The following is a 288,358-nucleotide window of genomic DNA, read 5'->3' on the forward strand; positions in this document are numbered from 1 at the left end:
TTTCTGGAAGCATCTTTTTCAGGGGTCATAGCATGGACCCCCTAAGCCCAATCTGCATTTAACTTGGAGGGTATTCAGAGGAGCATCACGGTAAGGTTTCCTGTAAGTCTGATGTCTCTAGTTTGTACAAGGTCCATTCTATACACATTTGAACCTTCTAAACCTGCACATGTCATTTCCCTAGAAAGCACTTTCCTGGGGCACCTTCTTTGGGGGGGCTGTATCTCAGACCCAATAAAGTCAATTTTCACCAGATTTTGAGGACAGGTAGAGGAAAAGCAGCCAGAGATCTGTGGCAAGTCTGGTGCCTCCAAACCTCCAGTGGGAGCTGTTCTACTGTACCATCAATCCCATGAACCAAAGCAGTTTGTTTGGTGCTAAATTTCATAATGGTTCATGTAAGCCAGGCACACCACAAACTGAACTGAACTGCATTTTCCCAGCTCATGCCCATCCCTAGTTGACTGACCACAGTGATATGACTGGGACACATTTAATGTTACTCCAGATGTCCAGAAGAACCTCCCCTTGGACTAAGTATTGTGGCATAAGTGATGAATATGTAATTAAGTACTATCATCTTACACAATGTATTGTATAGCTATTATGTACTTTGCTTCATTCATTCATTTCTTATATTTTTAGGCTGCCACTCTCCAGAGACTCCCACCCCCATCCCATAACATGCATGATGGCATGTTCCAGTGATGGCAGCTTTTATATGCAATTTCACCCATTTCTTCTCTGTTCTATAACCCCATCCTACATGGCTACTATTCATACAGATACCATGATAACCTTTTTGGGAGGGTCCAGGATGATGTCCTTTCTTTACTCATGGTAGAAAAATTTGATTGGATACAATTCAAGAGCACTGTCTCATCATGGGCTGGATCCAGTGGAAGAGTTCACAGAAGAAGTTGGTGGGTCGATCTTGTTTTCCGCACACCCCTTTTCCCAGACATCCTGTTTTTCTTAAAACTTTTATCTGAGGGTGGGAAGGCCTTGTAGAAAAATGTGCCACAGGATGGGACATGGCAGTGATAACAGGGAATCTGGTTAACTCACCTCCTTCTGAGTCTCTTTATGGTTTGCATCAACAGAGGGGAGAGAAGGAAACAATTTTATCCAGTTCCCCCAGTTACCACAGCCCCCCATCCTGTGGGCCAGCTTTTGCCATCCTCAGAAGTCTTGGGACAAATGAGTGCTTAGGGAAGGGGTATGTGAAGAAAGATCCACCCTGCCAACAACTCTTTCTATGAACTGTTCTCCTGGATCCACCCCCCCATGCTTGTGTGTATGTTTATATGGATGTGTGTAGCAGTGACAGAAATGAGTCACTATTGTACCATTTTGATTAGGGTTTCAAGTTCCCTAAGTCTTCCTTTCAAATTGCTTACAAAGAAATCTTCAGGAACCGGCATTAGATACTGCTAAATTCAAAGTTTGCTTTTTTACTTGGTGATCAATTCTATATTTTCTGCTGGTTGCTGACCATATTAATAAACTGTACTGTACTGTAATACTACTAAAGTATTACATGTGTAATACAACTGATTTGTCCAACATCCTCAGGGGTAGCAGTCCTGAATAATATTGGGACAATATCCAGATTATATTAATCTAAAGAAAGCCATCTGTGTTGAATTCTGTTGTTAGGGGCCACTGTTTATAGCATTCTGAACTGGTATTATGGAGAAAAGCTGTTTTACATATGTCACAGATGTGTGATAGTTATAAGTAGTTAACAGTCCCATGCTAAGGAGAGTCACACCATTCTTAGGCCATTTAAGTCAATGGGGTTAGAAGTGTATGAATGTTTAGGACCAGGTGTACAGCCTAGACTGAGGATTTTGCAATATGTTCCCTGCTCAAACAGAAGTTTTTCAGGCAACACATAGAATCAGTATGTGAAAGCTGCTTGTTGAGATAAGCTTTACATAATCTGTGTTTAAATTAGAAGACTATAATGCGCGCAGTCAAATTTCTACGAATGGCGAAGGAATGTACAGTCATGTATATGCAGAGGGAGTTATTATTAGAGTCCACGGAAGAAAACCCTCTTGGATTGGCTGATACCTTAATTTCAAAACACTAGTAGAGATTTCTTAGTTTCCTCTACAGGATTGCTTCATATGAATATGCTATATAATAATTCTGTTTCAGATTGCTGGGTCTTGGATACTCCATGCTTTCCTTCTGGTCCTGCAAGATGTTGTGGAAGATGAAAGGAATGGCTGAGTTTCAACCAAGCCCCAGGAAAAATGGAGAGGAGTATACCACAAACTAACTGTAGAACTGGAAAGGAAGGCTGTTAAAGTATTAAATAGGGTTAACCCTCCACCCCACACAGTTAGCAGCTAGTTTGACAATTTAGATCTACAAAGAATTTAGTAAATGTGCAAAACCCTTCCCTGTCTTTAGGCTCCACTGTTTTCTTTCATGGCTGTTGAGCACCAGTTTCTTTGTCTTGTTAAAGGAATATTTACATTGTAGTGTCTTTTAAATGGCAAGAACTATACATAGGAGGCCCAGCTCCCAATACAAGAGGAAAACTGTACGAATGAAATATGTACTAGAGTACACTTTGTTACCATACAAGGCCACTCTACATTCTTTTATTGTCTCCTCTAAGTTTTCCAAAGTCCTGCCAAACATCTTGAAATTCATGGAATGATTACAAAGCTTTATAAATATGTTTCAGATCTAATTTTGCTGTTCTGTACTAAAATTGCACAAAATATTTAAAGAGTCAGGAATTGTCTTTAATTTGGTGGTCAGAAATAGACTGTTATATGAGTATCATTTTGATATTTGTTAGAACCAACTAGTTTTATGCAAATTTTTAAAACACCATATCTTAACAAGATTCAAGGTATCCAGAAATACCATCTACTTACATTCTCTCAGAAAGGTTAACCTTCTCTGAGAGTTACAACTGATCTCCTGGCTACAGAGATATGTTCACCTGGAGAAAATAGCCGCTCCAGATTACTCTATGGTATTCTGTGCAAGCTCTGTCCCCTCCCCAAATCCTGCCCTCCATAGGCTCCACCCCAAATCTCCAGGGACTTCTCACTATAGAGTTAACAACTGTTTGTATTATATCTTCCTTGCTAGCATTTACATAGTGTCCATAAATGCATTTCTTTTTTTCAGGCCTTTGGCTTCTACTCAATGACTTTGTTCAGGGATCATCTAAACCTATAGTTTAATTGAAACTGGGTTTAATTGCATGCTAATTGTGGTACACAAGACCATTTTGCTTAATGCCCAAGGCTTGTTCTCCAGCCAAGCAACCATGGTAGTAACACTGGTGTCAGCAGTGCAGGAGATGGCAACAAGCATGGCTTATGACCTTATTATCTCCCGAAGCTGCACAGTCACCAGCTGAATCTGTGAGATGCTCCCAGTGCTATTGGGACTAGGCTTATATCAAGCTGTGTCTGGTCAAGTACACCCCCCTCAAGTTTGCTGACATACCCACATCTTCAAAGGTAGACATGGCATTGTCTGCTGTATTCAGAAAGGGATATAAGATGATTCTATTCTAAAGGGCATTTCATGAAGGTTGCCCTGTTCTGACAGATATGCCTGAGTTTCTGAGCTGTGCTTTTTAAACTTGTTCTTTTAAACTTGTTAATTGCCTATTTTGGGGTCTTGCAACTTTGCTTTGTTAGCTGCTGAGTCTAAAGTGATAAGTTGCTGGCTGTACCTTTTTGTGGTTGAAAAATAAATCACACCCATATCTGCTTGGAAAGTGAGATAAAATGTTGAGGGTGAAAAAAGCCCTGATAGTAATGCACTATAAAAGTGAAGGCAAACACCACTGCAGAAAAGGCCAATGACTCAGATCACTGACATGTGGCAAAGAGATAGCTTCAGAGGTCTTTCAAAAAATTAGCGGTATAAGAGAAACTGCTCCTATTCTTTAAAGAAAACTACATGTAAGTCACTGCACCCAGTCCCAAGATATATCTTCTTTATGAACTATTGTACACTCTATTTCAAATTTGGTATGGAGATCTCTTGAATGAAGGTACCATTTCTGAGTATGTCATTTCAATGGAGACAGAAATGTGTTTCCCATTTAAAAACCCAAATGTTTGAGGCCAATGTGATATAGTTATAGTTGTGAGACTAGGATTGGGAGACCCAGTTTTGAATCACTACTCTGCCATGGAAGTTTCTTGACCTTGGGCCAGTCACACATTCTCAGCCTATCCTACCTTATAGGGTTCTTGTGAGGATACAGTGAAGGGGGGATGTTGTAAATCACTTTGGGCCCCTATTGAGGAGAAAAGAGTGGCATGAATGAAGTAAATCAATAAACACATAGCATATTTATTTTATTTATTTATATTGTAATATTGTAATATTAGTCTCTAAAATTCTGGGCCAAAGCAGAAACATTAAATGTAGTTTAGCAGATGGCTTAAGCAATCAGCTGTGTGGGCAGGGTGGGGCAGGGAGTGGATGTTCTACTGGTGCTGAGTCGCATTCACTTAGATCCTAGCTACTGTACAGCTGGGGGGGAATTGGTGAGTTCACTACCTCTCACAATTCGATGCAGACAGAGCACTGCAAAATATGAAAGTGACCAAAAGCAAAGGTTATGTGCATCTCCCCACCATGTATTCCTTAACTGCTGTTGTTCTACCAATGGAAATATACCACAAAGAAGTGGGAAACACATATCTACTTCCTGTTCTCTCTTTAAAAAGTTAAACAAAAACTAAAGTAGATTTCACAGGGTTCCCATGGGAACTTTCTAGCTTGGAGCACAATACAAAACTTTCACATGTGCAGAAGACCACTCCTCCCTTAAGAAAAACTTGCTGCATGTTCACAGGGCTGCCCCAGTGGGCATGACCTATTCATAGAAGATCACACTATGTGTGTAGTAGAACTTCTGAAAGCCATTGTTTTGTGCTGTCAATATGATATAAACATTTAATCTTTAAATAAAAGCATGTCTTAGGAAGATTTCAAGAACAAATATGTAATTTGTATGTGTAGCTAAAAATTCAGCAGACTTTTACAGATTGGAGCCTGTTTGTACAAACTATCTAAACACTATGCAAGGGAAAGCCCCAGGTTTCTTGACCGTCCTCCTGCTGAAAAAATTCAACAATTATTCAGATTCCATTTGTCTTGGAAGCTACTGCCCCCTACTGGAATAACACAATCACTACAGTGATAAAAAGGCAATAACAATAATAAACATATGCCTTTGGAACATTTCTATAGTCTGGATAATGCTAAACAAAAAAGGAACAAAACCCAACCTTAACAGGTAGGAACTCAAAAGTTGAGCTGAACAATAAAGATACTGTAAAACTTATTAATTATTTATTATAGTGCACAGTTAAAAACAGAATAAAAACATCTTAAAAACTATACCGAACTAACAACACATAGGACCAAACGCGTTTCGACCCTTCCGGGTCTTCCTCAGTGGTCAAAAAAGCTAGCTTTTTCTGACGCACATGACACTGAGTACAGATCTTAATGATAGCGAAGTGACATAACATAGGAATTGGGCTCCAAAAAGGATATAATTTATACATATTGGTTGGAGCCATAAGTTACAGTCCGCACTCAACCATTCAGCTACACATTATAGAGAGTGCTATATAGTGTATTATAATTTTGACCACTGAGAAAGACCTGGAAGGGTCGAAACGCGTTTGGTCCTATGTGTTGTTAGTTTGGTATAGTTTTTAAGATGTTTTTATCCTATAGTCTGGATAAACCTTCACAGCCACTTAGCTACAAAAGCAGCTCAAAATAATTTTTAAAAATGCAGATTCTTTTGAGGAGATGCTTAGCTTAGCTGGGCCCCAGAAAAGGCTGCTTCCAGGTTTGCTTCTTTGGCCCTACTGCTGGAAACTAGCGAGACAGGCTGGCTACTCCCTGCTCTCCTTCTCTTGCAATCCCACAGATTGGCATATAGAACATTATGCTTCTATTTGACTTTGGTATTTTAACCTTTTTATATTGGGATGTTGCAATTTATTTGATAGTTTTTATTGTCTCTCAAAGTCACCTTAGACACTTTCTAAGTATACATTGTATATGAACATTTTTAATGAACAAAACCATGGAAATAACCCCCCCTCAAAGTTTTAATCGAGAGTAATAATAAAGGCATAATAGATCTGTGTAAGAAAAATCTGAACTGAGTTTGCATAGTTTATACAGCAAAAACTTGTTCATTCATTTTGTCATAGTCTACATGGCTGCTACAATTTGCTGTGTACCTTTTCATGTTCTTTAAGAAACAGAGGCATGTTACTATTATGCTTCCTCTCAGTACAATCCTTTCTAGGTCCATTGAAATCAATACTGTAGAGCTGTTCAGGACCAGAGAGGGTTGGATCCAGATTCCACTAGCTATTTTCACTGATTGCCTTCTTCCCATTGCACACCCCCTTCATGTTGTTCCTCAGAGTCCCCTATCCCTCAGGACCAGCATCTTTGGAATTCAGTGCACAACAAGGACAGGGGATGGAGGAAAATTTTATTCTGTACATAATTTTTCTCCTAATTTCTAGGCCTCCTATCTACATCAAGGGGGCATATTCTGAAAAACTAGAAATGTTCTCAAATTGGTGCAGCCTCCAAGATGTTAAAATAATTATAGAAGTTTTCATTTTTAAATAGTTTCACTCACCCAGCATTTTGAATGGTGACATGTGGGCTATCTGAAATACAGAGCAATTGCTGAAAGCCCTCCCTGAGCACTTACTTCCTTTCCCTGATTTCTGTAGTCACTAGGAGTCATTCTGCCCCATATTCTACCCCCAAGAAAATACTGTGCAACTGCCAGTGCAGTCCTAAACAAAATTATACCCTTCTAACCATTCTGTGAATTTTGAAGTGTAACATTGTTTAAGAAGAGAAGGGTTTTATATCCCACTTTTCATACCTGAAGGAATCTCACAGTGGCTTAAAATCACCTTCCCTTCCTTTCCCCACAACACACACCTGGTGAGATAGATGGGGCTCTTTAAGATGCAAGTCCTTTATTTCTTTTTTAATGTACTATGCCCAAGTTGTGTTGGAAGCAAGGTTACCATGCTAATAAAAACATCCTGGATATTGCTTCTCTGTATTAGCAAGTTCTTGTAGTGCACATTTTAAATGTTTCCTGTTACTGCATATAAGACAGTCAGAAAGAAAGACCAACTATCCCTATGAGATGTGACAAGGAAAACCCACATGTCAGACAAAACAGACCCATTTGCATCCTGACAAAACTTCAGTCTAGCAGGAAACAAGGACACATTCTAAGCACAGAATTTAAAATTTTATGCTGTTTTAAATTTAATGAATAATGGAAGCCATTTCATACAATAATCAAAGGCTGTGCCACAACACTTAAGACTTTATTTTAAAGATCCCAAGGAAAGTAGAAACCTGCTAAAATAATTCATCTTTATTATGTTAAAACTGCCAAACAGTGAGCAAGCCAATATGGTTTATTTCTGGATGGGCTGTACCACTCCATAATACATTTAGGTTTCAAAAGTCTGAATACTGTTCTCTACTTTAAAGACTTCCTGCAAATGTATTATTAGTCAGAGACAGATTAACATATTGTTTGTGCTAGTTGTGCATATGTTGGGAGAACTCGGTCACTTCACCACAGACTGAGGTGATACAGTCCAGGAGTGGACATGTGCTACTGTCTTGCTTTTTGTATAAGGCCTCGTAATAAAGTAAGCTGCACCACACCCAGATTTGGGTACTCGCTGAAATTCATAGAGAATATTAAGCCTCCTACATTTGCAACAAGAAATCAAAAGCATTAAGAATACAGATTTGCTTAAGTACTAATCAAAAGCTATCAGGTGAATTATGTAAAATCTTTGGCATTTGCCATGTTGGATTAATATACTGGGTTTTGTTAAAAATGTTCCAGAATATTATACTTGAACAGTAGAAATGCAGAGGACTTTAAAGTAAGGCAAAGCTTTTATTCCATCTGGATATTCTTCTGCTTAGGACATCATCTTCTTCTTACATTCTACCGAGCAAAAGACCATTCCTTCGACTGGCATAAACTTCTGGCCGATGAGACACTTGCTACAGCAAGAGCACAGGAAACACTCAGTGGTTGCATGCCAATTAAAGTTGTTGTAGCTCACACGTTGAACTTCTGGGTCAATTGCATTGTGGCAACCTTGGCAGACCTGGTGACCAGACAAAGGAGACAAATTAATTACTTCCCACATTTAAAGAACTTCAGAGGTGTCGTGCACAGTTAACAAAAGGCATTCTGGCTGCAGTCAGTATCACATTCCTCATGAATAGCTTTTAGGCTCAGGATACGGTATAACGTAAGATGAATTTTATTACCTACTAGTAATCAAGCCCGCTGTACCTAAAATACAGCGGGCGGTAGGCATGGGAGTCTCCCTTGGTCGGCGGCCTGACGCGGCGAGAAGCGCCTCTCACTGCATCAGGCCGTCGGGCAGGGAGCCCCCGGCAGCCGCGCTCCGCGCGACTGCCGGGGGCTCCCTTGGGCAGCAGCCTGACACGCTCCGGCGGGTCAGGCCGGCGGCAAAGGAGCAACTGCGAGCCGCGCAGAGCGTGGCTCGCAGTTGCTTTCTTGTGAAAACTTTCCTCTGGAAAGTGCAGGAAGATCGAAATAAAGAATATTTACAGACTGAAACTGTAAACAGTGAACAAGTATATGGCTGGGGAGACATGGGAATTGTAATTCAAGGTTTTGTAAGGTTCATGTAAGGTTCAAGGTTTTGGTTCTGACCTTCCATGGTTTAGGCCCAGCATATATGAGGGACTGCCTTTCGCCCTATATCCCCCCCCCCCCCCGCAGGGCTTTACGCTCTGCGTGGGCTAACCTATTGGTCGTTCCCGGCCTCGACCAGGGCCAGGGCCTTCTCGGTCCTGGCCCCAACCTGGTGGAATGAGCTCCCGGAAGAGCTGAGGGCCCTGCGGGAATTACCAGCATTCCGCAGGGCCTGTAAGACGGAGCTCTTCCACCAGGTTTATAGTTGAGGCTGGGCGGTAAGAAGATCAGCTCCCCCCTCACAAACTGGCGGTAAAGAGTGTCACCCCCCCCTCCCGTAGTTGAGGATGCAGAGACTAAATGAGTAAGATTAAGCCATCATTGTTGCCACTGTGACCAATTGGTTACCAACTATTGTAAATTTATTGGAACTTATTGTTATTTTATGGTTTTAGGGGATGGGGTTATGTAAGCCGCCTCAAGCCTTCGGGGGGAGGCGGGGTATAAATACCATAATAATAATAATAATAATAATAATAATAATAATAATAATAATAATAATAACTAATGAACTCGTAAACACAATGCCACTTAATTTCCCTGGATAGGTACTAGTGCTTCAGTATGATATACAAGGGGGTGGCTTCACGGACTTTCTCCAGCTCCTTCAAACTGTATTAGAAGAAGAAAGAAGAAGAAGAAGAATTGGTTCTTATATGCTGCTTTTCTCTACCCGATTAGAGGCTCAAAGGGGCTTACATTCACCTTCTCTTTCCTCTCCCCACAACTAACACCCTGTGAGCTGGGTGAGGCTGAGAGAGCCCTGATTTCACTGCTCAGTCAGAACAGTTTAATCAGCCCAAGGTCACCCAGCTGGCTGCATGTGGGGGAGTGCAGAATCGAACCCAGCATGCCATATTAGAAGTCCACACTCCTAACCACTATACCAAACTGACTCTGAGTCTTGCATTTCCTAAATTACCTTTGCAGTGCATGGGTCAGTGAGAATCACAATGTACAAAGGACATAGTTCAAAAATGCTTTTCCCACTAGTTCCAAGAGGGCTCTTGAACGGCACTCCTACAAGTCACCTAACAAATAATGACTGGGAACTCATATAAAAAGAAACTTTTCATAACCTTAAGCCTTAACATAAGCAGGTTGTGGGACATTGTGGGATTAAACAAAGTGAAGACGCATACAAGTTGATGTGCTGATTAAACCAGTCTTGATTATCACATTGAAATACAATGGAAATTGGCATAGAAGAAGAAAAAGGGTTGGTTTTTATAGTCTGCTCTTCACTACCCAAGAGTAGTGAGGTAGGTGGGGCAGAATGAGCTCTAACAAAGACTGGTCTGTGAGAACAGCTCTAACTGGACTGTGACTAGCTCAAGATCACCCAGCTGGCTGATGTGGAGGTGTAGGGAATCAAACTCAGCGCTCCAGATTAGAAGCTGCCACTCTTAATCACTACACCAAGGGTCAAGTATGATCCTTATTTTTTTAAAAAATCCTATCCCTAGTTCAATTTGGAGTCCTTCAACAGGCAGGCAACTGCTGGAGAACAGGATGTCTTATTACTTCCCTTCCTTATCAGTACAACCACTGTACTGTATGAAAGATGTTTTGATATACCCATGTGCCTATATCTAAGGGGAATGGCTAACCAGAGATACAACCATCCCAGAAATGGGCAGCACAATGCCTAGAATCAGTGGAAAACCAGTTTGAGATATGCTATGCCTACTTTAGTGCAAGGAGGTAATATCCTTTCCACCCCAACTGCTGCAAGAACCTTGGTGCATGTGGAAAACCCTCCAGTGCACCCAAGCCAATGAAAATATTTGAAAACACTACTAAGCATCCTAGCGGGGTTATGAACCCTGATACTCTTCCTTCTACGTATAGTTAGCATCTGACATTACTAACTCCACTACAAAACTGCACCTACTTAAAATTTTCACACACTATATTGGATTTATATCAAAGTTAAACTCCATTGGGGGAAATGGTCAAGGGATCAAATCAATGCATTTTATACTTTTATGAACTATTTCTGTTCTATAAAAGTAGGCTACAGAACCATCTCTCACATCACCCTCTAATCTTGGAAGGAAATATACAGCATTGTTTTGATACTCCCCTCTTACGTTCCCAGTCATTGCACAATGTCCAAAGGCTCATTTATAATTAACTTAACTTTTGCAAATACAGTTAGTTTATCAAAGTAATCCTAGAGCTTATACAATGCCATTAAACCAAGTGTCTGGTTCAAGACTGCAGTCCTGGCCGCATATTACTGTGAATACTCATACAATCTGCATGCACACCTTTTGAAAAGAGCTAACACATGTTCACTTTACAATTTAAACCTGGGGTTTAAAACACATGTTCAATTGTATATGTGTTTAATTGTTAAACATATATTTTTTAAAAAATCAGGTGTACACTGTACACAAATTGTACAGTGTCTCTACAGGGCCTTCACTGTAAATTGTGATCAGGGCTCCTTCCCAATTCCCTTCCATTTTGGCTGTGCTCCCCCAAGAAATTGTTACCCTAGGAAAGTATATTTGTACACGTTACTAGGATTTACATTAGAACTCTGAATACTGGGCAACCATGATTCTCTTACCACAGCATGGTTCTTGACGTAGCATGGTTTGCAGACAGGCTTTTCATTTACCATGACATAGATCTCTCCGGCCAAAACACAGTCACAGTCAAAGCAGCAGAAGTGTTTCAGATGCCAGCTTTGACCTTCTGCCTGGGTGTACTCGTTGCTGAATATTAGCTATGGGAGGAAGACAAGGTTATCAGACACTACCTGGCATAATTATTTTATTCTTCCTGCAGTTTTAAAAATGGGAAATATTCCTTCCGGCCAAGAGATGTTTATTGTGCTGTTCTAAGCACAGACACAAGCAGGTTTTGCCCATGCTCAGCCATTTTCTGCACAGGCTCTCAGTTTCTAGAATAGCTTTCCTAAGTCTGTTTGTTGAGAAGGCTTCTCATCGGTTAAATTTTAGAAAATTATCCTTGGTGGAATTGTTTAGAAGGGCTTTTAAACCAATGATTCTGTACTGACAGCCAAATCTGTACTAAAGAGGATGATAATTTATATTTTTAATGTTGTCTGTAGTCTAGGACTTTTCAATGCTTTTAAACTGTTGTAAGCCACCTTGTATTCATTTGTAAAGAAAAGCACAATACAAGTGCCCTGAGTAGAGATCTATACAAACTAATACATGGAAACGGAAGACGTCAAAGAAAAAACAACGCAGAAGTACCACTAGACCGATCTATTAGTGAGAGACCCCTCTGCGGAGGAAAATTACACACATACAGCTGATCTGTTGGGTTTCACAAATGGCAGAGGCAACATGAGTTTGCGGCACACTTGAACTAGCACAGGTGCCTCAACAGACAGCACTCGCATTGAACTCTTGTGTACTGCTACTACCTGTAGCAGGCCCTCACTTTGCAAGCCTTCCATGGAGCATTTACCATATACACTCATATATAAGCAGAGTTTTTCAGCCCTTTTTTTAAAGCTGAAAAAGTCTCCCTCGGCTTATATGCGGGTATTTAAAAAAATAGCTTCCAGACAAGACAAGAGGATGGGGGTAGGAGATGTATACTTGCTTGAAGAAGCAGAGGCAGGAACAACAGAGATGCAGCAAGCCTGGGAGGGAAAGAGCAGTCTCTGCCTCCCCCCCTCCCTGCCTTAACGAGGCTAGCAGAAGGCTAGCACGTGTTGCAGGAAGCTCTCCAGGAAGCTCTGAAGCCTCTGTCTCAGAGGGAGAGCAGAAGGAGGAAATGCCCCTTGAGCAAGGAATAAAGGCAAGAGGGGTCAGAGAGAAAGAGGAGGGTGGAAAGAAAAGAGAAAAAATCCTGTGCAAAACAGGGGGGAGGGGAGGAAAGTAGAAAAAGCCACTATCCAAACACCACCCTCGGCTTATATGTGAGTCAATAAGTTTTCCCAGCATTTTGTGGTGTAATTAAGTGACTTGGCTTATATGTGGGTCGGCTTATATGTGAGTATATACGGTAGTTGGACGCTGTTAGAGAACTGGACTAAATTGATCCCTGGACTAACAGCAAAGCATTTCTTATGGGTAAGGAGTTCATGCAATGAACTTAGGGGAAGATAAGCAAAAGGGGGATTCTGCTTACTTCATCGCATCCAGCACAGCGAGGTTTTTCACTGTCACAGTAGTGCCTGCCGCAGTACAGCTTGCCATTCTTCCAGAAGTAGATCATATCTACCAGGAGTTCACTACAGGTACAGCAGACAAAACAAGCAGGGTGCCAGAGCTTGTCATAACCAGCGCGCTCAGCGTAGACAGCTGGGTCTCCTTTCATATTCAGCTTGCACCTGAAACAGGACTGTAATGAAACCACAGTGTCATGCTGGGCTCTCTGGAAGAAACTGATGCATACATGGAATTAGTTTACTGAAATATACAACATACTGATTTTGGTACACTATCAATCTAAGCTATTCAACAGAGGACAACTGTTGTCGTAAACATGTTTTGTACTGAAATCAGTTTTGAGATCTCAGTGAAAGGCTAACCATGACAAAACATCTCACTTTACATCTACTCACAATATACACACTCTTTCTATACAGGGAACTTTAGTCCCTTGCAAGGATTCATCTGTGTTCACCTTGAGGAGGGAACAATCAGCAGCGAGCCAAAAATAAACCCACCGCACTCTTCCTCCTTGGAACTAATGGCTTTCATTTAAATACAGCATCTTCTCCAAGCATCTCGAAGAAGCAAAAATATTGATCTCACTGCAGCCGTCAAATGTGGCTTGATCTACTGAAGTCTGGCTAGCAGCCGCCTTATCGACAAATTAATTAAGTGGGGGAACATAACCCATTTCATGTGCCTTTCCCCCATAAGTAACAAAAATCAGAACAGTACATTTCCAAATATATATGTCAAAATATTGTTATTGGGGGAGACCTAGAAGAAATCACATTTGCCTTGTTAATTTTAGTTCTTAAAACCCCCTGCCCCTTTCAATAGTTAAAAAAGCTAATAATCAGGTGATACACCAAATATGGAAAGACTATTAGCACGACTTACAATATCACAAGTTTTTTTAAAAAACCAACCTGCTTGCACATCGGGTCTCTAGGCTTGCTCCTCTTTGCAGATTGTTGCACAGAATAGTCCCAGATACATACTTACATATTGTGATCCCTTCTGACCAGCCAGCTTGTCTTCCATGGCTCCTACTGTGGCTGAGGTGCCCCTCTCTCCATTGCTCGGAACATTCTTCTCGTTGCCTTTTGCTTCCACTTCACTCGGGAGCTTGACGTCTCCCACCCCAAGCGCCTCGTTCTTGTATTTCTTCACAAATTGCTCCATCTGCTTCACCTCATTAGGAGTCAGCTCGTGGCATTTGGAAGGATCCTGATCGTGAGCAGGCAGCTGCTTTGCCAACTGTTTCTTTCTGTACTGAGCGCCTTCCGAGCCAGCCACGGGCTGCTTCTCCTTCGGAAGCATCTGCATATAGTGCCTTGCCTAAAAAGCCAGGAATGATTGCCAGAATTAAGTTATCTGATGGCCCCGTGAATTCAGCTTTCCAAACAAAAGGCAGATCAGTAGCACTTAGGAAAACTTGTTCCTGGAACCAACGGCAAGATGTGGAGGGTGGAAAGGGATGAACAGGAGACCAGTTCATTGTGAGATCGTACTTAATTGCACACATAACTGAACGCAGAGATTTTACAATATGAAGGCATATGTTTACTCCTGTGGAATATACAGGCTCCAGTACTGTTTAGATAGCACTGAATATCTTTGGAAAGTTCTTGCACAGGAGTTTCAAATTTACTAATTGCAATCTTTACTTTTTTTATAGAGGAATAATGTTGAATGCAGATGTGTGTGTCTGTGCGTGTATAAGGCCATCTAGCCTGATCAAAAACTTAAAGGTGAAAGACGTTAAATAATTAAAACTGGAACAAAAATAAGTCTTAAAAAAATAAAGCCCCTGCAAACTTCTTGCAATGAGAGGTCCCACGCAGAGTGCCAGCCTCCTGCTTTAGGTCACACAGCACAGCAGCACATTAATGTGACTCAGGATTGAAGCAGGAAACAAGAGGAACAGGAAAATAAAAACCAAACCAAAACAACCCAACAAGGTTATCCAGCTATCATCTAAAAGAACAGTTAATAAAAAGGGAGCTTTTGATTTGGATGACAACATCAAATTCGTTCTGACCATATACAGTAACAGAAATGTGGTGGGCCTGAGTGTTTTTCTTAGCTTTTAAACAATGACATAAATTATGCACATTTTCCAACAGTATAACCCATTTCTGTAAGCCGTTTTTGAACAGCTCATCTGGGAATTCATAAATCATCCTAAGTGGCAGTGAACACTGCTAACACCGCTGTTTAATCCTAGCCATTAACACCACCGATCTCTCAGTGGCCCAGCTCTCTCACGTCTCCCAACTACTCCCTCCCACTCAGCACTTGACAGTTTCATAGTACTCAGAGGCTAGAGATTAGATGGTCAGACCCAGTTCCTCTGCAGTGACATTCACTGTGGAAATCATGGCTTATGACGACCAAGTGTCTGACTACATGTTAAAGTTGCTTTATATCAGTGAGACTCTGAAGGATCTTTAGACCCATCCCAACCCTTTGACGTATATGCTTTCCCATTTGCCCAAACCCCACCAACATAGATCTCTCACCAGGGTTTGATTTTGAACAGGAGGCGCCCATTCATACGTTACTGTATTGATGGACACATTCTTCTTGGCTGCCACTGGATTTGTCAGTATCATGACATTGCGCTTGTACACAGGGATGCCATCAGTCTTCAGCTTGGCAATCAAGGTTGTGTATTTTGTGTCTTCAAAGAGCTTCCCCACTTTACGATCATCTTCATTGCTGGTGGGAACATCATGCTCCTCTTGCCCACACTTGCAATTTCGACATATTTTTCTAGTGGTTCAAGAGAAAGCCACCCTTAAGATGGAATCACCAGGAATGCCAAGAGGTTAGAAGGAGCCTGGGGGAAGTGTGATATAGAGCAGGGGTAGTCAACCTGCGGTCCTACACACGTTCCTGGACTACAATTCCCATGAGCCACTGCCAGCATTCGCTAGCAGAGGCTCATGGGAATTGTAGTCCATGGGCATCTGGAGGACCACAGGTTGACTACCCCTGATATAGAGGGGTCCTGCCACACCCTCTACAAATGTAAAAAGCAATTAGTTCTTCTTGTTCCAGACTGTATACAGTTATTTAGTTAAAACATTAATTAGCCACTTAGATCTCATGACAGCTTACAAGATAAATAAAGCAACTATTTTTTTTAAAAGCACACACATAAAAGGCCATAACTTAAACTTTCAAATTAGGTCTGCCAATAAATAAATGCTAAATTAGTCAAATATAACCCTGAAAATTGAAAGTGAGGGGGGCGACCACACCTCCCGGTGGAGGGTGCTCTATAATTGTGAAGCTGCCACTGAAAAGGTCTGCTCTCACGTGACCACTAGATGTGGGGTTTTTTTTTATTGGTGGGACTGTCAAAGGGACTCTCCCTGTAAATCTTAAATCCCAGATAGAAATGTATGGGAGAATACAGTCCTTCAGACACCCCTACAATTTCTATAGTATCAGTGTGACATGTGGCAGCATTCTGCACTAGCTGCAGCTTCTGAACACTCCCAAGTGCAGCTCTTCCTCCTGATGGAAGGCCGCCCTGACTCTCCCCCAGAAACATTAGCCAGCTGCCTGGAAGCATGATGGCAGCACAGCTGGTATTCTATCATCTTTGCCAAGCCTAACTACTTGGCCCCAGAACACCTAGCCACAGTGATCCACACAACGGTCACCTCTAGACTGGACTTCTGCAACTAGCTCTATGCAGGCCTGCCCTTGATTTTGATCTGGAAACTGCAACTGGTCCAGAACGCAGCTGCCAGGGTCCTCACAGCAAAACCACAAAGTTCCAATATTCAGCCCATCCTCCAGCAGCTGCACTGGCTTCTGTTTGAATTCTGGATCAGTTCTGGTTATCACCTTTAAGGCCATATGCAGTCTGGGCCCAGTGTACCTGAGGGATCGCCTCTCTTACAACCCCCAAAGAGCATTACAGTCCTGCACTTCCAACTTTCTGGTGATCCCTGGCTCCAGGGAAGCTCACTTGATCTCAACCAGGGACAGAGCTCTCTCCATCCTGGCCCTCACCTGCTAGAATGAGCTCCCAGAAGAGATCAGGGGCCTGATGGAACTTGAATATTTCTGCAGGGCCTGCAAAAGGCAGCTCCCTTCACCAGGCATTTGGTTGAGGTCGATCTGAACCACCACTTCCCATGGGCCCTAATTCTCCCTCCTACAGCATCCACTGCCATTCCGCCCAACCCACTGGGCTATCAGTATGTGCTTTCCATATTTTTCTACTGTTCTATGTTGTCTGTTGTTATCACTTTATTACTGTTAAACTAAGTTACCTGTATCGTTTCTGCTTTATGTGAACTGCCCTGAGTCTTTGGGTAGGGTGGTATATAAATATAATCCTTAACATGCCCGCGGCGCCGCGGACTAAATAAAGCGCTAAGCGCTTTGTGGGAGGAGTTAGGGCGGGCTTAGTCCGTGATGAAGAAGGGGCCTGATTGGCCCCTTCCTCCAGACAGACCATCGGCCGGGCCAATCGGCAGGCGCAAAGCGCCTGCCGATTGGCCCGGCCGATTCCCGCCCTTCCGACAAGGAAGCAACTGCGAGCCGCGTGGAGCGCGGCTCGCAGTTGCTTCCTTACCGGCGGCCTGACGCGTCGGGAGGTGCGAAGCGCTAGGTTAGGGAGCCCCCGGCAGTCAGGCGGAGCGCAGCTGCCGGGGGCTCCCTTGGCCGTTGGCTTGATGCGGCGAGAGGCGTTTTGCGCCTCTCACCGCGTCAGGCCGCCAGGCAGGGAGCCCCCAGCAGCCGCGCTCCGCCCAACTGCCGGGGGCTTCCTAACCTAGCGCCTGCTGTATTAGTTGCAGCGGGCTTGATTACTAGTAAATAAATAAATAGTCCAGTCTACACACTACTAAAGTGTGTGGCAAGAACTGTCTGAGCCAAGAATGGACACAGTTGATGCACCAGCTAAAACCAGGAAGAGTACTCTGAACCACTGCAGGCACCTGATTTTCTAAGGTGATTGCTGTATCAAGCAGCATCCCCAAACTGGCTTTTATAGTAGAGTATAACACCATCTAATGCAGGAAAGATCTCAAGTGTCTGGCGCCTTCCTACTAACCCCAAGAACCTATGATTATGTTTCAGGTTGCTCACTCTCATCCAGCCCATTTCTGACTCCAAGTGTAGGTTCACATCAGTGCTCTAAGCCACACTGTTGAGAAACCTCTGAAATATCCTTCAGGCTTCAGGAACCCCCGCAACATTCTTCAGTTTATTACCACATATACCAAAGAATTTTATTACATGTAGATAAAATCTAATCACTAGTTTGATTTTCATGGAGGGAGGGTGGGGAGATGTCCTTTGAATTAGTTGAGTGGGAGGGAAAGCTTAAGATGGTGATTTTGGCAGTGGGCTCAAAGGGGAAGGCTAATAAGGCCAAGGAACATCAAGGAACACCCTTTAATTACAGGTTTAGGTCACCAGCTGTCTCTTCTGTTATGACCAGAATGTGGGTATTGTATTTAAAACGGATCAAAACAGCCATACAGATTACCTTACCTGATTGGAATAATCTTTCTGGCTACCATAGCCTAACTAGTTAGCCATGTTACCTCAGGATTATTTAGTTTATTATATAAGGTCACCTAGTCCAACCCCTGTACAATGCAGGATTTATTTATGAAAACTCACCCATGTCGATATGGCCCACTCACGCCTTTTTCTTAGTTTCCCCTACTGCTACCCCGCATCACAGGATGTCCAACTGAAGCTACTTTCTAGAAAAGGGCAAGCCAAACATTTCTAAGATGGCAGGACAAGTGGGCTCCTCCCAGAAGGGGCACGGGGGCCTCAAATAAAGTAACGGCAACACTAGTGCTGAACTCATTAGTTGTCCATAACAGGTTTCATTTATCGCCTGGCAGATTTTTTTTCCGTGGCAAGTTTTATTTTTAATAGCTTATAAAAACTTTAAAGCCACTATTTAATATACTGGAAAATATGAACGGATGAATTCCACCTCAAAACCAATAACTATTGCCCATCTCCTTTTTGCATGAATTCTTATATCCTAGTATTAGGATTTAGCCCTGAACTAGGTAACCCGGGCTAACCCAATCTCAACAGACTTTGGAAGCTAAACAGGATCAACCCTGGCTAGTATTTGGGTGGGAGAACTTCAAGGAAAACCAGGGTCCCTATGCAGAGGCAGGCAATGGCAAACCACCTCTGAACATCTCTTGCTTTGAAAACCCCATGGGGACACCATGAGTCAGCTACAACTTGACAACAAAAATTAAGAAGTACTAGGATTCAGGATCTTATGTTTTATTTTTTTTAATTTAACTCCTATTCTGCCCTATCTCAACAGACTCAAGGCAGATCACAGCATAATGAAGATCACATAACTATTCTGAAATAAAAAATAAACTCCAATTTGAATTTAAATTTTCAATAAATTGAACTCTAATATTGCCCATAAAATCCATTGTGGGATTGGGGGGTGGCATAGTATTGAACCTTCCTAAGGAATACAGTTTGGCAAGCCCTGTGGAACAGTCTGAGGTCCAATGTTCTACCAGTCCGGGACCAGTACCAACTAGGCTCTGACCAGTTTTATCTTGTTGGAGCCAAGGATCCTTAATAGATTTCTGCTGCTAGCCCTTAATGCCCTTTGAGGAGAGTAATGGGAGGAGCAGTCCCAAAGATAGTAGAGTCCCGTATAATTTAGGGCTTCAAAGCTAAGAACCAAAACCTTCCATCTGATTTGGTCCCCAATCTGGAGCCAATGCTCCAGGTGCAGTTTCTGGATCAGCTTTAAAGGTAGAGTGAGTTACACTAATGGCAACGCTATGTTAGTGAAATGCTCTAGCAGCCAGGAGCTTGGCCAGGGTCATCCTCATTAATAGGTTACAGCTGGAATACTAAGAACATTTTCCTGGGAGCAAGAAATACTGAATAAAGTAGTATTTACTTCTGAAAAGACTATTTCTGGGCTTGATATAGAATAGCTTTTTGTTCTGGGTTTTGAGGAGGCTTTTGCCATTTAGTCACAGCCATAGGATTTTCAAATCAAGAGACTAACAGAGGTGGATTTGCCATTGCCTACATCTGCATAGCAACCGTGTTCTACCTTAGTGGTCTCCCATCCAAGTACTAGCCTATGCTAAGATCTAATGCAAATGTGTTAGCCTGGCCCACCCAGGTCAGGGCTTGAATCTTGTTAACCATCTGGCTTCAACATCAAAAATGTCATATTATAAGCTGCTGGCAACACTGCTATTCATCAGAAGTCATCAGGCTACCAAGACAGGACCCCCAGGGCCTAGGTTGCTCTGGAGGGCCCCAGAACGCTATCTGCTCTAAGCAATATATTTTGGGGGTTACTGTTCCAGCAGCATCCAGGACTTTCCAAGAATCTAAGGTTCTTGACTTCTTTGCTTGACTTAAAGCGCAGCAAGTCCTCTCCTGGGAGAGCACTTGCTATGAGTTCAAGTCAAGGTACCAATAAGTTATCACATAGGTTCCAGAGAAAATGAGAAGGCACAGAACAGATCAGGCATATAATTCTTAATGTAGTTAAGGCAACTGAGACTTCGACTCCTGATATCATTAGCGTGGAGAATTTGAAACTATGCCACTTTTGCTCTGATGTAGGGAATTCATTACAATTTGATCTGGATTATTTAAAGTTGAATCAGATGTACCTTTTTTGGTGTCCATACTTGGGCCTCTTTTTTTTAAAAGTGATGAAAATATCTTTTGGAGTTAGAAGGTTAGGAATCTCCCTAGTTAGTAACAATAATCACAGCTTAAATAGTAGCATTATTTAAAATGAGATTTGTTATAGTGATCACTTATTTGAAGTAGTCACTCAGGAAATGTGTCCTCTTTTTTGTTTTTCAAAATATGGCAATTTTAGGATTATTCTATTGGCATTCCAAGGTCATGTGAAATAAGAGATTAACACTTTGCAACTTCACGCTACAGGAACATACAAACTCAGAGTGGTAAGCTTAGACTATAGCTTAGAGCAGGGGTAGTCAAACCGCGGCCCTCCAGATGTCCATGGACTACTGCCAGCAAATGCTGGCAGGGGCTCATGGCAATTGTAGTCCATGGACATCTGGAGGGCCGCGGTTTGACTACCCCTGGCTTAGAGCATAAAAGTTAGTTATAGCACGCTTCATATTACAACAAATGCTATACTCCCCTCTAGTGGAAAGGAATGTAATGGTATTGGAAGCTCTCATGCAAAACACAATTTATATACATTTATTGTGGTCAAGAGATGTGGAGTGGAAATTTTTCCATCCCAGAATTTCCAGTGCTTTACAAATGGAAAATTTTCCTCAGAAAAATAAAGATCCATAGTTTTATTAAATTAATAATGATGAATAAGCATCAAAGCCAATACAACATTAAGTAATTTTGGCTGTCCCAAAGGTGTAATTTATATTTTAGATAATTATTCCTGGAAATTGTGATAGCCAACAGAAAAAAGGGGGTAGCTACCCTAATACTTGGGCAGGACTGTCCAGGCTCCCCAAAGATGGTAGAAAGAAGACCTCTGTTTGAATCTGCCCTATCTACCTTCAGCTTGAACAGTTTGCCTCTGACAGCAGCAGGTGCTCCCTCCCACCTCATATGGGGCCAGGGCCATCCCCACCTTGGAGTATTCCCCAGGGCTCCAGAATCACTAAGATTACACCTACATCACAGTCCAATGTAGCTCTCTGTGAAACCACAATATACAAGAATGAGATGAAGTCATTAATGAGTTGCACAATCTCAATGTGCTGACTGAGGCATTGCCTGTTTGGTTACAAGCTACTCTGGTACTTGATTTATCAAATTTGATGGGAAAATATAAAGGATTTGGAATTAGCAATTTTGCAGGGACTGGGAAGAGATTATTTTTAAAAGCCTAGGAGCAAAAACAAATTCAAGCACCAACAATGCCCAATTGTAGTTTTCAGTTCTTCTGCCACAATGTCACAGTAATGGAGTGTCAAGGTAATCCACGCATAAGCAAATAGGACCATGAAACCTCTTGTTGCTAGGTTGGTTATAGAACAGCCACTGAAAAAAAATAGCTAGAAATGGACCAAGCAAAAGGTTGCGAGTCCCGCTATCATAGCAGACACTCAAAGACCTCCCTCTTGTCTTTGAATTGGTCACTTGGTACTTGGTTTATTCCTGGGATCTTCCACTAAGCCAGATCCCTACCATAAACTGTATAGATGTCTTTGATGCAAAACTGATTGATAAGGTCTGCACTGGGACTTCAACTACTTTGTGCTGCACTTACCTGGTGCCAACAAGGGCATCGTGCTGCATTCTACAGGTGTGGTTAACAAAACTAAAGCGATCACCAATGGCATCTACAAAGTACTACTTCTTACCTCCAGAAATGTAGCTCAAATCCTTCACATTTATCTTTACATTTCAAGCACGGGGCTCCGAATCCTTCTTCATGCCCTAAGCCCATCTGTAGAAGCACAAACAATCACACAAAAAATTTTAGTCCCATAACAGATCTCATCCTTCCTCTAAGTCACATGGCAATTCATCAGTGATGTCTTACAGCAGTCCTCACAAAAAAAAAAAAATTGAACTATAACACCTGATTTGGCAAGGCATTAATGTTGCTTGTTGCAGCCTTTGCCCTCTGTCCCTCAAGTCTGTATTGCATGAGCTTTAGTTATCCCTTTAAGATGTTTGGAATCAGCCTACTGCATTATTAATATTGAGATGAGATCAGTTGCTTAAGACTGTAGGATAAAGGAGCACATTAATAAAGGAAACTAAAAATATTGATACAAGAAGACAAAAAACACAGTGTTTTGTATTAGGCTGCAGGTAGGAAAATAAAATGTGACCCTTGTCAATTCCATTCAAGGCTATACACAGCAAAGGGAGAAGTCCCACAGAGGTGTGCAGCATTTCTGTCTAACAGCGGTACTCACGGCAGCAGAAAGAGGAGGAAAAAAGGAAAGAGCAACTTGCCAAAACTGTAGTTTACACTCAAGTCAGATCAGCACAAACACAGACAGATTTCTCTAACATTTTTGGCAGCAGCAGCAGCTCACATTCCCAATAGAACAAACTGCTACTAGACTGTTTTTTAAAATCCACTCGGCTCTTTAAAGTTAAATTACAATTAGAAGATTTAACCACCCAAATTTGTACAAGGACCTAGTTATTTAAAAAAACTGGCCCCTCATATTTGGCATGTGAGAGAAATCAGTCACCAGCACCCATAGACCCAGCCTACAGTTTATTCTCTCTTTTTTTTAATGACAATAGTGACAATACTCAGACCTCATGCACCAAGTTCAGGATATTTTTCCAGTTTCCATATGCATAAGATCAAGATATTTCCAGATGACTCAGAAATGCACAGTGAGCCATAGACAACTCATCTATGAAACATGCTGCATTCATTCTCGCTTTGTGGGTTGGATACAAGCAGCTGCCAGTGAAAATGTGAGGAGGGTCCCTTTATATTCCCCCCCCAAAAAAGGCTATGCTGGGAATCATGAATAAAAGCCATGTAGGGTGGGAAGTAGAGGAGAGAAAATTGTGTGAAAAAAATGGCTGGGTGCAAAATTATACATAGGGGTGCCAGCTTTCCTGCCTCCGACATCTGCAGCTGTTCAGAGTGGTAGCAGGAAAAAAATATTTATCAATCCTCTGCATTGGTTTACCATAGTCTCCAGGAGTTCCTATAGAACTACCCACTACTGGGCTGTATCTAGAAGTGATGTAAAGCTGTCAGTGATATGGTGCAGGGGGTTGGACTGGATGGCCCATGAGGTCCCTTCCAACTCTATTATTCTATGAGTATTAATAAAGCCCGCTGTATGACGAATACAGCGGGCGCTAGAAACTTACAGTCTTGCGTGTCCCCCGGGCGGTGGCGGTGGCGGTGGCTCTCTGAGGTGGCGGCCTGATGTCAGGCCGTGAGCAACTGCGAGCCACGCTGTGCGCGGCTCGCAGTTGCTGGGGCTGGGAATCAGAGGGACTCCAGCATCTGATCATGGCCTTGAACATCAATGACAAATAGGTGACCTGGTCAAAACTGGCTTGTCCTTTGGCAAGATGGAAATTAATAAAGTATTCTAATCATAATGGAAATTCCAGGTGTCCAACACCCCAGAGGCTCTAGGTGGCACCACTGAACCCAGCAAGGTTGTAGGTTTGGGTCACAGTAGTTGTATTTATTCATTCCAAACATTAGGTGGCTTACAATGGAAATAAAGCAACAATTATTATAAAAATACATAGAATACCACATTTTAAAATCTGTTGGAATTGCCAATAAATACCCCCCCCCCCAAAAAAAAGTGAGATCTAAATAAAATTGTCATTGGGGCTTATTTACAGAAGTGTGTTCTTAGGACTGCAGGCAAATGAAGTATTTTAGAATTTTATTTACACTTATTAACTTGCTGGTGCCTTGCTTAAGTTCTGATTTTGGTCCAGGGCCTTAGCAAGGGATTTATTCAGTAGAAAAGAGCTAGGCGGCTTTCCTGAGATGAGCGGAAATCTTGCAGTTTAAGAACAAGTCTCACTGAAGACAGTCAATGTATTCCTCACATGCATATTTTTTCTTTGGCTGCATTAAAATCCTCAAGATTAGTAGGCTTCCGTCAGCAGCATATTTTTTAATATTCCTAACAACTCTTTTCACCCTCCCAAAGCATGTATTGCAACTACAGAAATACTTCACAATGAACTTCTGTCAAACTCTGACTGAACGCCAAACAATATACTCAAAACTGTAGCACACTGGCTTGCGTTGAGTTTTTAAAAGAGGATGGAATCAATTTCTCCATAAATGGAACTCTGGAAGAAAGAAAGATTCAGAGGTCATTTGACATGTTGCCAAAAGAGGTTTCTGTATGTCAGCTGCTAAAACTTGGGGTTTTTTTTTCCCTTTAAAAGTCTGACATTTCAAACATGCCTAGCCTGATTTCAAGGCAGCCTGTGTACAGAGACACTACAAATATACTGATTGAAGGCATCTGTTTCGCAATGCGTTCATGACTAAAATATTACTTCAGAGCCAAGCATTACATGCTCGCCTAGCATTTGAAAAAGCTTTACTTTCTCAATTTGGAGTACTTCTGAGGAGTCAAAAGTTCTTTTAATATTAGAATTTGTAAAATTTTAATTTATTTCTATGATCACTCAAATGCATGTGTATGGGGGCACAGATACTAGATCCAACTAGACACAATATACAAGATTAGCCTTTCTCACCCCTGAAACATTCTCCAGGCTCCAAGAAACCCTGGAAGTGACGCCAGCAGGCCATACCTTCCTGCCACATCCCCAGAAGTCCATGTCACCAGAAATGACATTCAGACACTTCCACCAGATGTGACATCACCAGGCCACTCCCAGAGCACAGGAAGTGACAACAAATATTTTCAGATGATTTGTGAATAGAACCATACCTGCACTTTGGGTTGGCTACTAGTTGGTTCTTCTTCACTTAAGGGAACCTGCAGAAACAGGGCCAGAGTAGGCCAATGCTGCTTTACTGCCCCCTGAAGTTAAAATCACAGTACTTACCTCTGTAGACTCCAGTCACTACCACCTGTGCTGAACCTCAACCAGCAAAGATTTGTATGTCCATGATCCCTCCCCTTCCCACCCCCTCTAGCCCCATCAGTGGCCCTTTTGGGAGCAGGGAACAGGTTGACAGTACCATATATGGTCCTATCACCTGAAACATTTAATTAAAAAATGTGCTAAAAATTAACTTCCACCCCATCTGCAGAACACTTCCAGGGCTGGTTTAGAAAATGTGTACTAGAATAAGATCCCTAGCAAGTAAAATTGTGTGCTATTACTGGAGTTTTAAATAAATGACTAGACTTGTGAAAAATCCCAAAGTACTGCCACAGAATATCATCTCTGAATCACCATGGAGGACAGCACATTAAATACAGCCATGAAAACAACAGCAGCCATATATTTTACTGAGTATAAAAATGGCAGCTTTCCAGCAAGGTGAGCCCTCTGACGTACTGGCAGTATGCTGGGCTTCAATCCCCCTCTGGTGTATCTGACAACCCCTCCCCTTCTCCCTGTTTTGACTGCTGGCACAGAAACATCTTTTCAAGTATATACTGTAGGATAGGATTTTTCTTTTTATGGACCCAAGTCTCCCTACCCCTCCAAGTCAGATTTAAGTAGCCAAGATGGTGTCTCTCTCTAGTGCATTTTTATCTACCCAGAAAAAAGCTGAGATCTGTGTATATTCTCTGAACTTTAGTTGAACCCAACAACTCTGTGCAGTCGGTTAAGTTGAGAGAGAAGAAATGTCCCAAGGCCACCCACCAAACCTCATAGCATAGGTAGATTAGAAGCCTGGCATCCAAGATCTGAGACCTCAGCCATCAACACCACACTGACATTCTAGATCAGGGGTAGTCAAACTGGGGCCCTCCAGATGTCCATGGACTACAATTCCCATGAGCCCCTGCCAGTGTTCACTGGCAGGGGCTCATGGGGATTGTAGTCCATGGACATCTAGAGGGCCACAGTTTGACTATCCCTGTTCTAGATGGCTGTGTTTGCCCCCCCCCTTTGCCATAAAGTCACATAAGGTTTTCCCAAGACAACAGACCTTCAGAGGTGGTTTTGCCATTGCCTATCATTTTGTTACAACTTTGGGGGTCCCTCATCCAAACACTAGCCAGAACCAACCCTGCTCAGCTTCCAAGACCGGGCTAGCCTGGGTTATTCAGATCAGGACCTGAAGACCCTTTTAGGAAGACAAAAATACATGAAGGTAACATAATTCTGTTGAAGACCACTGGCAATATGAGTCACATGGACTCAGTGGTCCTGGGAAGTCATACTAATAGCTTACACTACAGGATAAGTGTATATATCTCTCAGAGATTTGTCAAGGTGTCCAAACTTTGAGAGATCACAGTATCCCAGATCAACAACAATGTTCAGTTTATTTTGATACCTCCAGCTGTTGTACTTTCCTTTCTTCACCAAACTGTCTTCTTATGCATTGGAATCACGCGCAGTTTGATTACTAACCTTGGTACCATGATATCAGAATAATTTTACCTCCTTCCATCATATTCAACCACTAATGAGAAACAAACCAAGTCCAAGCCAGTACAGTTACATGACTTGTTCAGAAGTGTCCAAATATAAAGGACAATAAGAATTAATGGGCTTCTGTTCACAAAAGCAAATGTGGTGCAGTAATCAGAATGCTGGACAAAGACCAACAAGACCTAGATTCAAATCTCCATTTGCCATGAAATTTAACTGGGTGATCTTGAGGCAGTCACTCTTTCTTAACTTAACCTACTTTACAGGGTTGTTGTGAGAAGACAGAAAAATATAACCCTGGGCTCTTTGGATGAAAGGCAGGAAAAACGCAACCAGTAGCCTCACAAGCTATCACACAAGATCATATCAGCAGGGATAGGACCCTTTGTGGACCAGTGACACAATTTATGGCCACATTCTTCAACATAGCCAGAGTAATTTCTACCAGGAGCAAAGGTAGGGACATCATACAATTACCTCTTCCATCTTAGCAACTGAGTTAGATCTGAAGGTCAAAGCTGGTTTCTCCTCATTTTGCAGCTATAAAACCCTTGATGTGGCTAGAGGCATGAGCCTTTTGGCTACCTAGTATTCTGATCTAATTCATTACTGGTTTATTAAAATATTTATATCTGCATCTCCTTGTGGATCAAGGCAGCTTACATGTTATAGCAAAACAGATACCCCATCCCTGCAGCTTATACCCCATTTACACATAGTGGCTCAAGACCGGTCCATGGGCACTCAAATGGACATACACAGTTCCAAGACAAATGGCTTCCCCAATGTCTTTGGAGTCACATACAGAGACAGTGAAGAAGCCTTTACTCACTTTGGAACCTTTCTTATTAGGCTCAAATATTATTTTCATTCAAATCATATTTTGTAATCATCTTAACGATCAACAGATTCAGACAACCACACTTCAAATCCACCTTGAGTCCAATGAGAAAGATGGACTATAAATTAAAGTATAATAAACCCTAGACCAGGGATTCCCAACCATGGTCTTTGGACCCCCAGGGGTCCGTGAGAGCTCTGGACGGGGTCTGTGGCCTTTCCTTTCCTGCCTTAATAGACTTGGCCACAAGCTAGGGAACTGACCACCTCTGCCCAGATGGCTCAATGGGTAGGCCATGAGTGTAAGAATCAAAGTGGGGAGAGTTGGTTGTGGCATAGTATGTGGGGGTTCAGGCTGCCTTCTCGGTTCTTGCCCTTTTTTCTGGTCTGCATGAAGAGCCACTGTAGCAGTAGTAAACATGACTGGAGAGGTTCAAATGAGTAGCCGTGTTGTCTGAAGTAGCACAATAAAATCAGAGTCCAGTAGGACCTTTAAGACCATCAAAGATCTATTCAAGGCGTGAGCTTTCGACTGCAAGCACTCTTCGTCAGACTTAGTTCTTAGTCTGACGAAGAGTGCTTGCACTCGAAAGCTCACACCTTGAATAAATCTTTGTTGGTCATAAAGGTCCTACTGGACTCTGATTTTATTATGAGTGGAGAGGGTGAGAGGCAGGCAATGGGTACTTGTAGTTATGTTACTTTTGGGGGGGGGCAGGGAGGTGTGGCCAGCTGACATCATTAAGGGGGTCCCTGAAGCCTGCAAATTTATTCACCATTGAAAGGTTGAAAAAGGCTGCTCTAGACATACACTGGAATTCCTTTGCCTGCAAAAACCTTCAGGTTCAGTTCCTGGTATCTCCTATTAACAAGCCTCAGATTCCAGGGGAAGACCCTTCTCTGCCTAAAATCCTGTAAAGCCGATAGACAGTGAGTAAGGCTGAACTAGACAAACATGGTCTAAGGCAGTTTTATGCATGTGTATGAGCTAGTGTAGCATAGAGGCTGAGAGCATGAACTATAGTTGGGAAAAAGCCTCCATCATATCTGAGGTCAGCTAAGAGTTCATTCCATAGCCTTAGGCAATTCATCTTTTTTCAGTCTCAAATTTCATCTGCAATATGAGAGCAATAATCTTTGTGTCATAGTACTATTGTGAGGGTAACTGGAAGTATGTGTATAACATTAATACATGTATGAAAAGATTGACCATTTATTGTTATTAAATTAAATAATTACAGGTTGAATACAAAAATACAGATACATCTCCTTAGAGCTACAGGCCATTAAACAGTCCATGTTCCATTTATTATTAATAGAAGATAGATGAAAACAGGAACTGGGCTGCAGTTCTCTCTTTGAACTAGTTTCCAAGGCAGCAGCCACAAAACATCAAGCATTAGGAAGGGCACTAGCATACACCAATGCCAAGTGGCATTTTGCAATGAACCACAGGAGAAACTTTGCTTCTGCATGTTAAGTATTACTTCCAGTGCACAATTTCTATTTAATTAAAGACAAATGCTCACAATTACTATTAAAAGAGAGGCCCACCAATGAGGTCTCCCCCTCCCTCTCATTGCAACCTGAAGAATGTTTTTACAGAGACAGAAATTCTACACAGTTAATGTCTGAGATGCTTCAATGCCAGTCTCTCCTTGCCTCGAGCAAACTATGAGATCACAGCATGCAAAGGCAAGGCTGTGGACTAGTGACACAATTTATGGAGTTCACCAGTGTCACAGACAGGTCAAAATTGATGCTAGCTTAGAACAAAGGCTTAACTAACAGGGATTTAATAAAGCACCAACTGTACAGCCTCTCTTCATCTCCATGGCAAAGTTAATGGGAAACACAGACTTGGAGGAGGGGAATTATAGCTTCTGCAAACATTAATGGCATATCAGGATAAGTGTAATGTCACAGAGATTTGAACAAACTCCTGAAATACAAGAAAAAACAAACAGGGTAACGATCTATTTATACACCATATACCCCATGGGGACCCAAAGCAACCTACAATATTTTCCCCTGCTCCATTTCATCCTGACAACCACCCTGTGAGGTAGGTTTGGCTTGAGAGTTCATGAGTGGCCCAAGCTTCCACAACAGAGCTGGGTTTCAAATTTGGGTCACTCAGATCTGTTTGACATTCTATCTTCATATGGTATGACCTGGGGGATGTAAAGTTTTGTATGAAAGAAAGATTTGACGAATTTTAAAGCTATTACTAGCATATTAATATAGTCTATGAATTACTGTACAAAGCAGCAGCAACTACCTAATCTTTAGTGCTTAAAATTAGAGGACAATTTTCTAGATACCTAATATTTCCTCAGAGATTATAGATCCAGATTTATTGACCTCAACTGTTACAACTGACAGGCATGACATGAAATCTTAGGGCTACATCTTGTTTAAAATCATGCTTCTTCCTACTTGCCACATAGATTATATATATAGTAACTTGATTGTTCATTGTGGTCTTTATCTGTAGACACCCCTGGAGACCCTTCTTTTCTGATGGTTCATTTCTATGCTTTGAACCCTCTATCTAGGGGTGAAAATAAGCCTGTATGGCAGCAGTTCTCAACCCTGGTGTTGCGACCCCTTGAGGAGTTGTTTGGCCTTTCCCGGGAGGTCGTGGCGGCAGCATGGCACTGGCTTCCTCCATACCGCCTCAGAACTCACCTCTGAAACATTCCTCAGGCTTTGAGAAACCCCAGAAGTGGCACGATCCTGAAGAATATGGTTGGGAAGCATAGCTTCCCATCCATCCAGGCCCATCACTGGCCATTTGGGGAGCAGTGGGTAGGTTGACATGACCATATATGGTCATATCATCTGATAAACGCTTAACAGATTTAAAAAATACATATAAATTAATGCCCACTGATTCAGGAAACCCTTCCAGGGCTGTCAAGAAACCCCAGGGTTTTTTTATAGACACCTCTTAAGATCTGTTCAGTTACATCATCATTTGACATAATATTTAAAGAAATAAGACTCGTCTCAATGAACTACTTAAAATGAAAAGGCCGTGCCACATTAGCAGAGTACCTGCTTTGCATGTAGATCCCACCCCATTCATCCCAGGCATGTCCAGCTAAGAGGATGTCCAGTAAAAGTGCGGGGAAAGGACTTTCCCTGCCTCCAACCCTGAAGAACAGCTGCCAGTCAGAACAGAAAATACTGAGCCAGATAGACCAGCAGTCAGATTTGGCACAATATAGTTTCATATGTTCTATCATTAGACAGCTAGAGCAAGGAATAGGGAGATGAATGCAGATGGCTATAAAGCACTGAGAAAGTAAAATAATTTGTAAATTCAAAGAACTGCAAGAAACCCTTAAGATGCTCTGGAGATTCATGACTATGCAATGTGTTCACTTGTCTTCTGTTTCCCCTGCTACTGAATCTCTATTATTCCAAATTCAGCAATATCTGCAATGTTCCTTTGAAGGGACTGACAAGAAATTACACTCCCATATGCATAGCATTTTCTTCAACTGAAGTTTTTGAGAAACCAAAGCCTAAGACTCGTTTAAAAGGAGAAGTGTACCAGCTCATCTTTGGCACTATTACCCACCATTCTCTGTGGTGTCATACCATAAAATACCCATGCCACAGAAAACTAGAGAACACTTTTTGACAAAAGACAGGTATTATCTTCAGCCACCTGATGTAACTGATAGTTCTGAGCAAAGTCAAAGGCTGGTCAAACCAAAACTTGTATTCTTCATATGCATTATATGTAATGCCTGCTTGGTTTTAGATTCTAAAATATCAAATAGAAAAAAACAGATTTTTAAGACCGACTTTTTTCCACGGGTCACCTAATTTTATACAAAGTCAAATATCTGGGAGGCCTCAAGCCTTGGAGATTTATGTTCCACCATTGCATCTGGGAGTCTGAAGCCTCAGATCATTAAAATTCTTTGCTAGGCTGCAGTCAATGTGGGTCAACTTTTATGACTGCAGAACTCCACCAGAGTCACTGAGATGCACAAAACTGCTGAAATTCTTTTGGAATATTAGAATACATTAAAGTGCTGAGGATGGAATGAACTATTCCACTTCACATTACTCAGCTGAATTACATTTCTTGTACCAGAAAAGTGAGTCCATTCAAAATAATTACAGGAACTGCATTTCTTCACAATAACTTGTACTTCTTTTACCCAGATCTGCATTTACAAGCCAGCAGTTTCTGAGATTATACTCTTACTTTGAAACAACATACTGTTCATGCCCATGATGGCACACTGTTTATCTTTACTGAATTTTATATTCAGCTAGAACTGGATCTTTTAAACCTTCCATAAACATTTATTTCCCACTTATTCCTAAACAAAGACCTTCTGGGTGGATATATTAAAAACAACGAAGATATCATTCATAAATTCCTATTCATGGCAAGGTCCTGACCCCAGATCCCTAACACAAAATACATATTGTAAGCAAACGTCAAGCTATCCACTGAAGACCATTTTCATGTTTTTGCTGCTGAAGTGACAGAAACAGAATAATTTGCTCGTTCTCTACTACCCAAGCAATTCTAAAAATGCACTGTCACAAAAGTGAAGAGGCTACTCTCCCTCCCAATATGTTAGAGACATAATAAATACAGAACAGAAAATACATTCATATTGTTAACAATTAGTGGTCGAAGTATTACAAAGACACAGCCTCTTAATCATCACAGACCCATTTCCCTGTGAAAATCATCTGCATGCAATTAAAAAGAATCTTGATTTTTATTCAAGTCTTCTACCAAAAGGCACTCAGGGTAGTGTAGTTCTCTCCCCCCCCCCCATTTTATCCTCTCAACAACCTTGTATGGTAGACCGAGTTGAGATACAGTATTCCAAGGACACCTGAGCTTTTGTGGCAGATTGGGGACTTGAATGCAGCTCGCCTTGGCCCTGACCCAACAGTCTAAATACCACCATCTGTCTGCAAAATGGGAGAAAGAGCTAAGCTGCTCAACTATCACTTTCATCAGCAGTTTACATGGACTTTAAAAATTGCCTTTTGTAATAATCTGATATTCCCACATGGAGCATAGCAAAGCGTCTGATCAAAACCTGGCACAGAATCAGATATAAACAGAAAGCTGCATGTGACACCCCATCAGTAAGTTTCCTGGAGTCTGTTTTCACTTTTAAGTCACTGGCAATTATTTCATACCCCTTACCAAGTATAGATGAAAAGTTACACCATATGAACAACTAAGTAAAGCCAGAGTAGAAAGTGGTCTGCATTCCTTCCCTGGTTTTGTTTCCTGATTTTATTTCCAATGAATATGCTCTCTTGGAAAACAAAAAAACCCTGTGAAAACTCCATATTTCCTCTCTATGCAAATAATACAATACTAATAATAAGCTGGCTTTCAGAAACAGATTCATTAAGCTGACACTCAATTCCTACCAGCAAAGAGAAAAAATTACCTTCATTTACTTTTAGAGATTTTTACATATTACTTCTCTCCCCAGAGGGGACCTGAAGGCACTGATAACATTGTCCTCCCTGTATCTTTTTATCCCCACCACTTCATCACTAAAGGATCAGGCTTGAGAGAAAGCAAAATTGATTGAAGGCCACCCAATGAGTTCCTGTCTCCCAGATCCTGGTCCAACATTCTAATCAGTACCCCATGCTGGCCCTGTAGTTTACCTCTTCTACTTCCTCACTAGCTGGTTCAGCACCATGTAGTATGAGATAAGGCTATGCAAATGGGTTCTGAGTATGCAGTAGCATCAACAATTCTGGTATTCCATTCGTAAATTTCTCTGCCTTCCTCTCCCATTGCTCTTTGCTACAACTGTGGCTAAGTGACCGAGCATTTGTTCTGCATGCCAAAGATCCCAGGTTCAATACCTGGCATCTACAGTTAAAATACCAAAGATTAGCCCATGTGAAAGATCTCCAAGGCCCCACCTAAAGGAACAGCAGACAACACTGACCATCACAGGCCAGTGATCTAACACAGTATAAGCGTCATATGTTCAACTACAATCCCATGGCTGAAACAGTGAATTGTGAACTGTATCAGCACAGGGTCACAAGTTGTACTGTTGTCTGCAGTCTTCCTATATGGAAGCAATTCAAGCATGAGGCAGGATTACTCCAACCTTGGATTAATTTCTGTTTCCAGAACTTGTGTGGTCCACTGATATTTTATACTTAGAAGGCAACCTACCTTTACAAAACAATAATGTATATGTAATGTCTTCATATCACAACTATAATATAACCAGTTAAATTATCCTGATTTGCTTAATATCATAAAGTGGCAGGACTGGACTAAGATCCATTTCACATCAGTGTTTGCAAGAATCCCAACAGGTGTGAATAGTGGTCAGGTGGGCACCAGTCAGCAAAGCAGTAGTCTACTACTAACCCATAATGCAGTTATGAGAGTAAGAACAATCTAGCTGGATTAAACTAATGGTTCTTCTAGTCCAGCATCTTGTTGCCCACAGATGCACAGAGCTGATATAGATGCCCCAACATAGATGGCATTCAGAGCTATAGTGCTCCTGAACATGCAAGTTATTTTTATCATCTAGCTGTATTTAGCCACTGACAGGTGAATAAACTTGTGTAAACTAGTTTAACACCATAAATCTGACTTTTCCCATTTTTAAATGTAGAATATTGGATTTATTAAGAATTATTGGGTCCATAAGCATCACTCATTCCACATATCATTAAGTGATCGTTTAATGCCTAATATACTAAGATTAAAGCACACCAGGACTAGGATTTGAGAGTTTTCTATAAATTTGAATCAGCTTCTTACTCAGCACTTTTGGTACCAGGCCGGCCCCAAAGACTGGACTTCCCTGAGAAAGTCTTAAAAAATAAAGAAATAAAACTCAGTTAAGAGAAACCACTACCCGCAAGAACCCCAATAATCGCGATCCGGTGAAAGGGGCAGAGCCCATACAGCACAGAGCCACTTCCGCAAGAACCGCTGCTCCGCACATTTCTCTGCAACTGATGTGTATGAGCTGGTGCTTGGGCTGCCTACCAAGGGAGGGGAAGGCCAATGGCGTGGCAAGGGGATCAAGGCGCTGCTGCCCCGGCCAGGTAACTTCCGACCAGCCTGTCCGGAGTTTGCGGCAGCCTCTTTGCCTACCTTCTTCACTTTGCTCTCCAGATCCATGTTCAGTCACCCTCCACGACGCGAGCCAGGCACAGGGACGGAGCGGGCCACAGCGGCGCGTGGGCTGCGGCCGGGCAAGGCAAGGGGTGTCAGGGCGTCGCCTCGGGTCGCAGCAGCCTGCCCTCGCCCATTCACAGCGGCTACACCGCCGACTCAAACTTCCGCTCTCTCTGCGGCAGCCTGAAAAGGAACAAAGGAACTGCCTGCAGCCAATCAGGGCTGGGCAGCTTGCAGGTCTACGAGCCAATCGCAACGCCCTCCGAATATACCTTTGCTCAGCCAGCCGAGCCTTTAAGGCGCCCCGGAGGGAGGAGAGGCGTTAGCGCTGCCCGGAGGAGGAGGCGGCCTTTTGGCGGGGGGTGGCTCTAGCACGGCCGCCCGAACGAGGGATTTCTTTCTTTTCTTTCTTTCTGTGATTTTTGCCCGGACCTTTTGGCAGGGCTTGGAGCCGTTCAATGAATGAGGCGGCCTATAAAGTCATGGAAAAGGTATTTGCTGACGCAGCTCGGCCAATTGGCGAAATCTTTTCTTTCTGCTGTTTAGGACGGTTAGGAGAGCGGGGAGAAGGCGCGGAGTGCAGCCCTTTCCTCGCAGGGGCTGCTCTTGCGTGTGCATTAAATCCCCCCAGCGTCTGGGAGAAGGGATGGCACAGGCACATTTGGCTTCTCCTCCTGCTTCAGACCCCCTCCCCCCCCCGGCGGCCCGTTGATCTCCTCTTCCCCAGTGAAGCCCCGTGGATACATGACAGAACCGCCCCCCGGGTGGCGGGCCAGCCCTCGATTCTAGAGATCGTGTTGCTCCCAAGAGTCGCACCTTTTGAGGTGGCACCGGCTGCTAAACGGATTCTTCTTCCCGAAAGCCCCTGACAAAAGACTGCCCATGACCTCCCCATCCTGAAATCTTTCGCCATTGAAAGCTCGTCTGTTCTCAAGGTTTATAAATGTACTAGTAGTAAAGCTGTTATGTGCTGCAATGCAACGGACGCCAGCTCATGGTTTGGTGGGGGTTTAGTGCCTCCCTTGGTAACTGGCGGCCCAAGAGGAGATCGCTGTGTGCACACCAGTCTTGACCCTCCTCACGTTTATGCACACCTAGGCAGTGCGGATTTCCAGTTGAGAAGGCTGAGGAAACTGCTACTTTATATAATAAGAATGCATTTCATTTGAATATTATTTATGGAGCTCAAATATGTCAAAGTTTAAAAGCAATAAAAACAGCAAGGAGTGACACAGTTCACACATACGTAAGTTAGTTCTGTCTTAACATCCAAAGGCCTAACGCATTTAGACCTATACAGGGCTTCCTCAGAGGTCAATGTTAAGTACACACAATTGTTTTAGAAACACAGATACGTTTTTATATCATTTTGCAGTTGCCAGGGTGGTAAACCAACTTCTGTATTTAAGTGGAGGTCCCTTGCACAGCCTCTGGATGTCAAATGTTCCTTTACAGATAAGGGTATTTCAAGGGGCTGCCTTCAATAACCTTCCCTAGTTTTGAACAACACCTGCTGTGTGTTCTTGTGTGCCTGTTCTTGTGTGGTTAGGGCCACCAGAGACCCCAGCCCAGGTGGGACACATCTGTACCACTCCACCCCAATCTCAGCCTGCAAGCCTCTACCGTCATCTCTACTGTCCAATTGGTTTGTCTGCCTGTTTGCACCAAAAATACAAATGGTTGCTGGTAAGGGCTTGCCAGAGTCCACAGGCCAAATGGGTCACACCTGTGCCACTCCACCCCAGCCTCAGCTTGCAAGCCTCTACCATTGTCTCTACTATCACTACTTATCTGTAAACTGTACATATCAGCTCTGCAGGCAGAAAGTGCTGCTTTGGAGGCCGGACTCTGAGGCATTGCACTGTTTTGAGGCTCCACCTCCAAACCTCAAGGAATATTTCCAACCCAGGGATTGCCAGCCTCCAGGTGAAGCCTGGAGATCTGGAATTACAGCTCATCTCCAGACTATAAAGATCAGCTCTTTAGGCAGACATGGCTGCATTGGAGGGTGGACAGGACTGTTGTGGAAAAGAAACATTTCAGCCTCCCACAAGGGTTGTTGTGAAGATTAAACACTTGAGGCCTACTGGATAGGGTTGTTGGGCAGATGAAACAGGAGGCAAAAGAACCCCTGCAACAACATACAGATTCATCTGCACAACAGCCTTGCATGGTAGGCCTCAGATGTTCAGAGAGTCATGAAGAGATGCATGGCTTGGCTGCGTCTTCTCTCCAGCAGCGAGGCTGGCCACAGCAGTATTTTAAGTGAGAAGGGGCTTTTCTGAGTCTTCCCTGTCAGCCAATGCTTAGGCAGAAGGGGAAAGCTTTCCCTCCCCTCAAAAGGGATGCACACCCATGCCCCCTCAGTCTCCCCTGCGTGGCTCGCAGAAATGCATCCCTCAACTCAGTCAGGGGCTGTTAGAGGCTCCCTTCTTAGCAGGCCTGAAGGGAAGAGGGGGTGCAGAATCCTGAGCAACAGCAGCAATTGGCTGGGGGTCAGGAGATTCCGCTAATAGTAGGAGGCTTCGGAACCTTCAGCATTTTGTCAGGGTGTATGGTTATGATTTTATGCATATAGAGATAGTATTATTGAGTAACATGCTCATTTCATGGCCATTTTGCAGATTACAGAGGCAAACCTAAATTTGCCATCATACATTCAGTCTCCTCTCTCAGCTCAGACTGTTCCTCTCATTGCTTCCTGTCATTCTGCCCATCAGCCAGGGATCTGCAACCCAGTTTTGGATTTTGGGCTACGTTTAGAACCTCTGGGTTAGACTAAAACCTGGTGCAAACCCCCTCTGAACTCTGAATCTTGTTCTCCAATCAGCATTTGCAAAATTAAGTGCAAGTAAGAGTTGTCAAAATTTGGAAATCCAGTTGGGGAGTTGATCAATTTACAGGCTTCCTGTTTAGGCGACTTGGGTGTAAAAACTGAAACTTTTAAGTTCAGTTCTATTTTCAGACAGGGTGGCGTCCAATGAGACAGCAAGTTACTCATTCACTAGAACTGATAAAAAGCATTGGGTTGAAATCCACATTCTGATTTGTGACACTGTATTAAGCAACAAAGTAAATTTGCCTTTGCACAAATGGGCAAACACAAACTAGTTCCAAACCATCACAGCCGCAGCATGTTAAATAAAAAATGATATACCAGTAGTATTTTCTATAGGACATCTTTTCTAGAATTGTTTTGACTTCCCTGTCTGTTGCAGTAAAGCACTTTGAGAAGGATGGCATGCTATGTGATTCTCTTTTATTATTTCTTGGGACCTGCTACAAACTTGTAGGACCAGAGACATGTACATTGCAAGGTTCTATAAAATGTTAGGAGGTTCTAACCCTTCCTCTCATGGAGACTACTCTTTCTGAAGGGGTGCTAACTGCATACACAAGGGTGATGTCTTGCATGTTCTAGATACACAAAGGTGATGTCTCTCTGGTACCTGCCTGTTCCACTGAGGCAGAAGATAGAGCGTGGTCTGTTTTGATGAAGAGAAGCTTTGAAGGAAAGAACAAATAGGCACCAAGAAACATATTGGACACCATTTTGGGGATCAGTGCTCTAGTTTTTCTCTGTGCTCATTAATGTTTCCTGCATCTCAGGGAGGGAGATATGACAGTCTGTTAAGGCCCCATCCATGGAATTTTCATGTCCGGGGGCCTGAATATACTCACTGCCTTTCTAACCTCCGTCCCATCCCCAAAAATATGGGTGGAGGCTAGGGTGGAAACCTCACTGATCTTGTGCAATGCCAGATCGATCAACAACAAATCCTCCACCCTGTGACACTGTTTTGCAGGGCAGGAGGTAGACCTGGAGTGTGTGACCATGACCTGGGCACAGGAGGGCAAGACAGTCACCCTGAAAGATGTTGTCTCACCTGGGTTCTTGGTCCTTCACCAGTCTTGGCCCCATGAAAGGGGGGGAGGGTAGTATGTTGTCATTGAGTGGGTTTGGTGGAGAACTTGGTCAGCTGGTTGGTTTACCGACTGCCCAGTGCTCCACCAGCTGCCCTGTTGAGCCTCCTGGAAGTGGTGATGGCCTGGACATTGCAGTACATTGCAGTGGTGATGGCCTGGACATTGCAGTACATTGCAGTGGTGATGGCCTGGACATTGCAGTACCCAAGATACATAGTCCTTGGGGACTTCAATGTCCATGTGGGTCCTCTGGGTCTGGTTCAGACCTGGTGTCAGCCATGGCAACACTAGGGTTCTCCCAATTTGTTATTGGCCACACCGTCAACTTGACCTTTGGTGCTGGGATAGAGGTGGGTTTGATGGTGAGTGATGTCATCCCGTGGTCAGACATCCATGCTGTGAAGGTCCGTCTTAGAGTACCACTCCCTCCCTGCTTGGGTGGTGGGCACATTTTAGCCCGCCTGCGAAGACTTATGGATCTGATTGGATTCCTGATTGCCCTGCAGGACCCAATGTCTCCTGACGACTCGCTAGTGGCACTGGTGGAGGACTGGCAGTCCTGTTGAGTCTACTACTCATTAAATCACTAATATAGGCCCTCTCCACCCTCACCTCAAACTAGCTCCATGGCATACAGCAGAGCTGCGGGGCAGGAAGAGGGAAGTGAGATGGCTAGAATGAGTGTGGAGGAAGACTCGCAATGAGGCTGCAAGAACATCCTAATTCATGCTTATGAAGGCATATGAGATTGCGGTGAAGGTGGTGAGACTAGATATTATTGCCACTAAAATTACATCTGTGAGCTCTCACCGAGCACAATTGTTTAGGGTAGTTCAGTAGCCTTGCTGGTGCAGGGATATGTGGGACAGCTTCAATGGCTGATCTCTTTTCTCCAGAAGTAAACACAGAACATGAGCAGGTAATACATTTAATAATAACAATAAACAACCTACCCTAAACCTCAAAGGTGTCACTGGTTGGTAAAAGCCAATGTTGGGACCACTCAAGGCTGCAGTTCCCTCCCACCACCTGGTAGCAGCCTAAAGCATTACAATTCACAGGACCCAACTGGCACTTCTCTCTGGGGATTAAGTGTTCCATGTTTTTTTGGTATTGCTTTAAGCCATAAAACTTCCTGCTAGATTTATTTGCTTTGTACAGCAACACAAGCATACTAACAAGTCACTAGGAAGTTAGTGATTACCTTAGATTGCCTTCCAAGTCCTCTTGGATAGGCAGGATTCCACCATGTATGAACATCAAACTGTGATGGACCCAGGCAGACCTCCCTTAGGATGGGGTTCCATAGAGTTGGAAGGGACCTCATCGGTCATCTAGTCCAAACCCCTGCACTATGCAGGACACTCACAATCGCTCATCCACTGTAACCTGCCACCCCCTTAAGCCTTCACAGAATCAGCCTCTCCTATTTAAAAATTTCCAAAGATTGAGAACCCACCACCTCCAGAGGAAGCCTGTTCCACTGAGAAACCGCTCTAACTGTCAGGAACCTTTTCCGGATGTTGAGATGGAATTTCTTTTGAATTAGTTTCATCCCATTGGTTCTGGTCTATCCCTCCGGGGCAAGAGAGAACAACTCTGCTCCATCCTCTATAAGGCAGCCTTTTAAATACTTGAAGATGGTTATCAGATCCCCTCTCAGTCGTCTCCTTTCCAGGCTAAACAGACCAAGCTCCCCCCAACCTTTCTTCATACATGTTGGCCCCCAAACCTATCACCATCTTTGTTGCCCTCCTCTGGGCCTGCTCCAGTTTGTCTACATCCCTCTTCAACTGGGGTTCCCAAACTGAACACAGTACTCAGTGAGGCCAAACCATAGCAAAGTAAAGTGGTACCATCACCTCCCATGATCTGGACACGATACTCCATTTGATACAGACCCAAATCTCATTTGCCTTTTTAGCCACTGAGTTACACTGTTGACTCATGTTCAATGTGTGGTCTACTAAGACTCCTAGATCCTTTTTGCATATGCTACTGCCAAGACAAGTCTCCCCCATCTTATATTGGTTTATTTGGTTTTTCCTACCTAAATGCAGAACTTTACATTTGTCCCTATTGAACTTTATTTTATTCAGTTTAGCCCACTTCTTAAGCCTATCAAGATCATCCTGTATTCTGATTCTGTCTTCGGTTGTGTTTGCTACCCCTCCCAGTTTAGTATCTGAAAGTAAGTATCTGAAAATAAGTATACCCTCTAAACCCTCATCCAAATCATTTGTAATATGTTGAACAACACAGGCCCCAGGACAGATCCCCGGAGAACTCACTCTTCTCCAAGAGGATGCTGAACCATTAACAAATACCATTTGGTTATGATCTGCAACCAATTATTGATCCACCTGACAGAATAAGGATCCATACTGCATTTTACCAACTTGTCAACAAGAATATCATGTGGAACCTTATCAAATGCTTTACTGAAATCCAGATAAACTATGTCCACAGCATTCCCCTGTTCCAGCAAAGTAGTCACTTTCTCGAAAAAGCATTGACTTTATGTGCCATCTGTTAGATGATGGAAAGGATACAGAAATGAGTTCTCACATAAGTCTGAGGATTTCAGTGTTGGAATATGCAAGATCTATGCATGATTAAAAATATATATGAAGAATATCCTAAAGGGGTAATTGGAGGAGATGTGTATTTAGCATAGTTGGACTGTGAGCTTCCTGATATTTTCAAATAATCTCATCCAGTGTCCAGTGGCTCATTTGGAAATTTCCTGTTCTTTAAGCCAGTGGTTCTCAACCTTTCTAATGCCGTGACCCTACAGTTCTTCATGTTGTTGGTGAACCCCAGCCTTAAAATTATGCAAGTGTCCTTTCACAGAAATTAAACCGAAACTGACCAATGGCGTGAAGATCTGGGATTGTATATAAATTGTTTTTTTTTCTTTCCGGGGATTCTCAGTTCTGCCCCTTGTCCCACCACGCCGATCTCACTCTTTTCTGCTGCTCCAGACAGATGAACAGTCTCTCGATCGACCCCACAAGGCAATTGTGTGGATGGCATCGTCCCCCCCCCCCCGCCAAGCTACTTGCCCTGCCACGACCCCTCTGAAAGGCTCATTCATCCCCCAAAGGGGTCCCGACCCCCCATGTTGAGAACCACTGCTTTAAGCACACTTCCTCCCTGCTTGCCTCCAGAACAGACAACAGAAGAATTCTATTTCTCTCTCCTCTGTGTATAAAACTTGTTTCTCTTCTAACACTTTATTGTTTTAAGCATCTTGGTGCTAAGCACCTGTTTGCATATTTAAACTCTGCCCCAGCCCCCAGTTATATTGAGCTTTAAAGGTCAAAAACTCATGCTTTGATTTTAGCCTGAAAAAAACTGGCAGCCAAATAAGTTGGAGCAGTTTCAGAATACTGCTCCACATGGTATACTAGCAATTCATCATCACTATGAACTAGCAGCATGGGTCAGCAGCGGTTCAGCATCTTAAACTGCAGTGTTTTCTGTGGAAGAGATCTGCAGCCTATTCTACAGATTGTTTTCTCTAAAGTCTGGCTTTGTTCTGTTCCACTCACTCCCAAGTGTACGTGCATTAGTTCACAGCCTTATGCAGTGGGATCAGAAGGATTTGCAGGGCCATCCTGTTGGCTTCACTGGGTGGAGTATGGTGTAACTGGGCTTAGGAGTGCACTGTCAACACCTGTGGAATGTGGACCACACCAATGCTAATTTGATTACATCCAATTAGAGTCGCCAACCCCCAGGTGGCACCTGGAGATCTCCAGACAACGAAGTTAAGTTGAAGAGAAAATGGCTGCTTTGGAGGGAGGACTTTATGGCACCAGAAGCGGCCAAACTGTGCATGCATGTGCTGGCAGGGGCTCATGGGAATTGTAGTTCATGAACCTCTGGAGAGCCACAGTTTGGCCACCCATGCTTATACCCTGCTGAAGTCTAGACTCCCCCCCCAAATTCTTCAGGTATTTCCCAACGCAGAGCCGGCAACCCTACAGCTAATTCAGTTGTATGTCTGATCCAGGAAAATGCCTGAAGCCTTGGAGACTTTTGAAGTTATTTGGATATATGCACAGAAAAATAATGTGTACAGAATACTTCACAATATCATAGGAGGCGAGGTAAAGGAAAATGCCACAAAATCATAATTAGTATCCTGGAACTGGGAATCTAATCTCTAGCATTTAGCTTTTGCAATGCTATCCTAAACAGTTCTTCTCAGAATCTTCCTCAGGTCTATTTAGTAGGTCTTCCTTGCAGGAAAGAGGATCTTAGTCATGTGGTATAATATTGAAGCCCAAGTTCACCTGAGATTATTGAGGCTGAATCAAAAATCTGTCATGAGGAGGAAGAATCGTTGCATCCAAAGTCCTGGTGAATCATAACATGGTTATGGGTTAGTCATTTCTGAAAAAAATCTTTACTGAAGTTATTTTCAAATAGTCTATCTTCCAGGAGCCCTTGGGACATAGATTTGATTGCTGGGGAACCCCTACACATCTGCCTCAGGATGTCACTGAGCTGCAAGGACAGGATGTCACTGAGCTGTAATGCCTTCTGAGCAGATTCCAAACCTTAAATTCTGTTCTGATTCTGTTGCTGAAAATATTGATCCTGCTGGACTCAAACCTAGCTTTTGTGTTGTTTTCAATGAAGCATGGATATGTATGTTCTTAAGCTGTTCTGACATGGTATGTCATTTAGGATTGCTAGACTCCAGATGGCACCTTGAGTTCTCCAAGAATGACAGCTGATCCCCTAGACTGCAGTTCCCCTGGAGGGAATAGCAGCTTGAAGGGATGCTGAATTGAAAATTAACCTCTCATGAGCAGGACTGTTACAGCACGGAGGATGTTATGCCTCACTGCCCCCTGGTTTTTGGCCTGGGGCTCATTGCCCTGATTCTTCCTACTGTCATATGGGGTAGCATTTGGCTCACTTCCATCTGTCCACCCCAGACATATGCTCCTGCATGTGTAAGCCAGTGGAGAGTGAGCAGAAACTTCCTGCTTTATGCTTAAACTAGTTTCAAAGCCCATTTCTAAAAATGGGCCTTGAAAGGGGAGAAGGGGGAAGGGGAAAGGAGAGAGGAGGGCCCCCGGCCGCGGCAGCTTACCTGGTTGTCCGGGCGGGTCCAGAGCTTGCAGAGGCCAGTCCAGAGCTTGCAGAGGCGCGGACGTTTGCGCAGCCTTCTTGCGGGGAGCCCCCGGCAGCCGCGCTCCGCGCGACTGCCAGGGGCTCGCTCGGGCGTCAGGCCGCCAGGCAGGGAGCCCCCGGCAGCCGCATTGCGCACAGCTGCTGGGGGCTCCCTTGCGGCCGGCCTGACGCGTCGGAGGCGCTTTGCGCCTCAGATGCGCCAGGCCAGCGGCAAAGGGAGCAACTGCAAGCCGCGCTGCGCGCAGCTCACAGTTGCTGGGGCTGGGAATTGGAGGGACCAATGGGCAGGTGCTGCACACCTGACGATTGGTCCCCCCGATTGTCTGTCCAGAGGAAGGGTCCAATCCGGACCCTTCCTCATCACGGACACATCCCGCCCTAGAACCCCTTAGCCTTTTATTTAGTCCGTGGCGCCTGCGGTGCCACGGGCGGTTTAAAGATCATTGTCACATGGCAAAAACTACCAATCATCTTCTGGAGGCATTTTGTTGCATTTGAACGCTCCCTCCTTCCCACCCACCCCCTTCCAAGGCTGAGGGCCATTCCGCACAGATTCTTTGTAGCAGGAGTGTGGCAAATTGTAATCACTACAAAAATGCGGTTATGCACAACGTTGTAGACAATCTGCCACACTCCTGAAACCGATCCGCAAAAATCGCTTCGTTGTAGCGCTTTCAGGGAAATCCCAAAAAGTGGATTCACCCTCTGGAAAGCGCTACACTCTTGCAACCAATGTGCAACACTAGCGGAAAGGTTCTGCGCGTTACCATTGTTGCAGTTTCAGCAAAGTCCCTCCCCCTGGCTCTCTCCTCTGATCTTCCGGCGAAGTGATCGCCATTGTTTTTTCTCGGAGTGAGCGGAGAGCAATGAACTGGCGAGCCTTCATTCACCCAGCGAGGCTTCCCTGGCTGCAGTCCCTCTGTTTTATGTCACCAAGCACCACACAGCCCCGTTTGCTGGTTTATTTTCCCTTTATTTTTCCCTTTATTTTGGGCTGAAAATCGCGCCCGTGCACGGGGGGGGGGGGTGGATTTCTTTTTCACTCGGGGGGAGCGTGGCAACGATGAAACGGCAACTCACACGCCACCTGCTAGCTAGATGGGTCTCTCCATTGCAACGAATCAACGCAGATTCATTGCAACGTGTGTCTGTGTGTGTGTTTTTTAACCTGCCTTAAAGGGAAAGGGGCTTTTTGGGAGCATGATAAGGGCCACCCATTGGCTGTTCGTTTGATTGACGGCCAGGGGTGGGACAAAGCTCGGCAAATATCGCTTCCTGGATAGCGATTTTTGCTGAGGCCGGAAACCTGTAGGAAACGATAGAAACACGACTGGATTCCACTACAAAGGCAGGTATGCATAATGACGAATTCCACTATTTAAAATGGCGTTTTTTCATTCCGAAACCAATTTGCAACATTGATCCTGGTGCGGAATGACCCTGAGATTATTCTGGTTTTACTTTTTTTTTTAAGTAGACTTATATTGTGCTACAATGCAATTGCATTACAATGCAATTCCAATATAATGAAATCTCCTCCAGTCCCGTTCTCTCCCCCCCCCCAGGGAACTTGAACAAATCCACAGCAATTGCTTCAACTACCACATTTGTAAATCAATGAAAATAATGACTGGATAATGACAAGTTCTAGGAAATCATGTTCTGGAGCAAAGGGTTGTAATGCCCTCATTCCCAGACATTCTGCGGTGCCACAGCTGTTCAGAGGCTGCAGTGGGGCACTGATGCTCACAAGGTGGATGCTTCTATATCAGGGCCTCCTCTGCTCTTTCCCTGCCCCATTCCTCTTGCCTGGCTGTGCCGCTGTGCTTCTCTGCTATGATCCAGCAGTCCAGGGAGTTGAGGTACCCACTGTGCCTGCGGCAGGCCCCTTCCTAGCCCTTCCTACCCCCTTTGTCAGACAGCACTGATGCTCACAGGGTGGGCACTCCCAGGCCCCAGAAGGGAAAGGCCGCTGCCCCTCCATCCCAAACTCCCGCTGCAAGCCATGTCAAGCCCTCTGACCCGCTGGGAGTCCCAGCTTGCAGCGGGAGGTTGGAATAAACTGGTCATGGCCTTCCCTCCCGGAGCCTGAAGGACATGAAGGTTCCATTTAGTTCTCACAGGCTGGTTTCACATGAGGTTTTTTCCTGCAAGGAAGGTATGTTCCTTGCATCTTTTGGAGTTTCTTTTGTGATTCCATTTCTGTTCCATTCTATTGGTTGTATTTGTAAACAATCTGAGAAGGCTAGATGAAACCTTTATTCCTAACATCCTGATTTTCATTTGTCAAGAGCTTTACTCGTGAGAATATGAAAATATTAAATTGCATTGCATCCAGAAACAATAGTCTAGATTTTGAAGACTATATGAGCTGATCTTAAAGGTTCCTCGGGTGGCTGATGACTTTGAGAATTCTCTTCTAAATTCAATTAGTTGTACAAACACCCCTTTCCCCATTTGTCATGTGATGTGAGGAGCACATCATGACCTTCCACTCCTTTCACCCACATTAGCACAACTTTTATGTTACCACTTTTGAATAAAATGCAGGCCACTTCCCAGAACTGCTGTAAGCATAGGAATCCACATGACATAATGATAATGTGTTATAGGTTCTACTGCTTTCTCGTGCAAAGCACGTGAAATACTTAAATTTTGTCTATGGCATTTGAACTCTGATGCCACAGTGATGAATATCCTATTAAAAAAGCTGACAGATAGATGCATTACTGTGATGGCGTGGTAAGATAAAGGTAAATGCGAATCCAGCTAAGAGCCTTAGATGAGATGAAGTCATAAGATACGGAAAAAGTTTAACATTCTTTCTAGCTAAAGTGATATTTATTCCTAAGCCAAATGTTGAATTTGGATACATCAAGTGTCCTGTGAGCTGAGAGCTTGGCTCCCTTGGTTATATTGTTTACCTATAGCTTCATATGTTATGGTTTAAAAGCACAACACTGTCATTAGGATTTTTTAAAAGAGAGTAATCTTAAGTGTAATGTAAATACAGAAGTCTGCTTTACCTCACTGGAGATTAAAAAGTATATTTAGGCATTCAAAAAGCCAGTTCAGACCCCAAAGGGTTGCATTTTCTGCTTTATATCAGTTTTAGTACCACAGTTGATTCAATATCCCTGAGAGCAAAATGAGACCTCATTACTAGCACTTTAATCACCTTATTTAGATTCCAGTTTGAACCCAAGAGCAAAATCAATACATCGATGTATTTAACATTTCCTACAAAGACCAAGGTCTTAAATGCATTACAGTTTGAACAAACGTGCCAAGGCAAGTAAATGGTTAGAAAAAATACCAAATAAGGTATGATATATTTCTTGGCTCTATGAGGGGGGAAAAATCAATTGTGCAATAAGTTGTCATGATATTTTCCTTGACAAGGCAGAGAAAAATACCATCTTGTGAGAAGTTCAACTTGGTGATGAACCTTAACATTAATATTTACACAAGTGCTGCTAGTCCTCTACTGTTACAATGGCCTCAGTGCTCCATGTCCCTTCTCTGCAGATAATGCTTAGCAGTCTGCTACCAAAAACCTCTGGGACTGACACTATTTGCAGGGTCAATGCCCAAGAGATAGAATTCATAGAGTAGGACACATGATTTCTATGTTCTCCTCTATTGTCCTATGTGTTGTGGATCAGACTGTGGTGTGGTGGAAAAGGATGTCCAAGTCTCCCTCCCTGTGCTGTTAATCTGAACAGAAATGGTTCCATGGCAAGCTGTTTGGCCCTTTACAGAAGACCACAGGATCAGCCACATGATGGTCTCCAGTGGGTCAAACAGTTCCTTCCATGGATCATATCTGCTTAGGACACTGGCACAAGGAAAAAGACTGGAGTACCTTCTCACTGTGCTTTGGTCAGACCAAGAATCAGAACTGTGTGGGTGGACATGGAAAACACATAAATATTTAATATAAATATATCCAAACAGATGTTATTTTTAAGGTATAGACATATTCTTTAATGTAATGAAGGGGATGTTGGGGAGAAATATTTTTTAGTCTTCATTTATGACATATGATTACATTTCTTTTTCTGTATTGGAGTTCACAGGTTAGATCCTGATCTTCACCCTGAGAACTCTTCTCTCATGGAAATTAATCCTCAGATGCTTTCTGTTGATTAGTGGACACATGTTGGATAACACACTTTCAATGTGGTTTCGCTGCTGGATTTTTGGGTGCAGAATGGGAATATCTACTAAAGTGTATTGAAAGTGCATTATCCAATGTGTGCTGAATGAATACACAGGGGATTGAGCTGTTTATTATGTGTCTACAGGCAACTGAGAACAATGGATTCTCAGCCCTTTAGTCTTTTCTCCTGTAATGCTGGTGGTATAGGGACTGTTGCAGCATTTGGAGGGAGCCAAAGAGCACTGAGGCGATCTGGCAAATAATGTGGGTGGTGCAGATTGTTCTATAACTCCTAATCATGATATTTTTTTAAGAAGTAGACTCATATTATGTACTAGAACTGCAGCTATTTTCCTGAAACTACTTAAAATAGTTTAACTCGGCAATAATGTCTATAAATAATTACGCTAGCATGCCAAGTAAGTATCTGTTTAAAATAATGGAGGAAGAAAGAATCAGGTATCACTGGAAATACCAGTGTATTGACGTAACAAGAGCTCTGGTATATCCAGTGTTGAGCACGAAGGCATCCTGAGACGCCAAGGATATCTCCAGCCTTGGCCCCGGAAGGAGAGACCCTTCTCATGAAATGATGCTTAGAGGCTTTTTATTCCAGACAATGTAAGCTGCTTTAATACACTCTCCTGCTCAGTGAAATATTGAATTCTTCAACTTTTATTAAGCTTCTCTTGGGAGCTCCAGAGCGGATACATTTCTCCACAGTGAGCAGCCTAAGCGGCTTATCAGCCTATGTCTTAGTCTAGCCATGTCATTTGGGATGATATTTCCATTTAGTTTTGTGTGTCGATGAATGAATTAAAAACCTCCCTTGTGTTCTTATAAGCAGCATTCCTGTGAGCTCCCCTCCACTTCCTTTTAAAAAAAAGTTAGCATAGTTCTCTGCAGTCCTCTGCATGCGTAGTTTCCAACCTGAAGAAATCTAATCACAGTCACATCTCCCTAGTTCACAGGATGTAGGCCAAGGATGGGTTAGTGGCTTATTTGAAGGTCTCTCTTAAGCATGCTTACACAGGAGTAAGTTCCATTGAACTGAATGGGACCAGAGCTAATTACACAGGATTGTACAATAAAGCCTAAGAGCTGTTCCTTGTGATAAATGTTGAACTTGGGTTCCAGCAAATGAGAACAAAATGTATCCACATTCCCAATTCATCCCTCCTCCTCAGGACTATTGCCAGTGGTGTAGTGGTTACGAGTGCAGACTTCTAATCTGGCATGCCGGGTTTGATTCTGCATTCCCCCACATGCAGTCAGTGCTATCAGGGCTCTCAGCCTCACCCACCTCACCTGTCTGTTGTGGGGAGAGGAAAGGGAAGGCGACTGTAAACTACTTTGAGACTCCTTCGGGTAGAGAAAAGCGGCATATAAAAACCAACTCTTCTTCTTCTACTGCTTCTATTTTGACTGCTGAATTTCAAAAGGAAATGTGAAAATATAGTCAAACATGACTTTCATGCATGCTGGTTTTTTTCCTACTTCTCTATCCTTACTCCAAATATGGAACTGATTCTGTTCGCCTGCATTCACATGTAATCATGGGACAGTCCTCTTAGTAGTTTGGACTAAAACTGTAACATAAAGACTAGAAATTAAGGACAATTAATGGTTTTTAGCAGAGCCTGTGAATGGTGTCAGATGACAGAAAACTGTGATTGGGGAGGGCCCATAGCTCTGTGACAGAGCACGTGTATTGCAAGTAGAAGGTTCAGAATTCAATCCCTAGGCATCATTAGCCCTGCTCATATGTTACAGTGAAGTCATATACAACAGGATACATTTGTTTTTTTAGGCATGCATTGAGTAATTCACATGTTACATTCAGTGCATGTACAGCTGAATGTGTAATAGAAACACTACAGTTATCTGTATTAAAGAAGAGGAAGATATAGAAACTGAACTTAACAAGGTTTATAGAATAAATTCCAGATTTGACAGAACAAGAAAAGACTTAAGGGACACTCTGGTACACTTTGTTAGGAAAAGGACAAGAGATCAAGTTTTGCAAAAGTATTTTAAAACAAGAATGAAAATGGATGACACAGACATAATTATTTTGAAAGAAGTCCATTTCCAAATTCACACCAGGATGGGCTTGTCCCTTTCCAGATGTTCCCTTCCCCATGGCCCTGCTGCTGTCCCTGCCACTCCTGTGTGCCAGCAGCTCTGGCGGTGGTGGCCAGGGGGAAAAATTGCACTGGAGTCTCCTGCCACTCACCTCCTTGATCTTTCCTCTGCTACTGGACTTGGCTGGTGGGGCAAGTGTGTCCAGAGGAGGGCAACAAAGATAGAAGTTTGGAGACCAAGACGTATGAGGAAAGTTTGGGGGAGCTTGGTCTGTTTAGCCTGGAGAAGAGTTGACTAAGAGGGGATCTGATAACCATCTTCAAGTATTTAAAAGGCTGCCATGTAGAGGATGGAGCAGAGTTGTTCTCTCTTCCCCTGGAGGGACGGACCAGAACCAGTGGGATTAAATTAATTCAAAAGAAATTCCATCCAAACATCCAGAAGAATTTCCTGGCAGTTAGAGCGGTTTCTCAGTGGAACAGGCTTCCTCAGGAGGTAGTAGGTTCTCCATCTTTGGAAATTTTAAACACATGCTGGATAGCCATCTTGCAAAGAGGCTGATTTTGTGAAGATTGTGGCAGGTTACAGTGGATAAGCAATAGGGTTGTGAGTGTCCTGCATAGTGCAGGGGGTTGGACTAGATGACCCAGGGGTACCTTTCAACTGTGTGATTCTATGATTCTGTGTTTCTATGATTCCCTTCAGCCAATGGCTGTTGGAGTAAAGCCCCAAAGCAGGGTGCATCTCCCTAGCAACAATTGGTACTTAAATGTTTTGACCTTGACCAGATCCATGGACCATGTCTGACCAATGTACTGCACCCTATCCCATACTACTGGGCAGGTAGCCACATGCCTGTAGAAGCATGCAACCCAGATCCATCATTGGGCTCCCAGGGTTGGGGAAATGTGGCCTACTTATACTATAGATACAGAATTGCCACTGTTCACCAGGGCCTGGACCACTTGACTGTTTACCAAGCTGGAATCAAGAAGGTCCAGCCAGTGTTCAATGGAAGACACCTGTAGAGAGGTGCCCCATCCCAAATCTCCTTGCTGTAATGTCTCCATTGCCTACAAGTAAACCATGGGGCCAAACAGCCCCCTTGGTTCTGTGGTCTCAGTGGAGCCATCATCCACATACCAATTACCAGCACTCAGGGGCTTGAGGGGTACCAGCCTTTCCATCTCTTTCTCCTGTGTAGGAAGTTTCAGCAGCACAGGCAGCAACATCTGGTGTGAGCTGGCCCATCCTGCTGGTGGTGGAATGCAAGGGCATAGCTTTCCCTTGTCAGTGTTGAGGTTTCCTGTACAGCCACCAATTTGCCAGGTCCCTCAGTAACCTTTGAATCTGCACTATCCGCCACCATCTTGACATGTTCCAGGAGGTCTTAGAATGGGCTAGGCTGTCACCAATCACTTTGCTCTAGCAGCAGGGTAATTAGCTTCACCATCTCAGCCACCCAGTTCCTCCTTAACCTTTCTTTTGGGGCCTCCTTTTATTTCCTCCCACTTCCCCAACTCCCCCCCATCCAAGGCTTCAAAGCCGTGAGCCAGCCCCACCCCCTCCATTCCACATCTCCATGGTCTTGGTGCCCTCATGCCAGGTGGGGCTCACCCCTTTCCTAATGTTCTCCTCCCCACCTCCTTCCTCTTAACCTTGCCACTCCTGCACTTTGGCGGCCCTGGCTGAGGTGCTCAGAGAAAAGTTTCACTGAATTCTCCTGCCCCACCCCTCCATGGTCCTTTCTTCACTGCCAGGCTTGGCTGGTGGGGCTGTTTTTTGAGATACTAAAGGGCCATGGGACATGTCCTTTATTGTTGGCACTGCCCCCTTTGGTCCTGTGGTGTTCTTGTGCAGAGGATTGAGAGAGAGGTTCCAGCTCCTGACTAGTGGGGCAGCAAGATTTGGGAGCTTCCAGCCAGTTGTGGCACTGGTGGTCCAACAGCTGGCGGCTGAAAGCTGGAGGCTGGGGCTACCTGCTGTGACCAAGGTGAGTTCTGATGAATGCCTGATCTCAGACCAACATGGCTGCCTTTCTGGAATGGGAGGCTCTGGCACTAATGCCCTACATTCTGATCAGTCTATCTCAGTTGCCAGGAATTTTGTCTCATACTTCTGGTAATAAGCATGATGACACTATGGAATTGCACTTCCTGTCCTTAGATTCTGTTCTTCTTTTGTTGGCAGCCAGACCATAATTGGGAATCTGGACCACACTACAGTGACATCCTTAAAATAGCTTGAACTTTATGTTGGATGATGGCAATTTCTCAGATATATTTTTTGTTTCTATTAGTGTACCAACTATTAAAAGAACACTTCAGAGCTGATATATTGCATTTTTAATAATTTGCTTAAGAACATGTCAAAAATACATATATTTGCTGATGGAGGGAATGTCTTCTGAGGCTTTAGACATTTCTTTTTGTTGTACAAGCAAGACATTTTATTTCCTAACTCTCCTTTAATGAATACTGTTTAGATGTCCCCACCACCATCCAACTAAGCTTTGTGAATTGCGCATCAAAAGATCTATTCCTTCCAAGTATGGTTTTTAATCTTCATGGATAAACCTCCCCCCCCCCCAGCAAAAGAAAATTAGTTCTGGACTATCCAGTCAGGTACTTTAGCACAGGGGTAGTCAACCTGTGGTCCTACAGAAGTTCATGGACTACAATTCCCATGAGCCCCTGCCAGAATTTGCTGGCAGGGGCTCATGGAAATTGTAGTCCATGAACATTTGGAGAACCACAGGTTGACTACTCCTGCTTTAGCAGATGTGAATAATCATTTCTCTCTTTTGAAACTTTGAAAAACGCGTGAAGTAACTAACAGCAGTGCCTTGTACATGGAAAAGTAAATAATGATTATTATAACCCCCTAAAATCAGACCAAAATAAAAACAGATGGTTTCCAGTACTCTTCTCAGCAATTAGCAGTTTCACTTAATTGGTTCTTTGGGGTGGGGGGAATGACTTTCTATTTGGTTCCTACACCCTTTGTGCACCTCAGCCTCCTTGCCTCCCTTTCCCCAGTTCACATCCATTATTTTTCTTTTTCTAAAAAGTCTTCCTGTATGGTCTGTATATCCCATTTGCCCATTGTTTATTGAAGGGGAGGAAGTGGGACACAAGCAGGAGCCCTGAGCTACATAAAACCAGGAAATCAATAGAAATCAAAGTTTCGGAAACACCTGCGTGAAAATCAGGAAACCATAATTTTGCCCCCTGCAAAGAGAAGAATGTTGTTCTGTTCTGTAGAACAGTTCATATGTGACCTTTCTGAAAAGTTGAGAGTTAACACATGTTTGTTCTCCTCTACACGGAATGAATACAATACTGGTGCACATATTCTTCTTGCCACAAGCACACAGGCTGCAAAGCTGAAGCAGGCTGGCATTAGACCCATGAAGGAATCATGCCATAAATGAAGCTGCCCTTCTAATAGTTTATTTCTTGGGGATTTTACCTGTCTCCATCCTAGAATTCATGGCAGTATATTTATGATCCTCACAACATCTCCTATCCAGGCAGTAAGCATATCCAGATCTTTTAAACTTCAAGTGTGTTTTAGACTGAAGGTCAACAACCAGTTTTCCTTTCTCTAACTCTCTCTGAGAGCCAGTTTGGTATAGTGGCTAGGAGCAGCAGCTTCTAATCTGGCAAGCCGGGTTTGATTCCCCACTCCTCCTCATGCAGCCAACTAGGTGACCTTGGGCTCGTCACAGCCCTGATAGTGCTATTCTCACAGGGCAGCCCTGTCAGAACTGTCTCAGCACCACCTACCTCACAGGGTGCCTGTTGGGGGAGAGGAAGGGAAGACAATTGTAAGTAGCTTTGGGACTCCTTCAGATAGTGAGAAGTGGGGGATAAAAAAACCCCAACTCTTCTTCTCAAATCACTTTGTCACACAATCAGTTAGCTTAGGCACCAAACCCCCATGATTTCTGTTTGGGAGATGTTAATGTCCCAGCAACCAATACTGAATGTGGGAGGGGGAAGAAAGTTACATTTGGCCAGGCACATGGAAGAAAGATGAACCCCAGCAACCCCAGGGCTCCCTTTGCTCAGATCTGAGAGGCAATAATAACCATGCCTGCCATCTTCTCATACCACTAGCCTTCAGGACAGGGCTGCTGGTGGGGAGGCTGCCAGGTCCTAGGGCATTTGGTAAGGCCCACTACAACCTTGCCTGCTCACTTACTTTTGAGTTCTTTGCTACCTCTGTTCCAATGGACCAAGCAACATGGTCTAGCACAGTGGCCCCAACCTTTTTATCATCGGGGACCACTCAACACCTTTTACTGAGGCCCGGTGGGGGGGGGGTAGTTTACTCCTCTACTCTCAACCACTGCCCCAACGCTCTCTGATCACTATGGTAACATCCCTTCAAAATAAGATACAGACACGCCACAACAATTAACATAAGGAACATTTTATTTTCATGGAAATTTTAACTCATGACAATGACAAATCAATGGGAACCCTGAGCTTGTTTCTCTGCAACGAGATAGTCCCATCTGGGAGTGATGGGAGACAATGACACCCGAAGTGTGTTGTAAAGGGCCGGGGGGGGGGAAGAAGTAAAGGGCCGGGGGGGGGGAGAAGGTGTCCTTCGCGGCCCACCTCCAATTAGTCGAAGGCCCACAGGTTGGGGATCGCTAGTCTAGCATACCAGTTTTCTGTGGCTGCCTATTGCTGCTATATGCCCTATAACCTGGTGTTTTGTACTTAGCCTCTTGTGTATGTGTGTGTCTGTCTATCTTATTTATTTTCAATGTATCCCTCACCCTTCCCAGCATGCTGGCTCAGGGCAGCTTCCAACATTCGGTTTATAAAACATACATAATAAATACAAAATGTAGATGTAAAATGTTAAAACATTAAAACCATACAATCTAAAAACAATCATATCAGCTGTTTGGTCAATTGGTTCATTAGGAGCGTTCAGTTCTTGGTTTCCTGACGGGGATATCCACGTTGTGGTAATAAAGAGACCAATATATTCTTAATAATGCCTGTTCCCCTTTGGCATTTTTCTTGTATACATTTTTCCATGTTAGATTTCCTGACCACAGTTCAGTAAACAGAAAACCCTTGATTTGAAGCCTCATATCTGAAGCCCCTTATTCATATGGCTAGCAGAACAGAGCAAACAATTTCAGTAGAGCATTTTATTACTAACAAGCGAAATGTTAGGAAACTGGCTTTTTTGCCCTTCTAGAAATGTCAAAACTTCAATTTATCAAGAACCCATCTCATCTTTAACAAGAGACCAGAATGAATTTTTGCATCATCTTGATAGAAGATATCACACAGATGCCATTTCCCTGCAGGCCGACTGTTTAGTGCATGTTGCCCTCTCATGGATGTTCAGAGAAATGTCTTGGAGTTGCAAGGAAGGAAGACAGTATAGCTGTTAATTTGATGGCTTATTGCTAAAAGGATCGTGTCCTTTTGTTTGTACAAATATTATTATTTTGACGACTGGTATAACTATAGCCCAGATTATAAGCAATTTGTACTGTGTTTGGTTCAATAAGAACTCTTACTCTGCTGTGCAAAAGCAGCTCATGGCAACACACAGTTGGTGAGTTCTGAAGGGGATATGGAGCCACACACTGGCTATGGAGAGTCTCGGGCCTGCTTGCCTGATCCTCCAATGGCCTTGCAGTTGAATCAGGGCATCCAGCAACAAACCCTGTCTTACAATGGCCCTGCCCACTTCCTGAAAACTTCTGGCAGCACCAGTGACAGTACCAGTGGGTGTCATGCTAACCAGACAGCCAGCCTAGAAGTTGCTTGGAGGTCTCAATCAGCATTATAAACAACCCCCTTGGTGGTAGGAACTGCCAACCAGTTGCAGTTGTTTAGTGGCAACCCCTTAGAGTTTTGAGGGCAAGAGACATCCAGGGGTGGTTTGCCATTGCCTGCTTCTGCACAGCAACTCTGGACTTCCATGGGGGTGTTCTAAGAACTAAGTTGGACTGGCCCTGTTTAACTTTTGAGATCTAGGCTAACCAGGGCTATCCGGGGGGTGGGGGGGACAACATCCAGGTGGGACCTGGGGTTCCCCCAGAATTACAGATCATCTCCAGATTACAGAGATCAGTTCCCCTGGAGAAAATGGATGCTTTCCCCTGGAGAAAATGGATGCTTTGGCATTATATTCCAGTGAGGCCTTGTCCTCACCTGGTTCCACCCCCAAATTTATTTATTTATTATTTATTAGTTTGTTTATTCATTATTTATTAGTTCACTTTGTTCACCGCCACTCCCAGACCAGCTGGCTCCAGGAGTTTCCCAACCTGGAGCTGTCAATCCTATACCCCGTATTAGTGCCCAGAAAGGACCTGGTGACTCTACATCCTTGCAATAATCCAATCAGCGAACACTAGCCACAAACAAATAGCAGTATTGCTGGGCTGTTTCTTGGGAGAAAGGGTTAGCTCACCTCTCCCCTGTACATGATCCAAACAATGATACTGATGAAAGAAAGAAAGAACATAAGTCAAGCTCCCAGTGACTCATTATACTTGACTGAATTGTTCCAGTATACCAGTATTTTGTAGCGTTCCTACTGATGTATTTTATTTACACTGTCTATAAATAAAGCAGATGTACAAACCACAGATATTAGTGTCCAGCATAAAGTTCCACTTCTCCTTGCATGCATGGAAAATGTTTCTAGGTACGTTCTAAAGAGCAACCAATTTAACTCTCTGATGGCACCCACTTACATTATACTGAAGAACCAGATTCATATATATTTTAGAAAACACAGAAGGTCATAATGGAAAGAGGGACCCAGCACAGCCCTGCTATATGTCATTAATGCTTTGTTTCACCATTTCTAAAATGGTTCTGCTTGAAAGGCTGCTGAGTAATCCATCTTTCCCCATTTTTTCCTATGTCTCCATAGTGGTATTTTCTTAAGTCTCCTTTCAATGGTTGTAGCTATAAACTCTTCTGTACAAAAAGGGAAAAAAAAAGAGTCAGACGTTTTGAGGAAGTGAAAAACGTGATTTAGATGTTTTGTGTGCTTAATGATCAGTCTGTGTTGTCTCTGCAATTTGTATCCACTCTTTCATCCAAGGAGTGTAGGGTATCAGGTATCTGTCAAGGTTGCCAGCCTCCTTCTATTACATTTGATCTCCAGGTGACCAAAATCAGTTCCCCAGGAGAAAATGGCTGCTTTGTGGCATTGTACCCTGCTGTGGCCTTTCCCTCCCCCAACCCTCCCCTCCCTAGGCTCCTCCTCCAAAATCTCTAAGGGCCTTTTTGCACGGGGATCTTTGTTGCAAATTGTTTGCGGAATGAAAAATCGCCATTTAAAATAGTGGAATTCGTCGTTATGCATACCTGCCTTTGTAGTGGAATCAGTTGCGTTTTTTAGCGTTTCCCACAGGCTTCCGGTCTCGGCAGAAATCGCTAGAAAGGAAGCGCTATTGCCAAGCTCGTCCCGCCCCTGGCCGTCAAGCAGCCAATGGGCAGCCGTTAGCATGCTCCCAAACAGCCCCTTTCCCTTTAAGGAAGGTTTTTTTAAAAAAAAAAAAAACAGACCCATTGTAACGAATCTGGGTAGATTCGTTGCAACGGAGAGACCCATCCAGCTGCCTGGGGTGTTTGAGCTGTCGTTTGATCGGTTGATCGTTAACACGCTGCCTCACAGTGAAAACCCCCCCCCCCCCTCTCACGGGCCCGATTTTCGGCTGAATGGAATGTGTGAAATGTGTGTGTGAAATGTGTGTGCTTAGTGACTGAAGGGGAGGGACTGAAGCCGGGAAGCCTCTGTTTGAGCTGTCATTTGATCGTGGCCACGCTGCCTCGGAGTGGAAAAAAAAATCCCCCCCTCCCCCCCCCTCACGGGCGCGATTTTCAGCCAAAACAGTGTGAAAAATAAAGGGAAATTACATCAGCAAACGGGCTTCTGCGGGCTTCTTGTGACTGTAAACAGCTCTGAGGAGGGACTGCAGCCTGGGAAGCCTCACTGGCTAAACGGAGGCTCGCCGGTGCGTTGATCTCCACTCGCTTGGGGAAAAAAAAATGGCGATTGCTTCGCCGGAAGTTTGGAGGACAGGCTCAGGAGGAGGGACTTTGAAGAAACCGCAACAATGGGAACGCACAGGTCTTTTTCGCTACTGTTGCAGATTGGTTGCAGGAGTGTATCGCTTTCCGGAGGGTGAATCCACTTTTTGGGATTCCCCTAAAAGCGCTACAACGAAGCGCTTTTTGCTGATTGGTTTCAGGAGTGTTGCAGATTGTCTACGACGTCGTGCGTTAAGGCAAATTAGTAGCATTTTCAATTAGCAACCATTGTGCTATTTTGAAGCCGTGCAAAAAGCCCCTAAGTATTTCCCAACCCAGAGTTGTCAGCCCTATGCATCATTTTTTCTCACCATTTCATTTTGTCCTCACAACACCCTGAGGGTGACTTTCCCCAAGGTCTGTCAGTGGTTTCATGGCAGAGGACACATTTCCAGACCCCAGTTCCAACTATCTTCTCAATGACAAAACAAAAACAGACTGTCTTCCTGTTAATATTACAAAACTTAATTACTGTTGTATGATTCAATTTGTTAATACCATCCCCATACACTTGGACAAAATTTAAGATTGTTTAAGGTATAATCAGGTGACAAGAATTCAAGGGTTACATTCTGCAGTTCCTATCACATCCCCAGTTCTTGTTACAGAACTGAATATTAGATGGGATTGCCAGCAGATCATGTGACAATAATTTATACCTGATTATGTATCAATGATGAATAATAATCATTTTGGAAGACTCTGATGAATTAGATAGACCGTTTCCACATGAGGAATCTGCCCCTGGTTGCTGGTGGGTTTTAGAACCCCCTCCACATGACGTTGCCTTCATCCTGAGGCTGTACAGGGGCTGTCTTGCATTTTGCCCAGATTTGCCTCTGGATGAGGGAAATCTCAAAAAGTGGATTTGCCACCTTTTATTTCGCATCCCATCGGTGAGCAACCAGTGAACAATCAGGGTCTAACCCATATGGAGGGGGAAAGGTGCAATAGTATCTGCAGCATTTTTCTGCCCTCCCATCTGCCCTCCCCTCTCCATTTCCTGTTCCAAGTATTTTTTTTTAATTGTTGCAGTCTGTGTTGCAGCGCGACTGCAAAGCTACACTGTCAAAGGTAAAATAAAATCTTATACAAACTGTCTATGATCTTTTGGCGATCAGGCAGGCAAAACACAGCCCCATTTCTGTTTTCTGAAGGTGCGGAATGAGCTAGGAAAGAGGAGGGGCTGGATGATTGAGCAGCCTTCTCCTGATCCTACAGGGGTCTGAGCACTTTGTTTTTAAGCCAACTGTTTACACAAAATGACTCTTTGGGCTCCAGTTACCATGTTCAGCATCTTTATATGCTAATATATCTTCATGTGCCTAACTTGGGCTAACCAGTAGATACTGTAAAGCAGTGGTCCCCAACCTTTATTAGGCTGGGGACCGGCAGGGCATCGGGCCGCGCCCGCGGGGACCGCGCCCGCGCGGGCCACGCCCACGCTTCTGGCCGCGCCCGCGGGCCGCGCCCGGCCGCGCCCGCGGATCGGGCCGCGCCCGGAAGCCACGCCCGTGGATCGGGCCGCGCCCGGAAGCCACGCCCGTGGATCGGGCCGCGCCCGCGAGCCACGCCCGCGGATCGGGCCGCGCGCCCGCGGATCGGGCCGCGCGCCCGCGGATCGGGCCGCGCGCCCGCGGATCGGGCCGCGCGCCCGCGGATCGGGCCGCGCGCCCGCGGATCGGGCCGCGCGCCCGCGGATCGGGCCGCGCGCCCGCGGCCTGCACGGTCGCAGCCCGGCCCTGATTCCCTCTTCCCACCCTCCCGCAGTAAGTAGCTTCCCGGCCGCAAGCTTGCGGCCTGGGAAGTTTTTTACTGCGGGGGGGGGGGCAGGGAGAGGGAGCTGCGGCCCGGCGCCATGGCCTTCGCGGCCCGGCGCCGGGTCGCGGCCCGCAGGTTGGGGACCACTGCTGTAAAGTTTCTAGTAATTTTTGATTTAGGAATGTAGGATTCTTCCCAGGCTCCTCATTTTAGCTGGGCCAGAAACTGTAATTACATCTACTGTGTGACTGGCTTCCTTGCTGGGGACATTATCGGTCAGAGTAAATGCTTAGCTGATACATTTTTAAACAGATAACTTTTAAGGTCTTGTATGCGTGTATTGTACTTGGGGTTTTATTTCTTGAATTGCTGAAAGCTGCTCCAAGACCAACTAGGAGAGGGGTATCCTAAAAGCTGAAAAGCAAAATAAAAATAAATAAAATATTAAAAGTGTTGGCTGATATGGCTCATGGCTTCTAAAAACTTGTAGTAAGCACTTTTTTGTTAGTCCATGAGATAAATGTCACACTCGGGAAGCACTTAGTGAAGATAATTAAAATTGACATATTTTTGTTAGGTATATTATCAAATCAGATCCATCCAAGTGAAAAAAACTACACACAATAGCTTGATAAAAGAAATGAATATGCATACGGAATTTTGCCAAGGCAAGAACTTTATCCTTTCACTTTAGTCCTGCTATGTGCACAGTACATTCTGTGATACTGGTTTATTTTTAATTTTTTTAAAAAAGGTTTTTTTTAAGTTGTATCTGACAACATTGTACTAACAGCTAGAGGAGCCTTGTAGAAATAATAATATACAATTCAGTTATGTCTAAATCCTAGTTTGCATAATAGAGAACTCTTTTGCTTGCATATGGGAGATGCTACTGAGTCTCCCTTCTACTACAAACTCCAAATTAATGGGGAGGGGGGACATGAAAGTGGAAGAAAGAACAGGGGTAGTGGGAAAGTCCCCACTGGCAGCTGATTTTTTGGATACTGCCAAATTAAAACACCCAAACTATACAACATCTTATCCATTTGGTGCCTCTTAATAATTGTGAAGCAGCCTTGGGGGATGAATGGTCCGGCCTCTCCAGGGCCAATCAGGGTGCAGCCAGCTGCACTCTGATTGGCCCTGCCCCTACAGCTCCTGCCCTCCCTCACTAAGCCCTCACCCCTTGTCTCACAGACGTGCCTGGCTTTTAGAGCCAGGCAGGTCTGTGACTCCGCCGCTCCATTTGCAGGGCCCCAGGTAAGAGGCCCGGCCGTGGGGGGAGAGAGTGCTTCTCACAGAGGCCCTGGGTGTGCTTTCCAGGCCCCTTGGAAGCCATCCGGCTGCAGGGGCTGGGGGGAGAGAGGGAGCACTTTTCAAAGACCTGCAAAGCACCCCTGGGGCATCACAGCCGCCCCCCCCCCCCGAAGCCATTTGGCTGTGTGGGGGGAGCAGAGGGAGTGCTTCCTGGGGGCCTGGCAAGCACACCCGGGACCTTGCGGAGGCACCGGGTATGCTTGCCGGGCCCCCAGGAGGCTCTCCCTCTCACCCTTAGTGCTTCCTGGCGCTTCCTGGTTTGTCAGCCAATAGTAATATAGAAAGATGGGTCTGTAGACTGTGGGTCACATCAGTGTTTGGATTGAAGCTTGTGGAAATCATGCAGCATGTAGATAGGCTGGTAGATAAGGGGGTGGGAGTCTTGCTGCATGTCAGAATCTGCTGCAATAGGGAAGTATGCATATGGACTTGTGGAAGAAAAATGTAGCCTGCTAGACAGGATTTGTAGGGTCAGGCCTTCATAACACATGTTGTTTATGAGAACAGTACATATGTGTGTAGAGCTAGCAAGGAATATATATGCCTGCTTTGAATAGGTGCACAGAAACTCCAGGGAATAAGCTGTTCAGCTGGAAGGAAGTTCATGGGAAGTCCCCCCTTTGCATTCAATAGTAACAGAAATGCCATTCTCTCGTGGTAGAACTTGGGAATCCCTGGAATTATAGTTCACCTACAAACTACACAGATCTTTTCCCTTGGAGAAAATGGATGCTTAGAGAGTAGTCTGTATGGCATTGTACCTCATTGAGGTCCCTGTCCCCCCCAGGCTCCACTCCCAAATCCCCAGGAGTTCCCAAAACTGGATCTGGCAACCCCACCACCACTCCTACCCTGCTGTAAGCCCCTTTCCTACATTTCCTATTGTGAAAATGTCTTTTTTTTAGTTCCCATAATGCTCACATTCTGTGACATGAACAAACACATGGATTGGTGTAACATGAAGCCTCAGGTTTATGTTTCCATGCTGAGTAAGATTAAGACCGCAGTTCAATGCTACTTCAAAATTTTAGTACAGATATTCCAAAATGTATGGGTGGAGTAGGCTGGGATTAATCTTTCTCTAATTTCTCCAAAGTAAGCCTTCTTCAAGGGAACAATGTGTTAAAAACAACAACAACAAAGCAGTCCCCCAATAGATAGATGCTGATACACTCACAGACGCCTTTCCTGGAAGCTAAGCCCCACTGACTAAAATGGGGCTTACTTCTGTTTAGGAGTCTTTCAGTCAGCCCTCTGACACTGCGTGGTCATTTTGTATTTAATTTTTTCGCTTGAGCCTATTGAATAGACAAACATGAATTGGAAAGGGGAAGCTGCTCTTCGGGTGGTATAGATTAACCTTTCCTTGCTCACTTCAAACTGAGTCATGATCTATAAGTGTCAAGCATACAGAGACAATAACTGCTTCAGATCATATCCCAGAGACATTACTATGCAGGTAACTTCTAAAATTATATTGCATTGCTAACTTGATTTTACAGCAATTAAATACTGAAGGGCCTTAATTACTCTTCACCGTCTGCTGTTTGGGAAACTTGGCAAAATATTTCTAAGTAGCTGCTTTGTGTAATGGGTAATATTACCATAGCATGCGCTAGGGCTGCTAGTCTTGCTGTAGCAGGAAGGAATTTTGTAGCTAGGCTAAATTGTAGCGGAAACAAAATAAGGCATGGCAGAACTGTCAAAACTGCAATGATAAGATCTTAAAACTCTTTACAGTGCAGTTTTTAAGCAGAATTATCCCCTTCCAACCAATTGGTGCAACTGATAAGGATAAAGTTAAACAGATTTCTTTTGAACATATCCCTCTATTTTTATATATGTGCACATGTATAGATGTACACAAAAATATCTAGATTCATATTTTAGAAATGTAAATGACTTTACATATTACTTGGTGTAGTTTGCCGCCTGAAGTGACTGTTCACGCCCGAAGTAGCCAGCGCTGCGGCTGATTCTGTGCTTCCCCACATGCAGCCATCTGGGTGACCTTGGGCTCGCCACGGTGCTGATAAAGCAGTTCTAACTAAGCAGTAATATCAGGGCTCTCTCAGCCTCACCCACCTCACAGGGTGTCTGTTGTGGGGAGAGGAAAAGGAATGTGAATGTAAACTGCTTTGAGATTCCTTCTGGAAGAGAAAAATGGCATATAAGAAAAATTGTGTGCTTACAAGATACTGTACATGGCCATGGGTATAGGTCACGACAAATTAAGTATTAAGTAATGCCTATATTTCACTGATCTCAGGTTTGAGGGGGAGGGAGATTTAAACCCATCTCCATGGTCCCAACTCATAGGATCTGAGAAGCTAAGTAGTATCAGTCCTGCTAAGCATTTGGATGGAAAACCATCAAGGATGTTCAGGGTCATGACACATAGGCAGGTAATGGGAAACTGCTTCTGAATGTCTCTTTCCTTGAATTCTGCAGGGTTGTCATAAGTTGGTTGTGACTTGATGGCAGATTTTATTACCACCGTTGTTTGGGCTTTTCACATTTTTTTCAACCCTATGTAGGGTCCCCCAGGAAAAGTCTCATTCTGATCACACATGCTAAGGAGATGGCATGGACTGCCTCTCCCTGCTGTGTACTTTGCCCATAAACTACATGTGGCCTGACATTTAAATTAAAAAAAGAGTTGCCAGCTATTCAACCTGCTGTTGCTGTGTGTGATATGCAGACATCAGTGGCAATAATGTTAAACTCTATTCTGTAAAAAGTTTCATATCCTGACTATTTTATATCATATTGTGGTTACCACTAGCATGCTGGGCCAGTTTCCCCCCTAGTCAAGTGGTATTAAGGTTACCGTCTGCTATAGAGGGGAAACCTGCTGGCAGCCCCCCAGTCCCAGCCACTGTTCAGTAGGCCAGCACAGGAAAGCCATAACGTTCTTTGCTGAATCCTAGAATGGCATGACATCATTTCACAGCTCAACCTGGAAATACTGTCGTATCATCAATGTGGTGGTGGCCCCCATGTCCCCACACCCAGTCTCCCACAGGTGGTATGGGCCTTAGGCAAATTTAGGGAATTATACATTTTCTTAGGAACTCTTCCCTGTCCCTTCTCTCTGAGGTATTCTAGAATAGCATAATTAAGGCTTTGTTTTAATGGCTACTGAACTGTGAGTTTAATATTGTGATGCAATTTGGATTGTTCTGTAAGGCCGCTGAAATACTGGGGCAGATTTATAAAGGAACAGCAGTTGTGTCATATTTTTCTCCTCAAAATGGTTACTATGTTTAAGTAACAGGCACCATGTATGGGTGACATAACAATGTTATTTAACAGCCTTGGCTGAGGTGTAAATTTTTCTGGTTCACAGGTTAGAGTTTCAGGAAGATATGCATGCAAATTAACACAATTGCTTTCAGAGAATGCACATGTTGTGTCACCTCTGAATAGTAACTTTTCAGTCAGAAGTCATTCTGGGATTTACCCTTGAGTAAGCTTATCTCTGCCAGACCGCAAAGTCCTGGCCAACCAATTACAACCAGTCTTTTTTGAGAAGAATACACTCAAATCTGATTAGACCTACCTATATGCAGGGAATCTAATATACACAACCTGCTCTAACCTCAACCCTTGATCACACACTGTAGTGAACAAATGTACATCCTGCATGGACATTCATCCATCCATTTGTAAGAACAAGTCTTCACTTTATAAACGAGACTAGGTAACTGGGTAAATGTGGGGTATGTATCACATGATCAGCTGTATATGTTTTGACTGTAACACGAGAAATACTCCGTGCACATCAAGTAGCCATCAACTGTATAAGCTACATAGATCATATGTGTATCCACTGTAACTTCTAAAAACAGCTCTCTCACAGATGGCAACTATAACAGAATAATACAGTGATCTCATCCAGTGCTGCAGGACCACCCGTGAAAATGGTACTCTTCCATTCTTAGCACTAGGAAAGTGCTTTGTGAGTGCTGGATGGTTATAGGAATCCAGTGCATGTGTAGGTCTATGGATTGCAATCATTAGCTTGCTTTGATATGTATTTTACAGAGACTGCTGTGGTAGTGGGGAAAAAAGTTGTAGTATCTTTAAAGTATGATCTTGATCTATTGAAGTCAGTGGTTTCCTAATCCCTTTATTTCCCTGTTTTATTTAGGCGTGTATGCTTATTCCCAGTGGTTCCCCCCCCACACACACACAAGTCTAGCTTGTCAGAGTTGCTGTTCTGACTCTCATTCATAAGAACAAACAGGACCTATCTCTTTGCATCAATAGGCACATTTTGCATAAGCTGCATGGGAGATTTCCATTTTTAATGGCTTTAATTAGCATTTATGAAAAATGCTGGTTTCCTATGATATAAAGTGACAGATTTAATTTGTTAAGTGGCTAGTAATAAAGTGTGGGTTGATTTGTTTCACTATAGTTTAAAAGGCTTCTGCTCAACAGGGCTTCCATGTTAATTCATTAAGCACGCTTTGGACCTTATGGAGCCCCCCCCCCTTTTTTGGTAGATTTAATTAACATAGATCTAAGTCTCAGGAGACTTAGCATCCTGTACAAATGTATGTGACATAGACTGTCATTTAAAATCTGTCTACATCTTTATGCTCATTGAGTCTAAAATGGGATTCAAATATGACACAAACTTGACTGTAATTGCCACAGTTCAGAATTAAATATAATACCAGCTATGATGCAATAAGTCAAGAAAGGAAAATGTGGTGTCAAAAGTAGGATTTTTTTGTCTGTGTGTGGGGAGTTCTAGAGGAAGAGAAAGTAGGAAAATGTAGTATTATCATTTGCCTGGTATTTGCACAGTTCTCAGTCCATAATATAGTGTAATGTAGGGGTTATAATGTCAGATATATCTGGCATAGATTCAGGTAGGTATCCATGTTGGTCTGAAGCAGCAGAAGAAATTTAGAGTCCAGTGACACCTTTAAGACCAACAATTTTAAATTCAAGGTATGAGTTTTCGTGTGCACATACACTTCCTCAGATACAGTGACTCTAAATTTGTTCTTTTAATTCCTTGACTTATCATTGGAAATCTTTGCTGAAGTTGCAGGCAGATATACTAAGGACTTGTTCCTCACTTGCAATACTGCTTCAATGGAACCCCGAGGATATTCTTGCATGGAATTTAAGAATGAATTATATATAATTTTTAAAGGATTGTGAAGAAATGTTGAAAAACATGCAGTCAGTGTCTGCTAATATCTATACTGCTGAGGCATGGCTGTGTGGGTGATGAAGGTCAAAAGGGAAGTAGGTGGTGAGGACATATGACTATCCTTCCCCCCGCCAGTGCCATATGAAAAGAAGGCAGGGGCAGGATGGCAAGATCTTCCTTTTATCAGCTGCTGCAAACTCCACCTCCCCTCGCCTCTCTTCCCTTCCTCTTTCTGAGGGCTGGAGCTTCTTCTTTATGGCCTCCAGCCATCTTACTCTGCTGCTCACAAGCCCTTCCGGGTGCCATCCATTTTATTTTGGTACCATGCAGCCACTTTCCTAGAAATCCCAGATTCAGGAGAAAGCACTCACATTAAGCATATTTGTACCAAAGGAATAATTCATTTATAGAATTGCTATTAATACACATTAAAATGGAAAAATAATTAAGCTTTCTTAACTGGAAATGTGAACCTTCTATCTTCTTCAGGTGATTGGTGGAGATTCTGAGTATTCTTCTTTGAGAAGGTTAGATGTAGTTTAAAAAAAAATATTAACATTTCTGGTTTGATCTGTCCAAAGTGCAAATAGCTTCTTTTTAAAAGACCGAAGAGGTGAATAGAAATGGCATTTAAAGTTATACAAATATAAAGCAAGCATCAAACATCCTGGACATCAAACATTCTAGTCCATCAGTACTCACACGAAGCCACCCCAAATAAGTTTTCTAAGTCAATTAAAATATGCTTAGCCTGGACCCTGGAGAAATTCTTGGTATTATAGCCAGTCAGCATCCTCCTTCTATTAGTCTGAATGTGCTATTCAAGTATTACAATGATGAGGGTATCCTTGATACATCAGAAACCATGGCTATCGGCTTGCCTCTCCCTTTATTACAGCAGTCATGCACTCTCTGTCATGCCGCAACCATGGCAAGCACCAGCTCACTGGCTCATACACTGCAATCCAACATTATGAATCTTTGTAAATCGCTGCGAGACATTTGAGAGTGGTGGTATATAAATATAAATAAATACATTTTATCTTAGCCTTCCTCTAAGGAGGCAATGTAAATATTTCCCCCTTTCCCATTTTTGTTCTCACAACAGCCCTTTAAGGTAGGCCAAGAAAGGAGTAGGCTCAGGGCCATCCACTAAACTTCATAGGTCTCTCTCTTTGCTTTAAGATGTTTTGCTGCTTCCCAGGCCCTTACACATAGATTATTTACACCAGGAGCTGAACTAAGTTATGTAATATGAGAAGCTTGTGTGCTGTACAATAAATGAATCCAGCAGCAGGAGTGGGGCCAAGAGCACTCCCAGATTATAGACCTGTTCCTTCAAGGGAGTGTGTAACCCCATCCAGAATGGGTAACACTGTAAAAACTGATTTGTTGGAAACTAGTTTGTCCTTTTAGTAGTTTGAACTACCCTGACCTCCAGGGCAAAGAGTGGTGATTGGCAATTTAGTTACAAATGTATTTTTTAAAACTTTTATCACCATATTCTTAGCTTCCATTGTCGAGGAGCTTTCCAATAATTAAATAATAAAAACACTTAAAATAGTACCTGCCAAAACTAAGTAAAGATCAAGAATATCAACTGAGTTGGTTGTATCAACTGAACGTCCCAATTGTATTGGAGTTTTTAATGGTTTTTATATTTGTATTGTAAACCGCCACAACCAAAAAGCAGCCAAAATATTTTTGATGAACATTAAATTTTTAAATTTGGGTTGACCAGAGACATTCAAAGACAGAAAAAGACTGGAAGTTCAGCCCTTAGAATACTTTCCTGGGACTAAGGTACTGAACAGACCAGAGCAGGAATCTGAATAGATCGGTGTGCTCTCAAAAAATGTAAGCCTGATGCCAGCAAGCTTGGTGAATCTCTGCAGGGAGAGACTACCACAACCAGAGTGCCACGACTAAGATAAGGTGACCAGATTTTAACATTGGTAAAGCGGGACACCATTGACTGGCGGAGGGGGGGGGTTCTGGATTTAAAATTAGGTCTATATGGAGCAACAAAAATTTTCATAGAACGCAAAAATAGTATTGTAATATATATATATATATATATATATATATATATATATATATATATATATATATATATATATATATAATTTCATTATATATTATATATATATATATATAATTTCAACATAAGGACAATTTGCCAGGTGCCCCCAGACGTCCCTCCAAAAGTGGAACAATCTGGTCACCTTAAACTAAGAAGACCCTGTCTCTAGTGCTCACCCACTTTACTCATGCTAGCACACTCACACAGAGCAAAATATCAGGAGCAGATCTTAGAATTATTGAAGAGCAGCTCATAATTCCAATTGGGTAAACCTACATTGGTTTAAATACTGGATCACTGTCCCTAATAATTAGTGGACTTCACTGTTAAGGTTATTACAAGAACTGTGAAATCTTAGAGACTTGCATGAAATACTACATGAGCATTCATAGGCAATAGCCCACACCATGTTAAGTTATTCTCTTACATTTTCACATACTTATCTTTAGCCACTAGATGTCTCTCCTCCTATGTTATTAGGAAATTATGACATTAGAGAATTAAATTTGGTTCTCCCTCCCCATCTGTTTCTTCACATTATTTAAGTGTTCCCCATTTAGGAGGTCTGCAAAACTAGCAAAGGATGTTCACCAAAACTCTCTTGTTCAGAGAGATCCAAGGATTTGTTTTTCTCCAAATATCTCTTGAATGTGAGTATCAAGTGTTGTGATCTTGTGAGTATTTACTAGGATTGCCAACCTCTGGGTGACACCTGGAGTGTTCCGTGAATTACAACATGCTCTCCAGACTACAGAGATCAGTTTTCCTGGAGAAGCAGGACCTTTGGAGGGAATCTATGGTATATTCCTGATGAGCTCCCCCCCATTTCCCAATTTCTACCCTCCACAGGCTCTCCTCGAAATCTCCCAGAATTTCCCAGTCGAGAGTTGGCAACTGTAATGTTCACTCAGAACTAACTCCCATGTCAGCATGCATAGAATCCCAGCCCCAGTGTCTTAATTTTTTTTGCCGAATAGAAAAAGGAGGAGTGATTCACCAGTTTTGCAGGAGATGGGTCTGTGTGCTCCAAGGTCTTTTTTGAAAAAGAAGTGTGTTGGTCTCATAGGTATGCAACAAAATCTACAGCACAGGGAAGTGCTCAGAGACCGTGCTTGGAGACCATTCTTGGAGGTAGTAGAGTGATAGCTGAGATTGCCTGTGTTTCACTCATTCATGTTTTTGGCTAATCAAGCCTATTTTGTAGGCATTTGTGGCATTTCAAGCAATACGCCACAAGCTAATCTCATAACCAGGACAGCCACTATCTGCAGACCCAGATTCTAAGAACTGGGATTAAAGTAATCATTCATCTTTGGTGAGATGAAGTTGTGAAGTACACTCATTAAACGAAACTGCAAACTCACTTGTGTAGCATTGCTGAGTGGACAATGTTCCACTGGCATGACTAGTCTTCTCCCCATTCTGGCCAGTTACATATGAAGTTTTCTTTTCATAATGAAGGAACAAAGAAGAGAAGTCAGGTTTTAACTTAGTCCCTAAGCAAAGGAATTTGCTGTGCTATCTGTCCTTAGACCTTTGCAGCAACTTTTATTTTCAGTTGAGATCTTTTATGCCTCCAAAGCAGCTTTTCTAAACCTTGTAGCTATTGGCTTCATTTTTTTGCAATGGAAGGTCTGATGTTTTCTTGAGTCACATATATAATTATGTGTATGACAAATTACAAAGCAGTGTGCAAGCTAGCTAGCTAGCTGGATTTATTGTAATACAGCTCCAAGCCAGCTGCAAAACTCACACAAATGACAAAACGATAATCTAGCAAATCATGACAATGTACAAACAATAAAAACACATTCAAACCAAACATTTTAAATATTATAACACTATAAAAAACATGTCAGGATTCATAAAGCAAATTTCCGGTAAGTGGCGGCGGGACTTACCCCAGCCGCCCATTGGCCGGGAAGGGGCCGGCGTGAACGGACCGGCTCACTCCTGTGGCGCCGTCAGCGCGCTCACGCTGTGCTTGGCAGCGCAAGCCCCGCCGTGATTTCTCACTTCCTTGCTCTTCTCCCACTTTCTCCCACTTCCAGATACTTTGCACAGCTGATTGAAATGGCTGCAGAGAGGGACTCACAATACCAGCGAGTCTCCCCCTGCCTGTCAGTCATGGCAGCCAGCCAATTATCTTTCTCCCTGTTTTAAAGGGACCAAATCTCGGGCAAGTGGGGTCACAATGATTTTTTTCAAACAAATTCCTACACAGAGTGAGCATTGAAGAGGGCATGCCTGATGACATCCAATTCCCTGACTTCACATATACAGATTCTCTCTGCTTTTGGAGTCTTTTATAATGCTCCTCAAGCAAAGCAAATGGTAAAGCAGAGCACCTCACAAGAGTAAATGCCCTCCTGTGGTTCTTGTGGCGTGTGAGTTGCCGTTTCATCGTTGCCACGCTCCCCCTGAGTGAAAAAGAAATCCACCCCTCCCCCGTGCATGGGCGCGATTTTCAGCCAAAAATAAAGGGAAAAATAAAGGGAAAATAAACCAGCAAACGGGGCTGTGTGGTGCTTGGTGACATAAAATAGAGGGACTGCAGCCAGGGAAGCCTCGCTGGGTGAATGAAGGCTTGCCGGTTCATTGCTCTCCGCTCACTCCGAGAAAAAACAATGGCGATCACTTCGCCGGAAGATCAGAGGAGAGAGCCAGGGGGAGGGATTTTGCTGAAACTGCAACAATGGTAACGCGCAGAACCTTTCAGCTAGTGTTGCACATTGGTTGCAAGAGTGTAGCGCTTTCCAGAGGGTGAATCCACTTTTTGGGATTTCCCTGAAAGTGCTACAACGAAGCGCTTTTTGCGGATCGGTTTCAGGAGTGTGGCAGATTTTCAACGACGTTGTGCATAACTGCAAATTAGTAGCGATTTCAGTTTGCCACGCTTCTGCTACAAAGAATCAGTGTGGAATGGCCCTAACTATAGGCAGGATCTGGTATGGGCTTCATATTCAACCCTTCACTCAGCTTTTCCTCATCGAATTGTCCTCCAGATCTGCAGTGAACCAGCACCCCCACAAGCTCCCTGTAATTCAAGTGCAATTTAGGACAGGATTCCATTCTGGTGTGGCTTTCCTAGGTTCCTGTTGGATTGTGTCTGTGATGAGGTATGCACTCATTTATTTACTGCATTTGTACTCTGACATTCTGCTTAAAGTGGACCAGAGGAGCTGATAATCTATGGATTTGCCATATATAATTTTTTTTGGACAGGATGGTTGCCTATCCTCCCACAGCTCTTCAATAATTCCTTCTGCTCCTGCCTGTAGACAAGAAATCCTATGGCAGTGCAAAAAGATTTCAATGTAGAAACAACTTTTTCCTTGGTTTGTTAATCAAACATCAAGCAAATTCCTGTTTCCCAACCAAAAAATTCAGTAAAACCAAGTGTTTTTTCCACTATAAAAAATATATTGAGCATCCATTTCATAACAACATGGTTGCATCTGAGCGTTGGACTGGAGCAAACGTGAAGTAAGCTGGTAATTGAAAACTGCATCGCATGGCTGAGTGTGAGAAATGTGTCCTGTTTGGCTTTCTCCCACATCTCCTTTTAATTGTTTTTGTTGGCCTCTATTGTCCCCATGGACTCCCACCGGTGGCCGTGATGTGCCATGAAACCACCGGAGATTGCAACTGCCACTTAGTGTCAACTGTTGTTCAGAGATGTGCGGACTAAAAGGTCATTCAAAGTACTCCCTTTGTGTTTCTCTTGTCTCTGGGGAAAAGAACTGTTCATGAATGCAGTGCAAATTTTTTACCCAATGCACTGAGAGTCAAGCACATGCTGTTAGAGCACTGCCAAATTGATACTTCCTGGCGCCTTTCAGGAATCTCTGCATTTCATTAATGGAATAGATCCACGGCCCTCAACCATAGTGGAAGAGAAGCACTGCAGCCAGTCCTTTTGTTTAACAAAACACACACCTTCTCAATTTAAAACATTTGTGGTCTTTTCAAAATAGAAAAAAAGCATTGTGAAATTGGTTGCAACTCTATTTGCTTGCATTACTTTCATACAGATATTTTCAGGATTTTATACTTAGTGGGTTTAGTTAAAGCAGATGAGGAAGGCTTCGCGATTAATCCTAGTTTCTCATTTTATTTTAACACTAGGGACAAAGCCTGTTGTATCCAGGAATACAACAGGTGCTAGAGCTTGGCTGTGGGAAGAGGAAGGAGAGGAGTTGTCCAGTCTGTAAGGGCATGGGGTTGAATGTGTGTGTTGTGTGGGAGGTTGTGGTGGTATGGTGACAAATGAGGGTATGGATGTGGAGAGGTGGGTGTCAAGAACCCGTAGTTTGGAATCTTCGTTGAGTGTGGGAGAGGACTGACCGTTGGGAATTGTGGCATAGTGGATACAGATGAGCTTTCCAGAGCCATGTCTTCAGATATGTGAGGGGGAAATCAGACTGGAGACTCTTCTTAGGGGGAGATTACATGGCAACCAATTCCTCCCAGTTCTGCATCATTTCCCTTCTTGTGTAAATTAGGCCACAGAAACCAAAATGTCCCCCTACCCTAATACACATGGGGTAGTCACAGTACACAGGTGTCCACCCTGCTCCTACTGTCTCCATTTTTTCGCTGTTGATAAAATGTTATGTGCCCACATGCTTCTTTCATGGTGGCTCCTTAGAAGAAGAATTGGATTTTTGTACCCTGTTGTTTACTACCCAAAGGAGTCTCAAAGTGGTTTACAAATGCCTTTTCCCTTTGTCTTCCCACAATAGACAACTTGTGAGGGGTGTGAGACTGTGAGAGGTCTGAGAGAACTGGGGATGGGCCGCAGTGACCCAGCAGGCCTCAGGTGTCTCAAAGCAGTTTCCAATTGTCTTCCCTTCCTCTCCTTATAGCAGACCATGAGGAAGGTGGGGTAGAGAGCCTCCCATGGAAACTGGCAACCCTAAGAGGAAGTCTCTCTGTGCACAGCAGTCTTGACCTTAGTTAGGTTTTAGGTATACTGTTTTTTAATTTGCTAGGCCAAGGTTGAAAAAGTCATTATTATTATTGTTGTTGTTGTTGTTGTTGTTGTTGTTGTATTTATATCCCGCCTCCCCCCAAAGGCTTGAGGCGGCTTACATAACCCCATCCCCTAAAAACCAATAGTTGGTGATCAATTGGACCACAGTGGCAACAATGATGGCTTAGTCTAACTCATTTCGTCTCCGCATCCTCAACTACGGGAAGGGGGTTGACACTCTTTACCGCCAGTTTGTGAGGGGGGGGGCTGATCTTCTTTTCCACCCAGCCTCAACTATAAGCCTGGTGGAAGAGCTCCGTTTTACAGGCCCTGCGGAGGGCCCTCAGCTCTTCCAGGAGCTCATTCCACCAGGTTGGGGCCAGGACCGAGAAGGCCCTGGCCCTGGTCGAGGCCAGACGGGCTTCCTTGGGGCCGGGAACGACCAGTAGGTTAGCCCCCACAGAGCGTAGAGCCGTGCGGGGGATATAGGGCGAAAGGCAGTCCCTCATATATGCTGGGCCTAAACCATGGATGGCCTTGAAGGTCAGAACCAAAACCTTGAACCTTACATGAACCTTACAAAACCTTGAATTACAATTCCCATGTCTCCCCAGCAATATACTTGTTCACTGTTTACAGTTTCAGGCTGTAAATATTCTTTATTTCGATTTTCCTGCACTTTCCAGATCACAGAACTGATGCTGGTCTGTCTGTCTACACCCCAGAATACAAGCAGTTGCTGGTAAGGGCTGGCCATAGCCCATAGCCCAGGAGGAACACACCTACACCACTCCCTTCCAACTTCAGTCTGCAAGCCCTCTACCATAGTATCTAGATTGCTGCTAATCTCTAGATTATAATGATCAGCTCTACAGGCAAAAATGGCTCCTCTGAAGGCTGGTCTCTGAGGCATTGTACAATTTTGAAGTCCCACCTCCAGGAATATTTCCAACCCAGGGATAGCCAACCTCCAGGTGGGGCCTGGAGAGCTCCTGAAATTACAGCTCATCTACAGAGTATAAATATCAGCTCCCCAGGCAGAAAGGGCTACTTTGGACAGGGTTGTGGTGGAGAAGAAACATTTAAGACCTCCCACATAGGTTGTTGAATTGAAAGACTTGAGGCCTACTGTGCAGGGTTGTTGTGCAGATGAAACAGGAGACAAAAGAACCTCTGCAACAGCATCCGGTTTCATCTGCAGAATAACGCTGTGCAGTAGACCTCAAGTCTGCAGAGTTGCGATGAAGAAATACACATGGCTTGGCTGTGTCTAGTCCCCGGGCAGAGCAGTATTTTAAGTGAGAAGGGGCTTTTCTGTAGCCTCCCTGTCAGCCAACTGTTTGGCAGAAGGGGAAAGCTCCCTGTCCTCAAAAGGAATGCTCTCACCCATGCACTCAGGCTCTTCTGCATTGCTCTCAGAAGGAAACGCCTCCCTCCCCTCTGTCAGGGGCTGTCAGAGGCTCCTTCCCAGCAGGCCTGAAGGGAGGGTGGAGATAGAGCACTCACCAGTCTCCTGCCAGCTCTGTCAGTGGTCAGAGGCAAAGTAAGTTACAGTTGGATGTGACAGCTAGGGGAGCCTTCGGGCGAAAAGGGCTGGCGTAGCCTGTCCAATCCTCTGTTCTCATCCCTGTTGGCAGCCCTACTGACCTCCTCTCCCTGTGGTGGTCAGGGGCAGACTGGCAGCGATGTCTCCAGATTGCCCCTGGCTAGGCTGGGTGGGCGGGCCCTGTCAGAACTTTGGCCAAATGAATGGGCCAAAATCCTGAGTGGGCGTGACCTGTCTGAGTCTCCCGCTATTACAGGTTCTATTATAACTCAAATGCAAACAAATCCTCTCGCTGTTAAACTCTGAGAGGTGTAAATGGTCATGCCAGCTATAACATAGATGTTATAGAGAGAGCCAGTTTGATGTAGTGGTTAGGAGTACGGACTTCTAATCTGGCATGCCAGGTTTGATTCTGCTCTCCCCCACATGCAACCAGCTGGGTGACCTTGGGCTTGCCATGGCACACCCACCCCACAGGATGTCTGTTGTGGGGAGAGGAATGGGAAGGCGACTGTAAGCTGCTTTGAGCCTCCTTTGGGTAGGGAAAAGCGGCATATAAGAACCAACTCTTTTTCTTCAAAAGCAATAGAGTCAGGATAGGACAAACCTTGGGTAAAAAGCTTTAAAACATATATATATTGCTGTTTGTTTTAATGCTTTGATCACATAGATTTCCAGAGAAGAAAGCATGCATAACTTTAAATTGGGATGTCCATATATTTTAGGCAGACAGTGGATTAAAATCATTGCACTCATTTTGTATGCCTCTCTTCTTACTGATAACATGAACTTGGAAGTGAAAGTCATTGATAGTGATTTCTTAATACCAGTCATTTCAAAAGAGGTACATATGGCCTTGCAGATTATCCAGTTATTATTTCATATGTGAAATACTAGGGACACCTAGTGGAGAAAGAGCTTCACGGATCAGTTCCTGAGAATGAATGGCATAAGGGAATGATGAGACACAACTCCAGCTGGTGTCAGAATGATTGTTCTAACCTAAAACCACCGGATATGCTTTCACCTTCGCCATTATGATGCACAAGAATTTGATAATATTTGAATATAAAGTTTGCTACACTGAGGGGTCTGCAGTGGGAAGAGGAAATTGACAATAATCACTCCCCCTCTCCCACGCACACACACTTTGGGTTCAGCTCTAGACTTCTAGTATTTCATGTATGAAGCACCCTTGTGAAATGCATTTATTTGGAACACCTTTGTTTTCCTAACAAGTATTACTGACTCACTGAGCCCCAAATCACCTCATTATATGTAGTCAAAGACTCTCTGCTGTATTTGTATATTCTAAAAAAGCCAGTGCTATACTGGCATAAAAGGAAAGAAAGGAATTATTTTTTGAGTAAAGATATAATTGAAAACTCTGATTGTCTGCTGTTATGTTAACAACAGTAGGACCTATAACTCAGCAGAAAGGAAGAATTCAAGCCAGAGAGAACAAGGGCATGCCATACGAAGGCGGATGTTCTATTTCAGGCTACCTGACATCTCATGGTTCACAGTTCTTCAGGGGACATTTACAGTTCTGGAATTTCAAGGCTAACCACTAATGCTTCTCTGTAACCTTGTCCAGGCAAACCTGAATTAGCCAGGCCATCGGCTATCCCTGTTTTGTCCCCTGAAGGACGGGATAGAAGCCTGTGGAGTGCGGGGTGGGGGAGGGTTTATCTATTGCTGATATGGGTGGGTTTAATTGGCTTTATCTTTTAAGGGTATTTTAATGGGGTATTATATATGCTGTTACCCACCAGGAGCCATTGTGTGAGAGTGGCAGGCTACAAACTGAATGAATAAATAAATAAATACCAGTATTTTTTTTTCTATGTGACTTTCTCGTGTATTTATAACCGGTTGTTCACAGAGATCACAGCACGAATTAAGGTGGCCACTGAGGCAGAAGCAGAATTTTCTCTGCTAAGGGAAGCACTGGGTATATTCAGCCCCTTTCCCACACAGAATGAGACATATGTCACTATTTTTTCCAGTCACAAACACTGCTATATACAGTGTGCACATTTATCTGACTTTTACCTTTGGTGAACAGGTTTTTGTAGTACAGCCAAAGCCTACTTCTTAATGCCTTAATGCCTTATTTGTGAGCTGTGATGCTTTAGGGATTGGGTCTGGGATAAAAATCCTTTAAAAATGGCCCAAAAGATCTGCTGCCAGTCATAGACAACACAGGCCAATATTCTGACTCCGTATAAGACACCTTTGTGTGTTCATATTCATCTACTACCACCATCATTAAAAAGTTCACATTTTTTTCTGTGTGTCAAGTATAAATACAGCTATGTGATTATGAAATGAAGTATAAGACCATATTTTTTCAAGGACATAATGTGAATCCCCTGGCTTTGATTCATTTTCTTGAAGACCAGATTCTGCTCTAACTAACCAATGGAATAGTAATAGTTATGTAGCTTGCAGTGTTAGTTTATCCAAAGTTTCCAGTTCTGCTTTGGAAAATTCCTTGAGATTTGGGGGTGAAGCCTGCAAAATGGTAGAGTTTGGGAAGGAAAAGGAGGTAAGGAAGGATGTGATGCATCTGCATTTCAAAGTTTCCATTTTCTTCAGGGGAATGGATCCCTGCACTCTGGAGATCAGTTGTAACTCTGAGAGCTCTCCAAGTCCACCTGAAGGTGGCAACCCTAAACTCCTTTTGTAAATGGTCACAGAATGTCACTTGCTTCCTAATCAAGTGCTGCTCGAAGAAAGTTCATGGATAGATGGAGAGAGTTAGGACATACTTGTACTTGGGTTCTTTTCTTGATCTTCTGTTCAGGTGAAGGGAAACAACTAAGCAATGCCCTACCCACATTTTCTCTGTGTAATTTAGAACATGTGGTTTAGCCCTCTGAAACATGAATTCTGAACCTCAAAAAAATACAGGTGAAAAATGAGGTACTATCCCACTATGACAAACATTTCTGTTTGAATAACATCCAAATTCTAATTTCAGAATTGTGTGAAAATTTACATAAAATTTAAACAAATGAGCATGATCATAAATAATATTTCTTTAGTATATATGTTTAGTATATTCTTCTAATTTTGTATTATTTACAATCCCTTCTCTCTGGAATACTAAAGTTCAATTCTGATTATTATATACCACAGTTCCGGAAGGAGTGATCTTTATATGTGAAACTGAGGAATCTTCTCCTGCAGCAATTCCTCCTGCAGTAACCTGCTTCACAACTACCTAGACATAACTTAAAATTTACTTTCAATTCTAAATATGTAATTCATTATGTTAGGGTTAATGAGGTCTACCAAATTGCCTTCCAAGAGTAAATTGTTATACTCAGTGTGAACCCATTAAAGTTGAAGAAAATGATGTTCCCTTCCCCATCTGTGTCCCATAATTCTCTCTAGGTTTTCCTAGAGTAGAAATGCCAAGTGAACTTTGACATTTGAATCACCAATTTTTGTAAGGAGGAGAACTGTGGTTCCAATCTCTACTCAACTGTGAACTGTCACATATGTTGTGTCTCATTTTCTATAGCTGGAAATACCAATAGGCTAAGTTTTAGTTTTCTTGTAATGATGTATCAGTCCTGCAGCCAATCTTTTGGTAAAATCCAATGCACACAACTCTCATCCATCATGTGACCCAAGTGGCATATTATAGGGTTGTGAACTCCAGGTTGGAAAATTCTGGGAAATTTGGATGTTGAATCATGGGGAGGGCAAAGTTTGGGGAGTGGAAAAACCTCAGCAGGGTATAATACCATCGATTCCACCCATCAATTTTCTCCTGGGGAATGGATCTTTGTTGTCTGGAGATCAACTGTAATTCTGGGAGATCTCTAGGCCCCAACCTGAAGGAACTTCTTTTCCCCTTATGGCTCTCCCTTTCCAGCCTATTTTCTCCTCTTATTTTCATTAGTCCAGTTATCAGATGTTTCACCACCCTTCTTCTAACAGCTGTCTTCTCAAAAAGTAGCTACTATCAGAAAAAAACAGTAAATGCTTATTTGCAAAGTTGTCCACAGCTATTGATTGTCTGGATTCATGGGACACGATCCTTGTCAGACTGAACATCACAGCTCGGTGCACCGTTACATGCAACTAGGCCCTGTTTATTTATTATTGATTTACAGAATTTTTATCCCACCTGTCTCTCTTTACAAGGGCACCTAACAATTTAAAGCATACATGATAAATTCAAATTTTAAAACCATTAAAATCAGCCTCCCCAAATCATTAAAACAAATTAATCAAGAGTCAAAATATGCACATTTTTTGAGAGAATGTGAAATGAAACAACTACTAGTGGAGGATGGCAGCAGACGGACAGATGGATCTTCCTGGAAGAGTTCCAGAGCTTCACGGCCATGACCAAGAAGGCCCTCTGCTGGGTTGTCATCCACCTAATCTCAGAAGGCAGGGGCATCTGAAGAAGGGCCTCTTAAAAATAACATAGTGGTTGGATGGACTCAGAACGTAATAAAACCTCCTGTTGAGAAAATATGCGTAGAATCTGGCTGTAAACAAATAATTCCAGAATTGTCCATTTCTCTTTTCCCACTCCTGGGCAGATGTATATGCTATTAAGGTGAGGGTTTGCACTAAAATGTTGTCATTTTATGTGAAGAAAATGCTGTGTGAGAAGTGTGAATTTAATATAATTCATTTTTGAATAAAGAATGAAACACAAATAAATTCAGCCTGTAATCACTTTGCTCAGCATCTGTTAAAAATTGATAACATAAGGCCATAATTCACAATGTCAACTCACATAAGGTTGACTTGTGCCAAAGGCCTGACAGGACTTGTTCACAATTTACATAGCATTGAACATGTCAGATGGAAGGAGGAGATGACTTGCATAATGAATCTATCACAAAGAGTGAAGGTATGCAAAATAAACAAATCAACCAGATGAATGCTAATTACCTACCAGCAAAATCTTGAATCATCCAATATTCAGAACAAGTAAAGTCATTTCACTGACCATCTCGTATATGTTCATTCATCAACTTTGTAGAAATGCTATAAATTACTGAATGGCATCTCCTAAATAAATATTATTTTAGTTTAATTGGATTGAAATTTACTAATGCAAATTTCTGCATCTCTAATTGCTTATCTACTTCTTTTTATGGAAATAAACCTCTAATCATTTAAACTTATAAAGGGGGGGGGGACACTGACGATTTTTTAACTAGCTGCTTTACAGGGGGGCAGAAAGGAGCAAAGAAGATTTAGTGGTGAAAAGAGCAAATAAATAGGTGCTCCAAGATTAAAAAGAGGGTAGAAGTGCACGCTGAGCTGTTGAAAGACCTCTCTGTGTTTAAAGAAAAATATTGTTTGGTGCTTTCACCAGTGCATGATCAAAATAAGAGGTACAAATTAGTTCATGGCTGCTGAAGCTACAAAACACCATGCAGAGAGCTGTCTTTGGGAACGTTTTAATGAGGAGAAGAGGTCATCAGACTGTGACATTGCTTTTCAGAATTCTTCAAGAACAACACAGACTTCCTGTTCCAAATGTGGTAAAGAATAAAACAACCTTAGTAGTAATCGTACAACTTTTGAACTGTGTTCCTTGGAAATACAGTACAGTGCTCATTTTGTAGCTTTAGTTAGCTATCTCAAAGGCACGCTGCCATATTTTTCCATGTGCCCTTATTTCAAAAGTACAGTGGAAACGGCAGAGCTTCGGAGAGGGTTATATTTATAAAATAAAGTTTTATTCAATTCTTCTCAAAGCGATCTTAATGTTTTCATTGCTCTAGGTGAGATGGTATACTGTGGCTGTCTTCATTAACATTTACTGTCAGTGCAAAAAAAAAAAGAAGAAGAAGGATTACCACATGCCGTTTGAAAGGAAGGCCAAAATGACTTTGAAATTAAATTCACTACAATCTTAGTTTTGCAGCATTCCAAAACATGGTTTTAAAATGTATATGTGTAGCTAATGGCATTCTAGGTCAAATGCCCCTATCATGAGAACCGGTCCCACACAGAATATTCAGCATTGCATACTGCCCCCTCCCCTATTCACACTATATGTAACAAACACATCTATGGGATAATCTCATCAAGAGAACTATGGAGCAGGTTTGTGAACAGATGTGCTTACCCAGAGGGAATTAGTCAGTCAAGCATACGCTTCTCACTCTGGTTGGGAGTCTCAGAACTGGCCTATGATTTGTGGGTGTAAGATGAAACCCACAGTACTTAATATGGCAGTAACATCACATGCAATACCTAACTGTTGATATGTATGTGTGTTTCTATTAGCAGTCACTGCTATTTTAAAACTTGGCTCAGAGTATCTCCTAAAATATAACAGTTAGTAGCTTACATTCCTTTTGACCATTAGCAGATGTTGATTTCATTTGCAAGAACTTCAGAAAGCCCTATAACAATCAACAGTGTATACATTTTTCTGTTGTAACCATAGACATGTTATGCAGCATCAGAGAAAGGTGTGCATAACCAGGGGTTCTGATATTCTAGGGGCAATGAACTAGGGTAACAGGGAATGCGCACATCAATTAAGACAGTGTATAGCAACCAGCATATTATAATACCATTGAGTTTTCCTGGTTGCTCCCACCCTTCCCATCCTAGGTGACCTTAAGCCTCCAGAAACATGCCACTGCTGAGGTCTATGTCCTACTGTTATTAACATAATGACAGTCTTAGTTTGCAACTCTACCTTTACTCAAAGAACAATCACTGTCTTGGCTTGTACACAAACAACAGAGAAAAATCATTGCCTTTCAGGAGCAGGAAAACCACGTGGGATAGAAAGCACAGACCCAGGACACTGGATGTCTAGAAAGGCAACTGATACAGAAAACTTCTTCATCTTGTTCCCATTCTCTTAGACTTAGAATAGTCATGTGGCTGTCTCCCAACAATTATGGTGGTTATATGGAAGAAGAGATATCTCTCTTCTCTCCTCACATCCCCTCTCTGGAGCTCCAATAGAAGTAGTGATTATGTCATGAAAAGTTAGAAAGAGGTCATTTCTGCCTATCCCCACTTGGCACAAGGAATTCTGGACATGATGCACCCTTGGGAAGGAGATAAGGAGAGAATCTTCCTGTGTATCCTTCCACCCCACCACCTTCATTGTTATTACTGTCAGCACATCAATATTTTAAGTATAGTAAGGGAGTTAGGGGTATAAAGGGTCTTAGCTATGGAGAAGCTACTTCTATTTTAAAGTAAATGGACACCTGTGATATTGCTTTAGATCTATGAAACTTGTAGAATTTTTTTCAATACGTAATTTCATTTATTCAATTTATTAAAATATTTAAACCCTGTTTTCAAATTATATAAAAAGTAATTAATACAATAAATGCAAAAATGAAATGCAAATTAATTTCAACAAAACCCCCCACAAAAACCACCATTCTACAGATAAGAACCCTAGCAGAGGCACTTCCATTCTCCAGCCAAAAACTATTTTGCCCTGTTGCTTAAAACCAGGAGAGACGCCTGCCGTTTTGGTACTCCTGTAAACACCTGCCAAGTATCTGTTGATTACGGCAGGGTCTCCAAAGGGGAAGAAAGTGCTCCTGGTGCCACTTCCACAAGCTCTACTCTTGACAGGGTCAGTTTGATAGCCCAGGGCCTGGTCTGGGCATTTTGGAATCATTTGCCTAGTGTGCAGCACCCAACCAGAGTGACTACTAGACTGGAAAACCTTTTAATAATTTTATTCAACTGCAGCAGAACAAAATGACACAGGGGGGTTGTCCCCAAAAGCCTGTGTGTCGAACAAAGGATTACATGAGATTTTATTGAAGGCAGGGAAAGATGATGCTTTTCAGGTCAAACCAATAACCTGGAGTCTCCACCCCCTTGCACATCCCACAGGACCACCTCATTGCCATTATGCTAAGTCACCAGAAAAAGGTTACAAAAGGTAATTTCCCCTTCTTTCTCAATCCTCTGGTAACATAAACAATGGCATGATATAAACAACTGTCTCTTGCCTTGAGAATAGAACATATCAGCCTTGGTAACATTCCAAAATACAATCAAGAACAGGAATAAGTTTTCTTCTTTTACAAACCAATCTGGTATACTAAACTTCTCTTTATAGAACAATAATTAAGAAAAAAATATTATTTCACTCTCCTATACATCAAGTTAAATTTACTTGTCTCACTTCAGTCCAACCCACTGATTCATATGGCTTTTCCTCTACATGGATGCCACAACTCCAGGAATGGTCTCCAGGGATCAGAAGGGGCTGAAGAAATGGAGTGGAATGCAGAAGAATTTCCATGCATGGATAGTTACTGTTAGTAAGTTATATAATGTGTTGTGTTGCCAGGCCTTCTGCTTGAAATTATGAAGTAGAGTCATTCTTAATTTGTATATATTTATTTTTTTACATTATTCATAGTCTGCCTTTCTAATTGGGACTCAAGGTAGATTACATAGAATGAATATCTTCCTTTAAATGATGGAGTGAATCCAACCATGCTCTAAGCAGCGGTCCACAACCTTTTTGTGGTTGAGGACCGCCTCTGGGGGTGGGGGAGAGCCAGCAGCTCGGGCGCTGCGCACGCGCGGCAGCTGCATGCAAATGCGCACGCACAGAGTTGCCGTGCATGCGCATTTGCGCCATCTGGAGCCACGCCTGCCTCTTCCCCCCTCTCGCAGCAAGAAGCTAGCTTCAGCGGCCACTTCGCTCATGGCCTGGCGAGTTTCTTCCTGCGGGGGGAGGGTGAGGCAGGCGCGGCCAGCAGCGGCCTGGTACCGAGGCCTTCACGGCCCAGTATCAAGGTCTTTGTGGCCCGGTTCTGGGCCACAGATCAGGGGTTAACAACCCCCGCTCTAAGGAGCCTTCTGCCAGTTTAGGCCTAGGGACTCATGGGGATGAGTGGGGACATGAGCAGCAGCATCAGTGAATGTGTGATGTCATTTCCATGAAAACCCCAGAAATTATGTCATGCCTCACTAGAAACAGTTGGACATTGTATTATAAAACTATAGAATTAGAGAGGCCTGACATAGGCCCAATAACAATTATTTTGCTTATTTTTCTTCTGCTGCATGGAGCAGCAGAAAGAAGAGATCATTGCCAAAGGGAGGTCTTCTGCCATAGTAGAACACCTGGCAACCTTACTTTAGCTAATTTAAGTAGTTCTGTTTCCAATGGAGGAGCCAATTAGGTCGGGGAAAGGGTCCCTAGACTGGAGATGAGCTTCAAGCTTTGCTCAGTGAAGTGGTAGGATAGGGGTAGGATCCAGCCTCATAACTTGATCAAGTTTTCATTTCAGTAAGACAAACTTAGTTTTGTGTTGATACTTCCCTTCTTCTGCCTTGCTTCATAGCCTAAATGGCACAATTAGAAGTTTCAGCTCCAGAAATCCCAGTGTTGGGTTTTTACTAACGTTTTCAGTTTAAACCTTTAATCCTGTTTGAATGAATTGATACCTTTTGAGCTGATTTGCTGGACTCTTCTTTCAATAGTTAAGGCCTCTTTCCAGTATCCAGCTTTTTACTGTCTTTCTGCTACTGTATTCTTTTCAATAACCACTGCTGACTAAAAGATAGGTAGCCAATTAGTTATTATGCACAGAGTTTTTGGCCAGCATGGTAGCAATATTTGTTACAAGACTGTGTAAGCAAAGCTCTGAAAATGAATGTGAAGGGGTGGGGGAGAGTAGAAGAAAAGGGTTGGAAATCTGAATATTTCTTTCAATTATCCAGCACCGCATCTATAGGCAGTAAAGTCTAATGGAAGTTTTCAGAGGCAATACAAGAAGAATGAATGTTTGATTCTTCAGATAAACTAGGATCTAAGAAAAGTAGCATAGGTTTACTAGCAAGAAATTTTTCTATGGATTATGTTAACCATGATTCAGTCAGTGTTTAATACATCAGTAATTATATTTGGTTTGACAGCCAAATGTATTGAAAGTTCTGGTAAAATGAGCCATTACACAATACCTTGAGGTTACAATGGGGAGAAACTGCCTAACCTCAATAAGTGCATAGGGTTGTACTGTGACAAATTTCAGCTGGAAGCCAAATGGTTTCAATAGAAATGACTTCTAAGTAAGAAAGTGGAGGACTGAGCACTGGGTGGTAAGCAAGAAAGTACAGGGTGGCTAGTTTCTAGAGTCTAAATTTGGAGGAGGGAATTCAACCAGCTGTGGTTTCTTATATCACTGAATTCCTATGGTGGCAACAAGACTCAAGAAGCAGAGCTGGTGGTGAGGCTAAATTTCATATATTGATTAAAATTAAACAAGCAGTTCTTTGGCTGGAGGCTTCTGGAACCATGTTTTGCCATACTAACAAAGGTTAATATTTGAACTTCCTACAATTTTTGAAGTAAAAGGAGGCAGTTCTATAGCTAGCTATGGAATGGATGCTGGTGATTTGAGCAGAAATAAGCAATAGAAAATAATAGCTCAGTATAGTTTTTTTGAAGGCCTGCTTATGTTGTCAATCAGGATAAACATTAACAACAAAACAGATACATTTTAACTCTGGCTTTGTCCCAAGGCTCTTTGATATCAAATAAGTTGTATTTCTCTCTGTGTGTCTTTTATGTATTCTCATCATCATGACAATTTGCATTCTTCTATTTCAAAAAGTTCAGTGAAAATTTGAACAGACCTTTGTTTGATGGGGATATTTCACAGATCAAAATGGATGGTGGAACACAGCATTATCAATGTGCCCATAATTGGTGGACTTCTGCAGTGCTAGTGAGAATTTGTTTAAAATAAAGTAGCCCTGAGAAAATCCTTATAGAAGCCTGAGTCTGTTCTGTTTAAATTAAAGACCTGAATGTGATGATCTTGCCCCCTAGTGGTTTGCAAAATGATAATTGCTAGTATGACTGCTAATTGTTGGCTCCAAAGCTTTTTGGTCAATGGGTGGGAAGTTTAAATCTCAGCAGGTAAAGTTGCCTCTGAAATTAAAACAACACTTTTCAAATCAAATGGCCTGATTTAATATTGGCACACAGACACCAAAGCTAGGTTTTGTGGGAGGTGATGATGGAGAAACCGTTCCAGACAATTCACAGCTTCCCTATCAAATTCATTAACGTAATTGGAAATGGGAACTTCATTGAGCATTAGCAACCTGTTTTTAATGGAGGCTGAATATTGTTTTCACTTTGAAGGCTCTGCAGGCCCATGGAATGTGTTAATATGAGGGACTGGGAATCAAGCTGTGAGGGCTGTCCCAAAATGCTTTATAACCTGTAGTTTTGGTAACTGAAGAGTTAAGGTATTATTATAGCTGAACATTCCAGAGACGAGGAAACAAAGCTAGAATGCTAGAAGCCTCTCAGAGCAAAAGCATTTTGATATTTGAGAATAGGGATGAGTATTTTAGAAACTTTATAGAACAAAGCATATCGATGTAATATAGCTGTACTTGGCTATGGACTGTCCAGAAAGGACTAGGAAAAAAGAAGGTAAAGAGTGGCAAAGAGGAGATAAGAGTCCAGTGAAGTAGAAACCATAACAATAATAAACTCTGCCAAAGACTCTCTATAAGTAGAAATAGTTTACCTGAAATGTAACAATCCTGTTGCTTGTCTCAGCAAAACTCTAAGGGCAGTCATTTAACACTAAAGGGATATGAATTTGGGATGATAAATCAGAAAAAAGATCTTTGGGCCAGCTTGCCAGAGTGGGGAAAGGTATTGAGAAGGTCCATGAAAACTGATCAAGGAGCCTGAGCATCGTCCTATGTCGAGATTCTAGGAGTCACTTATAAAAGTTAGATTTATAAAAGTTGACATGATAAAGGTTTATAACATTATGCATTGTGCTGGATAAAGTGGATAAATAGAACATTTTCACCCTCTCCCATAATAACACACCTTGGATTTTGGAGCAACAAAGCAAGTGATGAGGCATACTTTTTAAGAATTTGTAATAGATTGCCTTTCTGTTTATTTTTACTTTCTTTTTATATATTTTGTATTTTTAATAATAATAACTATAATTTTAAAAGAACTTGGAGTTATCCAGTGAAAGTAACAAATGGTAGATTCAGGACAGGTAGGACATAGTAGTACTGGTAGTATTTACTGCCACAGAATGACCACTACTTTGTGTACTTTTAATAGAGTATAGCTCCATTGGTAGCTAATAGCCATGTTGACTGATCAGTCCTCAATTCTCAGTTTCAGTAGCCCTCAGAAGCCTGACCTAGATAGCCCAGGCTAGCCCTATCTAGTCAGATCTCAGAAGCTAAGCAGGGTCAGCCCTGGCTAGTATTTGGATAGGAGACCTCCAAGAAACACCAAGATCATGACATGGGGGCATGAAATGGCAAACCATTATGATCATCTTTTGCCTTGAAAACCACACCATAAATTAGCTGTGAATTAATGGCACTTTCCACCACCAACCTTCTGGACCCAGCTCTGAGAGGCAACAACAGAGAGAGGACTTGGCCATGTTTGTTAGCTTTACAGGGCCTGGTTGACCAATGTGTGAAATAGGATTTTGGAAAAGATACCCCATTGGTCTTATGTAGAACCAGCATTACTGAACTGGCAGTATGCTATGTGGAAAACAGCACACAGCTTTTGACTTGAATGTTGAAGAAGAAGAAGAGTTGGTTCTTATATGCCACTTTTCCCTACCTGAAGGAGGCTCAAAGCGGCTTACATTCACCTTCCCCTTTCCTCTCCCCACAACAGACACCCTGTGAGGCGGGTGAGGCTGAGAGAGCCCTGATATCACTGCTCGGTCAGGACAGTTTTATCAGTGCCATGGCGAGCCCAAGGTCACCCAGCTGGTTGCATGTGGGGGAGCGCAGAATCGAACCTGGCATGCCAGATTAGAAGTCCACACTCCTAACCACTATACCAAACTGTTGTTACCAGCATGGCTGAATGCTTAAATCAGTAGGCACTGTATCCATGAATTCTTGGCGAGGAGTTTGGAAGCAGCGTATGGTCTAAAAGTGTGACAGAAAACCTAAAATTTTCTATCCAGAATTATTTATTCCCAGGAAAGTATTCTTAAGATTGCACTGATAAAAGCTTTACTAAAGCTAAGCTAAGTGGATGACCTACTGAGAACCATTTGAATGCTACCTTGAAGGTAGCATGGTGAAGGTAGGGTATAAATAAATAATTGAATTAACATGGGAATCCCTTTATTCCAAGTCATGTCGCACAGCAAAAATGCCTTCAACTCAAATAATAATTTTTTACAGAAAAAAATGTTCTATCCAGATTAAATTGTCAGTTTCTACCATTTCCCCTTGCCTCATTTCATGGCTTTCTGTGGGTTGCATTGAAAGTGTGAAGTTTCATTCTACCACTGGAAAATATAGTCCGGATAAGCCAAGGTGTGGTAGCACTATTTTTTCCTTGCATTTGTGTCTATACATTTAACTTTTAAAGAATCACTGACAGTGTCCTGCTCAAGGCTGAGATCCTCATGTCAAAGCAGAAGTATAAGGTAGAATTCAACAGAACATAAAACTTAGCTGTTCCAGCAATATCTGAAGATGGACTGAGGTCTTAAGTGTCCCTGCAAGAAAGTTACAATCCAAGACCTGCCTCTCTAAGGACAGGCTCTTAAAAGTGCATTGCCAAGTTATATTGGCAAGTACTTTGATGGTGCTGTGATGTTCCTTAGCCATGTGGGGGCTTGCATGGTCAATTGGGGAGAGATCACAGGGGTTGCACTTAACTCTAGGTTGGAGAGTTTGCATCTGCCAAGACTTTTGACCAACATGAGTGTGCCTTGCCCCTTAGAGCTCCTCTTGGACATCAAAGGGGGATCCTAGAGAAGACTCAGATGTTTCCTACTGTGGCAGTCTCGGGACCTCAGACTCTGTCTTGTTTGGTGTTTCACCTGCGGAGGAGGAATCAGTGCTCTGGCCTGTGACAGACAGGGAGAAGATGAAATGTCCTAAAATAATACATTTGTGTTTCCACTTCTTGTTGCTGAACCAACCTCTTAATTCTAAACAGCTAATGGAAACTGACATGCTCGTAGTTAAAAAAAAAAAAGAGATAGAGAGCATGATGGCCAAATGCAACCTGTGTATCCGATTAGTACTATTAATATTCAGTCGCTGGGTTTGTAACAAGTTTAGGTAATTAAGAATCATAAAGGTAAAGTACAGGTATCCCCTGTGCAAGCACTGAGTCATGTCTGACCCTTGGGGTGACGCCCTCTAGCGTTTTCTTGACAGACTCAATACAGGGTGGTTTGCCATTCCCTTCCCCAGTCATTACCGTTTACCCCCCAGCAAGCTGGGTACTCATTTTACCGACCTCGGAAGGATGGAAGGCTGAGTCAACCTTGAGCCGGCTGCTGGGATTGAACTCCCAGCCTCATGGTCAGAACTTCAGCAGCATGTCAGCCTTACCACCCTGTGCTACAAGAGAATCTTATGGGTTCAATTACACATTAAATATCCCTCATACTGAGCATGTGAGGAAACACACAACAAAATGCTGCTTTCTGCAGGCTGCAGCCTATCACCAAATGGTGGTTGATATGCAGCAAAAATTGGAAACATGTAATGAAGGAAAAATCCAAATGTATATAGAGAACATTCTGAATTCTGTAATATGTAGATAAATCTGAATGTATTAACTAACAAACAGGCTTAAAATTAGTTTTGTGTCATAAATCATTCTATCTTCTTTGTCTTGAAACACAAAACATACAGATCTGCATTTTTCATGTATGTGTGTGGTTGCGCCAACATATTTGATGTGAAGGATCAGCAATGCTAAGCGCTTCTTTTTCTTGGGTTCCTACTTTGCCTTGAATCATCCACAACAGTGAAATCACTATTTATCATTCCTCTTCATTGTCCTCAATATTCTTTTTCCAATAGCTGCCATTCAGAATGTACTTATAATTATAAAAGAGAACAAATTATGTTCCAAGCCATTCTGGGTTGCTTCTGATTAAAAAAAAAAACAGTCTAACTATTCAGCCACATTCACCTTTTTGCTATGATGACACAGAGCAGCACCGATCATCTAGACACACACAAAAAAGTGATGCAAGTATTTGGCTTAGAACTTCATAAAATGACAAAATCTTAGAAGGGGAGAAAGACCTGGTAGGTCATTCCATCCATCCCCTGCCAATACAGGATCATGACCTGCCATATCGTATCTATTCGAGGGCTCTACGAAGTCTCCTTTTAAGAGCAAAAATGATGGTGCTTAACAGTTATCACTGCTATAACTGGAGAAACTATTCTTCAGTCTTTTAAGACTCACTGCCATCATTTTCTTTCTATGATAATATATCTAAATTCAACAATTTTTCCATACCTCAGCACTACTATGACTAGTAACCTCTATTTCCTTGCCACTTTTATCTGCATCTGGTTCCGTTATATACATGAAGGCAGTTCAGCACTAGTTCCTTTGACTTCGTTCTTTAAGCTTTTGTACTTGTCGTTATACTGTACTTGTTACTTTAATAATAATGCTTTCATTTTTTTTGTAATTCTCTTTCTTTCATTCTATCTTCTTGGAGCTTAATAAAATGTGTTTGCACTCAGGAAGGAATACATGTATATTATCAGGTTAATTATGCATGGTGAGCATATGTCTATATCTTTTTCATCTGTAAACAATTGCCAGGAAATAGACAGATTCTACATGAACTTTAAGTGGGAAAGCTGCAGCTGACCCAGGTATGCATCATTCATGATTGACACAACACACATATGAATGGTAGATGCACATCTACATTACAGAACATATCATTAGAAGTAATCCTACAAACTAAGCTGCTGTAAAATACAGAGGTGTAGTTTGTCATCTGCCTTGTACATGGAAAGTATATTTCAATTCCCATTGGCGAGTCTCATTAACCCCTCCCCCCATGTTCAAAATGTAGCTTGATAAGGTATTATTCTAGTGTAGTAATATCCAAAATGGTGTCCATAGTTGCTCAGTTTTCAATGTGAATGGGAAAGGAAAAATAAAACAGGTTGCTTTATTTTTTGTATCACCTAATTATATTAACATCCTTTTTCTTCCCATGATATATTCTCGTTCCTGCACATTCTCCACAAGGATCATTCTCAGGCCCTGCTTCTCTTATGCCAGAATACTACTGCAATTACCATGCTAAACCATCCTTCTACCATTATGGTCTCCTAAAACCCAGGTATATTACGCAGCAATTCTTACTTACCTTTGGGGAAAAGGTAAGAGATGTATCCTTCGTACATTGGCTGGTCTGCAACAGCTGGTAGCCTAGGACAATGGACTGTACTCAAGTAAGGATAGTAGTCGAAGGCCCAGGTGAGCCTCTGTAGAATAACTCATTGGTCAAACCCTGCCTGTCCCACCTCTTAACATTGTTGACTTCCATTGCTTGGCATATTTCAACCAGACCAACTTTGATACTTGACATGAGCTTGACAGACACAAAATGCAATGGAACACGATGTTATAATAGAAATTGGGTTAGCTCCCCATACCTACAAGTTCAATTGTTTGTCAAAAATATCCCCATTTCATCCTTTTCACATGAACATTTATTACATATTCAATTAAAACATGTCCCTATTTGAGTTCCTAAGGTAGCTTACTTTCAGTAAAGAAACATAACCAACATCAAGAAAATCTCAGGGAAAAACTCACCTTATCTAGACAGTAGTTTTATATAATCAAGGTAGAATTAAAACTGATTAATAATAAAAACAGGCAGAATATAGAATTAGAAACATTAATAGTCGAATAAGTGACATAAAGTAGGCAAAAAATCCACAAAAGCTTGTTTAAAAAGGATTATTTTACTGTTACACTGAAAAGACTTGATGCTCAGTGAATGAGTTCCATAAACATAAAGTCTGGCTAGAATTTATCTAACATGACAAAAATAACGTTTGTGAGGTTTAGATTTTTTTTTTTTTTTAGCCCATAGTGCTGAAAACTGGAATCTGTCTTATGTTCTTGATTGCCTTGTAGGGGAAGAAACAGAAGGAAGGTGATGAAGATGCCCACAGAAAAATAATATCACTTGTAGGGTGATATTGAGATATTACAAGGGAGACAAGGAGAAGAGACAAAAGAGCACATGTGCATTGTTATTTCAAGGAACATGTTCTTGAACATATCCTTTTAAATGGATGCCCCAACCTGGTGGAATGAGCTCCCAGAAGAGCTGAGGGCCCTGCAGAAACTGTCTATGTTCTGCAGGGCCTGTAAAACAGAGCTCTTCCACCACATCTATGGTTGAGGTCAGGGCATGGAAGATCATACGGGCCCTTCCAGGAGAGAAAACCGCCAGACCAGACTATCGTCTTGTGATAGATTGCTGGTATCTGTGGATTCTCCAATGGTGGCACCAAGAGGGAGTGAGTTGTGTGAGGGTGGGAGGATAGGTTTTTGCTGCCAGGGTATGTAATTTTAATGGGATATTATAACTGTTGTATTTTATGTGGGTTTTTTTATTATGGAACCCTCCACGAGATGGCTTGCTGATAGCGGCGGGAAATAAATCTAATAATAATTATTCTAATAATAATTAAAATATATCTTGGTATTAGATAGGAAATCTCTTGCAGCATAAAATCCATCTGTAGCTTAAGAGCATTCTACACACAGCATTCCATCATGATAAAGCATATTATATCTAAGCATACTAGAACAGTGTTAGCATAACTCTCTCTGGCCTATGCCTCTATTATAGCTTTCTGCCCTCTAGCATCAGGTGGTCTCTCAGGTCCAATTAAAGATCTTATTCTCAGGAACTGTCTAGAGGATGTTGGCAATTACTCCTAATTCCCCCCTCCCATCTGGTTATATAACAGAGCACAAGTTCTCATGATTTGCCTAATTACTACATGATTTACTAACCCCCCTGGTTGCAGGACCACTGGAATCACAAACATCTGCAAGCAGTAGTAGGCCTTTTAATATTCACCTTAAGCCTTGAGTTAAAAATTGTGCACTTAGCCTTGTACCCAACATTTGGTATGTGTATGGAGGCTGCCTATATCCAGGAAGGTAAAGTCTGGCAATTTTCCTCTAAGCCAGCCTTTCTGTTTTTTTTAATGTTGAGAAACCTCTGGATTTAAGATACCCCAGAAGTGGCACAATCGTGCAGAATATGGTTGGGAAGCATAGCTAAATACATGCCCACCCGGGGCCCCTCCCCTTCCCACTACCTCCAGGCCCATTATTGGCCATTTGAGGAGGGGGCTGGGTTGACATGATCATATATGTTCATATCACCAAATAAGTATTTAGCAAATTAAAAAAATATATATTTTAAAATTAATTAATTACCACCCATTCAGAAAGCCCTTCCAGGGCCATCAAGAAACCCCAGAGTTTCATGAAACCCTAGTTGAGAAAGACTGTTCTAAGCTGTTCCATCTCTTAGTGCTGCCTGACAAACAGTGTATAAAAGCAATGATTTTGCTTTTTCTATCAGCTGAGGATGAGGTTTTAATCATGGTGGTGGGGGTAGAGGAATATGTATCCTGAAAGCAAGCCTCTCCCTCTATGCTTCTTCTATCCTGCCTTTCAGCTTGTATAACTAAATACCATACTTTTGTCTAACAAACATAGCTCTGGAGGAGGAGCTCTTAAAAAGGAGATTATTGTTTTAGGAAACAGAAGCCTGAAATCATGCATGATTGGCAGAAAGAGGAAATTATGGACACAAAAAAACCCATCTGGGATGAACCTTTTTGAGGGAAGATGAACTAGTTGGCAGTGTGTGTGTTGACATCCATGTCAAACACGTATCAACTGAGTTGCTCTCTCCCTTTGCTGATCTTCCTGCCTCCTCTTGCCTGGAAAAGTGAAAGACAGCAAGACATCAGAATAACTGTGAGATAGGAAAGTTTCAAGATGGAAGTAACTCTGTTTGAATGTTGGCAATGCCTGTAAAGTAGATTAGGTTGAGTGAGGGTGACTGGCCCAAAGTCAACTAACAAGCTTAACAGTAGAGAAAAGATTTGAATTGGGTCTTCTGGACCCTAGCCCAACACTCTTAACTATGCTGGCAATTGGTCCAAGAGAATCTTCCATGACAAACAATTCATGACTACTTTATTGAATTATTAATATTAACCATTAGCAAGACTTTTGTTGGATGTTTTAAAACAACCTAATGGGGAATACTTTGATAAAGCGTTCTTGGAAAGGAATGCAAGTAGGTTACTAACTTCACCTATCCCTATTCTCTACTAATCATCATCACCATAATGTCTAGCGGAAGTGTTTTTAAATGTGCTTGATAAGTATTGACAAATTCACTCATAACAGCTACTTAAAAGCCATTATAGTTTAAGAGGCTCATAAAATGCATTCTTCAGTGGGTCTTAGTTATGAATTTGCATAATGGAGGAAAAGGTTATGATCTTCTGAAACAAATTGTTCAAGAATAAAGGGGGGAGGGGGAGATTAGCAATATATAGTAGAAAATGGTGCTACTGTAATTCTATTGAAGTTAATCAGGAAGATTCCTATTCATTTTATTTCTCTTCTTGGCTTTAGATGTTGGAATACTACTGTATATTTGGTACAATATTAGGACAAATAGGATATTTCCTTCCTTAGGCCTTTGTCTAATTGTACTTTTAATGGATTTAAAAATATAAATTTGTGACTTGCTCAGTAGTAGGGTATTCCATGTTTGCCTTTTCATATGCTAGGGACCTATTATGAACACCAAGAACTATCTTAAGATGCTAAGGGTGTTTCCGCACAAGGACCAATGTTGCCAATTGGTCCCACAAAGCGGAAACGCTATTTTTAAAAGTGCTATCTCGGCGTTATACATACCTGCTTTTTTAGTGGAATCCAGTAGCGTTTCATTCGTTTTCCACAGGTTTCCGGTCTCGCAAAAATTGCTAGCCAGGAAGTGATTTTTCCTGTGCTTTGTCCCGCCCCTGTCCGTCAATCAAACCTACAGCCAATGGGCGGTTGTTATCATGCCCCGGGAAAGCCCCTTTCCCTTTAAGAACATTTAAAAAAAACACATTGCAACGAATATGCCTTGATTCATTGCAACGGAGAGACCCATCTAGCTGGCAGCTGGCGATTCATCGTTACCACACTCCCCCGAGTGAAAAGAAAAATCCCCCCCCCCGAATGGGTGCGATTTTCGGGGGGAGCGTGGCAACGATGAAATGGCAGCTCAAACACCACCTGCTAGCTGTATGGGTCTCTCCGTTGCAACGAATCAACGCAGATTTGTTGCAATGGGTATTTTTTTTAAAAAAAAAACCTTTCTTAAAGGGAAAGGGGCTGTTTGGGAGCATGATAACGGCCGCCCATTGGCCCATTGGCTTGACGGCCAGGGGCGGGACGAGCTCAGCAATAGCGCTTCCTGGGTAGCGATTTTTCCCGAGACCGGAACCCTGTGGGAAACAATAGAAACGCAACTGGATTCCACTACAAATGCAGGTATGCATAACGACGAATTCCACTATTTAAAATGACAATTTTTCATCCCGCAAACAATTTGCAACATGGATCCCGGTGCGGAATGGCCCTAGAAATTAGTATAAAACCTATAAGTATAGTTGGTGGAGCAAACAAAATAAGGAGATAAGACCTGGTACCTAAAAGCCAACAATGTAGATGTTAGGCAGGCTGAAAAAGGGAAAGCATTTCACATGCTGGGTCATACCACTGAGCTCTCCACTTTTGGTTGCTGTTTACCTTGATTAAGTTAAACATCTTAACATGAGCTAGACAGAATGGGAAATAGGTTCTTTAAGGTTCTCCAATCCCAGTCTATTTAGGGCCTGAAAGGTAAATATCATCAGCTTGAATTGTGCCAGGTAACAGATACGCAGCCAGTGCAGATCTTTCTGCAAAGGGTCGTCCCTATATCCAGTCTCTCATAGCTACAACTGGCTGTTTAATTTTGAACAGACTTGGCTCACACGGCATATTGCAGTGATCAATGATCAGATACCAACAGAGCATTAATCACTAAGGGTAAATCACATGATTCAAGCAATAACTGTAGAAGTTGGTTTTTATGCCCCACTTTTCACTGCCTGAAGGACTCTCAAAGAGACTTACAGTTGTCTTCCCTTCCTCTCCCCACAATAGGCATCCTGTGAGATAGGTGAGGCTGAGAGAGCCCTCAAGCTATGGACCTACTGTTTCAGGAGGACAACAGCCCCATCCAGGATAAGCTGACTTATCATCCATGAACAACTGTGCTGTTGATTAATGCACCTTGTATGGATTGGACTGTTTTTTAGTTTAGTGGCTGTCATCCACCTTATTCTTTCTCCAAGTATTTCTTCAAGACCACAAAAGAGACAGAATATCTTGAGTCACCTATTCAAGGGAAATGCAGTGAGGTGCCATTAACATTTCAGTGATTCTTTACTTCAACCCTCAGATAATATATCTTTGTGACTTCATGCACATTTTAAATAGGATGGGGTGAGAGGGGCAAAATCAAGCCCATGTGACTCTATTGCATTAATGAGATGGCATCAAGCAACAGCCCCTGACACTGTCTTCTGGAACTGAAAAGGAGGAACAGAACCACCAGAGCACGAGATGAACCCCACTCCCAACTGAGCCAGCTGCAGTCCCTGCACAGAGGATGGTTAAAACAACCTCTATGAAGTGGCTATATTAGATAAATATATTACATGGATTTTCCCCAGCTATGCAAGACACTGGCATGTTACAACTGTAACCTTTAATTAAGGGTTCTCCCCACCAAAAATCTAAATCTTGACTTTATAGCCAATTGATTGTTTTTAAAAGATGATGAAGAAACCTCACTACTATGGACATTCATACTGCAATTCTAGATTTAGTAAGAGTAATATAACAGCTATAGCCAGCAGTGACTGCGTACAAAACCAGTTTTGCCCTCATTACATTTTTGAGAGGTTTCTTACATATGGAGTCTGCTGGCAGGTTAGCAGGCAACAGAGGAGGGAAAATGCTGGCTTTTGACATCCGTTGTAGTGTATTATTTTTATATCTGGCAGTTGTTTCTATGCTGAGTGTTTGTTTCTACTTTAATGAGGATATCAACTTTCATCTGGTGAGATGTGTAGGTCACTTTTTAAGTGCACAGACACACACTAAAGCAATGTACCAGCTGGAAATTTTAACTTCTAGTTGAATTATTTCTCCACAGCAAATGGTTTCCCTTTTGACGTATTTTAATGTACCTGCACACTGTGAGGAAGAGTGGGTGAACGGGAAATAGGCTGTTTTATTAACCCAGCGGTCACCATGGAGGCTCAGAAATGTCCCCTTTTCCCCTGCCTTTGTACATAATCCCAAGAGACTCATACCTGGCTTCCCTTGGAATAACAAAGTCCGCCACCAGCCTCCAAACATGATTGTTAACTGAATGCCAACTGTTTCTTGTAATCTTTTATCTTATTTTTAGTAGTACATTAGGGACTATGTCCTTATGGGTCCACTGTAACTACTATCACATTAATTTACCTTTCTATTTAAAGGAAACTCCTCATGGTAGCAGACTTGCCGTGTGTATGGACATTAAATTAGTGTGTATGCATAATTTTATGTGTGTATTTTTATAGCAATTTCCCCCCAACTGTGCTAAGAGTGTAACAGCAGAAAACAAAGCTATGCTAAATGCTCTAACTGGACTACAGTTTCAACTTAGAGAAAATTCAATGATTCAGAAAGATATAGATTCAGAATCCCTTTATTGGCATAAAGAAGAAGATATACATCATCCAGAAGAGGATGTATGCCTTTCTCAAAGTACCCTGCATACAATAGATATTTATTGTTGACAGAAGTAATTCCTTAATTCCAAAGACATCTGCCATGTCTTTAAGAAAAACCTGCACCAATTGCTTAAAATCAAGCATTGAACCAGGCTTGTAATGGAATATATTCATTTGGGAAGATTCCCCAATTAGACCAGGATACAAGAAAGAAATCTTGCCAGCGTAAAAGAGTAATCATTATGAGTTTGAATTAACTTCTCTTCTAATTATTTATTATTTTAATCCTAAACCTTCCTCCAAGGTAATTTAGTATCCTGTTATTTTATCTTCACAACAGCCCTGTGAAGTAGCTGCCATGAGCAAGCTTTTGGAGAGGCAGAATATACATTTTCCAAATAAAGGGAAGAGATAGTGACTGCAAATGATCAGCCAGTGAGCTTTACAGAATGGGAATAGAACAATGATTTTCTCAACCTAATCCTGCAACCACTTCAACACACTGGCTACAATCCAAATCCCACTGAGGATTTTTTTTTTTTTTTGCAAAGCTGGATCATCCCCCAAGTTTGCAGAACTATCTGTTTTGGGTTTGTCTGGCCCTGATCTGCATATTTAGGTACCTGCAGATAGGCCACAGTTTTGCTGTTAGTTAAGAAGTATAGTGTAGGTGACTCTAGGACGTGTGACAAGAAAGCAGAAGCAGCAGTGCTCTGGTGGCTGAACTAAACAGGTTGTAGATCATGTTATAACCAAGTCCCAGCCTAGTAATTGAGGGTTCAGGATTTTTTGATCATTTATATCCTTCATTTTCTGGGTCTAACATGGCAATAAACTTGCAAGCAGCTTGATAATAAAACCGAGGACCTGTACTTTCTTTCTTCAGTTACCAGGAAAATAACTTGCAAGCAGCCATATCTAGTGGGGGATCAAGTCTTCCTAATCATTGGAAATTGATTTTCATATGAACTGCTGACAAACTCACAAACTTACTATTTGAATTTCTTATTAGTTTAATTTATCATATCTCCATTTAAAAAGTTCTCTCGTGCCCCTGTCTACCAACAACTATCCTCAGACCCCACTCTGGAATATCAAAATGGATTATGAAAGAATTACGGGCAAAGCCCATTGGGTCCAGGAATACAACAGGCGCTAGAACTTGGTGGTGGGAAGAGGAAGGGGAAGAGTTGTCCAGTCTGTAAGGGCATGGGGTTGAATGTGTGTGTTGTGTGGGAGGTTGTGGTGGTATGGTGACAAATGAGGGTATGGATGTGGAGAGGTGGGTGTCAAGAACCCGTAGTTTGGAATGTTCATTGAGTGTGGGAGAGGACTGACCTTTGGGAATTGTGGCATAGTGGTTACAGATGAGCTTTCCAGAGCCATGTCTTCAGATATGTGAAGGGAAAATCAGATTGGAGACTCTTCTAAGGGGGAGATTACATGGCAACCAATTCCTCCCAGTTCTGCATTCATGATCAACTATGTCAAACGCTGCTGACAGGTCTAGTAGTGCCAGCAGCGTTGAACTGCATCGGTCCAGCTGGTGGTAGAGGTTGCCTGTTAGGGTGACTAGCACTGTCTCTAGCCCATGGCCAGGCCAGAAACCGAATTGAAATGGGTCAAGGGCTGAAGTTTCCTCCAGGAATGCTGATATTTGGTCCGCAGCAGCCCTTTCAACCAACTTCCCCAGAAATGCTGGATGCAATATGGGGTGGTAGAACTTCTGACATTAAAAACCAGAACTAGGGAAGGGCATGAACCAGCTCAGCAACTAAAGTTCTTGATGAATTTTGGCTCGTTTGTGGAAAGTTTGTGACAGGTCAACTGGCACGAACCTTTCACAAACTTTCAAGAAGTTTGGAAAGATTCATGTTGGTTTATGGATACAGTTCCAGATAGACAGTCTCTGCTCGAACAAAATGTTTACCAAACTTTGAATCAGTGAAGTACTGGTAGGTGAGAGTAGAATTCCTCAGCCTTCAAAACATGTCAGTTTCAAACTAGTCATTTCAGTTTCATAGAATCATAGAGTTGGAAGGGGCCATACAGACTATGTAGTCTAACCCTTTGTTCAATGCAGGATCAGCCCACATAGCATTCAGGATAAGTATCTGTCCATCTGCTGCTTGAAGACTGCCAGTGAGGGGGAGCTCATCACCTCCTTAGGCAGTCAATTCCACTACTCTGACTGAATTTCCCCCAACTGATATCTAGCCATTATCATTCTCCACCTAGTTTAAACCCATTACTGAAAGTCCTATCCTCCACTGCCAACAGGAACCTTTCCCTGCCCTCATCTAAGTGACAACCTTTCAAATACTTAAAGTCAGTAAATGTCTGCTCTCATCTTCCTCTCCTCCAGGCTGAACATTCCCCTCAGCCATTCCTTATGGGGCTTGATCCCCAGGCCCTGGATCATTCTCCTTCTTCTCCTCTGAGCTCTCAATTTTGTTCACATCCTTTTTGAAGTGAGGCCTCCAGAACTGCACACAGTACTCCAGGTGGGGTCTGACCAATTATGGCATTCACTGGGAATGTGTTATCTTGTGATTTTGATGAGATGCCTCTGTTGATGCAACCCAAGATTTGCCTTATTTACCGCTACATCACACACATCATAATTAGATTACATTCCACAAGTACCCCAAGATCACATTCACACACACTGCTACCCAGAAGTGTGACTCCCATCCAGTATGCATGCTTTTCATTTTTATGACCCAGATGTAAAACTCTGTATTTCTCCTTATTGAATTGCATCCTGTTCTCATTTGCCCACTTTTCCAGCATGTTCAGATTTCATTGTATCTTCTGGGGTGTTCACTGGTCCTCCCAATTTGGTGTCATCTGCAAACTTAATGAGCCCTTATCCCCTTGTCCAGATCATTGATACATTTTGAGAAGCGACCCCTATCTTTGCTGGGTTCCTTTGTGCTCACTTATGATTTGATTGAGCTTGTAAAATCCCACCCCTTGCTAGAATTTGTGACTATATGCTTTGAGATCAGTTTTTTGAAGCTTCAAGTGCCAGGAGCACTGGATTCTGCTGGGTGTTCTGTGATTGCACTGGTATTATTGATCACTCTGTACATTGTATTGGTTCTACTGGGTTTGCAAAAATGCTCCCCCATGCTTAGATTGTGATTGATCTGGCATTGCCATATTGGTACTGGGTTCTTCTAGGCAATAATACATTACACTGCTTCTGTTGGGTTCACAACTCCCTTGCTTGGAGTGAGATTGTGTGCTAGACATCAGTTCTGTTGAGCTGGCATTGTCATAATGGCACTGGGTATTGCTGTGCACTAGTACACTGCACAGAGTGATCAGTAAAACCAGTGCAATCACAGAACACCCAGCAGAGACATCACCCTGCCAACAAAAGTGCGTCTAGTCAAGGCTATGGTCTTCCCAGTTGCAATGTATGGCTGTGAAAGTTGGACCATAAGGAAGGCCGAGCATCAAAGAATTGAGGCTTTTGAACTCTGGTGCTGGAGAATACTCTTGCAAGTCCCTTGGACTGCAAGGTGAACAAACTGGTCAGTCCTAGAGGAGATCAGCCCGGATGGCTCCTAAGAAGGCCAGATCCTGAAGATGAAACTCAAATACTTTGGCCACCTCATGAGAAGGAAGGACTCCCTGGAGAAGAGCCTAATGCTGGGAGCAATCGAGGGCAAAAGAAGAAGGGGACGATAGAGAATAAGGTGGCTGGATGGAGTCACTGAAGCAGTTAGTGTGAACTTAAATGGACTACGGGGAATGGTAGAGGACAGGAAGGCATGGAGGATCATTGTCCATGGGGTCACGATGGGTCGGACACGACTTCACACCTAACAACAACAAAATACACTGCACTGTTTTGCTGGGCGTGCAAAAATGTCCCTTGTCAGTTTCTATTGCAGAGATTCTCTGGGACCTTGATTCTGTTTTGCTATGCTTTGTTTCTGCCCCCCCCCCTTTTTGCAGGGCCCCCTCCATTTGAAACAATGGAAAATGGGGGCACTTTCTTGAGGGGTCATAACTTGAAATTTGTAATTCTAATCCTCACTAATACTGCAGGGCAGGTAGGAAATGCTGACTGAACTGAAGATGGCGCCATAAAAAAAAGCTGGACTTCTGTTCAGCTCTTAAGCCATGCCGAGGGTCAGGAGCTTCTGCACCTGGCGGACCTGAGCAGATACGCAAATCTGCTCACCGGTCGCCCCAGGAACCGGGAACGGCATCCTGAGGGTCCTACAGATCCGTGGGGAGATAGGAAGACCGACCTCCCTGGATTAATAGCGGCGTGTGCTCAAGGTCACGATGGCGTCTTTGTCGCAAACAACTTTACAAGCTTGAAACGACCAGCTGACCTTACATTCTTCCCAGACCATCATTTACCAGATCGACAGGAGCAGAAGCTGACAGAAGCTGGAATCTGCAACAGTAAGAATTGAAAGCTTTCTGGCTTTTCTCTCTCTTCTCCCACAAGCTCTTCCCTCCCCCCCCTCAACCAATTCACAAGCGAATTCCTTCTTTTGCCGAGTGAGAGACTCCCAGCTAATTATACCCATTAACCAAACAAAGAGAGTGCTTTGAAGATTTATTGGTGAAAGTTCAGTGGGGGAATTTGACTTGATACGGAGATCAACAAACTGATAATTTGGGATCGCTCGTGCTCCCGCGAGACCTCATGAGACTTTCTGTTTATAGTTTGTGACTGCCTAGAACTATGGAAGAATTAACTAAGGCACAGCTTTTCCATTTGTTATGCAAAGGAAACTCAGAGATACTGAAAGCAGTCAATAAGCTGGAAAAGGAAATTCGTGGGACTAAGGGGGAGCTTTTGGATGGAGCCCAAGGTCCGGAGAGACCAGCTGATGACGTAGCTCAGCTAACAGTAAATCAAGTGAAACTTCAATGTCTGGAAGTTAATCAACTGGAGGGAGAGAGTGCCAGAGATGTAAAAACCCAAAGTACCTTTAAAGAACCTGCGAAAACAGATTCAAGGAAGGAAAGTACCGAAAACCTGGAAGTCTATTCAGAGCAGGAAATGACTTGGATCAGCAAAATAAAAAGAGTCTATTCAAAAGCGACAGCAACTAGGAAGCTATCAGGAGATATTTCTGTGCGACCAGAGGAAGAGATCCAGATTGACAAAGGATTCAGAGCCCCCTCAAAGGCGATTACAAGCAAGAATCAAGTAAGAGATTTCTTTGGCCCTGACAGAAGGACAATCAGAAATACTCTACTATGGAAAAAAATACAATTTCATTTTCTGCGACCACCTGAAAGATGAGCTGAACAATGGAGTATTCTCCTGGCTTCCTGTGGGAAAAATAGCAGCAGTAACCTTTAGGACAGGTCCAATATATGAAGGGAACTGACTTTATATCATTTAAGACAATAATAGAATATATCCTTATAATAGATTATACCCTCCTATGTATCAACAACTACTTTGTTAAGAAAGATGGTAATAACTCCTAGATCAGGATTAATATGCGATGGGAATTGAATATGTATGTTAATATGTATGCTAAAAGAGGATGACAAACCATATTTTATAGGCATTAACAAGACGACAGTAGTAATTCTTGGGTCAGGGCCAATTTATGAAGGAGACTGACTTAATATCATTTAAGATAATAACAGAATGTATTCCTATAACAGATCATACTCTCATATGTATTAACAATCACTTGGCTAAGAAAAATGGTAAAAACTTCTAGATTAGGAATAATATGTGATGGGAACTAAATATCTATGTTAAAAGAGATGGCAAACCATATCAACTGGTCGCTTTTTCTTTACAACTTCTTTGTAAATGCTTTATATAACAATAAATAATAAAATTATTATATAAAAAAAATACTGCAGGGCAGGTAGAAGAGACAGGCAGAAAATCCATGGAAGTTTGGCATCTGTAGTATGAAGTTCATTTTACTATGACACAAATCTCAGATACCTAACAGGTTCATTTAGGTCTTAAATTTTTTTGACAGTTCATGGGTCACAAACCAGGCATATCATGAACCACATTCCAAAATGATTTTTTTCCAGTTCATGCCCATCCTTAAGCACAACATTCAATAACCAGTCACAGAACATTTTAATCTTCTACATAATTCAGTTGCTCACCTAAGAGTGGCAGTCCTCCAACAGATAAGCTTGAAAGGGAGATTACAAAATGAGACTGCTGAACTTGAGTTCATTCACAAATTCAGGAAAATGGACTCCTCTAGAGATGAATAGGGACATATGAGCCTTATCTCACCATAGATTAACACTTGAATCCTCAGTTTAGCTTTCTGTCTGCCTTATAGTTTATCCTTTAGGACTTTAGGAGTAGGGCTGATTCTGCACTTTGTTATTGCTTTGTCACAGAGGACACATCATATATTGGCATTAAATTGGCCACAACTTTATTAACATAGCCTTGGACGCCATGGGTAACAGATCCAGCCATCCTGTGGCCGTCTAGCCACAAGGCAACCCCAATTTAACCCAGCAGGCATGTCCTGGTACCTCTGGCACCCACCAGGCTCTCCCAAGCACCCAATGGCTTGCTGATTGCCAGGAAGGTGGCATCAATTTGGAATCCTTTGAGGTGTGAACCTCTGTTTGGTTCCAATTGCCACCCGGAACTACAGTTCTGCCACCAAGGCCCCAGTTCCATGAGCGGGTTTGCCCAGCTCCGTATTCTCACAGCCTCTTATGGAGGCCCCCTTCATTATAGCAGGCCAGCATGCAAGCTTGGCCAGCTCTCGAATGGATCCTCCCCATGCCACTTACTGCAAGTTGTGACGATAATAAGTTTCACTGTAATATAATGTTCTGAACAAACAATCACCAATATATAACTAGGAGACAATATCCTATGACAATCAAAATAACAGGGATGAGTGAGTGGGTTGTCTTGCTGGCTGAGAAGCAGACCTCCTACCCACTTCTCTATCAAGGGCAGAGAGGAGGAGGCAGAGAGAGCCAGCATGCTCTCTCTCCTCCAGTCAGCTACCTCCAGCCATACCCACCCCAAAGGACTATGGAACATGTAGTCCTAAGTCTTCCAGCATGTCCTGCTGCAATGGGAGCTTCCCCGCTGCGGCAATCGCACCCTGGGGTAAGTCCCATTCACTTTTCTGTTGTGGATCCTGCTGAATTCAGATCGGTTTGAACTCAAGTCTTCCTCTATTCCACCCCCATTGAAACAGAAAGTGTTCTGCATGTGATTAGGAAAGCTCAGAATGGGGGGGGGGGGGAGCCAAGCACAGCAGCCTCTTTCTTTTCTTGAACTCGGTGGGGAGGGAGGAAGGATTGGAGACAGCAAAGGAGGGAGAATAAATCCATGAAGAAAATCTCTTCCAAGAAAAGTTAGGGTTTCTGGAGCTTCTGCTGAAAGAAGTTAGGACTTCCCCTTTAAAGGAAGCCTTGCAACCTGGGAACAAAGAACTGATACCCTGGCCGATCAGGGCTTTTCTATACTGTTGGAGGCTAAGCAGCAAGTTATTTTGGGGAAAGCAGACAGCTGCATGCTTACTCATGCTGATTTTTCAAATATCAAGGGTTATATCCATTCCAGGATATTGCTGGGGAAAGGTAGGGTCACTCCGGATCAATCATGCTTGTTGCAGAGCGAAAATTTAAATCACCCAAAATCAAAATGGAAATCGCATTCAGTGTAGATGGTAGGGATTGAATTGACCTGGCATTGGAATAAAAGCTCCATGCAAATTCACCCTAGGTGAATACAATCAACCATATTTTAGTTTGTTTTATTGTATTGTCTACATTTTGTCAACAAAAGGAATTGCAAAAATAACCCTCATGCAGACTCAGCTCATACTATTCCCATTAATTCCATGGTGACTAGAACATAGCACAATTATACTTTGAGATTTTACTTGCGGTTATGCTATGGATATGAGGATTTCTTTTCATTTTTAATCTGTGTGTTTAGTAACAAGAAGGAAGATCATCAGCACTTTGGGTCCAGTTTGATGCTATGAATGCAGTCATCAATATATTGGAAGTATTGTTGATTGCTAATGAGTTTCTTCCAGCTGTACTTGCCACTTTCCGGTTTGTCACCTGATACCTTCTGTGTAGCATTCATTTTACTTTTCTCCATTCTAGCCTGGGGAAATGAAGGATTACCCCCACCCCCCAAAAACAGAGATGTTATTTATTCCTGATAGCATTTCAAGGCCCTGTGGGCATTTGTCTCCTCTCTGAGTTAATGTGCTGTAATGATCTGCTCCTGCCATAACTTCCTCTCCCTATCAATCAACGAGAAGAAATGCTGATTGTGATGGCTGCTAATAAGTCCTAAGAGTGGTCCAGGGCACATCAGTGCATCAGACTAGCTTTCCTTGTATTTGTGTAGGCTGCCTTTAATTGAGAGCAATACATGAGGGCTGCAACATTCCTCATGTAATTGCACCATCAAGTCCTGCCAGTCTTCTGCTTTGATAAGGAAGACCAACAGCTGCATCCCATGTAATGATACATTTTGCCTTATCCATTCTGCATGGCAAGCCACCCAGGTACATTCAGTTCAAAGTCTATAATGGCTAGCATGTGATTAATTATCTTTTAAGTCCTTTTTAAGTATCATCTAATCTTTTGGGGAAATAAAAAGGATAGCAGGTTAACTGAAGAATGGAGGAGAAATTTTAAAAATAGGAATTGATTTTGTGAAAATAAGAATGGAGCAGTTGAAAGGACTGAGCTGAAGCTATCATGTTTTCAAATAGAAAATATGAGATGCAAACAGTGGCTCCAAAGCAGCAATGTTTGACCATTTAATTTATAGGCAAACAATTTAAAAATTGTTGGTGTGTTTACAAACTGAAGGACAACGACATTTCTGCAAAGTAGAGGCTGACTTAAAAATATTCCAGCAGTAGCTGATAACTTTAAAGTTTCGTAATTGCATATTCCGTTAGCAAACCGTATGTCCAATCTTCTCTCCTTACACTTTGTAACTCCCTTAATGGGATAGGCTGGAATTTCTAATTTGTTTTTCTTACTGAGAGTCAAAGCTAATTTCAGAATTTTTTAAAGAGTATGCAATATAAGGCTGTAATGCAGTTGTGATTTTGCAACTGGATTTTTCCCATGCAAAACAGGAAGATATACTAAAGTACACTGGAAGTGCATCATCCAACGTGTACAGAATGAGTCACATACAACAATGCCGTAAAACTGTATTATAGAACTAGAAGAGCAAAACAATATTATTTACCATTTATTCCCTCAGTCCCATAGAGGGCCAATGCTATTAAGAGATAGAAAAGTCTGCTAGAAATCCATCTCCATTTTGGGTAATCCTTTCCCAGCTGAATTTTTGATGTGCACATGGATACTGTCCCCATGAATGCTATTGATGATGATGATGATAGTGGGTCGCCCTATACTGAAGAAACCATCACTAGAACTGCGAGACCCTGCCAGTTACCACCCAGTCTCGCATCTTGCGTTTCTGGGTAAGGTGATAGAGCAGGCAGTGGCGGACCACCTACTAGCATTTCTGGAGGAAACTTTGGCCCTAGATCCATACCAGTTTGCTTCCATCCTGGCCATGGGGTGGAGACTGTGCTGGTCGCTCTGATGGAAGATATCCGGTGCCAGCTGGACCAGGGCGGTTCCACCATACTCATGTTGTTAGATCTGTCGGCTGCATTCGATGTAGTCGACCAAGAGATATTGACTCACTGCCTCGCCGGAACTGGAGTTAGAGGGAGTGCGCTGCAATGGCTGGTCTCCTTCCTCCGGAACCAATCGCAGAGGGTTGCAATGGAGGATGAGTTGTCGGACCCCTGTGGGCTCCCTTGCGGAGTTCTGCAGGGGGCAATACTCTCCCCCACGCTTTTTAACATCTATATGGCGCAGAGTGGTAAGGCAACAGATGTGCAGCCTGAAGCTCTGCCCATGGGGCTGGGAGTTCAATCCCAGCAGCTGGCTCAAGGTTGACTCAGCCTTCCATCCTTCTGAGGTCGGTGAAATGAGTACCCAGTATGTTTGCTGGGGGGTAAAACGGTAATGACTGGGGAAGGCACTAGCACTATTGAGTCTGCCATGAAAACGCTAGAGGGCATCACCCCAAGGGTCATACATTACCCGGTGCTTGCACAGAGAGGATGCGCCCTCTAGCCTAGCTCGTCTGGGGCTATGGGCTGGAATGTCACCAATATGCAGATGACATCCAGCTCTACCTCCTAATGGATGGATGGCCGGACTCCCCCCCCCCCCGGATACATTTGCCAGTTGTTTGGAAGTGGTGGCTAGATGGTTCAGACAGAGTCATCTGAATCTCAACCCCTCCAAGACGGAGGTCCTGTGGCTAGGGAGAAGAGGGCAGGACCAGGAAGTGCACCTCCCATGCCTGGGTGGGGTACAATTAACACCTGCACCGGTTGCCAGGAATTTGGGGGTGACTTTTGATGCCTCACTTTCAATGGAGGCTCAGGTCACGAAAGTAGCCAGGACGGCTTTTTTCCACCTTCGCCAAGCCCGGCTACTAGCACCCTACCAATCTTCAGAACACCTGGCCACAGTAATCCATGCAACGGTCACTTCCAGATTAGACTACTATAACTTGTTCTACGCCGGCCTACCCTTGTCCTTGATCTGGAAGTTACAGATGGTACAAAATGTGGCTGCAAGGGTCCTCACTGGGACATCTTGGAGGGCTCATATCCAGCTGGTGCTTTATCAACTGCCTGTCTGTTTCCAGGTCAGGCTCAAGGTATTGGTATTAACCTTTAAGGCCATACGCGGTCTGGGTCCTGCCTACCTGAGGGACCACTTGCTTGCTTATGCCCCCCGCAGGGCCCTTCGCTGCGGGTATGAATTTACTGGTTGTCCCAGGCCTCCAGGACATATGCCTGGCCTCGACCAGGGCCAGGGCCTTTTCGGTCCTGGCCCCAACCTGGTGGATTGGGCTCCTGGAAGAGCTAAGGGCCCTGCTAGAGTTACCAGCTTTCCACAGGGCCTGCAAGACGGAGCTCTTCAGCCAGGCATACGGTTGAGTCTGGGACAGAGTCCTGGGGGAGGGGTTTTCCAACTGGTTCCCAAATTCATCTCGGCCCTGGCTCTCATTACATTAGATTAAATCTAGTGCCCCACCCTGAACAAGGAGGGATTACTGGAGATTATGGTCACCATTGTGAGTGTTATTTTAATGGGGATTTTATTATTTTAGAATTGCATGTGTAAATTGCCGCAAGGCTACGACAAGCGGCGGTATAGAAATCAAACAAACAAATAAATAGATAAATAATGATTAGCATGTCACCAGTAGGTCTTCTGAGCAATGATGTCACTGGGAAAATTCCAACAGTAATGTGTGGAACATATCCAAGCTATGTGCAAGTTTTGAAACACAGTTGAGTGGAAAAGGCAAAGAAAGGAGGGGTCTACTTGAAATGGCAGGGCTGCAACTTTATGGCAAAGGCTAGGATAATTGAATTTTTAAAAAGAGCTGACATCTGAAATGAACAGCATTAGTAATTATGTGACATCCTGAAGGATAATATTAATGATTCTTATGCAAGTGTTTGTTAAACCTGTAATTCAGATTTAATGACTATCCAAAAGCCTTTATTATAAGGGAGAGAAGCTCTTACTTTGTTCCTGAGTTTAATCTCCTTTGAAGCAAAATATCTCTCTCTAGAAAGCTGGAGATGTTCAGCTTCAATTAGTATCTGCCAAAGAGAGTAGATGAACTCTACTTCTCTTTCATTAAAGGAAATTCACTGAGGCTTTACTGCAACAATACTGTCTCATAGTTATTTGACCCTTTTAGGTGTTAGAATTGTCCTTGAATTAAAAACAAAACACAACACAAGCAGCACTGCTTTATGAATATGGGAAAATAAGCTTGCTGATTATTTGAATTTCATAAATACTTGTTCCAGTTATTTAAATCTGTGGTGGAAGGGGCTGAGGGAAAGAGAGGGAGGTCTTTACAAGATGGATCCAGGCATAATAAGAGAAAAAAGCAATCATGCAGACAGTGGTTGGTCTTCTTCTTCTGACTTCAAACCCTGTCTGATTTACAAAAAGCATTAAAACGACGGTATGCCAAGGGCAGACCTCCTGCAATGCTCGAGCCCTTTCACCTCCTTCCCTCCTCTCTTTCACTGGTTTCCTTTATTTAAATATTATTTTTAAGCATCCCATTCTCCATAGGTAATTCTGTGATCATCTCTGCATGCTTTTCCTTTAGCAACCTGTTTATCTATCAGATTGGTTTAGAATAACCTCCTTGTTTTCTTATGGCCTGTTGTGTAATTAAAACATGGTTTCTGAAATGTAGGCATCACAAGAGCGTGGGCATGAATTCAAGCTAATAGTTTGCTTCCTCTTGTCGGCTTATAAATATTTTTTCAATCTAAATTAATCTTGTAGGCCATTTTTAAAATTAGACATAAAATGCAGCTGGCCCAATAATGATACAGGCTGCAAAATTAGCTTTGGTTGAGCTGAGAGGGACTTTCTTCTCTGGTCAGAGAACAGAAGACAAGTAAAGCAGTGTTTGGCGGCATGGACATGGCCACTTGTATAAGAACTGGCTTTTGGATTAATACAGGAATTCAGTTTTAAAGAACTGCAAGTTCTTTATAAGCTGTATAAAGAATGACAATAATTCCTCCTTGTCTGTTGTGGTCCTATTTAAATCTGTCTATCACAAAATGATACAGATAACCTGTATGCCTGCTGTTTAAATTTGCCTTGCCTGATCTAGATTTCATAGGTGTATCACCTAAAGGTACAGAGAGGGAATGAACTTCCCAGTGGGAGGCCATGGAACTGGAATGCTTGCAGATTCTTTTGACTTTGATGTGACCTTGAGCATATCACTGACACTTTGGCTTGCTGCTTCATTTATTATCCCAGGGTCATTGTAAGGATAATGTCTCTTTAAGGACTGAAATGGACTTAATGAGAAACTCAAAGCTGCCATGGCTCTGTTTCTTTCTCTTTTCTCTCTTCTTCCCAGTAACACATGAAATGATGTTTTCTTCTCACTGAGAATTTTCCATCTCCCACCATGCATGCTTAGTTGTTTGCAGGGCAGTTGTTTACATAGCCCAACAATGCTAGGTCATATCTTGTGTTACACCAGACATTGAGAAGAGAGATGCAGAGAAGTGGTAGTTTTGTTTGTCCAAATATTCTGTTGCTTAGTTCTACCTTAATCTGATGTCCACTAGAACGATCAGCTATTTGTATGTGAAGTGAGTAACTGTAGCATCAGAAGAACCAGTAGGGGTGAATGCTGGGATTTTGTCTTCTGTCATCTATACACAAGTGTTTTGTTTTTAAACTTAGCAGACTGTATGATCCTGCACTCTTCTCAATATGGATGGTGGAACTACATGTCTTGGCAAATGAGTGTTTCCCAAACTAGGGTTACCAGCTCTCTGTTGAGAAGAACCTGGGGATTTGGGGGATGTAGCCTGAGGAGGGTGGGGTTTGGGGAGGAGAGTCTCTTCAATGAGGTACAATTCCAGAGTACACCTTCCAATGTGTCCATTTTCTCCAGGCGAACTGATCTCTGTGGCCTGGAGATCAGCTGTAATAGTGGGAGCCACTATCTGGACATTGGCAAGCCTATCCAGAACACAATAAGTGTGGATGATACTGACAGCTGAGAATTACCCCTTGCTATTGCAAATGTTCACAGTCGATTGTAATTATGTTGGCCTACTGGCAAGATCATGCTGTTTCTTTTCTGTTGCTCCTAAAGAATTCATTGCTAAGTGTAGACTGAAACTATGCTCTAATTGTGTAACTGGTTAGTTAGATATATAGTGGGAGAGGATATGACCTCCCACTTTAATGGAGACTGATCTGCAAATCTTTAATACTGTTTACTCTGGTTTGAGATATGAAATTTTCCATTATGGCTGTTAATATATTAACAGTGCCTGCCAGTGTTTTCTTACAGTCTTGCTGCTTACATTGCAGCACCAGTGAGTGTCCTGATTCAGCCTGTGTTGAAGTTTTAGATTTTCTTGCATATTTTCAGAATATTTGCATAGCTCTGGAGATATTGGAAGAAGTACGAGCTGGTTCAACAAATTAATAAACAATGCTATTCAGTGATAGTTCAGAATGGGATTGATAGGAGTCTTTGATGACTACCAAATTCTTCTGCTTGTACTTGAAAAGTCTGAACTTTTCTCACATTGCTACTCTGTGCAGTTTAGAAGATCCCCTGATCTAAGAGGCAGCTTTCTGAGTTTTGGGCTGCAAAAGACAGGTAGTGGCAGAAAAGATTCATTCTGTGGTTGTGAGTCTTTCAATCTAATCCGTAGCTCCTTGTTCTTTATAATTTCCTATCACATGAATCATGAGGAATGTATACCTGAAGCTGCCTTATATTGAATCAGATCCTTGATCCATCAAAGTCAATATGGTCTCCTTTGACTGGCAGCAGCTCTCCAGGTTCTCAGGCAAAGGTTTTTCATATCACTGCAGAATGCCATAGCCTGTTCTTGACTGATCTCAGGAGCAAAGCAGGGGTGGTACCTGGATGGGGGGCTACCATGGAAGACTGCAGAGGAAGTCAGAGCAAACTACTCCTGCTTTTCAATTGCTTTGAAGCCCTCTTGCTGGTATTTTCATAAGTTAATTTCAATGATAGCACATATATACATCATATTACTCTGATAAAACTGTTTTTCTCTGGTTTGTCTCTGAACTCTTTAGTTTTCTGATCTGCTGACCATCTGGTTCTATTCTTGCCCCTATCTTTTTACCCTAATTTGTTCTTTCAGTCATATAAAGAATAGGCTGCCATTATACAGATTAAAGAGATTTAAGAACCAACTCTGGGGAAACACTAAGGATACCAAACAAATAGCCAAATACTGTACTGTAGCAAATTGTCATATTGGAGATTTGCTTTAGGTTATCCTGACATGTTTTTATAGTTTTAGACTGTTTAAAAGATTTAATTTATAACTGTTTTTATTGCTGGACATTTGTACATTGCCATGAGTTCCTAGATTATGGTTTTGTAAATTGTGTGAGTTTGTAGCTGGCTTGGAGCTGTATTACAATAAATCTATCTATCTACTGATTAAAGAGTTAAGGTGGAGAGATATTTGCTTGTCCAAGTCCACCAACTGAATCTACAGCTACACTAGGGTTTGAACCACTGGTCTCGCAGGATGAACCCCATCAATCTTCCCACGGACCTGAATTTACTTTTAAATTGAAAAACTATTTAAAGTGAAAACTTTAAGGCAAGCATGCATTTGTCAGCCATTAAGACCCAAGTGTTTACATTACACTATCTTTGCCCACCCTTGTGCCACAGCACCCAACTAATTAGCAGACTTGCCTTTTTCTACGTAGTGTATTTTCCCTTTAATAAATGAAAAGCTCTCCTAGGCCTCCTATCTTAGTAAAGTGACAGAGGGCATGAAATTGGGGCAATAATTATGCTGCCTCTTTCAGCCTGTTGTCAACTATCAAGCATGCTTCAATGAATTGAGCATTGATACCAATTAATCTTAGACCTTTATTTTTCAAGGGCTTTGCAGACAATCTCAGATGTTCAATAGCAATAGCATTTTTTTAAGCCAAAAATACCTAGACAACCTGCCCTTGCTAAATATTTAGTTATTCGTATGCGTGTCAAGAGCATGCAAGACCATTTCCAAGACTGTGTCTGCCTGAACAATAATCACAACAGTGTTCAGAATGGCAGTTCTTTTACTCTCATTTTAAGCTCTCGACATTTTTGGTCTGTTTGTGATGGGCTGTCCACTCAGCGTAACAGTTATATGTGAGCTGAGGTTCCTCCTAAAAATTCTATGGCATAGTTTGTGATTCACAGTGTGCATGGAGAAGAGGCTTCAGACCAGAAGTGGCCTCCCAGGGCAGCTTCTCTGGGCCCTGTGTTGGGGAGGAGACCCCTGAATGCCTATGGCTCTACCATATTCCAGAATTTATTTATTAAAATCTCTTTTAAAACTATTGTAAATGTTCAAATCAAATGATGAGTGATCAAATATATAAGAGTAACAGAATGCATGACTGTAGAGCAGGGGTAGTCAAACTGCGGCCCTCCAGATGTCCATGGACTACAATTCGCAGGAGCCCCTGCCAACATTCGCTGGCAGGGACTCCTAGTCCATGGACATCTGGAGGGCTGCAGTTTGACTACCCCTGCTAAGCCAGAAGAAAGGATCACATGATGTGGGAACTGCTTGGTCAGTGAAGTGATAGATAACTTTCCCAGTGGGGCCACTGGGGCCACCTACTCTGCTAGGGCCTCAGTGCCACTTAGATTCTTCAACATTGTTCGATGTCACCCTGCCAGTTGCCTCTTCCTGCCATCCATTTATAGGAGAAGGCAATGGACAATCAAGCACTAGTGGTTGGCACTGCTAAGCCATGTGGCCCTGCAGCACTAGATTGTAGTAAAACAGGGACCACTCCGTATGACTTGCTCCTGGGCTACTTTCACCTCCTAATCATACTCAGATATGATGCAACAAAACATAGCTTACCCAAAGGGTAACAATAATCAGTATCCTAATTAGTAATGGCTATCCTGCAGTCCTAGAGGAGATCAACCCTGACTGCTCCTTAGAAGGCCAGATCCTGAAGATGAAACTGAAATACTTTGGCCACCTCATGAGAAGGAAGGACCCCCTGGAGAAGAGCCTAATACTGGGAGCAATTGAGGGCAAAAGAAGAAGGGGACGACAGAGAATGAGGTGGCTGGATGGAGTCCCTGAAGCAGTCGGTGCAAACTTAAATGGACTCCGGGGAATGGTAGAGGACAGGAAAGCCTGGAGGATCATTGTCCATGGGGTCACGATGAGTTGGACATGACTTCTCACCCAACAACAACATCCTACAGTCAGACAAAATGGATCAAATGTACCTTCAAACTGATCCATATGTACAACAGATTAGATATACCTTTCTATATATCAGGCTTGAATTCTACTAAGGTGATGTCTAAGAGTTTTCTCTCATATTATCTCAGTAACATGAGTATATGAGCTGCTTACCCAAGGCACCATGGTATTTTGAAAGTTTGCCACTATATGAAATAGGGCAGTCATGCGGGCTTCAGAATCACACAGAGCTGGAAGAGACCACAAAGGATCATTCTGTCCAGCCCTCACCTTTTCAGGGAATTAAAAATCACACACTCCTGACATATGCTCATCCAATCTCCTCTTAACTTCCATGAAGGTGGCTCCACCACCCTCCACTATATTCCATCTATGGCTGCCCTCACCATAAAAAAATGCTTTCTAATATTTAAGTGGAACCTCCTTTCCCATAATTTGAATCCATTGCACCTAGACCTTGGTATAAACTGCACGGGGCTTTTATTCCAACCCCAGATCAATTCAGTCCCTGCCCTCTACACAGAATGCGATTTCCGTTTGGATTTGGGGCGATTTTAATTTTCCTTCTGCAGCAAGAAGGATTGATCCGGAGTGACCCTACCTTTATTGTGCCACATCTCAGACTGTTTTTAACCCTGAATATATTCAGAAAATTGCATTGTTTTGAATCTGGGCTCCCCTCCGTGGTAGAGGACCCATGATTGGCTACAGGTGGTCATGTGACAAGCCTGCCTTAAAGGAGAAGCCCCTAAGTTCTCTCAACTTCTGTCAGCCTTGGATTTTTTTGTGTGCCTTCTTCGTTCCCCCCCCCCCTTCAAGAAAAGAAAAGATTTTTTTTCTCCCTCCTCTGACTTCTTGGATCCTCTCCCCCCCTTCAAGAAAACAAAGAGTCTCCAATTGCCCCCCCTCTTCTGAGCCTCCCTAACCACGTGCAGAAGACTTTCCTGTTTCAATGGGGACGGGGGGGGGGGGAGAGGAAGACTCGAGTTCAAAGCGATCTGAATTCAACAGGATTGACAATTGAATTTAAAAAGTAAGTGCAGACTCTGCCCTTATCTCTAAAGCTGCAGTAAACAAATTGGCTCCTTCGTCAACATATCTACCTTTACAAAATTAAACACAGCTATCATATCACCCCTTGTCCTCCTCTTCTCCAACCTGCACATACCCAACTCTCTCAACTAGATTTGTACATCAGGGGCCCAATTAGGCTTCGGTGCCCATTAAAGATTAGGCTTCGGTGCCCTGACAGAACTAAAGCAGTTCCACAGGGCCTGCAAAAGGGAGCTCCTACACCAGGCATTTGGTTGAGGTCGACCTATCGATGGCTTCCAATTGGCCCCCAAGCCCTCCCCTCCTACCATGACTGTTAACAAATCCACCCTACCCCTGGGTCTCAGTATGAGTTGAGCTAAGGCTACTTGCAGTTTCACCTCCCTTTAATGTTATTGTTGTTATTGTTATTATGTAAATATTATTGTTGTTGTTACTATCTTACTGTTAGTTGAATGATGTTACCTGTACTATTTTGTTGTTTCATGTAAACTGCCCTGAGCCTTCGGGAAGGGTGGTATATAAATACAATAAATAAAAAATAAATAAAATAAAAATTAAGTCAATGGCACTATTTACTTTAATGGTAATTCCAGCATCCCCACCTTTCCTGGGGTCTGGGGGGGTCCAGTTACAGCCTCAAAACTTTCAGGGCAGCTCTGAAAGGTTCTTCCCTGACCGCTTAAAATTTTGCAACACAGGGTCCACATCCAGGGGTTCCAAAAGAGGGTGCCCCCTCCCATCTGCTCCATTCTATCCAATGGGATGGACTCTCCATTGACTATAATGAAGAGATGGGGCACCTTCTTCAGGAGCACCTATAAGTGGAACCCTTGGACCAATCACTATGGAATTTGGAGGGGGGCAGGGAAGAGTCTCCCAGAGCTACCCTGAAAGTTTGGAGGCTATAACTGGAACCTCCACCCCAGGCCCTGGGAAAGGTGGGCACTCCGGAATTCCCATTAAAGTCAGTGGCTCCATTGACTTTAATGGGTACCAAAGCTGAATTGCTCTGGATCGGACCCATGGAACACAAACCTACTCTCAACCTCTCCTCATAAAACATGGATTCCAACCCCTCAGCTATTCTAGTCACTGTTCTCTGACAAGTTTCAACTTGTCAATATCCTTCTTGAACAGTGAGACAAAGAATTGGACATAATATTCCAAAAGAGGTCTAACCAATGCAGAATACAGTGATATAATTTCCCTTGTTCTAGATTCTGTTCCCCCCAGCAATGCAGCCTAATATTGCATAAGTCTTTTTAGTAGCCATATCACATTTGGCTCATATTCAACTTATTATCCACCAGAACTGTGCTCTTCTGTTTCTCAAAGGTGTCCTTAGGCTCATGGAAGTACAATTTTGGATGTAATTATCTGGTTGGGATCCAAACCAGTAGTCTCCACAATGGAAGCCCAAACTTCAAGGAAGATGACAGGACAGTGGAGGAAAAAATGGACATGTGTATTGTGTGAATATCTGTTTGTGAATCATTTCTTGAACGAAAACTGATGAGGTAACTCACCTAGTCTGACCTGATTTCCTCTGCTGGTTACCTTGCCCTTCCATCAGATTCCCGAAGTTATTGCAATAGGCACCTTGAATATGTGGGATACCCAGCAGAACTGATACTGACACACTTAAGTAGAAGGAAGCTTATTTTGAATGACTTTGATATTTAAAAAAATACTCAAAGCAGAAACTCAGATGTTCTAGTATGGTGGTCATAGTTCATAAAACAGATATTAATAAGAAAACAAATTAGAAAATGTATGTGCGGAGGGTGTGTGTGTGTGCATGTGTCAAGGTATGAAGAGAACTAAAACTCCACATTCCATTTATTTTACCCAAGGCTGCATATTTATTTTGAGATTAATTTGGCGCATGCAGTGTGTATTTGCCAAGATTTTTTCCTATTTAAATCTTTAGTTCCAAAGCTAGGTTTTTAATCCTATTACTGTTAATTGAGTGAAGTCTGCAGTCTTTTTCAGTTAGGTGAAGTTCAAATTGTAATTGGTATCCCAACCCTGCCCCCTCCCCCCAACACAGGTCCCTTTACATTACTGTTCTAAACCGGATGTTATCTGTTGTTGGCCCAGTTCCAAGTAAAGTGATATAGGGATGGAGGATTCTTGCAGCAAATTTCATTTTGTTAATGAACCATCTCTGAAGCGAACTGGCCATTTCAAACAATGCTGTATTTTACTCTTGTCCTTTTTTTGCTACATGTTCTTCCTCAACATTTTTTGGAATGTTCTATATTGAACACTTCTCAGTGTAACTCATTGGTGCCAAGGCATCTCAAAGGTGCTGCTGTACCACTGAAGTACTGTTTGAGATCTAACCAAGTACTTGGGAATTGCAGATATATCTTCGTAATACTCTTGGTGTTCCAAGCAACACTTTGTTCTGGGGATGAGCTGGTGTTATTTGCTGTTTATGTTTTTGCCCAGAATGTCTGGGTGTTTCTTGAGAATTCTAGACATTGTTCCAAGGGCTCCAATGTCAATTGGCATGATGGTAACCTTCTTCTCACAGAGGTGACCTAACTCTATTTGTAGGTCTTGGTATTTTGTGCTCTGTCTTCTGGGATTGCAGTATCAATTATCTGAGCCCTATTTCATATTTGAGAAATGTGAAACCATATTTTTCATTTTTCTACTATTATTATATCAGGATGGTTATGCTCTAGATGTTTCTCTGTTTGCAACTGGAAGTTAAAGAATCTTTGTTTAATCATTCACCATTATCTTGTATGGTTTTGTACATCCATGAATTTCTGGCTGATGGTAAGCCATCCCTCCTGGAAAGATTCCATTGCAGCACAGCTGCAACTCTATCATGACATTCATGACATCCAGGCACTGACCATGTTTCATCATTGGCAAATTGCTCATAATCATCTGGGGATACTACGACTACTACTATGACAGTATATTGGAAGAGCAACCACTGACGAAGATAAAACAGAAAGCGGGTCACTTAACCTAGGATCCCGTTTTGGTTGACTCTTTATGTTTGATCATACGTTTGACCATTTAGACTTTATGTTATAACCTTTTCACCTATAAACATAGAGAAGACTACTATATCATTGTGCCTCATGATTTCCTTTTTTCTTCTGAGTCCACAGTTCTATACTTCAACTATATGCCTGGCAGAAGATCTCCGTCTTGCAGGCCTTGTGGAAAGCTGACAAATCCTGCAGGGCCTGGGGCTCTTCCAGGAACTTGTTCCAAAAGGTTGGGGCCTAGGATCGAAAAGTTCCTGGCCCTGGTTGAGGCCAGGTGTATGTCCCAGGGGCCCGGGACCACCAGTAAATTAATACCCGCAGGGCGAAGAGCCCTGCAGGGGGCATAAGCAGATAAGCAGTCCCACAGATAAGCCAGACCCAGGACGCATATAGCCTTAAAGGTTAAAATCAGAACCTTAAACTTGATCCAGAAATAGACTGGTAACCAGTGCAGATGGCTTAGCACCGGCTGAATATAGGCCCTCCAGGAGGTTCCACTAAGGACCCTTGAAGCCGAGTTCTATACCAGCTGCAATTTCCGGGTCAAAGCCAAGGGTAGGCCCTCATAGAGCCAGTTACAGTAGTCTAGTCTGGAAGTGACTGTCGCATGGATCACTGTCGCCAAGTGTCCAGAGGGCAGGTAGAGCGCTAGTAGTCACGCTTGGCACAGATGAAAAAACGACGTTCAGGCTACTTTCGTGTCCTGAGCCTCCATGGAGGCATCAAAGGTCACACCCAAGTTCCTGGCTTCTGGTGCCAGTGTTAATTGCACCCGATTCAGGCATGGGAGATGCGCTTCCAGATCCTTCCCCCTTCTACCCAGCCACAGGATCTCCGTCTTGGAGGGGTTGAGTTTCAGGCGACTCTGCCTGAGCCATCCAGCCACTGCTTCTAAACATCTGGCAAATGTATCTGGGGGGGAGTCCGGCCGTCCATCCATTAGGAAGTAGAGCTGGGTGTCATCTGCATATAATATACATTATTAATTCCATTAACATTCCAAAAACTACAATAGCCAATTGTCTGCCTAACAATTAATTTGGCTAACTCCCTCTCCTATTCTTCTGCCATAATTTCTTTCCCTGCCTATCAGATATGGTGGCATGGAAGAAAGGAGTTGGGGAGAACTGCAAAAACTGGAGGAAGGCCCTTTCAGTAAGCTGCCCTGGCCTCAACTATGGGGCTTGTGGAAGAGTACCATCTTGCAGGCCCTGCAGAACTGAAATAGCTCCATCAGGGTCCTAGTCTCAAGCAGCAACTCATTCCACTAGGTTGGAGCTGGAGCCAAAAAGGTCCTGGCTCTGGTTGAGGGCAGGCAAATGCCTTTGGGGCTAGGGACTACCAATACGTTTGTTCCAGATGACCAAAAGGCTCTCTCGGGGACATATTGGGAGAGGCGGTCTGTTAGACACCAAATCATCCATCCATCCATCCATCCATCCATCCATCCATCCACCCATCCATCCATCCATCCATCCGATTTATCCCTCACCTCTCCCTGGAGGTCCGAGGCGAGTTACAAGCATATAAAACCCCCCACTGAAACCATACAATAAAACATATAAAAATCAATTATATACAATTCCCCACATAATAAAAACAAGATAAGATGCAGCAAAAACACAGCTCATATCTACACTGCCCCTTAGTAACCCATTATAGAGTAGGGGGGAGAGCAGAGGGTGCCAGATGGACTACGCTACTGCCACTGTAAGGAGGGGCCAGATCGTCCATGCGGTGGATTTTATTCCTTTGCCAAATACTTGGTTTATGTGTTCTCAAATGGTTCTAGATACTTCTCATGCTTATGTGATCAGGACCTTGATATATTCGTTGTCTGAAGAGTAATAATTGGAAAGCAACTACTGAGGTATGAGGGTATTTTGGCAGCTATCTCCAGAGAATGCCTTGTGCCCAGCAGCAAAAATCCTAATTTCATCTGTAGTCTAACTTCAGAAAGGATAGGGTCCCATATGAGGGCAAGAGCTTCATATTTCTTACAGCAACTTACTGGTGCTATGATCTGGATTCTCTCTGTGGGGGAGGAGGAGGGATTGTAAATTGTAAAGTTTTAAATTACACTGTTGTAAATATATGTACAGGATGCTATTTTGTGTAAAATATGTTTATATAGGTTATCTACACATTTTGATACATAATAAAAAAAATTAGAGGTCAGTGGTTCTTTATATTCACAGCAGTACTTTATATATGCAGCAAAACAGTTGTTTTGTATCCAATGAAGTATAACAGTCTGTATCTAGAAAAAGTTTGTTGATCTTTTAAGGTGCTACTGAATATTAATTTTGTTTTTCTTTCTGTTTAGTCACTGAAGGCTATTGTGTTGTATTAATTTTCTCTCATTTTGTTTTGTTTTATATTTCTATTTTGAATATGTCTTATTGTCTCTGAGTTGCTTAAGTTGTCTTGAGTCTGGTCAAATGATGATACTTCTCAGTTTATAAGTATTTAAAGATTTGAATATTCCAGTATTTTGATTTAATCCTATTTCAGTAGGCTGTGTGACAGGTGAGCCTAAAAGGTATGACAGGTCAACCTAAAAGGCCAGATTAGTGAATAAAAGGTGAAGCTAGATGGGAAGAGTTTTCACCTAAAGAGGGAGCTTGAGTGGTTCTGATAGTATGATGTGAGATATCATTAGTTCAGCAAAAATGTCATTAATAACCTTGTATGATGTTCTGCATTCACATGGAGAGAAAAGGTATGTCCCAGGCTTATTTAGATTCTTCTGGCAGACAGTGAAATCTATAAACAAACCCTTTGTCTTTAATCCTGCTTGACAAATACCCTATGCTCCTGGGTGCTCTACAGATGCTTATGAAAGACTCCTGTAATTATTGAATTATTCTTTTGACCTGACTATTGGATTTTCCATAGTCACTGATGAAAATTTACAGAGTGTTCAAAATACCAAAGTTGGGCTTTAAAAATACTGTACAGCATAATTTCCTGTTCTATCTCAAAAGTTTCTGCATTGAATGTTATGCCATCTATTCAGTATAATTATAACTTGGGTTATGTGGTCCATTCTGTTGACTTGCAGGAGGACATTTTTGGGCTGGAATAAGATGCAACACACCAACGTTGGGTAGAAACAAGGCCACTGCTTTTATTGCCTTCCACAGGAGGGTTGGCACAGCATGGCAGAGGCAGACTGAACTAGGAGTCAGTGGATTGCATCAACACCCCACGGAGTCCAGAGGCACCCTGGGGATCTGCACCATTTCCCGCTGGGAGAGCAGATCCCATTGCCTACTGGAATCCACTGCTAAGGGAAGTGACCCATGTGGGGGAGCCAAAGGGGTGCAAACCTCAGTTGGCTGTCCCTCAGGCCACCTGGCAATGAGCCCCTGACTTCCCAGCACTGTCGGCCATGCATATTTATGTGCCATCCCATATGGAGGCCCTGAACTCCAGGGAGTCTGATCACACACTGGATTCCCTGCCAACAGGCTCTATCCCACGAAAACCCTCAAGCTGTGATGTAAGTCACCATGAAACATTCACCTCAGACACTATAAGAAGGCTGTTTCGGCATTAAAACAGGGTGGGTGGAAAGCTTCTCTCCGCAGCGTCCTGAGCAAAAAGTCCGGGACCTACGCATGTGGTGCCTTTATAGGTGCCAGAGGTCCCACCTTGCCTCTCAATGTTGCACTTGCTTCATGCATGCAGCGCATGCTGCAGACAGGCCCCTGTGTGATCATGTCCACCTCCAGCTGGCTCTCCATAGTATCAATGGGCGGCCAAGGTAAGTCTCAGATGTGTTTTGACATAGTTGCAGCTCCTTTGAGGGTATTTATATAATTTTTCTCTCCTGATGCAGGTCCCCAGCTTTCCCCCTCCCTCACTGTTCCATTAGGTCATCCAACCCAAAAGATTATGAGTTTGAAGAGCAAAGAAGTCTGTGGGGAGCTGGGGGAAGGCAGGGAATTTCCTTGAACAGCTAGTTAAAACCAAAGCCATTATGCATTAGGTTATTGCCCTGAGCCATATAATTTTTGCTTACCTGATTTATAGATGAATGATGCATAGCAACACCATACACATATGTAGGCTATTGATTATCTACACATATTTTCATACATTGTTGAGGCAGTGTGCTGATGGCTGCATAACGTATAGGTGTGGGCATACCATGTTACCCAGCTTTTAGGATAAAAACTTAGAAAACATACATCCATTTTATTTTTGCAAGTGACTGTTCAAATTGTAATTTCTGAGCCTTTGCTGATTTATGAAGTTTGAGTCCAGTGGCACCTCCAAATAAACAATGTATCTGAAGGAGTTTGCATCTACGCTTGCTAAGTTTCTCAGTTCTTGCTTACACCTAAAATTAAATTTTGTTAGTCTTGGACCGTTTATGCACTGGAGGTTTCATGCTGAGCTGCAAGCTAGAGTTTTAGTCATGGCAGGTTGCCTCACCTCTTCCTGCATCCACATGGGGGAGCATTTGGCCTAGTGTGCAACATCCACCCTTAATTTGTACTCCTGCACAGGAGCTAGGGCAGAGAAGTTCCCAGTGCATAAACGGTCTTGGTGGTGCCATTGGACATAAACGTCGTTCTCACATCTGTTTAACCTTTGTATTTGTCTGCCATGCACAGATCTTATCAGCAACCTTAATCCTATCATGTGCCATGGCAGTCTTGGTGTAGTCCCCCACCTTGGAGTTGTACTCCTGGCAACGAACCCACCCAACTGGCAATTTTCTTCTTTACCTGGCCGTCTGATGTAGAGAGTCTGGGTTTGTTATCATAATGTCTTATCACTTAGTCCTACTCAGAATGTAAACATACTGTGCAGTGGCTGTGGAGTTGTTTTGGTACCTGAGTGCTACATAGACAAGCTGTCTCTAGTTTTCACACTCTCTGGGATCAAAAGGGTCCACTGTGGGAATGGACTTTCCCATCCCTTTAGGGAGGTGAGGGTCTGTGTGTATATCTGTCCTAGCCCTTCCGAGTAATGGCGTTTTCAAAAATTATGTAGCCTATATTATAACTTCTTTTTTATACTCCCTGATTTTTCCTCAATAAAGACTGACATCAGTATTGTTCCAATGCATGAGACTCCTGCCGGTTGGTTCTGAGGGCATCTGTGGATTGCACTCTTTGGGTCGTGACAAATCCAGGCTCAGCTATAATCTCCCAGTTCTTTATGCATTTCGATTCTAATCAGCCCATCCTGGTAACAACCTTCTTCCTTCCTATATGTAGTGGCTGAGGAAATTCTGTTTCACTGTACCTGAAAATGTATGTTTGCACATGAAAGCTTTTACCTTGTATAAAACTTCATTGGTCTTAATGGTCCCACTCAGACTTTGTTCTTCTGGCTGGATAATGTGTTTGCTTCTTTTAGTTCCAGTCTTTTAATTTATTCTTCCCATGCTGCCATTCTTGTCTATTTTTTCTTTCTGAGACCAGCACCACTTGTAACTGGCTAAACTGAATGCATTCCTAGCTATGCAGCTTCAGACCAACATGTCTACCCAATTGAATCTTTCTGCAGTGCCTGAGTGTGTGGCCATATAGCCATGTATTGGAGGGACATTCCACTGTAACTTGGTTGCTTCTAAGAAAGATGCAAAAAGATGATCTGCCTTGTACTAGTTGTTATCCATGAGAGCTTTCCAAATTGAGCATTGTTAGGCTGTAGCTGGCTGCCAAAGATTATGGAAAGTGCCTTCCAATTGGTACAACTGCAGAGGAAAGAGAGCTGGATGCTAGCTACAGACCTTGGGATATTAGCCAATGTTAGCCAGTCAATTAATGCTATGACTGGTGGGTGGGTGAGTTTGTTGCAGCGAAGCCAACCAGGCATCTTGTGGCACCTTGACATTGTGATGGCCTTGCAAGTTCTTAAAGTGGTATCTCTTTCAGGCAGCAGAGAAGTCAGCTCGTGAACATAATTTAGGTATAGCTTTACACAGAGCCTGGAACGTTGTACAAAAAAATGCCAAGAATTGGATTAATTGGCATAATCCAAGGTGGCTGGGCACAGTTGGGGAAAGTGTCAGTGTAAGGAGAATCCCCACCAAGTAAGACTGTCTGTGCAATTAGCTATCTGAACTCTAACCCTTCCAGAATAATTAATGAATAACAGAGGGGATCAAGACAAAGACACAAAGTGATTTGGTGTGTGCTAGCGAGTAATACATCAAAGAATGCTGGTAATTGGCCCTGTGGCTTTCATTCTTTGCCCTATTTCTTTCAATTCATTGACTCAAAATAATGGGTTCAGGTTCATTATCAACAGGTTTTAGCAGTAAGAGTACAACACTTCAACAAAGCTCAGATTGTAGCTGTGCTGGTGGCTCAGTTAAAAAAAAAAGTTGTGGACTGGAGCACCCTCCCTTGAAAAGGAAAGAAGCAGTACGGGCATTTGCTTTGCACTTAATGAAACAGTGGGTATTCACAAACTTTTCCTGACTTTTTCTAAGGCTTGGCTTTCCCTACAGTTACAATGCTGGAATACAGTTGGTATGGGCAGGTATGTATAACTCCAATTAAAGCTGTCTTATTATAGCAGCGGATAGATGTATAGCATGTCTTCCAATATAATGAATGAGATGGAATGCTTGACACCCTGTGTCACAAGTACTTTGCCGGTATTTATTTGCCAATAATGGCAAGTGATTGTTGGAAGCCGCATTTTCCTTCCCCCAATCAGTATAAAGATGTTTTTGCTCTATAAATCTGATTGTTTGGGTCCCCCTCCCCCTAGTATTATTCTTCGGCTCAGTTAGAATTGGAAAAGCGTGATATGTTTGGAAGCTTTCTTTTTTGCCTTGGAAAGATACTGCTATGGCCACTGCATACCTCCATCGCTAATGATGTAGGCTAACTTTGGAGGAAGAAAATACAAGGCATTGTGGAGAACTAGGGCAGTGTTCCTGGTATTCTTTTTGGATGAACATACAATATGTATTGTTTAGATTTATAAAACTCTTGGGCACTTTAGAGTTTTGGCCAGTTACTCAGTTATTAGCTGTGGTTTTATTTTGACCAAGGCTGGGTCACATTTTCGGAGGGTGATTTTACAAAATGTTGACAGTCTTCACTGTCTGCAGTCTTTTAGGAATGCAATCATTAACAATTTATCATTGCTGATGCCATAAGCAGACATGTTCATGACTGTTGTATGGTGGCTATGTCAGGGAAAATCTGATTCATATAAGGATAGGCTCATGACATTTTCACATGTGATGTTAAGTATGCCATTTTTATCGAGTATGTATCATTTATGTATAGCTATTTACATAAGACAGAAAGCACAAGGGATATACTCTTAAATATACACACTGTTCAAAATAACCTTTTTACCAGAGGGAAGTATAAATAAACATGTCACATGTGAAAATAGCCACAGCTTTTATGTTGTTGGAATTTACCTATAATTAAGGTGGGATTAATACAACCATCTTCCAAGTAGCATATCTCTAGCATAAGGTAATTTCCTTTAATTTATGGTTCTTCCTCTGGCTGAAGAACCCCTTAAGTTGGAGGAAAGCATCAGAGCTAGAAGAAAAGGTGGGGTATAAATATTTTAAGGAAAAAAACTGAAAGTAAAGAAAATGCCAAGTGCAGCTGTAGGTATAGAAATTAAATTATTGTTGTTGTTAATAATGATAGCCGCCGCGAGTCCTTGGAGAAGTGATGGGGTATAAATACAATAATAAAATAAATAAATAAACACATAAAATAATATTGATAATAAAGATCTTGGGAGTCAACCATTTTAGTGAGCTTTGGTTTAAATTATTGACTTTTGAAAGGTTTTGTGTACAATCTCATATTGCTAAAATGATGCAAAGATTCTTAGTGGGTAAACTCAAGTTTAGTCTACAAGATTAAATATGGGTATTTGCATTTTTGCATATTTATAGTTCCTTTATCCTATACTGAGTCAGTGCTATGACTATGCCATACTTTGTAACTCTGCACCTACTCAGCTTAGTATGTCATGATATAGCAAGTAAGAGTTTGAGTTCCCAAGAACTCTTTCTCAGATTTAATTTTCAATCCAAAACCAAAAATCAAATAGGAAAGGGGAGAGGAGATATAAGCAGTACAAATGAAATGCTACAGTTTGTACCTTTCTTAAGGTAGTGCTACAGATATAATTAGATTAGATAATTCTGGATACAAAACAGATCTGAACAAACACTATAGGCCAGTTCAATTTATCTCGGGTTACATAACATTGGGGAAGTACAGGAATCCCCCAACTCCTGCCTCCCAAGCCTAAATTTCTGCTAGAGCATAAAGCTGGAGGAGTTAAGATGTGTATTTAGTTCCAGGATCCTTTGAATTCTCCTTCCAGGTAAGCATACATTGTGCATAACCCATCTTCTTAGATTCAGGAGAAAATCTCTCAGGGGCTCAATAACCACATGCACACCATGACATAGTGCTATTCTACTACAGGAAGTCTATATGTGCTTCCCATATGAATATTCTGCCTAACTGGTCCTTTACCTGAGCTGTTCACATAGGTTATTTATGCTTACAATAAAACCCAAGTATCTGTTGAATCCTGTGGAACGCCCTCTTGTGAGTACAGCTGTGTGTGCAAAGAGGATACCATGCCCATTATGTTTTAATAGGTTTTAGATGTATTGGATATTACAGTCATACTCACACATCTCCTGAAGGTATAGGAAATGTATTTTGCGGGTTTGGATGAAATGTCCTTGTTTGATGATGAAAATTATTCAGAAATCTGAGGATATCATGAAATTGTATGGGCTCCTATGTAGATGGCACTTCTTAATCTCAGTCTGAGATAAACATTTCTGCATCACCATGTATTTGGGTGGCTTGCCCTTTTAAATACGCAAAACCTTGATCCATATTCAGGACAGGATTTTTTTCCTTTGAGCTTTCCTGCTGTGATGAAAGAGACATTTCATCCTGTATTAATTTTGTCTGGTATCTGGAATATTATTATGCTATTACTTTTGGAGACAGCCTGCCAGTACATTTCTCAGAATTTCTGAAATCTACTAATACTTAAAATGTTCTTGCCATCTTTTAAAAATAATAGAACTTGTACAGGTTAAGGAAATTTCAAAATATTCTTTGTTTCACTTCCTATTTTGTATATTTGGACAGCTACTTAATGTTGTTCCTTTTGGAGAAAAGACAAACTGTTTTTGATAGCTTATTTCAGAAAAGCTACTGTAATGTAATGGTTAGAATGTTGGACTAGGATCTGGGAGATCCCCACTGTCATGGATGACCATGGGCCATCTCCACATAGTCAGGCTAAATTACCTCACAGGAAGGTAGGATGTAAACGAAATAAATAAAAAGAACTGGATTTTTTTTGTACCTTGTTTTTGCTACCCAAAGGAGTCTCAACGCAGTTTACAATCTCCAACCTTCCTCTCTCCACAACAGACATCTTGTGAGCCAAAAGCATCTAGCCTTCCCTAGCCTTCCCTAGCCTGACCCAGCTTAGTTTCTGAGAGCTGACAAGATTGAACAAGCTGGCCATTCAGGTCAGAGCATATTACTTATAGAATACAGAAATGCTTAGCAGCAACAATCACTTATCCAAAGCTCCTTCACCCTCTGAAGACTCCAAGAGTCAAGCAACAGGGAAGTTTTGTGGATGGCTTCATTATTACAATCAATGGTGGTTTTATTAATTCAAGGTGGTAGGTTTAGCTATCTACTTTATAGATTCATTTTGTGAAAGGTTCACCATGCTTTGCCATTTGGTTGGATATATTTTTGTCTCTGTTAGGGATTCATGTGGTGACCAGTTTACATGTGACATCTGCCCAATCCCCATGTGGGCAGAAAGAACATAATGCTTGAACATAATGCTTACACCATAATGTAAGAAGCCCATGAAAGTGTTTGGTTTGTTATGGATACATGGGTGGGAAGCTAATGCAGTGTTAATGTCTGCTTTCTAAGTAGTTCAGCATTTGCAAATGATATAAGATGTAGCTGCCCAGAGGTAGTTATCCTAGGCTCAAAATCTTGTAATCCAAAATAAATGCTTGTACCAGAATAAGGGAAGCAGTCTCTAATTGAGAAAGCTGTAATTAATTTATATGCACATGTTCTAATTGTAATTAAACCTACAGCCCTTGTTTTGCTACAGAAACTGATTGGTGAACATGCTGTTTCATTGCCAACTGAATGGAGATCATGACTCACAATTAAACTATTGTAATTCTATAGCTTTGCATTGCAGTGTAATGAACTAGGGTTAAGCAAGACATGAACATTGCTTTTTATGTTTTATAAAATTAAATTTGTTTTTAATGAGGCAACAATATTAGAGACCATCCCTTGCTGCTTAGTCAATCCAAACACCTGCTTAGTGTACAAAGGATAAAGCTGACATTTCAAAGTTGGGTGGTTCTTGCACCACACATGCAAAGTAATTTTCTCATCTGTTTTATCTCTATGTGGAAATATTTAACACATATTTTAATTACAGAAACTGTGAAACAGGAAAACCAACACTGCACAGCTTTCTTTCAGTGAGAATTTGTGTTTCTCAGTAAAAATAAAATGGGATTAAATCTGGATCTTTCCTGCTTTCTCCTCCTCTCTAGCAGCCCCTTGAGATCCCTAAAAAGTTGGTCCTGGGGACAGGGGAAAACTCATGGACACAAAGCAAAGAAGCATGGTGGGGGGCAGAAGTGCGGAGAAGGAATTGGATGAAACCTTTTCCACAGTGGAAGATCTGCTGGAAGAAGGTAGTAAAACGGAATTAACCTGATTCCATCTTCCCATTCCCTGGGGCAGTTTGCCAATGAACAACTTTGTTTGCATTCCAAATGAGAATCCCCTGATCCACAGCACTGAAATTACTGGGATCACAGAGGATCAACAGAGTAAGCAGAAATTGGGAGTGCTTATGGTATATATGCAAGTGCTTATGGTTCATATTATTATTTATTAAGGGCACCAGCGTGGTTAACAATTTAAAACATACATGATAAAATATGTTATAAAAGCATTAAAATAAAGCCTCTCCCAAACATACCTCATTAAAACAACTTTCAAAAGATTTTAAAACAGAGTTAAAATGCATCTAAAACAGTTTAAAACGTTTTTAAAACATTGGTTAGGAAGGAGGTATCATGGAGAGAATGCCTAATAAAACAAAACAAAACAAAATGGGTAATGGGTTTAAACTTCAAGTACAACGATATAGGCTAGATATCAGGGAAAAAAATTTCACAGTCAGAGTAGTTCAGCAGTGGAATAGGCTGCCTAAGGAGGTGGTGAGCTCCCCCTCACTGGCAGTCTTCAAGCAAAGGTTGGATACACACTTTTCTTGGATGCTTTAGGATGCTTTGGGCTGATCCTCCGTTGAGCAGGGGGTTGGACTAGATGGCCTGTATAGCCCCTTCCAACTCTATGATTCTATGATTCTATGATTCAAAAGTCTCCACGCACTAGTGGGAGATGGCATCTTCCTGGGGAGCGAGTTCCAGAGCTTTTGTGCTGTGACCAAGAAGGCCTGAGCTACTACTTGCCTAATCTTAGAAGGCTGGAACATCCTAAGCGGGACATCTGAAGATGATCCTTATGGACAGGTAGGTTTGTAAGGGTGCAGACAGTCCTTCATATGGTTCGTTCCAAATGTTATAGGGCTTCAAAGCACCAGCATCTTAAATTGTGCCAGCAATAAACTGGGCAGCACTATAGATGAACCAAGAGTAGAGTGACAGGGTCCCTACAATCCACTCCAACATCTTGGCTACAGCATTCTGCACTAGTTGAAGTTTCTGTACACTTTCAAGGACAGCCCTGTGTGGATCACATTGCAGTAATCCAGTCCAGATGTACCCAGGGTATGAAACCAGTATCCAAGAAAGCCTGCAGCTGGCATCATTTTATGCCAATAAAGGTTTTCTGAATCTGAATAATATCTTGACTTCTGTAAACTGGACATTCTTGCAATTCTCAGGTGCTTCTGCACCTGGGCCTAAATAAATTTTATTTTGATAATGAGTTAGCTCCTAATCTACATAATGAGATTATATAATTGTTACCATGCCATCTTCTTACTGGTCTTTGAGATTATTCTATTCTGGATCACTATACTCCCTTTCTTTGTGGACTTCCTTGAGAGGCCAGATTTGTTCTGATATGTGTGCCACAACATTTTCTTTAGTAAAGTCCAGCTACTGTTCCCGTATATATATGTGGCCATAACTATAATACATGTAGAAGCTATTTAATGCACACATCAATAAGTAATAGATAAATTTGTAGTGTTGTGTGAAAAGGAACAAAAGAAAAATAAAGAACTTCCTTTCAAATATTTTGAAAATATGAGATTAATATATGTTCATTTTGAGTCTTCCTAGATCACCAATTATTTCTGCAATTAATGTTACAGAATTTAATTTACAATATGAGATCATTTGTTTTGAACAATGGGGGGGGAAATACATGGGGCCAATTGGAACAGCCAAGACATGCTGTGCGCATTCTGAAATGCTGCTCCTAAAGCCTGAAATTTGTAGTTCCTGAGGAACCTCCAGACAGTGTGAATACTTGAAATGCTGTAAGACTACCACACTGGTCTGTAGTCCTGAGGTTGGTTATATGAGATAACAATATTTATTCCTCAGAGGGTTTGATTTGCTAAGGACATATTATTTGTTATAATGTCAAATTACTGCCTGAAGGACTGCCAGTCTTTAGCATCTGGGATGTGACTGACAACAAGAAAATAAACACACACAGGCCTGATTGGATTGTGCTCTTCATCATACAATGTGGCTGAATCTGAAATTTAGCTGCAAGGGGGACAAATATATAAAGCTTATTTCTGTGGATGTCAGTCAGCAAATACCTTGGGACAGATCTTAGGTTAACAAAGAATTGAAAATCAGCAAGATCCACTTATCTTCCATTCAGCCAAGAAGGCATTCCACTATATAAAGTCCTTCAAACATACTTTGACTTTCTAGTAACACTTGTGAGAAGCCATAGCCCCAATAATGTCTGCATTTCTCCAAGGCAAACCTTCCTTCTGTCACTGGGTTCCTTGATACCAGGAGAATGAAGTTTCTAGCTCACCTGCTCAGATCCTGCTGAACTGATTCAGAGGCTCCTTACATCTTTCATAGAGGATATTCCCTGAAACAATTTCCAACCAATTATAAACACCAACAGGAATCCTGGTTTATCTTCAGTACTAGAAGTTGATATATTCCGATTTCCTATCCAAACTGAATTAATCAAACTTATCTTTCTCTTTGATTTCCATGACACATATTCATGATGCATTCTGCAAAATGGCTCAAAGGGTTAAATTAAACATGAAATAGCATGTGAGAGCACTTTACAGAGCCAAAGAGCATCCTATTTAAATTATAATATAAGATTTTCTAATTCCAAATGGGGAAGTTCCTGTTTTACTGATGTTATTTTTAATGTTGGTTTCATTCAGTCATAATTATAAAATTTAATTCTTCTAAATTTAATTCCTAAATTAACAGAAGAAATGTCCTCTGTTTCAAAAAGGAACTAGAACAATTAATTTATTGTATGCATGAATGTTGTTTTTGATCTTCTGTTCATAGGCTTCAGTCTTGTCTTTCAGCTTTACTCTTGTAGACCATCTGTTATGCTAATTCTATTAATTCCATTCATTTTCAACTTTGTAAGAAAACAAACAAACAAAATACCCCTATATCACTGCAATTGAATTTGAAACGTCAGTGGAGTTAGATTCTAAAAAGTTTTCTCCAAATCTTTGCTATGTGACTACAGTAGCATATACAATTCCTAACTTTTTTTTTTTTGCCATCAAGTCACAGCTGACTTCTGGTGACTTTGTAGACTTTCAAGGCAAGAAACATTCAGATCGGGGTTGCTAGGCTGACGATTGTCTTTTAATAAAAATAGCAACTATGCGGTGGATTGGCAGTGGATTTATGGCGGTGGATTTATATGTCATTCTGTTGATGATAACGCTGACATGCTGGATATCTGAACAAATGTGCATATAATAAAGGCTACCTGTGAGGACTTTGAGTGCATTATCAAAAGTGAATTAGTGATTCAAACCTTTCTATGTTTGTTGCTATCTTGCTCACTCAGTGAGATCCTGTAAGTGTTTTATCCACTGTAGACACTGTAAGACCGCAGTTGGGCTATTTCTGAGTCCTTTTGATTACATCATTACCGACAAAGGAAAGAAACTGTATAAAACTACATTTGCAGTTTCATTAGGAAATTACCCTTTTGTGATATAGAGAAATCTCAGAATGTTGTGAGCCATTGATGAGAAACTTGCATCAGGAAGCAAAGGAGGGGGGGGGGGGAAATCAAGAAACACACCCATGTAATAAAGCTATGAATATAATTGAAGTAAAGAGGAGGTATCTAGTGTTTGGACAGTTTACTAATTCTATTAATGAAGCCTGGAGAGGAGAGAGGCTTCAGTGGATTGCAGTGCCATATTTTCCACCCTTCAAAGCCTCCAGTTACTCCAGGGGAACTGATCTCTGTAGTCTGGAGATGAGCTGTAATTCCAGGGGATTCCCAGGTCCCACCTGGAGGCTGGCATCCCTAAGGAAGAACCAGCTAATTTGCATTTCTGCTCCTGTAGATAAAAGGCAATCCTTAGACTTAGCATACTTGTTCATGATATCTTTCCCCTGCGGTTTCTATTGTTTCTGAATGCCCTGAAAACTGCTGTAATGATGTCTCCTACATCCAAGATTCTCTGTTGCCCATTATTTGCCTTACCAAGCCTCTCACATATATGTCCTTCATAATGTAGGGTTGCCAGATGTCCTCCTTTTAGAGGACCTGTCCTCTTTTTTGAGTGTCTGTCCTCTTTTGGTTTTTAAGAAAGCCTGATGTAAATAACATGTTGGAAAATTCCCAGTTAGTAGCAATTCTGATTGCTCTTCATACCACTTAAGCTGTTTTTCTTCTGATTTCGTTATCTGATACTGAATCCAACTGGAAATAATTTTGTCTCTTGGGCTCATGAGTATCCTGGCATTTTTGAGTTCTCCTTGTTATCTCTCATAATTACAATGTTCACAAAGTATGTGTAGTTCAGTGATGAAAGTTTTTACAGTTTCACCTTGCTCATGGCATTTCCTATTAAATTTTGCTCTTTCATATATAATATTTTGTCTACTTTAGATATAAAAAAACTTTCATTTTCTTGGTCTCACAAGTTTTTTTTTCTTCAGCTGGCCACATGGAATGTCACTTGCAAAAATCAAGGGCTGAACTGATATTTTTGTCATTTCAGCATTATACCAGACATTATCGGAAATCTTCTTATCCTGGTAAGCCAGCTGTTTGAATTTTGAAAACAAAATTCCTGTAGCTGAACAATGTGTGTTCAAATTGTATTAGGTTGTCTCTTTCATTGCTCACGTTCCTGTTTAGGAATATTTTACTTTTGTTTTTCTCACTTTGGGAGCCCCTTTCAGTATGACTGAGGCCTTGGCCCCACCCCCCAATTCCTGCTGAGTGCTGCTAGTTGCAGCTTGATGATATTAGGCTGACTTCTCCTGCTTTCCTACATTTAAATTACCTTTGTTTTCTCACCACTTTTTCAGTTTTTTTACCACTTTTTATGTATTCTGAGTTTATGTCAATTATTTAGTGAATTCTAGTGAGAAGAAATTTTAGATCTGAAGCATGGATTATCCTTCTCCCCCAAGGAATACCTATCTTTGTTTATCTCCTTTTTCTTCTGATAACCAGGAAGATCCACAGCTGTGGGTGTGCCACAGGATATTGTTTTTATACGATTACGACTGTATAACTAGGGCTTATCAGTGCTTTTGAACATGGGGATACAATGCCCTGAATACAAGCATGTTTCAAAGGATACATTTAGCTTCCAAACAACAGATGCTTTGAAGAGGAAAAGGCAAAATACATGGTTTAAAATATTCTGGCTGTATGACCTCTGTAAAACTATGAGTAAAAAAGAAACTTACCTGTTCAAACTTTTTGTTCAGAGTTTTGGCAACAAGGCTTTGACTGGAGCCAGGCCCACAAACAAAGCATGCATGTAAATCATGATCACATCGATGTTCATCAGGCATAGTGCTGAGTTGGTAGTCCTGTCACATGTAAGCTACACATATTGTTACTTTAATGTATTCTCTCACTACTTTGATAAAAGCCTTAAGATGTTGCGACTAGACCTTTGATATTTTCTTCTGATGTTACTGTTCCTTTTTTCTTCACATTCCTCCTCCCAAATTTCTGTTTTGCATAAACATGAGCAGAAGAGACAGTTCTAGTGAAGGGTAAAAATCATCATGTTTTATCAGTTAAAGGACAAATAATATGGATGGGACTTTTCACTAAGTCCACATAAGATCCATGACATGTTTCCTAAAACTGTTTACATCTGTTGTACAGAAAATGTCATTGACCCATTAGGCACAGAGGGGAAGGTCTGCCTCAGAGCTGGAACGACAGCAGCAGAAATCCCTGATAATGCACGCCGCCAACAGAGGCTGAGTGCAGGTTCAATGCAGGCCACTGAAAAACAAGTGTTAGGGAAACGTAGAAGAAAGTGAAGCTTGCCACCTGGCCAGGACACAACCAGACACAGCGCTGGAGAGAAAGCGTGCATAATCGGGGAGGGCTGCTGCTACCGTGGCTGCCATGCGCTCCATCCTGCAGTCTCCGGCCCCTCGACTGCTGCGGGCCGCTGTGCCTTCCCTTGCCTTCTGTGTCTGCTGGCTCCCCCCCCCTTCCTTTTCCAGCAGCCTGGACACACCGAGCGAACCCATCATATGTGTCGTCTGCACATGCGCGCACCCTCGGCAGCCCGGCTGTCGGGCGCTTCTGGCGCAGCGGCTTGCTTGATGGGCCGGGTCCGGGAAGCCCCGCACTGAGCTCCCATCCTGTTTGTTCCGCATTGCTGTCTCTTTGGCTGTTACCCCTGGCTGCTCCGGGCGTTGCTGCCATGCCGTTTGTACATGGCTTGCCGCGCAGCTTCCTCCTCCGTATCTTCCCTCAGACCCCCACCCGCCATAGTGGCGGCCGTGCATAATGAGTCATTGAGAAGTATCTAGCTGAACAACTGAGGGGGGGGGTCAAAATAGTTTTGGTACTGTGATGATGTGATGATAAATGTGATGATAAACTAGGTTCTTTCTTTCATATGTGGTGGAGATGTAAAAAAGTGTACGAGTTCTGGGCTAAAATACACACCATTATGCAAAAAATGTGGGGTCTTAGATTTCCTATGAAAGCTGAATCTATGTTACTAAGTATACCTCCGCAGTGCCTCCCAATTCACACACAAAGTTTATTCTTCTACGTGACGACGGCAGCAAGACTGGAACTGGCCAAGAAATGGAAAACGCAAGAACTACCTTCGATAGAAGACTGGTTGAACAAACTAGCTGACTTTGCCAGGATGGCCAAACTGACACTGATAGTCAATGGAAGAACAGAAGAGGTCTTTCAAGAACAATGGGGCCCTTATCTGAATTACTTAAGAAAATAATCTAAAAGGGGACCGAAATGGGGAATTAAGTGTATCAAATGAAGAGCATAACCTATTTTTTTCTGTATTAACAATGTAGATTATTCGTACTGTATCATCTTTAATTTTGGAAAATAAAATAAAAATTCTGCAAAAAAAATAGTTTTGGTACTTCTACAGGAGATAGACATTAATGCATGCAGTTGCCTTATATTGAGACATGCTATTGTTCTATTAAGGATAGAATTGTTAATTTTTTAAACCATTTCTGTGTTACTTTCCCATGTATAAAAGGGTGGTAAACATGAGAACCTTTTTATAGTAAAAAAAACATGTTAAATAATATTAGAAAAAGAAGAAGAAGAAGAAGAAGAAGAAGAAGAAGAAGAAGAGTTGGTTCTTATATGCCTCTTTTCTCTGCCAGAAGGAGTCTCCAAGCGGCTTACGGTCATCTTCCCCTTTCCTCTCCCCACAACAGACACCCTGTGGGGTGGGTGAGGCTGAGAGAGCCCTGATATTACTGCTCAGTCAGAACAGTTTTATCAGTACCATGGCAAGCCCAAGGTCACCCAGCTGGCTGCATGTGGGGGAGTGCAGAATCGAACCTGGCATGCTAGATTAGAAGTCCGCACTCCTAACCACTACACCAAACTGGTTCTTAAAAATTAAGTAAAACATATAATAATTAAAAATATAAATACAGAAATACATTATCTTCTCCAATTGGCAGCAGCTCCACAATAGTGGCCTCTCATAACACCATCTTCCTTGATTCTTCTAAAAGGAGATGGCTGAATCTAGGACTTTTTGCATGCAAATCAGATGTTCTACCCCTGAGTCAATGCTGCTGTCTTAAATAAAGGCACATGAAGTTGCCATATACTGAATCAGACCATCAGTCGGTCTTCTCTGGCAGCATTTCTCCAGGGTATCAGGTAGAGGAACAAAAGTGATAATGATTATACTTTGTTGGACAAAATGTAGAAGTTCATTGTTCACAAGTATTCATATAACTATTCTAGGAGTAGGGATGAGGATTATACTCGCCATGATTTGAATTCAAGAATACAGACAGGCTCAGAAGGAAGCACAAGTTGAAGGGGGGGGGGGAGAGAATTCATATGAAGAGCAAATGGGTGGAGGTCAGTTGTGTGCAGGCCAACTATTAAGAAAGCACTAGGCAACACCTTGGGGGAGGTTTCCTGTCACTGGACACTAAAGTGGGAGGGAATTAAAAATATATTATATCCTTGTCTAGAAAAGTTAAATGCTGCTTGATCAGAAACCTGCTCAATGGACTCAATATAATCTTAAAAACATAAATAACAAAACCAAACATTGGCATAAGTAAAGGTAAAGGTATCCCCTGTGCAAGCACCGAGTCATGTCTGATCCTTGGGGTGACGCCCTCTAGCGTTTTCTTGGCAGACTCAATACGGGGTGGTTTGCCAGTGCCTTCCCCAGTCATTACCGTTTACCCCCCAGCAAGCTGGGTACTCATTTTACCGACCTCGGAAGGATGGAAGGCTGAGTCAACCTTGAGCCGGCTGCTGGGATTGAACTCCCAGCCTCATGGGCAAAGCTGTCAGACAGCTGCCTTACCACTCTGCGCCACAAGAGGCTCATAAACATTGGCATACAATAGTACAAATAGTACAATAGTACAAAACACCCTTCAGCTGCCTAAAATGATTCTCATTAAACTGAGAAGTAAACAATAAGAACAGATTAAAATGTAGTACTTGAGTTAAAAGCCTAGGTAGTATGATACATTGTGGTCTATAGGGACCCCAAGGAGCTGAGGGCATTCCAGGGATGTGGTGCTACCACTAACAAGTCCTTCCTGTAGTCACTCACCTCTTCAGCCATGGACACAGAGGGCAGGCTTGAGTATGCATATGGAAAAAGTAAAAGGGAATGAGGAAGTACATACAAGTACAAGAATAGATTATATGAAAATATTAATCAGGTAAGGGGGATGGAAGCAGGCAGGGAAAGGTAGTAATGTTAAGTGTATGGTCACTCTAGTGGTAGGTTTCTGCTGTAAAATAATGTTGGAATACAGGATTTGCAATACCAGTGAAAAAATCAGTGCTTGTAAGCATGCTGTCAGGAACTATGTAGTTTGCTTCTGATTTTATGTATAATGACCACCTGTGAGAATAATGGATTTCAGATTATTCGAGAAGCTGACATGGATAAATACTGTTTCAGTAGATGTAGAGTGAGATTTGTCTATTTGTGGCCTATCTTTAACCGCCCCTGCGGTTATAAAATAAAGCCCTAAGGGCTATTGGGGAGGAGTTAGGGCGGGCTCTGTCCGTGATAAAAACTCAGAGGGGCGAAGGTCAAGCAGCCAATGGGGAGGTGCGCGAAGCGCCTTCCTATTGGCTCCTCACCAGGACAGACCAAAATTCCATTCACCCACCCAGTCTGGCTGCCAGTCTGCTCCTGACCACCGAAGGGAGAGGAGGTCAGTAGGGCTGCCAAGGGAGATGAGAACAGAGGCTGCAACAGCCCTTTTTGCCCCAAGGCTGTCCTAACTGTCATGTCCAACTGCAAATTCCCTCAGAACCCTGACAGAGCTGACAGGAGGTCCCCCCCCCCTCAGTCCTGTTGCAAAGGAGCCTCTGACTGGCCCTGACTGAGGGGAGGGAGGCATTTTCCTTCAAAGAGCAACGCAGGGGAGCCTGAGGGCCTTCCTTTTGAGGAGGGGACTTTCCCCTTCTGCCAAACAGTTGCCTGACAGGGAGGCCACAGAAAAGCCCCTTCTCACTTAAAATACTGCTCTGACCGGAGATTAGACACAGCCAAGCCATGTGTCTTTCTTCTGTGCAACTCTCTGAAGATTTGAGGCCACTCCACAGCATTATTCTGCAGAGGAAACTGGCTCTTTTGTCTCCTGTTTTATCTGCACAACAACCCTGTGCAGTAGGCCTCAAGTCTTTCAATTCAACAACAACCTGTGTGGGAGGCCTTAAATGTTTCTTCTCTACCACAACCCTGTCCAAAGTAGCCCTTTCTGCCTGGGGAGCTGATCTTTATACTCTGCAGGTGAGCTGTAATTCCATGACCTTTCCAGGCCACACCTGTAGGTTGGCTACCCCTGGGTTGGAAATATTCCTGGAGGTTTGGAGGTGGGACTTCAAAATCATACAATGCCTCAGAGTCCAGCCTTCAAAGGAGCCATTTTTGCCTGCAGTTGGTAGGGAGTGGTGCAGGGGTGTTTCTCCTGGGATATGGGCTATGACCAGCCCTTACCAGCAACTGTTTGTATTCTGGGGCGCAGACAGGCAGACCAGCATCAATCCTGTGAGTCTGGAAAGTGCAGGAAGATCTAAATAAATATTTATAGCCTGAAACTGTAAATAGAGAACAAGTAAATGTCTGGAGACACATGGTAACTGATGACTTATTGGCCTGGCAAATAAAAAACCTTACTAAGGTCAAGACTGCTGTGCACAGAGAGTCTTCCTCTTAGGGTTGCCAGCTTCCCTGTGAGGCTCGCTACCCCACCTCCCTCATGGGGAGTCTGTTATGGGGAGAGAAAGGGAAGACGATTGGAAAATGCTTTGAGACACCTGAGGCCTGCTGGGTCACTGCGGCCCATTCCCAGTTCTCTCAGATGTCTCACAACCCCACATACCTCACAGGTTGACTATTGTGGAGAGACGAATGGAAAAGGTGTTTGTAAACTGCTTTGAGACTCCTTTGGGTAGTAAGCAATAGGGTATACAAATCCGTTCTTCTAAGGAGCAACCATGAAAGAAGCATGTGGGCACATAACATTTTATCAACAGTGAAAAAATGGCAAAGAAGGAACAGGGTGGACACCTGTGTACTGTGACTACCCCATGGGTATTAGGGCAGAGGGGCATTTTGGTGAATGTGGCCTAATTCACACAAGAAGGGAAATGATGCAGAACTTGGAGGAATTGGTTGCCATGTTATCTTCCCCTAAGAAGAGTCTCCAGTCTGATTTTCCCTTCACATATCTGAGGACATGGCTCTGGAAAGCTCATCTGTAACCACTATGCCAAAATTCCCAAAGGTCAGTCCTCTCCCACACTCAATGAACATTCCACACCACAGGTTCTTGACACCCATATCTCCACACCCATACCCTCACTTGCCACCATGCCACCACAACCTCCCACACAACACACACGTTCAACCCCATGCCCTTACAGACTGGACAAGTCCTCCCCTTCCTCTTCCCACTGCCAAGCTCTAGCACCCGTTGTATTCTTGGATACAACGGGCTTTGCCCCTAGTTACTACATATTCATCTTATTTACCTGCTGAGACATTTTGCACATGCATACTTTAGAAACACAGAAATATTTATCCACTAGTAGAATGCCTGCTGCAAGCAGAAAAGCAGTGGGCACTAGCGAGATGGCATTTGGGTGGGAGGGAGGGAGTGATGGCGAGGGACAGAGAGGGTACGCAATTACCTTGAGGTGTGGCCGGAGGCTTGTGGGTGTCATGAACCCCGATTCATGCCATCCTGGCTCCATCCGTCCCTGCATATTCTCACACTTCCATGCCCCCTCCAGCCGGCTCTGGCCAAGGCCGTAAAGCAATAAACCTGTCCTTTGAGAACTTCACTCCCTTCCTTTCCCAGCGGGAGAGGGCTCCGTCCGAATGTATCAATCTTACTGTAAGTGTCCTTGCGGAGACAGCTGAAAGTCTCAACAAAGTGCCAACCGCTTGATAAGGTTCCTGGCCATCTGGCCGCTTGGGAACCGGCTTGCTTTTGCCACCTTTTTTGCTCTCCCGCCGAAATATCTTCAGCCCCCCTCCCCTACCTAGTAAGCCCTATAACTACCCCGCTTGTTCCCCCTGTACTTTGTTATTATCAAGATCTTTGCTTAGGAAGATCTTGGCCTGCTTAAGCGTACTGTGGACTTTGCCTAATAAAGCTACTTTTGGAATTTGCAACCGGCTGTTGGATTTCGAATGCGCTTTCACCGGAGGCTCCACAGGCTGGGCTCAGCCTGATTCCTGACAGTTGGAGGGCTCGCAGTCTAGGTGGCGTGCTCGGTGCGGCCTCGCATGCTGGCTTGACGTTGCTGGCAGGTGCCCTCCAATGGTGGCGCTGCCACTGCTGGCTCCTCATGCAGGTCGCTTCCACCTCTTCAGTGGTGGCAGCACTGATGCCCCCTCCTGTTGGCCACTGCCACTTTGAGACTCCTTTGGTAGCTGCTGCCTTCTGCTGGCCGACTCCTCCTCCTGCCAGCCATTGCCTCCTCCTTCTTGGTGCCACTGCCACTGCCTCCTGCCCAGGTGGAGCACAGTATACGCGCAAGCCACGGCATCTAGGCTGCCGAAGAGGCAAGCAGGCAGCTATGGAGGGTGGTGTGTGTAGGATCCGGCTAGCTGGCTGTATCCTGATTGGCCCAGATTCAAGTCTGGACTATCTTAGTGGGCCAGAAATGCTCCACCCACCAGAGCGTTTGACAAATATATAGAGGCACAATGGATACGGATGTACACTTTGTGAAAGTAATTTTACAGGTGCAAAGAACATTAAAAACAAATATGTTCAATAAAATCCTATTAGCATTTTTTTAAATGAAAAGCATAGGTGATGACCCTTTTGAATGAGCAACTTTTGAATTCTTTCCCTTCCTGCAATGCATGAGACTGCTCATAGGGTTCATCCATCTGAGATCTTTCAAAATCTACAATTTTAAGATAGTTCTCAATGAACCAGCATGGTTTTTCTGGAACAACAAAGAATAATGTGGAATCTTGCCTTTAAAAAAATGGTGGCCAATGCCATCTTTTGACCCTCTAAACTCGTGGTTCGCTGATACTTGGTAATTGCTATAGTATGGCAATCCCTCAAAGGGAATTCTGTGACTTCCCAAGGCTCATTGTTGCATTTAATTATTATACATAACTCACTGTGCACATTGGTTGAGATGGGTGTGTGCCTAAATTGCAGTCTGTGCAAAGTTTGAATTTTTTTGTAAATATAACAGTTCATTGATGCTGCTCTACAAACAAGATGTATTTTATCTACTGGAGAGAAAGTGTTTTTTCTTCATCTTCTTTTGGTAACAGCAGTGTCAACATTTAGCTTCTAAGCATATTCTTGGGCTTTTGGCATATATGGTAAAGTTAGTAGACTACAAGACTAGTATCTGGGAGGTCCAGGTTTGATTCCTTCCCATGGAAGCTTGCTAAATGGCCTTGGGCTGGTCACACCCATTCAGACTAACCACTCTCATAGAACTGTTGTTATAAGATATTGTGTAACATTATAAGCCACTTTGGTCTCCATTGAGGGGGGAAAGCAGACAATCAATGTAGCCATTAGATTCAGAGTTATTGTGGCTGCTGAAATGGGATTTTTAGCTATGCTTTTTATAATGCTGATGCTTTTATGATTGTATTTTATACTGATACCTTGATGGGTGCACTGTTTATATTGATATATTTTACAGACTGTAATTTTAATTTATTATAAGCTATACAAAAGTTGAAAGGTAGCATAGAAATACCAGGAAAAATACTTCATAACTCATATCCATGGAAAAAATCTTTTATAAGCATATGCTGTTTTTATCCATCCTTTTCTTCGTACGCAATTACATAAAATGTTCAGGTCACAGGTACATCCTTGCCCCTTGGAAGCCAATGAGACAGAAACTGCACAGAACTCCTTGCAACCTTATAGTTTTTATTCACTATGAACCAACGCTTACTACTTTTTCTTTTCAAAATTGGTGATCAGTAAAGATTTCTGGGAGATATGATAATACTGACTACCAATCTAAGATGGCTCAGGTGTTTTCCATTTATATTGCTCTTTGTTTCATTCAAAGTTTATGAAGGCTTTCTCCCAGGAAGAAGGTGAAGTGATTTGGTGTGAGAGTTCATCTCAATCTATCCGCATGCTTGTCAAACACAGATGTCGAATCAGTAGCACTAAAATGACTTTTGAAAAGGAAATGTCTACAGTGATGTGAACAGAATCTTTGGAAGTGAAAATGAAACTTCCATGGTTAGTATGAAAGTTGTGTGTCAGGAACTGAAATTGTAGGTTAAATTTAGCTAGTCTGGAGGCTGAAGTGTTAATATATAATGCGCAAATTTTCAAATTCTAATACAGGAGAAACAGATTTTCAAGTGTGGAAAGGCTGCAATTCACATAAGTCTCCTTTTTATTTTAGAATGTAATTATGTACTGTGTTTTGAATCTATGTGGGTATTGTTTATTTATCTATCTCATTTTTATTCTAACCTTTCTTCAAGGCACTCAAGCATACTAAGGTTATACCTTTACATTCCTTATAAGGATTTGTATTAGGTAAATTATACTAAGACTTGGAAACATGACTAAGGCAATTCAGCATGCTTTGCAGTTAACTAGGAATTAGAATCCAGGATTTCCTAGTACAAGTCCAGTGTTCCATCCATGAAAGCTTTTTCCCCCCTGCCATTTTAGGACTTTGATTTTTGTTTTAGCCTTTATTTAATAGTTTTATTTATTTAACTTTTGTATTAGTTAGATATAGACTGCCCTATCAGGACATCTGGAAGGGGGCAAATAGATGGGAGTGAGGATGCTAGGGAAGGGATGCCACCCAGGACAATAGTACCGGTGATTCTGGGCCAAGGGAGATATGGTGGCGGGGGGAGATTCAATAGTAGGAGGCAGCAAAGTACAGAAGTCCATGGAGGCCCTGCCTGTGTTATTTTCACGGTCAGCGGCCTAGTTGATACATGCACTGCCCTTCAAATCTCCACTTGTTGAAGAGAGGGCTAGGGCAGAGCTGTTGCTGTTGCAGTTGCTATGCAATGCCAGGTCAATTAACAACAAGTCCTCAACCTTGTGGGATTATTTTGCAAGGCATGCTGGAGACCTGGCTTGTATCACCAAGACCTGTGCCCGCAAGGGGGAAACTTACGTTAAAAGATCCAGTGCCCCCAGGTTCTCAGTTCTGCATCAGCCTTGGCTTCAGGGTAAGGAAGTGGGGGTGGCAATCCTGGTTCAGGAAAATTTTTCCTTCAGGGCTCTCCCTGTGCCATCAATGCCGGGAATGTGTCAGCCCAGGGTGGGAATCAGTCAAGAACGTAGCTATCTGGGTGGTGTACTGTGCACCCTCTGCACCCTCAGATTCCCTGCCACGCCTGCTGGAGGCAGTGGCTGCCTGGACATTGCAGTACCCCAAGCTTCTGATCTTAGGTGACTTCAACATTCATGAGGAAGCACCGTCTCCAGGACATGGCCTGGATCTGGTGTCTGCCATGGAGACACTAGGGTTCTTGCAAGTTGTTGCTGGTCCCACCCATCATGATGGACATACCCTCAATTTGATCTCTGGTGCAGGTGTTCAGGTAGATCAGGTGGCAAATAACATTGTTTCATGTTCAGACCACCACGCCCTGAAGGCCCAGCTGAGGATGCCACCCTCTCTCTGGTTGGGTGACAGACACATTTTAGTCCACCCGTGGAGACACAGGTGGATTCTGAGAGATTCCTGAATGCTCTGGTGGACATGATGCCTTCCGGTGTCTTGCTGGTGGCCTTGGTGGAGGACTGGCTGTTCCGCCTGTCAGTTGCTATAGAGGAGATTGCTCTTAGTGCCCTCTCCACCTTTGCCTCAAACAGGCTCCTTGGTATACCCAGGAGCTTTGTAGGGGAGTGTTAGAAAAGCTAAAGCTCAATATGAGCTTAGGCTAGCAAGAAATGATAAACATAACAAAAAAGGCTTCTTTAGCTATATTTAAAGCAAGAAAAAGAATAGGGACACCATAGGACCACTGCAAGGACAAGAAAGTGAAATTATAACAGATGATGAAGAGAGGGCTGAACTGCTTAACTCCTGTTTCTCCTCAGTCTTCTCTTGTGAGGGAAATAGTGATCAATGTGGCAAAAACGTAACACAACATGGGGGAATGGGAATGTTGGCCTAGAATCACCGTCAGAAGTCCACAAACACCTCGTTTCTTTAAATGAAACAAAGTCTTCTGGGCCAGATGAACTGTATCCAAGGGTACTAAAAAAACTTGCAGATGTAATCTCTGAATCTCTGTCCATTATTTTTGACATTTCTTGGAGAACAGGTGAGGTGCCAGACAATTGGAGGCAGGCGAATGTTATCTGCATCTTCAAGAAAAAGGAAGATTCAGGGAATTATCAACCCATCCGCTTGACATCTGTAGCTGGCAAAATTTTGGAACAAATAATCAAACATTCGGTCCTTGAGCAGCTGGAACTGAGAACTGTGATTTCTAAGACTTAGCACAGGTTTCGCAAGAACAAGTCATGTCAGACCAACCTTATCTCTTTTTTCAAGAAAGTGACTACCTTGCTGGATCAGGGGAATGCCATGGACATAGTTTATCTGGATTTCAGTAAAGCTTTTGATAAGGTTCCACATGATATTCTTGTTCACAAGTTGGTAAAATGCAGTTGTTGTTGTAAGGTGCGAAGTTGTGTCCGACCCATTACGACCCCATGGACAATGATCCTCCAGGCCTTCCTGTTCTCTACCGTTCCCCAGAGTCCATTTAAGTTCGCACCGACTGCTTCAGTGACCCCATCCAGCCACCTCATTCTCTGTCATCCCGTTCTTCTTTTGCCCTCAATTGCTCCCAGCATTAGGCTCTTCTCCAGGGAGTCATTCCTTCCCATGAGGTGGCCAAAGTATTTAAGTTTCATCTTCAGGATCTGGCCTTCTAAGGAACAGTCAGGGCTGATCTCCTCTAGGACTGACCGGTTTGTTCGCTTTACAGTCCAAGGGACTCGCAAGAATCTTGGAGAGTTCAAAAGCCTCTATTGTTTGACGCTCGGCCTTCCTTATATTCCAACTTTCACAGCCATACATTGCAACTGGGAAGACCATAGCCTTGACTAGACCCACTTTTGTTGGCGGGGTGATGTCTCTGCTTTTTAGGATGCTGTCTAGATTTGCCATAGCTTTCCTCCCTAGAAGCAAGCATCTTTTAATTTCTTTGCTGCAGTCCTCATCTGCAGTGATCCTGGATCCCAGAAAAATAAAATCTGTCACTACCTCCATTTCTTCCCCATCTATTTGCCAGGAATTGAGAGGGCGAGATGCCAGATCTTCATTTTCTTGATGTTGAGTTTCAAGCCAACTTTTGCACTCTCCTCCTTCACCTGCATCAAGAGTCTCTTTAGTTCCTCTTCGTTTTCTGCCATTAGAGTGGTATCATCTGCATATCTGTGTTTGTTGATATTTCTCCCTGCAATCTTGATCCCAGTTTGTGATTCATCTAACCCTGCCTTTCTCATGATGTGCTCCGCATACAAGGTGATAGAATACAGCCTTGCCGAACTCATTTCTCAATTTTGAACCAATCAGTGATTCCATGTTCAGTTCTCACTGTTTCTTCTTGACCTGCATATAGGTTTCTCAAGAGACAGATAAGATGCTCTGGTATTCCCATCTCTTTAAGAACTTGCTGCAAGTTGTTGTGCTCCACACAATCAAAGGCTTTAGGTCAATGAAGGAGAAGTAGATGTTTTTCTGGAACTCCCTAGCTTTCTCCATGATCCAGTGTATGTTGGCAATTTGATCTCTAGTTCCTCTGCCTCTTCAAAATCCTGCCTGTACTTCTGGAAGTTCTCGGTCCACATATTGCTGGAGCCTAGCTTGTAGGATTTTGAGCATAACCTTGCTAGCATGAGAAATGAATGCAATGGTGCGCTATGGATCCTAATTCTGTCAGGTGGATCAATAACTGGTTTACAAATCATACCCAGAGGTTACTTGTTAATGGTTCAGCATCTTCTTGGAAAAGAGTGGCAAGTGGAGTAGCCCAAGGATCAGTCCTGGGGCCTGTGTTGTTCAACATATTTATAAATGATTTGGATGAGGGATTAGACGGGATACTTTTTAAATTTCAGACAATACTAAACTGGGAGGGGTAGCAAACACAACTGAAGACAGCAACAGAATACAGGATGATCTTGATAGGCTCGAGAAGTGGGCTAAACTTAATAAAATGAAGTTCAATAGGAAGCCCTTGAGGGAGATTATGAACCTCTCCTTAACATCAGGAGATTTTCCCAAGTGTCTTAAAGGGGCAGTGGTTCACTCCCTACTGAAGAAACCATTACTCGATCTGCAAGACCCTGCCAGCTACCGGCCGGTTTCGCATCTTGCATTTTTGGGTAAGGTAGTAGAGTGGGCCATAGCAGACTAGCTCCTTGCTTTCTTGGAAGAGATTTCAGCCCGAAATCCATACCAGTCGGGCTTCCATCCCGGCCACGGGGTGGAGACTGCACTGGTAGCCTTGATGGATGATATCCTGCCCAGCTGGATCGAGGCGGGTCAGCCATTCTCGTGCTTTTAGAGCTGTCACCTGCATTTGACATGGTCGACCACAAACTGTTGCCCCACCACCTCACTGGAGCTGGAATTAGGGGGACTGTACTGCAATGTTTGGTCACCTTTCTCCAGAACTGGATGCAGATGGTTGCTATGGGGATGAGTTATCAGACCCCCTTGGGCTCCTATATGGAGTTCCACAGGGGGCGGTTCTGTCCCCCACATTGTTCAACATCTATATGCACCCTCTAGCTCAGCTGGTCCGGAGTTACCGGCTGGGTTGTCATCAATATGTTGATGACACCCTGCTTAATCTCCTGATGGACAGCTGGCTGGACTCCCCCCCCACCCAATACCTTTGCCAGTGTTTTGGAAGCAGTAGCTGGGTGGCTCGGGCAGAACCACCTTAAACTCAACCCCCCCAAGACAGAGATCCTGTGGCTGGGTAGGTCAGGGCAGAATCAGAAAGCCTGGATGGGGTACAATTAACACCTGCACTGACTGTTAGGAATTTTGAAAACACTACAACTTTCCCCCCTTAGAGGTATGCTGTTCCTTGCAGAGAGTATTGAACTTCTTGCAAATGCCTTTGAGGGAATGGATAAATTAAATTCTGCTTTTGTAATGTTGACATAGCAGAAGTAGTTAGGTCTGCGCTGAACAAGGGGTGCTTTAAGCTTCCATTGGTGAATGAGGGACTAGAGGCTGTCCACTTTCCCCATTTGTTTATGGTGGCACAGGGGAAGAGATCAAAAACACACTAGCGTTTATGCATGCAAAAACAAGCGCTTTCATGACCTTTGTAAATGAAAAATAATTTTAAAACTAGTTTTAAATACCACACTGGAAAGATGCAGTGGCTGCTGTGAGGAGGGAATGCTGTGCAGAATAAAAAAATGGTGGCTTTTCTGTGGCAAAATCAGCTTCATGTGCAGAAATTTAAAAAAACGGCATCTTTTTGGGCAGACTTTTTGAAAGGTTTTCTGCCATGCATAGAACTCCCAGTTGTAATTCTGATAAAACTCCAGGCCCCACCTATCTGTGAGGGTAATTTTTATATGTCCGTCAAGTTGTCTGGTCCCCCTGGTCACCAGCAGGATACAGGGGAGTAGGATTGCCAGATCCAGGATGATAAACTCCTAGAAATTTAGGGGTGTAGCCTGGGGAGGACAGAGACCTGAGTGGGGTACAATGCCATTGAATCCACCTTCAAATTCATCTGTTTTCTGCAGGAGAACTCATTGCTGTAGTCTGGAGATGAGTTGTAATTTCTGGAGGATCCCTAAATCCTACCTGGAGAATGGCATCCTTTAATGCTCCCCTTGTTTCTAGTATGAACTGGTATAGTCTGCTCTACCTCAGGAATTTTCTTTCTAATCTGATATGCAGGCAAAGCCTAACTTGGTTTTGAACAAGAGCCAAATCCATGAATATGACTAAAAGCTGAATATTACCCATGCAAGAGTGTAACTGTTTAGGACTGCACTGCAGGTTTACAAGTAAATCTAACAAAATGTTTTAGACAGTGTTAGAGATCCTTTTAAATTGAAGTTTTTTCTCTCTGTTTTTTTTAAAGCTGAGTCACGTATACTTTATCCAAAATTCCAGCCAGGAGGCATGAAGTCCCCTGAAGCCCCAGTTCTCTCTCTTGTTTTGCTCTCTTTAGATTTACACAAACTAATTAGCCATACATTATTCATTGTCAAATATTTAATACTCCTTTTCCTTTCCATTTGTCATTAGCAGGATTTGCTTTCACTTCAGGAAAAGGATATCTGTGAGGTGGTGATGCTTTATAGGGTCAATTATTTAAATTGCTGGAATCTAATCAATGCCAGTAGGCAACTGAACTGCCAATATATTTTCTCTGTCCATTAACTGAAATGACCAAACTCATTCTAACTCCTCCCCCTCCTTTTAAAATACAACATTTATATCTCATATCTTTGGCCTTTTATTTTGGAAATGTTCTATTTTGTGTCTTTTAATGTGTATGATAAGGCTGTTAAATTCTGTAATTGCTGCTAGATGTATACTATGTGAATATTCACATATTTTAAAATTTGCATTCTGTTATTCTTGATAAAGATAAAGTTCTAGTAGTTATAATAAGGTCAGTTTCTTAAGATGCAGCTTTGTAATAAATTGTGGACCTTCATGGATAAAAAAAGCATAACAGAAGACATAGTTATTATACATTCCTTTATTTGGATTAATGCCTTGATATTATATTGATCTACAGAGTTACAGAGAAATATGATCTGGACAATAATTCTTTATTCCTCTAAAAATTTGAGCTTAACATGTTAGCTCAGATCATGCCAGCATTGCATCTTGAATTGTCACATGCATTTTCATATATTTTACTTACTAAGGACAAACATGTTCATTATTCTTCAAGGTTAAGGCTAGTATAATAGTAAACTGTCACTGATAATGTAAACCATTTTAAACTGTCAAAACTGAAAGATGTAAGCATTAAGCAGAAAGAGCTGATGTGGTTGGGCTCAGATCCCACTCTGATTTGAAGCTTGCTGAGTAAATTTGAGCTTAACGGTAATGACTGGGGAAGGCACTGGCAAACCACCCTGTATTGAGTCTGCCAAGAAAACGCTGGAGGGTGTCACCCCAAGGGTCAGACATGACTTGGTGCTTGCACAGGGGATACCTTTACCTTTTCATTATTCGTTCTCTCTCACCATGTTGTATATCACACAGCTCTTGTATGGCTTAAATAGAGTGGGAAGCACCATGTATAAAATTGGGATTATTTGGTGGAAGTTGGTGATAATAATGTCATAGGCAGTTTTGCTCAACAAAAGCAGAATCGGTGATTCTAAATCTTGAAAAATATATATGAAAAATAGCCATCATTCATGCACAAAAATGTCTACAACTAAACTCCCAGTAGAAGTGGCAAAGCAAGATGCTCAAAGCATGACTGTGATTTTAGAATTTAAAAATTCATGCCTGAGAACTTCAAATACACTAGTGGAAATTTTGTGATATTAGCTGAAATTTTGTGGAGAAATATAGTTTGCAAAGATTAGTCCTACATTTAGGCTACACAAATCACTCTACAAATATGCACGTGTGAAATTTCTGTTTAATTGCCATAGCTTTCCCCCAAAAAATCCTGGAAATTATAGGCTGGTGTCCATGCTAGCCTCTCACAAAACTCCCTTGGAAGATCAAGCAACTGGTTTATAACTGCAACTTAGAAAATTCTTGCAGATACTAGAACAAATTCTGCATTTCGGTAGGAAAAACCACATACATCAATATAGAATGGGTGAGACGTCTTGGAAGTAGTATGTGCGAAAAGGATCTAGGAGTCTTAGTAGACAATGGATTGAAGATGAGTCAACAGTGTGACTCGGTGGCTAAAAAGGCAAATGGGATTTTGGGCTGTATCAAATGGAGTATCGTGAGGCTCTGGTTCAGCCTCATTTGGAGTACTGTGTTCAGTTTTGGGCACCCCAGTTGAAGAGAGATGTAGACAAACTGGAGCATGTCCAGAGGAGGGCAACAAAGATGGTGAGGAGTTTGGAGACCAAGATGTATGAAGAAAGGTTGGAAGAGCTTGGTCATTTTAGCCTAGAAAGGAGATGACTGAGAGGAGATCTGATAACCATCTTTAAGTATTTAAAAGGTTGCCATGTAGAGCAGGGGTAGTCAACCTGTGGTCCTCCAGATGTTCATGGAGTACAATTCCCATGAGCCCCTGCCAGCATTTGTAGAGGATAGAGTAGAGAGCTCCAGCTGAGCCTGAGGGAGAGTTATCCTGCCCAGTCCCCCAAGGACCAGATGCTCTGCAGCTCTGCTGGGCATTCCTGTTTAAACCAACCTTTCCAGAAGAGCCCCAGCTGAACCTCTGGGGAGTTCTCTTTTGCCCCAGAGGGACCAGATCCAATGGGATGAAATTAATTCAAAAGAAATTCCATCTAAACCTCCGGGAAAAGTTCCTGACAGTTAGAGCCATTTCTCACTGGAACAGGTTTTCTTTGGGAGGTGGTGGGTTCTCCATCTTTGGAAATTTTTAAACAGAGGCTGGATGGAGAGGCTGATTCAATGAAGGTTCGAGAGGGTGGCAGGTTACAGTGGATGAGTGATAAGGTTGGGAGTACCCTGCATTGTGTGCGGGGTTAGACCAGATGACCCAGATTCTGTGATTCCCTCTGACCCATTGTGTTTTTTTTGCCTCCTGACAAGGCTGCAAGGGAAAGCAACACAGACTTTCCCTCCGTTCCTTGGCATCTCAGTCACAGAAAGCCACCAATCACAACACAGCAGTTTTCTCATGAACTGAAACTTTCTTGCCCCCAGCCCTGAAATTATTTTTTTAAAGGCACTTCTGTGTTGCTATGCAGTAATGGCACAATACAGATGCATTTTAATAGAAATCAACACTGCCCCATTACTACGGAGAAACATTAGAATGATACAGCATTCCCCTCCCCTTTTTCACTTTATTTCTGTCTGGGTGGATTTCTGAGACCCTGAACATGATAACTGGAGCCCAATAAGACATTTTGTACTAATGGTTGGCTTTAAATCAAAGTGCTCAGACCCCTGTATGATCAGGAGCAGGCAGCCAGATATTCACGTTTGTTGTTTAGCTGTGTGCTGGTGGAGTACAATCACCCACTGACCCGGCCCTCCCCCTGCACAGGCTGTTCTCTTTAGCTCTGTTCACATGTTACAGTGAACAGAGGTACATCCTGCATGTACACGTGTATATATATATTTTTTAAGAGAGAGCCAGCACACATTCAATTTACAAATGAAACCAAATACCAATTACAGGATAAATAATTATTTATATGATTCATTTATATCCTGCATTTCTTTCCAATAGAGATCCAAAGTAGTTTACACTGTTCTTCAAGTCTTCATTTTTTACTCACAACAACCAGTAAATTAGGCTGAGAGAGGTTAACTAACCCAAGGTTACCCAGAAGAGCTTCCATGGCACAAGTGGGAATTCAAACCTGGGTCTTCCAGGTACTGGTCTGAAACGCTTAAACACTACAACACACAAGGCTGGGGGTGTCATGGATTAATTACTTGTTGCATGTATAAAGAAAAATCAAGTGTACACTGTACATAGATTGTATGTGTATTAACTGTAACTTCAAAACAGGGCTTCTGTGAAGTTGATTTGCAGGATAAATATAAGTAGGCAGAGGGGCCAGAAGACAAAAACCTTCCTCTAATAAATACAGACAAGTATATGCTGAAATGATAATTTGTACACAGCTTCTGTCCAGAACTTGGACCATACTTTAAGGCTAATTTCATCAAGGAATCCCATTGTTCAGAATGAAAGCACAGTTTCCAAAAAATTACTAGTTCTGCATAGGATTGACAGGCCCCTCACAGAGGTAGATAGTTTCCATCCCCAATTCATATTTCCTTTTGCCACTCAGAGCTGTGGTTATTTTAAAATAATTTTTAAATGGCCATAAGGCCATCAGAAGTAAAGTCAGTCCTCTCTAGCAGTCACTGGAAATCCTACGGTTTTACATAGAGTTTCTGGCAACTCCTAGAGAGATGTGACACCATGCTTAGTTTTCCTGGAAGTGACAACATGCCATCACCAAATGATATGGTCCCCTGGTGCCCCCTGTACAGTCTTCCAGTGATTATTAGGTTATGACTGGCATTCCTACTTCAGCATTTGACATGTGTGTGTGAATACTGTTACATCTAAGGAAGAAGTATAAATGTTTGCAAATTTCTGGTGTGTTGTATGTATTATGACATTTCCACTAGCATGCACATATGACTTTATTACTTAATGCAAAATTCCACCCTTTGACCAGATGGCATACAGAGGAATGCCCCATCTCATCTCACTGCAGCCCTTGCTAAGATAATAATAATAATAAATTAATCCAACAAGTTTTGTGGCTGAGCAGGAATTCTGAATACAGACTGTTCCAGACCAAGTTTAACACTTGACTGACTTTACCAGATTGACTTTTATATTGGCCTAGTAGCTCTTTGTGCTGGTGCTTCAGCATTGTAAGAGCCACTGTGTCTAAAGATAGCTCTCTGAGACCTACGATGGTTTAATAATGCCTGACAGCTATAATAGAGAAAAAATTTACCGTCCTTCCTCTGTAGATACAAGACAGGATATTTTTAGGATATTGGCACTAAAATAGTCTATTCAATAGTAAGCTTTGAGCAAGCTATGCTATAGAAGAGGGTGGGGGAATATGAAAACAGTCATTTCTTGAGCCTGTTCCCTTTTTGTTTAAATTTTGTTGGTGAATATGGTGTCAAAGGTTAACATTAAATTGAATGTAAAAGACTGTATTTAATGTCACATGAGTGTTTTGTTTTAACTTGAAAGCTTCTACACACAGTAATGTTTCTTCTAGGCAAGACAGATTTTCTTCTGTAATTTCCCATTGTGTGTATGAATATAAAGGATGTTCTATAGTCAGAGTAAAGGTTCAAGAAAATAAAACAGTGCTAAGTTTTTAAAAATTAGCTGTACAATTTATGGCTTGGTCATGTGAGCTGCCACACTGAGACACAAGTTCCTGTTATCCATCATAAGTCTTTGTCTATGTGGTGATCTATTCTTTGAGATCTGGGGTAGAAGCCGATGGGGAGTTACTTCCTGGAAAGAAAGCAAAGGGTGTAGAGCACAGCATACTGCTGTTCTACAAGTGTGTCTAATAGTTAGAGTGCTGACCTATGATCGGAGAAATCCAGGTATGAATTCCCACTCTGTCATGAAAACCTGCTGGGTGACTTAAGGCGAATTAATCTCCTTGCTAACCTACTACCCAGGATTGTTGTGAGGAAAAATGGAGGATGGAAGCATAATGTAGTAAGCCATTTTGGAATTCCCATTGCAAAGAAAAGTGGGGTATAAATATCTAAATAAATATGTTGTGGATATTTTTAAGCATTTTGGTGGCTTATGTCATGGCAGAGTTACCAGCTTGGTGTAGTAATTAGGGACACCAATTTTTAATCTGGTGAGCTGAGTTTGATTCCACGCTCCTCCACATACAGCCAGCTGGGTGACCTTGGGCTTGCCACAGCACTAATAAAGCTATTCTGAATGATCAGTAAAATCAGGGCTCTCACCGACCTCACAGGGTGTCTGTTGTGGGGAGAGGAAAGGGAAGGTGATTGTAAGCTGCTTTGAGACTCCTTTGGGTATAGAAAAGTGGCATATAAGAACCAACTCCTCCTCCTCCTCCTCATCCTTCATCTAGAAGAGGAAGCTGATGAGGAATTGAGTGGTATAGTTGCTTAGTTTTCCACAAAGGAATAAAGGCTGGATTCTTCTGATATGGTAGCTGTATTCATGCAATGTCTATTTATTTATATAGGAATTTATATCCTGCACCTTCATCCAAAGGTCCCAGGGCAGCTCACAACCATACGGAATAAAATAATACAGTATAAAATGATCTAAAATACATTAAAAACGTTTAAAACATTACTCCCTTCTTCTGCTCCGGTAGGACAGCACACAGAGGATAGCAGATATTAATTAGATGTGTTGGAATATGCAAGATTTGTAGTGTGCATGATTCAAAATTATATGAAGAATACCCTGCAGGTGACATCAGAGAAGATGTATATTTAGCATAGTCACATCAAGAACTTTCTGATTTTTTTTTCCAAATTATCTCTTCTGGTGTCCTCAATTGGATACTTCCTGCTCCTTTGGGCATACTTCCCCCTGCTCTCCTTCCTGCTCCAGAATAAGCAGACTGAATCAACACAGAATAATTAGGATTACTGGAACTCTTTCTCTTCTCTCTTTCCATGCAGTCATTTGTCTTCACAATAAAACTGTAATTCTTTTAAGCCTCTCTTTTCATATTTAAACTCTGCCAGCAAGATGGTCATATAAAAATAGTGCCATCCACTCACAGGACTGCACTTAGCATCTTTTCCCTTACCACAGACCATTAATTAAAAAAGAGGAACTAGTTTTTTTCAGTGAGCTGATTTGGGATTGTCTGCTTGGTATTCATACAGCCCTTTTTGATCTAGTGACAACTGGTGTCAAGAAGTTACACTGCAGTTAAAACTGGCTTCTGAGATTGTGGATAAGCAGAGAGATAGGTTTCTCAGCTTTTAGCACAGGTAGCCAGTTGTACATACTTGTTAGGACTGTTTCATGGGAAGAATCACACTGATCAACAGTTGTATTACACAACACGGAAGCTTTTCAGAAGCCAGTAAAGACAGGCATGGTTCCTTTCCTGTAGCAAGAATTTTTTAAAAAGGCTTTCTCACAATTTTTCACCTACTTGCAATATCACCTAAATAGAAAGTTAAGTTTTTAATTTGTTGGCTACTGACTGGTAAACACATCCTGCTCTACTATGTAACTGTAAAGCCAAAAAAAGAAAAGAAAATCCTCAAGACACAAGACAAAGGCAAAGCCAAAAACTGAAATATATAATAATTACAAGTCCTCGCTTGGTTGGCCGTGGCTAGCCTGATCTCAGGGGCATTTAAGCAGGGGCAGCCCTGATGCTGTGGACCAGCCAGCTCCAGCAGAGCCAAGTGATGAAGAGGACTCCTCAGAAGAAAGGGCAGTCAGGAGACCTGATCCTAACTCACAGACTCCTCTACATTGCTCTCAGAAATGCCTCCTTTGCCTCAGACAGGCTATTAGAGGCTCCTTCACAGCAGGCCTAAATGCAAGGGGGAGGGAGAACGCTCATCATCCACTTGCCAGTTCTGCCAGCAGTCTGAGGCTAAGTGTGGGAAGTTGTTGAACGTGACAATTCAGCCTGTGCAGTAGGCCTCGGGTGTTTCAACTCAACAACAACAACATGCATGGGAGGCCTTAAATGTTTTTTCTCCACAACAACCCTGTCCATCCTCCAAAGCAGCTCTTTTTGTCTGGGGAGCTGATCTTTATAGTCTGCAGATGAGCTGTAATTCCAGGAGCTCTCTAGTTCCCACCTGGAGGTTGGCCACCCCTGGGATGGAAATATTCCTGGAGGTTTGAAGGTGGTATTTCAAAATGGTACAATGGTACAATGCTTCAGCCTCCAAAGTAGCCATTTTTTCCTGCAGAGCTGATCATTATAATCTAGAGATGAGTAGCAATCTACAGACAATGGTAGAGGATTGCAGTCCGAGTTTGGGCTGGAGCGGTGCAGGTGTGTCCCTCCTGGGCTTTGGGCTTTGGCTAGCCCTAACCAGCAACTGTTTGTATTTTGGGGTGCAGACAGACAGAAAGATAAACAGACCAGCGTCCATCCTCCAAGTCTGGAAGATCTAAATAAAGAATATTTACAGCCTGAAACTGTAAATTGTGAACAAGTAAATGGGTGGAGAGACATGGGAACTGAAGTGACCTTTTCCAAGGTTGACCTGGCCCCTACATGGCCCCTACCTGGTTGAATGAGCTCTCAGAGGAGCTATGGGCCCTGCAGGAGCTTTCAGCATTCCGCAGGGCCTGCAAAATGGAGCTCTTCTGCCAAGTTTATGGTTGAGGCCAACATGGCAAGGAAGATCTGATGGGCCCCCCCAGTGTTAAGAGTATAGTACTCGCTAATCAATCTGAGCTCCCTCCTCCCACTCCTGCTCTTGTATTAGTTTTCTTTTTGAGGGGTTAATGGGATGCAGTCCACCATGATTTTAAAAATATTTTTAGGAGTCTATTGTAATTGGAGATATGTCCGATGTTTTAATGGGGTTTTAATGAGGATTTAATTTGGGCAAAATGTAACCCACCATGAGCCAGTAAGAGGAGGTAAGGTTGGCAGACTGGTGTAGGTTCAGGTTCTAGAATTCCACACTACCTAGGTGTGCATAAACATGACTAGGGTCAAGACTGCTATGCACAGAGAGACTTCCTCTTTGGGTTGCCAACCTCAAAGTGAGGTACTAAACCTACCAAACCATGAGCTAGTGCTCTCTCTACCCCACCTCCCTCATGGGGAGTCTGTTATGGGGAGAGGAAGGGAGGGCAATTGTAAACTGCTTTGAGATACCTGATGCGAGATGGGTGACTGTGGGCCATTCCCATTTCTCACAGAGCTCTCTCAGCTCCACCTCGCTCACAGGATGTCTGTTATGTGGAGAGAAATGGAAGGCAATTGGAAACTGCTTTGAGACACCTAAGGTCTGCTGAATGACTGTGGCCCATTTCCAGTTCTCTCAGACCTCTCATAGCACCACATACCTCACAGGTGGTCTATTGTGGGGAGAAGAAGGGAAAAGGTGTTTGTAAACCGATTTGAGACTCCCTTGGGTAGTAAATAGCAGGGTACAAAAATTCAGTTCTTCTTCTAAGTCATGCAAACCATTTTAGTTTTCCTTTTGTGGTGGAAAATTTACAAAAGAAGGACTCAGAAGAGGACAGAGTTGAAATGGTTTTCTTATGCAACCTTCTTAAAAACATTTTAAACATTTAAAATGCCATGAAGTGGCATCTAGCAGTTTGATGGATTTGTTACAATAGGGTAGCACTTGGAAAAAATAACATTTCTAGAACATGGTGATAATGATATTGATGCATCTGAAGCCACACACTTCAAGTATGAATAAGGGCTGGAAGTAAGGTTGTAATCTTCCCAGTCCTGTGTGCTTGTCACACATTATACCATTGGAATCAGATGGACAGAATTAGACTGGGAATGGGGGGGGGAGTTTTTACATTTTCTTTCTATCTAATAATAGGGATCAAAAGCAGCTTACAATGTCAGCTCTGCCCTCCTCCATTTTATCCTTTGAACAACAGTCCTGTGAGGCAGGTTAGGCTGAGAGAAAGTAACCAGCCTAAAGCCATCTAGAGAGCCCATGGCACTATAGGTCTTCAAATCTGTGTCCCACAGTCCTCGTCTGGCAATCTGTTACATCATGTTGGCTCTCATGCATTTGTCTTTTCCATGGAATCAGTGTAATGTTAAAGCACTTAATTCTGGCTGGATGGTATCTCAACTGAAAAGAGTATTACTAAAAGTCAATTAATATTAAGCAGTTACAGAATGAGTCAAAATGTTGCCATCATAAATACTCATTTTGTAAAAGGATGTGTGATAGTAAGTGGATTAAAATAAATAAATATCGAAGGATATGACCAAAGTTCACTTATTGTTTAAATCTTAAGGATTGCTTGAACAAAATCGATTAGGAGAAATTTGGCATTAGTCATACTATACCATGCCGAGACAGCCAGAGGGTGAATGGGACAGAGCAGACTTGTGTACTCAATGTCCCTAGAGTAGATAAATTGCAGAAATGTTTCATGGATCTTGATGGGAGTTGTTTGAAGTAGTGGCTGTCAGTCTAAACAATCAAAGGATGACCTAGGCTTACCTAATTAGCCGTTTTTTGGGCATGACCACTTAATTTATAAAGTCTCACTGGCTTCTCCAAACCCTTACTAGTCCTTAAAGGGGTTGCTGAGATTACTACATTGCTTGGGGTTGATTAGTAATCAGCTAGGACATCATTTCTGGATCCTTATTTGTATGATAATTGGAAAATGCCTCATTTGACAGATCGTTCTTACTGCCAGGTGAGCTAGCAAAAACAAAGTATTGGTTTGAATTGCATCTTTCATATGTTTCTGTTCAAAAGCACTCATTCGGTTATTTCATAGTAACTGCCTGTATGATGAGAACAATCTGTTTTAATGTTTATTGTCTATGGATGTATACTGTCATGCATAGGTTTCAGCTAGAATGTGGCTTTAAACAACTATATGCTAGGACAATGTCTATATTTGTTCTTTTTTCTATTGGTTGAATAAGTTTCAGGTACAGAAAACTAATCCATTTAAATTCTGTTTTCTTACAAATGTATTATTGCTGATTTGATGAGACTGATACTGAAAAGTCAGTCCAATTAATATGCTTGCATTTGAGTCATACTATTTGATGTCATAAAGACATTTTAACCAGAAGTACAGCTGAAAAACCACACTTTCAGAAAGTTATACTTTCAGAATTGTTTTTATCAGAAATCACCAGACATATGTAAAAGAAACAGCTGTCGATTTTCTTGTCTTTATAGGTCCAGACACACTTTGAAAACCCATCCAAGTACCATATTCAACAAATGCCAAGGCAACAAGTCAAACAGTACTTGACCCTGGATACCAAACTGCCCACCCAAACTCTATCACTATCTCATTCAGTCAGTTCTTCAGGAGCAACACCCTTATTAAGGAGTGGGCAGATGCCACCTGCCAGTGATATCAACACTCCTGGAAGTCCAACAACCAAATTACTAGCACTTGGAGGAGAACATGAAAATGTGGTATGGTTTGTTTCTGTCATGTATCTTGATAGAGAAAGTCTCTCTAGAAGTCTTTAAAGAAACCTATGACTCTTGTGGAGGCACAGTGTAGATTTGTTAATCCCTTTGGTGCCATCATTTTGTCTATTCATTATTCATTATTCATTTTTCTCTTAAATGCTTTCATTTTCCTTAATTACTCCTGTATACAATCGTAGTCATGTCATGATGCTGTATAGCAAACCAGATTTGGCTATGTGATAATTTCTTCAGTGGGGAAAAAAAGAGAGTGAGGGAACTCTTTCCTTGACTACTGTGGTTGGGGATCAATATCATCAATATATTATGTAGCCAGATTAGGCTGACAGCAAACAAAATCAAATGAAAAAGAAAGAGAAGTGTAAGTAGTAATAAAGAAGTTTACTGTAATAAAGGCTGTTTACATCTTGAAAAACTGTAATAAGGGAAGGGCAATTTTCATGGAGTTAAAAGTCTCAAAATGCAGTTGAAAAAGTGTCCAATAACCAATGAACACTTTTGACCGCATCGATTAATTATAATAACCCAACTGCATTATTATGTAAAATGGAACAGCTTATGTTTTATTCTGAGGTGGTCTTCCATCAAAGGAGCTTAAAGGACTGGAACAAATAAGGTTCAGTAAAAGGAGCGCACTGTGTACCCTAAGCTGTCTTTTAGCAAAAGAGCTTGTCACTATCATTTACTTGTCATGGATTATTTTCAATTTAACAATGACCAACGATTTATACTATATACTTCATGGCTAACCACTTCATCCATAACTTTTGTTTTATTAGATGGATGACGTTATTGATGACATAATTAATATGGAGTCGAGTTTTAATGATGAAGGAATGTGTTGCTCTGAAACACCGCTACTCATGCAAAGAACTGTAAGTTATTATTGACTTGCATTGTTATAATTGAAACAGAGAATTCAGCTGAGGACTTTAATTCTGGATTGTAAATGGCAAAATTTGTTCTCAACCTTCATCTCTGCACAACAGTACTTGCTTTGGCAGTTTGGTGTAGTGGTTAGGAGTGCAGACTTCTAATCTGGCATGCCGGGTTTGATTCTGCACTCCCCCACATGCAGCCAGCTGGGTGACCTTGGGCTTGCCATGGCACTGATAAAACTGTTCTGACTGGGTAGTGATATCAGGGCTTTCTCAGCCTCACCCACCTCACAGGGTGTCTGTTGTGGGGAGAAGAAAGGGAAGGCGACTGTAAGCCGCTTTGAGCCTCCTTTGGGTAGAGAAAAGCGGCATATAAGAACCAACTCTCTCTCTCTCTCTCTCTCTCTCTCTCTCTCTCCTTCTTCTTCGTACCAGCACATTTCTTTGGTAGCACAGTGAACAATCAAAACAGTAGAGTTCCAAAATTGTCTACATTAGAATTAATTTAGAATCATCACCCTGAAATTGTGCATGCATCTTCCTCTTATTGCAACATACTGTTTTTACACCATTAAATACAGTGCTTTCCTTGTCAGTTTAACATCCAGTGTTTTTTTTTACTTGGAAAGCTCAGAGAAACCAAGCTGTACTTTTTTCTGTATATAGAGCCTACCATTTTACTTTGTTTTCATGGATGATGCTTGTATTTCAGAAACTGACAGTGCCATCCTAAGTGGCAATATGCTGTTTTCAACTCAATGATGTCAACAAAATAGAAAGGGTGTTAACTGCTTAGGATGGTTCTGTAGGAGTGCATTTCTCTACAATGGGTTTAGTCTGCAGCATTATGTCTAGGACTGTAAATTATTTTATAGACTGTGTCAAAAGTATGACAAACCAAATATTCAGAAATTTAGTTCAATTGTCAGATTAATTTTAAGCACAAAAATTAGCAAGTTACAGGTCTCATTAATGTATTTAACTAACAGTTTCCTTTTGATGGAGAACACTGTGAAACATAAAAAGAATGGAATGCATAACTTCCTTGATATATTTTTCAATTACCATTTCCATGTATAATTTTTATTAGTAAAACTAATATCTGGCCTTTCATCCCCACACTGTGTGTTCAAGCTTGCTCATAAAAACACAGAGAATTTATTGCTCAATACAGTTAGAGCATATAGGTTGTCAATTGCTTGCAAAGTATTCCTGTTCAAAAAATATTTCCAGCTAGAGTCCAGTATCATCAAACACAAGGGCATCTTTGCTGGGGAAAGGCCAGACTAAATATTAACAGCCATGCTTCCTTATCTTAGCCCACTGGAAAAGGCTGCACAAGACAGCATCATGGCAAATACCTTTGTCAAGCACATTTTACATTAGATTAGACAAAGTCCATGGAAGACTCAAAATTCATTTTTGTATGTGAAGTTCAGCACTGAATTACCAAGTGATATTTGCCATACACACTCAAAAAGTGGTAGAAAAGATAAGCAACTTGGCAGAAAATACAGCTATTCAAAATGGAACCATCTGTTTCCATCATAGAATCATAGGGCACTTCCGCACATCGAAAATAATAGCGTTACACCAATATAATGGTGTAGCGCTGAAGTCTGCCATCTTTTTGCGCTTCTTATACTCCACAAGCACTGCTGGAAATGGCGGAAGAGATCAACACGGTTTATATGTGACTCTCTTCCGCCTGTAAATCAAACCAGGCAGCCAGTCCCCTTTCTCCTTTTTTTAAAGGTCATGCGATGCCCACCAATTTTTTTAAATCAATAGTTCTCAGTTGAAATGCCTATGCATCTAATCATAGATGCATAGTGCTTTTTATAACACCACACCTTATGGAATCACGAGTCTTGTTTAAAAATTAATCTAATTCCTGATTTTTTTTGGGGGGGGGAGCTGTAGAGAGGCATGGTTTGTGTGACAACTTTGGGGAAAAAATCTTTTTGGCTTTGCCTGCATGCTTGTACACCTATTTGTGGCTCTAGGCCGTTTGCTTAAAAAAAAAAAATCCTGTCCCTGGGAGAAGGGAGAAGGAGGTGGATGTGAGTGTGGGACATTGGAGGCAGAGATAGTGCTTCTTTGCCTCCATACATTTCTTTAGTGTGTAGAGTTCTGGTTGCCCTCTGGGGGAAAGTACTTTTAGTTTGGGAAATCCACTTTATGCAATTCCCCAAATAGTGCTTTAAAATGGACAATGTAGCCAGTCGTTTGCTGCCTGGACACTGGATGTTGGCTGCAGAGCAGCCAGAATAGAATACCTAAGGTATTATATGGGTGCAGAAAGGCCGATAGAGTTGGAAGGGACCTCCAGGGCCATGAATCCCCTGAAGAATGCAGGAAAATCACAACTACCTGCCCACCCACAGTGATCCCAGTTCTATTGCCCAGATGATGCCCCCCCCAATCAGAAACTCTGGCCAGTCTGGGAAATTCACCTCCCAACCCACAGTGGTGATTTGCATTTCCCTGGTCATGCAAGAAAGGGCCACAAGAGCCAAGCACCAACACAATCCCTTCTTCCCACCCACTTACAATCTGCCTAAATTCATAGAATCAGCAATTCTTTCAGGTGGCCATCTAGCCTCTGCTTAAAAACCTCCAAGGAAAGAGAAACTACCACCTCCTGAGGAAGCCTGTTCCACTGAGGAACCACTCTGTCAGGAACTTATTCTGGATATTTAGCCCAAAATCTTTTGAATTAATTTCATCCCACTGGTTCTGTTCCTACCCTCTGAGGCAACAGAAAACAATTTTGCTCCATACTCTATGTCAGGGGTAGCCAACCTGTGGTCCTCCAGATGTTCATGAACTACAATTCCCATGAACCCCTGGCAGCAAATGCTGGCAGGCACTCATGGGAATTGTAGTCCATGGACATCTGGAGAACCACAGGTTGACTAGCCTGCTCTATGTGACAGCCGTTCAAGTACTTGAAGATGTCTATTCATATCACCTCCTACTTTTCTTCTCTCCAGGCTAAACAGACCAAGCTCTTTGAACCTTTCCTCATGCATCCTGATCTTCATAACCCTCACCATTTTTGTTGCCCTCTTCTGGACACATTCCAGTTTGTCTTCATCCTTCTTCAATTGTGGTGCCCAAAATTGAACACCTTATTCTAAGTGAGGTCTAACCAGAGCAGAGTAAAGTAGTACCATTATCTTGTGTGATCTGGATACTATTCTTCTTTTGATATATCCCAAAATCCAATTTGCCTTTTTTACCCTCCATGACATACTACTGATTTTTCAGCATATGGTTTACTAAGACCCCCTAGATCATTTTTGCACATACTACTACCAAGACAGGCCTCCCCCATCCTATAATGATCCCTTTGATTTTTCCTACCTAAATGCAAATTTGATAAGCACCCCCTCTATTCCTTCATCAAAATCATTTTTGAATACATTGAACAACACAGGGCCCAGGGCTGTGCATATCAAATTACGGATTGAATGTGATGCTAGCTAAACTGTCAAGGAATGCAGGCCAATCTGGCCTCATAAATTCATACCCTTTATAATTTGGAGTGGAAAGGATTGATGATAGAAGTGTTGTATAGAATCACACTAAAGCATGGCCACAACTCACCTTAGGCCGTCTATTGAGGGCCAGCTGGAGGATGGATGTGACCACCCCAGCTACCCCCGAACTGTGCATCAGCATAATGGTGGCACATCCTGCTGCCAGGGAGGCAAGTTCTGGGATGCCTATAATGGCACCGCATGCTGCAGGACCCAGCCTCTTGCCATACAATTGCCAAGTAGACAGCTTCCCACCCGCCTGCTCTGTTACTGTTTGATGTTGGTGGTTAGCAAGTTATGGTAAAGTTCTGTTTGTCACAGCTGTGAAGTTTTGCCTTGAGATGGAGCCTGTTGGCAGGGAATCTGGCCATGTTTCAATATAACGCTTGGTGTCACATTTCCTTCCATCCACAAGTGCCCTCCTGCAAGTCAATGCATAAGTGTTCACTGAAGAGAAGCTATCTAAAGCCTGTGAATATTTGTCATAAAGGATCACTGTCCACTAATACCCGTATTGTTTAGAAATAGTAGTGCCTTTGGAGGTACACAGCCAGTAGAGTCTTGCTCCATACTTTTAGTGGGGATTCTACAATTGTATGCACAGAGCACAAATCAGCATAAAAGAGTGTGGAACAGCCTAATAAGTGCATAAAGTCCATCAGCACTTTGTAGAGCTTTAATATTCGCACACTGACTTGAGGGTGAAGGCTATTCCACATTGTGTATATTTAGCATGTACACTGCATGCATAAATTGGTTATCTCATTCACATGTGTTATGCAAACACCTATGTGCAATGGAACTCTGGTATTCCTTGCCAAGCAAGTGTATGCTGATTTTGCACCAACTTTTTCTGAAGTTCAATTACTTTTGGTTAAGCTGCTGTTTCAGTGGATTATAGAAATATTTGGGGAAAAATCACTGGAATTCAAATGTCTCTGTGATTTCTTTTTCTTGCATTTGCAAGATTGTATTACTGCTCCTTTGGCTAAGTGTTACTTGAAAGTCTTCTTCATGGTATGATTTTAGCCAGTTAGGGATTACATTGTGAATATGATGACATCATAAAACCACATATCTAATTGGATTTGGTTCTGTCACAGTCACTATTTTTGGAGAGAAAAGGGAATGCACTCCCATTGCTTACGTAACTGCGTTGATGCTTCCTGCATTCCCATACTGAACTGGTAGTTTCATTGCCTACTAGAGCTGTACAACATAGCTCTAGTTGTGCATAATTAGTTTAGACAGAATGTAGAGGGGTATATGCATCCAGCTGAGCATCCACTTTGTCTCACATATCTCTCCACATTCAGTCACAATGAATTAGCTAAGTTCAGTCAGATCAGTGCAAGGAATTGTCAAATAAGTTCCCTGAAACACACTCACATTTGTAAAAGGATGCATAAGTGATGGGGTACTATGTATTTTATGTGATTTGTGTGCAACAGTTGTGAAGTGTGAAACCTCATTACATATCAACAGCAGAACAGATATGGGTGACTACTTTTAGCATGCTAAAGTTCATCTGTATCATATGAAGTGCTTCTAAATTCTACTGATTTCGGTACATTTATTTCCAAGTATATAAATTCACAGGAATTACAATAAAATATCTTCTGATATAAATTGTCCTGAATACATGTAATGAAGATGCTTGGCTTCCACTGACCAGGGCCTGTCGTAATAAATTAAAAAAACATGAAGTCCTTGTTTTCCTACTACCACTTCCATTGATTGGCTGCTGCTGAATGAGATAAGGATTGTATTAAACCTTAGAGATGCCAGAAAAAAACTGTTTTAGTATTTAGTGAGTAGAGCTACTTCCTAGTTTTTCCATACAGGCCATCTGAAGAGACTGGCGAATATATATTCAGTGAAGTGGATTCTGTGGTAATTTAGAAGGAACTGAGAAAAGGCTGTTCCCTTCCTTCCTGTTGAGCTTTCTTCCTTTGAAAGGCAGGTGAAAGCCATGAAGAGAAGCATTCCTTGCTGAAGTGTTCAGAATTTTCTCTAGAGCTGCCAGTCACTTATAAATAGAAATGTGTTGGGACTAACCAATTCATAGTGTACATTAAAGATAGTGTGCAGAGAACAGGGGAAAGGAGTTTGTTAATCTTTTAAGAGAGAAGAATGCATTTCACTCAAAATACCCCACAAATTAAGTGTGTATTCCTAACTTACTATCGTGTTCTTCTATATCTGTATAAAGTAGTTATTTTTCTGTCTCAAACAGATGGTCACTTATTTGAAAATTTTGGATGGTATCCTTTAAAAAGTTGTCTTTAATGAATGACTTAAAAATGAAGAATGTTCTCAAAGTAGGACTACAGTGTTTGCAAAGCCCTTCACTGACCTGTTTTTCAAAAAAGAACTCTTCATACTTAGAAGACTGCGAGGCTTAGGTAGATCATTGCTGGGAAAGTTTCTTGTTCTGTCTTCATGAAAGCTACTAAAAAGTAATCATATTAGGTGATAAAATGCAGTTACAATGGTGAAAGGAATACCACGTACCTGGTTAAGAGGGCACTCCAAATACCTAGATTATAGGAAAGTATTATGCAACATGGATTTGCTTTCAGAAAATGAAACTTCAAGTTCCAACCTACACTAAGGTGACCAGATTTTAACATTGGTAAAGCCGGACACCACTTACCAGGGGGGGGGGGGGTTCTTGATTAAAAATTTGGTCTATATGGAACAACAAAAAGTTTCATAGAACGCATAGAATGCAAAAATAGTATTGTAATATATATATTTTAATTTCAACACAAGTACTATTTGCCAGGTGCCCCTAGATGTCCCTCCAAAAGTGGGACAATCTGGTCACCTTAACCTACACCCATTCTCTAATGCCGTAGGCTTTTCTGCACACAATAAATATAGTGAAATCCTTACCTAATGCAGGAGTTATTCCGGACGCTCTGCATGATGTTGCCCACATCCAGCATCTGGCCAGCCAACAGCTCAAATATCCTCCATTTTAAAGTGTGAGTTTGAGAATCACCAATCTAAAAAGCACTAGCGCCTAGAGAGCAACCAGCAGGCAACCAGCAGAAGTAAGGTATGGAGGCTTAAACGTGCTAGAGTTGTCTGTATTGTCCCCCTTTTGCACCCACCTCCCTCTCCTAGGGACAGGAATTTCTTTTTAAAAATGGCAATGTGCCTGGACACACATATAGGCGATGCCTACAGAAAACATTTTTCTGTGTTGTGACACAAAGCGTGCTTCTCAAAAGATTTCTTCCCCCACCCCAAATCAAAGGACATTAATCACTAAGGGCCCAATCTGGCCAATTGGCTTTAGCACCCATTAAAGTCAATGTGGCCATTGGTGATAATGGGAATTTCAGCTTTTCTGCCTTTCCCGGAGATCCCAAAGAGGGTGTCGCCATCCCTACATTATATCCAATGGAGAGCCCATCCCACAGGATATAATGGAGAGAGAGGGGTAACCTCTTTGGGAGACCCTAGGCATGGATTACTTGGACCAAACATTCTGAAATTGGAGGGGAGCCAGGGAAGAGGCTCTCAGAGGTTCCCTGAAGGTTTGGAGGCTGTACCTCAAACCCGCACCCCACCAAGCCCTGGGAAATGTGGAAAAGCCAAAATTCCCATTGAAGTCAATGGAGGAAGGGGATTGGTTGCCTGAACTGATTGACAGGAGGAAGCATTACACGTATAAGGTGCGTTGTTCTCTTCCACAATTTCCAGCAGCAGATGTGGAGAGTGAGACGCGTGAAAAGGAGTCAGACAAAGGCAAGCAGCAAAAAGGTGAGGAGGGGCTGGGAAGTGCAATAAAATTTAGTGTTTTGCCATTCCTCTGCCATAACACTATTTTTACTAATGTGCGGAAATGCCCTGTGATTTTCTCAATCTGAACAGAATTCTTTTGGGCATATGTGAACAATTGGGAAATTTTTGACCTGACAGTTAGGGTTCATTTTTCACATGCAGCAGGAGATTGAAGGGATTTTGATAAGAGACAGTGATACAAAAAGTATGATCTTCGTAGAATGTCACATTGAGCCAGAAGAATTAACCAATAATCTGGCCAAACAGGAGTGTCCCGGTACACAAAATGTTCATTTCTAACAAATCATTGTGCTATTATAGTGATTTGAGAGGGATTTCTGATGCCTTTTATGCACAGATCCTGTTCATGTGAGCAGTTTCATGCTCTGAGGCTATGCTTATCTACTGTTTGCTTGAACATGCTGGCATTGGGTCTACTGTTTGCTTGAACATGCTGGCATTGGGGAACCAAAGCAGTTTACAACATTATTCATCACTCCTCCACTTTACCTTCAAAACAAGGAGGCAGATTAGACTAAGAGACAGTGAGTAGCTGAAAGTAACCCTAAAAACTTCCATGCTGGCTGCTAATGCCTTGGTAAGGGGCAGGAAAGCAGGCAATTGATCTGCTACTCTTATATTAAGTCAGCAGGAGAATCTACTTTTAATCAAAATGGTGTCCTCACCAGTGTTTTGATCATTTTTTTCCTGATGCTGGCTAACTTCACTGTTGGAGCCTAGCTGAAAAATAATTGCTCCCTGGTAGCACTTAGAATGTAGTGAGGGAAGGAGCAGGAGAATATCAGGGTTTAGCTTTTTCTCACTAACAACATGCTCTGGTGTTTTGTTTTGTTTACAAAACAGCCCACTGATAAGAATCCTGATTGAGAACAGGAGAAAGCACAAGTTAGTGTTGCCTCATTTCCCAGTGCCCAGCTGCCCAGCAGATTTTAATTTCACTTGATAAAATGAGGGGTGCTTGTTTCCTAGGTAAAGGTAAAGGTATCCCCTGTGCAAGCACCGGGTCATGTCTGACCCTTGGGGTGACGCCCTCTAGCGTTTTCATGGCAGACTCAATACGGGATGGTTTGCCAGTGCCTTCCTACTTCTCTGTAATTTGGGAAGGAACGTAATTTTGGTGAAGGGGACAATCTGTGAGAAGAGCACCTCAAGTTACACCTAGAAATGTTTTTCTCCATTGAAATCGACTGAATGAACCCTTGGATTGATGAACAAGTGTGTGTAATTTTAATAGTGATATTGTTAAAAACTTACAAAATAACCAACTGAAAATATGGAGCAGATGAGTGAGTAAGAATAGACAGGTATATATCAAGAACACAAAAGTTAATGCAGATTTTCTAGTTCATCTGTAATATTCAAAGATTAAATCAAGCCACGCTGGCTAGTTATACTGAGTAATTTAAAAATAAATGATAAGAAAATTAAACAGTGAACAAATTGTATTTTAGTTAATTTAGGAATATGCTTCCTATATCAGCTATCCACTTGACAGATGAAAGTGCTACAATTCTTAAACTTCATTAATTTACTAGAGGTAGGCAGTGGCAAACAACCTCTGAATGTCTCTTACCTTGAAAACTCCAGGGGGGTGGGTTACTGTCAGCTGCAACTTGATGGCACTTTCCATGGCCACATTAAATTACTGCCAATGATGGTTGCAACTAAAATCATTCAATAAGTTGATGCAGATTGCTGATATGCTTCTCTTGTTCCAGGTTTTTGTTGTTGTTGTTCGGGGATTTCCACTAAATGGAGGGCCCCGCTGCTACCCAAGCAGAGAGAGAGAGTGTGTTTGTCTTTAGAGATAGGGTTTGGAAGAAATATCAAAGCAACTAATCTAACTTGGTTAGTTGTACCTTAACTTTTCTTGTGACTTCAGTTTGATATGTAGTTGTATTGTCTTTGTGGAGCTAGTTAACCATTGGCCATGTTAATCATTTAGTGTGCCGAGTGAAATGATTTATAATGGTGTGTGAGAGAGGCAGAGGGGGAAAAGAAATAAAGAGATTCACATTGATCAATAGTCATTGGAAGAAGGAAGACGGCCAAATGTACTAAACTGAAAGGTACCATCTATCTAAATATATCTGCTTGCATGTGTATATGTACAAGAAATGTCTCCAGGCCTTAAATGAGTAACTAATAGTTGGATCTGTCGTGTGCAAAATTCTCTTCATGCTAGTTTTGAATGGATGGAAAGTTTTCAGGCTCAATTTATGAACTCTGATTAGCCTTTAAGCAGTTTAACTGTTGGACCAAGTACCTATTATATGTTTTGCTTTGTATGTGGTGTGTATGCCCCCCTCCAATAGGATAGGAGAGTGAACACTGCTGGAATTATTTTCCCTATTAAAATTTCCAATTATAACAGTACAATCTTAAATAGATTGGGTTTAAGCTCATTACAAACTTCTGTTGGGGGTTATGCAGGAGGTTCTTCTACAGGAATGTGTAAGTTTTGCTCATCAAAAAAGTTAAAATCTAAAAGTGAAAACTAGAAGTAGTGAAAACTGAACTGTCCAACATGGGCTTTTGATGTGGATGTCTCTGAAATATCTGGAGAACACTGTGGGGTTGGGAATGAAATGAAATTCCTCTCACAAAAAGCAGAATTCTGCTCTGTTTACATTTTACAGAAGAAACAACTTCATATAGCTCTTCCTAGTCTTCCCCTTAAGCCTTTTGTTCTGTATGTTCATGATGGTTTGGTTTCATCTTTGTTTCTGGCCACAGGCATTTCAGAAATAAATAAATAAACATGAGTAGGTAAGACAGCTAGAGGGGATTGAGATTACAAAAGTCCTCACCTCAGTCCTTACCAGTTCATATCTTCTTAGGGGTGGCAAAGATCATGGTGGTTACGCCCCCCTTCCCCAGTAATTCCTGAACAACCACAGCAGCAGATATTAAACACCAGTGAGGGTGCAGAAGTTCTTCAGGTAACTCTCAAGATATCTCCTCTTTCAGTAATATTGTTTGAGGGAGTGCAAAAGTCCTCAGTGTGGGCTTTAGGTGGTCCTGCTGCTGTCTCTTAATTATCACAATGATTGCTCTTCTACAGCTAATCTACATGGATCATCTGAAGGGTAAGTTTAGATTGTGATGGGGCTCGTTAGGCTCATCCCCAGTACCTGTTTTTGACAGCTGGGAGAGGATGTGTTTTGGAATGTGGGACATAATAAAGATAGCCCTTTTATGCAGACTGTATTTACCTTTCTATTGAGTAACTTTAAGAAACCCACAAACTTGGGGGGGGGGAGATTTCTGTGCAGACACAAGTTCAATTTCTGGCATGTCCCTTTTCCAAAGCTAGATGATGCTTACCAAGAGATGAAAATAATAAGAAGTTTGATCTGTACTACTCCCTCAGATAAAGGCAGTGTATTCTATCTGCCCCAGGCACATCCTGTTGCTGCAAGTCACATCCTATTGACACAGAGACCTCCCCGTTAGTTAGATTAGTCTTGTTCTAATGGTACATAGTACACTCAGAATAATACACCCTCTGTTTTTGATGCAAGTTCTAGATCTAAATCTCTTGCCTTTACTTTTGAGAGTACTCTGTGTTTCGTTGAATTGCCAGCAGATGTCTACTAAAAGGAACTTATCCTTTCTTTTTTTCAAAACATGTACTGTTCTAGAACGTATCAAACCTTTTGTGGCACAGCTGGACTCTGAAGTATTAATTGTTGTTATAATAAGATTGTTGCTTCCATTGTTGTCAATGTTACATTTGTATCCTGCTCTCATGAGTCTTTTATCTTCAAAACAAGCCTGTGAGAAAAATTATGCTGCAAGAGAATGACTTCCCCTTACTTATCCAATAGACTAAACATGGTTTTGAATCCAAGATCTCTATCTCCTACACTGTTTTCGCTCACAGCAGATGACAATGCAGATGACAAAAAGCAAACAGCACCAGAAAATGTTCTGTAATTAGAAGGAATAAGCCAAAAATTAGAATTATGAAGGAATCCTTTCCACCACTGTGTGGCCTTATCTTGATATCTTTTAAATACGTATGTAAAGAGAGGCAGTAGTGTGGCTTTCTACATGCCTGTTAGCAGTAAGTCTTTCCAAAGGGCAGCATGAAAGGCTACTGTTTGCAACCTAGTAGATAGTGTTCTGTAACTGATGAGTTGAATGCGCATACTACCATGTATATGCAACCCTCTCTCCTGTCCACTCCTACCCACCATTGTATGATTTAGTCTTCATGACAGCCACAATGATGGCATTGTTAAAGAGGGATGTAAGAGAAACAATTTAGTCTACTTCCCATGTACTGTGGTAGAATGTTTTATACACATCTAACGTTCTGCGGCGGCATGTAACAAGCAAAGAAAAGGGAAGATGTGCTGTGCTGGAGGATCCTGTTGGGACAAAAAGCAGATTTACCAAATTATAATTCACACTCTGAAGCAAAGAGTTTTCTTATCTGCTTAAAAATTATTTTCTGTGCTCAGTACTAGTATATAAAAACACTTGAATTAATAACTATAATTTTTCCCACTAAATCTATAGAATTGCTATATAAAGACCTGATATATTAAATTGTTATTGATCTTAGAGGCATGGAATCTAAGTAACGAGGAATATCATGTACATGTATATTCAGTTCTTATAGTTCAGTTAAGGAATGACTGGAAAGTAGACAGTACAAATGTTTTTTAAAAGAGAAAATTATGAGCACAAATATAAATTTTGACTTACTATTCAAGAATTAAATAATGGTTTTCCTGGTAGAAATGTGCATTGCTTTCAAATCTTACTGGATTCTGAACAGACTTTATCATCTATCTTCATCTCCATTAAGACATAAAAAATATAACTGAATTTTCTGAAACTGACTTAAAATAAAGGCATATGCGGATTCTAACTGCTATTCTCATTTTATTTTAAACAATGGTATTGATAGTATAAGTCTGCAGTTTATGAACTGGCAACATTCTGTTCCTAAAGAAAGTGTTGTCTGGAGGTTTCCCAACTAGTTTTGTGGATTATATCATTCTTTCCCCATTTATGTTCTCTGCACATCCATTCTGGGGAGAAAGTTAGGCTCAAAAGTAGATTTGTCCAAAGTCACCTGATAAGCTGTAGAGTTTAACAGAAATACAAGTTCCATGTTCTTTGCAAATATTTTACTTTTTGGTGTAGATAAAGTTAATAAACAGAGGTTGGAGTAACAGTAGCGTGAAGCAGATAAATATTTGCTCATGCCCCATTCAAAAGAGCTTTTCCCAGCATTCACAGGAAGAAGGGATATGCAGGCATGTTTATAGATTGTATGAACAGATTTTTCTGTTCCTGTCCTGAGATCGCCTGATCTGGTATCTGTGCATCTTGCACAGATTATGCAAGGTTGAAAAAGAGCACTCAGTGTAGACATTTAGAATAAAATGCCTAAAAACCATAAAAAGCACAGGCAGACACTGCAAAAAAATTATGAGGGCCACAAAATAGATTGACTGAAACCTCGATGATGCATAAGAAGAAGCAATTTTACTGCTTATAAACATTAGCTGTGTTATTTCCCAAATGAAAACCTTCTTGCCATTTCCCATTTTTCTTCTTTTCACTGGAACAGTCTACAAGTACCACTCCCATGTTCTCTTGTTCATTATTTCAAGTTCCTCTGTTTAATTCTGGTAGTTGTATATGTTTTCTCATTGATACAATTACTTGGGTCCTGCATGTAAATTAGTGTATGGACAATAAAGGATACTAGGGCATCTTAGTACCCTCTTTCAATTTTTACTCCTTTTTACAGTGCCCTTTCCTACCTTATTTTGAGAAGCCTGTTGTCTTATGAAGCCCAGTGTTACGTTTTGTAGACAAAGGTCGAAAAGCAGTTTACCAGAAATTACACATTCATCTGAAATTGATCATGAACCATGTTTCATAGTTGCCTTTGCCTCTACACCCTATCCAATACTATGTGAAGTTGCCAGGGGAGGAAGATCCCTTTGTGTCCAACTGGTCACTGTCAGCCCAACAGAAAATAGCAACAATGGGATTAGATCTATCATTTCTGATTTGACATAATGATAAATCAATATAGCTACAGATTATCCATAGACTGGAGGATCTGGACATTCAATTATTGAGATCTGAGGCAGTTAGTTCATATTTGCCAAAGCACCAGGGAATAACAACTGACTATAGAGAAATACATCCCTATCTTTGTGCATTAGATAATTCACTTTCGAGAGGAGTTTTTTTGCTAGCCAAAATGAACATCTTTCCTTCTAATTTAATGAAAGGCAGATTTAATAAGATCCCTGTTTCCCAAAGGCTATGCCTGTATGGATGCCCCACTCCAGATACACTGGATCATTTAATCTTAGGCCCTCACTTTGAGAGTTGTTGTCCAGCCTACTGTTGCCCCACTTTAAGGGAATGGATGTTTTCTGTGTTTCCTTGGGTGCTTCAGGGGCCAACAGGGCCTAGCATGGCAGAGACCCATGTGGGTGCAGGAGAGCTGGGCCTGGAAGGCCCAGCTCCTCCACATCCTATGGAGGCCTGGGGGGCCAAAAAAATGCCCACTCAGCTTCTCAGCATTTTGCCGCACTGCGTGGCTGATTCAGGCAATTTTTTTTTTGCAGGAAGGTGGGATTGCACTCTCACACAAATCCACCTTCCTACAAAACAACCCCCCTCTGCAGAAACCTTTCACCCCAGCTGCGTCTGTCGGGGTGCAGAAATCTGGTGTGGACCCAGTCTGTTGCACTAAAAGGTCGACTGTGGGGACACAGAAAATGTCAGAGCATGCAGCACCACTGCAATGTACCAGCTGCAGCCTGGAGTGGTGCCACTAGTGCAGAATCACCCTTAGTGATTCTATGGCAGAATTCGGATTCAAACCTGACTCTCTTTGATCCTAGTTTGACACTAACCATGATGCCATACCAGTTATTGTGTACATTGTAACTATTTTGAGAGCATCTGCAGGCACACAACAACCAGTGTTATCACTCCACTAAGAAGCTCAGCATCCTCAACCTGAATCCCTTTGTCCTATTCATAGGCATATGTAACCACATTGAGTAACAGAATAACATTTGCAGCAGACAAAAAACAGCATGTTATGGTAGTCCTCCTTTCCATGTGAACCAAGATGCCAGATTTATCAGGAAAGGACATTTTGATCTTGAATAATCTCAACACTATGGGTTTTTAAAGATTTTATAAGATACAAAAAATAATACTATGGGTTGGATCCCACAGGGAAAAAATTGTGCTGATGAAAGTGATTTCTGTCAGCAAAACAGGACTTCCTAGCCTCACCTGTTCTCCTACATCCTGAAATGATGCTTCTAGGGGAAAGGAGACCTCCAGGACAACATGAGAGAGAGGGTGGACATTTGTGGTAGGAGTAGGAAAATTATGAAAATCCCTGGCCTTCCATCAGCCAAAATTTCCACTGGCACTAATCCTATTTGTTGTAGCTTTTAGGTACATATAGGAGATCTCTCTTGGTACCCTTGTTATGCAGTTGCCCATAGCACAGTCTCCATGCTACAATGCTTTTTCCATTCCCATTATAAAATGTTTGGAAGCACTGCTGCTCTTCTATTTTTAAATGTATAAAGCATAAACATTTTGAGAAATGAATTCTGAGTTCAGAGAGGCGGTTGAGAATTCACTTGGGTCTCAGGTAAGACCAGCAAGGTTATTTTCCCTTTCAACTTGACTCATATTTGAAGTGTAGTTGCAGTAATCCTGTTATTGGAAAATATGCTATGGCATTAATTCAAAACCAGACATCAGGGGCCATAACCAGGCATCATTCTGCATATAAAACTCACATCAGCCTCATTCGAGTTTCTGCATATGGAACAATGGCAATCTTTGACCCTTAACATTTAATTTTATTTTTTACAAGATGAGGGCAAAGTCTGCCTTTAGATGCCCATTTGCTGCTCCCACTGCGATTAAGTCATGAATACGCATCTGAACAGGAATTTTGCTCTTAAGTGCCTACATATGCTTTTCACCTTACCAATCATGAATTAATTTTGATTTCTTCATTCTTTAATTTTTGCCACTCCATTTCTCCTTATCTCTCTTTATCTTTTCCTGTTCTTGCAGCTTTCAAGTAGCATTCTGGACATATACAACAGTGACCAAGGAATGCCACCTGCAAATATGGGTCTCACAAATCCATCTAATTTGCCTGTGAAAAGGGAAATCACAGGTAACAGATGTTCTCATAACATAATTCTTTTGAGAATTCTTGTGCTTGCTTCTCAAGAACATTACAGTGGAAATGTTTCTGATAGGTTTAGAGCAAAGGCAGACCTATGTTTTAAGAGTGGTGGAAGCCACTTGAATACATAAGTTTGATGCAGAAAACAGTGATGTCAAATCATATCTGCTACACTTTACAGCATCTTCCTGTTTCATCTGTATAATGCTAAATAGCTGCAGTTTGCAGAATACAAGTATCATACAGTCATGTTTTGATGTGTTAATTTTGATTCTTAAAAGCTGTAAATGGCCTTTCCCCTATGTACTTAATGGTTCTATCTCCATTCCTCCAGGAAAAAGACCTGGAGTTTTGTTTTCATCAGCCTTGTTTTTTTTCCTCTGCAGCTTTAATTTTAAATTTGCTGATGGTAGTTTGAATGAATGTGACTGATGGTTTGTAAACATGTTTTGTATTGCTTACAATTGATTTCAACAGGTTAGAACCCATAGAAAGTGCCAACAAGTTGAATGATTTTCCCAGCTTCCCCTTTCCACTACAGACATGCCCCCCACCTGGTCTCTCCTCATATACTTTTCAGGGGTCCCTGTTGCACAGAAGCAACATTTAGGGTTAATTTGGGGATGCAGCCAGACAGAAGAAATGAGAAAGTCCTATTCCATTGATGGAAATTCCTTAAACCCTATGGAGGTTTACCATAGGATCCAATCCATAGTTTGTTTTTTTCCCCTACTGTTTGTTGTTATCAGGTAGTGGGTTTTAAGTATGATTGAGTCTGTTCTCCCTCCCTATGAGAGGGAGATATAATTATTGTCAATAAATAAATAAACAGGCAACACCATCACATAGGGGGGTTCTAACATGGGTATTAGGATTTGCACTCGTATCTTGCTTGCCTTTGGTTGCCCTTGACCTGGGGGGGGGGGGGATTGGTTTTATTTTACCATAGCTGTATAGTGACTCTTAGAATCTTTTGCTGTCTACTGAAGGAGTGTTCTTAGGTTGAAGAGGACACCACCGGTGACTTAAAGACTGTTTAAATAGGATGAAGGGATTTTCTGATAAATTAGGATTTCTTCCTTCTAAAAATTGTCAGGCCCTAGGGTTGCTTTACTTGCATTGGTACATTTTAGATAGACCTAGCAAGAGGCTAACTCTTCCTTTGTTCTTTATTTCAATCTCCACCATCAGTCAAGGAGGGTTTATATGCATAAAAATGAACAGCAAAAACTACTGAAGAGGTGTTGTAACACCATAAAAAAGAATCCTACCTTCAAAGGAAGCACTAAATGAATCTGTATTAATTTACATTCACTAAAATATAATAGAAGCCGATCCCTTTCTTTATTCTTTTAAAAAACCCTGCATGGCCCATTATGCACGGCCGCCGAAACGGCGATTTCGGGTCACATGGAAAACGCGGAGGGGGAAGACGCGACGCATACCGGTTATACACGGGGCGGGGCGCGACGGCGGCAAAACCCAGAGTAACCGATTATGCACGCGCCGATCCGGGCGCCGCTTCTGGTTGCGCCCCGCTCACCCGGAAGCTGCGCTTTCTTCCGCGTTTCACTGACGCGGCTTTTTCGGCGGCATGCACCGAAGCTGCAGCCGGTTGCAGCCGGCTCCGTGCGTTATCCGTGATTTTAGTCGCCGCCATTCCACCCCAAATGTGCGCTAAAACCCCCGTGCATAATGGGTCCATGTGAGCATCAGAATAAAAGTAAGCTAAGTATTAACATACAGTAAGCAATTTAGTGTGTGATCTTGGATTGGTTGTTCTCCAGTGACACACCTTTTCACCTGGAAGTCCAAGCATAAACCAGGGCATGTTTCTAATGTCATGAGAGTGTTATTTTTTTGAGTTGCCATTTCAGAGCTGAACAGAAGTATAGAGATATTTTTGGCTGTTCATTTTGCCCTTCCTCCAAGAGGCTTAGAACATGGACTCTTTACAATTCAGATGCTAACCAAGCAATCCTAAGTAGTTTCATGTTACTAAAGCCATTGCAATAATGGCCTTAGAAGGTTATAATTCTTCTCAGCATTACCCTGTAATTGGACTAACACTGACTCATCTTGATAGATGAATTATTTCAGGTGCTTTCAGATCATGCTATGTGTTCTTTAAAATGCAACTTAATTCTAGTGATAAGTTTATTTTATACTTTTAATCAGAAGCCAAAATAGGCATAAACTCAACTAAATGTCCTCGAACAATTAGCTTTTCAGCAGCATGATGTTCAAAGAGAGCAATGCTTAGATGTCTAGATAGGAACTCTAGACCATCACCTACTATAGTAGATATCCTGTCTTGGTGAAGCAGAAGATGACTTTGTGACCTGCTTTGCTAAGACATTAATGTCCCCCACAGTGAGACATGCCTGAGCACTGCTCTTTAGGTGCACAGTTCTAGAGCAGTGAATCTTCTGAGCATTGCACTACTAAAAGGCCTAATTAATTTATGAAACATAGCTGATTTATACATATTTTTGGCTTCTGATCAATAGTATAAATACATTATCCATTAAATTTGTCCTAGCTTGCCACAAATTACTCTCTTTAAAGGTCACAATACAGCTATTCAAGAAAAGTCTGTATTAATGGATTAATGTTAAAAGTTATATTTAATTAATCCAAAGAATTCTAACAACCATGTACAGTTTATCAGTATAATTATAAGTGAACAAAGAAGGGTTATCCCCCTCACACAAATATTTTAGAAATCTGATTATCTTTTGCATGATGGGACATGGAACTCAAGTTCACTTTAAGTTAATTTAAGATATTTTCCTCTCCAGTCAAGTACAGCAAATTAGAAATAATTGAAATAATTTAAATGATAAAAATTAAAACTGTATGGCCACAGTTACCAAGCAGCAACAACTAATATACAGTTTAAAAGGAACATTGTTCTATAAAGAACAATGTTAGGGAACCTCAAAGGCATGGCTAAGTGGTGTTTAACAAATCTGAGAGTGCCCAGAAATAAAGCCTTTTCTGAAAATTTCCGTTTAGTGAAATGGGCTCCTGGTGACAATGCAAAAATATTTGGAACTTTGACCAAAGAATGTTTAAATAGTGTTTAATTTCTGTCAGAAACAGATACACGAGCCATGGCCAAGGAGAGGCAAAAAAAGGATAACCATAATCTCAGTGAGTATGTTCTACCCTTCTGTTACCCCTGTCAAGAGATTCTATAAGAATAAGTTGTTTGCTAATCCTGAAGAAAGATTGGACAGTTTCTTTTCCAGAAAAAGCATATCAGAAGAATCCATCTGCACAGAAACCAGCCTCCTCCCTATTTCCATAAAAGACACCTACTATTTTGTTTTCATTTCCATAGCATTTTTTTTGCAAGTGTGGTGTTATGATTAAGAGTGGCAGCCTCTAATCTGGAGAGCCAGATTTCATTCCGCACTTCTCCACATGCAGCTAGCTGGGTGACCTTGGACCAGTCACAATTCCCTCAGAGCTTGCCTACCTCACAGGTTGACTGTTATAGGGAGAGGGTGGGATGATGATTGTAAGCCACTTTGAGATTGCTTCGAGTAGTGAAAAGTGAGGTACAAAAAACCTTAGTTCCTTTCGGTTAAACATCACCAGTTCAGACACTAGCAATGCATATGTATTTTACGGTTGGCTATTCACACACTTTGGAAAGATTCTTTCTGAGTTTATTATGGTCTGCCTAGATTTTTACCATCTTGAATAATTTGCTATCATCTGTGAACATGGCCAGTTCATGGCTCATGGCTGACTACTGGCCCTTTATGTATACATTAAATAGAATAATTTCTAGAACAGATCCCTGTAGATTTTGTCAAAAGGCTTTTATAGGTCAAAATACATAATAGATGCTGGTGTGACAAATCAGTATTTTTATATCTGAGTTCTTTAACTATTAGGATTGCTCATTTTTATTGACAAATTAGCTGTGGAATATTTCATGTGCATTTCTTAGTTCTTCGAATGTTTTCTCTGAACATGCCTAGTTATCCGACCAAAACAGTGATAATTGATGCAAATAATATGTTCATTTTTGTCTCAGTTTTTCTACCCTCTTTTAGAAATCTTTTCATTTATTTGCTACCTTATTATCCAACCAACTCCTTGGTTGATGGGCTACTTCTCATTTATTTGCAGAAATCTTCATTTCCCTGGAATCAAACCCAAATGACCATATAAACCAACTTGCTACTTGGTTTGGTCCTTTGTTATACAGAATTTATTATGCTCAAGCTAATTTGCTGCTCAACATCTCCCTCTCTATATATATATGGACTGGAAACTTCCATTTCAATGTATCCGAAGAAGTATGCATGCGCACAAAAGCTTTTACTTTCAATAAAATTTTGTTGGTCTTAAACGTACCACTGGACTTGAACTTTATTCTAGTTAGTTAAGCCATTGTAAGTTCTTCATATAATAAGTACAGGTAAATTTAAAATGCAAACATTTTTCCACATGTTGCCTTCTCTTCCTCCCCCTACAACAAAACACCCTTTGAGGTAGGTGAGGCTGAGAGCTTCTGTCAGGACTGCTGAGTCAGAACAGCACTATCAGGACTGTGATGAGCCCAAGGTTACCCAGATGGCTGCATGCGGAGAAACGGGGAATCACACCCGGCTTGCCAGATTAGAAGTTGCCACTTTTAACTGCTATACCACATGCATTCTGATCTTATCAGATCTCAGAAGCTAAGCAAGCTCAGTACTTGAGTGAGAGACCACTAAGGAAGGCTCTATAGAGGAAGGCAATGGCAAACTACCTCAGCTTCTCACTTGCCTTGCTGGGGTTGCTATAAGTCAGTTGTTTCTTGAAGGTGCTTATGTATATAGATCAAAGAAATGTGTATATGACGCTTGCTGTGAGGTTGTTGTTGTTATGTGCGAAGTCGTGTCCGACCCATCGCGACCCCATGGACAATGATCCTCCAGGCCTTCCTGTCCTCTACCATTCCCCGGAGTCCATTTAAGTTTGCACCTACTGCTTCAGTGACTCCATCCATCCACCTCATTCTCTGTCGTCCCCTTCTTCTTTTGCCCTCGATCTCTCCCAGCATTAGGCTCTTCTCCAGGGAGTCCTTCCTTCTCATGAGGTGGCCAAAATATTTGAGTTTCATCTTCAGGATCTGGCCTTCTAAAGAGCAGTCAGGGCTGATCTCCTCTAGGACTGACTGGTTTGTTCGCCTTGCAGTCCAAGGGACTCGCAAGAGTCTTCTCCAGCACCAGAGTTCAAAAGCCTCAATTCTTTGACGCTCGGCCTTCCTTATGGTCCAACTTTCGCAGCCATACATTGCAACTGGGAAGACCATAGCCTTGACTAAACACACTTTTGTTGGCAGGGTGATGTCTCTGCTTTTTAGGATGCTGTCTAGATTTGCCATAGCTTTCCTCCCCAGGAGCAAGCGTCTTTTAATTTCTTTGCTGCAGTCCCCATCTGCAGTGATCTTGGAGCCCAGGAAAATAAAATCTGTCACTATCTCCATTTCTTCCCCTTCTATTTGCCAGGAATTGAGAGGGCCGGATGCCATGATCTTTGTTTTCTTGATGTTGAGTTTCAAGCCAACTTTGGCACTCTCCTCCTTCACCCGCATCAACAGGCTCTTTAGTTCCTCTTCACTTTCTGCCATTAGAGTGGTATCATCTGCATATCTGAGGTTGTTGATATTTCTCCCTGCAATCTTGATCCCAATTTGTGACTCCTCTAATCCCGCATTTCTCATGATGTGCTCTGCATACAAGTTAAATAGGCAAGGTGACAGTATACAGCCTTGCCGAACTCCTTTCTCAATTTTGAACCAGTCAGTGATTCCATGTTCAGTTCTCACTGTTGCTTCTTGACCTGCATATAAATTTCTCAAGAGACAAATAAGATGCTCTGGTATTCCCATCTCTTTAAGAACTTGCCACAATTTGTTGTGCTCCACACAATCAAAGGCTTTAGCATAGTCAATGAAGCAGAAGTAGACGTTCTTCTGGTACTCCCTAGCTTTCTCCATGATCCAGCGTATGTTGGCAATTTGATCTCTAGTTCCTCTGCCTCTTCGAAATCCTGCCTGTACTTCTGGAAGTTCTCGGTCCACATATTGCTGGATCCTAGCTTGTAGGATTTTGAGCATAACTTTGCTAGCATGAGAAATTAGTGCGATGGTGCGGTAGTTTGAACATTCTTTGGCATTGCCCTTCTTTGGGATTGGAATGTAAACTGACCTTTTCCAATCCTGTGGCCATTGTTGAGTTTTCCAAATTTGCTGGCATATTGAGTGTAGCACTTTTACTGCATCGTCCTTTAAGATTTTGAATAGTTCAACTGGAATGCTGTCACTACCACTAGCTTTATTGTTGCTCAGACTTCCTAAGGCCCATTTGACTTCACATTCCAGGATGTCTGGCTCCAGGTCAGTAACTACCCCACTGTGGTCATCAGGGATGTTAAGCTCGCTCTTGTATAGTTCTTCTGTATAATTTTGCCACCTTTGTTTGATCTCTTCTGCTTCTGTGAGGTCCCTACCATTTTGGTCCCTTATCATACCCATCTTTGCATGAAACGTTCTCTTCATATCTCCAATTTTCTTGAAAAGATCTCTGGTCCTCCCCATTCTATTGTTTTCTTCTATTTGTTTGCACTGTTCATTTAAGAAGGCATTCTTATCTCTTCTAGCTTTTCTCTGGAATTCTGCATTCAATTGGGTGTATCTTTCTCTTTCTCCCTTGCCTTTCACTTCCCTTCTCTCCTTAGCTATTTGTAAAGCTTCCTCAGACAGCCATTTTGATTTCTTGCATTTCTTTTTCTTTGGGATGGTTTTAGTTGCTACCTCTTGTACAATGTTGCGAACCTCCGTCCATAGTTCTTCAGGCACTCTGTCTATCAGATCTAATTCCTTAAATCTATTTGTCACCTCCACTGTGTATTCGTCAGGGATATGATTTAGTTCATACCTGAGTGGCCTAGTGCTTTTCCCTACTTTCTTCAATTTAAGCCTAAATTTTGCAACAAGAAGCTCATGATCTGAACCACAATCAGCTCCTGGTCTTGTTTTTATTGACTGGATAGAACTTTTCCATCTTTGGCTGCAGAGCACATAGTCAATCTGATTTCTGTGTTGACCGTCTGGTGATGTCCATGTGTAGAGTCGTCTCTTGGGTTGCTGGAAAAGAGTGTTTGCTATGACCATTGTATTCTCTTGACAAAATTCTACCAGCCTGTGCCCTGCTTCATTTTGTACTCCAAGGCCAAACTTGCCTGTTATCCCGGTTATCTTTTGGCTTCCTACTTTAGCATTCCAATCCCCCATGATGATAAGCACATCATTTTTGGGCATTGCTTCTAGAAGGTGTTGTAGGGCTTCATAGAACTGATCAACTTCATCCTCTTCAGCAGCAGTGGTTGGGGCGTAGACCTGGATCACTGTGATGTTGAATGGTTTGCCTTGGATTCGAACTGAGATCATTCTGTCATTTTGGGGATTGTATCCCAAGACTGCTTTTCCTACTCTCTTATTGATTATGAATGCTACTCCATTTCTTCTGCGAGATTCTTGTCCACAGTAGTATACCTGATGGTCATCTGAATTAAATTCACCCATTCCTGTCCATTTTAGTTCACTGATTCCTAAAATGTCGATGTTCAGTCTTCTCATTTCTTGTTTAACCACGTCCAGCTTGCCTTAATTCATGGATCTGACGTTCCAGGTTCCTATGGAATAAAAATCTTTACAGCATCGGACTGTCTTTTCGCCACCAGTTACTTCCACAACTGAGCGTCCTTTCGGCTTTGGCCCAGCCGCTTCATTCATTCTGGCGCTACTCGTACTAGCCGTCTGCTCATCCCCAGTAGCATATTGGACACCTTCCGACCTGAGGGGCTCATCTTCCAGCGTCATATCGTTATGCCTATTGGAACTGTCCATAGAGTTTTCATGGCAAAGATACTGGAGTGGTTTGCCATTGCCTTCTCCAGTGGATCACCTTTTGTCAGAGCTCTCAGCTATGACCTGTCCGTCTTGGGTGGCCCTGCACGGCATAGCTCATAGCTTCACTGAACTACGCAAGCCCCCTTGCCACAACAAGGCAGCGATCCTTGAAGGGGGTTGCTGTGAGGTAGTTGGGTACAATTAATTTCTAGCTACTTCTTACAGTAATTTTTAAAATAATAATTGGAGGCCTATAATAAGTATTGAAGTTTGCAAGCTGAAAGTTTAAATATATCAGTCCAAAACCAGATGTTAATGGATAGATAATGCACTCATTACCTCTTTCCTGCTTCCTAGAATAATATTACTGAAATGAAAGGACATATGCCATGACACTTGCTTCTGCATAAATCTACCTAATATCTGAGAATGCAATAGAACTCCTTTTCGGGGTTGTCCTTCTGTGTTAGATGAGACATATGATGACTGGAGAAAGAGCCTTTCCAATGGAAAATTATGTCTGGGGCAGTTATGCTCTGTATCTTGGTGCTGGGGGAGGCAACAGTGTGAGGGCTTCTGGAATTCTGGCCCTGCTGATGGCACCTGGGATTTAGCCACTATGGCTCATTATGCACGGCCTCCGAAACGGCGATTTCGGGTCACATGGAAAATGTGGAGGGGGAAGACGCAAAGCACACCGGTTATGCATGGGACGGGACGCAACGGCGGCAAAACCCAGAGTAACCGATTATGCACAAGGCAATCCCGGCCCCGCTTCTGGTTGCACCCCGGTCACCCGGAAGCTGCGCTTTCTTCTGCATTTTGCTAACACATCTTTTTTGGCGGCATGCACCAAAGCTGCGGCCGGTTGCAGCAGGCACCATGCGTTATTGGTGATTTTAGTCGCCGCCATCCCACCTCGAATGTGCGTTATTCCCCCCGTGCATAATGGATCCTTGCGACCCAGACTATCACATTGGTTTGATTCAGCATGGCTTCTCTTATGTATTAACAGACCGATTATGCATGGGGCAGAAAGGCTGGGCAGGCAGTGACAGGGCAGTGGGGCTAATCCCTGCATACACATGACATTGTCACTATCCCTACCCCCTCCTGACCCTGGCCCAAATCAGGGCCTCAGATGACCCATGGCAAGGGAATGCAGAACAAGTCATGTTCCCTGTTTTGCCGCAGCGACCAGCAGAGGTCCGGCCTACAGGGACACAAAATGCCCCGTTTGGCTTTGTGGTGCTACAGAGCCAAACGGGGAGTTTCTACAGCTTCACAATGGTGGGAGAGCGGCATGTACTTATCCCACCATCCTGCCCGATGCAGCCGTCACTGTGCATAACCAGTCATGGGGTTACTAAAATGCAGCAGATTTATGATTAAATCTCATTAAAGTGCCAAATTAAGGCTTTCTAGTATTCAAGGCTTTTTATGGATTTATTTATTTATTTATTTATTTGTTTATTTATAGGACAATATTTTGGAGGGCACTGTAGTAGGGATGGACCAAACCCTAAAAATTCCAATCCTGTTTGGGGTTCAGGGCAGCCTCCATACCAAACCAATAGCCAAGCAGGAATTTCTATGAAGCAAACTTGGCAGCTCAAGTTTCTCCCTGCTGTGGCTTGCTGTGGCCAGAAGAAAGGAGGGGATAACTGGGGAAGGGTTAAATAGCTGGCAGTCATTTAACCCATCCATTTTGCTACAGAGTGGGAGAAGCGAAACAGATATGCTTAATGGCTCTTAGCCATTTAAACCTAACAGCTGATGTACCACTGTTAGGCTCACACAGTCTGATTTACTTCCCCTCACTTGAAAGTATGGGAGAGTGAAACAGACAGGTTAAATGGCTCATGGCCATTTAAACCTAACAGCTGACAGGTGGGCCCTGGCCTGGTGAGCTAAACTGGACAAAAGACTAATAAATGTTCTGGGAAGGTGTTTTCTCTGACCATAGGTTTGGGCAATACAAACTGTGTAAAGTTTGTGCAGAATTTTGGCTTATGAAAGGCTGCCATAGAAGTGGGTCATCACTGCTGCTCCCTCTTAAGAAAGGGGTAATTTCTTTTGCCCTTAATGATATGGTTAGATCCAAACCTGTACAACAGCCATGCAAAGTGGATCAGTGTTATTCCAGAGTATAGTTTGAGTTGGAGAAGCTGCAGTTCGGCTAATCTAAGGTTATCTGTTGGTTCAAGGCAGTGGCGAGAGTGGTTCTGGCAACAATCTTTTTTTATATGCACATTTCCAGATGTGCATTAAACTGTTGCATATAAACTGGTATGTTGCTCTTAGACCGTTTATGCACTGAGAACTTCACTGCCCCAGCTCTTGTGCAGGAGCACAAATAGGGGGTGGATGAGGCACACTGGGCCAAATGCTTCCCCATGTGGGTGCAGGAAGAGGTGGGGCAATCTGCCACGACTAAAACTCCAGCCTGCAACCTGGCATTAAACCTCCAGTGCATAAACGGTCTTATGGAGCATAATTTAAATCATGATGCAGGAGAAGCTGGCCCAGGATCTGCATGCAGTTTGGAGGTTTCCCTGCTGCACACAGACCTGTCTGGGAGCTCTCAGCTCATGCTACTCTAGCTGACCTTTGATACGGCTGAATATACAGCTGGAAAAATCAGCTTTTATTTGGGCTTGGCTAAACCAGCAGCTGAGCTGATTCTCTGACCTGTATTTTGCTTATATAATGTCCAAATATACCAGGACAAATGCACACCCTTGGTCAAAATACTAGCAGTGAAGAGCAGAATGGTTTATATTGTCCTATTATTTTTTTAAATAAGCTGCAGTTTACTTGAATTGTCACAAAATTAGTCTCAAAGGATTAATCCCATCCCTAAATCCTGTTCTATTTTGGCATTGCCTCATTTTCTCATGAAAGAGTGGATAAACTATATGACCGTTTACGCACTGGAGGTTTCATGTCAGGCTGCAGACTTGAGTTTAAGTCATGGCAGATTGTCCCACCTCTTCCTGCACCGACATGGGGGAGCATTTGGCCTGGTGCACCTCATTTGCCCCTGACTTGTACTCCTGTACAGGAGCTGGGGCAGTGAAGTTCCCAGTGTGTAAATTGTTTATGACAGAGCCCGTTCTTTACACTGAAATTCAAATCCAATTTTTGTTTTTATATGGGATAAAGAATTTTTGGATGATGTGAGTTTGGTGATATTTTAAAAATAACATTATTTTGAAATAACATATCCCCAAATGGTTTCAATATCTGGAAAAATATTTAGTTAAATGCAGTTGTTTTCACAACCTTTTGTTTTATAGTTGAAAGAAGAAGAAGGTATAACATTAATTATCGGATCAAGGAGCTTGGAACACTTATCCCAAAGTCTAATGATCCGTGAGTTCAGCTGTCATTTCTGTCTTAAACATAAAACACAACAAAAGAAGGAAGGGATGAAATTGATTTGTCAGATGTTGGCGTCAAACTGAATAGTTTTACTTCTGTATTGGTTTTTCTTCTAGTGGACATCTAATAGTAATGTTCTAAGTTTGTGTCTAATGATAAATGGTGACTTTAACTCTACATAATTTATTCTGATCCCTATAGTAAGACATATTAAACACTATAGCTGTTGCATGGAGAACTTGCCAAGGTAATACCATGCTCTGAGTTATTTGTGCTGTCCCTGAAAATTTCCATATTGTATGGTCGAGTAAGTTTATAAGAATAAGCAAGGTATTATATATGAAGGATTTTATAGAGATGAAGATGATTGGTCAGCCATAACAGTTCCGTTCCATGGCCGAACTGCTCAATCTATGCAGATGTGTATAATGAAATCAATTCTTTTAAAAATGAAAAGCAGTGTGAGGGGATGATTTTAGGTGAGAAGCAGTATGTATGTGGGGGTACTTAACCTAAACCCTACCCAAGTTTTCCCAGTACACTTGTTTCCTCACCTCAAGCTGCTTTTCCTCTGATGGATCCCGGAATACTATGCCCAAGAAAGGGAAAAGCCCCCTCAGCCTTTTGTAGGGAAACAGTGTGGGAGGGAAGGTAGCAGAGTCCCCCCTCCCTTACAGTGCTTGGAGCCACACAGAGCAATGAAACAGTTTGTAAGGTGAATTTCCCAATGGCAATCCTACTGTTAGTCAAGTCAGGGGACTCCTGATTTGGTTTATGTCACATCTATCATATACCTAGGCTCCCAGGAAAGCTACTAAGCCAGTGTGGTGTAGTGGTTAAAAGTGGTGGTTTCTAATATGGAAAACCAGGTTTGATTCCCTGCTCATTTACATGCAGCCAACTGGGTAACCTTGGGCCAGTCACAGCCCTTTTAGAGCTGTTCTGGCAGAACTTTCTCTGCCCTAGGACCCTCACAGGATGTCTGTTGTGGGGAGAGGAAGGGAAGGCCATTTCTAAGCCACTTTATTTATTTATTTATCATACTTATATATGATAACTTTGTTATCATATCATATATATATGATAACAGCCTAACTTTGAGACAACTTCTCCTAAAAAAAGGAAAGATATATAGCCTTTGACTTTATTAAACAAAGCACAGGAAAGTTCCCAGACCACATCTACTATAGTTTAAGATGACACTCTTCATATATCCCCAGTAAGCCTTACTTGATATATCTTGATATAATTCTAGGATGATGCTAAATACTTCCCTACCCAAATTCCTCTCTTCGTGCAAATAATAATAATAATAATAATAATAATAATAATAATAATAATAATAATAATAATAATAATAATAATAATAATAATAATAATAGTTTGTTCTTATATTCCACTTTTCTCTACCTGAAGGAGTCTCACAGTGGCTTATAACTGGCTTCCCTTTCCTCTCCCCACAACAGACACCCTGTGAGGTAGGTGGGTCTGAGAGAGCCCAGATATTACTGCTCAGTCACAATAGTTTTATCAGTGCTGTGGCGAGCCCAAGGTCCCTCAGCTGGCTGCATGTGGGGGAGTGCAGAATCGAACTCAGCAGATTAGAAATCTGCACTCCTTACCACTACACCAGGCTGGCTCTCAAAAAGCATTTACTCCTCCAACAAAGCTCCTAAAAACTGAAAACATGCCAAAGCAGAGGAGGGGGAAATTTGTCCCTCACTACAAGTAATCGTGGCGCAGAGTGGTAAGGCAGCCGTCTGAAAGCTTTGCCCATAAGGCTGGGAGTTCAATCCCAGCAGCCGGCTCAAGGTTGACTCAGCCTTCCATCCTTCCGAGGTCGGTAAAATGAGTACCCAGCTTGCTGGGGGGTAAACGGTCATGACTGGGGAAGGCACTGGCAAACCACCCCGTATTGAGTCTGCCATGAAAACGCTAGAGGGCGTCACCCCAAGGGTCAGACATGACTCGGTGCTTGCACAGGGGATACCTTTACCTTTACCTTACAAGTAATCTGGTTGGTTTAATAGGCTTACAGAGAAAAAGAAGAATATCCCTCTTATTGCCTTGGGCAGGATACCACAACAACTCTGTATTTGCATATCAGGCATTCAGATTTGAAGAAAGGGGTACTGATATGAATGTGTGCACTATAAATATAAGCTTCAGTCCCCTGAAAGGAGATTAGCATCCTTACAGGAAGTGCTGTGTTTAAAACTACTAAATATTAGCTACTAATATGTACCACTTATCACAGTGACACCCATGCAGCTGGAACTTTGCACTGACATATTTGTGGAGCCTTCTGTTATCTGTTGACACTTCAGACTGTTTTCAAGTTTGTCTTGACAAGCCACTTTGAATGAAATCACCCGTGAGAAACTTTAATGCCATCCTGATTTCTACCGCATCAGCCAACTATAAACTAATCTTCATTCTGTTACTGATGCTGCTAATATTGCCTTGGGAAGTACCTGTTCATAGAATGCAAGAATCATCCCTAAATCCTGAACAAGACTTTGTTTGGATTACTATAGACATCCTGAAAATCATTCCAGCATTATGAATGAAACATGAATGGCACTCTGTTTATTGCAATACCGATCCAGCTAAAGCTGGTGTACCCAAATTAGAGACTGGGGACATGATAAAAATACAATGCCCTTCTAATATATCAACATCCTGTTGTCACAGGTCATCAGGGGAATGATCACACCCTAAGCAAGCTATGAAATTAGATCCATTAGGTTTATCCAATGTGTTGATTCAATCTAGAGACACTCAGCAACTCCAAGTGTTCCCCATTTCATCCATTCAATCATTTATTACAGTTGTTCTATAAACACCTCTTGCATTGATTGATTGGTTGTTTGGTTACCTTTCCTCTTCTCTTGGTGTATTTTACAAGCAATAATTAAAACATCACAGATTAAAACCAAATAAAATAAAGATGCCTGCTGTTAATACCACATCAAAAATCCTAGCAAACAAAGAAGCCTTGTGCTGCCTTCTGAAGATTTCCAGTGAGATGGTAGACTCTCAGCTTTTCAAGAAACTCTTTCCATGGAGTAGGAGCCAGGCTCTTATATACACTGTGGTTATAATGTGCATAAAGGTAGTAGGCTGGCACATTGCACACCCAGAATGAGGATTTGCTTAAGATTGCATTGATCTCAAGCCATAGAGGTCTTGTAATACTACATGGAATGGCTGCAAAACTCTGGTTTCTGTGTATCATCATCAGTGAGGTTCAGAGTTAAGTGAGACTTTTTTCTCTCATAAGCATAAAAGCATCCTCATTAGAAAGTCTGGTAAAATACGTAGTATATTTGAAATGATCTTTAAAAATTTAGGCTTAAATTCTTAGTAATGTATGTTTCCTAGTTCATTAATGCAGAAATACTGCACATAGATTTTAATCTTAGAGTTAATAATAAAAGCAATTTTCACTAAAAATATAAAAACTGTAATGGTAGAATCATGATATTACATTTAGCTTTCCCACAAAAAGTCACTTTATTACTTTCTTTTGACACTTATTTTCATTCTGGGATTAATTTTACTATATAAGGGCTTCTTAACTATTCTATTAAAATTTCCATTCAGAAGCAATAATATCTAAGACTGAATAATGGCCGTGTAAATCATTATTTCATATTAATGTAAAAGATTTTGTACGTTCTTATGAATTTTGCTGACATGCACAATTGTGAAAAGGTTATCTCTACTTTCTGCAGTGATATGCGTTGGAACAAAGGAACTATTTTAAAAGCATCAGTGGAGTATATCAAGTGGCTACAAAAAGAACAACAAAGAGCCAGAGAATTAGAACATAGACAGAAGAAATTAGAGCAGGCTAACAGGCGACTTTTACTACGCATTAAGGTTTGTGCTGGAATGTACTTATTTGGGGCAAAGTTCTACCAATTTTATATATCACTATTTATCGTTCTGTCACCTTATCTGAAATACTTTTTGCATTAATGAGTAAATTTTTTCTTGCATTCTTACACCATATTTATTACATTATAATAAAATACGAAGACTACTAAGTGTATTCTGCAAGGTAATGTATATCTTGTTTTAAAATGCAGCTTTCCAGTTCTACCCATGTTGAAATGACAATGGAACGAAAAAGGATTTATTTGTTAGTAAAAAACAATATTTGTGCATTGAAGATGACATTATATGATTTTACAGTTTGAAAAATATCCATGACATTGTGTTACCTTGTGTATATTGAGCCACATTAAATTAAATAGCACATCATCTTCCCCAGGCTTATTGTAACAGAGCACACATAATTTACAACATATTTAATTGGGTAAGGTATCTGTTCTATTTCTTAATAGAATGCGGAATTTTGGTAGATAATTAGCGAGAAGAAATGGCAACAGAATTTTCTTATAACTTAGTACAGGGCATGATCCAGCCAAAGGTAGGCATTTTCTGAGTCTTAGTTGAACTGTTTCATTCAAATCATAGATGCCAGGAATCTTGAAATGAACACAGTAAATATTTGGATTCACTATGTTTGAACTTTTCATTACAAATTGAGCCCCTCAATGGATCATGATTTTGTCCTAAAAATTTGAATGAGCGCCATTTTGAGCAATATTGTGCCTATGTAGTAGCTCTGCAAACTTAAATGGACTTGCAAACTTAAATGGACTCCGGGGAATGGTAGAGGACAGGAAGGCCTGGAGGATCATTGTCCATGGGGTCGCGATGGGTCGGACACGACTTCGCACATAACAACAAGTAGCTCTTTTACAGGCTTTTCTGAGTATGTTGATTCATATGCTACAGGGTCATATTACAAGTAATTGGAACAGTTCATCATATTGTAGAACAAGAATCAGATGGCTGCAAATAAGTCTTCTCTTAAAAATAACTACAGCTTTCCTTACTGAGTCTCAGAATGTGCACGGGTGAGTTATTCCTGTAGTGCACAGTTTGTCTGTTAACAAATGCCAGGCATAATGTTCTTGGCAGTTATGATTGACTAAGAATACATTTAGAAAAACAAAATACCCAGTCTCAACAACCAGAGTTTGGCAGATTTGGGAGGAAGAATGGGAGGGAAACCACAGTTCTCATAGAATGATGTGAGAATGTGTGAATAGATTCGTCTCTAGACCTTGCCATTTGCTAATAACAGCATGGTGTTTGAATTTGGTAAATATTTGGGAATGCCCAATTTTTATTTTTATTTTTTTGGCTCTAGGAATCTGAGGCATCTAAATGGACCAACTGATAGCCAGAATTAAGGCATTAAAAGGAAGTGAGATCCCTTTAAATTCAGAGTTCACTCCCAGCCTAACTCTGGCAATATGGTGGTCCCCAAAAAATCCCAAAATTGGTAGCTGGAAGAATAGCCAAAAAAACCCAAATAAGTGATACCCCCCCCCCCAAATACCAGTAAAGTATTTGGGGAACATTTTTCCGACTAAGATTATTAAATGCACACCCTTATTGATGACCACAGAATTAAGGGGATCTGATAACCATCTTCAAGTATTTTAAAGGGTGCCATATAGAGGATGGAGCAGAATTGTTCTCTCTTGCCCGAGAGGGACAAATGGGATGAAATTAATTCAAAAGAAATTCCATCTAAACATCCAGAAGAAGTTCTTGACAGAGCGGTTTCTCAGTGGAACAGGCTTCCTCGGGAGGTGGTGGGTTCTCCATCTTTGGAAATTTTTAAACAGAGGCTAGATAGCCATCTGATGGAGAGGCTGATTTTTTTGAAGGCAAAGGGGTGGCAGGTTATAGTAGATGAGCAATTGGGATGTGAGTGTCCTGCAGAGTGCAGGGGGTTGGACTAGATGACCCATGAGGTCCCTTCCAACTCTATTATTCTATGATTCTATTGTTCTAATCAGGATACAGGGAAACACCTTGCCAATTTAAGGTACTTTATGTGGGGCTTTACTGTCTTAAAGAATGGGGAAGACAGGGAAGCAACGTAAGTCAAAAAGGGAAGCTATTGGAAAGCATTAATATGTAATCTTGCACATGTATTACTGCTTTCTTGGCATTATGTAAACAGTTCACACACATGTAACTGAATGTTGAACATTCAACTTTGCTTATTAGAGATGGTATAAATTGAAATGTTGGGTAGTCAAGGAGCCCTGATTAATATCAGTTTGTCTCCAAAATACTTAATTTCATCTGTCCATATGCCTAATGCACAACCCTGCCAAAGCCTGGCATGACTGAGACTCACTGAGTGAAACTGAAATGTAAAAATGTGGATAGCAGAGCTATCTACCCTTTAAGCCAGCAGGATATGATGCTGTTTAGAATTACACTGTTAATTTCTCATCAAGCTTAAATAGGATTTTATAGCACACAACACTGGTTGAGTTGAATCTGTAGTGTAAATAGTGGATATAAAATATACACATGCTTCGTGGTTTTTGGACACCTATGACTTTAAAAGCAACAGCAACAAAGAGAAGCAACAAAGCAATCTAGATCATATATTTCATTGAAGTCTCTATGTTAGTTTGTTGCAGCAGAAGTAAATAAAGGTATGCAGGAACCTGACAGGTTTTTATTCTAGGGTAAACTTTCATTGAGTAGAACTCACTTTGTTATTTATCACCAGTATTTGTGCACTGTATGTTCAGCATAGTATCAAAATAGATTTTGGAATTATTGTTAATGTGTTTACGAAGGTATCATTCACATTTTTATGTAGCATCCAACAGAAAAAAATCAAATAGCTTTCTAAAATGACAGTCTAAATCTTCTTGTCTCAAACCACAGGAACTAGAAATACAAGCACAAGCTCATGGCCTGCCAGTTATGTCTTCAGTCCGTGCCATAGACTTAGCATCCCAAGTCACAGAACAGCAGGTGTTCCCAGAAGACAATTCCGTCAATTATTCTCAACATCTTGCAGTGGCCCATGAACAACACCCTGATCTCAGAGACAAATCTGCAGCCTTTTCCGATCCACTTTCACATTTTACAGATTTGTCATTTAGTGCTGCATTGAAAGAACAAAAATTAGACAACATCTTATTGGATGATCCAATATCACCATTTGGGACAGATGCACTGTTGTCTTCCATATCTCCTGTTGCGTCCAAAGGGAGCAGCCGAAGAAGCAGCTTTAGCACAGATGATGGTGATGAGCTATAGCATGATAAAGATTGCATCACTGGGCTTTGTTTTACATGGTTTGGTGCTAAGAAATGGGGATATGAATTTACATTGCTCTTTAGCCCAATTTTTTAAAAGTCAATATTGCTTGCCCGCACAACCTATTGGGGAATATGTGCAACTGTCATAGAACCATAGCAGAATTTAAGGTATGTCTTTGCTTAGAAGTAACTGAGTGACTGTATTTGAACTTCATTGTTAATACAGTGTTCAATTCAACTAGCTTTTCCACTGGTGAAAAAGGCAGGAGAGGGTAAAAGGTTATGCTGGGAATTATGGTTCCTGCATGAACAAGAGCATGCATAATAGGGGTGGAGTAAGGAGCTTAATTAGGGGAAATTGAGTGAAAAAGCTGGCTGGGACCATCCATTGACACTAGTTAACTTATGAATTCACCTTTTCCTGCCGTTTTAAGTCAGCGTCACGTGACTTCCACAAGCTAAACTGCACATCTGTCAGGTCTGTGTTGAGACCATGGGACTGAATCTAGCCTAGTACATTTTCCAGTTCAGTTCACCCAAGATCAATTTATTAAAACACTTGGGCCTGCAGTCCAGGAAGGAGAACATACTGTTCTACCCACAATCTGGCAAAACTGGAAGGGCAAACTTTTTACAGGTGTAGCAAATCACAGTACAGCCTACTTTCTGCTGTTTACAATGCTCAGTTTTGCATACCTGAATGTACATAGTTCATAGTAGTGTACTAGAGTCATTTTCATCCCTCAGGCTTGAGATGCCTAAGCTCAATACTAGGAGGACCTGACAAAGCTCAAGGTAATATATAACAGTTGTGAGTTACATGTGTATTCCATAATAAAAAGAAGAAAAATGGTGCCAGGGAATTTTAAAGAATTTATTTCAAGTATCTTTCAAATTACAGTGCTAAATATATGGTACCATATTAACTAGCATATACTAAATGTAATAATACCCCTCAGATACCTTGAAGGCCACACATTTTATGTGATATAGTACAGACAAAATTGGAATTGGGTTGAGAGAGAAATACATCTAATTCTGCTATATGCACATGTTCCTTCCTACTTTATTAATCTAGATGTACTATCAAAAAAGTGGAAGAGGGTAACTATTCGTACTGAACTTTCAAAAAAGATATTGATTGATGAATTAATGGAGATTTAGGACGAATGCATTATTTCCACATCTGATGGGATAATGAAGACTGGTGTGGGAGAGCCAGTTTGGTGTAGTGGTTAGGAGTGCGGACTTCTAATCTGGCATGCCAGGTTCGATTCTGCGCTCCCCCACATGCAACCAGCTGGGTGACCTTGGGCTCACCATGGCACTGATAAAACTGTTCTGACCGGGCAGTGATATCAGGGCTCTCTCAGCCTCACCCGCCTCACAGGGTGTCTGTTGTGGGGAGAGGAATGGGAAGGTGACTGTAAGCCGCTTTGAGCCTCCTTCGGGTAGGGAAAAGCAGCATATAAGAACCAACTCTCTTCTTCTTCTTCTTCTTCTTGAAAAGAGTTAAATAGAATTAACTGTATAATACTGGTCCATCAGAAAATAAGCTGACAATAATTCTTGCCCACAGAGCTCTCAGAAAATGTTTACTGCTGTTTCTGAGTGAGAGAGCTATACAGTTTTAAATCATCCTTTCACAGAAAGCTTTCCTTTTAAAGACAACAATGGACAGGTTCTTAATCAAAAGATACCATAGAATAATAGAGTTGGAAGGGACCTCATGGGTCATCTAGTCCAACCCCCTGCACTATGCAGGACACTCACATCCCTATCGCTCATCTACTGTAACCTGCCATCCCTTTGTCTTCACAGAATCAGCCTCTCCATCAGATGGCTATCCAGCCTCTGTTTAAAATTTTCCAAAGATGGAGAACCCACCACCTCCCGAGGAAGCCTGTTCCACTGAAAAACCGCTCTGTCAGGAACGTCTTCTGGATGTTTAAATGGAATTTCTTTTGAATTAATTTCATCCCATTCGTTCTGGTCTGTCCATCTGGGGCAAGAGAGAACAATTCTGCTCCATCCTCCATATGGCAGCCTTTTAAATACTTGAAAATGGTTATCAGATCCCCTCTCAGTCGTCTCCTCTCTAGGCTAAACAGACCAAGCTCCCCCAACCTTTCTTCATATGCCTTAGTCTCCAAACCCCTAACCATCTTTGTTGCACTCCTCTGGACACATTCCAGTTTGTCAACATCCCTCTTCAACTGGAGTGCCCAAAACTGAACACAGTACTCCAAGTGAGGCTGAACCAGAGCAGAGTAAAGCGGTACCATCACCTCCCGTGATCTGGACACGATACTCCATTTGATACAGCCCAAAATTCCATTTGCCTTCTTAGCCACTGAGTCACACTGCTGACTCATGTTCAATGTATGGTCTACTAAGACTCCTAGGTCCTTTTCGCACATGCGACTGCCAAGACAAGTCTCCCCCATCTTATATTGGTGTATTTGGTTTTTTCTACCTAAATGCAGTTTAGACCACTTCTCAAGCCTATCAAGATCATCCTGTATTCTGTTGCTGTCTTCAGTTGTGTTTGCTACCCCTCCCAGTTTAGAGTATCATCTGCAAATTTAATAAGTATCCCCTCTAAACCCTCATCAAACATGAATGTGCAACATGATTTTCTGGTTTGAATTTCTACGTGGGTTCTTGATCACTGATATGAACTCTCTTGATTTTAGGAGAAATGTCTGCACAAAAAATTGCAAACTGCACCAGTGTTTTAAAAAATAAAGCAAAGAACCCTACTGTGCAATGAACTAGCGGGCCAATCTGTATACCTTCCGTTTATACTCCTATACATCAGCCATTGGTCTGGGCAGGGATACAGCACAAGTTGCAACCTTGGCATAGCATGAGTGAGGCCAGTTTAAGAATTAATAGTTGTACAAATATGTCCATAGGGCTATGTGTCTGAATAGAGCTTCCTTCAGTGCCTTTGTTATTTCACTGACACTCAGCACAACACAAGATCAAGTCTTGGGAGAGCTCATATTGAGCTCCTTACAGAAAGGGAATAAACCTTATTGCTCTGGCTCATGCAGTACTTCCATGAATGGGAACACAAGATAGTCTTGGATTAATATTTGAGTATCTGCTACAAGTGTAGTTTATATGATATATGTCCAAAAGGCTTCTGATCCAGCTTTAATCAAATCTTAGTAATAGGTGTGTGCTCTTCATATGGCCGAAGCCCTAGGAAGTTCTACTAGAATATTCATTGGAGAGGAGGGCTAGATCATTTTTTTCTAATAACATATATTCAAAATTCATCTTATTACTCCAGTATACATGAACCAGTAAACTCATAATTATGCAAAAAAGAAGATGAATTGAAATATTGCTGTCTTGTTTAATTCATGAAATAGTGATAGATAGTAGAGGGGAAAACCCCACCTATAGTGTTTTCTGGTTTCCACTTTGTTGCTGTATAGAGATCCCTGCTAAAATTAGTGCAAACATTTTTTGTCAAACAACAAGAATGCTGTTGCTTTCAAGTACAAAGAACTGAAAATAATTCAGTCACTTAATCTTAATAACAACATTGCTATTATTAGACATTTGACTGTAATAGGGTTGTATATAAAATTGAGGGTATAAAATTATTGTAATTTAAAATTACATTAAGTCGTTTAGGTAGTTCAGGCATTTACATTACTATGAGAGTGTAGAGTCATTTTTATAATAATTGCTATTTTTCACTCTGAATACAATCTCTTGTTTTCTAAGAAACTGTATGTAACAGAATGTGCTTTATTACAGAATGCAATCTTTATTAAAATGCTTTTAATATGGACTGGTATTTATGTTTGTTAAAGGAGTGTAAAAATCAACCAGATGTTACACTAGCTATTTCTATAGATCTTCATGAAGATGTTTAGTTTAGACAGCTAATAAGCATCAAGTATAGCAAGAAGATAGTGTAATAACAGCTGCTGAACACATTTGCAAGGATATCCTAAGTAGGCAAGATGCTGAACAACTGCTAGACATTATAAGATATCATGATCCACTAACATCCCATTATATATTTAATACGATCTTCTTCTGTCTGTTTATTCCTGCTGCTAAGGCTTTGATTTATGAGAAGCATTTTCCAAATGTTGCAAAATTGCTGGCAGGCAAAGACGATAACAGTTAATTCACAGAGAAGCCCTAAAAAACCTTTTAATGTACTAGATGCTCCCCAGACAATTAAGGATAAACAGAATATTGTATTTTAACGTATAAAACATTTAAGAAAGCTGATAATTAGACAACATTTTGGCAATCTGAAGATACTGATGTTTAATGAATTTAAGTAAGAATCTGCGCTTTAGCGTTTAAAATGTTCAATATCAAAAGTGCTGCCTTTTCTTGAATATTTTGCTAGCTTTTGTATATGAGGGAAGTCTGTAGTGATTAAATAGGAATACAATTTAGCATGCCTTTGTAGTCTTTGTTTATACATTAAAACATGAATTCCCCCCTTTAGAAATCGTTAAATAGACAATGAACTTTTAAACTTTGGATTATTGCATTTTAACTGTTTTAGTTATGTTGCAAATATTAAAAGCTAATTAGTCCTCTTGCACTTAATTTAGAATTTGACTTGCCATGAATGGAAGTTTGCTTTGCATATTGCATTTCCTTAAAACTAAAGGTTCCTCACTTCTGAAGCCCATGGGTCCCCAGCATCTAGAAGAATTGGACTCTTTCGAGATGAAATAATAAGTGAAAATTGAATCACAATATACAAATTAAGAAACTTTGTGCACTGTCTACTCAATGAGAGACAATCCAAACCAATCAAATTTGATGACAGCATTATTTCTATTGACAGTGTGTCTATTAAACATAGCCCTGTGATGTTTTGATACTAATAAGTGTCAAGAACAAAAATCTAATCAAGGAATCTACAACAGTAAAGTATGCCAAGTGATGCTGGTTAAATCACTGATACCCATCATCTTAAATATATATCAGTTTCATTAATTGGCAACTACAAGACAAGTATAGAATGCTCAGGATGGTGAGATTCTGATATAATCCACCACACTGTGGTTAAGTATATGATTCATGTAATAAGAAAAAAGTGCCTGGAGGCTATTGTTCCTAGCATGGATTAAAATTTGCATATTGCTTCCTTATGTCAAAACATCTGGTGTCTGCAAATGCTAACATTCCGTTAAAAAGTTTCAGGAGCCATGGAAAGTGGTTCGGAAATATTGCATGTTACTTGTTCAAGCGTTATAATTGAATAAGAGGCTAGATTAAGGAGAAGAAGGGTCGCAGGGGAAAAAACAATTGTATAGTGAACATTATGGATTCACAGGGAGAAAATATATGCTGTAGAAGCTAAGGACACTCCTCACAGGATACAGGAACAAGCTTTTCCTTCTGACTTCATTAACAATGACAATTGTTCTTATTGAGGTCATATGGGACACCAGTGTGTCATTATTAAGATATATAAAGATATTAATTTATGACTAAAATTTAAGGAGAATACTTTACCCAGATGTCATTATTAATTCCAATACAGAACCTCCTGCAATGTTATTCTTAGCAACCACTGTAAACACACATCATGCTTGTGTAGGATGATGGATGAATGTAAGATCTGACAACCCAAATGGGATCATTTGACAATCAGCTTCCTTTCTGCAAGTTCATGTGTCCTGAGGCCTGTGTCAGATTCTAGAGGTGGCCCAGTTTTTGTGGGTCAATTTTGTAGGAATAACCTCATCCCCAATGAGAACTCATTTTTCCTCTGGGAGGGGGGGTGTTTCATGAGTCCTTAAAATTGGATTCTATAGATTAGAATGGCACAACAAAACCTTCTCATGGCTCTTGCAGGGCCGGTTTATCCATGTGGCACATGTGGCACATGCGACAGGCTCCACAATCCCAGGTGCTCCATGCAATGCCTTCTCCCCATGGATAAGGGCTGTAGCCTCTCTGCTCCCTCCCATTTCCCTCTTTAGGAATACTCAGAATGATACCCCTTTTCACTGTGGGGGTCCTTGCAACCCCAGTCTGGCAGCTCTGGCCACAATTGTAACCTGCTAGAACCCCACAAATCCTTAAACTGGCTCTGGTGCTATGGGGCCCACAAATTCTTAAATCATTATTGGGCCTTTAACCCATAATAAGATAATTTTGTTTGTGAGGCTCTCCTAATCCACATAAAGGACTTTTGGAGCAAGCAGTAAGCTGATATATAAAGTGGGGAAAGAGTCATTTCACAAACTCCTTCCAGGAACTCTTCTGCTGGATCCAGCCCAATACTTTCTCAAATCAGCATCCACTTGTGTATGGTTGTTCCTGCATTGTGTCAATACTAGGAATGTTCACCAAGAAAAAGTTCTTATAACTTTGATTGGGGGGAGGGGGTGGATTTTTTAAAACCGTAATTGCTTATTGTCAAGTGGGCCATTACTGGTTCAGGATTCAATTCTGTGTGGTTCCAGAGTTCAGGATCATTATTTATGACAAAGAATCTATATGAGGTCTGGCATAGTTGTTTACAAAGATAATGGCACCAAATCTGCAGAACATTCCCCTCCCCCCAAAAAAAAGTTTCAAGTGAATTGGACCCTGGGGGCCAGTTTTACAGACCCTCCAAAGGAGATGCCTGTCAGCACAGTCTCAGTTCCCACCACATAGTCCTAACATGACATTAAAAAAACAGCACCTGCCTGTCCTTTTCCACTCTTATTGTGCCTGATAATTTTTTAAAAAAGGAATCTTACCCCTGAAAACTCTGCATTTGCCATCCTTCCTTGATGTGAATCTGACCAGTTTTTTTTCCCCATGAGCAAAGTAAAAATGGCTTCCTTTGCAATTTCCACCACTCCCCCCTGACAGGCTGCCATCATGGGGATGTACTAAAATAAATGGCAGGAAGGCTTATTGGGAACAATTAGAGAGGCATGGAATTTCACTGTTTACAATGGGAGCCAGGGATGCGGGGCCATTGAATGATATTACAGCACAAAAAATGTTGTAATAAAAATACAGAACAAAGTATGAGAAACCTGTTCTGAGCCTGGAATGACAGCTTCCGGAGTAGAATAATGGTCCCTGGAAATAGAATGATGTCCCTGTGCTAAAATAAAATGTTCCAGGATTGGAATGATGGCCCCAGGACTGGTATCTGTGCTCTGAGGTCCATCATTCCCAGTTCCAGATTAGTTTGTTTGGTTCTGTGGATGGTATGCACTAAAATTAATTTCAGAAATGGTCAGAAGAAAGAGAAGGCGACTGTAAGCCGCTTTGAGCCTCCTTCGGGTAGAGAAAAGTGACATATAAGAACCAACTCTTCTTCTTCTTCTCATTGGAAACAATGGGAGAGGCTCAAGAGCCAAGAATGCCAACTGACTTGCATGGACTCCACTGAAATACATTAGAACACACAAAAATGGCAATGAAAATGCAGAATGGATTTTGAGAAATGTGAGAATGGGTCTTCAGGCATCTCTGATTGTTACTGAAGGAAATTCTTGTAATTCATTTAGGGGCTTTACGCACCAGGATCTTTGTTGCAAATTGGTCACTGAATGAAAAATCGCCATTTAAAATAGTGGAATTCGTCGTTATGCATACCTGCCTTTGTAGTGGAATCCAGTTGCGTTTTGTAGCGTTTCCCACAGCTTCCGGTCTCAGCAGAAAAGGAAGCGCTATTGCCAAGCTCGTCCCGCCCCTGGCCGTCAAGCAGCCAATGGGCAGCCGTTGGCATGCTCCCAAACAGCCCCTTTCCCTTTAAGAAAGGTTTTTAAAAAAAAAAAAAAAACAGACCCATTGTAATGAATCTGTGTAGATTCGTTGCAACGGAGAGACCCATCCAGCTGCCTAATGTGAGCTGTCGTTTGATCGTATGATCGTTGCCACGCTGCCTCGAGTGAAAAAAAAAAATCCCCCCCCTCTCACGGGCCCGATTTTCGGCTGAATTAATGTGTAAAAAATAAAGGGACTTTATTTCAGCAAACGGGCTTTTCTGTGGTTTGTGCTTAGTGACTAAAGGTGAAGGACTGAAGCCAGGGAAGCCTCTAAACAGAAAGAGGCTCGCTGGTGCGTTTATCCCCGCTCGCTCGGAGAAAAAAAAATGGCAATCGCTTCACCGGAAGTTTGGAGGACAGGCTCAGGAGGAGGGACTTTGAAGAAACCGCAACAATGTTAACGCACAGGTCTTTATCGCTAGTGTTGCAGATTGGTTGCAAGAGTGTAGCGCTTTCCGGAGGGTGAATCCACTTTTTGGGATTCCCCTGAAAGCGCTACAAGGAAGCACTTTTTGCAGATTGGTTTCAGGTGTGTGGCAGATTGTCTACGACGTCGTGCGTTATGGCAAATCAATAGCGTTTCCAATTGGCAACCATTGTGCGATTTTGAAGGTGTGCAAAAAGCCCCTTAGTATATCCCAATATAGAACTCTGTTGCTTAAGCCATAGAAGAACAAAAGGATTATCCCTACCCCACCCCCCAGAGGAAGGAGGGAAAGAGAACTGAAGCTTCTTTCCAAAGGTGATTGTCTGGAAGTACTCTGTGTTCCTCCCTTGGAAGACAGAAATGCCATTGATTGAGAAATCAGTAGAATTAAGGGGAAACATGAGCACATGCTGTAGCCAGCTAGTAGCAGCCAAACTTGAAAACAATGCAGATTTCTTTGGGAAAGTTCATTTCAGTTAGCTAAGAATCTTGGATTACGAATACCATTTCAGAATGAATGGATGTAATGAAACTGAAACAGCTATTTCCTTATATATCTATGCCTCAGATATTTGGTTTTGCATACCCTTAATCAAGATATTGTAATCTGGAATTGTTCATCTTGGGTTCATAAGCAAGTGCTAGATGTTAGAAATTCTGTGGTCCAAATATACATCATCACTGACACTCATGATCATTTCAAAGATTCAGTCATTGCTGTTACTCACATTCATTTTCATAATGGCATGCATCTCCATTTCCATTGGTTTCAATGGGAAACATTTTCAGCTGCAACTTCTTTATTTGAGGATGACATCTTTAGAGACCATTTGCTTTGCTGATGAAATTCTTCCTTCCATATCTCAGAGGGAGACAAGAAAGGATTTCAGTATTTTAAGCAATTAAATGCAAAACATTTGAAACTGAGTGGCAAAAAACAGAAGACTGAACGGCATTACTTACTTTCTTCATTTCCTTTCCAGTTCACTTTCATTTCTTAATGAATATAACAAATGCAATTTGATCCATATATTAGTTTGAAAACAAATATGTATTCCTAGAGAATATTGATTGATTGACTGATTGATTGTATTTATATACCGACCTTTCCCAAAGCCTCAGGACAGTTTACATGAAACAAGAATCGATACAGGTAACTCCATTTGTAGTAATAATAAGATGATAACAACAATAACATTAACAAAATAACATTAAAGAATGGTGGAAACTGCAAACAGCATCAGTTCAACTCATACTGAGGCCTAGTGGGTTGGGCAAATTTGTAGTGGTCGTCATAGGAAGGAGGCTTGGGGGCCAATGGGAAGCAGTGGTTTAGGTCATCCTCAACCAAATGCCTGGCAGAGGAGCTCCCTTTTGCAGGCCTTGCAGAACTGTTCAGGTTCCATCAGGGCCCTGATCTCCTCTGGGAGCTCATTCCACCAGGTGGGGTCCAGGATGGAGAAAGCTCCGGCCCTGGTTGAGGTCAAGCAGGCTTCCTTGGGGCCAGGGACCACCAGGAGGTTGGAGGTGGTAGAGCACAAGGGGTTAGGCAAAGAGGCGATCCCCCAGGTATACTGGGTCCAGACCGCGTGTGGTCTTAAAGGTGATAACCAAAACCTTAAGCCTAATCTGGAATTTGAATCCAGTGCAGCTACTGGAGGATGGGCTGGATGTGGGACCTTCAATGTGTTGCTGTGAGGACCCTGGCAGGTGCATTCTGGACCAGCTGTAGTTTCTGGATCAAGGATAAGGGCAGGCCAGCATAGAGCATGTTGCAGAAGTCCAGTCTAGAGGTGACAGTCACGTGGATCACTGTGGCTAAGTGTTCCGTGGCCTGGCCATGTAGGGTGCTAGTAGTTTGGCTTGGTGAAGGTGGTAAAGTGCTAGCCATGCTACTGTGGTGATCTGAGCCTCTGTTGAGAGGGAGGCATCAAGAATCATACCCAGGTTCCTGATGGAGTGGGCCACTGATAGCTGCACACCATCCAGGTTGGGTAGGTGCACTTCCTCACTTGAACCTTTCCTGCCCAGCCACAGGACCTCCGTCTTTTAAGGGTTGAGCTTCAGAGGACTCTGCTTAAAGCTACCCCGTCACTGCTTCCAGGCAGATGGCTAATGTTTCTGGGGGAGAGTCAGGAATAGGACCAGATATGTATCTACTGATAAACCTGAATCTCCATGGCTTTAATCTAGCAATAAACAAACAGAAACATAACAGAATTTAGCACTGTCCTGCTTGCATAAGATCGTGTGTTACACTCACTGCTTACAAGTCCCTTCTAAAACTAGCACACTCTTCTTTTTAGCTTCTCCATTCCCCATTCTGGACTGGTTTCTCTTACTGCCTGCCAACCTTTTGCCTTTGCACCCTGGTAGTAGACAATTAGAGCCTCTTGTGGCGCAGAGTGGTAAGGCAGCAAACATGTAGCCTGAAGCTCTGCTTGTGAGGCTGGGAGTTCAATCCCAGCAGCCGGCTCAAGGTTGACTCAGCCTTCCATCCTTCAGTAAAATGAGTACCCAGCTTGCTGGGGGGTAAACGGTAATGACTGGGGAAGGCACTGGCAAACCACCCCGTATTGAGTCTGCCATGAAAACGCTAGAGGGTGTCACCCCAAGGGTCAAACATGACCTGGTGCTTGCACAGGGGATACCTTTACCTTTACCTTTAGTAGACAATTGTTTTTATGCAGTTTTGTTCCTGTCTATATCAGTATAGTTCTGGTTGATAATTCAAGCAAACCTACATCCTCTCTTTAGGTTGGTTTGCTCAAGAAAAGAAGTTAGAGGAACACTCTTCAGAATAAAAAGTAACTTTAACTGGACATCTAGCTGAAGGAATATAGACACATGGATGAATTGTGCAAAGTGAATGGTTTTTATTGGTTTCTTTTCCACACCAATATCTCCTTTGCTTGTTTGTATCTTGGCTAGCATAATACAGTTACTTGCTGATGAAGTGCTTGCTTCCGTTTTGTCATTTCTTTCACAGAGATGTATTGTACCAGAGAGTTATGTGTATAACAGACCAACAGGTCTCCCTTTGTACCCATGGGGATTGTGCTTTGTGTTTACCATAATAGTGCTTGAAGTTCACTCTGCAAGTGATAATTTTGATTGCCTATGGAACCATTATACTCTTTTCCTATTGGCTTATATTTTGGAGGGAAGATGTATTCAGTGAAGAATATAATTGCTGTGAAATTCATCCCAATTGAATGAGGATGGAAGTTACAGCTGGAAACAACATTGCTAAAGTTACAACATTGAAACTCATTGAAATTATTATTGGATTTATTTACTCCAAGGAATTTCAATATTAAAAATCCAGGATAAGTTTTTTAAATGACACAATGTTCAGGGCTACTGAATCTGAATTCCCCTATTTCTAATGAATAAATTTGGGGGGGGGGGTTTATATAGGGAGTGATAGAGGCCAATCTTGTCAGATATTGGAAGCTAAGTAGGGTAGGCATTTGCCTGGGAAACCCCACAAAAAGGCTCTGCAGAAAATGCTTCCTGTTAGCTCTTTGTTGGGGTCGCCATAAGTCAGTTTGACTTGACAGAACTTAGAATATACAAAAGTAATACATAACACTGCAGAAACTGCGCTTCCAAGGCTACTCCAGCTATCTTTGGGCTTTCCTTACAACTTTTTGATTTGAATCATTGTAAGAAGTTATTTATATACTCCATCTTTCCAGGTGTCAAGGCAACTAACAAAACATCATCGATTCACTTGTTAGCTAGCTCCTTCAGGACCTGAAGGTAAAAATATATTAGGCACCAAAATATGTTTCATAAGGGACACTAAAACATTTGATATGTAAAACATAATTTTTATTGGCTTATTTTAATGATGTGCCGTGGCTTGTTTTGTTTTGTTTTTTGCAAAGTCTTTTGACAGGGATTGATTGTGGTTGGTGAAGTATATTCTATGGATGACCCCAGAGGACAAAATTTTCAGGTCAGGAGGCTGAAATTTCTTCTCAGGGTTCAGCCAGGGATGATATCAGTATAGAATAACCAAGCATGACATGGGTGTGAGTGTGTGTGAGAAGGAAGAGAGAGGTCTCAAAATGAGGTGGAGAAAGATATTAACCTTTTGTAACCAAGTCACCATTGCTAGAAAGTACTGTCCTTCATCATTATCCTTTTCCTATCACAATGGTAGTGTAAGTTGCTTAATGTTAATATCCATGGCTTCTGACAGGGAAAGAGCCACTTACATCAGAGAAAGGATACTTACCTTGGAGGAAGGCTTCAAACTTTGAGGAGGGAAGTGGTAAGATATAAGCCTGGAACAGAACAGAACAGAACAGAACAAGATTGGAAACATCTGAACAGAAAAATAACTTGCTCTGTGACAGTGAATGCACATAGAATCCATGTAGAGTATACATTTGGTTTTTCTTTATAATGTATCGAATAATTCTAATTTAATAATCAATGCCCTTAATGATAATATGTCTTTTAAAGTGCACATTTGTCCTGGTTTCATTGGCAGAGTGAAATCACATAGACTTGAACATGAATGTATGCATGTACATTTACTGTAATGTGGACAGGGCTACTTAATCTGCCTATCAATGGTAGAAAGAACAGGAGATACAAGTTTTTTTTTCCAGTAATTTAATTTTGGATATGTATCTTGGAAAGCACAACACATGTATAGGTGTTCTTCTCTTTATCAGACTATAACCAGATTTACTTACACTGAAAACCAAATGATGCTTTCAAAAATTCTGAACCAAAATGAATGGCAAGACATCTTATAATTCTGAACGCTGTATATTTAGGCATTTGAGTCAAAAACTGCAAAACTATTCCTTTGAATACTATCTTAGTTATCTAATTGTGTGCAAAATATCTATTCAGTCAAAAGAATATGTTATTTTATTGGCACGCTGCTTAGTCTTGTACTACAATCTGTGGGGTATTTATTTCATAGTTTCTATTTTCTTTTATGATTTGAAAAGTTAGTAATCTTGTGTTTTCCTTCAACAAAAGGAATTAAATATATATATGAGGAAACATGTTAATCTATAAATACTGCACTTCGGAACATAAAGCAATCTTTTTTTTAACAACCTTTGCATTTAATATTTACCTGTAGGCATGCATGAAATACTTCTTTTAAACTGGCAGCTACTTACAATTTACGGAACGATGCTAATATGGACAGTCGATCCTAAACTGCCAAAATCTAGATATTCTCTTAATTTTACTCTAAGGAATTTTAAACTGACTCTGTTAAAGCCAAGGTTATTTGCCTTGGGGATGCCTAATGGAAGGATTATTATAGCAGTGTCCACAAATAGGTATCTTGAGAGATCGGGGGCCATAGTATTTCATTGACAGTTAATAGATTGTGCTATTGCTATATCACAGTGATCTTTGAGGCCAAAGGTCATACCTCTCCCTTAATATTTAAATAAAGATACTTGACTAGAGCAGAAAACAGCTTATTGCTAGTTATGGCTGCTGCTCAATTTACAAGAACCTTTACAAAGTCATGCTAATTCCCGGCCTCCTTAGAATGCACAGTAACCTTTCATAAATCCATCTTTTCCAGATGTCCTTGGAAATGACAGTTATAAAACTACAAATGATTTGTAATACAAAATGGGGCTGGCAGACTTGAAGATTACTTCTCGGTGTACTAAAATGATGGAAGACTATAGCTAACAAATGGTTTAAAATGCATCTATAAGTATCTGCCAAAACAGTTCATGAGGATCTTAAATATGTGTAGTAACTGCTGTGGTGGGCAGAATTGGGAACATGCTTGATGTATTTGTGTTTATATTATAAGTCATATTTTCCAGCTGATACTGTGGATCAGTATGTGCTGCAATGATGATACCAAACAAATGGTGTTTAACATATTGATAAAAAATGTAAAATATTTACCTATTCAGTTTTTCATGTGGTATTTCCTGTCTCTGGAATGATCTATTCTGCATTATTGTGGAACAGCCAGGTCCCTAGAGGTAGGTGTGAGGTTGAAAGTTTATTTTGCCACACTAAGTGTCCTTCTCATGATTGAGCAAACTCCATCATAATTGGAAGGGGTCATAACTTAGTGGGAGAGCATCGGCTTGTCATCCAGAAAGACCCAGGTTCAGTCCTCAGCATCTCCAGTGAAGTTGCCAAGGCTTTTTAGACCAGGTAGCAGATGAAAGGCATGAGAGTCTATAACCAGTTTGATTAGACAATACTGATGGACCAATGATTTGATTCAATATAAGTTTCATGTGTGTTTACAGTAGTATTGGATTCAACACAGGCAAACAGAAATACGTTTTCATATAATGGGTAACTAACCCATGGAATTCACTACCATGAAATATTTTGATAGCCTTCTGCCAAGGGGAATTACGAAAGATTTGGATATACTTATGGAGGATAGGTCTGTTGCATCATAGTTCAGCAGTGGAATAGGCTGCCTAAGGAGGTGGTGAGCTCCCCCTCACTGGCAGTCTTCAAGCAAAGGTTGGATACACACTTTTCTTGGATGCTTTAGGATGCTTTGGGCTGATCCTGCGTTGAGCAGGGGGTTGGACTAGATGGCCTGTATGGCCCCTTCCAACTCTATGATTCTATGTTTGGATGTTAGCATGATAAATACATAAGTTTCAAGAGGCCAAATGACACTGTCAGATGTTGGGGTGCAGTTCAAAGAGGACACCTGCAACATCTGACTGGCCACTGTTGGAGACAGAATGCTGGTCTGTGTGGATCTTCAGTCTGATTCAGCAAGGCGACACCAACATTGTTAGATTTTCATACAAAATCACACACCACATTTACAGAACACATGCACTCATGAATACAACAATCCATTGAGAGCTATAAATAGAAGCATGTACTATTTCTTATTTCTCACAGCTTGAAATCATTTTACTTAATCCAACAAGTGGAATTGTGGGCAAACGTTTGACCAGATCTTGGTGAAATGTGACAGGGCTAGCAAGGCCTAGTAGGCATAATTCTATAGGGTTGTGTCCAGTCCATGTGCCACCAGCTGGTCACATTAACCTGGTTCTGCAGCAGGAACATCAATATAAATTTATGTATTCTTGCAGCCACATGAAAGGATATCAAAATCAACATCCACTTTTGGGGGTTACATTTTTTTGCGGGGGAGGGAAATTTGCAACTACCACACACAGATTTTTGTCTCCCTTTCATGATGGCCACTCAGTGGAAGCTAAGATCATGTAGTTTGTAGGCAAGAAAACAATACATCTGTAGGATTAATTTAATTATTCCGGCACAGGTTTACTTTCTTTACAATGCTCACCTTGGAAGGGTGAAAAATCGCCCTTCGTTTGAGGAACTATTTCATTGCACACATGGCAACAGTCTAAAACAGCCTGGTTCCTGTAACAGGAGCCAAGCAAGTCTTTTGCACAGTGGCTCTTCTGACTGGCTATTGGAGCTCTGATAAACTCTGCAGATTTCTTAAAAATTGCTTCTCTAGCAGCTGCCACCAAGTAGTGTATATGTAAGAAAATATTTTAAAATTACATGTTCGTTTAAAAAGACATCTTGTTACACATAGCTTCATCCTGAAACATTGAAGAGTTGCTACTGTTAGAGTTAGGCCTGATCTCACCCCCTAACATTTTGTGATTGGTTCTGCCTCTTGTGGCTCGCTCCCCCTCCAGGCAGCAGCCAGTTTGTAGTTGCACCCACCATTCTGGTGCCCATAAAGTGTGTCCATTCTGATGCCCATTCTGGTGCCCATTCTGGTTCATAAAGGCTGGGGATCCTTGGTATAAAGGCAACATATTGGTTTTTAGAATGAAAGTGATGGTTCTAGGGTAGTAACCTGGCCTTTGCTAAAACTGTACTTTATATCCTTCCAAAATTACCACTAATGGAAGGATTTCTTTCAGCAAGCCATGACTTTATTGTTTCTCTCCTCCTGCTGCAGCCCTAAATTCCACCCCCCCCCAAGTGTTGTTCCTTGGGGTGGGGAAATCAATGGAAAAGAGTTGAAATGTGAATGCAATCACAGTCCATCTTATGCATGTTTATTCAGAAATAAATTTCAGTGAGTTCAGTGGAGCTTACTCCCTACTAAGGATTTTAACCTCACTTTTGCAAATGAAAATGCACAACTTATACAGGCAAGGGTTAACAATTTTGTATAATGTAATGCAGCTTAAATAAATATTCACAAGTTCTCCACTTTTAAGGTGAGCTTTAAAATAAACCTCAAAAGGCAATTAAAATAATCTTGCTTAGGAAAAAAATGATTTCCCAGTTGCTGTCCAAACATATGAGAAGGTCAGTTCAAGTGAAAGGCACTAGCAGCGAATTGTGGGTCTTGAATTTTCTGTCACTTAAAAAATAATGATTATTAATAACCCCCAAAAGTCAGAAAATAGCATCCTCAGAAACTCATTCTGGATTACCTTGCCTCATAAACCTTTAAGATGACAGTGTTAGCTGATAGAATTCACAGGACCTGCTGTGGGGAGAAAGATTTCTTTCCACTCCATTTTTCCTATGTGTTCCATTTATAGACTTTTCTTCCATGATTACTTTCTCTCATATAAGCATACCTCAAATATTGATTCAAAACAGACTCAACCACCCCTTTAATGGTTTTGGGTAATTACTCCTAAACTAGCTAGCTGTACAAGAAACAGTGCCCTAATTCTGAACTGACTTTCTTTGCCTTCAGTGATGTCTGTATATTATGGATTGGTTATGTATTGGTTATGTTTTTTTGAAGGAGTTAGCTAAGCTGATCTCTCCTCAGCTTCATCTTTTCCTGACAGCCTGATGCTTGTCCTAAAAATCCTTCTCCACCCACCAAAAGGTTTGAGGGACTGTTAGGAACAAGGGACTAAAATGAGGACAGGTATCTAGGAATAAATTTGGAAGACGGGGTCATTATACAGAATTTCCTTTTCCTACTGCAATATGAAAGGAGATGAAGTTATGGGGGGCATTCCTAAGCTTGCACCTGCTTTCCATTGAAATCACAGAGAAGAAAAGGGCTATTACCCATTCCTGCTCCCCGTGTGTTGATTGAATGCACAGATGGGTCATGTGTATAGAGCTGGCATCAGGAGCTGTGCAGATCTGAGCCCAAACCTAGAACCAGTATCTCCAGATCTTTGGTCTGAAAGGCACCAGAGCTGTCTAATTTTGGGGGAAAGCTGCTTGCTCAGTCTCCTCTGCATCATACCCTCTCAAGGTGGCAAGCAGAGAAAGAACACCCTACCTGAAGGGATCCAGTGAGCATGTTGTGGAAAAACTGACCAAGGTGGCCAATAAGACTGCCTCTTTTGGCCTGCACAGCTTATATGTACTGTGAAGATGGTACTAACTCTTAATCCTTACTGTTGGCTGTTTTGCCATTGCTCTGGACTGCCTGACCTTGACTGTGCTTCCTCCCAGCCTTTAGACATTGGGAAATTACTCAGTAGCAAAGCACCTGCTTGGCATGTAGAAGGTCCCAGGTTCATTCCTGGCACTAGTAGTACGTGACATGAAAGGCATCTGCCTTAGACCTTAGAGAGCTTCTGCCAGTCTGAGGAGACAGTATTGATCCTGATGGAACACTGGTCTGATTCAGTATAAGGCAATTTTATTGCTCTCCATGAATCCGGGACTTTGGGTTTATTCTGTTCCCTTTGAATTTGTTACCAACCTGAGGCTACCTGATCTCTTTGATCTAGAAGTTACAGCTGGTACAAAATGCAGCTGCCAGGGTCCACACTAGAATACCTTGGAGGGCCCATATTCAGCTGGTGCGTTGCCATCTGCACTGGTTACCAGTCTGTTTTTGGGTAAAGTTCAAAGTTTGGGTATTAACCTTTAAGTCCATACGCAGCTTGGACCCTACTTACCTGCAGGACTGCTTGGTTGCTTATGCCCCCCACAGAACGCTTCGCTCTGCGGGTATGAATTTACTGGTTGTTCCGGGCCCCCAGGATGTTTGCCTGGCCTCAACCCAGGCCAGGGCCTTTTTGGTCCTGTCCCCAACCTGGTGGAATGAGCTCTTGAGAGAGCTAAGGGCCCTGCCAGATTTGTCAGCTCTGCAGGGCCTGCAAGATGTAGCTCTTCTGCCAGGCGTATTGCTTCTGATGGGTCCACCCCTCTCTGCCCCGCATGTATCCCCCATGGGCCCCCCCACTAACCCCCATGCTCCACCGCTGCTTCCTGGCCCCCAAACACCCAGCCATCCACCACTCTCCAGCCCATTTCCCCCACGCTATTCACCCCCCACTCACCCAGCAGACACTTCACCCCCTTCTTCCCCCCTGCCCCTTCCCCTTTCATTCCACCTACCTGCCTGCCTTCCTTCCTTCCTTCCTTCCTTCCTTCCTTCCTTCCTTCCTTCCTTCCTTCCTTCCTTCCTTCCTTCCTTCCTTCCTTCCTTCCTTCCATCCATCCATCCATCCATCCCTTAACCTCCTTTCTCGCTCCCATCCATCCATTTCTCTTTTGCCTTTCTTTCTTCCATTCTTTCTCCCATAGCTTACTCTCCTTTCTCCCCTGGTCTCTCTCACACTTTCTCTCTCTCACACTTTCTCTCTCTCACACTTTCTCTCTCTCTCTCTCTCTCTCTCTCTCTCTCTCTCTCTCTTTCTCTATGCCTGCCTGCCTGCCTTCCTTCCTTCCCTCCCTCCCTCCTGGGGGGAGGAGACCAGGGGGGGCCTCCTGAAACCACCCATTGCCCGCTAGCATCCGCTGTATATTTTCTAAAGCGGGCTTAATTTCTAGAAATAAATAAAACTATAATGTGGTTGTGATCTTTGAGATCACAAGTTCTTCAGTGATGAGAGGAAGTTCTTCTCTGCAATATCTACAGTGATAATTATTGTGAAAACCTTGAAAAACCTACTTATAAAAGGCACTAAGCATTGAACCAGGGAAGCAGTTAATTAAAAGCAAGGAAGGAAATATACCGGATGGGGTGAAAAGAACAGATGCCGAAAATAAAATGGACTGGATCTCCCTTGACCATTGGAGAGATCACAAAAGCCTTTATATTCAAACTAGAAATATAGCCCGCTGTATAAGGGATACAGCGGGCACTAGGCACTCACAGTTTGGTGTGTCCCACGGCGACGGCTCTCCGCTCTGCGCGGCTGCCGGGGGCTCCCTCGGGTAGTGGCCTCTTGCCGCGTCAGGCTGGGAGCAACTGCGAGCTGCGCTGCCCGCGGCTCGCAGTTGCTGGGGCTGGGAATCGGAGGGACCAATCGATTGGTCCCTCCGATTGTCTGTCCACAGGAAGGGTCCAATCCGGACCCTTCCTCATCACGGACAGATCCCACTCCAGAAGCCCTTAGCGAATTATTTAGTCCGCGGTTTTTAGATTACAAAGAAAGTAGGGGTTGCCAAAAAAGACAGGCCTATGTCAAGTCCCCTGTTCTCATACCTAGTTCAACATACCTTGTGTCTTCCTGACATCATTGTACAGTGCATTCCTGACCCCAGCACCTGAAAGGAGAGGGACTTTGCATTCCCCACCCCCCAGTAGTGCAGTTACTCACAACTTTTTCGAATAAAATAGGTCACAACTTTGTTTACTACAGCTATAAGAAGCTTGGAACAACCGGATCCTGACACCAACTGACCCACCAGCTACTTCACAATTCCAGCAACAGCCAATGATGTGGATTGTTGGTGGGGGATAAAGGCAACGTACTCAGAATATTTGGGAGGTCAGTCAGCCAGTCAGTCAGTCAGTCAAAGTTTATTGCATATGGCCATAGGCCAATACAAGCCACATACATGGAAGGCTAAACATGATGAGAAGAGATGTAGCATGTATCAGCAGACTGACACCAATCGCAGTAAGTAATAGGTTCTGCTTTCTTTGTGTGGACTCCCTCCATGAACACAAAAAGCTGGTATGATTGCTACAGGATAAGATCCCTCTTTAGCATTAGAGGTATGCTCTTATTTATCTTCATTCTTTGATCTGGTTTTGTTACAGTTTGAATATTATTGCTTTTCAAGTTCAACCCTATGCACAAAGATATTGCAGCCTGCCCATTAATTTCAATACACTTAGATTGGTGTAATTCTGCATAGGATCTCACTGTTATTCAGTTAGATTTCAGCTTTCATTCATTTTCAATATGAAATACAATCCTGGTGTTAATTTCCACCTACCAGTCTAAAGGAGATGCAGTTTTTGGATATTCTCCACTCACTAAAAAGTTCCTATCTGCCATTTCTTGGACAATTCCAATTTTTTTTGTTTTCTGAGATGACACAAAGAAACAACGGGCAACTAAGAACCAGTTAATGGTTACAAAGATTAGTACCCATCCATATATAATGTAAGATGGGAAGGTCCATTTTAAAACAAAACAAGAACATATGGCTGAAGTGTATCACCCCTTTCAGCCTTTTGCTGCTAAGCCTAGCAGATTTTTCCAAGTCTGGCTCAGCAAGAGAAGCCATTGAAAGGACAGGGATCAGTTTTCCCTGCCCCTCTGCACTTATTCTGTTCAGAAATGAACAGCATCCCCCCTGCTTCCCTTACACAGCCCAGTGAATAAACAAAGACCTCTTTATCACTTCTCATGTGAGGCTCTATTTAATTTTACAAGATAATTAAATTAACAAAACAGTTTTCCAATATTTCTCTCTCTCTGAACATTTGTTGGGGAAATGGCATGAGGGATACAGTCTTCTGTTCCTGGCTGCTTTCAAGGAAAATTAAACATGTCAAGAGATCTTGAGCTGTCATCCCTGAATTTCTGTGAGTTGACCCTAAGACTGTCTTTCTTACTTACTGATTGAACTGCCCACCCACTTTGGACCAGAGAAAGTATGGGCATAGGCTACCTGACGTCTGCGGTGTCAAGAGAGCCATTTGCTTCTATTCCAGCACTTTTCAACCTGCAAGATTGCCAGAGAGATCAAGCAAAACAGTTGCCCAACAATGCAGTAGTTCTTGTCCTTGTCCTGAAGAGCTGGTACCTAGCAATAATTTCTTATTCTGAATGAGGGGCAAAGAGGTCCTGAGGTTCATGTGCATTTGAGACAATTACTCATATGCTTTCTTTTAAAGAGGGGGACTGGTTAGGGAAATTCCCGTCCTTCAAAACAGAAAGTGCTCATCCTCTCTAAAACATGCTGGTGAGGAAAGCGTAGGCCCCCTTTGAAGTGTTTATTCTTAAAGAAAACAATATGCCATTTCTTGGAATGCAAAAACACTTGATAACTCTGGTATTACAGCATCCATTAAAATGTTGTTGATTTCCTGAAACATCCTTTCAGCTACATACAGAACTAGAAACTCTGAATCTTTGCTGGTCCACAGGGGAAGGAGAGGGAAATTATGTAGTCATTTCAGTAAGAAAAGTTAGGGTTGCGCAGCAAATAGTAAATAAATTTTTTAAAAACCTCTTTAGTGACATACAGCTTTTGCCACTAGAGGTCTCTCTCGTAACAGCTTTCTTTCAACCAGGTTCCTTTAATTATTTTACTCAAAGGGACAATTTTAGCTTTTAGATTGGAATCCCTCACCTTAAGTGTTATGCTAGGGAAAGATATAATGCCTTCTTAGCTTGTGCTCCTGCTGATGAGGAGATGTTGGGTTGACTGAATGAATCATCTTGGATATTTTAATACACAATGGGTAGACTTTGGTACAGAAGTTTGAGCTTTCACCTTGGCTTCCCAAAGACTGAACATTTTGACCAGATAAAAACAATACTGTGAAAGAAGTGCCTTGGTATTGAGATACAGACAGTATGACACTTCAAACTCTTCAGAAAACACCAAGGATCTAATGTATACTTAGATCCTGTAATTGCAAGCATGAACCCTTTCTGACACTCTTTGGAAGAAAAATGGTTCAGTGTACTATTACTCTTTTCAGTACTGTCTCTACCTTTTTGGGGAACAGGAAATTGAAACGCTGATATTGAAAGAGTTGCTTTCACTTCTCTTTAAAATAATGTTAAGGCTTGGTCCACGTCTCCACCCCAAGCTTCCACTTGGGCACACAAATATGCAAGTAGCTGGTTGCATAGGATGCGGCGCTAGTCTTGTGGATAATGCTGTTCTGATAGGCAACATCGTTCTCTCAGATTTCAACAGCAAGAAAACATTGTTTTCAAGAGGCATCAGAACATGCCTTGAGTCACACCCTCCTGCAAAGTTAGGACTTGAAACCATTTTTCCCTGGTCTGCCAAAAGTGCTAAAAAGTTAGTTGCAAGTTGTAGTTTTGGATTTCAGGGTAATGAAATTGTTAACTTATTGCATTATACTGAATCTGACTACCCATTTTGCTCAGTATTTTACCAGCATCTGAGATAAAGTTATTTCTTAACACCTACTGAGTAGTCACCTGACAGAGAAGACACCTCGACCAACTGCTGAGACTGAGAACTGGTTATACTAGAAGCTGAATCCTGGAAAGCAAATGCTCTACTGCTATAACCCCAGCCCTAGCTCCTTGTCTTAGGTCCTATATCCAAACTCTATACATGAAAGAGTGAAGTTATTACAGAAGCACTTGATCTTAGCCAAAAGGCTGAGAAGCAATGAGTGAAGTTATTACTAAGACACCATAACTCTTCAGGACATTCTTCTCCAACTGGACTGTAATTTCATACACTCTATTTATCAGACATAGTCTGTCTTCCATAGTTTTCCTGCTGAAGAGATTTTGGAGAATGGGGATGCTTTAAAAAATGTTATTAGTCTGCGCAGGCATGCAGTAGAATTTTTAAGATCTTTCCCCAGGTCTTTAAAAGTGTTTCCTTATCATTGTTTGGATAATGGTTGTGTGCTTTGGCCGCTACCAGTACGCCAGTCGGAGCATGCACGCAGGCATGCCCCTCCTCCCTCCCCCCTCCCCACTGCACTGACTGCTTTGGGCTGGAATGGCCACTTCGGCAGCCAAAGTGCACAACCCTAGTTTGAATTAATATTTAGAAAAAAACCCTGTGGGCGGAGCGCTGTCCAGGACACATCTGGTATCCAGCCTGTGCTTCCACCCGCACAGGCCAGATTGGACCAGTCCATGGAGTACCCACCTCAGGAACTAGCTGCAAGGCACACAGCCAGCCTTGCAGCCAGAGGCCACCTGGCTGCCAAGGATGGTGCTCCTCCAGTGCCCTGACTTGCCTGCCGGCCCACTGCACCCACCAGTGGCCTTCCTGGTCCAGTAAGAACTGGGGGCTTGGGAGGGGGGAGTCTGCATTATCCCAGGGGGCAGGAAGGCCCTTTGTGGCTCCACAGAGGCCACGGAGGGCCTTCCTGGCCCTGTAAGAACTGGGGGGTGGGGAGAAGGGAGGTTGCACTCCCCTGGCCCAGTAAGAACAGTGGGGGATGGGGAGGGGGGAGGCTGTACTCCCCAATGGGCTAGGAAGGCCCACCACAGCCTCACAGAGTGCCTTGAGATGAGCTGTACTTCCAGGGGATTCTCAGACCTCCCTAATCTTGCAACCCTCCAAAGCACCCCTTCAGAGCAGCCATTTTTGCCTGGGGAGCTGATCTTTATAGTCTGGAGATGAGCAGCAATTCCAGGAGATCAACAGGCCCCACTTGGAGGTTGGCTGTCCCTGGTCTGAACATATTCCTTGAGTTTTAGAAGTGGGGCCTCTAAAGTGTGTAATGCCCCTGCAGCCACCTAAGCAGACACATAGCACCCTGTCCTTTTTCAGATAAAGAAAACGTTGCAGAGAGGAGGTAAGGTTGCTAGATTGGTGTAGGTTCATGTTCTGGAGTTCCACACTACCTAGGTGTTCATAAACCTGTCTAGGGTCAAGACTGCTGTGCATAGAGAGACGTCCTCTTAGGTTGCCAGCTTCCATGTGAGACTCTAAACCCACATCAAACCATGAGCTAGTGCCCATTGACTTGCATGGCGAGAGGTTCAGTCTTAAAGAAGACTCTTTAAGGTTGGTTGGCGTAATATAAGGCCATGTAGGTTGCCTTATATTTAACGTAGGTTGGCATAATAGAAGACCACAACTTTATTAACCAAATTCCTTGCCAGGAGTGTTGGCATGGCACGGTTTTCAGGAGCCCCTTAAAGCAGTCAGCCAACTGCTGTTACCCTTTTCTATGGCAGCTTCCCAGGCACTGTTCCAATTCCCAGCTGGGAGCACGGGTCCCCTTGCTGTCATAGTCTCTGTCTGGGGAAGTGTCCTCCTGGATTGCCAGAGAGAGCACATACTTCCTCTGGCACCATCCTGGTACACCCAGCCTCTGTGAAAGTCTGTGCCTTCCCCATTGGGCAGGCACCCACTCACAGTTCCCGACCTCCTTAACCAGCATTCCACTATAGGGAATAGGTGGGAAAAACTCACCTGGGCTGGGCTAAGCACGCAGAGCCTAATAAAGGCAGCCGTGCCCTGTCCTCAGCCAGTCCCAGGGTGCCTCGCTGCCTCTGCTCTTCTCTGCACATGCACCCCAGGAGCTCCCCTCTCCCTTCATCTTCTGCAGCCCGCCTGACCTGCCGTGTCAATGGCAGCTCCAGGTAAGTCCAGTACGCTTTTTGTATTACAGATTGCAATGGGCTTTACTACTAGTTTCTTTATAAAATAGGAGGCACATGCCACCTCTCTGGAGACCTACTTGAGGTGCATCACAAGATTTTAAAAATACAATAAGGTCATAAAAACAACAAATTTAACATAATCAATGTTAAAACAAGCCATACAACCACATGCTTTAAATGGCATCAAATAGCCCTCAAGCTTTAAAAAGACTGAACCTTTTGATCACAAATATGTTTGCCTTTTACCTACGGGGCAATCAAGCAGGTACCCTCAAGTAGGAGGGTGTCCCAGGATTGAAGGGGCAGCAGCACTTTCTGCATAGGGGGCTCAGACTGCAGGGCTTGGGAAGAGGACTGGGCGGGGCAGGATAACAGCAGGTAGTCCTTCAAGTTCCCCAACTCCAAGCCATTTAAAGGCAATGCTTTGAATTGTGGCCAAAAACAAACAGGCAAGCAATGCAGCTCTTTTGCCACGGTGGTGAAACAATCTCTGAATCCACCCCTTGACAATAACCACAACTGCCTCATTTAGGTCCAGCTGGAGACTTCTAGATAACCAGAGGCACATCTGTGCACAGAACGTCACACTGATGTAGCCTGGATGGGAACAGAATGTGGGTCACTAAAGACCGTGCTTTCTGAGGCCAGAGCTGAAGATGATTAAAAGTGTTTTGTGATACAGATGAGATGTGAGCCTCCAAACATAGGTAGGAGAAACAGACACAGACTCTCTGCTTAAGGGGAGGAGAAACAGATATATCAGTACTTCGGTGTGAGTGCATGAAAATGTCTGTTTGTATATTGCAAATACACAAACATAGCTACCAGAGTATTACTTGCCTTTCATACCACCACCCATTATCTACTGGATTAGTAAATGTGCTGAATGTAATTGAGCTATTCTAAAATAAGCAATATTCAATCCATTGCAAAGACTGAGCATTCTATTGAACATTCTTTCTTTATAAAAAAACAAACAAAAACAAAACAAAATAACCCCTGCTATACTTGCTTGCTAGCACAGTTTATTTCAGAAGATGGCACAGGACAGGGTGCTGCAAAGTAACACAGTATACTACTGGTGGGGAAGAATCTTCGGCAACAGGGGCCAAAGTGTGTGTGAGGTCTGCATGAGGATGAAGGAATTGGCAGCAAACAATATCCCTTTCCAGAGACAAAGTGCCCTTAAGACTTTAGATCTATCTGGCTGGATATAAGCCCTCACAGATCAACAAGGCAGTTTGTGCTATCCTGAGAATGCTAGAGTGGAAATTGTATGTGTAGCTGTAGAGGATCAGGGGGGAAACTACCATTTTGCTCTGGATATTAGGGAACTGCTGCGTTTATTGAACTACTTCTGGCAATGCCAGAAATAAAAGAATCTTTTTTTCAAAGTTGTAACACAAAGTGTTCCTCTTGCAAGTTTTCTCCCCCCCCCCAAAAAAAATCAGGAATGATATTAATTTTTTAAAGTATCAAAGGACTCGTGATCCCATAAGGGTGGTGCTAAAAACCACTATGCATGATTCCATGCATAGTCATTGCAATGTCGAAGTATGAATTCTACTTTTATCGGGCATTGTTGGGCCTTTATACTGCATCAAAATATGGAGGAGGGGGATTGGGTGCCTGAATTGATTGACAGGCAGAAGTGAGTTGCTCTCTTCCGCTATTTCCAGCAGCAGATGTGAAGGATGAGATGCGTGAAAAGGCAGCAGACAAAGGCGAGACAGCAAAAAGATGAGGAGGTGCTGGGAAGCATGATAAAATTAAGCGCTTTGCCATTAAGTTGGCAAAACACTATTTTTACTAATGTGTGGAAATGCCCTTATTATTTCTTGGCCCAAAGTTCCCTAAAATAGTTTGGAAACACTCCTGAATTTATCTCATGACCAAAGTTTTTACATCAGTCTCTTCCCAAAGTGCATCTATGTTTATATTCCCATACAGCTTCTAAATTGGCTTTTCAAGTAGCAATATAGTAACATAAGGTCGATTGCTTTGTTTACAATGAAGTCTTGGCATAAATGAGTAGGAATACTGAACAAGAACAATTGCCCTTAGCAGCCAACAGTGTAAGTCATCCACATGCTGTCATCAGGAACTGAAATGTGTCTGCATATTTGGTGCCATGTTTGGCTGCCTAATCAAAACAATATGCAAGCTGCTGGCAAGCAAGCAGGTTCCCCAAGCCAAAAATATTTACAAGTACATTGTACTTTGGGAAACTTTCAGAGAAGAAAAAGAACAGAGGGTAAACCATCTCAGTGCATGGCAATGTTTCTGAGCTCCAGTTCTCCACATCCCAAGTTATTTATGCACTTTTAAAATTTGTATTATGGGTGCAAGAAAAGAAGCAGAACCCTGGCCTAGTTTCAACAAGTGACCCACTATATGAGGAAGGAATGAGAGTGTAACTACACCATCTAGAGCATACCTAAAGGCATATATATCATGGACACCCATGGAGACCCAACCATGACAGTCTAGTTTGTACAACCCCATCCCATCCCCGCTTTTAAAGAAAGACTGAATTGACATCTTGTGGGAGAAGGATAGAATTTCTTTGTAAGCATTAGTTACATCAGCTTCCAATTTACTTCTAGGCTGCCACTGTCAATCTGAACCTATATACCTTGAGGATGGCTGTGGCTCAGTGGAAGAGCCTCTGCTTTGCATGCAGAAGGTCCCAGGTCTGACTTTTCTAGTAAAAGGACCAGGTGATGTGAAAGATGTGGAGAGCTGCTGCAGTCTTAGTAAACAATACTGACCTTAATGGACCAATGGTCTGATTCTGTATAATGGAGGATGGAGGCACCGTCTCCGGATGCCCATAGAATTGACCCCCTGGTCAAATCTTTTTAAAACCTGGAAGCTTTTTTGAGGAAGAAGAATACTAAGGGGCTTTTTGCACGCCTTCAAAATCGCACAATGGTTGCCAATTGGAAACGCTATTGATTTGCCATAACGCACGACGTCGTAGACAATCTGCCACACACCTGAAACCAATCTGCAAAAAGCGCTTCCTTGTAGCGCTTTCAGGGGAATCCCAAAAAATGGATTCACCCTCCGGAAAGCACTACACTCTTGCAACCAATCTGCAACACTAGCGAAAAAGACCTGTGCGTTAACATTGTTGCGGTTTCTTCAAAGTCCCTCATCCTGAGCCTGTCCTCCAAACTTCCGGCGAAGCGATCGCCATTTTTTTTTCTCCGAGCGAGCGGGGATAAACGCACCAGCGAGCCTCTTTCTGTTTAGAGGCTTCCCTGGCTTCAGTCCTTCACCTTTAGTCACTAAGCACAAGCCACATAAAAGCCCGTTTGCTGAAATAAAGTCCCTTTATTTTTTACACATTAATTCAGCCGAAAATCGGGCCCGTGAGAGGGGGGGATTTTTTTTTATCACTCGAGGCAGCGTGGCAACGATCATACGATCAAACGACAGCTCACATTAGGCAGCTGGATGGGTCTCTCCGTTGCAACGAATCTACACAGATTCGTTACAATGGGTCTGTTTTTTTTTTTTTAAAAAAACCTTTCTTAAAGGGAAAGGGGCTGTTTGGGAGCATGCTAACGGCTGCCCATTAGCTGCTTGACGGCCAGGGGCGGGACGAGCTTGGCAATAGCGCTTCCTTTTCTGCCGAGACCGGAAGCTGTGGGAAACGCTACAAAACGCAACTGGATTCCACTACAAAGGCAGGTATGCATAACGACGAATTCTACTATTTTAAATGGCGATTTTTCATTCAGTGACCAATTTGCAACAAAGATCCCGGTGCGTAAAGCCCCTAAGTTTTTATACCCTGCTTTTCACTACCAGAAGGAGTCTCAAAGTGACTTATAATCATATTTTCTTTGGTTAGAGAAAAGCGGCATATAAGAACCAACTCTTCTTCTTCTTCTTCTTCTTCTTCTTCTTCTTCTTCTTCTTCTTCTTCTTCTTCTTCTTCTTCTTCTTCTTCTTCTTCTTCTTCTTCTTCTTCTTCTTCTTCTTCTTCTTCTTCTTCTTCATCTTCATCTTCAGTGGCTAGTCCCTGTATAACAGTTCTACATTACTTTCACAAAAATTCCAAAATCTTATAGTATAATGAGTGACTCCCCAGAGGCCCTACTCCTCCCGCCATCCTTCTCCAGCTTTATTTATGGTACAGATCTGGCCATAGTCTCTTGCTGCGTCATGAGGATCCTGTCATGTAACTAAGACAAGACCTGGTTCACTTTCAGTTCCCTATGTTTAAATGACTGACAGATGTTTTAGCGGGGTAGGTGTGCCCATCAGCTGGAAGCAGGGAGGAACAAAACTGACTAGAGAAATGGCTGACTTAGCTGCCAGCCATTTGAAACAAACAGGTCACTGTTCAATCCCCATGCTGGTAATCTGTTACATTTAAATGTCTTGAACAGCCAAAATGAATTGGATCACATTCTAGTAAATGTCTGGTGAAGGAGACTTCCCTGAAGTTCAGTTTTGGGGGCTCCAAACTGGGGCACGTTTGTGCCAGATTTCCGACTTGTGAACCTAGGTGGGTACAAATGGAAATAAAAATGGGGGGGGGGATTCCATCGGAACAATCTTAATGACCTCAGTGGTAGGTTCTTCCCCAATTACATCTTGTTTGGTACTTGATCACTGAAATGCTTTTGAGATTAATAAAGATGTCTATGCGCTAGGAGATTTTAAATGATGTTTTTGTTGTTGTGATACAGATGAGATGTGAGCCTCCAAACATAGGTAGGAGAAACAGACACAGACTCTCTGCTTAAGGGGAGGAGAAACAGATATATCAGTACTTCGGTGAGTGTGCATGGGGTGTGTGTGTGGGGGGGTAGAAGTCTCATCTTCCCCATATAGACACCCCTTCCTCTATCAAGGTGGAGGATCCCACTGCCACGCATCTTAATGCCCCCAGAATCCCATAAATCGCAGAGGAACCTGCTGCTGCTGCATCATTAAATGTGCCTGTCCCATCCCATGCTCCAAAGGCCCTGGAACCAGCAGCCACCACCAGCGCAGCACAGGTCATGGGCAGTTGGGGCTTCACTTCCACAGCCTGCCCTGACCCATCACTTTCCCCCCACTGGCATCCTTTTTGGCGCCATGGTCGCTTCTCTCTCTCTCTCTCTCTCTCTCTCTCTCTCTCTCTCTCTCTCTCTCTCTCTCTCTCTCTCTCTCTCTCTCTCTCTCTCTCTCTCTCCCCCTGCCAAAATGGCTCCTCCCACCGAGCGACGCGACTTTGGGCGCCATGATGGGGAAAAGAGGCTGAGCAATGTCAGGCCATCCATTTAACTGACGCCTAGCTTAGCCATGCCCCCTGTTGCCATGCCAACACACACCCTGCCCAGAGAATGTCAGTGCTGGGAGTTCTCTCCCACCAGCCAGGTCCCTGTCAGCGTTCCTCCCCCACAGCGGCAATGGCCCCCTTTAGATGAGTCTTGGGGGCTTTTTGTTGTTGTTAGGTGCGAAGTCGTGTCCAACCCATTGCAACCCCATGGAGAATGATCCTCCAGGCCCTCCTGTCCTCTACCATTCCCCGGAGAAGCCTCGCTGGGTGAATGAAGGCTCGCCGGCTCGTTGCTCTCCACTCACTCCAAGAAAAAAAAAATGGTGATTGCTTCACCGGAAGTTCAGAGGAGAGCCAAGGGGAGGGACTTTGCTGAAAACGCAACAATGGTAACACAGAGAACTTTTTTGAAACTGTTGCAGATTGTTGCAGGGTGAATCTACTTTTGGGGATTTCCCTGGAAGCGCTACAACAAAGCGCTTTTCGCGGATCGGTTTCAGGAGTGTGGCAGATTGTGTGCGATGTTGTGCATAACTGCAAATTAGTAGCGTTTACAATTTGCCACACTCCTGCTACATTTAACTTGTGCGGAATGGGCACCTGAATTCTTTGACCTTCAGCCTTCCTTATGGTCCAACTTTCACAGCAATACGTTGCAACTGGGAAGACTTGACTAGATGCACTTTCGTTGGCAGGGTATGTCTCTGCTTTTTAGGATGTTGTCTAGATTTGCCATAGCTTTCCTCCCCAGGAGCAAGCGTCTTTTAATTTCTTTGCTGCAGTCCCTATCTACAGTGATCTTGGAGCCCAGGAAAATAAAATCTGTCACTACCTCCATTTCTTCCCCATCTATTTGCCAGGAACTTAAATGATAGAGAAATAATTTTGGAAAAATTCTGGACATTTTGTGTTGGTGCCTGGGGACCATAGAGTTTGAGGTAGGGAGGAAGATTGGTAGAGACATAATTCTATTTGAAGCTGCTATATCCCTCATGGGAATTGATTTCTTTAGAATGGCGATCAATGGTAATTCTTTACAACTCCAGATTCCACTTCGAGGTTTATAGCTCTCTAGGCCAGGGAGATATGTCACAGATAAATGCACAGGCCTGGGCTGAATCTAGCAACTGGAGATGGCAACAGGACTACTGGTACCAGTATTTAATCGGTAAGAAGTGTTAAAGGGGACACATTGCTCCCTACTTGCCCCTCTTCTGACCTTCTGTCTTGGCCTTCTTGGTGCCACATTAGCAGTACTGCTCTTCATGATCTGCTCAGCAGGAGGCTGGGCTTCCCATCCATTTGCATCTGTTTTCCTTGCTTTACACAGACATTAAGAGCTAGCCATTGCAAATATTGACTGTAAATATAAGCATTAGGTCATGAGTCTGGAAACGTTTTGCTTTGACGTAAGTGCAACACAGATTTTCGTGAGGCATGTGAGAAAACGTAGTCATGCCTGAAAGCCATTTTGTGACTCCTAATTGTCTATCTTTATTTTGAAAGCTTGATTTCACAGGGAAATAGTCTTACATTGTTGATCTTTGTCACAAAGGGGGGGAAATTGCATTCCTGTCTTCGTTATAACTTTTTAAAACCCCTACCTCCTTAAAAAAGCACATGCCAAAGTCTTCACTGTCAGGGGAAGTTTCAGAGAGGTCAGGAGATCAGGAAGTCCAAAAAGTGCTGCACCAAGTGCCAAATAGGCTAGAGTGAAGTACCACCTCCCCATTTAGTCTACTCTCTAGGTATTTGTTTTTACAATGATTTCAACTTTCCATTATAACACTTGCCTGCTTAGGAAAGAAAAAAAGAGGGGGGGATCTCTGTCAAGACTTTCGTTTCCATGGTGACACTTTTCTTTGCATACATATTTATCATTAAAAAGAAGGAAACCCACCCTCCTTTTTCTATCAGTGAATGCTACTTTTAGCACTTAATAACTGAAGTCAAAGCTGATTTATTTTTTATGTCAGTATGTCTTAAACACATCCCTACTATAACTAAAAACTCAGGGAGTGGTACAGTCTTGTAAGCAGTTTATTTTAAACATGACTTCTGAAAACATTCTGTGTTTTTTTTTAACAAACTGGAGAACAGTTTGCGTCTTTAAATCCTTTTCAGTTAACACAAAGAAAATTCTTGGCCAAGTTTCTAAATACTTTATCTTGAATATACTTGCTGTAGTTACTACCCTTTCCTGACCTTAGGTCCCACTGAGGAATATGGGACCTGCTTCTGAGATGACTTGCTTAAGATTGTTTTCCCCATGCAAATGAGCATGAAAAACCTGTATACATCTGGTTAAATCAGTACATATCTGGGTAAAAAGGGGAGGATTGCATTGAAGGAGGGGAGGAACCAAGCATAAATGTATAAGTATTTTTGGAAGTCGCTTCCCAAGCTGGCATTCTTTTGGTACTACAATATAAATACCGTATTTGACGGCGTTTAAGACGACTGGGCATATAAGACGACCCCTCAACATTTCCACTCAAAATATAGAGTTTGTTATATTACATTACAGTACCTGTCATTGTCACCATTGTACGGCCGCAGCGTCACGGCAGAACCTCCGGCCTGCCCCTGCATCTTCCTGTGACCAGTACTAGTGTGCAAGTGCGCATGTGCGAACTCTGTGTAGACAAGGGGCGGGCCGGAGCGCCACTGCTTCCCGCCGAGCAGAACGGGCTGGTCACGCTGAAAAGGCTGGCACCCCTGTCTTGCTGCTGATGCTCGCCACAGCCACGCCGGTGACCCGCCACGGCCGTGCTGGATACCGCGTGATACTGGATGTTATGTAGAATGAGGTGAGCGGGCATCGGGAGGCCACTATGGGCACCGGGCGGGCATCGGGAGGGCACTTTGGGCAGCTATGTCTATCCCAACTGAAGTGCACCCGGCGTATAGGACGACCCCCCCACTTGGAGGCATGCTTTTCAGGGGGGGGAAGTAGTCTTATACGCCAGCAAATACTGTATGTTGATTTTATTACATCAACAGTGAAGATTATTCAGATCCAACACCACAAACATGTAGAAGTAATACTGTAAGATAAAGAAAGTATTTTATGGATGTGATTGAGAATCTCATGGTGGTAAAGGATAGGACATTATCCTTCATTGTGGTTTAAATGGGGTAGTGCCCCTATGTTGTTCCTTGGTGATGTGGAACACATCTTCTGACACTTCTCCTCAAACAGATATGAATACAGACATGACATCCATAGATGTCCCATCCCAATGAGCATGCCAGAAGAGGCAGAAGAGGCCAAGGGAGCTGAGGAGGCAGAGGCCATGGTGCCCTCTGGGGGCCCAGCCAGCACCTATGATGCCAGCAGGGACTGAGAAAGCAGCAGAGGTGGCCTGAGAGTAAAAAAATAAATGGGAAGGGGGAGGGGGGAAGGGAAGGGAGTCTGTGTGTGTGTTTGCTTGGGAGGGAGAAAGTGGGTTGGGAAACCAACAGGTAAGGGGGGGGGCCGGGGGGGGGAAGGGAGTCTCTGTGTGTCTCTGTGTATGTGTGTGTGTATTTTTGTGTGTGTGTTTGTGAGGGAGGGGGGAAGAATCAAGGAGGAGGTCAAGAAGCCAACATGTAAGGGGAGAAAGGGGAAGAGAAGGAAGGGCATTTCCTCCATCATTAAAAATAGCATTACACCAGCTAAGTGCCATAATGCTATATATAATCACACCTCCCAGCCCCTCCTCCATCCTCCATATGGCACCCTTTTAAATACTTGAAGATGGTTACCAGATCCCCTCTCAGTCATCTCCTCTCTAGGCTAAACAGACCAAGCTCCCCCAACCTTTCTTCATACATGTTGGTCTCCAAACCCCTCAACATTTTTGTTGCCCTCCTCTGGACACATTCCAGTTTGTCAACATCCCTCTTCAATTGGGGTGCCCAAAACTGAACACAGTACTCCAAGTGAGGCCGAACCAGAGCAAAGCGGTACTATCACCTCCCATGATCTGGACATGATACTCCGTTTAATACAGCCCAAAATCCCATTTGCCTTTTTAGCCACTGAGTCACACTGCTGACTCATGTTCAATGTATGGTCTACTATGACTCCTAGATCCTTTTCGCACATGCTACTGTCAAGACAAGTCTCCCCCATCTTATATTGGTTTATTTGGTTTTCCCTACCTAAATGCAGAACTTTACATTTGTCCCTATTGAACATTTTATTCTGTTTAGTCCACTTCTCGAACCTATCATCCTGTATTCTGTTGCTGGCTTCAGTTGTGTTTGCTACCCCACCCAGTTTAGTATCATCTGCAAATTTAATAAGTATCCCCTCTAATCCCTCATCCAAATTATTTATAAATATGTTGAACAACATAGGCCCCAGGACAGATCCTTGGGGTACTCCACTTGTCACTCTTTTCCAAGAAGATGCTGAACCATTAACAAGTACCCTCTGGGTATGATTTGTCAACCAGTTATTGATCCACCTGACAGAATTAGGATCCATACCGCATTTTACCGACTTGTGAACAAGAATATCATGTGGGACCTTATCAAAAGCTTTACTGAAATCCAGATAAACTGTCCACAGCATTCCCCTGATCCAGCAAGGTAGTCACTTTCTCGAAAAAAGAGATAAGGTTGGTCTGACATGACTTGTTCTTGTGAATCCCATGCTGAGTCTTAGAAATCACAACTCTCACTTCCAGCTTCTCAAGGGCCGAGTGTTTGATTATTTGTTCCAGAATTTTGCCAGCTACAGATGTCAAGCTGATGGGTCGATAATTACTCGGATCCTACTTTTTCCCTTTCTTGAAGATGGAGACAACATCTGCCCACCTCCAATTGTCTGGCACCTCAACTGTTCTCCAAATAATGTCAAAAATAATGGACAGAGTTTCAGAGATGACATCTGCAAATTCTTTTAGTACCCTTGGATGCAGTTTATCTGGCCCAAAAGACTTTGTTTCATTTAAAGAAACTAGGTGTTTGTGGGCTGTTCCAACAGTGATCCTAGGCCACCATTCCCGTTCCCCCGTGTTGTGTTACGTTTTTGCCACATTGATCACTATTTCCCTCACAAGAAAAGATCGAGAAAAAATAGGAGTTAAGCAGTTCAGCCCTCTCTTCATCATCTGTTATAATCTCACTTTCTTGTCCTCTCAGTGGTTCTATGGTGTCCCTATTCTTTTTCTTGCTTGAAATATAACTAAAGAAGCCTTTTTGTTATGTTTAGCATTTCTTGCTAGTCTAAGCTCATATTGAGCTTTAGCTTTTCTAACACTCCCCCTACAATTATTGGTTATGTGTTTATACTCATCCTTGATAATAAGGCCTTCCTTCCATTTCCTAAATGACTCTTTTTTATTCCTCAAATCTTTTGACAACTGCTTATGGAGACAACTTGGCTTCCTTAGGCTCCTTCCATAACTGCTGTCTTTACTAACATCCTGCATAATCTCTGATCATTTTAAATAGATTTTACACATATCAGCTATTTTCAGGCCTTCAGAACAATGTGTGGATGTTGGATGTGGGCTCAAATATGTGATCTTCACACATTGATTCTAGATATGATTGTTGAATAGGTTAGTGAGTTCTCTGTTTCCTTTTTTTTGGTTTCAGAGGCTTTTGATGCAATCATAGATCTTTTAGAAAAAATGCATAAGGGGCACTGCAAGGAAAAATAAACTTTCCTCTGCCCAGCTAATTTTTTCTGTGTTTTCAGGGGAATGACCATGGTTCAGTTGTGAAACATCTGCTTTACATAAAGGTCACAGGTTCCCAGTCCAGTTACACACAATATTATTAGACAGTAAAACCCTGGAGACCCACTGACAGACACATTAGACAGTACTAATCTTGAGAAATCAATGGTCTGAGGCAATTTTATGCATTCCTATGTGAAATCTGAAATTTAAAAAATCTTGTGTGGGTTTACTGTCTTGCAATCATTTGCTCCACTTATGCAGTTTGAGAGGAGTAAATGTCCCAGGCTATGAAGGGTTTAAGTGTGATAAATTTTGAATTGGACCAGGGAACAAATAGGTAACTTGTGTAGTTGATGCAGCAATGAAGTTATGTGGTCCATTTTGTTTCAACTGAATCTTCTGAGATTACTGCCTTTGAAGACAGTGCTGTCTGAAGAGTGTAACCATCATGCAGGAGTATACTGGGAGATGTAGTAGTTTTGTATTCCAATCTAGAGGTTATAGTAGTGTGGATCATTGTGGTTAGGTCAGTAACTATGAATAAAGGAACAGTTTATTAATCAGTTGATTGATTGCAGCTGAACGATCTACCTTCCCAACAACCATCCCCTCATTCTTGCCTGGACTAAGCTTCAGTTTGTTCATTTTTAATCCCTTAACTACAGCTGCAGGACATTGGCCCAGGACCTTCATAATTTTCTTTGAATGCTTAGATAATGAAATCTAAAGCTGAATGCCATCTATCCAACCAAATATAGCAGAAACATCCTAACCATAACTAACACTGTCTATAGTTAAGAAATGTATAACAATTCAGGAGAATTGTCCTGAAATGCCTTGGATCTAGAGTGTCATACAGCTACTCTGTTAGTTTATACTGGTTCTCTTTTGTGAAGTGGGGAGCCACCAATTTATTTGGCCGTCTGGATCACCAACACTAGCAGCATATGCTTAGTTTCCAGTTAGAAACAGGAACCATCTTGCTACCAAAGTAACTTTGCTAACCACTGCTGTTTGACTACATTCTTTCAGTGGAAGTTGTTGGTTATTGATTGACATTACTATTAACCTATGTTAAATACCATGGCTCAGTGGTAGAATCTCTGACTGGTATGCAGAAGGTCCTAGGTTCAAACCCCAACATCACGAGATTAAAAAAAAGATCAGGCAGCAAGTGATGAGAAAGGCCTCTACCAGAGACCCTAGAGAGCTGCTGCCAGTCTGAGTAGACAGTACTGACTTTGATGAACAAATATTGATTGATTGATTTCGATACCGCTGCTCTCGGTTGACTTGTGCCAGTTTACAATAAAATGATAAAAGCACAGTTAAACCCTAAAAGCACCCCTTAATGCAATTAACAATTAACAAGATGGAAGTCGATAGAAATTCCAAAAAAATCTCCACCCCCTGTTCAGCACATGGATCAAAAGCTCTTTCCCTGGGACCAAGGGCTCTGACCTGACACACACATTGGGGATCCACCGAACATTTGGACCCTGTATTGGCCTCAACCATACACCTGGTGGAAGAGCTCTGTCTTACAGGCCCTGAGGAAAGCTGACAATTCCGACAGGGTCCTTAGCTGTTCCAGGAGCTCATTCCACCAGGTTGGGGCCAGGGCCAAAAAGGAAGTGGCCCTGGTCAAGGACAACCAATAGATTCATACCCACAGAGCGAAGAGCCCTACATGGGGCATGGACATATAAGTGGTCCCACAGATAAGCCTTAAAGGTTAAAACCAATACTTTGCACTTGACCCGGAAGCAGACTGGTAACCAGTACAGATGTCATAGCTCCAGCTGGATGTGGGCCCTCCCAGGTGTACTAGTGAGGATCCTTGCAGCCGCATTTTGTACCAGCTGCAGTTTCCAGATCAAAGCCAATGGAAGGCCCTTATTCTGATTAAGTACAAGGCAGCTTCATGAAATACTACCCAGATCTCCTATACTTGCCATTTCTTACCAGCATGTTCCTTCATGGTCGTGATATTTAAGTTACAGGCCACCCATATAAAAACATAACAGTTTAAAATTGTATATCACTCTTTATACATGCAGCCACAAGGTATTGGTATTGGTATTAGGATGCTGGTAGTTCTGTGGGGAACCAGATAAAGTTGTGGAATTAAAGGCTAGATATGTATGTTATTTTCTACCAACTATGCACTAATCAATATCTGTGAAAGACCAGAGACACCAGTCACCTATGATGGAAGAAAGAGAAATATCACAAATAGATTTTACTTTTCTATTTCAGTTTTTTTTTCATGTGGAAAAAATTGCCTGAACAAAGTGCACTAATGTAAGATTTTTGTCTGGAAAATAAAGGCAAACTTTTGACAATTAAATAACCAGCCATGAATATTGCCTCCTTTCAGGGGCTGTTATGAACAATTAATATATTCTCAAGTAACAAGGTTCTTTTGTTCTTGTTTAAAATTGTGTAGTCTTCCCATTGATCCCAGTGTAGATTAGTTTATACTCCTCTTCATTTCAGTATTGTTTCTGTAGTAGTAAGTGGTATTTTCATAAGCATGGAAAGTGATCAATACTCACAGGCTGCTCACATTGATCTGCAGTAGAACCTTGGTCTAGGAAATGCTATTTAAAGTTAATTCAATGATATCAGACAAGCCTGAAAAGAACAGTAGCCTGTTCCCTATCCAGATTGTGTTTTGTATAGAGCTGAGGTGAAACAGCTAATAAGATGGTATTTAGTGACATTGCTCATGGAGGAATCAAGATTTGAACCTTGGCCTCCGAGGTCCTAATTTGCTATGTTAACTACTACACTGTATTGGCCATGTAAAGGTAATGGGTTGGATCCAACCAGCTTTTTCATTCAATCTCAGCCAATTCATTTCCTCCGTACAACAACCCCTGCCCTCCATGACTTTTGTATATGCAGGACTCCTGACCTTCAGCAGAGCCCTTTTGGTAGTCAAAGGGAATCCCAGCCTCATGTTTTTACCAGAAAACAAGTTGGTTGAATCCAATCAAGCAGCTCTTTTTATGCAAATGACAAGAAGAATATATATACGGTTTAGAGAAAGTGGTCATATAGTTGAGATGATGCTGCATGAAAGGTGTTTTAATTCACCAGCAATGCCATACTAAGTTGCCACACCCTTCTAAATTCACTTAGACCAGCCTTTTTCAACATTTTGACCATAATGGAACCCTGGAAGATATTTCAATAATAAAAACAAAATGTACTAAATATCTTTAAACCGTCCCGTGGCGCGGGGCGCCGCGGACTAAATAATTGAGTAAGTGCCGTGGGGGAGGAGTTAGGGCGGGCTCTGTCTGGGATAAAAACTCCGAGTGGCAATCGAGGGCCAAGTGGCCAATTGGGAGGCGTGCAAAGCGCGCCTCCCTATTGGCCACTTGGCCCGTCTCCCGAACGCCGCACCGAGAACTCTCCAGTCCTCCCGAGCTGCCATCCTAGCCGGATGGCTGGCAGGGAGGAGGCTTGCCACACGCCGCTGGGCTCGGGAAACAGCTCTTTCCCTCCGCCCACTGACTGTCCTTCCCCAATTGCCCACTTCCCCCATTGTCACCCTTCGCCGCCGCCGACACCACCCACCAACCTCCCCAACGCTCTCAACCACCTTTCGCCGCGGCCAGCCACCGCACGCGCCGCTTCCATCGTCCCCTGCCCTCTCCCAGACTTTTGCCGGGCCTTTAACGCTGACCAGCCTTTCTGCCTACTTTGCCACCACCGCGCCCAGCCAGCACGTGCAACATGGCCACCCAGACCACGAGGCTGCCGCCCAGCCACTCCAAAACTACCGTCGTGCAAAAACCTCGCCACCCAGCCTCTACATTGCCGTGCATGCAAGACCTGCCCCGCCGCGCCGCGCCGCCGCCAGCTCAGCATGCCGCCCTCCCAGCCAGCCTGGGACAAAATGGCCCCCCTATCCACTGGTGACCTCCTTCAAGCCGCCGCTACCCCGCTCTGGCCACAGCGCTGCATGCAGCCCTTGCTGCCAGCCCGGGGACACAATGGCCGCACGATCCACTCCTCACCTTCACGCTGCCACTACCCCGCCACGCCACTCCGGCCCCAGTGGGGCACGTGGCCCTCGCTGCCAGCCCGGAACAAAATCTCCGCCCGATCCACTGCTCTCCTCCTTCAAGCTGCCGCTGCCCACGAAGACATGCTAGGAGCCTGCCCAGGGTGAGTTCGCCCCCACTAGGCTGCCCCACCAGCCTGGTCCGTGCCCGTCTTCTGCCTGCCTCCCAGTCCACACAGACAACCCCACAGGAGCCTCTGGGGGTTGGGAGGGGGGTTCCGATATGCCTGCTAGCGCCCATTTCATTTGAAGGTGAAATGGGCTTTAAATCTAGTATGTAATAAACTAAGGAACTTGAAAGCTGAGTAATAAACAAAGGAACCAGAAAACTATGTAAGCTATAATAAAGAACCTATAACATATATTTATATGTAATATGTATTTCAAATAACCAGGGGTGTTTTCTAATTTGTAAAAAACATTCTAATTCAAATATTGCTGTGTTATATCTTAAAAGACCCTATGTTGTTAATGTGCTCCTTCCCACTGGGCATCCATTTCTAATAGTCTACTACAATCAAGGATGATTGGATCTTACTTTGACATGCCTGCCACCCAAGTGTATGAATTCCAACTATACTAACTGTATATAGCAATATTATTTTTGGATTTTGTAATCCACACCCCCTTGAAGATTCATTTAAACAGCATTAAAGTTCAGTGACTAACAGGCCCAATAATGTTCTTTACATTAACTAGATTTTATCCTACTGGGCCTTAGTCATATATAGTCATGCCACAAAGTGTAAAAACAACAAGCTTGTCATGCAAATTTCCTCTACTTCAATGCTCATTTTAAGTCTAACTCCCTTGGGTTGAAATTAATACTCTGTTGGCAATTAAAAATGAAAAACCTTCCAAATGTCAGTTGGTCACTGTGCCTTATTTGTAGACTTTCCAGGGGAATCTGGTTGCCTACTGCGTGAAACAGGATCCTGTACTAGGTGTGCCATTAGGCTGATCTGGGGCTACTGCTCTTACAGTCTAATGATGTAACCACCACCCAGAGGCTAAGCAGGTCTGGATTTGTTCAGTTCCTGGATGGGAAACTATCTAAGTCACCTAGCATTCCACAAAGAAAGAAATGTGGAATATAAAAAACATAACACAGGATGATAAATAAATGAAATGGGATGCTGGACTAGATGGACAATTAGCCTGATTCAGCAGGGCTCTTTTTAATTTTATTTATTTATTAACTTTTACCCGCCTTTAACAATAAACTCATAATATCATACATGGTTTTCCATTTTATTCTCACAATGATCATGTGAGAGAGAATGACCAGTTCAAAGTTGTCCAACAATTTTTGTGATGAAAACAGATTGGAACCTAGTTTATCACAAGTCTACTCTAGCACTTTAATTACAACACTCTACTGCCTTAGTAATACTAATAGGGTAAAAGTAAATAAATGCTAGAGATGGTAAGGACATGTTGTGATGTACCTACATGGAGTTGTGAAGAAAGCAATGCAGGAATGCAGGAAGTATATAAAAACAGGAAGAACCACAACTTTTTTGAGGTCTGCCCATGTATAAAAGAAGTTAATTATAACAGACATGAAGAATTAGACTCCTAGACATCTGGTTGTTCAACTACCAGATTTGACTTCAGTACTGGGAAATGAATTGGTAAGACCTTATGTCAGCGCCTTGTGGGATTCAGCTCATCACATGCAATGTAGAAATTTAAAATATGAGTACATATGGATTTCATCGAGCCTGTGCCCTGTGAAATGAGATAACTTCACCCTAAGAAAACACATGGCTCTTTTATCAAGGCTCAGATTATATTGTCTCCTCAGAAGCCTGTACCATTTACCTTGGCAAAATATTTATTTCACTACAGCTGAATGAGTTAAAATATATTCCTAGAAGAATTCTCAATTTATGAGCCTGCTCCTCTGGATATCTCCACACAACAGCCAAAAAAAAAAAAAAAAGATTTAAGAGCAATTCCCTCTTTCCCAGGAAACTCTGGGAACTGTAGTTCTTTGACAGAAGAGGAAGCTACAGATCTCTGAAAGACCAATTTCAGCACTTCATGGATTCTTGGGGCTGGTTCTGTAAACTGGCATGATAATGAGTCTACTGTTTGTGGCAATATTTTTAATTGTTTATATCTAGGGATACTTTGGGAAGACAGTTGTACTCACAATATGATGACTTGGAGGATGATTTGTCTCCTCTTTCTCCCATGAACTCTGCAGATGACAATTCATCCATACAGATCAAATAAATTACAGATATGGTTCAAATCACTAATTGCATAGCATTATCTCCCATGGATCCAGATTTTCCTAACTATCAGCTTTAAAACAGAACTTGCTGAGGGGAAATCCTATTTTTCCCCATACTTTTCTTCCAAGACAAGAAGTTCAGGAATGCATGTGTTTATTTAAATAGCTCCACATGGCAAAGTGCAAATTCGAACCTCAAAGGTCCCAAATTAGATCTCTAACTAACCAGTAAACTGTAGTTGGGGAAGTGCCCTTTGTTGAGCCTGGATCTCATACTCTCTGGTGAAATTCCTTCTTTGGTTATAAGTATTTGCATGAAATGTGTACCTTGGTGTAGTGGTTAGGAGTGCGGACTTCTAATCTGGCGAGCCGGGTTTGATTCCACACTCCCCCACATGCAACCAGCTGACTGACCTTGGGCTTGCCACAGCACTGATAAAGCTGTTCTGACTAAGCAGTAATATCAGAGCTCTCTCAACCTCACCTACCACAGGGTAAAATCAGAGTCCAGTAGCACCTTTAAGACCAACAAAGATTTATTCAGGGTGTGAGCTTTTGACTGCAAGCACTCTTTGCCAGACCCAACTTAACTGTGAATCTATCTCACAGGGTGTCTGTTGTGGGGAGAGGAAAGGGAAGGTGACTGTAAGCCGCTTTGAGACTCCTTTGGGTAGAGATAAGTAGCATATAAGAGCCAGCTCTTCTTCTTAAAAAAGAATCAGAAAGATTAGATAAAGTATAGCTCTATCAATAGCTTTTAGCTATGATAGAGCAATGGAATTGCCAAATTCAATGGTTGTATAACACTGAATACTAGAGATGGCTGACAAGAAAGGTGTGTTGAATTATTTCCCTGCTTGCAAGCTTGTCTGCCTGGACAATATTGCAAACAGAATGCTGGATTAAAAGGTCTTCAGTGCAGTGAGGTTCTTTTGTAATCCTTACATTCAGTGAGGAGAGACAGATGTAGCTGAGTCATGTGGCTTGAGAAGTACTTTTTCTGCTGTCACTAGGATCATCCAGGGCTAATGCTGACATTGCTTACTTTTTTCCTCCTTTGATGACATCACTAATTTCAAGGGCCAATTCACACACTGTACAATATACACATTATGGATACACAATTTGGACCATTGGGGAAACCCACAGGTGGAATTGAAAACCCAGATGGTGAAAGGCAAGAAAGGTCTCTCTTTTGAGCCACTCTCACCAAGTGCCTGAGGTCATGTGAAGCCAAAGTATGGGCCAGAATTAAGCCAAGATATATGCATTCATACAACAAATAAGACAGCAACTTCAGATTCTAATTTTAGATTTAGGTTTGACAGACAACAGCTATGATAATTAGTGGGGTATTTGGCATTCAGGCAATCAATTAAGTACAATTAGTTCAATTAAACCATATGTTTAATTGAGACAATCACTATTAAATTGATAGCATTTCTGGTAATTGTTTCAGGATTGCCTTATACTGTGTTCTAGGGGGCCATTCACTTAGAAGCAATCAAGGGGTTCCTTAATGAGATCTATAAGGATAAACTTTTCAGAAATATAGCTTGCCCAGCAATGCCAAACTTCCCTTGCAATGTAAAGCTGCATCCAAATGTTATATGTGTTGCTTTATGTCATGTCTCATATCAAGTGAAAACACAATGAGGCTGCATAAGCCTCGCCACAACTCCCCATGAAATGACTACATGCTGTAGACTATGCCCTAACATTCTATGTGGTATACTGGGGTTCCATAGTAGGCAAGCTGAGTTACCTCAATGGATGAAATTATGTTCTGAAAGTAGAAAATCTGAGAAACACTGCTTTAAGCCATCATGTAGCATTACTTACTTATGATGCTGATTTACTAGGATCATAACTTTAGTAGATATCTTAAGTAAGTATCAGATAAACTGAACTAATATATGTGGCCATACTGTTGGCTGAAATGAGACAGGAATCCAAAGGTAGGCAATTGGTCACTGAGGTAACATCTTGGCCTCTGACTGCAAAATGAAAAGGATACAAATCTCTGTCTCTGAAGTTTCACTGCATTGCAATCTGCTTAGGTAGACGATCTAATCTCTATGTTTTGTTGACCTTGCGATCCTTCACCCCAACAAAATGTCTGCCTTCCATTTTATAAATGTAAACATTATTAGTGCACATATGAAGACCACCTCAGCTGTAGAACAGAAAATAAATAAATCTAGGCGATCTTATCAAGTTCTGGCCTGAATGAGATGCATATGGTGGGATCAACCAAAATGTGATGAAATAAAAGTAAATGCTTGTGGTGAGACAGGGGAAAGAAATGGATGGATCATGCTAAAATAGCTAGTGATATGGGTATCCCTAATATGCTTCAGTAAAAAATGTATTACATTGAAATTTCAGATTTTAACATCTCTCCAGCTGTTCTTTTAATAAAGCGAACCACCAATTTGTTGAGCCATTCTTTTTCTGTAGATTAAATTTATTTCCAAAAGAAATCATGTCAGAAACGCCCTAAATTCAAATTTTTACCATCTCTCAAGAATGTTGCTCTTATATGCCTGTGTGCTGGTTACACTCTTTAGATAGCTTTTCCCCATGGAAATTTGTTCCGGTAGAGAAGAGAGGAGTGCATCTTCATTCATTTCCTTTTGAAAGGTGTGTGATATGGTTTGTTGTTGTGCAGTAATGCTGGAAATAAAAATGGGTGAAAACTAATTAAATTAACAAATTGTCATGAAATGTTAGTTTCCATTTATACATACAAAACAATGTCCCATAGTTCACATACAGGGATGCTCTAAAATGCAGCCCACAAGGAGGGCTTTTGATGGAAAGTAAAGTCTTTGGGCTGCATTTAAACTGTGTTTTGTTTTTATATTATTGATGCAGCTCTTTCAGCTTATGTCTGGGAAGATGTCAGGATACAAACCTTTTAAATTAGTTAATTAACACATTGTTTTTCATGGGTCAAAAATACCTAATGTAATATATATATATATATATGTTTGTGTGTGTGTTTGTGTGTGTTTGTGTGTTTGTGTGTGTGTGTGTTTGTGTGTGTGTATGTGTATGTGTATGTGTGTGTATGTGTATGTGTATGTATATGTATACGCACACACGCACGCACACACACACAGCCCTCAGAAGTACTTGAATGGAAAATCACCAAAGAAGTCCAGGGTTGCTATGTCAATGCAAGCAATGGCAAACCACCCTGAGTGTTTTTTTTAATTGTTTTTTTTTTACATACTGATGGCAATATCATTACTGAATTCTGTTACTAGGGTGTGAAAAAAGGATGCTCGCTATTTAAACCTGAGTACAGCTAAGCATTGAAATAAACTTGAACTTCCAAGTTTCAGTAACATTCCAAATTCAAATCAAGTTGTAAAAATTGAATTTTGGGCTGGGTTCATGATTTGAATATGAGAATAAGCTGTGTGATAGCTCTTAAATTTCACTGGATCCCAGTCTGAGTAAATAGAGAAGTTTAGTTTTGAGAGAATGTTGCTATGTCAGGTAAGATCAGCTTGTCTCACCTTTCTTGAAATAATCATTCCACTTTCTTTGAGAAACTGTTCAACACATTTCCTTACTTATATTCACAGTTAACACACACAAAAATGGTTTTTGTACAGCTGACAGGCTTTTCTTTTGACCTCAGTTGGTAAAATTGTAATAACAAACATAGATTCAATCTCACACATTCTTACTGAGGTAAACTTTGTTCATAACACACTTCTTTTTGTTACAGTAACTTACTGAGACACTGACTCTGTCTCAAAGACATGACATACAAGCACAGGAACTGCCTGCCTGCCTGAAGAAGATCTTGTTAACTGACTTTGACACTAACTGACAAAAATAACAGCTAGAATTATCCCAGTATACACCACTCCTCCCTCCAGTATTCAGAGTGCCTGTATGCAAGTATGCAAAGAAACAGAACACAAGAATGATTCTCAGACATACATCATGTGTAGAATGTTTGTAAGTGTAATGTACTTCACAACAACTTCACCAAGTAAATACGCTGAGGGCCATTCCGCACCCAGAAAATGTAGTGAAAGGGTTACCTCTTGCAGATACTTTAAAAAAATGTTTTACATGATGTCATCAGCATCCAGTGTTCCAGAAGCAAACCAGCAGCTACAGTCTGCATTTTAAAGTGGTAGTTCAGGAATTGCATAAAGTTGATTCCCCCAACTATATTGTGTGAGCGGGAGGACAGCAACCACTAGCAAAATGGCTGTGCATAACCAAAGGGGCCAGAAGTAGAGTGATATCTGACACCAGTGCCCACCCTCGTGCCCACCTTCCTTTCCCTTCTCTCTGGAACAGGGCTTTTTTTTTTTTTTGGTAGCAAGCTGCCTGGAGCAATGAACACACTTTGGTCCACAGAGGAAGATCAATAAATGAATAAATCCCACCCACCAGTTAGCACACAAAGCATGCCTCTCAACCCCCCTCCCCCCAAAAAAAATCGGAGAAAAAATTACTTCTGTTCAAGTGTCAAACTTTCAAAATGGGCTGGCATTAAACTATGCACTATGCATCTATGATTATATGAATAGGCATAGCAATGGAGAAGTCACTTTCCCTTTAAAGCTAGGAGAAAGCTGATAGGCTGGCTGCCATGATTGACAGGCAGGGGGAGACCCACTGGTATTGTGATTCCCTCTTTGCAGCCATTTTAATTAGCTGTGCAGAGTGCCTGGAAGCATCAGAAAGCCAGAAAAGAAAGCAAGAGAGTGAGAAGGTGAGAAATGGCGGGGAGGTGCATTTTTTTTAATAGCGTTAAGAAATTGTGGTTGGTTAAAGCTATATTTTTAGAGGTGCAGAATGGCCCTGATCATTTCCATATGGAGGGATAAAATGTGAGTGGCTTCCTACTTGCCAACGTGGAATGGTAAATCCCTTGTTTGCACCCCCCCTCATGGGGAGACCTCTCCCAAGTTTTCCCTCTGCCCCTTCATGGCTTGTCTCCTGATGAAGCTGCAAGGGAAAACAAGAGGAATTTCTCCCTTCACTCCTTGACTTGACAATCACAGCAAGCCACTAATCACAGCACAGCAGTTTTCTCGTGGACTGAAACTTTCTCTCCCCCTCCAGCCCCCCCCCAATTTTTTAAAGACACTTCCATTTTGCTATGGAGAAATGCCAGAATGATACAGCATGCCCCCCACCCCGGAATTTGTGTTATTTTGCATTTTATTTCTGTCTGGGTGGATTTCTGAGATGCTGATCATGGTCCCTGAAGTCTAAAAAGACATTTTGAGCTAATGGTTCGCTTTAAAACAGTAATCAGATCCCTGTAAGATCAGAAGAAGGCTGCCAGATCTTTTCCCCAGCTCATACCCCACCTCCAAAAAATGCAAATGGGGCTATTTTTGCCTGCCCCAGTTGTTAGAAGGCTAGACAGGTAATCGAAGCCCAAAAAGACATTTTGTGTAAATGGTTGGCTTTAAAACAAGGTATGATCAGGAGAAAGCAGCCCAATCAACCCCCCCCCTTTCCCAGCTCATTCCCCACCTCCAGAAAACAGAAAAGGCGTTGTGTTTTGCCTGTCTGATCCCAAAAACACTGTGGACACTTTAAATATTTTACATTTGATAATGTAGGTTTGCAGTCGTGCTGCAACACGGACCGCAGCATTTTAAAAAAATTCTCAGAGCAGGAAGTGGAGAGGGAAGGGTGGGTGTGAGGGTGGGACAAAGCTGCTGAGACTATGGTGTGTTTCCCCCTCCATATGGTCTTATCTCTGGTTGCTCACTGGTTGCTCACCAATGGGACGTGCGATTTAGGGTGGTAAATCCAGTTTTGACCATTCCCATAACTGTGAGTTAAAAATGTCCAAATCATGACCCAGCTACTGTACAGCCTCAGGATGCAGGCAACATCATGTGGAGGGGGCTCTAAAAGCCACCAACAATTGAAGCCTGTCCAGGAACGTATTCCTTGTGCAGAAATGATCACTTTTGAAACTCCCCCAGTTTTTCTCAAGGTGAGCTCCTGATTGTATCCCTTTAATGCTTTCCCCTCAAGCATAACACACTGTTAATAAGATTTGCATGTGCAGAATACTTGCTTGGTTGTTGAAACCTGAGGTTGCTTTTACATCGTTTTGTTGTTGTTGTTCTTTTTAAATAATATCATTTCCCAGAGAAAAAGCAATATCTCCCACAATCAAAGTCATCTGAGTCACCAAATTGACCAGTCACTTCCATTCATTGCCTCTTTGCACCAGTAAAGTATTTTTCAAGCAAGTGACACTGGACAGACTACATTGCCAGCTCTTGGTGTCTGAACAGTCAGTGGCTTTAGAAACCCAAACTTACATCATTTTATTTAAAGTCTTCTGGGGAATGAAATAGTCATTCTTGTTTGTAACGATAAAGGAAGTAATAAAACCCACCTGAAAACCTGCACTGTTGCTCAAACCAGACTGATACTACTTGCCACTATCCTAGTCCATTTGATTTAAAACATTAGATGCCTCCCTCCAAAACTTCTCGGTATATTCCAAGCATCATTATTAAAACTTTTTTGCCAGTTACATGGCACAGAACAAAAAGAGCTTGTCATGGGAAATTAATGTCCCCATTGTGCGCTATAGGTTTTAAATCAAAGTTAACAAACAAAGCTGGAGCATCCCTGTATGCGAACTATGGGGCCCTTTCTGCATACATAAACGGAAATTAACATTTCATGGCAATTTGTTAATTTAATTAGGTGTTTTCAGCATTTATTTCCAGCATTACTTAAGCAGAACGCCCCTATTGAAAGCTTTTTAGGGGAAGGTCACAGGAGTGAATCTTGTTTTGCCAGGTGGACTGTCTAGTGTACACAGGACCCTGATAAAAACCAGCTGCAACGGCCTGATACTGGCAAAGGCTGAACTATGCAAACAAATATATCTTGGCCCCAGATATTTGCCACATCTGCCAACAATTAGTTATCTATCAGAGCTGGAAAAGGGGTACAGAATAAACATGGTCTGATTTCAGAATAAGCAAACAAACAAGGGACTTGGCATCATGATTCATCGAGTGGCTGCCGAGTTGCCTAACTTGCCAATTCAGGCTCCAACCTGTCAATCTGTGGAGTTTAATGAGAAATATTAGATAACAAAAGATCTGCTTGTTTGAATGCTTTGCAGATGGTCTGGGAGTGAGGCAACTAACTTGCTTGTCTGCTCAAGAGTGGTTTTTTAATAATAAGCTGAATTGCTTTTGGATGTGAGATGGAGAGAATAGTGAGATGAGGGAGAATAGAGAAAGAGGCATTCTTACCCAATGATGACTTGGCTTCTTGGATCAATTGTTGTAGATACCACACACTGTCTAGATAGGTTGATAGATAGCGGTGGGGAAGAGTCAGCAATCATGGTGCATGTTGGCACTCATGAGAATGGGAAATGTATTTGTGGGGTCCTGGAAAAACGTACATTACTGGCCAGAAAGTTAAAGACCAAAACCTCAAAGGCAGAATTCTCAGAACTGTTACCAGTTCTAAGTACAGAGACAGCTACACAGGAACGGATGAGGGATCTTAACTTGTGCATGAGGAAGTGGTAATGGAGGAAAGGTGTGTGTGTTTTGTTTTGCTTTTTTTAGCCATTGGGGGACTTTCTGGGACAAGCCAAACCTATACAAAAGAGATGTGCTTCATTTCAACCAAAAGGAATTTAATATCAAAAAACAGAACAATGTTTTTAAAATCCCATGAAGATTAGGGAAAGTGAACAGAAGTTGGGGAGACTCCAGTTTGGGACAAGTCAGCCCAAAGGGTTGAAAGTGTAAGCAGCCAGGGTTATACAGTAAACACTGAAGGTAGGATGGCAAAGGAGAGCAATATGTGGGTCCTATTGGAGCTGGCTGCTATCTTTAACACAGTAGGCCATTTGATCATGATTAACTTGACTAGCCTCCCTCGGACCACTTCCACAAGAGGGATTTGGCTGCCCTCTCCACTTATCAGGCCCAGGCAGGGGTGGTCCCAGGCCTGATGCGACTCAGGCCCACAGTTGTAGGGGAATGCAGAGAAATCCACGTTCCCTTTTTTTGCTCCAGGCTAGAACAGGGCATATGTTAGACCTGGGCCATGTGTTTGGGAAAACTCAAGTCATCCTGGTGAGCTTTCCCCTCCCTTTAACTACCCTTTCCCAGTGTCAGTTCCACTGGCTGCCCTCACCCACAAAACTCCTTTTAAAAGGATTCACATGGCTCCGCTCTGCAGAGTGCCAGGAAGTCTACCTGCACACTCCACCTTTCAATTCAAAAGATCATGGAGAGGGAGAGAGATGGAAGGAGAGAGAGAGAGAGAGAGAGAGAGCACCATGGTGGGTGTGAAAGGTCATCACCATATTTTTAAATAATTTTAAAGGAGTTTTCACAGAGCAGTAGGAAGGAGAGAAGTCTTTTACAGGCATACCCAAAATATGTGGAGGGGAGGAACTGTAACTTTGTTCCGTGAAGGCAGGTTGGAAGGGGAGGGAAGAGTATCAGGACCTTATACATCCACCACCACCAGTGGTGGGGATGTGGTACAGGGGCCCTGGCCCTCCTGTTGGCCTGAACAGCTAACAAGTCAAGGTGAGGGGACGGGGTACAGGAACATGGCGACATCCACGGCAGTACCGACTGCATTTGCTATGACTTAGAAGGGGAAAAGATCTTGGGGCTGTGGTGGATAGCTCAATGAAAGATTCACCCCAGTGTGCCTCATTGGTGAAAAAGGCATCCTCTATGTTAGGGAATGGCAAGGCCACCCTGTATTGAGTCTGCCATAAAAACGCTAGGGGGCATCACCCTAAGGGTCAGACATGACTTGGTGCATGCACAGGGGATACCTTTACCGTTACCTTTATGTTACGGATTATTAGGAAAGTGACTGAGCATAGAATGACTGATATTATGATGACCCTGGGTAGATCTATGATGCAGTCTCATTTGGAATACTGTATACAGTTCTGGTCACTGTATCTCAAAATGGACATTGCAGAGCTGGAAAAAGTACAAAGGCAACCAGGATGCTTGGGATGTTGGAGTTCCTTCAGTTAAGATCAGGGACAACTAAAGGGGGACATGATAGAGCTTTATCAAATTATGCCTGGGGTGCATACAGTTGACAAACAAGACTTCTGCTTTCCCAAAGGACTGGAACTTGAGGACACACAGTGATGCTGAGGTACAGTAGTTTTAGGACACTCAAAAAGAAATATGCCCTTCACTGCTAAGGCAAAGATGGCTTTAAGGTGGGAAGGCCTTGGCCTCTATGTCCTGTTGTTGTACCTGGTTGGCCATTATGTGAGACAGGATGCTGGACTAGAAGGACCACTGGTCTGATACAGAAGGGCAACCCTCATCACCACTATGAGTAAACATTATAAAGTTGTAGTTGCATGCAGACAACTCACTCCTTACCTGAGGAGTGTGCTGCCAATAGGGAAAAAGCACTCTGCCAATAAGGGCCAATCAGTTCAAACTGCAGTCTGCCAATGAGGACCAATCAGTTCAAATTGCATGCAGCCAACTCCCTTACTACCTGATTGGCCCTCCCTGAGGGCTTGCCACCAATAGGGAGAGAGCACTCTACCATGAGGGCCAATCAGCTCAAATTGCACTCTGCCATTGAGGGCCAAATAATTCCAATTGCATGCAGAAAATTCACTCCTTACCTGATTTGTCCTTCCTGGGGGTTTCCTGCCAATAGGGAGAGAGCACTCTGCCAATGAAGGCCAATCATGGGGCTTATCTATCTTCTTCCTCTTCCAATTGCTTGCCAAGTGGAAAAGGTACTGGCCTCTCTGAAAGGCACTTCTGCTGGTAAGTTGCTCCAGACCGAGACTCTTCCCAAATTCCATCTCCCCCAGGCAAAGGAGGGATGCTAGCTGCTACCTTTGCCTCCTGTGTTGGTCTCAGGTTTCAGCACAGACAAGCTGCTAGGGGGGGGGCAGAGAGAGTCAGTATTTTAAAAACAGAATGCCAAGGAACATATAGAAAGCAATTAACTCAGTCCAGTGAGTCAAGGGTTCCTTCAGGAAGTCCAAGGGCATCAGTAGAAGAAGCAGGTTACAGGTAGTGTCCATAGCCCAGGCCTCCCAGCCTCAATATAGTTTGTTATAAGCCTCTCAGTCCTTACTCTGTGATGACTCACAGTCTTCTGCAATCAGCAACTATCTTGTTAACATGGCATGGTACCGTTTAGACTGGAGCTGTCTTTCAGCACTTAGCTGACATTGCTTAATTGGCTCAGGTTAACTCAGGTGAGCCAAATGGGCTGACAAGGTAGGGAGCTGCAGCTGGAGGCTAGGCAGAGGAATGAGGAGCTCCTGCAACAACTTTGGAATCCAAGACATGGTTTGTCTGCAGCTCCATTCCCTCATGCTGGTCAGAGCTCTCTGCCTGTTGAAAATCTGGTTGGACTATGCTCTCATCCAATCAGCATGGATTTGTCTCCAACAGGTCCTGTCAGACCAACCTGGTTTCCTTTTTTGACCAAGTGACAGGTTTGCTGGATCGTGGAAATACGGTTGATGTCGTTTACTTGGATTTTAGTAAAGCTTTTGATAAGGTTCCCCATGATGTTCTGATGGATAAATTGAAGGACTGCAATCTGGATTTTCAGATAGTTAGGTGGATAGGAAATTGGTTAGAGTAGTGGGGTACCTCAGGGCTTGGTGCTCGGTCCGCTACTTTTTAACATATTTATTAATGCTCTAGATGAGGGGGTGGAAGGACTACTCATCAAGTTTGCAGACGACACCAAATTGGGAGGACTGGCAAATACTCCATAAGATAGAGACAGAGTTCAACGAGATCTGAACACAATGGAAAAATGGGCAAATGAGAACAAGATGCAATTTAATAAAGATAAGTGTAAAGTTCTACATCTGGGTCAGAAAAATGAAAAGCATGCCTACTGGATGGGGGATACGCTTCTAGGTAACACTGTGTGTGAACGAGACCTTGGGGTACTTGTGGATTGTAAACTAAACATGAGCAGGCAGTGTGATGCAGCGGTAAAAAAGGCAAATGCCATTTTGGGCTGTATCAACAGGGGCATCACATCAAAATCACAAGATGTCATAGTCCTATTGTATATGGCACTGGTCAGACCACACCTGGAGTACTGTGTGCAGTTCTGGAGGCCTCACTTCAAGAAGGACGTAGATAAAATTGAAAGGGTACAGAGGAGAGCGACGAGGATGATCTGGGGCCAAGGGACCAAGCCCTATGAAGATAGGTTGAGGGACTTGGGAATGTTCAGCCTGGAGAAAAGGAGGTTGAGAGGGGACATGATAGCCATCTTTAAGTATTTGAAAGGTTGTCATTTGGAGGAGGGCAGGATGCTGTTCCCGTTGGTTGCAGAGGAAAGGATGCACAGTAATGGGTTTAAACTACAAGTACAACGATATAGGCTAGATATCAGGAAAAAAATTTTCACAGTCAGAGTAGTTCAGCAGTGGAATAGGCTGCCTAAGTAGGTGGTGAGCTCCCCCTCACTGGCAATCTTCAAGCAAAGGTTGGATACACACTTTTCTTGGATGCTTTAGGATGCTTTGGGCTGATCCTGCGTTGAGCAGGGGGTTGGACTAGATGGCCTGTATGGCCCCTTCCAACTCTATGATTCTATGATTCTATGAAGCTTGGGTGAAGCTGGGAGCTCCTGGCAAGGCTTGTCCTCTGAAGAGTCCTCCCTAGCAGGATCTGGGCTCACAACACCTCCCTATGTCCCTACAGCTGGCCATCAGAGTGCTCTTTGCTTTCCCCCACCCTCCCTCTCCTCACTGGGGCTGGGGGGGATCCAGCTGCCTTCCCCACCCTGACTGTCCTCTGGGAGATGTGGAGGGTGGGAAGGAGGCAGCCCCTCACAACCTTCCCTGCCTGGACTAGCCTTTAGGAGATGTGGGAGGTGGGTGGGAAGGAGGAAGCTCACTCCCATGGCCTTCCCTACCCAGCCTGGCCCAGCCTTAGGAGATGTGGGGGTGGGAAGGACCCAGCACTCCACCACCACCACACAGCCTTCCCTGCCTGGCCTGTTCTTTGGGAGATTGGGGGGGGGTGACAAGGAAATAGTCCATCCCTTATGATCTTTCCTGGTAAGCCTGGCCTTTGGGAGATGTGAAGATGGGTGAGACAAGTTATTGATTACCAAGTCTGAATATCTCCAACTTGTATAACTTGCAATCAATTTAGCAACTGAGTATGCTCAAAGCAATGATAACTACTTCCTAAAAGAGAAGTCCAACTAATATTCTGAGGAATTGAGTGCAAGAAACTACACTGATAGGATAGGACACATTCAAATTATTGGCACATACAGCATTTGTAAAAGTAATGGAAATTCTATCATGAACAGAAGTGAATCCGGAAGTACAGTAGGCATTGTTAAGGATGGCACTGGAAAAAGACAATGTACCACTCTTAGAAGAACACTAGCAATAAAGTCCATTGCACAGAAAAAATACAACAGGCTCTAGAAAACTGTTGCTGTTAAGCCCATTGCTCAGGCGGGACACACCCATGCTACTCAGCCCCCACCTCAGCCTTCAGGCTACTCTTGTCTCCACCATCCCCACTCATCTCCAGTCCCTTTTGAGATCCCAATCCAAATCTCAAGGAATATTTATAGTCCTGAAGCAGCCAATTTCCAGGTAGGACTTGGAGAACTGGAATTACAACTAATATCCAGACTATAAAGATCTGTACCAGGGATGTTAGAGAAGGTCATAGGAGAGGAAGAAGGTTCTTATATGCCATTTTTCTTTACCCGAAAGAGGCTCAAAGCAGCTTACAGTCACCTTCCCTTTCCTCTCCCCACAACAGACACCTGTGAGGTGGGTGAGGCTGAGAGAGCCCTGATATCACTGCTCGGTCAGAACAGTTTTATCAGTGCTGTGGCAAGCCCAAGGTCACCCAACTGGCTGCATGTGGGGGAGTGCAGAATCGAACCCGGCATGCCAGATTAGAAGTTCGCACTCCTTACCATTACACCAAACTGGCCCCAGCTGGAGTTTTGGGGTTAAGTCCGTCTCTGTGTGGCCATTTTAGGTACATGTGTGCTGATCAAGGTGGGAGTCAAATAGCTGGAGCACAATATTTATTTATTTATGTATTTATTTGTTTGTTTGTTTGTTTGTTTGTTTGTTTATTTGATTTTTAGCCCGCTTCTCTCCATAGACTCAAGTAATTAACCCCTCCCCCTACTCCATAAAACCAAAACACAACCAAACCAAGCTAGCTGCCCTAATCCCTCCCCTTCCAACAGCCATTCACAGTGGGGGGGGGTTTGCTTGATGGTAGTGCATACCCTGAGAGGAGCCCATAGATCTTAGTCCTGGATTCATCCAAAGACCTGGTATAAGAGCCCTGTTTTACAGGCCCTGTGGAACTTTGACAGCTCCATCAGGGCCCTCCTCGGAGCTCATTCCACCAGGTCGGGGCCAGGACTGAAAAGGCTCTGGCCTTGATCAAGGCCAGGTATATTTCTGTAGGGCCAGGGTCCTCTAATAGATTAGCACCAGCCAAGTGAAGCACCTTGTAGGGAGGCATAAGGAGACAAGTGATCACTCAAATAGTCAGGTCCCAAGCCATGAATGGCCTTGAAGATCAGCACCAAGTCTGTGAACCTGATCCAGGCCTTACCCGGCAACCACTTCAGCTGCCTCAGTACCAGCTGGATACGGGCCCTTCAAGATGTACCAGTGAGGACTCCAGCAGCTTCATTTTGCCCCAGCAAAATGGGGTCAAGGACAAGAGTAGGCCAGCATAGAGTGAGATACAGAAATCCAGTCTAAAGGTGACTGTTGCATGGATCATTGGGGCCAAACAAACCAGAGGAGGGTAAGGTGCTAGTAGTCTCGTCTGGAGGAATACCATATTATGGATATCATTCCAGCAAAGGCTGAAGGTAAACTCCATGGAGGTATATACAATACCCACCCTTCCAGGAGTAGGCTACTGGCTCTTAAAGGTAAAGCCTAGTTACAGTAGTGCATAGCATACTCCAATGGGATTGAGCTGTTTCAGGGCTTTGTGGGATTTGAGGGGTCATCTAGATGCTGAGGGGTCACCTCAGGTGTTTTAGTGGGCTCTAGGGTAGAGGGCTCATAGTCTAACTCAGTCAGAAACCAAGGCAGTATCACAGAGTAAGAGTACTGATTCAGCCTCCTAGGTCTCCTTTGACATATCAAAGGAGGTTCCTGGAAGTACCTTGTTTCCTTCCATGATTTGGGCGGGGGGGGCTTCAACTTCACAGTTTTGATAGTGAACCATGCTGTTGTTAGTGGCTTAGAAGAAAGAAGATAAGTGCTTCTATTTCACCCATCTTTGGTCTTCAAAGGTCAATGACACTATGAGGGGTTTTTTTAATATTATTAACAACATCACAGAGAGCAAAACCTCCGTTCTGTATTATAGCAATATTTTTGTCATGACCGATTATGGAGTTGTTGTGCACACTTTTTTAAAAACACAATACTTTTGAAATTAGGAAAACGAGTTCAATTGTAGATACATTCATAGTAATTTTTTTTCTTTTATTTATTAAGGTATTTATATACCGCACGTTCCCAGTAAAACCGGCTCGCCAATACATGCATGTACCAATCTCTAGATGTTCTCAGTGCCAACACTGTGGCTAGCACTTTTAACAACATGTCAGAATAACCTTAAATTGACACTGAAGTATGCAAAATGATTTGGGACAGTTCACATTTTAATTATGTGGTAACTTCTCAGTGTGTGGCTCTGACCCTGTAGCTGTTGCAATTAAAGAGCTTGCTGTTGACTGTATCTCCAATCTGCTGCCTCTCACATTGCATTTTCCTGGGCAACCGCACACCCATAGAAAGTTCAGATTGTTTGCATGAAGTGCGAATAGCAAAGGAACTGAAATGCATAAACATAAAAATGCTTGTTTTCAGATTTTTCCATCTACATTGAGTTCACGGGTTCGCAGCCTGCCAAGAGTCATCGTAATTCTGCTTCTCCTTACAAGATGTAACAAAAGTGGCTGAATTCAGCTCCCCTTGGCAACAGAGGAAGAAAAATCACTCTTCCTATCCAAACTAACCCCAACTGAGATTGGAAGATGCCTCTCTTTGTTAGTGTTTACACCATCTCCGTGGGAAAACAGAGAGACAACTAGGTCATAACTTTAGCTTTCCAAACCATGTTTCTGCTCTAGATTAGCTTCTTAACTACATTGGTTTTCTGCCTTCCTTACACAAAATATTTGCTAGTGTTCCTCATTCTGTCTTTGAGTTTTTCCTATGTTTTTCGTGGACCATTTTTGTGGTGGGCTAAAACAACAACAATGACAACACAGGAAACACTTCCTAAAAAACAGGGTGAGCAATGACCTGCAAATAGTACGATGTGGCAACCAGTAGCAGGGTTGGAGGGGAAGGGCACAACATCACGGACTAGTTTTTTTTTTTTTAACATATCCTCATATATTTACCAGAGGTTTTTACCAAATATGACAGAGTATTTCTATGTCTTCACCAAAGAGTTTTCACAGTTTCCAGTGTTTTCTAGAATTACTCTTTGTCACTTCCAGTAAGATCCCCCAGTAAATACATGAAACTCCATTTTCAAAAATTGCCATTTTCTTTGTTACACAGGAACATGACTAAAAGAAAAATTCTCAGGCTGCATTAAATATGTTAAAAGACATGTGTATAGTTCATATTTAGTTGCCTCTGATGAAAGTTAGATGTTCTTTCTATAGACTTTTCCAAACACAATCTATGAGGCAGCACAAAGTAAGAACATAAGAATGTAAGATAAGTCATGTTGGATCAGCCCAATGACCCATCCAGTCTAACACTCTGTGTCATACAGTGGTTAAAACTCAGGTGCTATCAGGGGGTCCACCAGTGGGGCCAGAACTCCAGAAACCCTCCCACTGTTGCCCCCACGCCATCAAAGCACCAATAATACAAAGCATCACCGCCATACTTAGTGTTCGTGTGGGCATGAACTGGCACATAAACTAAAGTTCATGACAAATTTTGGCAAGTTCGTGCTTCCCAATGTCAAATTCATGGCAAAGCAACTGAGACAAATTTTCCATGAACTTTGACATTGTTCATACAGGTTTGTGCAAGTTGTCTGCATTCAGTTAAATTGTTCACAAAACTTCAAAGCAACAACTTGGAGTGCATGTATAGGAGCATCCAGGGGATGGCCTCTGAACTTTGATGTCTCTAGTTTGCACAGGATCCATTCTATATGCTCCTGAACTTCAGTTATTTTGACAGGCACAGGTTCAAGGCCCCAATAGTTGAGTATATAAATTATGCTTGGAAAGCTGGTGCAGGTAAAAATAGGCAATGCTGATCCTGACAGACCAATTCCTTTTGACTTGAATCAGAAAGATTTAAAAGTACTGCAAAAGGGAATATTGGTGCTTGGGGGGGGGGCACAATAGTATCACTTCTGGAATTCTCAACCCACTGGTGGACCTCCTGATGACATCTGGGTTTTAGCCACTGTATGACACATAGTTGGACTGGAAGAGTCATTGGTCTGATCCAGCACAGCTTCTTTTATGTTCTTAAAAATTAAACTGAAAATGATTCCAAATATACTATAAAAAACAGAGCAAAATAGAGATTGATTTGTTTCTGGATGGTTACACCGGCTGTGAGAAAACAGAGCAGAGTAATACTTGGGCATCATCAACCCACAAATTGTGTATGCGTGTGTATATACCATTTGGTTTTATATAGTAGGATTATTCAATTCTTTATCTATTTGAGAGTTCAGCTGAAAACTTAACTATTCATTGGGAATTCAAAAGGACTTGGGCCTGATAGTCTCATACACTGTGTGAACTGTAACTGTTACATAGATATGATTCTGTATCTATATATGATGCTATATAAATTTTATACTCATATGCAATGCATTTTTTAAACTGGGAAACTGTGATCATGATTCTATACATTTATAGTTCAAAACATATGCATTTTTGTTGTTTCCATTTTCTGAAATCCCCCGCACACTTTTGTTAAATTCAGTAACAATTGTATTTTTTTTGGGGGGGGGAATCTATCACAATGTCTGTTTTGTCCCTTTCCTTTTCACCTACAATGGTATGTAAACAACACTCCTCTTATTTAGTTGTATTTTCTGTGAAAGATTTTTGTATGACATCCATCCAGTCCTTATAATAGGGAAATCACAGTGCTTGTCAGATTGATGCTTGATGCAACTGTGCTTTTGTGGGATGGTTTCCCTTTCTTTTGACATTTTTTTGTTTCCCAGAATGCTAACTTATTTGTATCAAGTTGAGTTAAAGACATTCATTATCACAGAGTGTTGTTTAAAATAGTCAAAATAAATGCAAAATTAGGAACAGATTGCTTCTTTTTTGTACCCATTTTGAAGCCTTGAAGTCAACTGAGGTTGTTTTCTTCTTATTTTAATCTGTCACCTTTCATAATACGCTGGAGCTGTCAGGAGTGGTATAAACTATCGACATAAATATAGAGCGTTAAAGCTAATACATAACAAATAGCAGCATTGTCCTCCAAGATCAGCCTGCTGGTAATAGCTTTGCTGTTAGTTCTCCTTCTACAACCCAGTCACTCCTTCTCACCAGTTGTAAATATATGCATACAAACAGATTTGAAAAAATATTGAACAGATCATATTTGTGTGTGTTTTTGTAACTGTATTTGGAAATTATAAACTTGTTTCAAATACTGTAACCCAGTGGTCTGCAACCTTTTTTAGGCTGCGGACCGGTGGGGGAAGGGCAATCCGGCTGCCGCACATGCGCGGCAGCCCATGCGCAAATGTGCATGTGTGGGAGGTCCGCGCATGCGCATTTGCATCATGCGTGGCCACAAGCGTGCATGCGCAAAACTGCCACATATGCACGTTTGCGGCCACACATGGCGCCAACGTGCATGCGCCAGTGGCCGCACTTCCCTCTCCCTCCCTCCCTCCCACAAAAAGAAGTTTGCCGGGCCGCAAGCTAATCGGCTGCTTTGCCTTCGCAGCCCAGCACAGGGCCGCAGCCCGGTGGTTGGGGACACTCAGATACCTGCGTGTGTGTCTGAATCTCTCTCATCCCAACAGGGGACCACTTCTCTAACCCATTGATGATCCCCCTAGAATATAGACCTTTATTGCAACAGTCTTTCACTGTTGAAAAATGATAGTGATGCAGCAGGTAAATTGACTTGAAAAAGGAGTTGCCAGACGGCTGCATCCGCAATAGGGCCCTGAAGAAGAAGGAAGGTAAAATTTCTTTCTCTCCTTGGCCTCTATGCCTGTTGTTGGCCATCCTAGGGAACTCTTCTTCAGTTCTTAAATCATGTTTGACCTTGAAACTGTACATAGGTTGAACTCATATTCTCTACCCAGTGTACTCTGTCTTGTGGAAACTGCCCCTTAAAACTGCCATCCATTCCTGAATGAGATATTAATAGCAATATAACAGAATACTTGACATTTCTTCAACTATACAACATACACTTGAGCCACAATGTTTACTGCAATGGCATTTCCCTAAAAAAGATTGGTGTTTTTTCCTACTGAAAAAAACCCTGAATTTTTACCTGTTTTTGTATAAGCATTCAAAAGAACTGGCACCTCAAAGGAAGGTCCTGATCCATTTGTGGTGATGCTTCCATGCTTGGGTGAAGACAGCTAGAGTACAGTGATAGGTTCACTTTTAATTACTCAGATTCTACAATTGGAAATGTATCTGTCCATTAATCTTGACATTTTTATCTCCTTTACTATGTTCCCCCTGCAGAGTTGAACCTAAGAATGATGACCTGATAAACTTGTTATTTCTGTAGGACACTTATATGTGGTAAGCATCTTTACTATGATGCATATTAACCCATGACACACTCTCTCTAAATGTGGTCTTGTAACTCCCATTTCAATGTCTAATAAAGTGTGCTGTGTACACAAAAGCTTACACCTTGAATAAAACTTAGTCTTAAAAGTGCCATGGGACTCAAACATTAATACAATAACTGAGATGCATCTATAATTTAGTAGAACTACACATCTTCTGTTTTTTTCTTCATTAGTTTTGATTGGGAGTTTCTAATTCTAATGTCTGTTTCCTTTTCAATTTGTATGATGTTAGAATCTGGCTGTTGCAAGAAGGTGGACCGTGTTATACAGCAGACACTGGCTGGCTTTTTGCATCTTAAGAAAGCAAGCAGCATTTCACACCATAGAGAGATATTTGGCTGCACCAAGGAAGTAAGCAGAATTATACAATGAACAGTACCTTTCATTGGCTCCATGGTAAATTAGGCATATTATAACAACACAGGAAGAAAGGAGTGTTACTTCCACAAATTACTAAGCCATGGTGGATACACAACAGAAAGCTATAGCAGCTATATTCTCTGTTCCCTCTCCCCCCCCCCCTGGAAATAACTCAGAAATGGTTGGAAAAGGTGGAGTGGGTAAAAATGAAATTAAGCAATGACTATTCATTTACTTTGCTTTTATTCCAAGTCATCTCTTTGTGTAAAAAAATGCTGTCAGAGCAGTTTAGTGAGTCATGGATTCCATGAATTTGCATGGTCCATGACCTCTGACATCCAGACATTTATGCGGTTATCTGAGCATGCAGCATGATCAGTTTAGAGTCAGCATTTAGTCCCAGTGTGTGAATTTGGTGAAGCCTTTAAAATTGCAGGAAAGATAAAGTTGTTTGAACTCAATTAGAAGGACCAGATAGAGTTACAAGTTAGCTCTGTTTTGCCGCTCCCATGAGAGAATGTTTAGACCCCAATGGAGACATTGTTCCTACTCCCATTATAAGGACAAACTAGAAGGTTTCAACTGTCACTGTAACCCCCCCAAAAGAGCCCCAAAGCTTCAAACAGATAACACAAAATGGGTTACAAATTCAAATAATTACGAGTTCAAAAATTATCACAAACTCATTTGTGTAAATACAAGTGTTTGAGGGCCATTGTTCAGTTCATGGGTATTGGTCTGAATTGGCTAATGTAGAGGGGGGAAAGAAGACAACAGGATTCAAAAGATTCCCTGAAAACAGAGGTCCTAATTTCTATCAGTCATTAGGAGAAACAGAATTCCCCATGTTTTTACTAGAATAAGTTTATTTTATTCATTTGTGACCTAACTGAAACATAAGTCCAATTGAGTTTAATGGCAAAAATGCACAATCTCAGGTAATGTACTTATAATTGCAGCCAGTTCCCAATTACTTGGCAACTCAGTTCACACATACGCAAAGCATAGGGTGAAGCCTGTAATCACATTCCTTCTCCCCCCCCCCAGGAAAAACCCTTTGATAATGTGAATTACAATTATACAGGATCTTTCCCAGCATATTTGTATTCACATTCAGCACTAATAGCTTCATTTCATTGTGTACCTCCCCCCCTCCCACTGGGCTGTATATTTAAACTGCCACAATCTCTCCAACATAGTTCTCTAGCCAAGCAATCTGGTAAGACCATGCTCGCAACAATTTCTAGTCAGCCTGTAGCCAGACTGATGACTAAATCAGGTTCAAGATGCCAGTAGTTACCTTTAGGGCTCTAAATGGCCTGGAAACTTTCATACCTGATGGACCATCTTTCTGCCTACACCCTTTCTGCACTCCACCACCTCCAACCGGCTAGTGATCCCTGGCCCCAAGAAATTCTGCTTGACCTCATGTAGGGCCAGAGCCTTCTCTGTCCTAGCACCCACCTGGTGGAACAAACTCCCAGTGGAGATCAGGGCCCTAATGGAGCTAAAACAGTTCCACAGGGCCTGCAAAAGGGAGCCTCTCCGCCAGGCATTTGGTTGAGGTTGGCCAAAGCTAAACAGTACCTACTGGGCCCCCAAGCCTCCCTCCTTAAACTAATACAACTGAGCTGACCAAACATATGTCTGTTGGATTGTCTGTTTATTGTTATTGTTATTACAGTTGCCTTTAATTCATTTTAATGAGTTTGATATACTGTTCTTACGTTTCATGTGAACTGCCGTGAGCCTTAGGGGAGGGCGGTATATACATGTAATAAACAAAACAATAAATAAATAAATACCTGCAGAACCACCTTCTCCCTTATGCCCCCCAAGAAATCTGAGATCCATACAAAATCTGCTCAAGATCCCTGGCCCCAGAGAAGTCAAATTGACCTCAACTAAAGCCAGGGCCTTTTGGACACTGGTGCCACACTGGTGGAATACTCTTCCAAGTGAGATCAGAGCCCTGCAAGACCTAAAGCAGTTCCATGGGGCCTGCAGGACAATGTCTCTACACAACACAAAACTCTAAAATCATAAAGCAAAAAAACACAATAAAATCTCCTAACACAGTGGTCCCCAACCCCCGGTCCGGGGACCAGCGCCGGTTCGTGGATCAGTCGGTACCGGGCCGCGGCTCCTCCTTGTCCTCCCTGGCTGCTGCCTCAGGGGCTGCTCTGCCACTCTGCCGCTGGCTCACCTTTGGTGCTCTCCAGTGGCTGCCATGGCTGGGGCTCCCCCTTGGCACGGCACTGCACAGCTACTGCTGGCAGCACCCCCCAGCGGGCAACGGGAAGTCAGGGGCGCCAGTGGGAAAGCAAGTGGAGCAGGGGCTCAGGCACCGGCAGCGACGTCCCTCAGAACCCCCCCCCCCCGCACCAGGCCTCAGTAAAATTGTCAAGCATTGACCGGTCCCCGGTGATAAAAAGGTTGGGGACCACTGTCCTAACACATTTGAAAACTCCACTAAATGGCACAATCCTTCAGTCCTAGATTAGAAGGCCAAAGCTCAAGCATCAGCTATGTTGCTGTCTCTTGCAATATAAGCACATCATATTCCAGTCCTTTAATCCATTACCAAGTTAGTTCTTAGTCCAATTGTAGTTTTTTGGTCAACCATCAAGAGATGGTGACAATTCAATCAGGATGTATTTGTGCTAGAATCCACTCAAAAATTATGGTATCACTCCTGAGGTCCCCCCCTCTCAGCCCCCTCCCATCCACAGGTTCTCACGATGAGTCAATTATCCTATTCCTTGCTCTGGCCTTGAAGATGATAAGGGCCAAGTAGGCAGAGAGGCCCAAATAGCAGCACCTACAAGATGTAATGAGCTTTTACCATACACATTAACCCTTGACTCACACCCATTCTACCACAAAGCTGGATATATAAGTTAGTTACCTACACTCAGTATAACCTACCTCACAAAGTGCGTACAAAATGAGAGAAGGGTCGCTTCCAGACTTCTTGGCAGGAAAGGTGAGATAAAACTGAACTATGCATTGTAATGCCTTATCAGAAGTGCTAGTTTTGAACAATTTTTCTTTTCCACAGTCATTTTCAGGATGGCATTACCAGTGTTTACTATGTTTTCTCCCGCCTGCTATTTGAATTAGTAGTGACCAGCACAGGGATCTCCCATTTGACTGCCATATGTACTTTTCTCTCTTTGGTTGAACTGATTTGCATTATCATGCACAAGAGCAGGAAGATGGGCAAATGGAATGTTTGATTAACATTGCAAAGCACAAAGTCTATATACAGGTAACGTTATTGCTCATTCACTTGCAGGTCATTTCTGAAGGATAGAAAGGCACTCTAATGAGAAAGACATGGAATAGGATGATTATCTTATTGAATAGATAACATTTATTACACAGCAAAACTATCTTTTTATTTAACAGAAAATGTTTTGAACTATTTCTAAGGTGAAAGCTAGCCATGTCCTAGTGGCGATTGAGCGATGATGGCTAAAAATGGAAATTGTAAGGTTGTTTTTTTTTTAATTGAGATATACTGTACTTGTAATGGACAATTACAAATAAGTTGTGTGCAACAAGGACTACAACTTTTGTGGAGGGTGAAATGTGAGATTTTACATTTTATTTATTGCAACCATGCTTGATAAAGAGAAATATACAAATTGGATTTGGTGAAGGAATCCACCAGAATTCTGTGATCATAAGAGGGCTGATGATGTTATGTGGTTCTCATTAGATGATGGAGAATAACAATTAGGTCCATTCCGCATGACTTCAATGTTGCAAAAGGCTTCCAAATTGTAAACGCTACTAATTTGCAGTTATGCACGATGTCAAACACAATCTGCCACACTCCTGAAACCGATCCGCAAAAAGCGATTCATTGTAGCACTTAAAGGGAAATCCAGAAGAGTGGATTCACCCTCCAAAAAGTGCTACACTCTTGCAAACAATCTGTAACAGAAGCGAAAAAGACCTGTGCGTTCCCTTTGTTGCGGTTCCAGCCAAGTCCCTCCCCCTGGCTCTCTCCTCCAAACTTCTGGCGAAGCAATCACCATTTTTTTTTTTCTTGGAGCGAGCAGAAAGCAATGAACCGACGAGCCTTCATTCACCCAGCGAGGCTTCTCCGGCTACAGTCCCTCCACAGAGCTGCTTTAAAGCTCCCCTCAAGTCACCAAGCACAACACAGCCCCATTAGCAAGTTCCCTTTATTTTCGGCTGAAAATTGCGCCCGTGCACCGGGGGATTTTTTTTTCACTCTGGGGAGTGTGGTAACGATGAATCGGCAGCTCACATGCCAGCTGTCAGCTAGATGGGTCTCTACGTTAGGAGGAATCAAAGAATCAAGGCATATTCATTGCAATGTGTGTTTTTCTTTTTCTTTTTTTAAACTGTGCTTAAAGGGAAAGGGGCTTTTCGGGAGCATGATAATGGCTGCCCATTGGCTGTTCGTTTGATTGATGGCCAGGGGCGGGATAAAACACAGAAAAAATCGCTTCCTTTCTAGCGATTTTTGGCGAGACTGGAAACCTGTAGGAAACGATTGAAAGGCTACTGAATGCCACTAAAAAGGCAGGTATGCATAACGCCTAATTGCACTTTTAAAAATAGCGTTTCCGCTTTCAGGAACCAATTGGCAACATTGGTCCTTGTACGGAATGGGCCTTACCTTTGATACAAATGAAAAAAAGAATTCTTACATTTGTGGGACATGGATGAACGCAGAAGCCCAAATGCAATTGTTTACTCAGAAGTCCCAAATGCTTGGGTGTTTAATGTCACATTATAAGTCCAATCTGCCAGGATATGCCACTTCTGGATTTATTTGTGGCTCACAGAGTTCAGGCCTTTAGTACCAGCTGAAGTCAAAAGAAGGTCAAGAGACATTGGGAAATGATATGAAATGTTCACTGTTCCTGTGTACTAACACAAGAGTGTTTTCTGTAACTAAAGAAAAGGAACACATGTATTAGAGAAACATTCCGATTTTCAATTTTAATTGTTTCTCCTTGAATGGATAGTTTTTCCTCTTAGGACCAGAAACATTCCTGCTCCCAATAGGAGGAAAGGGGGTTGAAATGCATTTAGACTTGAGTAGCTTTTTGCTAGGATCCCATGGAACATATCTGTTGAAAGAATGTATTTCCACCAGCTGAGCAGAACTGCCTTGCTTCTTGCTTCCTGTTGTAGCATAAAAGGCCAAAAAAATGCTGTTCTTGAGGGGCATGGAGCCTCCAGGAACAACATAACCTAGGGGCTGAAGGTCTGAAATGGGAGGGGGGAATCAGCAATAATTCACAACTACCTGCCTACCCACAGTGACCCCAGTTTCATTCCCAAGTGATCCCCCCACCAACACATCTCCAGAATCCAGCCTGGCCTTAAGGAAATTCACCTACCACCACACAGTAGCAATCAGCAATTCCCTGGGTATGCAAGGAAGGGCTACAAGATACAAACACTGGCATATCCCTTCCTGCCCACCCACTCACAATCTGCCTAAGTTCATAAAATCAGCATTTCTGTCAGATGACTATCTAGCCTCCGCTTAAAAACTTCCAAAGCAGGAAATCCACCACCTCCGGAGGAAGCATGTTCTACTGAGGAATTGCTCTGTCAGGATTTTTTTTTGGATGTTTAGCAGAAAATTCTTTTGGATTAATTTCTACCCATTGGTTCTGGTCCACTCCTCTGGGGCAACAGAAAACAACTCTATTCCATCTTCTGTATGACTGCCCTTCAAGTATTTGAAGATGGTTATCATATCACCTCTTAGCCACCTTCTCTCCAGGCTAAACATATTAAGCTCCCTTAATCTTTCCTCATTTGACTTAGTTTCCAAACCCCTCATCATCTACATGGCCATCTTCTGGACTCGCTCCACTTTGTTTACATCTTTCTTCAGTTCTAGAGTGTTGTGCTAAGACAGTAACACCACTTCAGTGGAAATGACATTGTGGCATTGGAAATGACATTGTGGCATTGGAAATGACATTGTGGCATTGGTGCAATGATGATTCACCCCCTCAAGTAAACCAGGTGTTAACCAGCCCTGGGCTGACAACCCTAGCACCTTCTCCTGGCAGAAATCCTCTGTGGAATCAAATACTATTTCTGCAATAGGAAACATAAATTATTTTAGTCACACTTTGGATTTCCTTTGTATGCTGTGAGCTGGCTCTAGCATTTCTGCATTTGGGCTTTCCTCTCCTTATTTCCCAGACTGAAATTTACAATATGCTTTCCACACAGCCTCCCATCATGCTTTGCTCCCTTCTCCCTTTTAAAAAATGTGTTTTTTGCAAAATGATGTCAGCTTGCATCATTTTCATTGTTCCCCTTAGTCCCACCATTCTGTGTCCTTGATTGCCCCTTCCCCCCAAGTGTCCTGAATGTATGTTTTTAAAAACCCTGAGTAATAACACTATAACAACACTGCTGTGCAAGACTGCTTTTTTAAAAAACAAAAAACAGCATTGTAACATGATCACACTTTTTAATTTAAAAAGGTATATTTTTTGGAATGGAGGGAGGGAGGGGAGAGGGAGTGATTTCCAAATGACTCAAAGTGGTAGGCATGGGGAAAAACCTAATTGCATGCATTTCTGCATTGAACAGGCCCAAATTAAATCCTGATAGATCCCACTTAAAAAGATGAAATCTGGTTTTCTGGGGATTCCTTTGTTGTAGGGCAAGTGAGGGGGCAATTCAGGACTGTACCTAAAGAAGTAAATTTTATTGTGAAAATGAACAAAAAGAGTCAACCCTTTAAAAATGCAAAATCGGAACATATCGCTAGTGTGGAATCAGTCAAATTCTGTGGCTCATTCCGCACATATTGAATGATACACTTTTAATGACCCATTATGCACGGGGGTTTTAGCGCACATTCAGGGTGGAATGGCAGCGACTAAAATCACCGATAACACATGGTGCCGGCTGCAACCGGCTGCAGCTTCGGTGCATGCCACCGAAAAAGCCGCATCAGCGAAACGCGGAAGAAAGGGCAGCTTCCGGGTGACCGGGGTGCAACCAGAAGCGGCGCCCAGATCGCCGCGTGCATAATCGGTTACTCTGGGTTTTGCCGCCGTTGCGCCCCGCCCCATGCATAACCGTGTGTCTTCCCCCTCCGCGTTTTCCATGTGACTCGAAATCGCCGTTTCGGCGGCCGTGCATAATGGGCCAATGTGCTTTTGCAGCTGGATTCTCCTGTACAATGCAGGAAATCTGTTTCTAACTTACATTGGAAGTGCACTGTCCATTCAAAGTACTATATTCCAAGAAAGGTTGTCTCAGAAGACCTGATCTTGATAAACAGCCACATTCATATCTAGTCTGGTAATGAAACAACTATAATAATAATACCACTCAGATTATTGTGTACCCTTGCTCCATCCTCCTTTGTTTAGTGATATCAGGGTACAAGCCATCATCCCTATGTGTATTTTCACAATTATGTGACTTTGAAGAGAGGGAATACTTATGGACCCTCCCCCAATAAAAAGAAATAACTTGGAAATTATCTCTGTGTTAAATGGACAATGTTTTTAGAGGCATACATAAGTGACATCAAATGACAAACAGTTTATTGCAACCCCAGCAAAGGTAAGTGAGAAGCCAAGGTGGTTTGCCATTGTCTCCTTCAGCAGAGCTAATTATCCAAGTACTGAACTAGCTTAGCTTCCAAGATCAGGTTATACTATGCCACCTTCACTCCCAATGTGGTTTGATAGTATCCAATTATTTCCTGTAATCACCAACTGACATGTGCAGAAGTCACCACAAACAGGCATACACCAAAGTCATAAATGAACCCCTCAGTGTGTATGGGATATCTGAAAGCCCAGATATTTCTACTTGCTATGAGAATATATTCTGTACTGTGATTGGCTTGCCAGGCCACCTTTGTTTGAAAGGTTACCAAAACTGGGAACCATGAGTAGGTCTGGAATTGCCAGCCAATCAAATTATAGCATACTCAAAAGGTAAAAGTAGTACAGCACACTAACATAATTCATAGGCTTTGTGAGGCGTTAAAATCCTAATGCCTCATTCTTGTGACAAAGGTTGTAATGAGAATGAGAAATGGCAAAACACAAAATCATTCCCATGATAATTTTAAAGAGAATGTAAAAACCTATAAATTTAACCCCTTCTTACTTCTAGGACTGTTTCTTTGTATATACCTTTCAACTAGGGGTGTGCATGCAGCTAATCTGAGCAGGAAAAAAAATACCCCCCAAATACCTTAGCAGTGTTTTCCAGGTATTATTTTAGTCAAATATACAGCCAAGCCCAAAGATTTTTGGGACCATTGGATAGCTGATGTTGAAGGAGGGGGGGCGGGGGGGGGGGGGTTAAAGGGATTTTAAACATCTTCTGGGTAAATTTGTGATAAAAGGCATTTAAATTTTAAAGGGATCATGTTCCCCCCCTGCTAATCCCAAATGTCACCTGAAGTACTCTGATGAACAGAATATTAACTATAGTACTGGATATTATTATTATATTCTATAAGGTTTTATCTTTGCAATGTATAATTTTCTCATACTTTTGCATTATGTCATATATAAAATACTTCAGATCTTATTTATTAGACATGCTTCACATTTGTTATTATGCATAAGGTTTTTGTTTGCTATTACTCTGGTGAAATGTTACATCTGCTTCCATTTTCCCAGAAATTCCAACTTAGGTGCTATCTAACCATCAACCTCTCTCAAACTATAACGTGCAAATGCCACTCAAAAATACAGACAAAATATGTTCTTGCAGCATGAAATCTGTTCCTTAAAAATGGGGCTTGCTTTATACAGGACTCTCAGCCCTGCATCATTCCAGTTATTAGATTATTTTAAAATAAAATGGTAAATTCCTCTTTACCTCATAGGCATTGTAAGCATAACGCTGACTAATAATATTCATTTTTTAAAAATGCAGTATTTTGGGGGTATAAAGAGTGAAATTTGTTTTTAGTCATTTTGTTTTATAATCCCCTTTCTTGGCAAAGGGTTCTTAAAATAAAACTAAGGAGACAAAATAAGGACTGATATAACCCGGAGACATTTGGTTAACTTCTTCTGGAATGAAATATAAAATGTTAACTCTCATTTCAGTGAAATTAGAAAGAGGGCAAAACATTCTCTGCATATTCCCTCATTGAGAATCTTTCATATCTAAAAAGCAGAGCCTGCATATAAAAGACAATCCAGAGACATCTTTGAAGGTTCTCTTTCAAAGCATCTCTACTTGCCTGAGCGTCTGGGGATTTCTGTTATTAATTGAAGTTAATTTTCTAGGATATCAGTTTGCCATGCACGTGGGAAAGATTGATAGCCTCTTCAATTCTCAAGAGTGTTGGGAAATGACACTGTTCCATCACCGGGTGCCTTCACTTTTATCATCACAAATCAAATTATAAACATCGGGGCAACCTTGCTGAAATCTGGCTTCAGGAGATTTCCATAAGATTAATTAGGCGGCCAAAGCAAAGATGGTAAAATAGAAGGGAGCGAGAGGGGTGGTGGTGGAGGAGGATAGAGCGGGGAGGGGGGAGGAGGAGAGGTCTAGAAGAACCATTCATTTCTCACAGAATAGGGAAGTCGATTCAACAATGGGTAATTAGCGTGGGCCATGGATTCTCAAAGGCACCGAGGACACTGGACCCTTTCTCTCACTCTGATGTTTAGCGCTGTATTGTGGACCCCCTCATTTAATTAGGGCACTTTGATACCCAGAGGAGCTCCAAGCTCCAGGGCATGCTAAACACAGACTGACACCAGCAAGCTTCTGCCTCCTTCCACTCTAATTAGAGAGACAATGAGCTGCAAAGACAATGTTTTACTCCAAGATTTCTTCGGCAGATACCTCTGGCAGGAAACAATCGTTTATTTTGTGTCTATATTGGTATTCAGATTAAATTGTTAGCATGCAAATGGTGAATAGAGGGCACATATCTATTAAAATTCTTAGCAGGGTTCAGAAATGATGGCAGTAATTCATATTTTTATGGATTTTAAAAGATATATTGTATACTCCCTCTTGGAATCTTTATTTTAGAGCTCAGTTATGTAAGTAGTCAATGGCAGTGCTACAAACAAAGGACAAATATAGGTGACATCACTCTCCCAGTGTCCTTTCATAATATTGTCTTTTTAAAAATGAAACTTTCATTTTTATTTTTTTTACCTTGACTCTTTAAAGAAGGTACAAATATAAACTAACAGAAGACCACAAAGGCTTTTAACAATGTCCTTATCTCCCCCTCCCCCCCCCAACACTCTGGTTGTGTCCCAAAGGAGATTCCTGGGCACCAGACAACTGGATTTCTGCCAGCTGCATTGCTAAAAGGGATGTATATGTGGCTATTACTGGATGCCAGAGCTACCTTCATTCTCAGTTCTCTTGTATCTTTATTAAGGAAGACACCAGCAAAAGTAACATGTCAGGGTTCAGGTTATCTTAGTGGAAAAGAGATCCAATGGGAAGGCCTGCTCATCGAATACTCCCCTAGCTGACCAGAAAAGAGTTAGGCCTCTCTGATATGATGTCTATTTTTCTCTAGTGTACTGGTGCTACCAGTATCCCCCTTCTGCTGGCATGATTGCCTTTTGTGCCTCATGGGAGTCTGGCTGAAATGAGAGCAAGGATCCTACGATCTTCTCACTACTGCTACTGCAGTACTGGGACTAGCATTTTCCCCCTGCCAATTGTAATGAACTGTCAAGCTAACAATATGGGTTATTTGTGCAGAAAAATATAATTCCTTTTATTTAATAACTTTAAGGGGGGAGGGATCTTCCATTTCCCAAAGTTTCCAGCAGCAACTTAAAATGTACATATTTACATTGTTACTTTTGATGGACAGTTCTGTGCTGATTGGAAGAATATAAATATCCCCAGGGAGACTGCATATTGGAAATTAATCTCTGCATACACAAAACACTTGTATATGCTGCTTCACCATAGTTTTGAAGAACAATAGGCCCTGAGAAAAATCAGCATTGATTAAGAAAAAACCTGCTATTGCTGTATACTCAGGGTTTAGTCATTTTTTTGCTGGTGTATTTTTATAAAATAATTAGAAGGGACCAATATTCAAATCCAGTAGCATCTTAAACGCCAACAAAATTTTCAGCATATAAGCTAGTTGACTTGAGTCTTGCTCTTCTACTGCGGACCCGCATGGCTACCCATGTGAATCTACAAGGGACCACTGTCATACAGTGATTTGGAAAATGAATGATGTTCCACAATTAATTATAGGAAATTAGTACACATGGCTTTTGTGCTACATGAAAGAAAAAATAAGACCCCATCTCCCAAATGAAGTAGCATTAATACCTTTCATGAGGAATGAAGCAAAAGGGAAAACTAGGCTGCCTTGTACCACCCAGCAGGATTACCTAAAGGGGGCACACCAGGAGGACAACATCCTGGGGACCCATAAAGCTGAGCAAGTCAAAGGATTTATTTGCATTTGATGTTGAGGGGTGTCTTGCTGGCTTTAGGAGGACAAGGGTTTTATTGTTTAGAGGCCAAGGTATGTCATGGTAGTTTTTCTGTATAGTTGTCTCTGAGCGATCCTGTGTTTGCCAGGTGAATATGAAGAATGTGATTGAAGATCAGGCTTAGTGACAGAATTGGACTTTAAAATATGAAAACTAATGGAAAGAGTGAGGAGGAGAAAAGCTCAATCAGCACTTTACTTGGATTGCAGTTTGGTCACAAATTATGAGCAGGCTTCAAATACATTTCAGAGGTTCCGAGTAAGATCAGAAATGTATTGCATATGGGCATACTCACATTGCTTTTCTCATCTGTCATTCAGTTGGGGAAAACAGATGTTTCAGTTCAGTTGAGATAGGTAGCTTGCTCATTTTGTTTCCCCACTTGACTCCCAAACTTGAGCACATTAGTGTTCATTTGCATTGCTTGGATTTCCGCATTCACACAACATTCATTCAATCCACTCTGCAAGTGCAAAGATCACACACATGTACCCTAGCTGATTTTAAATGGCACACAGCCTGTCCATGTTGACTTTCAAAGAGCAAATGTAATCCAAACAAGCATGAATTGAAGCAGCAATCTGGCCAGGCTCACTGCTGAATGCTGTGCTAGGCAAGTACAAATCTAGATGAAATAATGTTCATCTGGAACAGCAAGGCCCATTCCGCACAAGGACCAATGTTGCCAATTGATTTCACAAAGCGGAAACACTATTTTAAATAGTGGAATCTCACCGTTCAGCATACCTGCATTTGTAGTGGAATCCAGTAGCGTTTCATTCGTTCCCCACAGGTTTCCGGTCTCGCAGGAATCGCTAGAAAGGAAGCAATTTTTTTCTGTGCTTGTTCCCACCCCTGGCTGTCAGTCAAACAAACAGCCAATGGGCGGTTGTTATCATGCTCCCGAAAAGCCCCTTCCCCTTTAAGCACAGGTTTTAAAAAAACACACACACGTTGCAACGAATATGCCTCTTCCTAACGTAGACCCATCTAGCTGGCGTGTGAACTGGTGAGACATCGTTACCACGATCCCCCTAGTGAAAAAAAAATCTCCCCCCCGCACAGGCGCAATTTTCGGCCAAAATTAAAGGGAACTGGCAAACAGGGGGCTGTGTTGTGCTTGGGGTCTTAGGGGAGCTTTAAAGCACTTCTGTGGAGGGACTGTAGCCGGAGAAGCCTTGCTGGGTGAATCAAGCCTCACTGGTTCGTTGCTTTCACGGCTCACTCCGAGGGGAAAAAAATGGCGATCGCTTCGCCGTAAATTTGGAGGAGAGAGCCAGTGGGAGGGACTTTGTTGGAACCGCTACAATGAGAATGCACATGTGTTTTTCGCTAGTGTTGCAGATTGTTCGCAAGAGTGTAGCGCTTTTTGCAGGGTGAATCCACTTTTCCCGATTTCCCTAGAAGCGCTACAACAAATCGTTTTTTGCGGAACTGTTGCAGGAGTCTTGCAGATTGTGTGCGACGTCATGAAGAACGTCAAATTAGTAGCATTTACCATATGTAAGCCTTCTGCTACTTTTAACTTGTGCGGAATGGCCCCAAGGTTTGCCCAACATGGACATTGCAAACAAAATAATTTTGTATGTAAATCACAAGGGTTTATTTATTTATATTTGGATTTATTGCCCGCTGCTCCTGGCCAGAGTTTTGCAGTGTTTGCAGTATTCCTGGTGATGTATGGTGCCCCCTCCCCCAAATCAGTAAATTAAATCTTTAGATCCAGTTTTGAGCCATGAAGGACACTTTTACTAATCTACTGATCAGGCCTTTTCCATCTCTTACATTATGTAAGAGATGGAAAAGATGGTGCTGGAGAAAAGAGTGAGATAACAAAAAACAGCTTATGAAAGAAGATATAAATATAATTAAAACAGAGATACTACAAGGTATGGCTGTTTTGCTAGATTAAAAAATGAACATTTTGATACAAAGACTTGAGGAAGTTGAGAAAACAGCCTCAGAAGCTATGGACTTAACTTTGTCTAATAAAGGGGAGTTATCAAAAGTAAATAAGAGGCTGTTGGACTTAAAAGGAGAGCATGAAGGAATTAAAGATAAATTTATGGACTTACAAGACTGTCAACATAGAAACAACCTTCGTATCAAAGGAATTAATGAGGATGCTGATAAAGGTTCTTTGGCAGAGTTCATAGCGGATTGGATATCTCACTATGCCGTTGTTGGGTTGGATGATATGATTGTGTGTTAGCGTGTTTTTATGTATTAGGGGTTTAATGGGGTTTTATATGCTGTTACCCGCCACGAGCCTTAGGGGAGTGGTGGGCTATAAATCCAAATAATAATAATAATAATAATAATAATAATAATAATAATAATAATAATGTTTCCAACTGCTGTTCCACTCTGTAAAAATGTTTTTCAAATAAATCTATTTTTTTTAAAAAAAATTTCTTCTGTGGTTTTCAAGGAAGACTCCAAGTGGCTTAAATAGTTCTGGTTGCCCCACATTTTATCCTCACAGCAATCCTGTGAAGTAGGTTAGTCTAAGAATATATGACTGGATGAAAATTGTTACCTTCCATGGCAGAGTCGAGATTTAGACTTGGATCTCCCAGATTCTAGTCTGACATCTAATTGCTAATAAGAGGTATATCTAAAGTGTGGCAAGTTGGGTGCAAGCCCACCTGCTCTGATGACATCCTGAGAGGCAGCCAGCACAGCCTTCTGTAACAGCCAGAACCCACCACCAGCACACCCCATGGCCAGGCCATGTAGTGACCAGGCACCCACGAAGCACCATGGTCTCAATGACTTGCCCCCTGTTATGCATGCCAGTACTGCTCCTTGGAGGTCCTGGCAACATACTTCCCCAGCCAGGCTGACCATACATTCTCTGCTGCCTGTTCTCAGCTGGCAGGCCATGGCACTGCCACTGTCAAGGAGCTCTGCCCTGCTAGCCAGAGTCCTACAGAGGTGCTGCCAAGGATGGACCATGCAGGTAGTTGTTCCCACTGCAGCCACGGAGTCACTGGCACTTGCTCATCCCTCTTGTGTCACAGCTGCCTGCTTAGCAGTCTGTAGTGTCAGATCCCTACGGCACTCCAGATCCCTACGGCACTCCAGATCCCTACGGCAGTCATATCCAGGGCTGGGCAGAGCAGGGCTGGGGGCAGGCCTTCTGGGCAAGCACCTTTGAGCAAGTTTGTAGAGGGTCTAGAAAGTAGCTGGGCAGATTTTCCACCAGCTACAGAGCCTGCCTGGGCATGGTATCTACCACCCTCATGCCATCAACCGCACTGAGTGTTAAATAAACTAGGTATGCCCCTGCCTCTACATCACACTGGTTGTCACACAAATGCACAACAAAAAATGTTTTTTTCTTTATAAATGCATTTCTTTATAAATGTTGTAGCTGTTTGCTGTTGAATGGAGTTTGCCAGCTGCACCCTGATTAGACCACCCCAGACAGTGACCACTCGAGCTGCCCTTGGGGCTGGGATGGCCTTTTGCCACATCGCAGACACAGCACAGAGTCGCCGGGGGGAGGGGTTGCGGATCGCTTCTGGCACGCTTGCTGCACCATGGGGAGGCAGCCGTGGTGGTGGGGGGTGGAGAAAGCCCTTTCAAAGCCCATTCTTAGGAACTGGCTTTGCAGCTTTGCAGCTAACATTTGGATAAACAGTATATATAGTGTAGGTGAGGGCTTAATTTATGAAGGATTCACAATGCAATCCTACACAGAGCTTCAACAAACTAGGAAAGGTTTAGTGACCATATGGATTAATGACCTCCAGAATGTCCTATCATTAACAGCCTTGCTCAAGTCTTTCAAACTGAGGGCCATGGCTTCTTTTAATGAGTCAATACAGCTCAAGTTGGATCCTCCTCTTCAACATATAATCTTTTCCAGTGACTCTTGCATAAAGTGACCAAAATATAATTGCCTCAGATTGTGAACTGATATTTTTTTATGTACCAACTTTCTTCCTGTCAGCTTCTTCACTGTCCAACTTTCACACCCATACATAGTTTTGGGGAATACTACAGTGTGAATTGTCTTGATTTTGGTTCCTAGCAATACAATTTTAAGCATTTTTTCTAACTCTTTCATAACTAGTCTTCTGATATCTTGGTTGCAGTCTCTGGTTGATAATGGAGCCAAGGAATATACATACACACACACACACACACATATATATATATACACGCACGCACACAAATATATTCAATTTCAGTTTCTTCACTGCCTTAAAGTTGGGTTATTTCCCACTAATCATTTATTTTGTCGTCTTGATGATCAGCTGCAATCCTGCTTCGGCACTCCTGTGTTAAGCATCATCAGTATCCATTTGAAGTCTTCACTATTTTCTCTTTATAATATGATGTCATCTGCATATCTCAAATCATTAATGTTCCTTCCGCCCATTTTCACTTCACCTTCATCTAAATCTAATCCAGTTTTCTTTATGATGTGTTCTGCATATAGATTGAAAAGAATAAACTACATTTTTGTGACATCTTTGCCAACTGGAAAACTTTCTGTTTCTCCATACTGTTTCAGAACACTAGCTTCTTGCCCAGAGTGCAGATTGCATATCAAAACAAGCAGAATTTGTGACACTCTCGTTTCTTTTAAAACCAGCTTTTTCACTATGCACACTGTCATATGCTTTGTTGTAATCTATGAAACAGGCTGATTTTCTTCTGAAATCCTCTCATATTTATTGGTATTTATTTATTTTCCACTTATACCCAGCCCCTTCCTACATGCTGTCTCAGGACAGCTTCCAACATTGATTGGATCTAGGAGTCTTAGTAGACCATACATTGAACATGAGTCAGCAGTGTGACTCAGTGGCTAAAAAGGCAAAATGGATTTGGGGCTGCATCAAATGGAGTATCGTGTCCAGATCACAGGAGGTGATGGTTCTGCTTTAATCTGCTCTGGTTTGGCCTCACTTGGAGTACTGTGTTCAGTTTTGGGCACCCCAGTTGAAGAGGGATGTAGACAAACTGGAGCATGTCCAGAGGAGGGCAACAAAGATGGTGAGGGGTTTGGAGACCAAGATGTATGAGGAAAGGTTGGGGGAGCTTGGTCTGTTTAGCCTGCAGAGGAGACGACTAAGAGGGGATCTGATAACCATTTTCAAGTATTTAAAAGGGTGCCATATGGAGGATAGAGCAGAATTGTTCTCTCTTGCCCCAGAGGGATGGACCAGAACAAATGGGATGAAATTAATTCAAAAGAAATTCCATCTAAACATCCGGAAGAAGTTCCTGACAGTTAGTGCGGTTTCTCTGTGGAACAAGCTTCCTCGGGAGGTGGTGGGTTCTCCATCTTTGGAAATATTTAAACAGAGGCTGGATAGCCATCTGACAGAAAGGCTGATTCTGTGAATGCAGAAGAAGGAGGAGGATGAAGAGGAAGAGGAGTTGGTTCTTATATGCCACTTTTCTCTATCCGAAGGAGGCTCCACATTGGCTAGGCCCAATTTCATCCCCCATTGGCTCCTGCTTCAAAAGTAAACAAAGGCAAGATAGCCATCTGATGGACAGGCTGATTCTGTGAAGGCAAAGGGGTGGTAGGTTACCATAGATGAGCGATTGGGGTGTGAGTGTCCTGCATAGTGCAGGGGGTTGGACTAGATGATCCATGAAGTCCCTTCCAACTCTATTATTCTATGATTCTAATCATTTGTTTAGTTGCCTGAAATACGTGTTTGTAATGAACAGATTGCTGTCTTCACAGAAGTTGCCTGAAATACGTGTTCGTAATGAACAGATTGCTGTCTTCACAGAATTCTATGAGTTACTCTCCATCATTTCATGCTCCTAGCTCAAATCTTCCAGCAATATTTGATTCTACTTTGTTTCCTGCTTTTACATTTCAGTCACCTATGATGATCAGAACATCTTGTGTATATGACAGACTGTACTTTTTAAAACTTATATGCTGTATAAACATATAAAGTACTGTGAAGGGTTAACTCTTTACAGAGCCAGAGAGCTCTGTAAGGTGACAGGCTGTCCCAAAAGCTCTGACTGGTTAGTATTTTCTGAACAGAGAAAGACCTTTGAACTGGATGCTGAGGAGAATTCAGTCTGATTTCAATCCAAGTTGACAAGAGTTGAATACTAATAGTTTAGGAATTTGGACTGACTGAGAGCAAGTTAACACAAACAGGAAAACTGAGGAAAGCTGGCAAAGATGAGTGGATAGTTAGATGGAGACTTCAATTTGGGCCAAGGACAGGGGGTAGAACTTCTAGAGAGAAATTCCCTATCCAGTCAAACATAATACAGAGATCCCTAGTCTGGTATGATTAGTAACTGACTGTAGAAACCATAAGATTAATTTAAAAACTCATGACAAGTACTAGCCTTCTGGAAGCCAAAAAAGTTAGAGAATACTAAAAAAAAAAAAAGATATATTGAAGTGGTTGGGGAAAATGCTGGAACAAAAGTCTCTCAACATAAAGATTGGGGTCGCTGTGAAAAGTTTAAGAAATTCTCGTAAGCCTGAAACAAAAGAAATAAAGTCTGTACATGCATTGGTTTTACCTCAGAAATTTCAGCCACTGATTTCATCTGACCTTTCCTTCAGCTAAATAAAATATTTTGTTATTTTTGAATTTCAAAATGCCTCAAATACTAATTAAGTTGTTTAAGGGCACTCCTGATCCTTCCCTCAGGTTCCTGGACTAACAGGCAAAATATTGTATTGTGACAGGATGGGACAGCCAGAGTTCTTGAGCACAGATGAAAACACATTACTAGAGTGGCTCAGGGAAAGAGAAACAGTAAAAATCTTCCCTCAGTGGGAGATGAATGGGGCGGTCATAGCATGTTTCTTCCTGGACATCTGCACAAAAGCTTTCAACTTCTTTCTCTTCTGCATCTGTAATTGGGGCATAAATTTAACTGATGGCCTTGTTGATAGGCTTTTCATGAAGTCTGCTTGGCTATATTTGGTCAGAGTTTGCATTACTGCCCCTGATTGCTTGTGCCACATCTCACCTCACTATTAGATCAACTCTGTTTCTTTTGTCATTTCCCAAACAAAACACTTTGTAATTTTGTGACTGAAAATGTTCGCATCTAGTCCACTTTAGTTCACTTACTGCCAAGATTGCAATGTTTAAACATTTCACTTCTTGCTTTATAATTTTGAGTTTCCCTTGAATCACACCATGTTCCTATTATATGTGTCAAACAGCTTTGGACTTTTGCATCCATTTATGTAAAGCAACTGAACATCTTTTCAGTTTTAGACCAGTTGTATCATGAAGAATAGAGTTACTCATAGGTGTCCTCAGCTCTTCCCCTGTAGCTGAGTGCCATCTGACCTGGGGGTTCCATCTTCTAGCACTTCATCTCTTTTGTTCTGGAGTGTCTCATCATAGGGTTTTCAACATATGAAATGATCAGAAGTGGTTTATCATTGCCTTCTTCAGCAATAACCAGGGTTAGCTGAAGTGCCACTGCCATTGTCTATGAAAGAATCACCAACAATGCCATCATCCACTACTACTGCTGCCTAGTAGCTCCTTTCAAGGATTCCTACACACTCATCACCATTGGAATTGTCTGTTCTATTCTGCTAATTGGCCATTGATCTCTGAATCAGGTGGATGCATCTTAATCTGATGTTACAGCTGTTACAGTTCTACCTTAAGTTATTCTGGTAAGAGTTTAGCCTCGTGACAGAATCCTTATGGTATTGCTCTCAGCTTCACTGACACTAAATCCCCTTACCATGTTAACATGTGTGTCCAAGAGGGGGTGGCAGTGTTAGTCCCTAGAATATGTATGATAAGGAATTGAAGAAATTGATCTTTAGCATAGGTCTTTCTTTCAGCATTGACTAATTATGTATAAACTTCATGGATGTGGCAATTTTGTTCTTGCAGCAATTCTCCTTTCAAAACAAAATAATGTCGGAATCATTCTGCTGAGACTTATCTCAAAGATTAATTTTCCTGTCTCATAAGGGATTCCTCTCCCCCGCCACCCCAGGAAGCCATGCTACATGGATGAAATCTGCCTGTATAGTTTGTAGATAAACGGCTCATCTAATTGGATAACTACTTCAGGGAAGAAGCTAGGGTTTGCCAGCTCTGGGTTGGAAAATATCTGAAGATTTTGGAGGTGGAGCCAGGAATGGGTGGTATTTGGGTCAGGGAGTATAACACTATGGAGTCCACATTCCAAAGCAGCCATGTTCTCCAGGGGAATTGATCTCTTTGGTCTGGAGATGACCTATAATTACAGGGGATTCCCAGGTCCCAACTGGGGACTGGCATCCCTAGAAGCAGCCCATGTTTGTTCATTAGTCTCACTCTGATTCAAGATTCCAAAGAGGTAGCTGTGTTAGTCTGTTGCAGCAAAGTAAAACAGAAACCAAAAGGCACATTCAGGAGTATCAGAGTTAAAGACTAACATAAACTGGAACAAAGTTTGTTTGTTTTTAATGTGTCACTTGATTTCTGTTTAATTTTTCATATAGAGGAACACACCACCAATGAAGTATGCATAAGCCGTGGCCTTCGTTTCTTCTTTATAGTCTACATCTCTCTCCAAGGAGGATCCAAGGCACCTTTTATAGTTTTCCTCTTATCCCAGATTATTCGCACAACAACACTGAGAAGTAGGGTCTGATGAAAGTATATGATTGGTCAAATATCTCCCCATCTCATTCTGCACACATTGGATTATGCACTTTTGATTAGCTTTTGCAGCTGAATTTTCCTGTGCAAAACAGGAAGCTCTACTTCTAAAGTGCACTTGAAAGTACTTTATCCAATGTGTGTGGAATGAGCCCCTGTGAATTTTCCATGAAGTGTGAAAATTGGAAACCTGGGTCTCGAAGATCTTAGACCAATGCTCTTATCACTAGAAGAAGAAGAAGAGTTGGTTTTTATATGTCGCTTTTCTGTACCCGAAGGAGTCTCAAAGCAGCTTACAGTCGCCTTCCCTTTCCTCTCCCCACAACAGACACCTGTGAGGTGGGTGACGCTGAGAGAGCCCTGATATCACTGCTCGGTCGGAACATCTCTATCAGTGCTGTGACGAGCCCAAGGCCACCCAGCTGGCTACATGTGGGGGAGCGTGGAATCAAACCCGGCTCACCAGATTAGAAGTCCGTACTCTTAACCACTGCACCAAGCTGGCTCTCCACACAATCATGTGGAAACTAAGAAGGGAGAGAGTGCTGCTGAATTCAGTGGGCTAACCTGTGAGTAAAGAGAGAGCAGTTCAGGAGGAAGTGCTTGAACTCCGTATATAGGGGAAAGGATAGCTACAGTGCTAGTTACATAAATATGTCCCAGGCTAGTACAATCTCATCAGATCTCAGAACCTAAGTAGGTTCTACCCTGATTAGTATTTGAATGAAAGATCCCCAAGAAAGTCCAGGATAGTTGCCCAGAGGCAGGCAATGGCTAACCACATGTCTTGACAACCCTCCAGGGTTGCCATAAGTTATTTGCAACTTGATGGCACTTTCTGCCACCACCAGCTATACTGCAACCAAAAGGAAAAGGAAAGCCCAGCTAGTTAAGGGACCAGTGGTATTAGTTGCTGGAGCTCTTTGCTTTTGCTAGCCACAAAAGTACCACACCCAACAGTATGCACTGTCTATCTGATAAAGGGCATTGAAACAGTATGGACAGCTCTAAGTGCAGGTGGTTGGAAGGACTGCAAGCAGAAGGATAAATAGGAAGAGGGGCGTGCATAAAGGCGGGGGGGCTGCAGCCCCCTCTGCACAGCAATCTCGTTCTGCACCAGGAAATCTGGATGCTTATTGTGTGACAGTTATGGAAACTTCACTTGCAGGAATAATGAAGTTCAAGGACTGCTCCAAGGCACCTCTGTACATCCTTAATGCTACACAAAGCACCTGAATTATACACAAAAGAAAGAATGTTCGGAAGTTGTTGGAGGTGTTATGATGCTATAGGACCATTTTTTCATATGTGGTGGTCTTGTGGGAGAGTTAAATGGTTCTGGATAAAAATTCATGAGAAATTGCAGAGGATACTCAAAATTCAGTTTCCATTAGATATGAAATGTATGCTATTAGGTATCTTTCCTGAAAATTTGCCTGTGCTTGCTAGGAAATTCTTTTTTTATTTGACAACTGCAGCTAGACTCCTAATCACCTGAAGATGGAAGCAACAAGAGCTACCTGACTCTGATGTATGGTTGGGGAAGCTAAAAGAATATGCTGCCATGGCAAAGCTCACCAACATGATGAACAGAAGACAACCTGAAGAATTTTATGAACACTGGGACTTTTTTCTAAAATCTGCAGCATTAGATCACAAGACTATTGTCTCAATTTTCTTTTCGTTCCCCCTTCTATTGATATAAAATAAATAAAATTATTATCCTAAAAAGAATGTTCCAGTGTTTTTATATGCCAGGCATAACAATTTGCTTCCTATCTCTTTTAACTGGACCTAGCCAGAGCAGCCATTGCAATGGTCACCTATTGATTAGATTTCTGCAACTTGCTCTGTGTATGGCCTCTTTTGATACTGCTCCAGAAAATCCATCTGGTTCAAACTGCAGCCATGCAGGTCCTCACAGGGACCCAGTGGAAAGCACATTTGACACTGGTGCTCTCCCAGCTGCACTGACCTCGGATTGGAGATTGGATCAGGTTCAGGTTTTTAGTAGTAGCCTTTAAAGTCCTAAATTATAATGTTATAATTAAATGTTAAATATTCTACTGTTATGAGCTCTACTGTTAAAATTATTATATGTTCCCAATTATATATTCTCAATGATGAATGTTCTTTGCATTACACCATGAAATCTCTGTAAACCACCCTGAGCCACAGGGGAGAGTGGTATATAAATGTGGATGGATGGTCTGGTACTGGTGTATCTGTGGGACTGCCTTTTCCACTACACACCCCAAAGGGTGTTAAGGTCTGCTGACCAAAACTTGCTTAGGATCCATGGCCCAAAGGAGGTGAGACTGGCCTTGATCAGGGTCAGAGCCTTTTCAACCTTGGCCTCAGCCTGATGGAATGCTCTTTTATGAGAGATAAGAACCTGTGAGACCTTAACCAATTCTGCAGGGCCTGTAAAAGAGAGAGGTGTCTAAAATTATGACAAGCCCACTTGTCCAATGGAATTACATCTGAGGGGTGTTTTCTGCTAATGCCACCCTTGAAATTCAGTCATAAGGCTTCTAGAAGAAGAAGAATTTTTCTTCTTTTCACTACCCAAAGAATCTCATTTGGTTTACAGTTACTTTCTCTTTCTCTCCCCCCAACAGGCACCTTGTGAGGTAGGTAGAAAGAGCTCGGAGAGAATAGTGTGTAGTCTAAGGTCACCCAGCTGGCTGCAAGTGGAGGAGTGGGAAATCAAACCCAGTTCTCATGGCAGTATATAGTCATAAACTATACCATAAAACATTTGTAAAAACCCATAAAAATACTAAACAGCATTACATTAATATCCTGAAATCCTAAATCAAAAACAATGGCTGTTAAAATACAATCTCCTCCCCTTGTCTCAATGCCTCAGTACCCACAATCAAGTTGTCACTGTTAAATATGATGTAACACAATGGGACTCACTGGCCCTATGGTCCTGGGCACAGTCTAGCACGAAGCCCAAGTCCCTAGAGAGGGGAGGGCAACCTGATCTCATAACCCCGGGCTCTCCACCCAGCCTCAACCAAACACCTGGTGGAAGTGCTCCAACTTGCAGGTGGAAAGCTCTGTCAGGGCCCACAGCTCTTCAGGAAACTCATTCATCCAGGTAGGAGACAGGACTGAAAAAGCCCTGGCCTTGGGCGAGGCCAGGCATACCTCCTGGGGACCTGGGATGACCAGCTCTGTCGATTCTCTGTCGATTCATACCGACAGAGCATTCATTTGCTCTGTCGATTCATACCGACAGAGCAAAGTGCCCTGTGGGGGGCATAAGCTGGTAAGCAGTCCAGCAGGTGGGTAGGACCCAAGCTGCATATAGCCTTAAGTTAAAGGTCAAAGTCAATACCTTGAACTTGATCTGAGGCTGCCACTCTTAACCAACATACCATGCTGGCTCTACTGTTTTCCTCCATGGCTGGAGAAACAGTTGAAGAGCAGTACTGAGCAGGGTAAAGGGTTTGAGGGAGAAGGGCTAAATAAATTCTGTCCCTCCAACTTCAACCTCACAAACAGGCAGCACTCTATATCTGCTTTTCATTTCAAAATAGCCATTCCATTTGTCTTCCTTCTAATACCTGTTTCAGTGCTTTTGATGATACTGGTTACTCTGTTTACCCAATCAGTTCCCACACTGCTTGTTGGCATGCATCAAGCCATCATAATTTCCTTTTTATTGATTGGGAAGAAAATCTAGTGATTCCCCAACAACTTTCTTTGGTGTTCATGGCAGTGCTGAGGATTCAACTGAGGCCTAAGGATTGCTGCATGCTTTTAGATCCCTTGTCATCATCATGTCATATAATAGGGAAAGGGAAGCATAGCTAGCAATCATTTCCAGGAAGGTAGGAGAAAGTCCATCAATTATACCTGAACCTACATAGAAAGTCAGTATTGCAGATGTCCTTTTCAGAACGAGTCCTTTATCCCATGCAAAGGCAATAGAAGTCCTTTAAGCCAGCTGATCTGTTTATGAGGCTAGCTGAGTGTATATTGGGCCCGGCTATACCAACTACTGTGACAGAGGGCACTTTGAAGCCAGGTCCCAGGTGCTGAAATAACAGTAAGAGAAGGGTTAATTCATCACTTAAGTAGAGAGCTTGTGTGATTGGCTGCTCCAAATACTCTCATGGGACAACAACAGCTTCTTCTCTCCCTAGAAGGGTTCTCCCATCTTCCTTTGGCTTGAATTAGGAGTCTCACTACTACCCAAAACACTCTGCCAAATATTAATTTCAGTACTTCAAACTGTGTGGAACTGTTGGATTTCAGACTATTAATCAAGAATGTTTTCTTTGACTAAATCCTTCTCAGAATAGATGGTATATAGGTAAGATGCAGTAAACTCTTCTCTCAACATAGGTTCTGTCAGAGTCTCAACCAGAATAAACTCCCTCCAGCACACACCTGTAATATCACCTCAGCCTGTCACTCATTCTGCGAAGGGAATTAACCCTTCACTTACTGTTATTTCAGCACACGGGGCTTGGCTTTTAAAGTGCCATCCATCACACCTACATTTACCATATAGCTTTCATGATACAATTCAAAGTCACTGGGATTATTCTAGTTTAGACCTGGAGCTAGTTTTTTCAAACCCTTAACAAATTATCTTAACAAATATGGTTGTCTCCTTGCCACTTTGCCTAAGAAGTGGACTAAAGAAGTTAGCTAAAGGTCCTCTGTCCCATTTAATGGCTTCTGAAAAACTCCTCACTAGGCAGCATACATGAAATCTTGTTTACATCCACATCAGAGTGGGCGTTGCTCAATATGGCCAATTCCTCATGAGCAGAAAAGGTGGAGAGGCCAGTCATATAGAAGCAGGGCAGATTCCTGTCTCCATATAAGGTTGCCACCAGGCTGCTACCTGGCATGAATCAGGCCCCAGAAGCCCTGGGCTAAGGGAACACGGATTCTTCTGCGGGAGCCAACCTGCGGGAGCCAACAGGGCCTGTCCCTGCCCCATGATGGTCCAGAGGGGCAACTATGCCCCAGTCGGCTTTATGGTGCTTTGCTGCACCACGGAGTGGTGCAGGATATTAATTTTTAAATTGCAGGAAGGTGGAACATAATCCCAACTTCCTGAATAATTAAAAAAACTCATAGCCCCCCTGCATGGCAGAACCATTCAGCCACTGCATTGTTTCCCAGGGGGACACATTTCATTGCCAGAGCAGATCCAGCACTGGAATGTATCCCCCATGGGGATACAGTAAACTGGGGGAGCTTCATGCTCTACAGCATCACGCCAACGGTGGCCTAGCAAAGCTGCTGTCATGCAGAATCAGCCTAACAGATTTCTAGTTAAAAGATCAGCAGTAGGTGATGCAAATAGTTCTGTCCAAGGCCCTGAAAAGCCACGGTCAATCAGAGCAGAAAACGCTGATCCTGATAGACCAGGAGTCTGACTCGGTATAAGAAATCATATGTTCAGATGAAAGAGAAAAGCAAGAGTAGAAATGAAAGTGAGACTAGAGAAGGAATATGCATGAAGACCTTGTTTTTATTGTATCAATGATCTAAAGTCACATGTCTGGTGTTGGGGTTGCAAAATTCAACTTTGGCAAAAATCTAAATAGTAATTCATAGCAGACAAATCTGATGGGCATGGATGGTAGAAAATTAGTGGAACCCCAACTTGGTTTTACAATGCAGCGTGAACCAAAAACTGGATAATGCCAGAAGAAAAGCAATTTTGTATAGCGTGCTCATCCTTCTTATCTATTCCTTATTGCTTCCCCTATTTCCATTTGCCTACTTCCCATCTACCCCCATCCATCTCTAGCTGTCCTTTGTTTAGCTATTCACTTGATTCCCTGTTGTATTACGTGGTGCTCTTTGCTTCAGGGGCCCTGTATAGTAATTTATTCCATATGTTCCTATCCCTTCTTGTGTAAAATAGTTTTGCCTTAGTTTTCTTACCCTCCTTGTTCTTACCTTTCCATTTTTTAGATCACATCTTTTCCATTCTCTAGTCTTGCAAGTGTAAGGAGCTTGCCTGGATCAATTTGATCAATCCTGTTCATAATTTTTCAAACTTCAATTGGGTTACACGAAGTCTCTTCTTTTCCACTGAGAATACAATCAACTTTCCCAGTCTTTCCTCATAACTTAAATCGTTGAGCTATGGTATCATTTGTATAATTGCTCTACTCTGCTCCCCTGAAGAGCAATTAAACGTTTTCAAGGATATGGTGGCCGATCCTGTATAAATTACTCAAGGTAAGGGTCTTTAAAAGCACCACAAGTAGAGATAACTCCTGTTCCTTTGATTTGTACAAGAATTTTCTTAGCAATATTAATTTTTAGCTTCAGTTGCAAATAGAATTGAAATATCCAATACAATAGAAAACATTTCATGTGTATAAATAGAAGAAATTAAGGGCAGATACTTTCTGGTCACATGATCTGACAGTTAGCAGAAAAGGCCAAATTATGGGTGGACTGAGACGGGTTCGCTGCTTAAATGGCAAGTTAAACATGACATATTAAGGCCTACAGGTTCCCTTTGACCTTCTTAAGGTTCACAGCAATTCTAAATTGAAGGCAGGGGATCAATTGGGGCTTAATTTCAAAAATACAAAAGAAGCCCTGTTAAAAATGCTGGCTATTTTCAGTGTTCCAGTCATGATTGTCCAATATATTTGATTCTGTCACATTCAGGGACAAACAGTAGGCTTTGTTTGGGTCTCACTTTGCTTTAAAGCATTGATCAGAAATGAAGAGCTAAACATTTTAGAGTTCTCTCCACCTGGCAGGAGAACATTTATTTGCCAATGGAGCAAGTGTGAGGATCAAATCATTATATCCTTTCTCATTTGATAGCAACAGCTGTATCTATCCATTAAATAGATTCTGGTTTCTGTACCTTTTTCATTAGATTGTTTGTTCCCACATCGGTATATAATGCTTTTCAGAAGCTACGATAGTGTTGATTTAAAGTCACAAGGGCCTCCTGAGTGCTGAAATATGTATTAACAATTTCTATATCTACCTTCAGTTAGCATCTCCCTAGTCTGACTATATGTTCAGATTTGCTACCTTGCAAATCAGTAACACTTCTGTACTCATATGTTTACAATATTACTTCACCAAGTAGGACCTTTCTGTTTTCCTTCCTGTTATAGCCCCTTGAAATTTGATTCTTAGGGTCCGTCAGACCCTCTGCATCAGCATGGGGGCCAAGTAAAGGTCTACAGATGGAGGTGGTAAAAGGAGGAAATTGCTGCCCTTTTTCCACAGATGAAAATGATGCCCTGTTTATATCCAAGGAACTGCACATAACTGGATACATGTTTCTTACCCCATTTTTTCATCTTTCCTTTAGAGTTTAAGGCAGTGCACAAGTTCTTTTCCACTTCACACTCAAAAACCCATGTGGGATAGGCTGAAAGATGACCCAAGGACATCCATGAAAGAGTAGGAATTTGAACTCAGTCCATGTCTAATACTATACTTGTTACATTCTTTCTTGCATTAGGTTAGTAAGTTTCAATTATGTTGTGAGACATGGCCCAAGGTATTTTGGTGCTGGAGTTATGAACTATATATGGTGGTGAAAATATAATGAACGGAAATAATGATGTGGCTGGTCTTCAAGGATATTTTAAAATCTGTTTTTGGAGTTGGGCCATTTCATCTTACCTAATAGTAATAGCTAATGGGTAGGCCAGCACTGTATTCGATATTTCCATTTTGTTCTATTTTAGAGAAAGGGAGTATAAAAACGTAATGTTTGTCGTCTATGAGTAAGTCTTCTCCAAACTGTAGCTGTACCTGTCCATGCAGTCTAGCCAAGGGATGTTATGAATTTCGCCACAAACCTGTTCAGGTGCCAGGCTTACTATATTTGAAAGTGGTGGCCAGATGTGAATGGAGTTATGGGCTGGGCTATCACCAATATGCGGGTGACACCCAGCTGTATCTCCTGATGTTTCGAAGCAGTGGCTGGATGGCTCAGGCAGAGCCGCCTGAAATTCAACCCCTTCAAGACGGAGGTCCTGTGGCTGGGGAGACAGGGGCGGGACCAGGAAGTGTGCCTCCCATGCCTGGATGGGGTGCAACTGACACCTGCACCAACTGCCAAGAATTTGGGGGTGATCTCTGATGCCTCCCTCTCCATGGAGGTAGCCCACACAGTGCTTTTTCATCTGCGCCAAGCACGGCTACTAGCACCCTACCTGTCCTCTGATCATCTGGCCACATTGATCCATGCAACAGTCACTTCCAAGCTAGATTACTGTAACTCACTCTATGCAGGCCTACCCTTAGCTTTGATCCGGAAATTACAGCTGGTACAAAATGCGGCTGCAAGGATCCTCACTGGTACATCTTGGAGGGCCCACATTCAGCCAGTTCTATGTCATCTGCACTGCTTACCAATCTGCTTCCGGATCAAGTTTAAGGTTTTGGTTTTAACTTTTAAGGCTATACGCGGCTTGGGCCCAGCATATCTTCAGGACCACTTGTCTGCCTATGACCCCCACAGGGCACTCCACTCTGCGGATATGAATCTACTGGTTGTCCCAGGCCCTGGGACATTCGCCTGGCCTTTGCCAGGGCCTTTTTGGCCCTGGCCCCAGCCAGGTGGAATGAGCTCCCGGAAGAGCTAAGGGTCCTGCTGGAGGGCCTGTAAGAAGGAGCTCTTCCACCAGGTGGATGGTTGAGGCCGGGCTGAGGTCCCAGAGTTATCATCAGTGGATCCCATAGAATTAGAATTAGAACAAGACCCTATGGAAAGAACTCTGACTGCTGCTAGGCATGGGAGAAGAGATAGGGTACTACTCCACAGAACTGCCATCTTTTAATACATTGGGCACTTGTGGGCTGGGTGGTTTTATTTTTTATATTTATTCTTTTATTGTAAACCGCTGCGATTCTTTGAGAGCAACAGTATATAAATCAAAATATAAATAAATATAAAAGATATCATTTGGTCTGTTTGTTTTGTGATGAGGAGCTGTGAATGCTTACTGAACAGTTTAGCATCAGGTTTCCCCCAAAGTGTGCATGCACAAAGATGCTGCTGATTGAAATGGATTGGCAGCCATTAGTGTCACCAAGGTCTACTTAGAGGAATACCAAAAGGTAGGATCAAAACATGGAGTTTAATGATAGCTGTTTTCAATGATTCATAGTCAGACCCCTGGACTATCAAGGTCAGTATTGTCTTCTCTGAATAGGAACAGGTCTCAGGTCTTCCATATAATCAAGTAAGAACTTTTTAATAGGAGATGCTGTGGGTTGAGCCTGGGACCGTCTTGATACAAAGTAAATTCTCTGCCTCACAGCGCCCCTCCTGATGGGGCCACATTCTTCACACTCAGCTTTCCATCCAACCAATTCCACATCAATATATTTTTCAACCAAATCAGTGAATTCTTCCTCTGGTGTCAGACGAGTTAGCAACAATGACTCCTAAGTATTTCTAACAAACAGAAAGATCACTGGTGTGAGGGTTAATGCGGCTTTAATATCAAGGAAACGTTTAAATAATTGCCACCTTTGTCTTCCTATTCAGCAGCTGTCTGCTCCACTGTATTCTCTGAACAGACAACCTGTCTCCTCCCCCAGTTTCAAATCACTCTTGCTTATCCACAGGTTGTACATATCCATCCTACCTACATTTAGGAAACCACTAATTTACTCTGTAATCATCCTCAGAAAGTCATCTCTTAAGTACTGGGATAACTACAAATGCTCCCTTTAACATCTGATTTTTTTTCTTCTTCTTCAACTAAGTTGGTTTGCCTTTTCCTTGCAAACATGGTGGGTCCCCCCCCCACACACACACACCTTTTATGCCATTTTATCCACCACCCCAATGCATATGTGTGTGACTGTGTATCAGTTCATCTGCTGTCACCTTTAATTCTGCTCCTGGGAGGCAAATCATGGTCTTTGGGAGAGACAAATTATTCCTATAAGTATTCCACTAAGCCTGTCAAGTGCTACCATGTTCTTCCTCATTCTGAAAACTATTGTCTTTCTCCTACATGGAGCCTTTGATGTGTTCTAACACTAAAGGTCTTGTCTGTGTATATTCTACACTGATGTCTCCTGCTGTGTATATTTTTTAGTTAGTTCTCTCCCTTTCTTTGGGCTTGTTACCCTCTCTCTTTCCTCTTCACCAAAGATTCCTCTCAGCCTGTTTCAACAGTCTCTTGATGGTTTATGGTCTTCTGCATTTTCCAAGAGACAAATAAAAAAAGGTTTATTGAAAAATATCTTACATGGATTTGGCTTTCTTAGGAACTCTTTTTCCAGCTTTCTTACCCACAACTTAAAATTCTTATTTGATACACTTCCATCATGTGTGCCATCCTCAACCCCCACTGTTAAGAGAGAATGGAAAGACTAACCACAGAGTGAGCATCTTATACTGGCTTCCTGTTCTTTTTAAAAATGAAATACTGAACACAAGAAAATGGAAATAAAAGGTGTTTCTTAAGAATCATGGCAAGTGTTGGAGGCAAGATCACTTCCTTTTCTGACCTAATCCCTAATAAAAACAGAATTTCAGTACCAGAAAGAGACCTATTTTAAATTAAAGCTAAAGAAAGTTCCCAACAGATATGGGTCCTATGGCAGCAAACGGTCCTTTGGGAAATAATTGGGAGAAGCTTGTCATGACTAATTTATTCTCCTGATTTCATAAATAACCACAGCTAGATTGGGACCTTTAGCTTTATAGGAGGAAATCGGTTGTCACTGAGATTACAATTTCTGTTCTTTCTTTGTACCTTTTCTGTACTTATTATAGGACCAATTACTCATACAATAATCACAGTATTTGGCTGCCTGTGAGGAATACAATGTGAGGAATACTTGCCTTGCAAATAGCATTTAGGGCCCAATCCACTGGGAAGGTTTCCACTGAGCCCCTGCTCATAAGAACATTCTTCCAAATCTCCATTAATTCCAGTGGAGCTTGAGCAGAAGCACTGCTTCAGTGGATGAGGTCCTCAGCTTTCCTTACGTTTCCTTTCCAATTTTCTATTTGTAATGAGTGCATAAAAGATCCCCTTTTCACCCTATTGTTTTTGCTCTAAAAGCCACTTTATTCTTAATAAAAGGAAATAATAAGTGCCAGTTGTAAAATAATTTGCCAATCACTTCCAGCACTTTACAATTGTAAAACACCTTTCTTTGGGCCTCTTGGAGTGCTTTAGAAAAGATAAAAACAAATAAAATAAAATTACAATTACACTTAAATGGCAGAATTAAAATGATCAGTTTTAGATCACCTGAATTTTGTTGCTACCATTTGACAAGGGGAAATTGTTCAAATGAACACCCTGGAAGCAGCTGAAATGCACAACAGTCTGGCCTATTCTGATATTTGAATGAGCTTTTCCGTAGGACTCTCATTACAGACAAAGTTGAAGCAATGTGTGTGTGTGTGTGTATGAGGGGGTTTGCCCTTACAAATGAGAACATTCTGTTGATTTCAAGTTTAACTTCCCTGCTATTCTGCTATTTAAAAAAAAAACTAGGTTCTCATTTAAAGAAATGGCCAAGGATTCAAAGATAAAATGAAATAGAAAATGGAATGGATACTACAGAAAGTAAAAGTTTTTAATCTGTATCTAATGATAGTAAAACATATTTCTAATTCCTCTCATTCTGAAGATTCCTGTGTTTAGTGTGTCGATCTCTTTGCTGGATCACTCAGGTGGTTTCTTAACATGTAGTCAAAGCTTAAATAAGAACTGATTCAATCTGCTCCCCAGTCTAAATATAATAGGTGGGTCTGATGTTTGGGAATGTTTGGAAACTTTCCAAAGTAACAGTGGCTTCATTCTGACCGTTTATGCACTGGGAACTTCACTGCCCCACCCCCCTATCAGGAGGACAGATAGGGGGTGGGTGAGGCACACTGGGCCAAATGCTCCCCCATGTAGGTGCAGGAAGAGGTGGGGCAACCTGCCATGACTAAAACTCCACCCTGCAGCCTGGCATGAAAACTCCAGTGCATAAACGGTCTCTCACAGACAATGGGAGAGCATGGCAGGCAGAAGCTATTCAGCAGATCTCTGACTAACAGGAATGTCTTCTAACCAGAACAGTTGTGTGATCTCTTCTAAAAAAAAGAATCATTC

At 42.1% G+C, this 288,358-nt stretch overlaps 2 protein-coding genes and 2 long non-coding RNA genes across 5 annotated transcripts; 1 reads left to right on the forward strand and 3 right to left on the reverse strand.

Annotated features, from left to right (window-relative positions):
* Positions 1-7,304: 7,304 nt before the first annotated feature.
* TES (testin LIM domain protein) lies at positions 7,305-35,510 on the reverse strand. The gene is made up of 7 exons (XM_077338453.1): positions 35,003-35,510; positions 22,332-22,417; positions 15,489-15,741; positions 13,969-14,304; positions 12,938-13,150; positions 11,397-11,555; positions 7,305-8,198 (listed from the first exon to the last, which is right to left on the reverse strand). Exons 1-7 carry the CDS (start codon positions 35,027-35,029, stop codon positions 8,007-8,009), a joined length of 1,266 nt encoding a protein of 421 aa, XP_077194568.1. The 5' UTR covers positions 35,030-35,510; the 3' UTR covers positions 7,305-8,006.
* An 81,448-nt stretch (positions 35,511-116,958) lies between these two features.
* LOC143837932 (uncharacterized) lies at positions 116,959-170,299 on the reverse strand. The gene is made up of 3 exons (XR_013231141.1): positions 169,811-170,299; positions 127,579-127,826; positions 116,959-119,883 (listed from the first exon to the last, which is right to left on the reverse strand). It is a non-coding gene; the product is annotated as an uncharacterized LOC143837932 (long non-coding RNA).
* Positions 156,351-198,795, forward strand: TFEC (transcription factor EC). Of its 2 annotated transcripts, none has more exons than XM_077338455.1 (8): positions 156,351-159,237; positions 159,735-159,980; positions 160,778-160,873; positions 176,332-176,437; positions 179,555-179,605; positions 187,667-187,742; positions 191,489-191,636; positions 194,529-198,795. In XM_077338455.1, the coding sequence occupies exons 1-8, from the start codon at positions 159,205-159,207 to the stop codon at positions 194,904-194,906; spliced, it is 1,134 nt and encodes a 377-aa protein (XP_077194570.1). In that variant the 5' UTR covers positions 156,351-159,204; the 3' UTR covers positions 194,907-198,795. The 2 variants fall into 2 exon arrangements, with proteins under 2 accessions (XP_077194570.1, XP_077194569.1); XM_077338454.1 differs by having other exon boundaries at positions 156,352-159,237; positions 179,549-179,605.
* Positions 198,796-203,900: 5,105 nt separating this feature from the next.
* On the reverse strand, positions 203,901-240,703 carry LOC143839079 (uncharacterized). The gene is made up of 4 exons (XR_013231590.1): positions 240,636-240,703; positions 236,802-236,849; positions 207,357-207,405; positions 203,901-203,972 (listed from the first exon to the last, which is right to left on the reverse strand). It is a non-coding gene; the product is annotated as an uncharacterized LOC143839079 (long non-coding RNA).
* Positions 240,704-288,358: the final 47,655 nt, after the last annotated feature.

This window comes from Paroedura picta, chromosome 5 (assembly GCF_049243985.1).
Source record: "Paroedura picta isolate Pp20150507F chromosome 5, Ppicta_v3.0, whole genome shotgun sequence".
In the NCBI taxonomy this organism is placed as follows: Eukaryota; Metazoa; Chordata; class Lepidosauria; order Squamata; family Gekkonidae; genus Paroedura; species Paroedura picta.

Coding starts and splice junctions, on each gene's coding strand:
- TES (XM_077338453.1), bottom strand. CDS start 35,029: ATGGATCTGGAGAGCAAAGTGAAGAAG. Junction 14,305..15,488: donor CTGTTCAAAATCAAACCCTG/GTGAGAGATCTA, acceptor CTGGCTTTTTAG/GCAAGGCACTATATGCAGAT. Junction 8,199..11,396: donor ACGTCAAGAACCATGCTGTG/GTAAGAGAATCA, acceptor TCTGGTCACCAG/GTCTGCCAAGGTTGCCACAA.
- TFEC (XM_077338454.1), top strand. CDS start 159,205: ATGCCTCATTTGACAGATCGTTCTTACTGCCAG. Junction 176,438..179,548: donor TGTGAAAAGGGAAATCACAG/GTAACAGATGTT, acceptor AATTTCTGTCAG/AAACAGATACACGAGCCATG. Junction 187,743..191,488: donor ATCCCAAAGTCTAATGATCC/GTGAGTTCAGCT, acceptor TACTTTCTGCAG/TGATATGCGTTGGAACAAAG.